The 237,075-nt window shown below is 51.1% G+C and overlaps 14 protein-coding genes across 16 annotated transcripts; 6 read left to right on the plus strand and 8 right to left on the minus strand.

Annotated features, from left to right (window-relative positions):
* The first annotated feature begins 8,968 nt into the window (after positions 1-8,968).
* Positions 8,969-12,744, plus strand: FICD (FIC domain protein adenylyltransferase). The gene is made up of 2 exons (XM_084297054.1): positions 8,969-9,200; positions 10,034-12,744. The coding sequence occupies exons 1-2, from the start codon at positions 9,011-9,013 to the stop codon at positions 11,107-11,109; spliced, it is 1,266 nt and encodes a 421-aa protein (XP_084153180.1). The 5' UTR covers positions 8,969-9,010; the 3' UTR covers positions 11,110-12,744.
* Positions 12,745-13,558: 814 nt separating this feature from the next.
* SART3 (spliceosome associated factor 3, U4/U6 recycling protein) lies at positions 13,559-27,030 on the minus strand (the record flags this gene model as incomplete). 2 transcript variants are annotated; one of them, XM_084297070.1, is made up of 19 exons in its annotated part: positions 13,559-14,599; positions 15,127-15,314; positions 15,902-16,054; positions 16,532-16,980; positions 17,686-17,854; positions 18,239-18,315; positions 18,721-18,833; positions 19,098-19,207; positions 20,077-20,135; positions 20,342-20,419; positions 20,817-20,924; positions 21,318-21,456; positions 21,740-21,895; positions 22,197-22,321; positions 23,064-23,169; positions 23,952-24,136; positions 25,115-25,219; positions 26,067-26,193; positions 26,839-27,030. In XM_084297070.1, the coding sequence occupies 19 exons, from the start codon at positions 27,028-27,030 to the stop codon at positions 14,419-14,421; spliced, it is 2,820 nt and encodes a 939-aa protein (XP_084153196.1). In that variant the 3' UTR covers positions 13,559-14,418. The 2 variants fall into 2 exon arrangements, with proteins under 2 accessions (XP_084153196.1, XP_084153195.1); XM_084297069.1 differs by having other exon boundaries at positions 16,532-16,983.
* Positions 27,031-27,292: 262 nt separating this feature from the next.
* ISCU (iron-sulfur cluster assembly enzyme) lies at positions 27,293-29,865 on the plus strand. Its single transcript, XM_084297499.1, has 5 exons — positions 27,293-27,410; positions 27,959-28,072; positions 28,289-28,399; positions 28,779-28,857; positions 29,228-29,865. Exons 1-5 carry the CDS (start codon positions 27,324-27,326, stop codon positions 29,317-29,319), a joined length of 483 nt encoding a protein of 160 aa, XP_084153625.1. The 5' UTR covers positions 27,293-27,323; the 3' UTR covers positions 29,320-29,865.
* Positions 29,866-30,352: 487 nt separating this feature from the next.
* On the minus strand, positions 30,353-33,042 carry TMEM119 (transmembrane protein 119). The gene is made up of 2 exons (XM_084297565.1): positions 32,949-33,042; positions 30,353-31,663 (listed from the first exon to the last, which is right to left on the minus strand). Exon 2 carries the CDS (start codon positions 31,645-31,647, stop codon positions 30,940-30,942), a length of 708 nt encoding a protein of 235 aa, XP_084153691.1. The 5' UTR covers positions 31,648-31,663; positions 32,949-33,042; the 3' UTR covers positions 30,353-30,939.
* A 3,289-nt stretch (positions 33,043-36,331) lies between these two features.
* On the minus strand, positions 36,332-38,330 carry SELPLG (selectin P ligand). The gene is made up of 2 exons (XM_084297062.1): positions 38,213-38,330; positions 36,332-37,649 (listed from the first exon to the last, which is right to left on the minus strand). The coding sequence occupies exon 2, from the start codon at positions 37,584-37,586 to the stop codon at positions 36,360-36,362; it is 1,227 nt and encodes a 408-aa protein (XP_084153188.1). The 5' UTR covers positions 37,587-37,649; positions 38,213-38,330; the 3' UTR covers positions 36,332-36,359.
* A 1,514-nt stretch (positions 38,331-39,844) lies between these two features.
* On the minus strand, positions 39,845-76,155 carry CORO1C (coronin 1C). 2 transcript variants are annotated; one of them, XM_084297031.1, is made up of 11 exons: positions 76,051-76,155; positions 62,165-62,364; positions 54,508-54,630; positions 49,129-49,258; positions 47,234-47,415; positions 46,573-46,692; positions 45,925-46,029; positions 44,509-44,654; positions 43,673-43,730; positions 43,339-43,584; positions 39,845-42,598 (listed from the first exon to the last, which is right to left on the minus strand). In XM_084297031.1, the coding sequence occupies exons 2-11, from the start codon at positions 62,357-62,359 to the stop codon at positions 42,479-42,481; spliced, it is 1,425 nt and encodes a 474-aa protein (XP_084153157.1). In that variant the 5' UTR covers positions 62,360-62,364; positions 76,051-76,155; the 3' UTR covers positions 39,845-42,478. The 2 variants fall into 2 exon arrangements, with proteins under 2 accessions (XP_084153157.1, XP_084153158.1); XM_084297032.1 differs by having other exon boundaries at positions 76,032-76,133.
* Positions 76,156-87,156: 11,001 nt separating this feature from the next.
* SSH1 (slingshot protein phosphatase 1) lies at positions 87,157-120,751 on the minus strand. Its single transcript, XM_084297239.1, has 15 exons — positions 120,584-120,751; positions 116,867-116,907; positions 105,276-105,379; positions 103,474-103,538; positions 103,075-103,196; positions 100,881-100,949; positions 100,383-100,448; positions 98,906-99,100; positions 98,580-98,673; positions 97,304-97,432; positions 96,081-96,127; positions 94,690-94,836; positions 93,805-94,005; positions 92,232-92,853; positions 87,157-91,770 (listed from the first exon to the last, which is right to left on the minus strand). The coding sequence occupies exons 1-15, from the start codon at positions 120,647-120,649 to the stop codon at positions 90,493-90,495; spliced, it is 3,246 nt and encodes a 1,081-aa protein (XP_084153365.1). The 5' UTR covers positions 120,650-120,751; the 3' UTR covers positions 87,157-90,492.
* Positions 120,752-123,539: 2,788 nt separating this feature from the next.
* DAO (D-amino acid oxidase) lies at positions 123,540-128,864 on the plus strand (the record flags this gene model as incomplete). The annotated part of the gene is made up of 10 exons (XM_084297181.1): positions 123,540-123,736; positions 123,866-123,980; positions 124,307-124,383; positions 124,712-124,777; positions 125,039-125,093; positions 125,469-125,573; positions 125,653-125,735; positions 126,920-127,037; positions 127,238-127,336; positions 128,733-128,864. Exons 1-10 carry the CDS (start codon positions 123,543-123,545, stop codon positions 128,862-128,864), a joined length of 1,044 nt encoding a protein of 347 aa, XP_084153307.1. The 5' UTR covers positions 123,540-123,542.
* A 7,004-nt stretch (positions 128,865-135,868) lies between these two features.
* Positions 135,869-155,433, minus strand: SVOP (SV2 related protein; the record flags this gene model as incomplete). The annotated part of the gene is made up of 16 exons (XM_084296970.1): positions 135,869-136,075; positions 136,530-136,619; positions 136,855-136,936; positions 137,785-137,896; positions 141,726-141,833; positions 142,136-142,212; positions 142,535-142,608; positions 143,994-144,122; positions 145,137-145,262; positions 146,704-146,767; positions 149,400-149,524; positions 150,072-150,143; positions 150,911-151,009; positions 151,797-151,882; positions 153,500-153,660; positions 155,399-155,433. The coding sequence occupies 16 exons, from the start codon at positions 155,431-155,433 to the stop codon at positions 135,869-135,871; spliced, it is 1,647 nt and encodes a 548-aa protein (XP_084153096.1).
* A 2,412-nt stretch (positions 155,434-157,845) lies between these two features.
* Positions 157,846-171,116, plus strand: USP30 (ubiquitin specific peptidase 30). Its single transcript, XM_084297513.1, has 13 exons — positions 157,846-157,945; positions 158,056-158,163; positions 158,964-159,146; positions 160,094-160,197; positions 161,054-161,152; positions 161,918-161,960; positions 162,205-162,299; positions 163,032-163,091; positions 164,212-164,298; positions 164,895-164,975; positions 166,033-166,252; positions 166,918-167,026; positions 168,108-171,116. The coding sequence occupies exons 2-13, from the start codon at positions 158,064-158,066 to the stop codon at positions 168,370-168,372; spliced, it is 1,446 nt and encodes a 481-aa protein (XP_084153639.1). The 5' UTR covers positions 157,846-157,945; positions 158,056-158,063; the 3' UTR covers positions 168,373-171,116.
* A 596-nt stretch (positions 171,117-171,712) lies between these two features.
* ALKBH2 (alkB homolog 2, alpha-ketoglutarate dependent dioxygenase) lies at positions 171,713-173,090 on the minus strand (the record flags this gene model as incomplete). Its single annotated transcript, XM_084297461.1, has 3 exons — positions 171,713-172,381; positions 172,484-172,682; positions 172,853-173,090. The coding sequence occupies 3 exons, from the start codon at positions 173,088-173,090 to the stop codon at positions 172,075-172,077; spliced, it is 744 nt and encodes a 247-aa protein (XP_084153587.1). The 3' UTR covers positions 171,713-172,074.
* A 573-nt stretch (positions 173,091-173,663) lies between these two features.
* Positions 173,664-177,807, plus strand: UNG (uracil DNA glycosylase). Its single transcript, XM_084297589.1, has 6 exons — positions 173,664-173,963; positions 174,041-174,136; positions 174,799-174,896; positions 175,556-175,644; positions 175,741-175,919; positions 176,449-177,807. The coding sequence occupies exons 1-6, from the start codon at positions 173,691-173,693 to the stop codon at positions 176,587-176,589; spliced, it is 876 nt and encodes a 291-aa protein (XP_084153715.1). The 5' UTR covers positions 173,664-173,690; the 3' UTR covers positions 176,590-177,807.
* A 341-nt stretch (positions 177,808-178,148) lies between these two features.
* ACACB (acetyl-CoA carboxylase beta) lies at positions 178,149-202,817 on the plus strand. Its single transcript, XM_084297099.1, is given in 54 exon segments — positions 178,149-178,327; positions 179,110-179,316; positions 179,318-179,553; positions 182,597-182,729; positions 183,175-183,313; positions 183,504-183,613; positions 183,902-183,983; positions 184,341-184,439; positions 184,761-184,870; positions 185,058-185,168; positions 185,357-185,566; positions 185,776-185,946; positions 186,251-186,412; positions 186,610-186,773; positions 187,525-187,675; positions 187,760-187,863; positions 188,491-188,572; positions 189,063-189,208; positions 189,278-189,428; positions 189,533-189,667; positions 190,100-190,246; positions 190,369-190,557; positions 190,803-190,903; positions 190,979-191,067; positions 191,143-191,267; positions 191,712-191,825; positions 191,904-192,017; positions 192,369-192,458; positions 192,577-192,695; positions 192,898-193,035; positions 193,117-193,216; positions 193,318-193,425; positions 193,533-193,589; positions 193,946-193,987; positions 194,068-194,283; positions 194,414-194,569; positions 195,173-195,376; positions 195,629-195,784; positions 196,169-196,291; positions 196,492-196,761; positions 197,076-197,173; positions 197,332-197,452; positions 197,630-197,740; positions 197,952-198,095; positions 198,179-198,299; positions 198,446-198,542; positions 198,728-198,824; positions 199,085-199,220; positions 199,555-199,732; positions 200,222-200,334; positions 200,956-201,110; positions 201,349-201,519; positions 202,152-202,288; positions 202,388-202,817. Coding segments are annotated over 53 exon segments (7,158 nt in total). The 5' UTR covers positions 178,149-178,327; positions 179,110-179,118; the 3' UTR covers positions 202,515-202,817.
* Positions 202,818-205,523: 2,706 nt separating this feature from the next.
* On the minus strand, positions 205,524-219,663 carry FOXN4 (forkhead box N4; the record flags this gene model as incomplete). The annotated part of the gene is made up of 9 exons (XM_084297020.1): positions 205,524-205,828; positions 206,322-206,705; positions 207,708-207,915; positions 208,001-208,097; positions 208,490-208,617; positions 208,765-208,878; positions 208,962-209,077; positions 209,950-210,113; positions 219,581-219,663. 9 exons carry the CDS (start codon positions 219,661-219,663, stop codon positions 205,575-205,577), a joined length of 1,548 nt encoding a protein of 515 aa, XP_084153146.1. The 3' UTR covers positions 205,524-205,574.
* Between the last annotated feature and the right edge of the window lie 17,412 nt (positions 219,664-237,075).

Consider the following 237,075-nt stretch of genomic DNA (forward strand, 5'->3'; position numbering starts at 1 on the left):
CTTGTGCCCACCCTGAGCCCCCACCCTGATCTGTCTCCCACCCTGAGCCCCCACCCTGTCCTCTCCCATCTGAGCTGCCGGTGCTGGTTCAATGCCCATTAACGACACCGGCGAGCGCCCTCCGGGCTCGGGGAGCTTGGCACCGCCGTGCCAGGAGGGACTGCAAATAAAGGAGGCTGCTGCTGCAGAGGGAATTCAGGGAGCAAAATCTAATTCCCCAGGCCCCGAGCCTGAGTCCCTGCCCAGCATTAGCAAGTTCCCTGGAACCGCTCAGCTTATCTCTAATTCTATAAGATGACTGCTGGGAGAGGCAGGGCGAGCAGCGTCTTCTTCCCCCCCAAAAGACCGGGATTTGAATTTCTGTGCCATGGGATTAGGGAAAAAATTAAAGCTATGCTTGACAGAAAGGAAGAACAATTGCCTTTTATTTATATTTAGCAGCGCTCCGTGTACAAAACCCCAGCCAAAATGCAATTTACAACGGCACAACGAATTTTACAGTACACAACACCGCGCGCCACGGCGGGTGGAAAGGCGACAAGGAACCGCCTGCTCCTTGCCTGCGCCTCTCCAAGCATCACAACTCAGGTCCCACGAGGGGTGCTGGGGCTCGGCAGGATGCATCCCTCCATCCACAGCGTGGGGAGGTCTCTCCCTCCCCGCCGGGCTGATTTATGGGGTGCGGGGTGGAGGGAGAGCTCCGTGCCAGCAGATCTCCGGCCCCGCCGTCACCCCGGTTATCCATCAGCCGGCAGCTCGCTGCTCCCCTGTCACTCCGGAGTTATAGAGCTCCCCGGCAAAATCGCGGGGAAGTAATTGTTTGTTTGCTGCTCGGCCCTCAGAAATCCAAGGAGAAAATGAGATTTTGCTTGCTTGCTTTAGATCACGGGGTTTTCCTTCCTTGCTGTGCCAGTTTCCACGTCCCCCTTTGCAGCGGGCAGCCCTCGGCCAGGGGCTCCGCACCGGGAGGGCTTTGATGAGCCCGAGGGGGAAATTTCAGCACCGCAGACCCAAAGCGAGCGATGCTGCAAACCTGGATTTAAATAGCGCCTGGACGCGAAGCACACTCCAGACGAAGGGAGATGTTCCGCTGGATCTGTTTAATCTCATTAAGCCAGGAGCTGTTTGTGTGCTGCCGTTCAATCATCGCAGAGCGGGGAACCCACACCCAGCAGCAGTCGGAGGCAGGAGCCAGCGGGGAAGCTGCGTTCAGGCGCAGCTGAGATCAACCTGTCTGCTTTTACCTCCCTCCGAGCAGCAGAAATGCTGCAAAATAAATTACCCCTAGCAAATTAATGCTGCTCTCAGGAGTGCCAGGTCCTGGGGCTGGTGATGCTCGGGGCTACGGCGGTGGCTCAGGGTTTGTGGGGCCGGGCTGGAGCTCGCGGTGGCCCCACACAGAGCAAAGCAAGATCCAAGGGGATGTCCTGCAGAAGACGGCTGCCCTGACATCCTCCTCTCCTCCTGGAGGAGACCAGGATCGAGGACATCAGTTAAGGAGCTGGGAAAGGGGGGTTGATTTTGGAGAAGGGGAAGGCAGCAAGCGCAGGGCTGGCTCCAAGAAAGCAGGATTTACAGCCCGCTGCCAAAGCCTTCCGCGCCCGGACTGCGTCTCCGCCCAAGCCCTTTTAATTGAATTGATTTCTTGGGACGAGCAGCTGCCCGAGCCAGGAGACGTATTTATGGTTGGTCTTGCAGGTGGCAGCTCTAATAAATGCCGGCGAGGAGGAGGAGGAGTGCGGGACCTCACCAGAGCCTTGCAGGGATGAAGGCACAGCCACTGCTGCTACAACTCGCTCTTCTTCCCCAGACACGACTTAGCACCCTCTGTGCCCCCCAGGCCCTTGCCAAGAGCACCTTGCAGCACCCCCAGGTCCAAGGATGAGCCTACCAAGCACTATGGGGCCTTCAGCTCCTCTCTCGGCCATGCTTGATGGCAGGAGAGCCTCTAGGAGCAGCAGCAGCACTGTGTGAGCTGCTGGCCTGCTGCTTTTCATGCCCCCGCCTGAGTCCTTATCCATTCTCTGCATGGTTTGCCACTTGAAAGAAAAAAAAAATTTAAAAAGCCAACCCCAATCTCTGTTCCAGATGGTTTGGAGGAAAACTCACATCAGTTGCCAGCAGCCAGAAAGCTAGGATTTTGCTTTCTCAGTCCTGAATTTCAAGCTCGGAAAGGTCAGACCTCCCATGGAGACAACTGCAGCTCGCTCTACACTTTTCTCATCGCCAGGCTCCCAAGGTTTGCAATTCCAGCACGAAGCTGAGGCTGCCATGCTTGGATCTACTCCTGGCTGCCGGCTCCTGATGCTGTCCAAGCAGAGCCCACACATGCAGGGGGACGGGGCCATGGCAGCTCTCTGCCCTGTCGGATGCTTTCTCACCACTTGTTTTTCGAGATGTGGAGCATTTCTCACGTCTCGCCCTGCTGCAGGCATCGGAGCACTTCCCTTCAGGTGCTGTGTCTGCATCGGGGATTATCCAAACCGCCCGGTCGTTCCCCTGCTGCCACCCGCTCTGGGCACGGGTGGCTTCCATCTCAATTCCTTGCACAGGAGGTAAAGAGAGGACTGAAAAAAAATGAATATGAACATTACAGCTCAGTTCTGGAGCCGGCTTTGTGGCATGAGAGCAGGCAGCTCGGCAGCAACCCACACCAGCGGTGCCACGGTGCTGCTCAGAGCCTGGCACCGTGGGGCACTGAGATCCCGGGCTCTGGTGTCAAAGAGCTTGCAAAAGCCTGCGAAGATCTGCTCTATTTGCTCACCCCGGTGAAATACGGGGAAAATAAACTTTTAGGAATCAAAGGCTAATGCACGGAGCAGATGTGCCAGCAACGAGAAGGCGAAGCGGTGCCTTTAGAAACCAAATCTGAGCTTTGCGCAGATTAGACATTAAAATGAACTCGCTTAATTTCATGCCATATGCAAATCTTTGCCAGCTGTCAGCTCTGTAATCACTGGAGACTAAATGTAATAACTAAACGGGAACAAAAACGCAAGGAGCGGGTCCTGCAGGAGCCCCTTTATTAGCAGCTCGTGCTCTGGGAAGCCAGGAGCTCGCCTGGCCCGCGGCTGGCGGTCACGTAGCCCAAATGTCAGCAGGAGCCTCAAGAAACGTCTGCGAGGAAAGTAACTGAAAAAGATGAGGCTACTACTTACTCCTGACATTCACGGGTTCCCAGACGAGCTACAATTACAGCTTTCTGCGTGATCTGACTCTTACTAATTCGGCTGCTGGGCTGGGCGAGTGACCCAGACCTCCGGAGGAGAAGCCAGGCTGCCAGCAGGCACCTCCCTGGCCCACAGCTGCCTCCAGCCTCCGTCGCTTGGACGTAGGACAGGGAGAACGAGGAGAAATGTTCCCGTTTCCCTCTGGATAGAAAATCTGGGAGCGCTGATCCCCACCCAAGCAGAGAGCATCGCCCTGCCTTCCCCCCAGCACTGAGTCACGGCCCAGCCCTGGACATTTACTGTGACACTCGGCCAGCATCAGCTCGACTGCAGCGCTCACAAAGAGCTCCCGGCTCTCCCCTGAAACCATTTTTTGGAGAAATGGCAAGCTGAGAAGTGCCTCCAGAGCGGGCAGACCTCTGAGCAAAGCTCCTCGCTGCAAGGGAGCTCGGCTGCGAGCTGTGGAGCCTGGAGGAGGCGAAAGATTTAACATCCCATCTCCCGAGTAATTACACCCAGCCGCAGAAAGCGAAATGTTTAACAACTCCCGGCTTTTGTAGAGTGCTGGAGGAACCTGATAAAGATGGAGTTACGCTGCTGGTAATAAACCAGGGCTGCTCGCTGCACCGTCACTGGCAGGGGGAGAGGAAAAGCCGGGTTGTAATTCGGATTAATTTCAGAGGACACATTTTACGAGAGCCCCCAGAGGCCGTGAACTGCACGTGCTCTGAGCTGTGCCCCACATGCTGGTGGCACAGGAGAGGCTCCAGCCCTTATCCAGCCTCCGCCAGGGGAGGCAGGAGCCTCCCTGAGCACACAGGAGGCCGTGTAATAGCCAGGGATCCCTCCCCGGCATCCCTGCACCCGCTGCAGTTGCCACGGAGACCGAGCATCATTTTTTTTTTAATTTATTTTGAAGTCAAGTCCAAGAGCCGGGAGGCATCCAAACCTAGAGGAGCTCCTAGAGGAGCTGCCTCCAGCTACGGCCGATGGCTGTCAGCACCTTCGCAGGGGGGCGAGCTGAGAGCCTGGCAGGGGAAAGCAGCTCCTTTTGTGATCCGCTCCCACGAAACACCCACCTCTTGCCTGTTTTAGCCTTTCTTGTCCCAGATTGCGAGCCTGGGAGGCAGCGAGCGTGCTGGAGCTGCTGCCTGAGGCATTGAGTCCCCCGGGAGCAGAGGGCTCCGTAGCACGGCTCTCCCCTCTGCTCCACCACGGCACCTGGAGAGGAGCAGGAGGCTGGTTTCACCCCGCCTGGATAAGCCACATATCGGTGTGCCACATCCTATGTGGGTTCCCTCGCCCCCTGGCACTTTGAGGCCAATGAAGGGAGTTGGAGCAAGGAGCCTGTGAGGGTTTTGAAGCTAAATCCCTCTCAAGAAGCATCGCCTCTGCCAGTTTTTAGCCAAACATCGCTCAGAGAAGTGGGGAAGTAAAAGCGAGATTAGCTGAGGTCTCACCCCAGAAGGCCTCCTTGTCCCAGGAGGGCTCATCCAGCTCCTGGGACAATTAAACTGACCGAGCTGGGGATACCTGGCGCTTGGCAGGATAAAAGCCCAGAGGGGAGGCTGTGGGAGGCAATTTCCCCTCTGTTATTGACATGCAAATCATCCCCGCAGCAGCTCCCGGGTTTAATATATTTCCAGATTGCCTGGCGTGGAGTCACATTAGTCAAGTCGATGTGGCAGCCCGTCCAAAATGGCTCTTATTATGGAGTCAGCACTTCCACATCAGCCTCAAGGACAGGCTGGAGACGAGCGTGCAGCCACTCGCCTGCCCCTCTGCTCAGCCCCCCCCCCCCCCCCCGGGGCAGGGAACCCACAGATTTTGGGGGCTGCAGGAGCCCCTGGTGAGGGGTGGTGGCAGAAACGGGCCGGGGGTCCCAAGGGACGTCCTCAGCCTTGGGAACACGTACGGCTGTGGCTTTCCACGCCCGCTGACTCCTGCAAACCTGATGTTTCTGACTCAAAGGCTCCCGCCATCAGGCACCGCCGTGAGAAACAGTGCTCTCGTCTCCCACAAAACGTGTAGGATTTTTTTCCAGGATTGCTCAGCTCTGCTCCCAGAGCTCCGTGGCTCCCAGGACCAGAAGTTCTCCATGGGTAGGACACTGAGGGAGGTGCGCCAGGCAGTGCTCAGCTGCTCGGAGAACTGTGCTGACCACAAGTGCAATAAACATAAAGCTCTTCCTCCACGCAGCTGGGACTCCTCATTCCCCTCCTCCCCCTAAATTTCGTTTCTCATTAGAACCAGACGTTCTGCGTGGGCTTGCTTGGGACCGGCCAGCGGAACCAAGCGCGTTGCTCTCAGGCTAAGGCAGCTCCACACGGCTCCGGCCTGGCCTAGCCGAAATAACCCAGCTCAGCTGCAGTCTTGCTTTGAAAGTTTCCCTTTTGTCCATTTATTCCCAGTGCTGCAAACCAATCTGTCTGAGAACCTCGTTCCTCATTATTCGTCAAGAGAGCCAACAAAGCCCTCTGTTTCTGCACCCTCTCGGAGCTTTGTTTTCGGCTGCCTATTCAGCGCCGTGTTTGTGCTCCCTCAGTGCCCGCGCTAAGAGCTTTAAATTGTTCCCTTAGCCTTGAACCCCCTCGCTCGGTGTCTTTAGTTGCAGCTAGAAGTAATCAGACAATGCAATCTTGCTCTTGCTTTTTGCTTCCCCTTCCTTCTTCTCTTTAATTAAAAATCCCTTTGGTCTTCGCACTGCTCGCTAGCACTTGGATCCGGGGTATGGTTTCCATTTGCCTTGCAAGCGCTGCAGCTGAGAATGTCAAAACCGTTTTTCACAACAACCTTGCTTTGACCCGGGTGACAGCTTTACCACCAGGCATTTGATCTCGTACTTGCCCATCTGTTCATTGATTAAAATCCCACACTCCGATGTGCAGCTCTGCCTCTGCAGCCAGCGGCTTCTCCCCACAGCGCAGCCCTCGAGCAGACAACACGCCTGTCCCGGGGATGCTCCCGGAGCAGATCGTGGCATCTTCAGGGCCTTGGTTTAACCCCACAGCTTGGGGGAACCAGCTGCTGGTCAGGCTCTGCCACACTGCCCAGGAGCAGGGGAACCAAGGAGGAGAAGGGCAGGCTGAGTGGGCACGAGACCCCGGCAGCTGCAGCCCATGGGCACGCCACAGCCACACACTCCCAGATGGAAAAGAACACCTCCATCCCGCAATTTTTCTCCTTTTAATGTGTTGCCCACACCAGTACTGCTGCCTGTCACCTGAAGGCACTGGGGAGGTGCAGGGATAGCAGGGATCAGTGGCATGGTCCCCGCAGACACAGCGCTGAGCGCTGAGGTCCATGCCTCCAGCAGCAGTGCCACCAGTCGCAGATCCCCCAAACCTCCCCAGAGCACAGCACAGCAATTTTACCCCGGGACAAGCAGTGCCAAAAGGAAGCTAGAGCCTTATTCAGCCTTAAAAATATGTTCTGCATGATCACTGCCTCTAAAAGCTGAAGGCATCGCGGTCCAGGAGAGAGGCTGCAACGCTGGGAGGCTTCTGCTGAGCAGCGAAATGAGTCGCTGCCACCTACCGGCTCCAGGGATCCCTCTGATTCCACGTTCACCCAATTCGGCCTCAAAGTTTTAGTAACAACCGGCTTTTATGTGGCTTCTCCTGTGCCACAAGGACATCCCAGCACCCCTCTGCAATGCACAACCCACGGCACCTTTGGAAGAAGCCCTGGGTGCCAGCCAAGCCCTCCTGGCTGTGGGCACGGCCATGCCCAGAGCTGCCAGCCTGCCCCATGGCCCCAGCTCCATCCTTTCAAAGCCCACACTCTTTCCTATGAGCTACTTCGGGATCTCCCTTTGCTCTCCCTGACAAAATCATAGATAATTGCAACAATGTGCTGGAAGGGCAACCCTCGAGCTTGCCCAGGCTAGTGCCGCGCAGACACGCAGCAGCCCCAGAGAAGGAGTGCTCCCAGCTGCCAAAACCTGGACGAGGTGCCAGGCATTTTTGTCTATCAGGGTCGTTCTCCCCCGATATATCAGGCTTAATTGTCAGATTCTGAACGGGCTTTGCGCCATTTTGAGAAGGAAAATACCTCATCACTCTGTAATTCTGACGTTAGGCTTCATTGGCGCTGAAGAAAACACACGCTTCTGTTGCAGGTTCCTCTCGGAGGGCAGGTGTATTTGCTCATCCTTCAAATGCTAATTATCCCCCCAAGTTATCCTTCAGCCTTAATGGGCTTTGTCAGGCTCCAAATGGCTGGAGGACACGGTAATTGTGCTGCAGGGATCGCCTTGGGCTCCATTTGCCGCTGAGTGGTCTCAGAGCCCAGGTGCTGTCAGTCTCTTTTTAGGGTTGCTGGCTGAACCAAGTTCATCAAGCTGCTTTTGTCAGTCCTGGTAACATCAATAAATGTCTCAAAGAGCTCTGGCAGTGGTTTCTACCTTCCCCACTGCTGAAAACAAGCAGGTAAAGGAAAACCGCCCAGCCACCTTGGTGTAACACAGCAGCAGCTCCTGTTCCGAGTTGTTTGCTCAGCACAGGATCAGCACGAAGCTAACCTGGACCAGGCTGCTGTGCCCTGTCCTGTGCTCTTACTTCAGTGCCAGCAGCATGTTCCCTGGCAGCTGGGAACAAAGGTGGCATGCCTTCACCCCTGGAAGTCACCGAGCAAACAGAAGCCACAGACAGAGGTGTTAGGGACAGCGTAGTTGTGCTGTCCCCAGTAGGGTTTGTTAATTAATATTGTGAAAAATGTCCAGTTTCTACTGTTCCAGTGTTTAATATCCCTCAGTAACTACTATAATTATTCTCATTTTGTACCTGCTACAGCCACCCCTGCTCCCCTCTCTTCTATAGAATAAACACAATTTGTCACCCTTCTACAATTCCTTTATATTTATTTTAGGCCCAATATCACCTTCTTCTGTGCACGCCACGCAGCGGAGCACCAAAACCTCCTGACTCCTGAAAGCCGCATTTACCCAAACCTCTTTTTTTTTTTTTTTGATAAAATCAACCACACAGAGAAAAACCAGCTTCAATTACCACGTTTTATTTATGATGACGTGTCGTGTGAGTATCTGGGGAAAAAAAAAAAAAAAAAAAAAAACCGTCCATCGTCCTGCTAGGGACTGAAATCAGGGTGAGGTCCCTGCAGCCCCTGGGGACGTTCCCTTTTCCTTCAGCTTTTGGCTGCTCGTGCCTGTTTGTGCACAGGAGCTGTGCAGCCCCGTGTTCCTTACAGGACCCCTCCAGGACCTCCCCAGGACCCCCCTGCACCTCCAGAACCCCCCAGGGCCCCCTTAGGGTCCCCCCAGGACCTCCAAGACCCTCCCAGGACCCCCAGAACCCCCCAGAATCTCCTCAGGACCCCCCCAAAAAAAAAACACAGGACCCCCCCCAGGACCAAAAGAACGCCCCAGGATCCCCCCAGGACCCCCCAGCACCCCCCAGGACCCCCCCCCAGGGCCCCAGGCGAGGCGCGGCCTCCACAGGCCCAGGCCTAGGCCCAGGCCGCAGCCGTCGCCTAGCAACAGCGAGCGGCCCCATCAGCCCCGCCCCATCCCAAACCTCCCTTCTCATTGGTTACTCCTCCCAAGACTGACATCCCCCCTGACCAATTCCCACCCTCCACGAGCCCCCTCCCGCGCCGGTGGGCGCGGCGCTACCCGGAACCCCCTCCCCTTGCAGGAAGCGGAGCGCGGCGAAGGGGCGGGACACACCTCCGCGAGCACCCAATAAGAAAGCCGAACCTCCGGCGCTCAACCAATGGCAGAGCCGGAACCGAGAGTGGGCGGGGCTCCGCAGGGGGACCGCCGCAGGGGCCGCGGGGACGCCGCAGGGTCCTAGCGCCCGCCCGCCCGCCTCCCTCCCGGGATGTGCCGGGCCGCGGCCCGGCGGCGGGCGGCCCCGTGGGGCCCGGCGGGGCGGGCGGCGCTGCTGGCGGCGCTGCTGGGCGGCCTGGCCGTGCTGGCGGCGCTGCCCTTCGTCAGGCGGGGCTGTGCCGGCCTCAGCGTGGCCCCCCGGGGGCTCCGGTTGCTGCCCCGCACGGCTGAGGCGGCCCCCGGTAAGGGAGGGGGAGGGGGGGAGGTACCGGGGCTGGCTGGTGCTGGGGGGGTGGGGGGGGTTGGGGGTTTTGGGGAAAATAGAGGGGTTATAGGGAGGTGGGGGTTTGGGGGAGAAGTTGGGGTTTTGGGTAAAATAGTGGGGGTATCGGTAGTTGGGGGTTTGGGGGAAAAAGTTGGGGTTTTGGGTAAAATAGGGGGATTATCGGTAGCTGGGGATTTGGGGGAAAAAGTTGGGGTTTGGGGGAAAATAGCGGTGCTGTCAGCAGCTGGGGGTTTGGGGGAAGAAGCTGGGTTTTTGGGTAAAATAGAGGGGGTATCAGCAGGTGGGGGTTTGGGGGAAGAAGTTGGGTTTTTGGTTAAAATAGCAGGGTTATCGGCAGCTCGGGGGTTTGGGGAAGAAGTTGGGTATTTCACCAAAACGCCTCTGCTGTCAGCAGCTGGGGGAGAGGTTGGGGTTCCCCTGAGACACCTGTGCTGTCGGTACCTTAGGATTTTGGGGGAAGATGTTGGGTCTTTCGTTAAAATGCCTCTGCTATCAGCAGCTGGGGATTTTGGGGAAGATACGGGGTATTTAACCAAAACATTTCTCATATTTGCGGCTTGGGATTTGGGGAAGAAGTTGGGTAAGTCGCAGCACACCGTGGTCACACTACAAACGGCTCCGCTGCCGTGCTCGGCCCCTAAACGTGGCCCTACAGCTCTCCTGCTGGTGGCTCCATCCCACGTTTTGTGGTTCTTTTGTTGAATTTCGGTATCAGCAAATGCTGATAGTCTCCAGGTTTCCCGCAGAACCCCCTGCCCTGTGATCTAACCGCTCCCCGTTGCGTTTCAGAAGTGAAATTCGAAGCCAAAGCGGCTTTGAAGCAAGCCCTGGAGATGAAGCGCCAAGGAAAGCGAGAAAAAGCTCACAAACTCTTTGTCTACGCCCTCAAAATGGACCCCGATTACGTGGACGCCCTGAACGAATTCGGGATCTTTTCGGAAGAGGAAAAGGACATCCTGCAGGCCGACTACCTGTACTCCAAAGCGCTCACCATTTCGCCCTGCAACGAGAAAGCCCTGATCAACAGGGACCGGACGCTGCCTTTAGTCGAAGAAATCGACCAGAGGTATTTCAGCATCATCGACAGCAAGGTGAAAAAGGTGATGGCCATCCCAAAAGGCAACTCGGCCCTGCGGCGGGTGATGGAGGAGTCCTACTACCACCACATCTACCACACGGTGGCCATCGAAGGGAACACACTGACGCTGTCGGAGATCCGGCACATCATCGAGACGCGGTACGCCGTCCCCGGGAAGAGCCTGGTGGAGCAGAACGAGGTGATCGGCATGCACGCGGCCCTCAAGTACGTCAACACCACGCTGGCCTCGCGGATCGGCTCCGTCACCATCGCTGACATCCTGGAGATCCACCGGCGGGTGCTGGGCTACGCCGACCCCGTGGAGGCGGGGAGGTTCAGGGCCACGCGGGTGTTCGTGGGGCACCACATCCCGCCTCACCCCCAGGACGTGGGGAAGCAGATGCAGGAGTTCGTGCAGTGGCTCAACTCGGAGGACGCCATGGGCCTGCACCCCGTGGAATTCGCCGCCTTGGCCCACTACAAGCTGGTTTACATCCACCCCTTCGTGGACGGCAACGGGAGGACCTCCCGGCTGCTGATGAACCTCATCCTGATGCAGGCGGGCTACCCGCCCATCACCATCCGCAAGGAGCAGCGGGCCGAGTACTACCACGTGCTGGAGGTGGCTAACGAGGGCGACGTCAGGCCTTTCATCCGCTTCATCGCTCAGTGCACCGAGACCACGCTGGACATGCTGCTCATCGCCACCACCGAGTACTCCGTGGGGCTGCCCGAAGCGGATGGCAGCACGGCGGGATGCAGACAAACCATCCCCGTCAAGACTTGAGGGCTGTGGGCGCGCAGGAACCAGGGAAAAGTGGGGGAGAACAGAAAGTTCCCTGTTCTCGCTGGGAAGGAACTTGACAGGAGGGTGTCGCTCTTTAGCATTTCATTTATTTAAAAGTCTCTTCTGTTTGATTAAATTAATATAATTTATTTATGTACCAGGATGCCAGGCTGAAATGTGAACTGTTGACGCTGACTGTAAGCTCTAACCTGTGTGTGCTGCAGGAAGGAGGTGGGAGAGGGATCGCGGGCTCGACGAACTGAAGTAGAAATAATTAATTTCTCCTTAAAATGAAGCTTGGAGGAGCTGCTTCCAGCGCAGCCCTTCACCTCGTCACTCAACAGCCTCATCTTACCTTGGCAAGGAGCTGCTAGGCCAGCCAAAGCCTTAACTGAGTTGCTGCTCTCACATTTCCCCCTCCCTGTTGTTCAAAAAACCACCACCAAACCCTTGCAGTAATAGCACACTCCCAGCTACGCCAATCAGATTTTCCTTTTCACTCCCACAGCAGTGTTCTCTTCTTGTTTCAGACAGAACAGATGAGGAAGGAGGCTCGCTGCAGCTCAGCGATGGCATTTCTGCCCTCCTCTTTCTGTTCTCAGCAGCACTTTGCATATTTATTTTCGGTTGCCTTTCCTAGGGCAAGTTGTGTGCAACAAGGGGCAAGTGATTTGTCTGTGATGCCAGAGCAGGCGACTGGAAAGAGACAAGAAACGCTGACTTCCTTCACTGAACTGCAGGCTGCTTTTGCTGTGATTTCAAGAGAAGTATTAGTTTGTGCCCGGAGGCCCTGCCTCGGATCTGTCATCAAGCTGGTTCCCTGGGAAATTGCAGCGGTCTCTGTGTGTTTCTGCTCAGGGTTTGGGAAGAGCTTGCTCCTGCAAGGCTGCGGGCAGAAAAGGTTGTTGTGCAGAACCCTAAGGCTGCCTTCATTAGTTGTGCCATTTTGGTAAGAATTCATTCAGCGAGAACTTGAGTTTCCTTAATCTACACCAAGAACTTTTCACTATAGCTTTATTAATTACCAGGTCGTGTTATTACCGTGGTAAATGTGTAAAGAATCACAAGGCCTCTCCATACTGCAGTGGCAGTGTGTTGTACCTGGAATTGCCATCCAATTCGAAGTGTACCTTATCTTCTGCAGCTTAACAGGCAGAGGAGTAGCTGCCTACACCACTGCTGGTTGCATAGCAGCCAAATTCCTTCAATCTTAGATCCCCAAACCTCCCAGTTCAGAAAACGTGGATCAGAAAATGTGGATGCAATCCCAATGAGTACTGTAAAGCTTAATCCCTTTGTAAAACAGCGTGGGTTGTTGTACTGTCCCAAGGCCCATTTAAGTTTCATCCCTCTCTCTCTTGCCTGCAATGTAGTTACGATGTTTTATACAAAAAACAGGCAACAGAACAAGTTTGGGAGTTACCCATGTACTCTAGCACCAACCCGTGCTTATGTACTGATTACTGCTGCCAGGAAAAGCAACCAATAAGGGAGGAAGGTTGTTCTGTTTTTACAAAACATGCTTATTTTTGTAGTGCGAGGTGAGTATAAAGATATTCTGCACTTTAGAGCTCTGGGAAAAAAAAAATGTTATTTTAGTAACAGATTAATAAAGTATTTTAATATTAAAGTCTGTTTGGACTAGGCTGTTGTCAGAACACTGCTGCTGGCAGCAAAATAAGCTGCAAGGTGCACGAGCTGTGAGGCAGTGCAGATCCTGGCTCCCTCAGCAGCATGCAGCTGCACTGGAGGGGAGCACCGGGGAGGACATTGAAGCAGCAAGTCCAGCCCTAGAAGTCAAAGGAAACCTAATTCATCAGTCCTATGTTGTGCCTGCCTGATGTCAGGGCGAGGTAACCATCCTTTCCTAACCCCTAATTAAAGCTTCACCTTAAAATGGCATTAGAGTGAGTAAGCAGATGGAGCTGCAGTGTTGTTGCATCATTACGGTGCTGAGCGGTTAGCCCACACTTGATGCACACAGCAGGTGGGCTCCACAAGAAGAATTTGGGCCCTATAGCATAGCAATACTACCCCCAAACCTGCTGATGCCACAGCTAGGAAGCAGACAAAGTAAAGCCAAGCCAAATGAGCACAGGATGTAAGCACTGAAAACAGTGTTTATTTGCAGCAGTGCGTGTGTTGTACAAGTGAACTCGGTCCTGCTGTGCCCCCTCCCCTCCAAACCCCAGCTGCTGACTGCGAGGTAGCAGCAGGTTCAGGCAAGCAGTGATATTTCTATCCACAATAACCAGATTATTCTCGAGTCTGAGGTGATTACTGAAGTGGTTCAAGATATTAATACTAAAGGGAGTGAAATACTTACAGGTACATGAGGACACGATCTCAGTGCACCCGAGAGGTGAGGTACATCAGTATTACCTAGCTGCCATAGGTTAAGTGCAATTCCAACACCCACATTTCAACAAAAGCAACAGTATTTATAGAAAACCTTTGAGAACTTGAGTTTAATAAACCAGGGAACGTCAGCTTGCACTTCACATTTGTACAAAACCATACAGAAACCACCTGCCAAAGACGTATGGGCTAGCTAGCAAAAAAAACAAACAAGAATGGTCCTCAGCAAGAGCATGTACAGCTTCCATGGGGAAAAAACAAACGGAGCTAATCTTATCCATGACACTTAAAAATAATTTCAATGTCTTTTACAAATACACAATATAAAAAACAGGTCAACTCGAACAGAACATCAACGGAATACATAGATATGTATATTTGTGTATATACATATACACACCGATGTATAGAAACTCTCCCAATACTAAAATAGGCCATTGTGGTGAAGTTACTAGCATTTGCCATTTAACTCTTAATGGAAGGAGATGGATGTCCGTGCGTGTGAGAGTGTTTTGGTGGAACGTGGGTGTGTTGTCAGAGAGAATGACTGCAATCACAATCTGAACTTCTGAGCGGTGGAGCTCGACCAGGTCAGCCCTAGGCTTTCACATCGCATCTCGTTCGTTAATGAAAGAGAAAGATTTGTAAAGTATTCAGAAAAAAAATGTTGTGGCATCCAACCTGTACAGGAAGTATTTCCCCCCTCGGTACCCTCAATATGAGGGATCACATAATGCCATTTTACCAGAACGTAGTATAACTCTTTGCTCTTAAAAACAGAGGAAAACGGATTTGTACCATCCTACACTGATCTTAATGAATGCAGCAGTCCTGAGCAGTATTTACACCTGATTGTGACTGGCGTTCTCTCCCTGCTAGCATAAGGACACAACATGGCTTCCATAAAGGCATTTCACATTTTACCAGACCAGCTGATCGCAGACTTCCTGCTCACTTGTTCAGTAGCATCTTGGCAAAATCAGCATTGGACATCTTTTTCGGCTCCTCAGCAGGTTCAGATGAAGTTGCTGGTGAATTCTGGACCATCCCGTTCTCAGCCTTAGCCACGGGATTACTCTGGCGCTGCAACGCACGAGGCATCATCGACAGCTGTGTCCTTCCCTTCCCTCGCCTGCAGAGGGAAAAGTGACATTTCAGAATACCCCAACGCTCTCTGAACACACTGTTCTAGCTTAGGAAGAGAAAAAGGGCTTTGTTCCCTAAAAGGAACACCCCTTTAAATATTATTCTTGTCATCCGTTTCAGTAGTAAGTAGTGCAAAGCTTTCAACAGACAACCTTTGAATCAGCACACCTAAATCCTGACAGAAAACAACCGCCCAACAGTCCCCAGGAATTGAAGCTCCGTGGTTTTATCCACAGAGCACCTACACTGCAACACCAACCGTAAGTAGCAGGAGCACTTGGAAGGAAAAAAGAACAGCTTCAGTCCAACGCTGCTGTACTCAGTCACTACCAACCTGTTCCTATCGGTAATGTACAGAGAAATCTGCTTTTCCTCAATCCATCAACTCCAATTCTTTGATTCAGTACCTTTCAGGTGTTCCCTCATCTTCTGGATGATGCTCCCTACATCGTAGCCTACAAACAACCCTGGTGTTTGCTTGTTAAGCACTGGGAAACCCTTGCTAATACTTACGCTCCATAAATCTGTCGTGGTACTGCAAATTGCGAGGCTCTGCCTGCCTCGGGCTTGTCCGGCAGCTTTCGGAGAGGCGGGTTACTGATCGCCACCTTGATGACGTGTTCCTTAATTGTCAGGCCGTCCATTTTCAGCACAGCCTGCGAGGCCTGAGCTTCGTTTTCATATTCCACATAGGCCAGGCCCTAAATAAGGGAAGAGGTAACCTAGTTTTAGTCATTCTTTCTCTGCGTGACAGTCTCTTATTTAACAAGCACCCATTTATTGGGAAATGGACGTAACAAACCCTGTCAAAGAGGTGTCTCATTTCTCACTGGCAAATCCAGTACTGCAGCAGGTGTTAGGCACAATAGCATGAAGGAACTGAAGATAAAGGAGGATGGGGATCAGTTATACCAGGTGAACCCCAGCCAGTTATTTTAGAAACAAACGTTCTTTGCAGACTTACTGATGCCTCTTTTTACTGTATTGAAAATGCTGCAGATCTCTTTCCCTCCATCCTTTTTATATCACACATTTTTCTCATGTAATTTAATTAGTATTTCAGCAAAAAAAAAATCTTCCCCCTCCTATTTTTTATTTGTTGGCACAAAGACACACCAGGTTACATAAATCCACGCATTTCTATGACTTTTAATGCAAAGCCCATTTGGCAACAATAATCAAGTCACTTACCTTAAGTTACAAAAATCTATGTTTTATATCCAAATCTCATGAAGAGTTCCCTTCTGAAGGATTTCATTGAAATTAACAGAGTATTAAGGACACCTACCTTGGGTTTTCCTGCTCGGTTGGTGACCAGCCTGATGTCCTTCACGTTCCCATGTGCTTTACACACATCTTCCAGCTCTTCCTTAGTGCAGGAAAACGGCAGGCCAGATATGAACAGTTTGTGTTTCTCCAGTGTGGTACTATACCTGAACACCTGAAGAAATAAGAAAGGCTGTTAGCTCTCAAGCCAGCCAGAAACAAAGTGAATTTTAACCTATTACAAAGCTCTCAACCTTTTGAGTGAAAAGGTGAGATTAACAGAAAACACCCACACCATAAAAAAGCCATTAGTAATATCTTGAGAGATATTTGCATATAAACAGTCATCCACCAAGGACGTGCGAGGAATTCTTAGAAGTTAAGTTTTTAAACATTATCTTTGTTTTACAAAAAAAAGAACCATTGATATGTCTGTCTTCTTGCTCAAGCGTCACTAATTGAATACTGAGTTTTTCTGCACATAACCCAGTGAAGTAGAAAAGCACAGATTGTGGAATTAATATCAGGTAACTATGCTAAACTAATAAGACAATAATTTGTTAGATGCAGGAACTCAGGAAGCAACACATCCTGCCAGCTTTCCAACGCAGTCCCACTGTTGAACCCACTTCTTGAGCAAATAAAAGTTTACCTTGAAGTCTGGGTTCTTGTTCTTGTCAACACAAGGAGAAACAAACATCGGTCTTCCCTCCACAACTTTACGATCCAACCCAAGAGCCTGGAGAGCAGATTTCTCATCCTTGAATTCTACGTAGCAGTAGCCCCGGAACGTCCCCTTGTTACTGAACACCGGGCGGATCTGCTCTACCTCCCCGCAGCTCTCAAAAAGCTCCTTCAGTTTCACTTCGGGTTCTGCCATGTTATAGGAAAGGTTGCTGACAAAGACGGTAACGTTATCTTTACTGCTGTCGTGCAGAACTTTGGGGATGTCTTTGCGACTGGTGGACGGCTTTTGCTTTTGGTTTGCCGGCCGGTCTGGTTTTTCAGCTCCACTTCTTCCAAACAGCCCCGTTTCTAACTCCATGTCTTCTTCAAGAAGTAAACCATCGCCGTCTCCCTTATGCCTCTTGCTGGGCTGCTCTGCTGAGTAATGAAATCGAGAGCCTTACTAGAAAAGTCACACCATTTCACTCAGCACTCAAATTAGACTGCCCTTCATTACCACCATGGAATCATGAAATAGCAAATATGAATGAGATGGAAAACACAATGACAGCTCAAAGGCAATAAAAACCTCCCTCAGGTTCTTAATAATGAGAAACAGATTACTTGACCAAGACAGTAAGGATTTAAATGGAAGCACTGACAATATTTGGTTTTGTCAGTTACAACTTCTGACTCATGCTCTCTGTCAAATAGGATCTTTATTAAAAAAGAAATAAAAGCTTCCCATACTCCCAGTGGCAACAATCTTAAGATCTTCTGGTACCACCCTCCAAGAGACTACTCTAATATCAAATAACCAAGTTTAGATTCCGCATGCTTCAGCATCATTTGATGACTCAGGAAAATTAAATTGAGAAGAAATCACAATATTTCTCTGAAATAAGAGAAATCTACAAAAAAAATAATCTCTAGAAGTTCTTTTAGGCATGTACTTCAGCTAGCCAAAAAACATTTCATCTTGCTTTCATTTTGCTAATACAAAGAAGGTCTCCTGGGAGAAAAAGGCCCTGAAAGAACTGCAGCTCTGAAGACAGTGAGAGCACTTCTTCATCTGCCTCTAACTGCAGGCAATCACCCAGTAACCCCAGTGACAGAGGACTGACACATTTGTTTTATTACCTTCTTCTTCTCGTCCCCATTCACTTTCATCATCATCATCAGCTCTGCGTTTGTCTCCAATTCTATTTTTTTTAGCCTTTTTGGAAGCTTTCTTTTCTGCCCGAGCCTGCTTTCGTTGCTCAGCTTTCTCCTCCTCCTGCTTTGCCAGAGCAGCTTCTTTCTCAGCAACCTAAGAAAGAGATTCTTATTTAACTGACTGCATGCTGTAGAGCATTCTCATGCACTGTTTTCTATAGTACTGAACCTGGAGGGTTTTCTCCTGAGCTATATAAACACAAAGCTAATGGAACCACCACTTAAAACACATGTCAATTATTTGCTCTGATAGTTTTTTCCCTAGAGCACTCCTGTTACTCTTATATTCATCCAAGTGTCAAAAGGTGAAACATAAAGAAGCACTAAAGAAGTTAAATTATAAACTAAAATCAATAGCTACGAAGCTTTAAGACAATTTAGGCTTATCTGTACAAACCAACATTAGAAATCTGACAGTAAAGGTTGATCTTAAAATAGATATTTCCTATAAACTGCTTATAGTTCACAAAGTTCTGACCTTTGCTCTTTGTTCGTTAACTCGTGCTAATCTGTTTTCTGTTTTTTGCACAGCTGCATCCCAGTCTTCTAACGTTCCTAGAGAATTAAGAAATAAAAGCTTTGTATTTAGCCTTCCCATAGCTTGGAAATACAATTCTAGGAAAAAAAGAATCAATGAAGTTATAGATCTTATTCTTAGTATTAGAGTTCATATACATGAACATTTAATATAAATTAAATGAATGGCCTTCAAAGAAAACAAAATCCAAGCAGAGCAAAAACCTCTTTTTAATCATACAATGCCCCCAAAAGGCATGGAAAAAACAAATCAATTTCAGCAGGCTCTAAACCAGGCCTGAAAAGGTGAAGAAAAGAAAATAAAGAATTGCTTGCGTATGCTTCGGTAGACAAAAGAAAGCGAGCCTTCACCAGATGACAAAATACCAGATCAAAGCTCACTCTATTATTGACAGTAAAATGAAACGTCTTGCAGTTTGCTACCTTCTATCCTCTCCAGCGTGAGCAGCACCTCGCAGACGTGCTCTGGATAGTCACTTGTGCACTGCACGGCTCGATGCAAGGCCTTCCTGCAGTGCTGAGTATCACCATGGGCTCTACAACAGGGAAAACACAGCAGTAAGGAGCCAATCCTCCACACCACAATCACAAAGCAGTACAGTTAACGATGTTCTGTGCAAACACTCTTCCTCTCTCCCTAGCTAGCTCCCACTAGGTTTTGTTGCTGTAGTATTTCTGAACTAAGAACCTCAAAAGCAGACTGTGAACTCCTAAGGAGCGTACCAACACTGAGCAGATCAGCCTTGTCTCACACAGATGAGGGCACTTAATTTAACTCTTTCGTCCAGCCAAGCTCTTACCTTTCCAGGTTGTAATACTCCAGCCACATGTTCGCATATTTGGCGTTCCCTTTAGTCATGATGTTGTCCCAGAGCTCTCTGGCCTTCTGCATGTTGTTACATAAGCGGGCCTGTAAAGCAGCACTCCGCACACTCAGTACAGGTCAGGATTCTTTGTTCCATCACCACAACCCCCCTGCCTCTTTCCCTCCCCCACAAAACACCAAAGCTTATGCATGCAAACTCAGAAGATAGCAGTGAACACCTAGTGTACTCCTACCACTGAGTGACACCTCCCATGCCCACCCCTTGCATCAGTCTTGGTTTCCAGCTCCCACAGACACTTCATTTTGGTCATTATAAGGCATTTGAGACAATTGCTTTTGAACTTTTCCTTCTGTCATTATTCGTTATTGTACCTAACGTGGCAGTTCAACACAGTTCTTAATCTAAAACAATTACTTCATTTCTGTTACTAACTGGGAGAGGGTGGAAAAGGGGGAGAAGTGGATTAAGAACCAGAGTGAAGTTCACCTGAACTCACTATAGAGGGGTCTGTGGGTACACGAGACAGCTGACTTAATAAACTGCTCTATAAGCTGAATCACACCTGAAGCTCCTGCTTCTCCCTCCAGGAGCACACAGAAAATGAAAAGGAATCAATTCAAATTCAGGGCCAACTTTGGGCAGGACAATTACAAGACTGGAGACTGGCAAGCCATCCCATGCATCATACAGAGAAATTATAGCACAAAAGTAATCTTATCCAGGTTCATAGGAGCCTGGGGCAAAGGAAGGATGAGAAAACGTCATGATGTCTCTCCTATGATGTCTTCCTTCAGTCCTAAAGCTACACTATGTGCTTGACCAGCCCTGACACAGAAACAGAAGAAAGATTTACTCCTTGAAGTTACAGACAAAATGCACACGAGAGGTTGGAATGTTTAAAGAAAGATTTCCTCTACTCTAGCAATTAAAATAGAGCAGACAGAAACATCACCTCGACTCTTGCCCAGTTCTGCATGATGGTGCAGGATGGATCTCCGCTTTCACTAAAGCCTGGGAATAAAAATAAGTACTATTTGTGAACGGCTCTTGGAAATAGAGTGTTTATTAAACAAGTTTTAGATCATAGGTGGAGTATTCATCTTTTTCTAAGATGTCTGAGACACTTGAAGACAAGTTAAACGTTATATGGAAAGCTACTCTTATGAAAAAACTGATTCTGCACAAGACAAAGCAATACACGGGATGATTTAACTTACGCTCTTCAACTTCTTGTTTCAAGTACTCCACAGCACGGGCAAATGCGGATCGCAGCTCTTCCAATTCTTTACTTGAGTCTTCAAAAAAAAGAGAAAGAACCACCTTAGAACAACAATTTTCATTTCCTATCCACTAAAATCTCTTCACTTACACCCCCAATGATTTTCTTTCAGCAGGAAATAAATAAAACTTGCTACTTCAGTAAAGCTCACTACTTGCATACCAGAACAAAACAAACACCAACCGCCACCAAGTACCTAACATATAAAACACAATTTTTGTGACAGCACAATCTATTTTTTCAGCAAGGAGCTACTCTAAAACAAGTACGTTCTTATATTTTATGCACACTGACAGGCAAGAAAGTACTGTTTGTGAAGAATATGAAACTAGTGTTGACTGTGTTTTATTTTTTAAAGTAACATCACTGTTTCAGATACATAAAACTCATTTATTCAAACATATCATACGTACCTTGTGTAAAATCCACTCTTCTTCTTAGGTAATCAAGATATGCCTGCCAGATTTCTACGTAGTCCGTTGCCTGAATAAAACCTGCATTCAGAGCCTTTTCAAATATTTCTGTAAGAAACAGGAGGGGGTAAAAAAAAAAAAAAAAACCACACATGTATTTACTTTTCAATTATTGATAAAGTTAACAAGCTGCAGCATACAGGACAACAAAAAACACAAGAAACCCTAAATATAGTAAATTGTTTAAGGAATTCAATGTAAAAGCCCATTAAATTCAGCAACATTGAAGTAAAGTTGAAATAAAGAGCTTGCTTAGAAGCAAAGCTGCTCAACTGTAACAGCTGTGCCCTGGAAGCACGCTACTGTAAATCTCATTGGCTTTAAGACTGCTGGAGAAGGGCTACACCAAATCCTGCAGGTCACCACTTGTCACACAGCATTCATAGCACAACAAGAAGTGGTTCTGTACTGTGAAGAAGGTTTGCTGAGATATTTCTTTACCAGAAATAATGCAGTGGTCAACTCCGTGCCTCTCCATCGCCAGAAGATAGCGAATCCAGAGCCCAACTGTCCAGGGACAGTTCCTAACAGCGCGATCGTGAGCAGACAAGACCAATTCTTTCACTCTCAGCTGCCGGTCCTGAAATAAGCACACCAAGTTTTAAGTACCTGTGAGCCAGAGAGCCCAAGACAAATTCTGCAGAGAAAATACAAAGCTGGGGGAAAAACTGAGCAAACGCTCGCTTGATCAATAAATACACCACTGAAAATAAAGTGAAGTAGAAATCAGCTTCTGGAGAATTTGAAGACAATGTGACAGGATTAGGAGAACACCTCCTGTTATTTATCAACCACTAAGATATTAAAACAAAAAGACAAATAAAAACGGAAGATAAAACCCCAAACATTTCTGTTTGCCTTACCAAATACTGGTTGTAGCGTGCCCAAAGATCTGGTACAAGGCAGTTCTCAGCCAAAGCCCTCTCGTAGATCAACTGAATGCGAGCTGGATCACCTGCTTTCATCTCAAAATCGATGTAAGCTTGGTACTCTGCTAGCTTTGGAGTCTCAGCACCCAGCTATAAAACACATAGGAAAGGGAAAAATAAAAACCTTCTCAACAAAGCGAGATTCAAACAGCACAACTGTCACACAGGGTAGGTCTCAGGCAAAATTTCAAACATGAACTTGGCCTCTAATTATCAGCAGCTTCAAAAGTTTCCAGCACATCTGATTATGAAGTGCCTTGCGTATTGCTCATAGCTGCCAGCCAGCTGACCATGCTCAAGGGAGCTCCCTTATCTGAGAGACTAGAGAAAAAAAATCACCACAAACCAATTAATTGTTATTTTTACAGCAACATGAAAGTAAAAGCATTACCAGTGCCTCTTCGTATGGTTTACACTTCTCCAGTTGCTGTAGAGCTTTTTTGTAGTTCTTTATTATTGTTTCTGGTATTGGCTCTTCTGACCATTCCTCGTACTCAGCATATGAGGCCTCCATATCTATGAAAAGAGACAGGAAACCACATCATTAATGCCCTCAATGGACTAAATAAGAATTCAATTCTTCATTTTAATAAGTGAGTATTTCTGTTTGTATATTAACTGCTACACTACTACACCTTTAAGGGGGTTGTACACTATCATATATAGAGTAATTTGAACACAAATTCAGGACAAGTTATTTTAAAGCTAATGGCTTTGCTTTACAAGAACAAAAGTCCCAAGATCTTCCCAAGTCTTCAAAGCAGAAGCCAGCCCAGATTCTTCCAATACGTAAATGAAGAAGTCAAAGATCTGTGCCTAGACTTCTCTTGGAAGGAGACAACGAACCAAAAAAAGGGACTCAAGGAGTTTAAAGTTAAATGAACCTGATACAGCAGACTAACAACCCAGCTGTCAGCACGTATTATTTTCCTACCAACCAAGCTTCTTGTACAGTGAGCTTCACAGCTGAATTCCTAGCTCCTGATGGTCGTGTTTCATGCTAATTACTTGTACTTGGCCTAAGTGATCTCAAATTATGCACTGAAGGAACAGACAAACCAAGTTTCAATTAATATTTCTGAATAAAAGGGAAACGCGCAGCATTCAAGGGACCCCAAAGACAGGCAAACGTAACCGAGTAAGGAATGTTCGGATATTACAGCTGCAATTTGTGTAGCTCTACCAGAGGAATAATCACAACTAAAGCCTCGCTGTAATGGTTTATTCACGCCATCCCCCCCAGTGCAAAGGCTCTCACCTAACAGCGGGATCCCCAGCTGGCGCCTGAACAGCGTGTGGATCCTCTCAAGCTGGCTGCAGAGCATCTGCTGCTGCTCGGGAGACGGAACGCTGCCAGGAGCTGGCTACAAACAAAAGGATTGAAATTTAATCAGCTCCCTCAAGCCTGAGCCGAGGAACACGAGGGGGTATTGTTTATGGGCTGGGGATCTGGGCTCCAAATGACTACACGAGCCCTGAAGCACAGACGTAGGCAACTTGCATCTCAGGTGGCTGCTGGGAAAGCTAAAACTTGGGAACTGCTGGGCTTTGAATTGGGTGAATGTAAAAAATGTTCCTCAGTGAAAGCCAAGGCACACATTGGGAAATGAAAACCTGGAGGTAAACAGCGTGTGATCGTGCCATTCCACAAGCCCACTGGGCTGCCAGAGAGGTTTTCAATAAATCCCTGCTGCTCACACGGATGATTTAAAGCTTCCAGATTCCTTTCTGTTTATCAGGGGAAAGGTGTTCGCCCATTACCCTTGTGTTAGGGCATTTCATTACTGATTAACTGCCAGATCTTACGTAGTAAGCTGAAAGGAAATGGAAATATTCTAATAATGAAGCTGCTTAATAGTAAAGCTAGTTGGTTTAACATTATTCTCATCAGCTCAAGCTAAAGCACAGAAATTTTGCTTCCAGATGTGAGATTTCATGATCTTATTTAAGCACAGACTCGTTATTACACCAACAAACGCAGAGAACGCCTTTCCCAGAGCACAGGACCAGTTCCTACAGCTGAGAAGTAACAGCTAAGCAACCCCACAGCCTCTTTGCTCAGTGTGTGACGAAGGAGCAGCACGAGATGACTTCAGAAGCGATACCAGAGGTTTTTACTTGCAGTAGCCCAGGAGATTGGCCTTACCTGTGCTGTTTCCAGGATGGCGTTCTCAAACTCGCGGTACGCTTCCCACAGAGCCGTTCCTTTTGTCACGTGCAGCCCGACGGCTGTTAAGGCTCTCTCAAATATGGAGCGAACCTTCTCGATTCCTCCCTCCTGCCCGATGCCACCGATCGAGTACTGGGCATACTCCAGCCAGATTTCAGGACCTGAACAAGGTTAGGAGAAAGAAACAGGTGAGCTAAGGACCTTGAAAACCAGAAAGGGGTCTCTGCTCCCCAAACACAAGTAGACCAAGACACAATTTTCTTTACCACTCAATAGAGTAAAGAAAAAATTGTTTTATTCTGTGCTCTTGGTTCGGTACCAGCAGCTACAGTTGGTCTTCTGGAGGAAGTCACCCTCGTGGTCCTTACTGGCAGCAGATCCAGAGGGCCCCTCTTCTCAGCTCTTCACCTTCCTGAACTCCCACCAACACCCGGCAGTGCCAGCCATGCTCGTGCTGGGACATTTTACATTAATTTTCTGGAAGAGATTCCCCTCTGATGATACCAGTCCTTCCCTGCTCCTAACATCACGTTTTCAGCACCTTGCCACAACACCCAAGCAGCACGCAGTGCTCTGAAGCAGCATATGGCTGCAGGCAGCTCCTGACAAACAGAGAGAAGCCACCACGTGCTGCCCTCGCTTTAACAAGGCCACACGGTGAGGTTCTTCCACGTCAAAGCATTTCAGGAATGCTACCTCCAGGACAGCAACCACAGGCTGTTTTAGGAGCTGTCACATAATGGAAACAACAGAGGCAGCGCTAACCAACACAGAAGGTGAGAGCAGGAGTGAACATCTCAACAGCACTCATTCTCCTCAAAAAAGAGCTCAAGAAGGTGCCGTGGGTAATGCAGAAAGCATTCCTTAACCAAGCACAATACTTGCTGCTTATGGACATTAGAAAAGTGCAAAAAATGCATTTAAAATATTTTTTAATGTTAGCTTAGACTATCTTAGACTGCAGTGGCACTTAAAGCATTGCCTTTAAGCGGCCTGTAACTCGAACACTTCAGAACAAAGCAAGGATCACTCCATGCTAATATTTTTGATGCAATTTCTGCATTAGAATGAAAAGATTTTCCTAGAAAAGTGTAATCTGAATGTAACAATACGTTTTATAGCAAATATTAAGAACTCACAGATGTAGTCTTTCACGGCTCTCTCAAATAGCTCGTAAACTTTCTCTCGCTCCGAGATCTCAGAAGCCATCTTTATCTCATCCTTCAGCCAGTCCAGCCAGATTTCTGAAACCAACAAGTTCGAACCCATCACAAAAAGCTCAGAAAAAAAAAAAAATAACTTCAATTGTTTGTTCAAGCGTTTGGAGTTTTTAAATAACAGACTTAAAAACACAGAGAGGGACAACGGGGGAAAAAAAGCAACTTTAGCCACAATTATAATTAATTTAAATGAAAAGTTTGGCACAGACCTCTCCAACCGGGTACAAAACAAGCACACATTTATTTAAAGAAAGCTGCAGCTGCAAGCAGCAAGTTATTGGTAGTTTGTGTAGAAGATCTGAGTGAACCAGCAACCCAAGAGCCGCCGAGTGGCACACCTTCTTCCCATTTTACAGGAAACAATAAACGGCTCCAGAGGCTGCAAGTTCCCACACGCATAAAAGGAAACTTTCCCTTGCCAAGGCTAAAAGTACACCGGCGGAACAGCCTCTGTGGTATTTACATTGCCTCTGGGTTTATTAGGAAGAAAAAGAACTCCACGCTTTAAGGGCTACCCACAGCTTCTGCCACCACGGTATTTTTTGCTGCTTGCCTGTAAAGTTTAATTTTTGGCAGCGTTTTGCCTGGGCTCTGAGTCACGCTCACTGACTAAACCATTTCTGTGCTGCCACCCCCAGCTGCACGTTACCAGCCCAGCACAGGTAAAGCTGTCTGCCCCGTAAAACATCCCCTCCTGCCAGCTCCACCCCACAGCAGAGGGCAGGGCAGGGCAGCTGCAAGCACCAAAATCTTGAGTTCCTGCAGGAAACCATGCACAAACACATTTCACTGCTGAAACAAGGGGATTTCACCCCAAAACGCCTTTGAATCGCTGACTGATCCCTGAGCAGCAGCAAGCTGAGCTCCGTACCTTCGGTAAGGGGAAAGAGCTCGCTCATCTTCTGGCGAGCTCTCCTCAGCTTCACCAGCTCTCCCTCCTGGCGGAGCAGCTTTATCAGGTCCAAGTGGCAGTTGTAGTCAAAGGCGTTGATGGAAAGCTTCAAGGAAAAAAATAAAAGTGGATTTTTAAGGCATCATAACGACATACAGAAGCGAGAGAACATTTAGCAGAACACCACATGCTCTCACAGCACGTGAATCTCCTCACAGGTTCATGCAACCAGCCCAGCATCTCCCTCCCTGCACACAGCCGGCTCCAGTGGTGCCCACAGGATACTTTCAGGCCACAGACGTTTATAAAAACACATTTCGAGTTTAACTGAGCTTTAAAACTCTACCAAAAAGCAAATTTTGAGCTCTAAAGCCTGCTCGGCAGCACAGGTGCCAAACCCTGGAGCACTGCAGAAAATTGTTCAGGCGTTGTGAGTAAGTAAGGACCAGCTCCAGCGATAAACCTGAGGCGTTCTGGGCGTCCCAAAACTTAACGGAAAACAACGGGACCGGCCCCAAAGCCCCTCAGCGCGTTTCGCCTGCCCGTTGGGGCTCTCTGAGGAGAAAAGGCCCCATAACCCCCCCCCTCCAGCCCCACACCACACCGGGGACCCCCCTAAAACCCTCGGGACCCACGGTGGACCCCAGAAAAACACGGCCAATGCCGGGAGCGACCTGAGGGAGCCCACAGCAACCGCGAAGGGGTCTCTGGGGTGTCTCTGGGGTCCCCCTCACCTCACCGCCCCCCTCACCTGCTCCTCCAGCCGCTGGATCTCGGCCTCGTTCTCCTTCTCCTCATCCTCGCCATCCCCTGACGAGTCCGAGTCGCCTTCGTCCTCCGAATCACCGCCCGATTCCGGGTCCGGCAGCGGCAGCCTCCGCTTCTCCCCCTCCGCCTCCTCCTCAGCCGCCGCCGCCGCCGCCTCAGCTCCCGCCGCCGCCATCTTATGCAGCTCCCCTCAGCGCCCGCCGCGCTCCGCCACCCGTTGGGGCTGCCCGCGCCGCGCCTGCCTCAAAGCAGCGCACACCCACCGCTCATCCGCCGTGAGGAGAAACCCTCGCAGCCTTCCGCACCGTTCCCGGTTTCTCACCGCTCCTCTGCCGCCGTGCGCTGAGCGGTACCCGGTTTTACCCCGCGGCGGTTCGACCGAAGAGCAGGCGGCGCCGCGGGCAGCTCGGGGCCTCGCCGACGAGGGGTCCTGAGGGGCGGGCAGGGCAGAGCGCAGCCAGACGCAAGATGGCGGCGCTGGGGAGGGCGGGGGCGGCGCTGCTGCTGCGGCCTGCGCGCGGGGCGGCGGGGCCGGCGCTGGGTTACCACAAAAAGGTGAGGGGCTGGGGGCCGGGGAGGGCACCGAGAAACCGGGAGGGGTTTTGGAGGGGCTGGGGGCAGCTCCGGAGCTCGGGCGCTGTGTGGGGTTGTGGCGTCGTTGCTACGAGAAGGACGTTGAGGGCCTGGAGTGGGTCCGGGGCAGGGCTGGTGAAGGGCGGGGGGCACAAATCCTGTGAGGGGAGACTGGGGCTGGGATAGAGGCTGTGGGGAGAGCTTATTGCGCTTTATAACTGTCTGATAAGAACAAGTGGGGAGCTGGGGTTGGTCTTTCCTCACTGGTAAGCAGCGATAGGAGCAGAGGGAACGGCCCCGAGTTGTTCAGGCTGGGATTTAGGAGAGATTTCTCCTCAGAAATAGCACCCAGGCGTTGGGACGGGCTGCCCAGGGAGAGGCGGTGGCGTCACCGTCCCTGGGGGTGCTCAAGGAGAGGTTGGACGTGGTGCTTGGGGACGCGGCTCGCTGGGTGACGTTGGTGGGAGGGGGTGATTTTGAGTGTTTTTTCCAACCTTTATGATTTTACGGCACTGTCGGTGCCCCGCCAGGTGGTGGATCACTACGAGAACCCGCGCAACGTCGGCTCCCTCGACCGCAACGCCAAGAACGTGGGCACCGGGCTGGTGGGCGCCCCAGCCTGTGGGGACGTCATGAAGCTGCAGGTGAGGAACCTCAGGGCTGACACAGGGAGAGCGTGGGGACACTGTGAGGCCCACGCCTGCTGCTGTCTCCCTCCCCTCAGCCAGGGCTTTGACACAGCTTGCCCTTGTCAGCATGTTTGGATGTAAAAATGTCCCCTGGAGCCTGGGCAGGGCTTGTCCCTACTGCTCTGGGCTGTGCCTCGTGGAGCTGAGGTGTTCTTCCCCGTGTTCTTCCAGGTCGAAGTGGATGAGAACGGCAGGATCGTCGAAGCTCGCTTCAAGACTTTCGGCTGTGGGTCAGCGATCGCTTCCAGCTCCCTGGCAACAGAGTGGGTTAAAGGGAAGACGGTAAGGGCCTCGGCCGGGGTTGGAAGTGGCACTGTGTGCTTAAATATTGAAGTATTTGAGCATTCAAACTGCCTGTTGGGATCGGGGAGGGGACAGTCCCTGCAGTGACACTGTCACAGTGTGGTTTGTTACCACCACTGCTCTGTCTGAGGCATTCCTTAAACTTGTTGTATGTCAGGTACAGAAGAAAACAGAGAATTTTGAGAGGTTTTGCACATATTAGCGTGCTCTCAGCATCTCTTGCTGCCCCCGGCAGTTTGAGATGTTTTTCTGTGTCGATTCAGTTGGCTCTGCAGCTTTAAAGCTCGCAGCGAGCGCCTCTGTGGTGTGTGTGTGTGTGCGTGAGGTGGCTGCTGACCACACGCTGACTGCATTTCAGGTTGACGAAGCGTTAAAGATCAAGAACACGGATATTGCGAAAGAGCTGTGCCTTCCTCCGGTCAAACTGCACTGCTCCAGTAAGTACGGGGCTGAGCTGGGAAAGTTACACAGCTGGACTGCAGGGCGAGCCTTCTGGGGGCACTGCAGAGGCTGCTTTATTTATTTCTAAATAAAGTTTCTGCACGTGGAGCAGCAAAGATTGGCCTGCAAGAGAACCTTGCTTACGTGCAGACCTTGGTTGTGAATTTTCACATCAATTCCATCTTTTGGTGTCTGTATAGATGAGAAAATGAGAAACAAAAAGTTCAAATCCTGATGTTGTGAGGCACCGTGCTCCCTGCTGCCTGCTCCTGCTCTTAATGTCACCTTTTGTTGTAAATAACCTGTTCTTCTTAAAGTATTTATTTAAAAAATAACTTAAAAATGTGTTTTTTTTTTTTTTCCTAGTGCTGGCTGAGGATGCAATCAAGGCCGCCCTGGCCGATTACAAGCTGAAGCAGCACCCAAAGAAAGAGGAGCCGGAGCAGAAAGCCAACTGATGGCTGCGGGGGCTGCCGGGGGGGCTTCTCCTCCTTCCTGCTGGATTTGCGGTGCAATCACTCGAGCTTTCGTGGAACCCCACACGCAGCCCGGCGCTGCTCCTGCAGCCGAACTGGTCTGAAACCCTCCGAGGGAAAGGACTGAGAGCCAGCCCTGCCGTTTAGGGCTGCATTTTGGGGGAGGATGGGGCGTTTTGCCTCAAGTTTTGCAGAGTTGAGTGGGAAGCGTTGCCTTGCTCTTCTTGTACCCGCGAGAGCCGCGGCTCGGGGTGCGTGTCGCTGCGGCGCGCGGCTCCTGGGGGGGTTTGGTTGCTGCCTGCAGCTCTCGGAGCTTCTTTTCACCATCTGGGACCCCCCCACACGCCGCCCCCTGTGCCCAGCTCCTCCCCGGGAGGCACCGAAACGCCTCGAGGGCGATAACTGCGTGGGGAGCGCGGCCCCGGGAAGCCCCAACCCGGCCCTCGGGGGGCTTCTTCCTTGCTCGTTCACCCCCGGGGAGGGGATTGGGGTTAATTGGGGAGCTGTAATTAAAGTGTTCAACCCTCAGCTCTGCGGAATGATCTGTGGAGAGGGACAAAACGCGCCCTGAGGGGCTGGCGGCTGCGTTCTTGGGACCAGGTCGAGGGAGGAAGGGGAGAGCCTTGGGGGGTGCTGCAAGGGATGGTTTGGGGGGGATTTTTTGGGAATTCCCGTGCTCCCCCCGTGCCTTGTGATCGCTGGTTTTCCACAGGAGCCTGGCTGGAGGTTTCCAGCACCGAAGGAAAACGTTTTGGGAAGCTTTGCCTGCTCTGGGAGATTTTTATCACCCTCCCTGTCCCCACCTTAACGAGGGCTGCGTCTGTTTTGGGGCAGAACGGGCTCAGTGTGCGTGCAGGAGCCCCTCTGGCAGCGTGGGGGGGGATAAAACCCTGCTGGCTGCAAAGGGTTTTGGGGATATGGGGACAGGGGGATAACGGGGACACGACTTTCACATCGGGAAGCCCCTCGCCCTCCCGTTTGCCCCCACTTTATGGGGTGCAACGAGGGCTGGGACAGGGTCCTGCTGCCCCTGCCTGTCCCCAAGCCCGAGCTGCGCCGGCCTCAGGAACACACGGGAGAGGCAACGCGCGTGGAAACGTCTTTATTCAGAGCCGAGGGGGGCAGAAAATAAGGCAAAACTCCAGCTCCGCTCCGAGCTCTCCCTCCCCCGTGCTTTGCCAGGGGCTGCGACATTCAGGGCACGACCGCAGGGACGGGGGCGCCGTCCCCAAATCCTCCTGCTGCTGCCCGGGTGCTGCTGGTTTAGTTTTTCCTCCTTTTTTTTTTTGGTGGGGACTTCACCAAAATACCTCCGGGGGGCACGGCACCGCTCCCCTCACCCCCAGGCACTGCAGGCGGAGGGCGAAGCCGGCTGGGAGCGGGGGTGGGACGGCCCCAAACCCTGCGGAACGGCCCCAAATCCCTGTGGAATGGCCCCAAACCCCTGCAGAACCACCCCAAACCCTACAGAAGGTCCCGGCCACCAGCAAAACCTTCACCAGGTGCTTGGGGCCGGGTGCTTGGGGCCGTGCTTCATCTTCAGGGGTTCGGGGAGAGGAGGGAGCGGGCACGAACCCGGCTCCGAGTCTGGCGGCGGCCCCGTTAGATACCAGGGGGGGCTTCTTGGGGCGCCCCGGGGACCTCCTCCGTGCCCCCTGCAGCTTGGTTTTGGGGAGGGGGCTGGCTTTCTTCCTCCTCCTTCCCTTTTTCCTCCTCCTCCTCCTCTTCCTCGTGCTCCCCCCGGGCGCTGGCCCCGTTGGCCAGCGGGGTTTTGTTGGGGGATTTGAGGCTCTGGGCGGCGGCGAGGATGTCAGCCTGCAGCTGCCGGCTGCAGTCCAGGGGTTCCTCGGCGCCGGGGTCCGGAGCTTTTTCGGGCACCTCGTTGAAAGCCCGGCCGCCCCCTGCCTTGTCCCGCTGATCCACGTACTTCTTTTTGGGGAAAGACGAGGGGTAATAGGCGGAGGCTTTGTGCTTCTGCCGCACGACGAGGGCGGCGCAGACGATGAAGAGCAGGACGAAGGCCAGCGAGCCCACCACCACCACCAGCAGCGTGTACTCCTTGAAGAAATCCACCAGCCCGTCCAGGACGTTGCCCGGCGCCGAGCTGTTGGTGACGGCCGTCCCCGTCGTGGCCCCGATCGTGGGACCTGGCCCCGCTGTCACCGGCCGGGCGGGCGGCGTGGCTGAGACCTCGTCGCCGTCCCCGCTGCCGCCGGCGTCGGGCAGCAGCGCGGCGTGCCGGGGCGCTGCGGCGTGCGCCGAGACCACCACCAGCAGCAGCAGCAGCAGCAGGAGTTGCCACCCTGCCATCGCCCCGGGATTCGTGCTGCGGAAAGCAGGGGGAAAACGGTGAAAAATGAGCAAAAAAAAAAATCCCAAATTCTGCCCCAAGCAACGGCCTCGATGCGCACGCCCCGAACCGGGCGCTTGGCTCAGTCTCCAGCGCAGAGGGCTGAGCGTGTGCCCGGCTGTTCCTACATGGGGGGCTTCACCCGGGTGAAAATTCTTTAAGAATTCTTTAAGAAAAGGAAAAAAGGAAAAAAAAAAAATCAGCTTTGGTTTCGTCGCCCCGCCGCCGGCGAGGCCGAGCAGGGCTTTGTGTTTGTTTTGCAACGCCGCGCTGTAAAAATAGCTGGAAACTGGCTGGGATTGCTCAAGGCCCCGGGACGCTGCGAGCGTGGCGAGGTGACCGGGGCAAGAGCCAAGAGCTGGCTTCCAGCAACGGCCGCTTGGCCGAGTCGAAAATTCCTGAAAATTGAGGTTTTTCCAGTGGAAACTCTGACACAGACGGAGCTGCCGAGGGGGCCGGCCCCCGGCGCGAGCGGCATTTCCCAACGCTCGCCCCGGCTGCAAACCGTCCCCAGCCGGAGCTGCCACGGGGCCACCACAAGGGCCGGGACACGAAGCATCCCCACGGGGATCCCTGGACCTGTTTCTCCCTCTCCTTCCACCCCCAAATCCCAATCCCGTCCCCGTTTTCTCCCCCCCGCAGCCAGCAGGACTTGGCTGGCGGCCGCGCTCCCGCTGCAGAAATCTGGTTTGCGTTAGGGCAGAGCGAGCACGGGGCGTGAGGCGGCCCCCCCGGCCCCAGTTCTGCAGCCTGGCCGCCCCCATTTCAGCCCCTAGTTGGGATTTAGGGGACAAGTTTTGGGGTCAGGGGCTTCTTTCTTCATCCCTCTGCCGCCTTCGCCCCGTGGAGGGGCCCCTGGGGGGAAGGCGGCGGCATTGAGGCACCGTTAGCGAGCGGAGACAACGCGTAGCCGCTGCCCCGGCCCTGGTGGCAAAAAGCGAAGCCCAAATGGGCACCGGGGCCACCCCCAGTCCCCCCTGTCCCCATCCCCGCCGTGCGGCCCCATTCCTGGCTCAGCCTGGCCACGCAAAGTTCCTCCATGCAGGAAATCCCAGCCTCGACGTGGTGCGGGCGCAGCATCCTCCCCGGCGCGCACGCGGGCGCGTGGCTGCGGCCCCGTCCCGCTGAGCCCTCAGCCACCCCAAAAAGTCAGGGCTTGAGCAGAAAAAAGGGGGAGAAAAAAAGAGCCACGGGGTGCAGGGGAAGTGGGAGTTTTGGGGAGAGCGGGCCCCACGCCACGAGTGGGGCTCGGGGAGCTCACCTGGCCGGGAGGGTGCCGGCAGGACGGGTCTGTCCCACGCACCTCGCCTCTCGCCCCTTTCTGCTGCCTGCCCGGATGGAGCCCTCGTCCCTCTCCCTCCTCCTCCTCCTCCTCCTCTTTCTCTCTCCTCCTCCTCCTCCTCCTCCTCCTCCTCCTCCTCCCGCGCCGCAGCCCGGAGCTCACTGGCTGCGAGCGCCGCGGACCAGCTTGTTCTCATTAGGGCCGCTTTGGGGAGGGAGCAGGGGAGGCCGGCGAGGGGCAGGCGGCCCCCAGACCCACCACGGCCCCCTCCAAGGGGGGACAGCCCACGGCTGGGGGCTTCTCGGCTTTATGGGGCGCCCCTCTGCATCCCCGCGTCCCCGCACTCCTTTTTGGGGTGCAGGAGCAGAAAGAGGGGGCAAGGGGAGGGCTTCGCTGCGAGGGCTGGAGGTAAAAGGGTGGCTCCTGCAGAGCCGTGGGTAGCCCCACAGACCCAGCTCTGCTCCTGTCGCTGCAAACCCAAACCCTGCTATAGGGCGGGCTGATGGGGCACAGCCACCCCGTCCTGCAAGCCATCTGCCCCGGGAGAAAAAGGGATCTGAAACCCATGGGGGAGCTCTGCCCATTTGCCTCGTCCATCCATCTATTGATCCATTGATCCATCGATTGATAGATCATCCATCCATCCATCCATCCATCCATCCATCCATCCTAGAAGGGGGGACAGGGACAAGGATGGGGACACGGATGGGGGCAGGGATGAGGACGGGGATGGGGAGGGTTTGGGGCTTGCTCCCCCATCACTTTTAAGGGCTCACGATGCAGCCTGGGGGCAAACAGGGCTTGGGACCAACCCCCTTGGTTTTCGGAGCCCGTTTCCTAAACCCCACCGCCCGGAAAAGCTCCCGAGCAGGGATCTCTGCCTTGGGGTGCGGGCAGACATAGGGAAAATCACCCCTGCGGGTCCCCATATAGGGGCACGGGCTCTGGGATGGGGGCATCCCCCTGTCCCCCTGCCCTGGCCATGCTCCCCCCCCGCCGCCCGCGCTGTCTGGGCTGAAATTGCTCAAGACGCTGGCGGCCGCAGTGAGCTCATCCCCTTGCTATTCGGCTCCGCGCCTCCCCGGGGACCCTGCCAGAATCCCCCTAAAAAGCCAAGGCTTGGGGATAGAGGGCTGGGGGGGGGGGGGGGGGGGGTGAGGGCAGGCGTCCCCATCCCCGTCCCCATCCCCGTCCCTATCCCTGTCCCCGTTTCGTGTTTCACCCGGCGTCACCCAGCGCAGCCGGACCCCTCGCTCCCAAAAATACCGCGTCAGTCCGTCTGTCTGCAGCCGGCCAGCTGCTCGCAGCTGCCGGGACGGCTTTCACCCGGCCTTAAATTATCCTAAAAAGCTTAAAGGGGAGAGGGGGGGACGGAGCCGGGGCCCCTCCGAGCAGCTTGGAGGAGCGCCAGCGGCATCCAGCCCGGCTTCATCACCACAACGGGGGGGACGACGACAATTTTTGGGGGGTGTAAGGGCACCCAGGGAACACCAAAACGCCTTCCCCAGCTGTGGGAGCCTCTTTGGGGTCGGGTGGCAGGGCCACTGCCCGTGGTGTGACACCTCGTGGCTTGGGGACATGTGGCCCTCATGGGCTGGGTCCCCTCAGCTCCTTGTCTGGGTCCAGGTCTGGGTTTGGGTTTGGGTCTGGGTTTGGGTCCTTGTCCCTGTCCCTGTCCCTGTCCCTGTCCCTGTCCCTGTCCCTGTCCCCGTCCCTGTCCCTGTCCCAGCCCAGCAGCGGGTGCCAGTGCCCACAGCCATCCCGGAGCCGTTTTGGCCGCCGGGGAGGGACGCCTCAGCCCCTCGGCGCTGGGCAGGGCCGCGCCGCCAGGCCCCGCTTTGTAATTTAGGGCAGATGAAAAGGGGAAAGGGGGGGGGGGGGGACACCCGCAGGGCTGGGCTCTGCGGGGCGGGTGGCACAGCCACCTCCAGCCCAACCCGGCAATTTGGGAAATTTCGGGCCTGGCTCTGCCTCTAATTTGCTTTGCTGGGGCAGCAAAACGCCGGGATTTGGGGGGGAGGAGGCCTTGTCCTGTAGGGCTGCTCCTCAGCACGTGCAGCCTCGTGTGTGGCACTGCACAGCCCTATACCCCACAAAGCGCCCCGTACCCCACACAGGGCCCTGTCCCCACACACGTCCCCATGTCCCACATGGCCCCCTTTCCCCTCATGCCGCCCCCCTGGGGCAGCGGGACCGCCCGTGCCGGCCTCCTGCAGATTCCTGGCCCGTGAGCTGGGCCGTGGCAGCCCGTCAGGACAAATAGGGCGATCCCTGGCGGCTGGTCCCGATCCCAATCCCAATATTTCCCCACAGAAAAAGGATCCTGGCCCAAAATGAGGCAACCAGAGGGGGCAGCACCCCCACACTGCCCCCTCCTCTGCTGGGAGAGGGCTGGGGTGACAGCCCCCACGGTCCCCACGTGTGTCCTTGCCGTCCCGGGGACACACAAACCCCCATAAAAGCAGGGACGTGGCCTCCTGTGAGGGGTTTTTACACGGGGATGTTGGCTCTGTGGAGGTGTGGGGGCGACGGGGGCGATGCCCACCCTGTGGCGCCTCCCTGCTGTAAGGGACCCCACGGGTGACTGTCCCTGGTCCCCTAGCATGGCTCAAAGCCCTACACCGAGTCCTGCGGGGTGTCACCAATATGGGACACGAGCAGTGTCCCCCCCCCAGCACGCCGGGGTCCCTCTGAGAAGCCGCACGGGCTCGCCATAAACATTTACATTCACCGGGGGCCCGGGCCCGGGTGGAAAATATTTGAAGCGGGGCGTGAATGTAAACACGGGGCCGGGGACGCGGCCAGGGCCGCTCTCGAGGCACAGGGGACGGCACCACGGGGCCACCAGCATGTGCCGAAACGCTTCGGTGCCCAAGCGTGGGCTGCGAACCACAAGGGCGGTGTGAGGAGGGCGGTGGGGATGTGGGGACACGGGGACGGGGTGGGGACACGGGGACAGCATGTGGGGACTGGGATGGGGATGTGGGGACACAGAGGTGGCAGGGAGAGCTCTGGGATGTTCCTTCTCCCCGGGGTGGGAACTGGTGGCGTCCCCTCGCCCCTCTGTGTGGGACACCACAAACGTGCCCACCCCGGCCCCAGCAGTGTTTCTGCCATGTCCCCCCACCCTTTCCACTCCTGCCATGAGGCCGGGGACCCAAAGCCGCCATCCCCAGCTGCTCAGCACCCAGGGAAGGGAGTGTGTGTGTGTGTGGGGGGGGGTTTCATTTCTGCTGCCGCCAGAAGAAGAGGATGGAGAACCGAAATTTCAGGAGGGGGATGTGGGCAGGAGCCAAGAGACCACCACGTCCGGGCAGGAGAGGCGCTTTAATGGGGTGACTGAGTCCGTTCCAGCTGCTTCTGCTTTGCGGGGGCCGCCAAGCCCCCGGTTTAGGAGTGCTCGGGGAGGAAGCTGCTGAGCGTCAGGTTGTCGCCGTCGGCTTCGGAGCTGCCGTCGGCCAGCAGCTTGCGGTGCCGGTGGGGGCCCAGCCGGGGGCCGTTGGTGGTAGTGGCCTCGCCGTCGGGCAGCAGGGAGGAGATGCAAACCATTTCGGTGGGGCTGAGCTGGTGGCGAGCCGTGCGGGCCCGGCGGCAGAGCAGGGCGGCCAGCACCCCCGTGCACACCATGAAGGCGGCGGCCACCAGCGCCAGCAGCAGGATGGCCAGCAGGCACTTGTTCATCAGCGCGTTGTCGTCCCAGGGGACGGCGGGGGGCTCCTCCACCGCCTTCCCCCCGGGTTTCGAGTCCGAGGGAGCCGCGGTGGCCTCCCCCGGGTGATACAGCACCGGGGGGTCCCTGGCTTTTTTGTGGATGATGCTGGTGGGGGGCAGAGCTGAGCGTGGCTCCGTGGAGGCGGCATCCGTGCCTCCAGCCACGCTCCCTGTGGAGATGTCATCCATGCTGCCGGCCACGGTCCCCGTGGAGGAGCTGGCATCCGTGCCACCAGCCACGGTCCCCTCGGTGCCAGGCCCTCCGGATGCCATGAGCCAGCCGGGGATGGCGGTGCCGTTACTTCGGGGTGCTGCCTCCGTGCTGGGCGCGGAGCTCGGCAGCAAGTCGGGGTCGGGGGAGTCGGTCTCATCCTGGGGCTCCGCGGTGCTCAGCACCAGCTCCCGGTGCAGGCTGGCGTTGGTGCCCGCTGCCAGCGGCGGCTCCGTGCCCAGCGAGTCGGGCTCGGGGGAATCGGTCTCATCCAGGTCCACGGGCAACGTGGTGACCTTCAAGGGCAGGCTGCTGTTGGTGCTGAGCCCTGGAGGCAGCGTGGAGCCCAGCAGCGAGTCGGGCTTGGGGGAATCGGTCTCATCCAGGTCCATGGGCAGCGTGGTGAGCTGCTGGGGCAGGCTGCTGTTGGTGCTGAGCCCCGGAGGCAGCGTGGAGCCCAGCAGCAAGTCGGGCGCGAGGGATTCGGTCTCGTTGCTCTCGGGCATCGCGGTGGTGCCGGGTTGGGGCTGCCCATAATCGGCTCTTCGCCTGCGGGAGGGCAGCAGGGGCTCGGCTGGCGCTGGTTCTGCTGCCCCCCAGACCCACTGCAGGCCCCTCTGCTCCGGGGGTCGGGCCCCGCACGCCCGCAGGGTGCTCAGCACCAGCACCACCAGCACGGCCCAGCACAGCGCCATGGCACCTGGGGAAGGGGTGTGGGGGGGGAAGGTGAAACGGGGCCCCTCCACCTGCGGGAGGCTCTGCAAAAAAATAAAAAAAAAAAGCAAAATTGCAAAAGGAAGTCAAGAGCCTGGAAATGGGAAACGAGCCGCGATGGAGGGGGCTGCTGCGAGACGGGTGGTTGCAGGCTGACGTCCCGCGTGGAAATGAAAGCGCGGGGACGTCGCACACGCTTCGGCTCGACCCCACCCCGGGCTGCCCGTCCTCCCCTCCGCGGGCGGCAGCGGGCCACCGTGCGGCCAGAGGGTGCCCCAAAAGCTGAGCCATTCGCTCGGAGTAGAGCTGAAGCCACCCCAAAGCTCCCCACGGGCTGCCCCTCGCTCGCACACAGCCCCAGCGGTTGGAGGACAGGGAGGGCCCCGCACCCAGCCCCAAACACCGACCGATGCCACCCGGAACGGGGGCTCCCACACCCACCATCCTACCCCCTCGGGGACCAGCACGGAGCAGAGAGAGGCACCCCTGGGGGCCCGTGCGCACCCAACGCACCCCTTAGCATCCCCTCGGCACCCTCTCCATCCTTGGGGCCAAGCCCTAGGGGTGCCGGGGCCCGGATCTGGAGCACCCCCTCGCCGGGGCTCACCTCTTCCAGGGGACGCTGTGGGACCCCGAGCTGCAGCACCGGTGGCCGTCACCGCCGAGGGCCCGGCAGCCCCGGTACCGGGTGTAGCGGAGGGGGCGTCGCGGGCTGCGCCCCGCCTGCACCTCCCCGCCGGGGCGGGCAGGAAACACAGCTGCGGTTTCGGAGAGCCCTGGGGGGGGGAAGGACGTCACGCTGCCAGCGGGGGCCGCTGAGGGCTGGGGGCTTCGTGCACCCGTTGGGGTGCACCCCTAAGTCCTGTCCCCGCTGGGGTGATAGCGGGGGGTCCCTTGGGTGCCCCCGTCCTGCTCCCCTGGGTCTGCGTGCTGGGGCTGGTGGCTGTCCCGAAAGCAGAAGTGGAGGCAAAGGCGGCCCCGGGGCCCTTGGCACAGTGTGGGCATGGCCAAATGGGGGCAAGACACGGCCCCCACAAAGAGGCGACCCCATAGGAGGACCCCGATGCGGGGAGCAGCCTTCCCATGTGGCGAGGAAGCAGAGGAGGGATGCAGGGGCTTGGCTCGAGGAATTTGCAGAGCCCTTATGCTTGGGCGCATCTCCTGGCCCCCACGGAGCGGCTGTGGGGCACTGTGGCATCTGGGGCATGGGGCCGCGGGCGTTCCCTGGGCACCCAGGGGTGCAGCAGCTCGGAAGGAACCCGCCCTGACCGCAGGCACCGGCACAGCAGCAGCAGGCAGGAGCCGCAGCCGCAGGAAGGGTGCTGCAAGATCACATCCGCAGCGAGCGCTCTGCGGCTGCCACCCAGGGCCGTAAACAACCCCACTGCATCCCTCTGCCCCCCGGCACAGCCCCACGGATTTTTGGCTGCGTTCAGCCCCCTGGAGCCTGGAGGATGCTCCTGGTCCCCTGCACATCACCCGGGGAAAAATCCCCTTGGGCTGCGGATGGGCCTCGCTGGGAGAGGTCCAAGTGGTGCACGGGCAGCGAGGGAGCAGCTCCTCAAGAGCATCCCTGTCCTGTCCCTATCTCGGCTTCCTCGGGGACCCCCAGCAGCATCCCACACCTGGAGAAACCCGGGGTTTGCTCACTGGGAAGCCTCCAACCTCCTGCTGGAGGAGGCACCGCAGGGACCGGGCTGCTCGGCCACAGTCTGACGCGCTCGGCTTCCCATCGCCGCACTGAGTGCTGTCAGTTACGACACCGCCAGGCCAGAAAACCTAAATTGTGGGCGCTACCGAGGCTCACCCACCCCACACAGAGCCCGGAGCAATGCCGGCTGTCCTGGGCGGCCGGGGCACAGCTTGTCCCTGTCCCCATCCCTGTCCCCGTGCCCTGCTGCAGGGTTTGCAGTATCGACCCCCGCAGCCCCTCCATCTGCCCGTGCCGGGCTCCAGGAGGGGACCTGGGCGCACGTTCAGGCCGTGACGTTGTCCCCACTCCTACGCCTTCCCGAGCAGCTGCTGCCGCAGCTCCCGGCCCCGAGAAAGGGGCGAGCAGCAGCCGTGCCCCCCCCCCAACCCCCCCTGCCAGCCACCCCGGGCAGCGCCGAGAGGAGCCAAAGAAGAAGCAAGCAGAGGAAGTTTGTAATCAATGAGCTTTTATCTCTTGAAAATGGAAGCAAATATTCGGACAGGTACTTAGGGCCGCTCTATAAGAGCGCATCTTTCAGGACGTCGCTGGTTCTCTTCTGGGATATCACGGCTACAAAAAGCTTCAGGCACTGACTCGGGCTGAGCCTGGCTAGGCGTCATCAGTTCGTTTAGATTAAATACAGGCTACAAGCTCCAAACCACGGCGGCGTTGCCTCCGCCCTCCTCAAACCGTCCACCGCGCCAATCTCAGCTGGGCATCTCGCTCCAGCAGTTCAGGAACTTTGTTCCCTCCGATTAGAAAAACTCAAAACAAAACAAAACAAACAAAAAAAAAACAACCCGCAAGGTCCCCAAGCACACAACCCCGACGTCACACGTACAAAAATCGACACAGAGAGAGCACCGTTTGGGGGGGGGAGAGCAGTATCGTTTGGTTTTGTTTTCCCAAAATGATAAAAATTAAAAGTAATACAGATCATCTCAGCCATTGACTGCAATACGAAACCAGCACCAAACACTCGAGCAGCCCACGGCTGGGCTGGGAACCCAGCACCAGGGCTCGTTCCCCCCCCTACACCAGCATCCAGGCAGGGAAAACGTGCCCCGTCTGCGATGCTAACCACTTAAAACGAAGAAAATCCACTTTTATTAAGCTTTCCTGCTAGGAACCGTAACACCTCCTCTGTCCTTCGCACCCCCTCCTCGTGCCTCTCCAGCTACTTCGCCCAGCAGCACCCACGGCCCTCCAGGGCAGAGGATCCTCGACCTGTAAGCTGTGAACATGCAAACGCTGAAGGAAAAAGGGGAAAAAAAGGGGAATTTGTGGACTTGTAGCCAGCCAGAGGGAGGAAGGATGGTTTTAGGTGGGACGAAGGGACGCACCCTGTTCTGTGTGGCGGCCCCAAGCACGCACAGCGTGGTGGCAGGGAGCTGGGCCGAGGGGCAGAGCCCAGGGATGGGTATTTGGGGCTCAGCAGCTGCCAGCTAACTCCTGGACATCGCTCGGACCCCCCGAGGGTTTTATCCAGGTCTGGATTTAACCAGGGGTGCACGCAGCAAAAGGGTGAAGCCCGAGCTTGCCTGAGCAGCCCAGGTCCCATCGCAGCGTAGGGCCAGCAGGGAACGCTCCTGCCCCCAGCCTCAGCACCCCCCCGCCTTTGGCAGCGCAGACCCCGCACGAGCAGAGGTGGAGAGGAAGAGATCCCAAGATGAGCTCTGCGAGTCCTGCGCACCCCCAGGGGCTTTGGGGTGAGGATCTGGAAGGATCAGGGGAGAGCAGCACCTCTCCGAGCTGGGGGCAGGACCTCCCCCAGCCCCTTCCCCTCCCCGGCTGGGACTGCAGGGGGTGAGGGTCACCGAGCTCAGCTGGGAACAAACCCTTTCCTGTGAAATTTTAAGGCAAGGAGGTTAAAATATATATATATATATAACCGGGGACAGTTTGTTTCTGGAGACCCCTGGTGCCAGTCCCCCAGCTACCCCTTAATGCTGCTCGGGAAGCAGAGCCAAGATTTCCACCATCAGTACTAAAGTTGAAGGCCAAAGAATTGCAAGCTCACAGGATTTTTAAATCTTTTTAAAGCTTCTGAAAGCAAAGAAGCCCCAGAGGCTGAGGGCAGCTGTGGAGGAGCCCCAAGCACTCCTAGTGCCATGCGTGGCCGTGCCGGAGACGAGGCGAGACGGGAGCAGCCCCCTGCTCGCAGCCTCGCGCCTCGTGCACACCTTGAACTCTGCACTCCAGGGCTAAACACAACGCAGCTCCTGCAGGGAACAGCTCCTGCCTTGACACCACAACCAGCAACTGCAACCTGCCCGCTTGGACAGGGCTGGAGAAACCCAAAAGGAGAGGTTATTTTACGAGGGGGCTGGAGAAACCCAAAAGGAGAGGTTATTTTACAAGGGGGAGGCGATGCTCAGGTCAAAGTTGTGCAGGGAGGAAGAAGGAGCAGAGGCAGTCTGTGGCATGAATCACTTCATTCAGCACTATATATATATATATATATATATTTTTTTTTTTAAAACCGTTAGACAGCGGCCATCAGAACACATCGGGAAGGCAGGAAGGTCAGCTCGCACGGAACCTCTGAGGGAGCTCAGCAGCAGCCTCGGCCACACTGCAGGGGGAACCGATCTGATTGTTCAAAATTGGAGATTTATACAAAATAGCTTCGGTTTTGATCTCTAAACAGTATAAACGCCCACCACACGCACGCACGCGCACACACACACAGTGCCGTCCCTTTAAATTCAAAACACAAATACTGCAAAGTGGCAAATAAGAAAAATAAAAAGCAACTTTTTTTTTTTTTTGTTTCGTTTTTTTGGCAACTTTAAAAAATGGTTAAGAACAATGTGGCATTGGTCCCTAAATCTAGAAAAAAAGGTATTTGGGCACAACATCGAAAGTCATAATGGGTTTGTTTTCAAGAATTCGTAACATCTGGAGGAAAAAAAAAAAAAAAAAAAAAAAAAAGACCGTCAAAGTAGCACTTATTCTTTTTGAATTGTTTGACACAGTCACATAAATTCATTAAAACATCAGGAAAAAAAAAAAAAATATTTCACTAAAAAGCTTGGCTTTTAATCATCGGCTCTCGTTGACGTGAATTTTGGGAGAAGAGGAAAGCTCGTACTGGAATGCTGCACGCTGCTGCTTGCCGAACCGGGGAACTGGAATGTGTCTGGGCTGGCAGCGCCCGCCAGCGCCCGCTCGCCCCGCTCAGTCTGCGATCTTCGCCATCTGCTGCTCCAGCTTGGAAATGCGCTCGTCCTGGTTGGTGATCGTGTCCTTTATGGATTTCAGCTCCCGCAGTATCTCGTCCAATTTGGCTTCGTTTTGCTGCAGCGGAAGAGAAGAGGCGTGGTGGTTACAGGAGCTGGCGGGATGGGGTCTGTACAAGGGAGTGTTCAGAGCGAGGCAGCTCGCCGGGGGGACACCCCAAAGCCTGGGGCACATGGGGCAGAAAGGGGAGCGTGCTGAGGGTGCCTGGCACACACACCGGGATGAATCCTGCTCTTTAGAAGCGTTTCATCACTCGCCCGAGCTGCCCTCTCCCTGCCTCCACACATCACCACGCCACCCCTCAGCTATCCCCCCCAGCCGGGCGATTCTCTTCAACCTCCTCCCAGACCCGTGTAGCCTGAGGTTGGTTTGTCCCACGGGGTTTTGCACACACACAAGAAGGTGCCCAATTCAGGATCTTACGTTTCTCTTCAACAAATGGCTTTTGCTAACTCCCTGCAGGACGTGGCACACACAGCCCGCGGAGATGAGCAGCGAGCTGGCTGTTTATAGGAGGTGTTTCTCACCCAAACGACCCAGCCTCGTGCAAACCCATGCTCACATGGAGCCTCAGGCTGAACAAACCCAAGCAGGCGTGTGGCCGGGCCGAGCTGCCAAGCTTTCCTTTGCACCACAGCTCTCGGCCACCCTCTGCAGGTAGAGAAACCTGCAGCTGGCCCCAGGGTGCTCAAATCGTGCACCCTTGGGCTTTGTTACAGCTGTGCCCGAAGACACAGCACCCTGGCAATCATCAAGGCTCAGGCCACCGTCCCCAAAACCCCACAGATTTTACTCACAGGGTCTGAGGCATCAGCTGCTTTCTTTGGAGCATTTATGAGATCACTTTTCTTGTTTGCGGCAGGCTTGTTGTCCAGTATATTCTTCTTGACCACCTTGAGATCCCTGTTCTTGCCAGGAATGTACCCATGCTTCAAGGAAATGAGCAGGGGATCGGCGTTCTTCCCCTCGAACCACTCCTCTGCCTCCAGAGCTGCCTCCGGGCCGGCTGTGTCAGGGTACAGGTCGTCCTGGAAGAGGTCCGACTGCAAGGAGAAACGAACTGGTGAGGCGCCGCGGGGCTGGAAGGCGCGAAGCTGGCTTCAAACCACGCAAGCAGGAGGCTGCGCTCACCTTTCGCGGGACCGTCATGATGATGGGCTCACATTTCCTCTCGTGAAGCTTGAAGAACCTTGCCAAAAAAAAGGAGGAAAAAAAGAGAAAAAGAAAAAAAGAAACGTGACTCGGGAGCCAGGACAGGCACCACGCCATGCAAAGGAAGCCTCGGTTCTGCTGCTCATGCACAGCAGCGTACTGCGAGACGGAGGCAGCGGACAGCGAGCAATCCTAAGGAGTCACAGCTGGGCTGCGCTAGGACTTGCAGAGCCCTGGTTAAGGGCTGGAGAAAACTACCTGGGTGCGTGCCGAGCTCCCTCTTAGGTACTGGGTGACTTCAGAGAGTCGCACTTTGGCCAGAAGGGGCTGTCAGAAAGGCACAGCCCGCTGCTCGGACTGTCGAGACAAGCAGCACACAAGTAACGTTCAGGTCACATCCTAGGCAGCCCGCTGCTCGCGACGCGCGGCGGCTCCACGCTCAGGTCACCCCTTTCCAGCCTTCACCTGAGCGGTGCTGGAAACTCCACAGCCCTCAGCTCTGCTGGCAAATTCTGCAGCCAGCCGTGAGCTCTAGGCCCTTCCAGGAGCTGCAGAGGGTTTATCCTGCTGGCTCTCACTGCCCTTTACAACAGGCTCGGCCCAAATCCCGTCACATTTTCAGGCTGCATCACCTCACGCCCAGCAGAAGCGTCCCCCAGCAAACACCACGCAGGTACTGGTGGAGCAGGGGCCTCTCGAGCAGCATCCCCATGCCCAGCAGCTGTGGGTTTGCCAGCAGGGAGCACACAGCAGTTTTGTGGAGGGCTCCCAGCCCCTTTGGCACGCGAGGTGCCGGCTGCGGCAGCAGGCCTTACCTGGCAATCTCACACTTGTTCACGTCAAGGCCCCTCTTTGGCATGAACCCCATCCCTCTCTGCGGCTCCTTGCTGCTGAAGGTGTTGAGGTAGTGAACGTAGGGGGACTCGTCCGTGATCTCGAAGTAGCGAATGCTGCTGTCGCCCTGCAGGACACCAACAAGGACCCCTCTGGAGGCTGTGGGGACAGCACCCCGCGGGCCCACGCACCCATCCCCTCCCGGGCTGGGCAGGTATCGCTCTCACCCGATTCCCTCTCCTCCCAGGGATGCCACCACAGAGCAGCACGGTTTATATACAGCTTTCTTGTTCCCTAAGCTAAAGCTCCTGCTGCTTTCCAGGCTAATGTCTCACCTGCGGCTGCTGGCAGCACGCTGCTGTCTGCTCAAATATCCATACACTTTTTCTCTTGTGAAAAAGCTAAGCTTGCTGCCTCGGTTTCCCTAAAGTAAGGAGAAGATTCCTGCTTTTCAGCAAAGTCACTAAAAGCTTTTTTCTTTTTTTCTTTTTTTAAGTAGTTTGTTTTAAAACGTTTCGAAAAGGAAAAATAAACGTATTGGTGCTCTGTGCAATTTAGCTACATGACAGGTGATCTTGCACACAAAATAATCTTAAAAACGAGGAAGTTATCTGCACACCCAGTTAGAACCAGAGTCGGGCACAAAGGCTGTAAAACCAAGTCCTCTGTTTGGCTCCAGAGGATCCTCCTACACCACCATCTCTGCGACAGCGGAGGAGGCAGCGGAGGTACAGAACGAGTATTTACAGAACGAGTAGTTCTCATTACAAAGGCAGGGTTGTTGAGTTTTCTTTTTATGGATCCTTTTTTTTTTTTTTTTAATTCCTTGTTCATCTTGTCTTGTCTTTAGCTCCTGGCTGTACCATGTCCAAAGCCGTGGCACTCAGAAGTGCTTCAGAGCACTTAATGCCTACAAATTGCTTTTACAAAGGAGCACGTGTGATTCCAGTTTTCTTTTACTTAACCCCACAAAATTCGAGTGAGTATTGCTACACACTCCATCATCATCAAGAGCAAGGATAGCATCATCCGAAATGCACCTTCCTCCCACATTAATGCACAACCTTTCAGGTCAACGACAACAAAAGATGTTTTAATGACAGTATGTGACTTGCTGCACTAAGAGCAGCTTTACCCGAGTAAATCCATCTCACAGAAACATCCCATTACATACCAGACCTTCAGAGTCTCTGCATAGTGCTGCAAAGTGAGGATCACACTGATTTCAGAGCAGCCTGGATTTTTTCAGATTTGTCCACAACCCCAGTCATCACCGCAGCACTAAATTTCTAGTCCTGCCCCTTTCAGTGAGACACTTGGTGGGCACTTCCTCAGCATTGTTCGTTCAATCAGATGCCATTTTAACAAGCCTAATCATCCTAAAAGGTCCCCCTTACCTTGCCACACAAGTAGATAATGTTGGTGTCCGGGTCGTAGAAGGGCAGCAGGACCCCGTTGCTGGTGTCCATCTCGTGGAGGGCTATTGGCTCCTCCATGTTTTTCTGGAAATTAAAAAAAAATAAATCCGTTGTTAATGAAGAACAGAACAACTCGTGTTAACACGAGATCTGTATTATTAACAGCTCTTTGGAGCTGGTGGGACACTCAGCAGTGGCTTCCCCACCCTGAGGGCTCTGTACGTTAGATTAACAAACGCTGCAGATGTTTCACCAGCTCATTCACTCCCCAAAGATGTTTTCATCGCGCATTAAAACCAGGATAATTCACAAAGCGAAGAGAAAAGCATGACACGGCCATGCTAGTGAGTGCCTTGTGCCAGTGTGATGAGCTTGCTGCTGTCTTGCTCCGTACGTAAAACATTCAGAGAGGAAGGAGCGCCCTTCACACAGAATTTCCTTTACCGAGTGAACACAAAACCCAAATAACAGCCAGATGTTCTGGCACAGGAAGGCTGAGTAGGCTCAGACGTAGCCAGAAGAGGGAATACCCTCAAGTTTACAAACCAGGAGTGCAGCAGGTGATGGCAGGCTGCTGGTTAGCAGCTCGTGGGGGCTACAACAGGTAGCAGCAGGGCAGGGACCTACCGGATTCCACAGGGCGAGCTGCCGTTCGCTCATGCGGCTGAAGCCGGTCGTGAAGATGTTTCCATCGGCGAGGAAGATGGCTCGCATGGGCCGGGCTCCCTCGTGGGTCTTCTCTTTCTCCTGAAATAGATTTAGAAATGAGCCTCTAGCAAGGCGCTGAAAGCCCAAGGGGTGCAGCTCTTCTGGCTGCACGGAGTCCCTGGCACACGTGGATCCTCCACGGAGGATGCCGGCTACACGGAGCAACGTCCAACTACCTTTGCCTGATGCTCGAGGGAAGAAACCAAATAATAAGCTACAAAAGTAGTCGCAGCTGTTTTGTTTCAGCTTTACCTGATTCTTACAAGGCTGAAGGAAGGCTCCTTTGCAAGCTACAACACATACGCGGGCTGCTAAATCTCCGCTTTGCATCCACAACTTTGAAAGCGTAATTATGCAGAAGGATTAGATGCGGAATTACACTCCGGCAGGTTTTAAAACCGAGCCCTAAAATCCTAGTTCAAACACTAATTCCAATAAACCCAGACAAATCCTTCAGCCGCCGCTACCCTTCTTGTAATTTCTTCCTCGCTTTGAACATGACTAAATGGAGCACGCACTGGGCTCAAAGGCTCGCTCTTCATTCACCCTCTGCTGTAGGGGAATTACTCTGCACACTTACGGCAACGATTTCTTGTTTCCTGGGGTCAATAATTCGCACTTTCTTGTCTTTGGAAGCTGTACAGATTAGGCTGCCGTTGCGATTCCAGCTGACGTTGTAAATCACATCCACGTGCATGTCGTCCAGGTTTATGAGGGCCTCGCCTGTCCCCACGTTCCAGATGATGATTGCGTTATCGCAACCTGGAAGAGAGAACAGCAGGTACAAATCACAACCGTGGTGGAAAGGGAAAAAAAGCCAGAGAACAAGGACTAAAACCTGCTGCAGCTCCAGTGCCTCAGGCACAGTCTCTTAAACACGGTTATGTACGCAGAGCCCCAGGCAGATGCAGGCTCAGAGTTGGGACAAAGCAGCCAAAGAGCCCCACACGCAGGGCTGGCAGTGCAGGGGAGGGCTGAAAATATCACAGCAGCAGCTCGAGAAGGCTCTGGGGCAGTGTGAGAGGTCCCCAGGGGAGAAGAAGCTGAAGGTAAGGCAGGAGGAGCAGCGATGCAGCTGAAGGAGGGCTGTGAAAGCGTGGCCAGGCCACTGCTGCTGCCGTCCTCCTGCGTTTGGTGCAGGAGCTCTCGGGTCTCAGCTCAGCTGCAGGACTGCAGAGTGGGAAAGCCGAGGGCGAAGAGGCAATGTTCTTCCAGCTCTGCACATCCAGGACGGGCTGGCAGTCACTGCCTTCTCGGGTTTTGAAGAGATTTGCAGCAGAAAGAGTAAGAGTGGCTTTCGTGGCAAATTAGGGAAGCGACAGCATCAGGAGGGGAAACGGCAGAAAAAAGGTATAAAAAGAATGGCAGACATCAAAAGCCGAGGTCAGCAGATTCACAAGGACTGCAGGCATTAGGCAGGTGGTTCTGCTCAAGGAGCAAACAGTGAGAAGACAAAGAACAAAGCCTCAAAGAGGACGACAGCAAAATAAGAGAGGACTGGAGCCGTCAGTCCGCCAGGTGAGGGAACAAAGCCCAGCGCTGAGTTATCCAGCTCCCCTAATGCTCAAGGAGGGGTGAAAACACGCTGAGGCTGAGATAATTAATGATCACTGTGCCCTCCCAAACAGCCCGAGACATCCAGCATCGGTTTGTCGCCACCAAGAGGAGCCCTGGGGACCTCTGCTTGTGAGTGCAGCACTCTGGAAAAGCTACCTAAGAAGAACAAGCCTCTCCTTCTGTGTATCCTCACACCGAGCTTCATTAATTTCAGTGCCACAGGGTCTGCAATCAAAGCGTTTTCGGGGAAACCAGATCAAAAGCCAGCCAGTTCCTCAGGGGGCGTTTACACCCCCCAAAACCCCACAGAGCTCAGCTGAGAGTGCAGCCAGAACGATTTGCTTCTTTTATTAGGCTCCAGCCTAAAGGTCATGCTATGAAAGCCTCCGAGTGAGCTAATGGATAATGACTTTTCCATTTTATTTCCATCATGATTTGACTGTTTTTCAGTGGTCAAAAGAATCTGACTGCACAGACCGGACCGGCCAAGGAGACAATTTGGGAAATGCTGAAAGCTTGGGGATGGACCAGCAGGACACCTTGCAGGGACCAGCCAAAAGGAGAAACACGTGGGCCTTTTATAAATGAAATAAAAACATGAAAACAGGAAGGAGGGGAGCGCGTATGTGAATAGTTATCAGCTGATGGAGCTTGGGATGAAAACTGGGGCAGTTTTCATACAGTAATTCATGCCTTCAGTTTCCTGGTTCTCGTCCCTGTAAAAGCAGGGATAAAAGGCCAGGACGTGGAGAGGGCTTTGAGCCACGTGTCCCAGCCTTCTGAGGAACTGTCACAGGTTTGTGATTCACTGGCCCCAAGCTGCTGGGAGAGGGAAAGGAGCAGCCAGGCTCCAAATCCCTGCTCCAGGACACGGCACCAGTGAAACGAGGTGGAAGGGGCCGGGAGCTGACCCCGTACCTGCGCTGAGCAGCACGTTGCGCGCGGTCGGGTGCCAAGCCACGATGCCCACTCGCTTCGAGTGGCCTTCTAGAACCACCACCGGCTCTGTCAAGGACAGGGTGAGTCCGTTCTCGGGGATCTGCCACACCTGGAAAGGGGGAAAAAGGAAAGAGGGTTAGCCAGAGGGCATCCATCCCCGCTGCAGAGCGCGCTACTCATTCACTTCACGCCTCCCGTGCCAAGGCAGAGCAGAAGGCCGGGCTGTCCCTCCTGATATAAACAGGAAAATGGGAGCAAATCCCAGGAGAGAGCCGTCAGGAAGAGGAACGACCCCGAGGACCTCCAGCCCGTGCCTTCGCCTTGTCAGCTGCAGAGCCTGGCATTTACCAGCCCCAGGGGGCAGCTTCTGCAACCAGCAGAGCCCAGGGATGGGAGGGAGGAAAAATCCCCATGCCCCAGGGCAGGAGCTGCCCTCCCAGAACTATTCCTGCAATTCAGCATCGGACGAGAGCCTTTGAACTGAGCCTGACCTGCACAAGAGCGCATTAAACCTGCAAGAAACCCATCGCCCAGCAGTGAGAGCTGCCCACGGGTAGGTGGCAGCATCAGAGCACGTTTCCCTCGCCTCCTATTGTTTGGTTTTTTGGTTTTTTTTTTTTGTTTTTTTCCTGGAGGAGCAGAGCAGGGACCCCCAGCCCTGCCCGCAGCACCCAGGCAAGGGGTCAGGGCAGGGGCTGCGACCCAGGCGGGTTTTGGGGTGAGGCAGACACAAATGCCTGGATTTTCGCTCTCGTCCCAGGTTCTCTCTTCTCCCAGGGACGGCTGCTGCTGCTCAGATGAAAACCTCTGAGATGTGAGCATCCCCTGCGTGTCCCAGCTCACCTCCAACCAGCCCTGATGGGATTCCAGGCCCTGGTGCCATCCTCTGGGCGCTGTCCCTCTCCGCATCCTCAGGCCCCCCGCGGAGGATTCCTGCTCTAGGATTTCAAATCCCTTCTCCTTCTCCTGGCTGATGGGACTGTACTGGTGATGGGATGACACATGCCGTGGCTTTTTCCAGTGGTCAGGGTTTTAAATTGGGCTACAAAGCAGAGCTGGGCACTCCGAAGGGCAGCACAGCGCCCCGCTCGCTCCGGCCACCTCCTGCCGTCGGAGGATTGTGTTCAAACCCCTCGCACATCGCAGCAAGGCACCTCACCTGCCTGCTGCAGGGTGAAACCGGGTTACAAAGCTGTCAGTTCGTACAGAGGCAGCTTTGTTCACGCCAGCCAGGGAATAAAAACCTGACAGCAGCAGCAGCAGCTCGGCGCACGGCTGCTGACGGGAGCGCAGAACGCGCAAAGCAGCCTGCTAAAAGCAGCACCCGCACTTGGTGTAATTATTGCACGCAGGTCTCACAGGAACCGCCTCCGAACCCTTCACAGCTCCGAGCACTAAGGCAATGCTGCAAAAAATAGGTATTACCTAAACCGGGGAGACGGCTGGCACGGGAGGGGGGCCGGGAGACGGAGCCGAAGGGACCCGCGGGGGTGACAGCCTGGGAAAGGGCGCTGGGCGCAGCTGAGAGACAAAAACCACCAAAACCAGAGACAAAACCCACCCAAACAGCTTCTCCTCTAGACATAAAGGCCCTGGCGGTTAGGGCTGGTGCAGGCAAGCTGATGTTACACCAAGGATTAAGCAAGGAGCCAGATATTTGCTTACCCCGGGGTCCCGAGGAGCCCTTACAAACAGCAAAGTGAGCTCAGCGTCTCTTCCCCCTCGGGGAAACCAAGCTTTTCTGCCAAGCGTCCTGCCCCGATTCACCCAGTCTCACCCCAAGGGCAAGGCTTTGTGGGAGCAGCTCTGAAAATTGGATTTATTCACGCAAAGCCAGGGGCAGCACCAGCTCCAACCCGAGCAGAAGCCAGCAGCCCGGGCGCAAAGGGGCAGCTTTTACACCCATGGCTCTCCGTGGCGAGGCAGCAGCACAGACTGTCAGAAGGGGCTGTGACCCCTCCCCAGACATCCCCCTTTTTTATTTTTTGGGGTCTGAGCTGGGGAGCAGGCTTTTGGGGTGAGAGCAGCCCCGTTGCCAAGCCCTCTGCGTGCTGGAGAGCTGCAGGACTGGGTTCAAACCTGAGCCAGCGAGCGCAGGGGGGAGGAATTACAGGCAGAATACCAATGGAAAGGAGTTTGGTTTTTTTTTAAAGAGCCTCTGGAGGACAGAGTTTGTTGTTTTTTTTTCTTCAAGGGAAAGAGGGAAAGCCCCTCTAGTTTACAGCAGCTGCAGAGCAGTGTAATCCTCTGCAGATTACAGAAACGATTGACCTAATCATCCTGCTTGGTATTGCAAAAAAAAACAACCACGAGGAGTGTAAAAGGTCAGGGGATGCTCCCAAGCGACCTGGCCCCCTCATTCCTGCCCGGGGTGGGGTGCCTCTGCTCAGGCACTTTGTGCATCCATCCTCAGCCCAGCCCGGTGCCCAAATTGTTCACCTCGTGGGGACAGAGCTTGGTGCCACATCACCACCAGCAGCACTGCTCCGGGACTGCCTGGTGCCAGGCTCCCGTCTCAGGTCGCTGCGAGGGCTCTGGTTTAACCTTAAAACAATTTGCTCCATCGACTGAACTCCTCTCCTGCCGTTACCAGCAAGCTCGTTAGCATTCAGCTGCTGATGAAGCACAACGAAGCACATCTTCCATACCTGGGAGAGGCCGGCTGCTGTCACCTGCACATCTTTACACAGTCATTTTCCAGCTGAATTAAAAAAAGCTGCAGCACGTTACAGTCATTCAGCAGAGCGCTGAGCACAAATATTTAAGTAACTCCTGATTTGTAGGCACAAGAGAATCCTTCCCCAAAGGGAAGACCAGAAGGAGGCCACAGGAGGTGTCTGCATGCCACAGTGCTCTCAAGAAACTCCTTCTGAGAGCAGGTTAGGGCAGAGGAGATGGGGACAGCCCATCCCATTCCTCTGCAGCACAGCAGTGAGGGGCCACGAGGCTGTTTTGGTGCCCTGAGTCTTGCCACCCATCGTCTTCTCTCCCTCCAGGTAATTCTGAATGCTCCAGGTGTGACAGAGCACCCACATCACCCCCAGCAAGCGCCTCTCATCTGAAAAATCCCAGTGCATCCACAAGTGGTCAAAGCTCTAAAGCTGCCCAAGCTACAAAGCCCAGCGGTAGCAGAAAAAGATGCCTGCTTTCCCCTATTTTGCCCCATTTCACTCCCTCGTCTAACCAACTCAATGCCATACCTGTCTGCATGCAGCTCACGGGGTTATTTCCACCTTCTACAGATCTGAGTTTTTATTTCTATAAAGATGCTTCTCGCTTTTGAGCGTGCCAAGTCAACCTTCTCTGAGCAACAAGAGCCCTGCAGACAGCTCAAAGGCACGGCTGCAGGGAAGGGGCTCACTTCAGCTCGGACACACAGCTGAAGCCCAGCAGCGCTGCATTTGGTGGGGTTTTATCCAAGGGAAAAGCCCACAAATTCAGGAACTGGTAGCACTGCGGGCAAGGAGATGCGGTCAGAAAACCAGGAGAGACAGGAGGGGGGGAAAAAACAGGCAGGCAGGCAGAAAAGATGGAAAACCTGGGCAGAAACAGCATCAATGAACTGATGGCCTTGGAAAATGTAAGTTACTTTTTGAAAGCAGCTGCCACTTCTGCAGAAAGCCACACAGTTTTCCTCCATCACATCACTACTTTTGCATTTCTCGTGGCTAACGAGGAGTTCAGAGCCGAAGACTACAGATCCTTTAAACAAAGTCAGGAGGGTTTACTCGGTGACAGGCTGTTCAGGAAGCAGGGCTCCAAAACCAGGATGCCAAATTACTTGTGCCGAGAGAGAGAAAAAGCAATTAAAGCTGGGAGGGCTCAGCAGCTCGTCCAGTTCCTCTCCCGGATGGCCCAGGCATGTTCTTTACACGCAGCCTCTGGCTCTGTCCAGCCCAGCTACCACGTGCCAAGTGCTTTGGGATGCAGCACTTCCCATCACAAACTGCGTGACACCCAACGAGAGGCTCCTCTTGGTCCTGTGCAGCAGCAGGCTCGGTTCCTGGGGACGCTTTGTGTCCGCATCAGGAGCCCTGGACAACTTGCACAACGTTGGTTTTCTGCATAACTCAATCCCTGCGGAGCCTCGCAACATACTTGGCATTGCACTTGGATTAGAGGCTGATTTTTGCCTCCAGAAAGGCAGCCGTGGACCTCGGCCTCATCATCTGCTGCTGCTGCTGCTCGAATTTCACTCCGACTCGCGGGCTTTCTGGGCTCTGCTTTCCAGAGCAGCATTAAGGCATCCTTCAAAGCTCAGCTCTAGCCCAGTAGTGACGGTTAGAAACACAGAAGCTTGTTGTTTTGTTTAATATTAAATATAGGACAATTTGTTAACATGCTTCAGCTTCCAAGACTGGGAGATCACAGGCAAGAGCTGTCCCAGGATAAGCCTCTTGGGATGAATCCCCTCCCAAACATCTTAACGATGAGCAGAAGCAAAGGAATTTATCTGCCGTGATCTATAATAAGATTTCAATATAACATTCAGCCTACAGCATTTCTAAATATGGCCAAAGATCACTCAAGTTAGTTGGCGTTATTTCATCTCACAAGGATTTTCTTTCACTTCTTCTGCTGCATTTGCATGCGCGGGATTCCACATCCCTCACCGGGCAAGGTCAACAATTGTTCCGTGCGCCCTGGACGAGGTGAACGAGGACTCAGCACCAAGGTTGGCAGGTGCAGGGTTTGGATCCCTGTTACTACATGTTTTAAACGTCTGGTATCTACTCACAATCTGTAGATGGAAGGAGAATGGAAGCAGCATCCTTGCATCGAGGGCTGAAGCAGTTCTGCAAGCAGATGCGCTCGTTCCCCTCTCACCCCCACCTCCTTCCAGCACACGCCACCAAATCTGCCAGGATATCTGAGGAACGGAGCCACCTCTGCCTTCCCCAGAGCACTGCAGATCGGAACAAGTCACCGCTGCCTGGCACAGCTCCTGCTCTTCTCGAGCAGCAGACGGATCCCCAGAGGAAGGCAAAATGGAAGAGCAACTCGAGATGAAACCAGAAAGCCGCCGGCCAAGCCAGCTCCACCAAGCGTGACCTTGGAGCTGGAGAGGTTCTCCCCTCCAGAAAAAGAACCAGTTGTGAGGGTGCAAATTCTGTTACACGGGTACCAGAGCTGGTTTTGCTCCAGTATCCAGCTGGCTCCTGCAGACAGGACACCGTAATTCCTTGAGCAGAGCCAAAATGTGATGGAGAGAACGCCCGGGACTTCTGACACCGGGAAGGATTTGTGCTCGGTGTCGGGGCAGCAGATCCCCGTCTGCCCTCCGAATCACAAACATTTGCAGCACCCCAATTTGGGCGAAGCAAGCCCTGCTCCCTGAGGGAACCCCGGGCCACTTACCATGACGGTGCAGTCCTCGGAGCCGCTGGCGATGACCTGGTCGTTGTGGGGACACCAGTCTATGTCCAGCACCGGGCCCGTGTGCCCGCACACTGTCGGATAGGACTTGTCAATCCGGCCCGTCTGGAGGGAAAAAAAGAAGGAAAAGAGCTGTAAAACCCCAAAGACCCAGAGCACAGTGAAGAATAAGACGCCTCCTAACGCTCCCAAGGCGTTTGGCATTCGTGGCACGAGCATCTTGAGCACCAGGAGAGGAAACGAACCTCTCCCCAGCACCAGCAGGGCCACGCTGGAGCCTTCCCCAGCACACGGGGGCTCCATCCTCTGCACGGATGTATCCTGAGCGTGTCCTGCTGGCAGAGGCAGGGCTGAGCTGCTGGCCACGTTTTGGGAGGAGGGCAGGCAGCCCCAACGCCGTGCCCGCACGAGGAAGCTCTGGTTTTCTCTGCGCTTTACGGCGGCGGCCAGCGACGGCTAAAGATAACCAAGCTGGCTCTCTAATTGAAGGGTGTTGCTGCTCGTGGAGTTTACCCAGTCTGCTCGCTTTCATCATGAAAGTATTTTGCTCGGGCGGAAGGCTTTTAAGCCCTGGTGATGCAGAGCAAATGCTATTTTCAGAGATAAATGCTGCCGACACGCGGACGGCGGCCGCAGCCCCCTCCCTGACCCCCACCTGCCTCTGGGGGGGCTTCCCAAGGGACTCAGGAGATTCAGGCTCAGATGTTCCCACCCGAAACGTCCTGGGGGGACCCTGAGATGCCAGCACAGCTCTTGCACCATCCCTGCTCTTAAATCTTGGTGATTACCTCTGGCTAATCACCATTCTCTCTCTTGGTCAAGTCGTGATGCACACCAGGGAAACGGTGTCTGAAGCAATGAAAAAATAAGGAAAACAAAACCAGAGTGAGCAGGAGAAGCCCACACCGCAGGGCCAGGGCCCGCTGGGACCCTGAAGGGTCTGGTGGCCTTTTTATGGGACCTGGTGATGGGAGGAGAGGCTGGGAGGGCACATTTTGGGACAGATGCTTCATCTCCTGTGTTTTTTAAAGACGCATTTCAGCTCTGCCATTTGGCGAGATGTTCCCCAACCATCCCGAGGTTGGGGAATATTTCTCTTAAAATATGTCTCCTAATCTACACCTCCTCCTGAGCACCACGCAGAGGGCTTTTCCTATTCCTTTTTCCTATTCCAAGCTGCCCTGGGTACAAAGGATCGGAGTAATGCTGGACGTGGGCTTTGGAGGGCTGCTGACCTCGAGACCTCCACTGCCAGGAACCAAGATACAGATCCACAGAGAGCCGGAGTTACGTTACGGAAACAACACAACAGCCATCTCCTAATGGGTCAAATTATGTCTAAAAAAAATCAACGCATCGTCTCGGTGACTCAAAGGGTTTGGAAATTATTAGAAGTGAAGACGTTGTAGGTGAAAAGAGACAAAGCACATTCAAAAAGCGAGGGCTGTGCGATTCCTCCTGCACGCCAGCACGTGCAGTTGGGTTTCACAAGGTAATACGCCTGATACTAGTGTAGCCCATCCAATTTAATTTGCCTAATTAAAGAAGAAACATGCAAAGCACATGAACAGATCATGAGGATATTTCAGGAGCCATGCCACAGGCCAAATATAAGTACAGGGCTCAGCCCAAAGGGAAAAAGAAGACCAAAGCTGCGACGTGCCGGTGAGTACCTGCCTCTGCGAGGAGCCCAGGGTGATTATTTGCAGGCTGCACGAGCTCCTGTCAGCTCAGCTTAGAGTTTTTACAGTAATTTATTACTGGAAGGAGGTGGGAAAAAAAAAAATAAATCAATTTGAAGGAATGAAACCACGAAGTTCACCTTTCGGTTTTGATCACGATGAACCCAGGCGGCGCGAGCGCAAGGAGCCAAGCGAGTGTGACAGCTGGCTGGCCACGGCGGGCTTCTGAGCACCTCACACGGAGCTCATTTTTGAAATTAGTTCTCTTTAATGTCTTTAAACTCGCCTCTTTGTGCTCCTTTCAGCTCCCCCAGCGGCGCTGCTCCGGGGGCAGCCGGGAGGAGGAGAGGCAGAGGCTCCATCACCAGCAGCGCCTGGAGGACCGGCCCCGGCAGCATCTCCCTCCTCGCTCCTGCAGCAAAAACCAGCCCAAAAACAGAGCAGGGGAGGCAGCCCGGTGCCTGCGGAGGAGCAGGAGGCTTCCCTTGGCCACCTGGGGAAGTGGGGCAGCGAGCGGGCACGGAGCTCAGCCCGGCCACCGAGCTGAGGAACTTGAGATCTGCCCAGCGCGGCTATTTTTGAGCAGAAGGGCAGGCGTCTCTCAGGCCCGCGGCATCTGGATTGTGAAAAAAAAAGAAGAGCAGATGCACAAAGGAGAAGTTCAACCGAGTGGAGCAGAAATAGCTTGGTGCCCCGCAGCAGGTGAGCAGCAGCTCGGACCTGATAACCTGCCGCTTGTAAGGTGCAACCCTGTGCGGGGAGTCACAGGGAAAAATCCTGAGCAAGGAAATAGAGTAAGGAAGGGGAGAAGGAGAGGTTCTTAGGATGCAGTGAGGGAGATGAGGCACGTTTATCCACAAAGCCCAAAGGACAGGCGATGTCCCACTGCTCTGGCAGAGCAGGATGCTGCCAGGGAGAGGCAGCGGGGTGCCAAGGGGGGTGTCAGGCAGGAGAAACCACAGCGCTGCCCTAAACGCCCCCAGCAGAAAGCAGGAGCTCCCCTCTGACGTTCTGAAGGCATTTCATCTTTTTTTTCTGCTTCTTTTTCCTCCTTAGAAAGCGTTCCCCTTCCCATGGGACCGGCGGGGCACCAGCCCCACAGAGGTTGTCTGGGGGGGCTCTGCCCAAAGGGACTTCTCGCACTAAAACACTGACTTAATCCTCCCAGGTTTCCTTGTATTTTTTTTCCCAGGTAATCTTTTAATTAGTTAAGGATTTAAAATAAATCTCAAGTGTTGATACACAGCTTAAAATTAACTCGGTGTGACTTCCAGAAATTAAATCCTTCTCATAATCCACGGCCGCTCCGGCTGAGCAACGTAGCGCAGCAGCAGCTTTTGATACTGCAAGAGCTGTGGGTGCGAAAAAAAAAAGTTATAAAAGCCAAAAAAGGTGAACTTGAGGATTAGGTTTAATATGCTGGGGGATGTTGACTGGAAGCTCGATGTTCAGGTCCTTCAGCAGGTGGGAGGCTGACCTCACCGCGGGAATTCATTTAGGAAAACCGACAGATGATGGAAAAAAAAAAGCTTCGTTTTCAACCCAGAAGGGTCAGATAAGCAGCACAGGAAAACCCTTCCTAAAAGCAGTATTTTTATGAATTAATATGATTGTCTTACAATCGCTCCTTGGCCAGAAAAGGGCAATTGGCTGCAGGAAACAGCTCCCGGCTTCTGGTAAAAATATCGCGGGGAACAGCTGCTTCCCCCGGCCCGCCGGGTGCGAGGGGGAAGTGGCATCGAATTGCACAAGCCCCGGCGATTTCACCACCCTGGCTTTGCAGAAGTTTGCAGCAGGAAATCGGGGCGCAACTGCTTTGGGGTGAAATCCAAGCCGACCGCTGCCTGTTCTCCTCGGAGGGGGCTCCTGCTCCCACTGCGCCTTTCGGAGACTCGGAGCTTGGCAGACTATCCGTAGCGAATTTGGGAGATTAGGAAGAGTGCTGCTCCCAAAAGGGCTTCTGGAGGGCTGTGCAAGGAGAGATTTGAGGCGTGCAAAGCCTCGTAGGTCTTCTCGCTACCAAGGTCTCTTGCAGCCCCCCCCCTGGGCACCGCGCTCACCCCGGCAGCTGCACGGCGCGAGCCGCAGCCGCCGCCTGCTGCAGGAGCCAGACGGCCGCCCTTGTTCGGGGGTGCCCAGACGTGAAGGGGACACAAAGAGGAGAGAGGAAGAAGGCAGTGACAGGCAGGAGCCTTTCACACAGCCAGCCCAGCCCGAGCAGTGCCGGGCTGTAAGGGATGTGGGGTTTGGGAAGGGCCCCGCAGGGCTGGCAGCGCTGCTCGGGGCGCACTGGGGGCTTCAGCATCGGTGCCGCACGCTTCCAGCAGACCAGAGCCAGCTGCAGGGGCTTCCAGGAGTGTTTTTGCAGGATCCTCTGCAAAATCAGTGGCCAAAATCAGCTCCCTGCGTGCTGGCTTTAAGGAAAAAAAATGAGCAGCGAAACCCAGAGCGCACAGACACAACCCCGAGCTGCTACGGCTCCTGCATTTCAGCAGAAAACTCGGAGCGAGCCTCAAAATTGAGCTTCCAGTCGTGGAAGCCCTTTGGGTAGGGATCCAAAACACGGGACCTGTTGCCCAGAAATTAGGTTGCAATTAAGGTACAGATCCACTCCTTCTGTCCCCTCGGTGTGATTCCACCAGCACTTAGCCCCCCTGCAGGGAATGAATCCCACCTGTCTGAAGGAGCTCACCGGGGCCGTAAATGTCTCAGCCCTTGGATGAGCTGTTTGGGGGAAGTTCCAACTATTTCTGTTAAAACCGATCTCTGTTTTTTTTCCATTTTTCCATTTTTCTGTTAAAACTGGAACCGGCTTTGGCAGGGGGGCTGGACCCCATGATCTTTCGAGGTCCCTTCCAACCCCTCCAATTCTGTGATTTTGTGATTTTGTCCCCGGACTCCAGATTTCAGCTTAGCTGTAAATTTTAAATGTTGATTTTAATTTTACCTTCCTTTCCTGGTCCCCCTGTAGCCCTGCTGTAAGTGTGCTTGCACCCTGCATAACCCAGGGACACGATGCCACGGGGACACCCCAAAGGGACGCTGCTAGGGGAAGGACCGCCAGCACCAGGGCTGCCAGGGGCAGCCTAAAAAATCAGGGAAAAAGCAGCTGGTGGCCGTTCACCCCCCTCCAGCCGAACGTGATGGAAATGCAGGCGGGGTGCAAGGAGGAGGGTGCAAAAAGGGTAAAAAACGAGCGGGGTGTGTGTGTGCCAAGGGGGCTGCGTGAGCTTACGGGGGCTTACGGAAGGGTGGGTGGCTGCGGGCTGTGAGCTTCCACCCCCCCCCAGCACAGAGCCAGGGCCACAACAAAAGGGCTCCTTTCCAGAGGATAAATTAAAAGAAAAAAAAATAAAATAAAATAATTAAAAAAAAAAAAAAAAAAACAACCAAAATCCCAATTTTTCAGCTCAAAAAAATAAAAAAAATAAAGAAAAAAAGCAAAACACCAAATTTTCAGCTCTGGCCAAAGAGGAGCTGGGTCAGAGCATCCCCTCGGACCTCCTCCTTCGGGTCCCCGACCCCCCCGAGCATCACCCAGCACCCCAGGGAGCCCCCAGCAGCACCCATTGGAGCCCCCAGCAGCACCCATGGGTGCCCCCCAGCAGCACCCATGGGTGCGGGTCACCCAAATACCCCATCCTGGGGCTCGTCCGGCTGGGGGCAGCTTTGGGACCAGCTCCCAAAGCCCCCCCCCCCAAGCTCCTGCCCAGCCCAGCCCTACCCGACCCCGGCCCCCCGCAGCCCCCCTTTTAGGGCGGTTTCCCGCCAGCAGCGGCTCGGCGCCGGCAGCGCAAGGGTTAACCGGCGCGCACTTGCCGCGCCGCGGCTCCGCCTCCGCCAATCAGCGCGGCGCCTGCCGGCGGCCCCGAGCGCTGCCGTGACCATATATGGTAAAAAAGCCGCGGCCGCCGCAGTGCCGCTGCGGCGGGCGCGGGAACGCGCGCGCGCGGCTCGGGGAGGGGCGGGGGGAGCGGGGAGGAGACGCGCGGGGGTGGACTCGGGGAGGGGGGGGGGGGCAGGGAGGGGGAAGGGGAGAAATGATAGAAAATGCCTAAAGGCACCCAAAATGAACAGAAGCATGCTGAGGATGCTCCCAGGCAGAGGGCATGGCTGGTTAATGGGATAAATGCCCAAAAAAACCCAAACCTACCCAAAATGAATAGAAGCACCCGGAGGATGCTCAAAGGGGCACAGCTGGGTTAATGGGATAAATGCCCAAAAAGCCCCAAACACACCCAAAATGACCAGAAGCACCCACAGGATGCTCTAAGGCAGAACACTGGGGGCACGGACAGATTAATGGGATGAATGCCCCAAAACCCTAAATCCACCCAAAATGACCAGAAGCACCCCAAAGATGCTCCAAGGCAGTGCTGAGGTCATGGCCAGGTTAATGGGATAAATACCCAAAAGCCCCAAACCTACCCAAAATGAACAGAAGCACCCAGAGGATGCTCCCAGGCAGAGTGCTGGGGCACGGCCGGGTTATAGGGATAAATACCCCAAAACCCCAAACCCAGCCACCATTTCTAGGGATGAACGGGGCACGGCTGCACGTGGAGCTGGGAAAAAGGACGGGGCCGGTCACGGGCCGAGGGATGCTGGAGGGTCACAGACACACGAAATGAAGGAGAAGGAGTATTCGGAGCAGGAGCATCAGCCTCTCCTTGCTCCGTACTCACAGAGAAGCAAAATTCTGGTTTCAGACAAAAAAAGGAAGGTTTTAAAGGAACGAGGAAACACCACGAGGCTCCTGCGCCACGCCGCAGACCTCGCTTCCTCATCTCGTGCTGCTCTGCTGGGAAGAACCATTTTGTTCGCAGCGCTGCGACTGGCGGCCCAGCCCCGCTGCTGACTGCTCCTGCGAGGAAATACCTTCCCCGGGCTCTAAATTTGGGTTAAAATCCGCTTGCATTGGCCTACCGACTTTATCCAAGTGGGAAGGGGCTGCAAGGAACGGCGGAGCAGCAGGGAGGGAGATGGGAGCGCTGCCCTTCAACAGAAGCAAAAAGGAAGATGCTCTGCGATTTTTCCGTGCAAGACCTGGGGGGCTGAAGGAATTCGGGCTGCTGCTGCTTGTCCCTGTGCTTCTGAACCACAGAACCCTACGAGAGCGCCAGGGAGGTTTCTGTGCCCGTCTCTGGCTGCATCAAGTGTCTGGGGGAGGCTGGGTTCTCCTAGCTGCCGGGCAGGGACCTCACCTTCCCGTGCGCCTTGCAGAGCGCATCCCTGGGGTTCTGCGCCGTTCGAAGCAGATGGGGAAGCCTTGGTGAGCATACGGCCCCGCTGCAAGATGATTTCTTGGAGATTTGGCAGCGTTTTGCACAGGATAGGACATAAGGGATGTTCCTTGCATGGGCTCACGGAGCACCGCTCCTCCCCGTTAGCCGAGTGCTAACGAGACCTGGCTGCGGGGGGATAAATCCCAGGCACGCGCCCCGGGAGAGCTGCGGAGGTGCTGGAGGAGCCCTTTTCCTACCGAGGCTGTTCTTGGTGCAAACCATATAATGAAAGGGTTACCGACAGGACGAGCAGCAGCCTAGATCAGCTCCGAGCCCGTGGCCACGAGGGCTGTGCCGCTGCACCTCCTGGAAGCAGCACCCAGGGGTGCCACCCGTCTGCAGGGCTCGTTCCTGAATGAAGTGATCCTCACCGAAACCAAGCCTCTGACGGCTTCAACGCCTGACTGCAGCTACTGCAGGAGGCTTCGTAGGGAGCGTTGAGCTCTGAGAAACTCCTGACACCAAGAATTGTTTTAGATTAGCCGAGCAAAACGCTTATTTCCCGTGCTCAGCGCGCAGGAGGCATCACTCCGAGGAGAGACATCGAACACGGCTCCTCACATGGCACCGCCGCGCTTGTCACAGCACGGCGGGGACTTCGCAGGCAGAAAATTCCCAAACGAGAGCTGCAGGGACAGCGCGGGGCCGAGCAGGGAGCAGCGAGGAACCCACCTTGTGCAGGGGCAGCACCAGGAACGCGCCGCCGCCGCTGGCGTCCACGATGATGGCGACGAACCTGGGGTTGACGGCACAGAAGGAGCTGTCCCAGGTGACGCGGGAGACACGGATGTCGTCGTAGCACTGGTCATTTTTCACCGCCTGGCCGAAGACGTGCCGAAACTTGCTCTGCCGTACCACTCGCCTCATCGTGTCTGCGGGGAGGAATTGCAAAGGGTGGCGGTCAGCGGCGCCCCGGCGCCCAGCTCCCACCGCCACCAAACCCACTCCTCACACCCCCAGGGAACTTCCTCCAGACCTGAAGTTCTCACTTTTACCTCTATTTTTTTAAAAAAAATCAAGTCTCAGAGCGTCTCGTACCAAACACGACCCAACTACGCTTCCTCCTGCAGAAGGAGGTCGCCGGCGAAGCGGCGGCGCTGCTGCTGTGGACGCGTTCCCTTTCTGCGGGGAAGGAAGCTCCTAAGCCTGAAAGCGGTTTTTAGGCAAGTCTCCGCATATTTTCAGGGATAAATCCGGGCTCGGATTGAACTTGTTTACTTTCAAGTCAGACCGGGGTCCCGAGGATGTAAATAAAAATGCAAGCTCTCAAAATCCGGTGTGCCTGTGAAGTGGTTCCACATGTCAGCTAGCTCCCACTGCTTTCTTCTGGCTCCAAAATCTCACGAAAAAAAAAAAAAAAAAAACAAAAAAAACAACAAAATGAGGCTCCTAGGCAGAAAGGAGTAATGGAAATAACCTAATGACTCAAATCAACTTAGTGTGTCCGCGGCACTTCTCTTGAGAAAAGGATTTTCAAGAAGGCTTCAGTTAAAATAGAGGGAAAGCGACCGGCGTGGAAAATTCCAGCGCTCGAGTCCTGGAAGATGATGGGCACGGGACCTCGTGCGGGTCCTGGCCCTGGGAGCGAGCAGGATTTGTGGTTTTATGCCCACAGTCTTGGTATTGGGGCCTGGGGCGGTGAGGTTTGCCTGTCCTACGAGGCTTTCTCCCTCCAGCTCTGCAGGAAAAGGAGGAGCCTCCAGTGAGCATCTCGCCCATACGTCTGAGAAAACGCTTCTGCCTCAGCCTCTAGGGAAAATAATAAAAAATAAAACAGAAAATGTCAGCGTCCACCTCCTGCCTGGCCTCCCAGAAGGTCCCCGAGCACGAGCAGAGGTTGGGAAGAGCCTGGCAGAGCTGCTCGTGGCAGACCCAGCGCTGGAGCACGAGGCTCTGAGCCTCGAGGGCATCTCCTGTCTGAGGGCAGGAGCGATAAAGGGGCCGCCTGAGCGAGCCCCCCCTGCTCCAGCACTGCTGAATGTGGTGCACGAGGTCCTGCTGAAGCATACACCACATGGCCAAGGACATTTTCTGATGGTGATTTAAGTCTCCTGAATGAATCCGCTCCCTTTGAAGCTGCAGAAGAGCTGCAAACGCCGTTTAGTTACAAACGTGTGCATTTTTAGCAAAAACAGTGCTGTTTCTAAATGCAAAATGCCATGAATGATCACGGTGTTCAAGACATCCAGAGGAAAAAAAAGCTACACACAACTTGTTGGTGATTGCTGTCGCATTACAGATGAGCTCAGGCTTCCCTGAACTCCCTGGAATTACATCATACGCGTTCTGCCAAACGTTTCTTACCCAAAAACACCAAAAACACCAAAAGATGGGGCCTGTCCCAGCTGGATGCACCCAGCGATCCCCCCGTGGCTCCTGGGTTTGCTGCCTCCAGGCCTGCCCTCGGCTCTCAGCACCCAGCCCAGGGCAGGGCTGACCCCATTCCCCAGTTCCTTTACTGGTCACACTGGTAAGGCTGGTGGCAGCGCTTTGGGGACACGTCCCCATCACCAGCAGTCCCCTCGGACGCTGCCTGGAGCTCTGGAAGCCTGCAGCCAGCTCAACCCTTTCCCAATCGAGCAGAAAAAACCCCACACAGCCAAATCCCACTCCCTCAGCCACCCCATAAGGGTGAGGTAACCCGCCTCGTACACCAGCAGCAGGATTTCCATCACCGTTCCCATCCCGCTGGGCACCAGGATGAAAATCTGGTGATTTAGGAGGTAAAACCAGGCTTCCCCCACCTCCCTGAGCCCAAATTGCCCAGCGCCAACATCTCACGTACACGGGGGCTTGGCCATTTGTCTGCTTTAATGCCAGGACATGGATACGGTGGGTAATAGGGAGGATTATCTGTGGAGCTTGGATAATTATATCTTCCCTGCAGCTCCCGTGGAAGGGCAACGTTTTTATCCAACGGTGATATTCCACCACCTGATTTCCCATTTGAGAGAAATGGCTTTTTTGTTGTTGTTGTTTTCTTTTCTACAAATCTCTCTTAAAAACGCAGAGAGTCAGGGTAACCCCAAACACCCCTCTTTTTCCAAGGGGGATTGTCCGGGCACCCCCTCGCTGCCCCTTCTCCCCCCAGCTCCAGCTCGTCCCCGTCCCCGTGAGCAGGAGCCCTCCTCCAACACATGGCGAGCAGCCTCCGCTCCTCATTTCCATAGCAAAGGGAGCGATTCTTGGCTTTGGATCACAGCCATTTTGATCTGGCTGCTCTCCAAAGAGAAAGAGGGGGGGGAAAAAAAAAAAAAAAAAGCCACGCGCAGGCTCCGGCGAGGAAGAGGAGCGAGCGGGGATCTTTCGGCACAGGAGCAGGTGGAAAACAAGGCAGGGCTGCTTTGATCCCGAGCACCCCCAGGAGTCATCCTGGAGGATCATCCTCTTGCTAGAAGCGTTTAGCATCCTGATTGGGATTCCTCAATTCCTCCAAATCCCCCTAGGATTTGGAGGAGCAGCAATGGCACCCACCACAATTTGCCATCCAGAATCGCGGTTCGGCCCCGGCACGGCAGCACGGGCTGGCGATGGGACACCACGACGAGGCTCAGCTCTGTGGGGCCACAAAGTGTACCCAGGCCGGGCTGTAGGGTGACATTTGGGAGCGTGAAGCTTTAAACCAGGCCGGCTAATTACGTAATTCCATCCCTGCGTCTGCTGCGACGTCTGAGGCGAGGAGCTGGAACGATCTTCGCACACTTGCTAGACAGGAAACGCTTTTTTTTTCTTTTATTATTATTATATTTTTTTTTAATTTAGGGGGGGTAAAGTCCAAGTCGGGAGGATTTAAAGCCTCGCTGCCGGGAGCTGAGAGGAGTTTAAATTTTGCCTCAGCACAATGAAACCAGAAGCTCCCTGCAAAAGGCGGCTACAAAAGAAGTGCTGACAGCTCCGCGCCGGCGCTGATCTCCTGCACCCGCTGCGTGGCACCAGCACCTTGCCCGTCCTGCACGGGGGCGCAGCAAAAAGCCTTCTGTTAATTTGCATTAATTATTTTCCCCCCCCCCCCCCTCAAATGTCAAGTGACTTCCAGCTGAGTTACACCTCCCTCTCCCTTCCGTCTCCCTGTGCCCGCCATCTGGCTCGGGCTCCGGCCTCTGTGTCAGCATTTAAAAGGCTCCGGGATGCCATCAAGCCCCGCTCGCACACTGAGACTTTTCATCCCGTCCCTTTCTGATCTCCCATCACGATGTGTCACGAGAGTTGCCACGAGTTTGCCCACTTTCCTGTTTATAAAGGATTTATCTGTCTGGAGAGGCCAACAGATGTATTTCTGCGGCTTCGGAGGGTTTTTCGGTCTGCTTATGCAAGAGGAAACGCATCCTGCTAGGGAACACTCACAGGAAAACCCCCCACTAATGGCAAAATCCTGCTCGGCCCATGTGACTGGGAGCCCTTCTGGAAAGGGAGACATTGAAATAAAAAGCGAGTTGAAGTCCCAGCCAGCCCGAGGCTACGGCTCGGGGGGCAGGGAGAGCCCGGCCACTAGACCAGGAGAACCGTGCTTCCCTCTGGTAGTTGGGGCTGGGAAGGAGTAGGGCTCCTCCTCAGCTGGAAAACCCAAAGAAAAGCAAGTTGCAATGCTTCTGGAAAGCCCCCAAACCCCATTCAGCATCGGCCTCGTTGAGGGAGCTCCATGAGCTCCAGTGGCAGCTCCGAAGGTCGTCCTAAAATCACCTGGGGTGAGGCTCCCGGGCCTAATCTGCAAAAGCGATGAGTGCTCAGAGCTGAAACCCTTTCAAAAATATATCAGAAAGGATGGTGTAGCCCTAAACACAAAACCAGGCCCCAGGGGTTGCAACCAGAGGTGCAAATCCTGTGCACGGGGCGGAGGAAGCGCCCTCGCCACGGTGCTCAGCCACGTGCACCAAGCTGCTGGCCACCACCACCAAGAAGCCCATGAGGAACCCAGCGAGTGGCTCTTCAGCTCCCTTTGGGCACCACACAGCAGATAAGGCCCGGAGCCATGCGTGGAAGCGAGGACGAGAGCACTGGGACGCCCCCAGGAGACCCCATCCCGCTGCTCCTGCTGTGCGCGCAGAGCCCGGTGCTGGCGGCACCGCCAGCAAGGGGCTGGGGGACGTGGGACTCCCAAAAAAGCCTCATCCCAACGCACGTGAGAAGGAGAAGAGCTGAGCACTGCCCAGGTTATTATTTCCTCATCTCTTCGTGCTTGTGTTTCTTAATCTCACAGCCTCGCTTGTGCAACCTCAGCACGTTCCCTGCAGCCCACGCGTGCGCATCGCACAGGGCTGCCTGCAGCCATGCCCTGCCTAATGCTCGGCTCAATCACACACACGTTCCTTAAAATGCTGAAATATTTCAAGGCCTTACCATATAAACATGGCAGCACCTCAGAAGAAGCGTTCATCTAGAAGAAGAGCTCACCAGATCGTTTTAAGGACAGCATTTGAGGACGCCTTTGTGCGAGCAAGGAAAATAAGCAGGCGAGCATTTGCTGGCACGCACCGTTGAGGCACACGGATAGCAAGGATGGGAAAGGCAATCTGCTCTGTGAAAGCAAATGGGCATGGGTCGAGAAGCCCCAAAGCAGCCCCAAAGCAGCCTGGAGGCGACTTTGGGGTGAGGACGTGTTCTGCAGGCGAGGCCAGGGCTGGGACCAGCCTCCACACGCAGCTTCACAGCGGCTCCCGGGGCGGAGAAGCAGCGCGGCACCAGCAGGGCTGCGGGAGGACTTCGTCTCCCTCTCCCTGCATCAAATCTTGGGATATTTGGGCAGGGAGGAAGCAAAAGGGGGGAAAAAATAAATCACACAGCCACAAAAATGCAGCTCACCCCAGCGCTTCGCATGAAACCTCTGACAGCAAAGGGAACCACCACGAATACCTGGACTCAGAGCTCTGCTCTTAGACATCGAGCTGCTCCCCCCACGGAGCACCACTTCAAATCAATCCACGTTGAGTCCACTGCTGACAGAACTTTTGTTTTCAGATGTTCGGAGTTATTTAAACCACGGGCGAGCACTACTACAGATGGTCACAATTCCAAAATACATCACATTTGTGCACAGATTATTTTCAGTCTTTGGTTACTTTAGCCTAGGTTGAGCAAGACCCTGCCATCTGATTTCACTTCATTTTAAAGACAAAAAGCTGGAATCTGAACTCAATACTGAAATTTCCAGCTGCTATACCACTGGCAAGATGCTATTTTGGGATGGGAACCTAAACCACAAACTACCAGGGAATTCGATTATATCTCAACTGGGGAGCACAGCACATTCAAAACCGTAACGCAACCCAAACTTACCATCAGCTGCAATAGCTGCTCGGGACGAAACGCAAGGTGCTGGGTCTAACTTGTGAAATACTCGATAGGACTGTTTTTCCAAGCTGCCCCCCAAAACAACCACGCTGTGAGTGGCAGTAACACCAAGAGCTCTGACTCAGAAGTGCCTGTAAGGCCCAGAGCTCCCAGGCATCAAGGAGCAGGGATTATTTCGGAAGAGGCTGCCCTGCTCGTGCTCCTCTCGCTGCATACCCCCTGTGTTGAGGTTCCTTGCAGGCACACGTTGGGATGCAGCAGATATCTTCACCTGAAGACCTCTGGGCATGCAACTCACCTCCTCGGGCGTGCAGCCTCATTGCTCACACCGTTTTGTAGCTTTTGCCTTCCTCAGCTGCCATTACATCCCTCACCGTAACTCACGGTGACACAAGGACAACCTGGTCGGATTTCAGCTTCTCCTTTTGCTGCCAGCAGACAGTAACTCAGCCCTGAGCACCACCCAGGCAAGGGGAACCCTGCCCCGGAGCTGACCACCTCTCACCTCCAGGCACTGCCATGCCAGCAGCTGGCCAGGGAAGGCCTCGCTCTGCCTTCCACCTGCTCCCTTGCAAGAGCTTTCCTTCTCCTCCACTTTCTCCGCCGGAATAAACACCCGAGGTGCCTCTTCACACGCTGCGTGCTCAGCTACTGCCAAGAGACAGAGTAATATACTTCCAGCGCTGAGCAACAGCCCTGGGAACGCCAGCCAGAGACATTACAGCACGATGGAGGATGCTACTTACAGCCCTACAAAGGGGAGAGCCACGGGGCTCCAGACCACACTCTGACCCCGAGGAAAACACGAGGCAGGGAGCACAACCCCTGGTGCTGAGCTGCACATCAGCAAGCCAAGCTCCGACGGCCAAGCTGAAGGATTCCTGTTAAGAGAAGTATGCAGATAAAACGCTGGCTCCATCCAGCTGACCTAGTTCTCTTATCAGCCTAGCCGAGCTAACGAGGAAGTATCAATCTGTTCGGAGCTGCTACCTCAATTCGTTGGATTCTGCTCTCCTGAAGGCTGCATGCAAGCTTCTTCCGAGATCATGTTCCTGAGTGACATGTTATAAGCTTTTTTTTTTTTTTCCCTTTCTCCTTTTAATCTGGGAAGTGAGCTTGGGGTGAAAGCCCGGTGGTTATGAATGCAGGAAGAGCTCCTCTCCACCAGAGCTTCATTAGGGTCTTCCCAATTCACCACCTCAAACCCAGCTGGAGGCCTCCCACTGTTCCCGAGCAATTAGCTGAGGCACAGGCACTTCTTTCCAACACGACCGAGTCCTAGCAGCAGGAAGGGACTGCATTTTCCCCCGCAACCTGAAGCAATCCAACACGCCCGAGTGAAATAACGCAGCCTGTGTGTGACAGAGGAGCCCAGCAGTAGCCACCAGCACCCATCAGCGATGAGCCCAAGCAGCCCCTGGGTGCTGGGAGCCCAACACAAAAGCACAAAGAGCACCACGTGCAGGATTTCCCCTCCTGCACCAGTCAAGAAGAGGCACAGACACGAAGATAATTCGGTTAACACAGTATTTTCTAAGGTAGGCACGCTTCCTGCTGCCTTAGCGGCTTTAAGATATTCCTGGAAACATCACGCTGCTTCTCCTTGCTGACAGTTAACAATCACGCCTCAAAAAAAACGGCAAGATTTATCAAAAGGAGAAACCTCCAAAGGCTTGGATAAACTGCTTTCTATTCCTCCCAAATTATAACACGCCGTGGCATCCACGGGAAGGAGCTGTGGATGCTGAGGATGTTTTGAGGAGGAGCTGTCTCAGCGCTGGGTCCCAGCCCCGTGGCACCGCGGCCTGAGCCCCCTCAGGAAATGCAGGCCTGCAGGGAGCTCACCACTCTCCATTCAGAGCCAGCAGGGCCGTGAATTCCTCCCAGCCTCGAAATAAAGCAGAAACAAGGGCTCAGCACAACCCAGGCTGGCCAGCAGGGCCGCCAAGAGTGACTCAGATTGCCCAGGCGGGGATGCCGAGCTCTCCAGATGGCCCTGCCTGACCGCGGGCCCTCTGCCGGGCGAGGCCAGGCCCCACAGCAGGACCTCTTGTGCTCATTTTGTGGTGTCCAGAGTTTGCTTCTGGCCCCATGACAGCAAATGTGATGACCCTGATGTGAGCAGTGTCACCTGCAGTCCTAAAAAAGACCGTCATGGTCGGCCCTCACACCACACTTCGGGATGGGGATGCTATCCCAAAAAGTAATAACAGACTCAGTCAGCACTCAAAACACCTCGACCCGCATCCTATGTACGCCGGAGCCCCATCTGGTGACTCCCACTGCTTGCTAGCACCCAGCCAACAGGCGAGGTGCTCACACATGAGCTGTTTTTGAGGTTCTCCACCCAAAAATGGTGACCGCTTGTCAAAGGCGAGGCAACGGCCTCGACAAAGGAGGTGCAGAAGGCTCAGGGCCAGACAGCGTGAAGACATTTCAGGTTTTAATGCTGTACAAATAGGCTGTGAAATGGATCTCAGCTCTCACCGTTGGACCTGGCACGTACTTCTCCCGATTTCCATTTGCTGTCCTGCCAGCTCTTCTGGCCGAGCAGCCTGTAATTCGGAGCACCATTGTCATCCCGTCCCATTTCCCTACCGTGCAATTTGAAATCGGGGGTGGGGGGGGAGGGTGGAGGCTAAAACTCAACCCCAGGTAGTTCCATCTGCTCACTCCCTATCTCGTGGTACCAGTTAGGGCCCCTCCAACATCCGCTTCAACAAAAGGGCTCCGAGTTCAATCCCATTTCCTCCGTCCTACAGCTGCCCTTCGGCACGGATCCATCCAGGACCAGAGCTGCCGCCCTGCCACAAGCCCCGGGCCATGATTTGGGGCAGAAACTGGCATCAGGAAGAGGGGATTGAGGGATCACAGCCTGCATCTGGTGACCTTTAAGCTTTATTCACCCGGTGCTGCACACACAGCCCCAACTTTCAGCCCTTTGACTGGGCTCTGGGGGCATTTACAGCACCGCTGGAGGAGAGCGGCCAAAACAGCAGGGGGTATTGCACCCAGATAAGCCCCAGCTGGTTTTTATGTGATCTTCCGTGGCCCTTCAGAACTCCCCTAGTAGAAAAGAAGATCAATGTAGCGCTCGCTACATAAAAAGACCAAAAAGATAACCTCTGCCCCCAGAGAAACGTCCGGGAGCAAAGCGAAGAGCGCAGAGATAACACACACGCATCCAAAGGAGGCCAAACCTGGGCAGCCTACCCCTCCAACCACGTCTTGAGAGGCCTCGCAGAACTAACAAATCGCTCCAAAAAGCAGCAGCGGCCAGGAAAAAGCTGCTGGGAAGCACGGCACCCGGCTAGGAGCGCTCTGTGCGAGGACAGCTCTGCCTACACGTCACGCGGTGCTGAAGCAGAAGCGCGTCTGGCAACTTGCGTTCGTCTGAGCTGGCTCTGAAGTTTTTTTTCCTGCCTTGCAAACCCATCTCAGCAGATCCAGAAATGAAAAAGAACCAGAAATAAAATCATCTCGTCCTCCTCCTGGTTGAGCAGGACAGCTTTGTGGCTGCTCATTCTCCAAGACACCGCGGTCCTTACGCCAGCAAGGAACCAGCAAACCCCAACACCTCGATGCTTGCTGGTGCCAACACGTGAGCCGCCTGTGTACCACACATGCTTACGATTCCCAGCAAGAAATATTCCTTATCTAGTACCTGAAGAGCTGAGCAAAACGCTTGACCTCACATTTTCTATTTGGAAAGAAGAATATCAACCTGCTGCACCCAGCTAACCGGGAGAGATGGCAGCAACGCTGCCTCGGGAGGATGAAAAACACCAACCCAACGCCACGCGTACACCCCAAGCCATGGCGTGTTTGGGATTCCAGAGCAAGATAACACACGGTGAAGTTTATGAGCATTCAAAACGAGGGGAAAAATTAAAAAAAAAAAGCAGCTTTGAGACCAAACGTGGCACTGTGGCCGCTGGCGGGGCTGCGCTGATGCCTATCTGCGTATCGAGTGATCATCTGCCCAGACCCGCCAGCCTGCCCGGCTCCCCGGGGACAGAGTGCTTACTACGGCTTGAATTTGTTATTGCCTGCTAATCCCTGGTGGTGCTAATTATCCCCATTATCAGTCTGTCTGATGGTGCCTGACCCACGTCCAATATCCGAATCCGCGGGACCGGAGGGTGGCGAGTCCCTGCCAGGTCTGCACGGAGCACAGCCCTCTCCGAGACGCGGTATCTCCAGCACTTTTATCCCTTTACGTGGGATAAACAATGGGTTTTCAAGGACCGAAGAACACAGTCACTATGGCAACTATATGCAGAACCAAGGGGGCGGAGGGGGAGGGAAGGAAGTTCCCACATTTCAGAGGGCTGGGACCAGGGGGAGCTGAAATGAGGTACCCGGGCTGCTGGCGCAGGGAGCTGCAGGTGAAACGCACTCCCCGGGTTCGTGGATGGATGCAAAGAGGGCTTATTTTGGGGGCAGAACAACCCCTCTGGTTTTATGACATCTGGAGCCGGCGTATTTGACAGCACTGCAGAAATGGTTGCCTTAATTTTCATCCACAGAGAGCTGTACGTTGGCTGAATGTACGCAGAGATGCTCTGGCCAGCCAAGCTTTGCCAAAAACTTGCACCTCCTCTGGAGGGCCACAAGAAGGCCAGGAAGCTTCCTAGACCAGAGCACGAATCCACAGGACTGCAGAGCAAGCTGCCAGCTCATCTCAGTGCGCCTGACCCCATCAGGCTGACCCTTAATCACTTTAAGTCGGATCCCACCACCACCCTAATTTTATTTCCCCTGCTTTTCCAAATTCAATTATTAAAAGGGAAAACAAGAAAAACCTAATTATGACGGGCTGAGAGGCCCAGCTCAGTGTCAAGCAGCATCACGATAACCGAGCCAGCCACATCCAGCTCCCCCCAGCGAGGGCTAGACCTCAGCAGAGACATCACACGCCGATAGCAGGAGGCGCGTGAGCTATCGCTTGTCATCATCAACAAAATTTGTGCAAGAGCCAGCAAACAGCACTCAACGAGCAAAATGATAACGTTGAGGAAAGGCACCTCCAAACCAAGGAGACTTCTCCTTTCGATGGGCACCAGCGGGCCTTGCCAGAGCTGGTGTTTTTTCCCCTCCAGGAGCCAATGCCATTTTCAATATTGCTGTCAAGCTCCTTGCTAGCTCCTGACCTGCAGAGCAGGATTGTAAAGCCTCTGTGGTTTGCCATCACAGAAGCCTCCTCCATTTCAGGAGCACGTTGTGACCTTCTACGAGGATGACCGCTGTTAAGAGTTCACATCTGTCTCGGTAGCATGAAGAATTTTATGGGAAAAGGGTAAAAAATAAATATCTATTTGAACAAGCGCGCCACAGTGCCTGAGCAGACACCTTCCATTTTATGCTAAATCATCGCCTCCTCTCACATCCTGCCATTAATTGTGACCATTTTTGCATTCACTCCACAAACCCACGAGGCACGTCGAATGCTAATTCACAGCGGAACCGAAGCACGGCTGCTGTCAACAGGAAGAATTTTACACCGCCCGTAATTGAGGAGCAGCCTTCGGTGCAGGGACCCGGGCTTCTTAAAGGATGGCACCTGCTGGTTTGCTCGCACCAGACGAGCCCCACGGGGTGCTGATACACGCCGTCGTGTACCTCTCTTGGTGGCTTTGCTCCTCCGAGGGGCACTGGTGCAGGACTCAGCACCCGTCCCCGCTGCTGCACCCCGAGGCTGGGCGCCTCCCGCGCCACCCAGCACGCTCCGTGCTGATGCTATCGGCTTCGAGCACGTGCAGAATCACCTAGCGAGCAATTATACCCTCAGCAAGAAGCTAATAATCCGTTTGAGCATAATCATTCACAAGGGAAAAACAGACCAGGACGATCCTACTCACAAACGCAGCTCCCAGTAACCGATTCCTACCCATACTGGGGGAGTTATTCCCACGCAGCTGGGACAAGCAGCTCCCAGCCCTAGCTTTCCTGAGTCACCCCAGCTAACCTAACCCTTTTCTGCCTGAGTTTTGACGTGGCATTCACCCCGGTCACGGCAGCATCACCTGCGTTTGTGCGTGTTGGGACAGAAAGCAACAGCTCACCCCCTATCAGCGTACAGCCACCACCGATCTGACGGTTCAGATACACACGACCGGCGTGGCTGTGAACCGAAGCCGTAAGCAGTTTTTAATCGGACTAATTTCAGAGTTAACAGCCAGAATTGAAGCACACCAACGGCATTAGGTGGGGGAGGCTAGAGGGAAAAGAGTAAAAGAGAACGCAGGCGTGCAGCTCTTGCTCATGTGCCCTGTAAATGCTGAAACTGGGGCACTCGAAATCCTCAGCGAGTTGCTGTTCCAAGGCATCCTCGTGGAAGGCCTGCGATTATCACGAGAGCCTGGGTGAAACACAACCAAAACAAACAGAGCCAGACTTTAAAAGTCAAGCGAAATGTGCCTGCGAGTTTGCATAAAAGGACATTCCTAGCCCTGGGAGTGGTGCAGCGATGACCTCACCGAGCCGAAAACTCAGGCCAGGAAGTGTTTTGCTCATGTCTTCAAAATAGGAAGTTGGCATCCGAGCGGAGTCTATGCCTCGGAATCAATAACCAAACGAAGAACAATGACATAAATCCTCCCCTAATCGAAATGCGACTTCGTGCTTTAATGAGCCATTTTATGAGACAGTCGTTAAAGCCTCCGATATTAAATTCGACATGATGCCTGTAACAGTTACCGAGAGCAGATCTCTCGTAGCCCTTCGCTGTATCAGTCAAGAAAGCTGATATTTTACCCTTCTGTGCATTCCAGCTCAGTGCCATTACACTGAATCCCTGCCTTTCGCTTGGAGTGCATCCCAGAAGTGACAGATGCAATAAGCATGAAGATTTAACTTGAAAAATCCAATGATGTTTGAAAAGGCGGCTCACTAGAAGATAGAGCAATGCCAGCAGCGAACATAAAGAGACACACAAACGCTGATTAAAGCAATCTGTAGGAAAGCCTACGAGTGACCATTGAAAAATTACAACCGCGAAGCGCTGCGTGAAAACAAACGCTCCCCGAAATGCACCTGAGCCTGTCAGCTTCTACCGTGCTCCGGAAATTAATTTAAAAAAAAAAAAAAAAAAAAAACAAACACAAACCAAACAGGCACTGACTTTTATCACGACAGTATCTGATCTCCTACCTTTGTGTACACAGCCTCTGGCAAACGTCAACGTTAGCGGGGACGTTTTATTGCCATCTGCCTTTCCCCGTGAGCAAGAGGGGGTGATTCAACGCCCGCTGCCCTGCCCCACGGGGGGAAAGAGCTGCCCCCTGCTCCGGTCGTGGTGTGCACGGGGCTGCTTCGCTTCCTTCTCCTGCAGCAGGCACAGGGCTGAGGGAGAGGCTGACGCCCAGCAGCGTGGCTGGAGCCTGGCCTAGGATTAAAACGGAGCCGGGAGCAGCGAACCCAACGCCAGGCAGGGCTGCGGGGGAAGCATCGCCCGTCCACGTCGCTGATATCTCCGGTCACCGACACCGCTGGAGGTGCCGGGAGCCCCACGGGCAGGCTGCACCCCCGAGGGGCTTCGCTCAGTGTCAGACCCACGTCCATCCCTCGCTGCTGTCCCCACGCAGCCCCCGGTCCCCTGCTGTGCCCCGGGGGGGGGATCACAGCCCACGGGGGCATATGGGGGTCGTGATAACGGAGCCCACCGGGTGCAGCCCGAGGGGGTACAGGGCCTGAGGCCACCCCACGGGGGCCAGCGAGGCAGGACCCGACCCCAGCAGCCCCAACAGCCCCCGGTAACCCCCAGTAACCCCCCGGTAGCCCCCGGTAGCCCCGGGCTCCTTTTGTCCCGGGGGCTCGGCGCTGCCAGCGAGCGGGGCCCGGCTGCGGGACAAAGGGCGGGCGGCACCGGGGGACACCGGAGGGCACCGGGAGGCACCGGGCAACCGGGTGGTGGCACCGGGGCGCTGCCGGCAGCCGAGCGGGGGGGAGCCGCGGCCCGGCCCCGCTCCGCCAGCGGCCGCCACCTCCGCCGGATGCCGGAACCCGCGGCGGGGCCGCGCCGCTCCGCTACCTAATAAGGAGCCGAGCTCCGCCGCCACCCGAGCTGCCCCCTCGGTACCCCCAAGCGCTGACAGCCGCTGCCCCGCCGCCGGCCGGGGGCTAACGGGCGGCCCCGCCCGGGTACCGGAGGCTGATGGGTTCGCTGCTCCCAACACCCGCTCTGCCCTCCCGCCCACGCCGTCCCACCGGGAGCCCGCCCTCCCTCTCACCCGCCGCGCCCCTACGGTACCCCCGCGGCCGCCTCGCACCGCGTTCCCGAGCTGCCGCCCCGCGTCCGCTCCTCAGCCCGGCGGAGCCCTCCCCCGCCGCTGCCGCCGCCGCCGCCGCCGCCGCCCGACTGACCGCGGCGCCCGGGGGCGGGACCCGCCCCCGCTTGGCTCCGCCCACCCGGCCGGCAAAGCCCCGCCCCGCCCCGCCGGTACGGGCCCCGCCTCGCTCGGCGGTCAGATGAGTGGCAAGGGAGTGGACCAATGGGAAGGCGGGGTTCGCCTCCACGCGCGGTCGCGCGCTCTGTTGGCCCCGCCCCTCCGGTGGGGGAGGCTATAAAAGCCGAGCCGTGAGGGAGGGGGCTGGAGGTTGTCCTGAGGGGATGCTGAGGGAGGGCATGGTCCCTTCATGGCCCTAGTGGGATGGGGGCACCAATGCTCCCTTCAGTCGCCTCACCCCAATACCTCCACCAGTGTTTAGCCCCTCATTTTAGCCCCATGCCCACAGTGGTCCCTGCAGCCCCTCAGAGCCTCTTCCCTCACAGGCACAGCCGTGCCCAGCAGCAGTTCCCTCACATTCAGCCCCTCACTGCGCTCACAGCCAGCCCCATGCTGTGCTTTTATCTACGGGGGGCACACAAATGGGGTCACAGAGGTGCTGAGCACACGGTGGGGTGGGCTGGGGGCACTCCGAGCACTGCCAGGGCTGCTGGCTCCTCATGAGCCCCCCCGACCAGTTTCTCAGCAAAAGCACCCAAAAAAACCCCACGGCAATTATGCAGTAAAAGCAAGCATTGCCTCCTCTGTCATGGTGGTTAGCAGCACGACCAACAAGACAGTGACAAAGCCTCTGCCCCAAACCACACTTTGGGGGGGAGCGCAGCAGCTGCCTTAAAAACACAAGGTTGCCCCAGAAGGAAAGCAAGTTTGGGGGAAATCAGCTCATATTTGCGAGGCGGGTTGTCTTCCTCACCCAGACAACTGGCAGAGGCCTCTTGTCCCTAACAGCGAGCGGCTGGGTTAGCGTAGGAAGCACCTCAAGGCGCCACGCTTCAGCTCCTCCAGGAGCGCGGCGGGGCCGGTGACACCAGGCCTGCGCCCGCGCTGCAAGATATTTACCATACATGGCCAAAACCCAAAGCTGGTTCAACTTCCTCACACGTTTTAGCCAATATTCTCAAGTGCATTTGCATGTGGTTAGGTGCTTAAGGGGCCCCGGCTCTTTTTTTTTTTTCTTTTTTTTTTTTTTTTTTCAGGGGTGAGGCACGCCCGTGACTTCCTTTGCAATAATGCAGGGTTTGGTGAAATTGCGGTGATGAACAAAGAGGCTCCTCTGCCCCCATCAAACTGCAGCAGGAGCGCAAACCACGCCGCGTTAGGTGGTGGCTGGGTGTAAAAGCCTGCACAAGGCCTCGGAGAGGTGCATTTGTCGTGGTTTTGCTGGTCCGACTGGCTGGCAGCTGATGGGAACACCTGATGCCATGGCAGCTACAAATTAAACAAGCAAATGCTATTTAACGTTGGCCGAACCTTCACATGAGTTTAACCACTGCTTCGAGAAGCAGGAAAGTCTCCCTTGTGTACCGAGCAACACCTTGATAAAAAAAAAATGATACACCCAAAGATTAGGGCGGCGAGGCTGCATCCCCGCCCTCGGCACCAATTAGCACGAGCTCTGTGTCTGCCTCCTGAAAGCCAGCCCAGCGCTCATGCTCTGCCCTCATCCCTCAGACAACCTCTCTGCAGCTCAAAAAGAAGGAAAAACAAAAAAAAGCACTTTGGCAGTCCTGGAGCAGACCTGTAGATAATCTGTAGTATAGTGGGTTTGGATCGTGATTCATATTTTCCGTGCAGGTACGTGACTTGCTGAAGGTCACATAATGAGTCAGTGACAGAGCTGATGTCTCGGCTGCCGGTCCCTCTGCTGTCAGTTTGATATGTTTTGAACCTGTGCATCTGGGTTAAAACGTTGTTGAAATTGTTCGTGCAAACATACAACGGCACTTGTAATGCTGTGGTACTGCATGTGTATAGCTTCTAGCTCAAAACAAGCTTGAAATGGTGTTGTAATCGCGTACCAGGAGATGCTTTCCTTGGGTCTGAAACACAACAGCAAAGGCAGAAGTACCCAGCACTACCCAGCAGCTTAGAAATAACAAGTGGGATTTTGGCATCCATTTAAAATGGGAGTGATTAAAAGGAGAGGAAATGATACCTGTTGAATTTTCACTAATGCTTCATCGAACGTTTGGGTGAAAATGTTCCAAACATCACTCAGCTCCCGACCTGGATCAACGAGCCGTGTAAATCCCAACAGATCACCATACAAGGCGATGAAGAAATGACAAATATTTCGGGCTGAAGTCTCAACAACAGAAATAATGGCTGGGGATTTACACATGCTCTGTGGTTCCTCTGTAAACAGTAATCTTCATCACTTCAGCTGAATGAAATAATTCTAACAAACAGTACTTAAATTATAGCCAGTGTGATGCAAGCCCAGCAGCTTGTCAAAATATGTCACAAATTCTAATTTTTGTAGAGGAAAATATCCTATTACCAAATTCTTGCAGCTACAAGGAATCCGACAACAAATTTTAGTCCTTCTATTTTATCGGCACGAGCACGCCTGATGATTAAATTTTGCAGAAAAGGCTGAGAATTTGTTCAAAAGTACATCTGACTGCTTAAAGCCATCGCGCACCTTACCCCGTGCTACACCGATGCATGATTGCTGCAAACAGCCCATCTCGCAGCCTTTATAGGGAAACAGCACCGTGTCTGCAGGCTCCACCTCTGAAACTTATGTCAGCAGCTAAAATTAGCTTGCTTGCAAATATGCATCTATTCCATCCATGCCATAAATTACTAAGACGATCTTGACGTGCCTTATAAGTCACGCATTCGGTATGCCCCCAGCCTTCTCTGCCAGCCCAGTCTCATCAGCTCTGGTTTAGAAAAGGTGAAGGAAGGAGGACCAGGAGGCACAAGGGCTATTTTCAAAGGTGTGGAGCACAGCTCCTCGTCACCTGCCCGAGATGTGACTCCAAGCAGAGCACAAATCCTTAGCAGAATTGAAACAAACCTCAAGAGTTTGCACCCGTGCAAGTCCCCTCCCCGATGCTGGGTGGGCACCGTGCTAACAGAAGCATTTTAGGACAATTAGATAAGATATTTGAGCAAACCCTTCATGGAAAGTGGTGACTGTCTGCTGGGATGGATCTCATTATGGCCTGAGCAGCTCCTCGGGGCAGGGCAGATGTCGGTGCTGAGTGCGGCACCTCTCCGAGGAGAAGATTTTGGGGCTTGGCTGGCGTTGAGCAACGTGGCCCAGCAAGCCCGGATGGACGGCGACCCAGGCAGCAGGCCCCAGGAAAGTCACTTGGGGGATGAATTTCTCTCAAACATTTCAATTTGCCTAAATCCTCGTGGCTAAAGATATTGTGAGTGGAGGAAAAACGGCTTGCCGAGGGTTTAGAGAGATCAGCAATTGAAAGTCCGGTTGTTTTGCAGCTTAACTGCTAAGTCATACAAACCATGCCAGACCCGGCAGTTCATCTTTCAGATTTCGGGACTGCGAGCATCCGAGTTATGCAACTTTTCCAGAACATTTGTGTCCGCTATCTTTCTATTCATTCCATGAAGCCTTTGGATTTATTACACTTAGAGAAAAAATCACAGGGAGCACCGGGCCGTCCTACCCAAAGGCTGTTTTTGTATTTCTTCCCCCTAGGCTCTCTTGGAGGAGTTGCACCAGATCCAGCAGTGCTGGGGGGAGCTGCTCCCTTTGGCGTGGTGCTGTTTCACTGAATGCTGCTGGCTGTGCTTATTTATTTATTTTTTTTATCATTTTAGTGTTACGTAGAGCAATCTGAGCCGATTGCAATGACAAATCCCAATGCTTTCTATCCAAAGCACGGCATCCGATCCGCTCTCTCCTGCCTTGCTTCCTCACCACCCATTAGGCTCACACCGAAAGGCGAGGGTGGCTTCACCACGCCGCTCACCAGCCTCATATTTCGGGGATTTTTGAATAATCCTCAAATCCTGAGAGCTGCCGAGGTCTGGTGGCTCTCGGAGGTGCCAGAGGCCAGCTCGCGGCGGTGGCCCTGTGGTGCTCAAGCTCCTGCACCCGGCTCAGCCCGCTCGGCTGGGCCTTATTCAGTCCTCGGCCAGAAAGGGGAGCTGTGGAATTAGGAAATGAAAATACCGAGAGCGAGGCGTTCAGCCGGGATTTTAAAACAGCAGCCGGGAAAGGCCAAGTGTGAGAGCGCCTCGGGGATGTGGACAGGGAGGGAAGATGAACGCGTGAATTAAGGCGGAGGATGAAGTGAATTAAGGGCAGATCTGCCCCTCCTCGTGCCCCAGCACCACAAAAGGGGGGCTCAGCTCCAGCCCCTTCCCCGCAGCCCAGCCGGGGACCCCCGGGGGCAGCAAGCAGCCAGGAGGCAGCATTAGGCCGGGGCGGTTATCAATCATTGATGCTGCTGTTGTAAATGATTTAATGCACGTTTCATAAAGCTCTCACTACGTACACACAGCCTGCTGCATGCCACGTCCACCCCAAAATGCTGGCAGGAAGGGCACAGAAATGCCCACTGGGGTTACACCGAAAGGAAACCTTGAAATCAAATCCCAGCTCGGCTTTTTCCTCTCCATCCCCCTGTATTTTTCTTCCCCATCATTGTCCAGGGTCATAAAATACATTTTTTTTTTTTTTTTTCCCATTTTTGCACTAAAGGGGAGGTGGACCCCAAACCTCATTAAGCCGTCGGGACACCAAATAAAAACGAAGCAATTAGTTAGTTGCAACAGATGGGGTTGCCTTTGTCGCTGTCTCCGCTACGCCACATGATTAACTAGGAGGAGAGAGACAAGAAAGCAGAACACACACACACAAAAAAAAAGGGAAAAAAAGGTGAAAAAAGCAAGCTGTATTTTATTTACAACGTGAATTTCCCGGGCTTGGCACTTCCTATCGTTCTGAGGAGCAGGACAAAAATCGGCCAGGCAGTGAGCAGGGGCTTTGAGCGTGGCCAAAGTGAGGTGAGGCCGGGCGCCGTGGTTCCTGCGGCTCTCCACGTTACACTTAGCACATATCCCAGTCCCGTCCTCATTAGTCAACCAGTCCCGAAGCCTTTTGCCAGCGTGCTCTGTTTCTCTCCCTGCTGTCTAGGACCGAGCTGGACCCAAGGCGCTGGAAAAATCAGAGGTATAAGAAAGGGATCACACAGAGGTCAAGACACGCAGGGTGTGCTCGTGCGGCCGGGCGGCTCGAGGCGTGGGGAGAAGCAGAAAGGTTGGAAGCAGACACAGCACAGCGACAGCAGAGTGAGAAGCCGGCCCTGCCGTCCCCTATCGCAGCACCTCCACGGCTCTCAGCTTGCCATCACTTCCCCGTCCTATTTCTTTACATCCTGAGAAGGATAACGTGTCTCCAGAGGTTCCCTAAGAGGCTAGGATCTGGTTTTTTTTCGTGGCCGTGGGCTGTTTGTTACCACGGACCCCGGCACAAATCCCACATCAGTGTTCGTGTTCTGGCTTGGTGCTGCGGCTGCTTTTCAACACGAGTCATTGACAACACGATGTACCCGGCCTGGCGGGCTGATCACACCTAGTCCTTAAGGAAATACCTTATTCAACCCCAAACCAGCACAGATTTCCTTGCCCCGGGCACCTGTATTTTCCCTTATAAGGCGCTCCACCACCGCAGGCTGTCAGTGAGCAGGGGGTGCGGGTTGAGCAGGGTCCGACCCCATCCCTGCGGGACCGAGCGTTGGGTTCTCGCCTCTCCCCATCCACCCCTGCCCAGCTTTCACCAGCACAACTCCCCCAAAATTCGGTTCTTGGCAGTGAAATGGCTTCCAAGTTGGTGCCATTCCCGGGACGCCTCGTCCAGCTAAATCACAGTGCGGGAGGGAAAGGACCCGAGGAAAATAACCCCCCGCTCACCCTGCTGTGATTACAGAGATCGATGACACCGGGTGGCCCAGCGGCCGGCTGGAGAGGGAGATGAGCACACGTGAAGGGGGAGCAGGTCCAGCAGAGGCACTTTGGCACTGGATCTGCTCATGGCAAGCAGCCCAGCTGGACGGGCACGGCACCACCTGCATCCAGGAGAGCCTTTGCGCAGCAAAGCCCCTTCCCGCGGAACAGAGTCGCTGCCAGAAGCGTTTCCTCGAGGCTGCCGGACCCAAACCGCCTCCTGCTTTTCCTCCCACCTCGCCAGGACCGCAGCTCGACCCAGCCGTGCCCCGTGTGGCTCCCAGCTGCTCTGTGCTCCTTCCAGCACCGGCTTTCTGCGAAGCTCTGCGCCCTCACCGCGCCCCCGCCGCGCCACCTCTGCCCCCCCGGCGCTGCTCCGAGCCCCCCTCCTTTTACCCTCACCTTTCCTGGCGCTGCTGGCCGCCGCCTTCCCCTCCGCTGCCTTTGCCTTTTCGAAGGTTTTCTTGGCGTCGGCGACCTTGAGCACTTTCTCATCCTCCTCCTGGCTCTTCCTCCCCTTCCGCTCCTGCTCCTCGGGGCCCCCTCCTCCCGGCGCCCTCCCTCCCGACGGCTGCTCCGCGCCGCGCTCGCCCGCGGCCGCCCTCTGCTCCTTGGCAGGCTTTGCCAGGGAGCTGCAGGGCTCCAGCAGCGCCTCGGTCAGCGCCACCGTCTTGCTCATGCTCAAAGCCAAGCTCTCTTTGCTGTGCGACCTGACCGGAGGGGCCGGAGGGGTTTTTCTCACGCTGTACGAATCCAACATCTCCAAATCCACTTCTTCCAGCCATTCCCTGCTCTCCAGGACCTGGCTGCTGTTCTGCCTTGAGAGCTTCCCGGCGTCTCTCGCCGCCGCGGCCGCCGTCACCATCCTCTCCAGGCTCTTCGCCGCCTGCCAGTCCACCTCGGGCTTCCTGACCGCGTCCTCCTCGCCGTTCTGGCAAGGGTCCGGGGTGGTGGTGCCGGGCGGCGGGGCGAAGCCCAGCGCCTGCCTGAAGCCTTCGGCCGCCTTGCTGCCGTCCCTGGGGAGGTGGGGAACGGCTGCCGCTGCCTCCTGCTTGCTCTGCAGGATGTAATCCATCAGCAAGGCGTTGCGCTCGAAGCTGTCGGACCTGATGGGGACGCTGGGTTTGATCCCCTCCGCGGGGCAGCTCGGCACGGCTTTATTCACCGGCCGGTTCTCCACGCTGCTCTCCGAGTCCGAGCGGCTCAGCTGCCCGCGCAGGGCTCCTTGCAAGGCGTTGATCCTCTTGAGGCTCGGACTCGCCACCTTCCCGTTCCCTGGGTAGCTCTCCTGGAGCACAGGTACCTCGTACTCCGCCTCCCATTCCTCCTCGGGCTCCGTTTCTGCCTCCCGCAGCAGCCGCCGGTACTCGCTCTCCTCCAGCCGATACACCACGGGCTTCACCGTCCGGCCGGAGCCCGGCCACCTGTGCCCCACCTGCATCTCGTACACCTTCGGAGGGGCTTCTCCTTCCTCCCCTCTCCCCCTCGCTGCCCGTGCGGCGCCTTCATCCGAGCTGCTGCCGCTCATCGGGGCCCCGGCAGGGACGTGCGCCTCGGCCGCGGGCTGGGGAAGGTGCCCCAGGCCCTCCTGGCCGCCCGGACTCTGCTGCAGCAGGGCGTAATCCTGGCATGCCACTGCGGAGGCTGCCCGGGACGTGGCGCAGTCTCTGCCTCGTGCCTGACTTGTGTCATCCCGTAAATATCCGCGGGACTGCCAGGTGGATGCTTCCATGGCTGCCAGCTCGCTCCCCGTGATCCCCCGGTCCACCCGCCCGGGCTCCCTTCCCACCTTGGGGCTCGGCAGAGCTCCGGCACCGCCTTTCTCCTTCCTCCAGGCGCCGGGGGAGAGACACGGGGGGCAGCTTGGAAACCTCCGAGCCCCGGGGGCATGTGAACCGGCAGCCTCGCAGCCTCCTCACGGCCAGCCGGGGTGGGAAATTCACGTTGGCACGGCCGAGCCCGCGGCCGGTAACGGGGCAGGGGGCTCCCTCCCGGCACAGAGCTGCTCCCTGCCCCGGCCGAGCCCACCCCAGCAGCCGCAGAAACTTCTCCTCGGCCGGCCCATGGCCCCTCACGGCCAAAATTTGCTGCTCGTCCCTCTCCGGGGCCTCTCCTCCTTTCCCCAGCCCGCTGCAGCGACGCACCCCCGGCTCCCCTCCGCTCTCGCTGCTCGCACTGCTGCGGTGCCAGGCCAAACGCTGCAGCAGGATCGCCCCCCTCGGCTCTGCCGTGGATTTTTGGGCAGCGCCTGGCACCCCCCTCAGTGCCCCCAAGCCCTCTCTCCTTGCTGGGAAGCGGCGCGGTGCTGGCACGGGGACCCCCGGGGCTGGAGACGCTCCGTGTAAAGCTCGCGGAGACACGGAGCGGCTGCACTTATCAGCAGGAACACGTTATATTGCTCGGGGAATTACTGGGGCAGGAGGAGTACACCCGAAATAAACAGCACAAAACAGCATCCTCGGAAATGAGCCCCCTTAGGAGCCTGCGAGCCGAAACTCCTCAAAAAATCCCCGCTAACGTGCTGGGGGGGGGTTCTCCAAATGAGCCTCCGAGCGGGACGGGACCTCCCTTCGGATGCTGCTGCTGCCAAGCAGGCTCCTGTAAATCCCCCGGCGGCTGTGGAAGGGGGGAGCAGGGGGGGGCTGCAAGGCTCGGGCCCCGGCCACGCAGCCCTGGATGCCTGGCACGGCAGCGGCTCCGCGGCGCTTTGCCTTTTATGGTCCAACGCTGCCGGCCGCCTGCCCGGCCCCGGGGAAGGATCCCGAGCTGGGATGTGAAAAAAAAAATAAAACACCTAAATTGTCCCAAAGGGCGCGCCGGCGGGTGCTGCTTCCCGCGTTACCCCCGGGTCAATGTGGGAGGATGCCAGGGACGGTTCCTGCCCCGCACCGATGGAGCTGCTCCACAGTGAGACCAAACAGCGCTTGTCGCCGCTGGAAGGGCTCAGTCCCTGCTGAGGGTGCCCAAAAAATCCCCTCCGTGGGCACCAGACACTTGGTCGATAACTCAGTTTTTTCTCTTTGAGGCACTGCCCTGCTTGCCCATAGCAAAACCGATTTGATTTTCTCTTCCTCCCAAACGATGAGCCAGTCTCTTGATTTTGGGGCTGCCAGGCGCACAGCAGGGTTGGTAAACCCCAATTTTGTCACCCCCAGCCTGCCAGGAGGGGCTCAGCGAAACCAAGCAGCACAGGGCACAGGGCTTCTCCCCAGCTCTGCGGGCAAAACACAGAGGGGAAAAAGCCCCGAGCCCGGGAGCAGCCTCCAGGGATTGGGGCCGCGCTGCTTTCCCCTGGGAGCTGCTCATGGGACTCCACGGAAAACCCAACGGGGGAGCAGCGCCGTGCCCGCTCCCGGGCTGTCTGCATAAAAGGAAATGGCAATCACGGCCACGCTGCTGCCACCCGGCCCTGGAGCCGGAGGGGAGGACGCTTTTAGGGCAGCGGCGGTGCCAGGACGGGGGCCGAGGTTGGCATGAACGGGGCGAGCCCGGCCACAGCTCCCCGAGCATCCTCGGTGCTGCCACCGGGACAAAAGGAGGCAGCAGCCGGGCGGTGCCACCTCCAAGGCTCTGCTCTGGGAATCATTTATTCCATTTATTCCCATCCCTGCAGTCCCCCAGCCCCAAATTGTGCAGCTGGGATGAGCCGGGGGGGAGCGGTCCCCTGGGAGCCCGGCACCCGGCTGCGCCCCAGCCACGAGCTGCCCACGGGGGCTATATAAATATATTTGTATAAATAACGCCCTGACGGCCCTCGGAGGGAACGCGGTGGCTCCAGATGTTGCCCAGGCTTTGCCATGGCAACATCACAACAGGATGCGACTTTGGGCCGCTGCTCCTCCAACACCAGAACAAAAAATAAAAAAAAAAATAAAACAGAGCCTGGTGTCCCCAGTGGGGTTTGATGTGGGGCCGGGGGGGCTCTCACAGCTCCCCCCCAAGGGCTCGGTGCCCACCGAGGTGCTCTCAGGGCTCAGCAGACCCCAAACTCCCCAAGCCCACCCCAAGGAGCCCAAGGCTCGCTCCTCGCAGCCGATCTGCCCTGCTGGGGCTACGGGGGGAGATAAATCATTTAATTCACCCCACCGCCCCCGGTGCCACTCGAGTGAGAAGGGCAGGCAGGACGTCAGGCTTGGCCGCCCTTGGCAGGTGGGTGATGGATGCTCTTTGCCCCAAAACAGCACCCAAAAACCTAAAAAGCAAACATTTTGGGTGGTTTGGGGGGGGGTTAACAACTCGTTGAGGCAATTAGCCAAGGGTGCCAAGAGCGGAGAGCATCCCCAGCCTGCGCCTTGCTCCCCTGCCAAGGTAAACACTGACTTGTTCCTCCCTGAAGCGGCTCCGAGAGCGAGAACAATCCCGGGCAGCAACGAGGCTCCTCGCAGGGCTGCGGGGCCGCCGCTCGCTGTTTGCCTTTAAAGGCAAAATTTGGTGGATGCCCAGGAAGGGCCGGGCCGGGCGGATCGGGGGGCGGCAGCAGGCTGGGCTCGGGGGCAGGAGATTCAGCTCCCCGGCTTCCAGGCTGGGTTTTTGCTTTTCGGAGGAGAGCATCGGGCGGGTCGGTGGGATCGCAGAGCTGCCGGAGCACCGAGACCCTCCCCGAATAAATCCTTTCCCTGCTCGGGGACGGCTCGGCACAGAGCAGGCGTCGCTGCGATGTGGCTGCCCTGCTGCCCGCGTTCGCTCCCCGTGGGTCCTCAGAGCCAGAAATGAGGCTGGACGGAGAAATACCGATTTCAGTTCTTTTTCTGCCTCCGGGATTTAAGCGTATTTGTGTTTTGTTCCCTTTTCCCCTTGAAAAAAACCTGCAGGTGAGCCCAAGCCGCAACCCGGGTGTGTTTCTGTGCTGCTCGCCGTCCCAGCAGGGCAGCTGAAACACATCCAGCACGGCAAGGATGCAACCAAGAGGGACAAAGGCAGCTCCCAGTCCAGCTTTTGGCATAGCAGAAGAGAGCCAGGACCCAAAGGAGGCAGAGAGCAGCCGGGAGCAGAGCTGGGAAGAGATTTCATGGGGCAAGGGAGATGGGAGCCAGGGGGCAGCCACTGCTCAGATATTTCGTGCTGGTCGCATCCTTCCCTTTCCACCCCATCGTTCCCCATGGCCAGGGTGATCCTCCCCCACCCCCCAAAACCACCGCAAACCACATTTGTAAAAGGAAAAACAAAACAAAAAAAAAAAAAGTTTATTTTTCTCACGAGAAGCACATAAAATATACAGTACGTTTTTTACAAACCAAGGTAAAAAAAAAAAAAAAAAAAGTGCATTACGCGTCCCCTACCGCGAACGTACAGTACAAAAAGATTCTGCGCATTTAAATATAAAACCAGAAGTAAGAAATACGATGGAATAAAAGGAACACTGTCAGCACAGAGTACAGCAATGCACGGGGACGGCTCCACGGGATTCACCCACCCCCCGGCCCCAGCCGGGACACCCCAGGGGCATCACACGGCCCGACAGCGCCCGGACTGGAAATAAGGTGCCAGTTTGGTGCATTTGGGGTTTTCTGGGATGGGGCCGGGTTGGGGCCGTGCCTGGGAATTGGCTGAGCACCCCCCAGAGCCTCCCCAATTAAACAATGCATAGATAAAACGGGGGCACCCTGCGCCGGGCCGAGGGGAAGCGCGGAGCAGCGCCGAGCCCTGCGGGCTGGGAGGTCGACGTGAGGAAGTGGTAACGGTCTGACTGCCACCGGATACACCAAAAGCACCAAAAAAAATAATAAAATACGAACAGCAAAACAGCGGAGTTTAACAGCTCAGCATAAATACACAGTATTTGTAAACTATTCTTAAGGCACTCCATTGGAAAAGAACAATTACGATACGTGGAAGAGGAAAAAAATAAAATAATAATAATAAAAAAAGACATCTACCTTCTCATGCAACAAATCTAACGAAGTCTGCAAGCGTCAGGTTTGGCTACAAACCCCCCCGAAATGGCACACGAGTGCTCCTAGCACACGTTGGCCGCGAGCACAGCTCCTGAACGAGGTCCCTGCCCGGTGGCATCGGTGGCACCGCCGGGCTCCAGCGCTGCGCCGGGCCCCGGTCCGTGCACAGCAGGGCTTGGCAGGCACTCAAGAAAACGGGAAGGAAACGAACGTGGGCGCTTGCATCAGCTCGGGGAGTCTTTCTGAGCTTCTTCCCTGGCTGGGCAGCGATGGGGAGTGCAGGGAGGTGTCCGCAGGGCTGGGAAATGTGAGCGGCCCCTGCAAGCCTCAGGGCTGCCGGGTGTGCGGGGGGAGCACGGCACCAAAACGGGCCCTGGGGGGGCTGCACGGAGCCTGCAGGCATCAGGCAGTGCCCCAGCCTCCCCGCTGCCCATCCCTCTGCCATCCACAGGCATCAGGACCTGCCACAGACACGGACAGCAACAGGGATACGACCGCGGGGACCGTGAACCCCTGGGGGCCAGGACACCTCGGGCAGACACGGAGCACTGGGGAAGGTTTGGGTCCAAAACGAGCCCCCGTTTCCCACCCTAAACAAGGCCAGGACTCGCATCTCCTCCGGGTTCCCTCGCGTCGAGCTTCCACTTCCAAGCACCTTTCATGGGACAGGAGGCAGCGTGCCTTCCAAAACGTCCATGAAATTTAAGAGTCCTTAAAGAGGGACGCTCATTTACTGATTCCCAGTCCCCGTAATTCCTCTCACTGTTAATATAAATGAGCGGGGTTTTACGCTTGAGGGAAAAAAAATAAGTTCTGGGTTTTAGGGCAGTAAAACACAGCTCCCTTTCTCAAGGCATCGTCTTTGATTAACGCAGACTCAGTGACTGCTCGCAGCCCTGCTTCCTCTCACCTCACCCAGGGGATTTTTAAGAGCTCGTACAGGTTTGGAGCCCACGCTCCCAGCCCGCACATCCACAAGCAGACACATCAGTTTGCCAGCCCCGACCTCCGAGGTCTGCTTTGCCCCCCAGGCCTGCTTCAAGCCACGGCCCTGAAGGAGTTGGGGCTGTCACGGGTCTGGGGGGGGACGTGGGGAGCCCTGGAGCTGGGAGCACGTCCCCTGCATGCTTCCCAAGCTCTTCCCTCATCCGTGCCTTCGCTGCTCCTCTCTCTCTGCAGTGAGCCCATTTTTCTGCTTGATGTTCAAGGCCTGAAGCCCGAGGCTCGTGCTCAGCTCTGCAGGGCCCTCAAGTCGGCCTCACAGGGGTCGGGGTGACGGCGGAGGCAGCACGGTCTCTGCACCAGGACTCGCGCTCCGGTGGCCAAATCCCACCTGAGCGAAGCCGTAATTTTGGCAGCCTCACGGGGAGGAACCCGGTGTTTGTCAGCCACCCTGCAGAGCTCTGGCTGCCCACAGCACCCTGCTGTACCACTGCCAGGCCCCCAAACCCTGCGTGCGCCCCCAGAGGAGAGCAGGATTTGCCCCCTGGCAGCCTTTCGGGAGTCTCCTCACTGCCACAGGCTGCAGGGAAAGTGAGGGCACAGGAACTGATCCTCAGCCCCTAAAGACAGCAGGAGATGCACGCCCACCTATTGCCTGCTGGGGTTTCAGGGCACCACGAGAGCCACCCCGTGCCACCGACAGCCTGGCCAAGGGTCCCCACCACCAACACAGCACCACAAGAAGCTTCACAAGGGTCTGCAGTCACTCGCTGGCCAGGCTCGTCCTTATCACCGGGACGTGAACAAACCACAAGGACAGCAAGAACACCCAAGGGACAAGACACCTCTCCACGGGAGCACCAGCCTCTGACAGCAACACGGCCCGGGTGCCGCTCCGTCACCGACATGAGACAACGACAATTCACCTGGTCACACAGCGGGGGACTAAGGCCAGCAGGTCACACCGTGGATACGAACACAGCTTCACACTCCTTCACGTGACGAGAGCACTCAGTGCAGTAAAGCCCGGCCAAACTCCTCCAGGACTTTACAGTTAACAGCAAGGGAACCCCTTCGGCCAACGGTAAGCACTGTGGGAAAAGCCTCTCACAGAAACGAAAAAACAAACCGAAGACTGAAAGTCAGCCAGAACAGAGGTAGTGTTCATGTCACCATTTTAAGGATTTTTTCCACAAGCGCTTGTTTTAGCTAGAGACTTGTGTTGGTTCTGTAAAAAAAAAAAAAAAACAAAACTCATGACTAATTATTTTTGTAGAGACTTTGAAACGGAGCATTTCAGCATTTTATGTATATAGATAGATGGCGAGATGCACGGATCTATCTATATATGGACACACACGACACCACATTATTATACTTGGCAAACAGTACTAGAGACAGCATCCTGCAGGACAACAGGCAATTCACACACAGTCCTCTTCTAAGCCATGCAACACGTTTTATTTTCCCTTGTGCCATTCATCATGAGCCATCACGTTTCTTTCTCTCCCCGCTGAGGAGAACACGGAGGGGAAGAAGAGGCGGCGTCAGATGAAGTACTGCAAGTCAGACGATGGGACTGCGTCGGTGCAATGAGTAAACACCTTAAAAAACAACAGAAACCAGAAATCCAGCCTCCCTCTTCCTCCCCCCACAGAAGGCATCAACTTTTGCCCATCCAAAGCGTGTTCTTCAAGTTGCCCACCGCTGGCTTCGCCGCCAGCTTGGAGCTGGCATCCACACCCCTGGCAGCGGGCTGCGGCTCACAGAGCACGGAAGACTCGCTGGAAACGGCCTCTTTCGAGTCCGTTATGGTCGACACGTCCATGTCGCTGGACAAGTCCTCGGAGGACAAGTTCAGACAGCCCAGCTTGGCGAGGGAATTGGACCTCTTCAGAGGGGACGACACAGTCAAACCCGCCAGCCGCAGCCGGGTCTCGATCTCCTGAGTTCGCTGCTTCACCAGGCCGGGCTTGCCCCGCACGCTGTGGATGCTGTCGCTGCTGGAGCTGCGCGTCAGGTTGGAGCTCCGGGAGGACGAGGGGGTGTAGCAGATGGTCTTCAGGAAGTCCTTGGTGAAGCTGCTCGTGTGCTCCAACCTGCACACGACCGGCATGGAGGTTTTTTGGGAGATCCCCTCCAGCAAGCGCTTGACCTCTAGCTTCGCCTCGCTTTCGGCATCCTCGGGTATCAGCGGCGCTGCTCTCAGAAGGGGTACGAGGCCGTGCTGTGAAATCAGGTCTTCGCTTTCCTCCACGATGCTGGGCTCGGCCCTGCTCAGGGAGCCCTCTCTGAGCAGGGAGGAGGCATCCGAGGGCAGGCTTTTCAACCGCTCCAGTTCTTTGGTGTGTTTTCTGACCAAGCCCGCTTTCTGCAGCTGAATGAGCGACTCCTGATGCTGCATTAAGTAGCTGTTCGCAGTCGGCTTTTCCAAGTCTTTACTGAACAGCAAGTACTTCAGATCCTTGGTGGGTTTGCTGTCTTTTCTGGCTAGGGACTCTTCTTTCACCACTTCTGCACTAAGGAGGCTCTTGTCACAGTGTGAGTTTCTCCTGGGCTGCAGGGTTTTGACCGGGGTTTTTGGCGCGTCTTTTCCTTTCTCTGAAAGGCTGCAGTGCTGATCAGCCACTGATTTACAAGCACCAGCTTCCAAAGTGCCAGTTCCCGCTGACAGAGGAAGCGGAGCCTCGTTATTTTTAGTTCTGATTCCCTCCTCCACACGCCCCTTGCTGGGCAGGTGGTCCGCCAAGCCGGAGGGGATGTGGGAGAGGAGGGCTGGCTGCGTGCAGATGGTGGAGCTGTGACGCGCGGAGCCGGGGTTCAGCTTCTCGCACTGCTCCCCGAAGGAGTCGGGAGACAAACTGGCCGAGGAGTACATGCAGTCAGCACACGACTGGTAGGGGGGTTTGACTTTACTGAGGATCCCAAACACGGCATCGTGCTGCAAGAGAGAAAACAGAAACAGGTAAACGTGCGCAGAAAGCAGGTCAGCAGAGCGAGAGGCACAAATTGTAACACAGATTTACAGCCAGGCAGCTTTGAAAGGAAACCCATTTCAGTGCTCTTCAGGCCCTGCAGCAGGAACAAAAGCCACGCACTTTCCCAGCAGACAGTATGTTCAGTGGAAGAATACCTACCGGTCTGAGCGATGGTCATGCAAGCAAGTTGCCCAAAGCAGTTTACAGTGCACTCACACCTGTGTGCTCACTCTCTCTGGCATCTAAATCCACAGCTTGGGCAAGCAAAGCCATGTTCAGAAGCACTTCGAAAAGGAAGCAGCTCATCATGGAATGAAAGGCTTTATCCAAGTCAAATGAAACCGTGCTATGAAGATGAGAAGAGCAATTTCACTTGCAGTAGAGTCAGCCATGCTAATCACCTAGGTTTCGACTCCATACGCACCTCAAAATCCTCTGGGCAACTCCTTTTGCTGTTGTTGTTATTCAAGTTCTCTCTATTAAGCCTGCTCTCCTCCTTGTGCATGGACAAACGGCGCTTCCACTTCTCCATCGGGTTTTCCTCCCTGATACCATCCTCCCCGGGCTCCCCGGGGCCCAGCACCAGCCTTGCCTTCCGGGGGCTGAAGTCCAGTTTCTTCTTCGCCTCCTGGAAGCCGCTCAGCTCCGACAGCGCCTCCGCTGCCTCCAGGCCCTTCGCCACCTCCGGCCTCCCCTCCGAAGGCACGGGCAGAGGCTGCCTCACCAGCGAGGTGGCACGCTCCGTGAGCGCGTCCCGCTCCAGCTCCTCCACGTGGAAGAAGCTCTCCCTGTCCCCGGGCACCTTGTTCTCCAGCAGCGTGTCCGAGAGGCGGCGGAAGCAGTAATTATACCCCACAGGCACTTCGGGGCCGGCTCGGTTGTCCAGGTACACCGACTGCGACGGGGTGTCCAGGTCAGCCAGGCGATTTTCCAGGTCGACGTCCAAGCTCTCGAGTAAGAAGTCGCCCGAGCCCGTGCTGCCGTCTGTGTTCTGAGGGAGGTTGCTCTCTGCCTGCTGCTTCCACAGCTTATTGTGGCGCTGCTTGCTGGGGGGAAGGACAGAGAGAGACGAGTGAGAACAGTTAAGCTGCTGCTGACAGCCACGGTGTAAGCTGAAGGCTGCTCGGCTGCAGGAGCAGCCCTCCCTCTCTTCACAAAGAGGAGATTCACCACCCCAAACAGCCAGGCTGGCGGGCGAATGCAGGCCTGCATTGCCACCTGGGCAAAGCCATCTCTAGCATCAGCCCTTTGCCCATCACGCCTGCCTCCTCCAGCATCCCTTTGGCCCAGGAGACCCCTGGCAGGGCCCTGCACCACACACACGATGGGAACAGAGACGTCTGCCAGTGTGAAACGCCCTGAACCAACACCTCTCCACATCTCAGGGCAGTTTCTGCTGAACCAGAGTGAAAATTTCCCCTCCTCTTTCCCCGCTAGAGCAGAGGCCAAGTCGAGCATGCAGAAACCCTCACTGGATACCACAGCACTCGCAGTGACAAAGCCTCATGATTGGCATGGTCACCCAGAACTGCGAGCGCTGTGCCTCCAACACTGCCCGAGCTCAGTTCTGCCTCATAAAACAAGAACAATGTTTTGCTGAGCAGTGTTGGCTGCTGAGAAATACAAAAACGCTTCCCAGGCACAGAGAAACCCTCAATGAATTAAACCAGAGCAGATCTCCCTCGAAGACAGCTAATTTCCATCCGCGGAGGCCTGGCAGAGAAAAGGTTTAGAAAAGCACAATCAGCCCAGGCTTCTGCATCTGTCCTTCAGAGGGGAACCCCTCTGCATGGTGGTCTGCCTTCAGAGTGCCCCACCATGCGTGCTCCGTCACCGTCTTTGTATTGCAGCACGTGTTGTGCTCAGTGGCAGAGGAACCTACTGCCTGAACAGAAATCCACAGAACCCCATCAATGTTCTGTGATATACTGAAACACCGGAGGTGTTGCCTACGACCAGGTCTTTTTATTTCCTTTCCCTTCATTCCGTCGCCTTACCTTGCATCTAAAATGCCTTCGTATTCCAAAAGCTGTCTCATGAAGCCCGCGTTTGGTCTTGCAATGCTGCGTTTCTGCTTCACGTAATTGTAAGCCTTTTCCAGTGACCAGCCAAACTCCTTCATTGCATAAGCTATGACAGTGGATGCCGACCGGCTCACACCCATTTTGCAGTGCACCAGGCACTTGGAGTGATTCTTCCTGCAGGACAAAAAGGACAATGTCTCATCTTTTTGCCTATTGTGTCTGTTGTCAGCATGTAAATGGTGGCGGGGCAGTGCTTTGTCCTCCTGACCACCCTAAGGCCATAGCTTAGTAGGTGAGAAATGTTTTGGACTAAGGTGGCCAGGAGAAGAACCTCTCTCCAGAAAAATAAAGAGGTAGAGAAGGGCAGCCTCAGTCATGCTGTTATTTCAGAGACCACCACAAAGCCTCCTGCCTGCCTGCCCAGGTCTTTGGACACAGCAATGAGCAGGAGCAACCCGAGTGTAAAGGCCCAGAAGCATTTCGTGGGCTCTGTCCCCATCTCTTGGGCTGTCCCAACATGGACACGTGTTGGAATATTTCCAGAACACCTCAAGCAGAGGAAACGTCCTCATTTCCTTTTGGAAGCAAGACAAAATAATAGTAATAAATAACAACCACAGGCTAGGAGCAGGTTAATGCCTGTGCCGGAAGAGACAAAGAACACGGAAGCTCCAGGGACACAGAAAGCCCCTGGGAAAAGATGTGACAAAAGCCCCGCTGCCACCTTCAGCTGTGGTGTGGCTCCAGGAGGGTCCAGCACGCAGGGCACGGTGTCACTCTCGTCACCCAGAGCTGAAGCAGTCTCTGCTGGGGCTCGGCTGTGCTCTCACACTGTGCCACGTCTCCCAGCCCACTTACTTGGCCTTGTTGATGAAGTGATACGCCTCGTTCCAGTGAGCCAGGAGGTCTGTGGTCTCCTCGTCGTACACCCGGATGTTGTGATAGGCGAACAAACCAGGAAAGAAGTTGTCTATTTCCCTGGTCACATTCAAAATGTAGTCAATGCTGTGGAGAAGGAAAATCAGAGATGAACCACCATGGGCACGAAAGGGGAACCACCACACATGAAGTCCATGAAGTCTGACAAAACGTGAGCTGTCTGATTTTTACCTACAGCCTTAATCCTGATCCCCTGGGACAGATTATGACAAATCACACACAAGACATGCAGGACCTGTCCAGTCACTCATCTCTCACTACCTGCACATCCCATGCAACGCAGTGAGACCATGGGCATGAGAGGGAGAAGTTTATTTCAGTCCATCTGCCAAGGCTCTGTAACCTACTCCAACTCCCCACTGCTTGCTGCACACTTTCTCTTTCAGCATCCCAGCTTTTTTGGGGCAAAAACTGGGAGCAGAACCCAGGAACCACAATTTTCAACTTTAGCTACAAAACCAACCTCTTCTCTTCTTTCTGACCAAAAATATGGAATAATAGCCACATGGTATCCCCTGATTCCTGACAAATATTACAGCAAGGTTTATGATGTACCCTGAGAGAACAAATGCCAAATGATTTATTACTTTACACCATTCAGACAAATCAAGGGCACGGGGTGTTTCTTTCAGAATTCATCCAGCTTTGACATTTGGACACTGCACGTCACGATACCCTCAGCACAGATCAGGAGTACTAACACGCCGGTCGATTTCCTTGCTTAAAGATGTTCAGGCATCTGTTCCCAAGGACTCCAAACTAAAACATTTTTAGTCATGCTGTTGAGCAATAATTTTCAGTTTCTCATGTCAGGGTTGGTGTATGCCTTGGGCAAGCAGCAGATATTTGTACGCTGCAGAACTCTCACTCGTCCAAAAAGCATGAGGGTAAATCACGCCAAGAAGCGGTGCGGTGATGAGAGCGTGGTGAAAGACAGCCCTGCAGCTGCCTGTCTGGGCAGGTGAGATGGAGCTTGCTCATCCCCAGGAAGTTCTGCTCCATTTCAATAGTTTTTCCTAAACGCAGCGCTGTAATTGCTCTTCCACAGCCTGCAGGAATTCCCACCTGACACAACACCACGCCTGCCCAGCGCAAACTTGGCTACTACACGCTGGGGAGCGTGTGTGTGTGTGTGCCAGAGACCCTGATGCACTTCAAAAAATGAAAAAATTTGTTATTTTCACTCCCCCTGTAATGGAAATGAGTTAGGAAAGACTTCCTAATCAAGGTCCCGAGGATAAGTTACCCACGTAGCTAGGAATAGACCCAAAGGACTGGAGGATTCAGAGCCCGAAAGGAGCGGTACTCACCCCGAGCCCTGCAGCTCCTCCAGGTTAGAGGCGTTCCACTCTGACCCCTGCAACAGCCATGGATAAGTCACATTTCAGTAAGTCACGTTTCAAAAGAGCCCGAGACCCTCCCCATTTTCTAAGATTCCGCAGTGCCCCAGGCTCAGCAATACTCCTCAGCTGTCAACTGAAATACTGCTAGTAGCTGCTGAAGGGCACAGTTAGCACACCGGTTTTGGGATGCTGTGGGGAGTGCAGGATGCTGCCTGGATTACTTTAGCAGCCCCACCAGGCTCATCCCCAAATGCAGTACGAGGACAGCTCCCAGTCCCTCTGAAATCAGAGGAATCAAGGACAACAAGGCACAGGGGCTGTGCAGGAAAAAAATCCTGTATGACACGAGAGTCAGAGACTGTTTATCCCATGTTGTCGTGGCCTGGACACTCTGGATTTTTAACCATGGAGACAAATAGTGCAGAGAAAGACAAGTAACAAGTAATTACACATGGCATGACTGTGATCACAGGTAGATGAGAAGCGAGGCAAATCTTGAAAGTTCTGGGAGCGGTTACCTTGGATCTCGCCATACCCACAAAATGGAAAGTTAAAAGGGTTTTTTAAAAAAAAAAAAAAAAAAAAAAGCAGGTTTTTGCCCCCAAACATCAACATTTCCTCTGACGCTCTCCAGGAAAACAAACTAGAAGTGACCCAAGCATAACGGGCACAAATGTGCTCATCTCAAGCAAGTCTTTGTTCCAGATGGCAGCGCCTGGTTTTGCTTGCAGTACCATCTAGTGGCAAAAGATCACACACAACGCACACCTTCTGCTTTGGCATAAAACTCGAAGAGCACATCACCCACATCACCTTCAGCCTTAGTCTTTATGTAGTTTTGGCCACGCATACACAACTTGATAGGCTCGGCTGAGAAAACCAACTTAGTGATCCCTCACCAGAGTCAAAAAGCAACCAATTGCCACACAGGGCAGCACCCGCAGCTAGATCCCTTTGTTCATATCAAAAAGAAGATCTCCATTGATAAAAATATAATATTATCATTGCTTTTACAAGCAACACGAGTCCTCGAATATTCCGCATGGAGGGCTGGATAGCGGGCTGTAATTTTTGCTCACACTGCACAATTCAGCCTTGACACCAAATCCAGATCCCCCTGACCCCCTGACTTGTCAGCTCCCTCCCACTGAGTCTCCAGCTCATCTGAAGCTCCCGTTACAGCAACTTACCAGATACAAATGATCAAAAATCAGAGACGGCTTGTCCATCTGACCCAGGATAAGCAGCATTTCATTGTCTATAAATTCCTTGAATTCTTTCAAGTTGCAATTCATGTGTTTCTCCAGCTCGTTTCGTATCTGCAGAGCAGAAAACAAAGGATGCCACCTAGAATCATGTCTGTTCAGTAGAAACATTTATTGGCACTCCTCTACAAAATACTTTTTCTATACTTCATTAAAGACAGCAGCAGGGATTTGACCCTCTGGAGACAAGGAATCCCACTGTGGCATCTCTCCAAGCATGTTACGCCCACAAATGTTAAGATTTGTGAAGAAAGCTCCAGATAACATCCAAGTACAAAACACAAATTTTAAGGTACGTGCTTCTTAAAAAAACCTTGAAATTAAAAAAAAAGACCCTGGAGAACAACTGAGAAACAAATATGAAAGCCATTAGGAGCAAGAAGTGAACAGTGGCAGTGCTGGTGTAGGGAAAGCTTTCTAATAGCCTCCCTTTTTCAAAACGTCCCGACACAGACGTACAGTCCTTTCACTGCACCTCAACTTCAAGAAGGCATAATGCAAAGCAACACAACTTTGCTGAACCCACCTTGGAAAATGGTGGAAAAAAAAAAAAATCACACCATCCTGACTGCACCAAGAGTTACGAATACATCAACAGACAGACGAGTTCTCAGCTTACGCCTACAACGTGTAATGCTGCTGTTACACAAGAGTGCATCCGAGCCCTTCAGTGCTAAGCTTTAGGAAGGAGAGCCCTGCATTTTAACAGCCTCCCTTGCAAAACAAACAAAAATTGAACCCAAGAAGAACGATTACCATTTACTTTGAGAATGCCTGCACTGCGGATGCAGGCATTTACATCACCCTGTGGGACAGATCCAAGCTAGTTTTAGCCTTGACTTATGATTCTTCATCCAGGGGCTCACCAGAAAAGTTTTGCTTGTACGCCTCTCTGACATTGTTCAGGAACAAAGAAAATAAAACCTTAAGATGATGCCAAAAAATATAAAGACGCTGTTTTTAGCACGCCACTTGCTCTGTGCTGTCCCTGAGCAAGTGAAGTCCAGGATACTCATGTAAAACAGCCGTGTATACTCGCAGTGGTGAGGGCTGAACCCACCAACTGCATCTTTTGAGAGTGCTACCTTGGCTTGTGTAATTCACAAGGATGCACTGAGGTGCCATCTGGTGTGTCTCTGTCAGTACAACACTTTGGGAAAGGAGCCTAGCAGGAAGAATCAGCAGGAATTTGTAGATTTACCTCCTTTGAAGTCACATTTTCCAGGTCTTTGCTCATCATGATGCTCCGGAGTTTGGCTTTAATGAGCCGTTCAGTTCGTTCCCTTTCAGTTGGCCTGGAAAGTAAGCAGAGAGGAGGTCTCCTTCCTGAGCTGTAAACCATGCAACTTGTACAGGACAGAGGGATGGTGGAAAGGACTTGCATTAAAAGCAACTTAACCACAATAATGGAAGAAAAACATCTGAAGATATTTATAAATTGAAAGGAGGAACAAAAGGGAGAAGGTGAGGTTTCTTTTGTGAGCCAAGCCAACTTTTTCTGATAGAATAATAAAATTGAGAACTGACTTGTCAACAAACAGAGCTGGGGAGTCGGGGCGGGTGGACTCCAGGTCCTGCATTGCATTCCACTCGTTGATGCAGCTCTGGTCGGAGCTGATGCAGCTTTCGTAGTACGTGGCCCAGACCAAGGCCATCCCACCTGGGAAGTAGTTGTACCTTCTTGCAACTTCGCAGGCTTTATGGAGGATCTGTAAAGCAGACCTGCAAGTTTGGAGAACAAATATGTGTTTGTTGCTCACGTCTGCACAAAGAGCAGGATCTCAAGTGGTTTTCACTGAGAGAAAAGATTTTCACCACTGCTTGTTGCAGTTTGCTTTCTGAGGGCAGCAGCTTTGTTGTATCAGAGTTCAGAGGAGGCACCTTGGAGGCCTTCTAAGAGCTGGGCTGAGGCAGAGGCTGACATTTTCTCCTGATTAACAGGCAAACACAAGGCACAAGCCACTCTGGGATCTAATCATGAGCTAACTTGTAAAGCCAGACCCAAGAAAAATAAAGAATACGGACAATTTTCAAACCACCTTCAGCAAGGAGTCAAATGTGTATTTACCAGCATTCTTGGCCCCTGACACGCTCCAGGGACAGGGCCAAATTGGGTCATTTGTTTTTGTAAATTCTACCATTACTTTTTCCTTCATTCCCTCCTCTTTTTTTTCATTTTTTTTAAGGTTCTGCTCTGAAGATGTCCTTGTAGTGAAGCTATTAACCACATCTAAGGTTGCTCTAAGGTTGCCAACAGGAGGGGCTGAGCTCAAAAGCGACAGGAACAAGAGTTTCATCTGTTTCTGTACCAAATCATCCCTAGCACGTCACCCTTCCCTACATCTGCATCTTTCTCCTATCAGATGCCCCAAGGAGCAGGATCTCACGAGGCTCTGACAGGAGCCAGCACATTGCCCAGGCCTTGTTCTGTTTGGGGCAGGGTAGCAGCCTCTTCATGAAGGCATTTGCTGGCACAGCCGCTGCTGATTCAGCCCTCTCTGCTTCAGTGTTTTGGAATCCCTGCACATGGGAGGGGTGACAGGAGCTGAAAGGTGAACACGATCGCAGGGTGGCACGGAAAGTTTCCAGGCGGCAGGAGCCCCAGCAACGAGGCAGAGAACTGGAAATGCCATCAGATTGGCAATGGGTCGTGAGACTCCTCCAGACAGAGACGTACGCACAGGGAGGAAAGACTGGGTTTGCAGCCCGATGAATTCGAGTCGGGCTTTCACGTTTCTACATTTCATTAGTGCCATTTCCCATCGCCCTTGTGTTAAAGAGCATGCAGCTGCTCCAAACAGAAGCAGAAGATGCTGTTTTCAGATCAGTACTCCCAGAGTCCCTTTATAGTATTGCTACCAGCTGACACAGGGAAGCAGCATCTCTGCTTCAGCTCACTAAACTCCAGTTATGGAGAGTGCTAAAATGCAGTTTGTTTATTTGTTTTTAATTTATTCACAGAAATGAGAGCCTCTTTTTCAATAAAGCTATTTAGCATCCATACCACATGGCTTGCACCGACACTGGCTTGAAGATGTGCATTCTCCCTGCAGTGCTCACGCTGAAGCCACTGAAAGAGAGGGAAAAAAAAAACAGTCACAAACTGCTCTTCTCTGCATCTCAAGCTGTGCTCTACAAACAGCTAACGCAAGACAGCTACAGGAGCACTCAAAAAAAAAAATAAAATCAAGGATGAGAATTTCTATCACTGATTTTCTAGCATCTTCCCCCCCCAAAAAATGGGGAGTGGACACCTTCCCCTGCTGTATGCTGCCAGGAATGGGAGCTCCACCCTTTGAGCAGGATTTCAGAAAACATTTTCTGGGTATTACAGGTTCCACCGAGCAGTCTGAGGGCAAAAAAGCCTCAGTGTCTGAATAAAAAACCTGCAGATGTGAATTCAGAATTGGAACTTCATTTGCACAGTGATAGAAAATCTCTCCTGAAGCAGCCCCCAGAAGGGAAAGACATTCACATCCATCCTTTTAATGCGGTTTCTTACCCATCACCATCAAGATGGATTTTAGTATCGCTCCACAGACGAAGAACCATTCCTATCGTGCAGCTTTTACTGGAAGAGAAATGTTAAGGATGTTAAATATAGGCCACAGTGCGGTCATGCCAATATCCTCAATTATTAATACTCGTTAATTTTTAAAATCCTCAAGCCTTGCTCTAGTAATTCCTCGTAATATCGCAGGCCATCAAATGCACAACACACACGGAGACCGGCAAGTGAAGTCTAAAGGTCTGCTCTGACATTAGCATGCTGATTGCTCCGCTGAGCTGGAGAGCCAGGAGTAAGAATCCCCAGCTCTCCTCTCCCCCCACACAGCCTGCCAGAAAGCACTGCAGCATTTCCCCATCACCTTTCCTGCTCGTAAGCTCATCACCCCCCTTAAGCTCAGTGCGAGGAAGCTCCCTAGCAGGATATAGAGGCAGATCCCAGCGATCTGGCTGCGGAGCTTCGGGTTGCAACGAGGCAGAAAGCGAGCCCTGGTAGGTGGCAGAGCAGCCGCCTGCCCTTTCCAAAGAGGACCCCAGGGGCCTTTCAAAGGATCGTGTGCTCAGTTTGCACTTCATCGCTTTGGCTGGTAGAAAAGACAGAAAGGATTTTATGAGTGTACCTAACCCAAAAGAACACTTTTATTTCAGAGATGCAATCTGGCAAGAAAGCTGTACGATAGTGAGGGGGAGGCAGTAACTTTCAGCTGCTAAATAATTAAGCTGCTGAGATATTAAAGTTTTAAAGCAAATCAAGATGCACACAACAGACAGCAAAGAGCACAGGTTTGTTTTATTCTTTCCTTTCTAAGCCTTCAGCCACTTTCTGCAGCAGATCAAAGGCTTTGACAGGCCAGTTTGAACACACATGTGGACAATGTGCACTCTCGAGCTCTGCGAGGAAAAATGTTTTCTATTAAACACATGTAAAAGGAATAAAACCCACAAAAGCGCCTGACTAGTCAAACTGTCAGCAGTCAGAACACTTACAGCTGAGCAGTGACATTTCATCCCCAACATGGAGCCACGGAGTCCCTCAATAAAAGTCGCTAACGCCAACAGACTTCTTTACGCATGGAACTTTTCCTTAATTCACAAAACCTCCAGCTTTCAGGGGAAACTAACCGAAAAAGCAGCTCACTTTGCACTTTGTCGTAATTTTTTCATCTTTCCTCTTGTCTCCCACCGGTCACCAGCAGGAGCAAACTACTGGCAGGTCAGCTCGGACTTGGAGAGGCCATGGCCAACACTCCCTGCTGGACAGGCTGAGTGTGCCACGAGGGAAGGCTACGTTAGCATTTGCTCCCTAACGCCAGCAGCAGTAATTAACAGCAGACACAGAAGCAGCATCAAAGCCAGTGACAATAATCGTCTTAGGAAGGCACTGCTAAGAGTTTAGCAGCAGGACTCAGTGCAGAAGCTCCCCCTTTCCACTTAAATCCTTTGAGGTTTCCCAGAAGGAAAACAAAAGTCCCACCTCAGCACACCGTGGCAGCGTGCTAAATCACTGGAGAACAGAAACAAGAGCCTGGAAGCTCTGACTTCTAACTCCAGCTCTGCCAAAGCAGCCCCACCTCTCCGAGCCAAGAACTTTTCTGCCTTGGTTTACTCACCTATAACTGGAACGATGCGAGAGGGTCTGCAGTAACAAAATATTTTATTTGCCTCTCAAAATATTCTGAGCTCTTATCAGTTAGACAAAGGGAACAGCTCATTACTGACACATTTGTTTGTTGTTTTTGGAGGCGCTTTTGCAGGATTGCTGTTGAGGCTCCTTGGCAGCTAACCTTCCCGAAACAGCTCCATTGCATCATGCCATCACCAGACGTGAAGTCCGATGGATCAAATAAGTTCCAGTTCTGCAAACGTGTCTGCAGAAGTGTTTTGTAGCGAGGAGACAGCAAACTACCACAGATGAGGTAAATACCACAGCCCTACAGATGGATTACACGTAAATGCTTTGCCCACAACTGCAGAGCAAGCCTGGAGGTTCTGAGGAGACCGAAAGCTTTCTGGAACAAAGAGTACCCTCTCACCCTCAGGATCGTCAGAAAAAATAACAATCGTCTCTCTTTTCTTGATAGAGTATGTAGATACTTGAAAATTAACTGCTCAGGACAGTTTGTTGTTGACAAGCTTTCCCTAGAACCCAGCCTGCCCGATTTCCAAGCCGAGCCTTGCCTTAGACATACCTCTCCTTGCTGGAGAAATCCACGCCCAGCAAAATGTTCTCTTCTGTGTCCTGCCGCCCGTTGCTGTACACAACCACCATGTACCGGACCCTGTCTGTCCACACACTTTCCAAACGGACAGCCTAGAAAAAAAAAAAAATCAAGCTCTGCAAAACAACTCTTGAATAATTATTACTTCCATTGCTGACCAATATTTTTTAGGTGTAATTGTGCCCAAAAGATGGTGAAGGTACTGAACGAGAAACAGAGACAAGCTCAGAGGTTTCCTGAAACATGTTAGATGTTAGCTGTGCTAGAGGGGATAATTAATATATGATTTGCCAATGCTTTTTGTGACCCCATAGAGGTCTGTTCCCAGTGCCTCCAATAGGAAGGGCAGAAAAATGCATCTGTTCTTACCAGTTTGATCCTATCCTCACAGCGAAGGAGGTTGATCATCACCTGGAGGTGCTGGGGCAAATCACCTGCAGAGAGAGCAGGGAAATCATCACGGGTCTCTGACCTGTTGTGCTAAGAATAGGCATAGTCTGGGCTTTTAATGAAATTGGACATTTGAGTGAAAACAAACAAACAGAAAACATTTAAGGCAGGCCAATTAACTTTGCTGTCTCAGAGAATTCTAACAGAAGTGAGCTGCTTGGAAGAGCGTTACCTGGCTGTGTGGTACCTGGGGGCTACAAAATACATTGGGACCACCTGCGAGGGGCATAAATGATGAAACTTCCCTTTACAGCATCATACAGAAGACAAAGTTACGTGCCCTGAGGACAGGAGAGCAAGAGGCAGGAGGAACAATTCTGATTAAAAAAGGAACAAAGGAGACAAGGCCTTATGGAGGGCATATCTGAACAGGGGAAACTTCTGGGGAAGGGCCGCAGGAGGGGCCCGATTGGGGCGATCCCTTCTGCCTCAAATAAAGGACTGTTCATGCCACAAGTCACTCAGGCTCTGAAGTGGTGGGTACATTTCTGTTTGGTGAAAGCAAGCAAAGGGAACAAAGGCTCTACAAGAAAACAAAACAAGTTCCCATCTAATAACTCGGTAAGGCACTCAGAACTTTCCATACAAGATAAAATGCCGTCCGTAGGATGTTTGCTGGCTATATGAAATTGCTGACAATCAAAGACACCCGAAGCCAAGCTTGGCATTCAAACAGCCTCTTTGTGCTTGGAGTGTTTACTAAGCAGCAGACACACAGTACCACACTGTGCCTTTCCCACATGCTCCTGCACTCAAAATGCCCCGATGATTTTATTTCTTCTTTCTGAGTAATCACTTATTCCAAACCCATCAACAGCAGGAGGCACAAAAATACAGGGCGAGCAGAATCCACCTTTCTCAGCCCCCTTATCTGCTTCCTGATCTTTATGGACGTTCACCATGCAACTTTCTTCCCACCTTTTTGGGACACTGGAGGGGGGTGTGAAGGAAGGACAGGCTGTTCTCAAGCCATGATAAATGCTTACAGGCCACATTGAGATCAGTTAACTGAAAGGGGGATTTTCTGGGACCAGAAAAGGGGACGTAAGGAGCTACGAAATGAGACTCTGGACAGACACCTAAAACCTACTTAAAATGTGCTTCACTTTAAAAAGCAGCATTGAACAAAGCCAGCAACAGGTAGTTTAATAAATATATAAATAAATAAATCCTGTAGTCTGTCATATGGAGTCCCAAGCTTTAGATTACTGGAGGCTGGGAGGGCACTCAGAAACATCACTGCCACGCTGAATCCAGCCCTCAGGAACCCCAGAAGAGGTGCTAGAGCCCCGTGACAGCCCCCTGCATTTGCCTCCCCACGGGCCAAAGGGGAAGGCAAGGATCAACCCACCCAAGCAGAAGCAAGTGACATTTCTTTGTCTGAGGCTGCAGAAGACAGGGAAACACACTCAGCACAGACCCTGGCTCAGAAGGCTTCCCTGGCTACAGAACGCCATCACGTCTGCAGAGAATACACTTCTACTCCAGTTACCCTTCCGAAACAGTGACAAAAGTTGAAACAAAGACAAGATAATGGTATGTTCCCATTCGAATCAAGTGGGCTGAAAACCCTGGTATTCCTCAGCAGGTTGTGCAGGGCCCCTGGTGACAGCCGGAGGAGTCATCCACCCTCCCACGCCTGCTATTAGGCTGTCAGCGTGGACGAGATGAGCAGGGGAGCGAGAGGGAGCAGAAATTCGGTCGGTGAGTTCATCCACTACCTGCATGCTTGTGAGGATGCTGGAGGCTTCGCTGGCCCTGGGAGCTGTTTCCTTGTTGCAAGAAAAGGGCCGCTCCTTTCACCATGAAAAAGCTCTCGCTCAGGCTGCAAAACAAACGACAGAGGAAGTCAAAGGAAAGGAAGGACCAGCAAAGTGTGGGCTCCAGGCTGTACGCCTGGGGAAGGAAGGGCTTCTCCTCGTTAAAACACTGTAGGATTTTGCCACGAGAAGCCGTTCCCAAAGGCTGAGCCTGCCACTTGCGAGGCATGGCTCCAGGATTATTCATGAAGCGTTGTGTCATTTTCCACCACCATTTTATTACTTGGCCATCGCAGGAGGTACTTGCCTGAGCTGTCAGGGACTGGAAATGACTTTTATCACTTGATAATCAAATTCTGCAACTTAAAAACAGGAGCGGGAAAGGCCTTTTACAGGCTTAGACCTGTGAAATGACTTCAGATCAGGTTCCGAGTCAACCAGTGCCTGCTAATTTCAGCTCTTTCAGATGAAACCTGTGCAGCTCAAGAGAAAGAACTGCACTGAAATTTCAGGAGGAAAAAGCAACCGACACAATAGCAAAGGCTTTGCTCTGGCTAGATACAACCAGCTAGAGAAATGCTGCTGATAAGAAGGGAGGTCACAACGCGTGCACATACAAACTGCATTTCCAGAGTCAACAGCAACGCAGGGAACACAGCTAACGAGAAGGCTGAACGAAACCAGCAGTTACAGTAAGACCCAGCACAAGCCTAATTACACGGTGCCGTAATGCCCTCCGAGCGTTTTAGAAACAGGCTTGGACATCAGTGGTAAAGTTAGCATTTCCCACAAGGCTGAAAATCAGCATCGACCAAGCTACCTTTTAGTTGCCACAGTAACTGCTTACCCGGCATTTCCTACCCCACTCAAAACATCAGGCAGCGACCAGCACAAGAGGCATTCCTGGTTACAAAGCCGAATTTTCTGCTGTCCTGCACTTCCAAACATAGATGGCCGTTAATTACTGCCTGCTATCAACTAAATATAAATGCCCCATGACGAGCCTGTGCTGCCCGGGGGGTTAGTTATGCTACAGAAAGTGATCCCCCAGGAGGTTCTGCTCCCAGCACTCGTCTGTTCTGTGATTATCTGGGGGCTTCGCCTCTAGAAGTGAGCACAAACGCTCCGATCTACTCCCGTGTTTTTGGGAGACAGACACCAATTTCATGCCTTTTCAGCTTCTGATTTTTCCACCGAATCTTCAAGCCGGATCAGGTTTAAATTTGAGATTTCCGTCCATCTTAAAAAGCAACCTAAAATTTTCGCCCAAGTTCCAGGCTCCCTAGGTCATATATCAGATCAGTAAAGTGCCAGCAGGACAATGGCACTAATTAAAGCCAGCTTTTCTTCATCTACACTCCCGCAGCATCCTGGCACTCACCAGCAAGCTGTGCCCCACCGCCAGCCCCGCAGCCTGCTCGCGATCCCAAACCCCGGCACGCAGCAACGGCAAGAGCTGCTGCAGGCAAGTATTGGTTTGCTCCACAAGTGAGCCAGGAAGAGTCTTGTTTCCTTCTGCCCTCAGATCTACCAGGAAAGCGTTAATAAGAGGCCGGGAGTTACATACCAGCAGTGACACCACCACAATGTATAGGATATTCAGCCAGATAGCAGCCTCACGCATACTCAGCTGGTTTTTCAGCAAGAGGAAAGGAGCGGTCAAGATAACGCACAAGGAAATCATTCACAGCATTTCTGTCTCGAGCATTTTAGGAAATACTTCGCTGGGAAAAATGGAAAAAAATATCCCCAAGGCTGTTCTTTGATCCCCGGGGAATACTGACGGAGACTGCTGCAGCAGGACGAAACGCGGACGAGACAGGGCTCCTTCCCCAAGGCAGCGGTAACGCCTGCTCCAGCAGTTCATCTGGCCTGACATTCGCCTTCATTGCAGGCAGGAAATCTTCTACAGCAAAGCAGATTATTCCCAGTTGCAGGCAAGTGAGAAAGCTGTGCTGCAGGAGCAGAAAAAGCAGGGAAAAGACAATCCACACGGCGATTCTTTTTGCCCCCATGTATGCATCTGCATGGAAAGGAACTGGAAAGCAAAGCTAAAGAAACAACTGAGAACAAGATTTCTCTTCTAATTTAAATGTTGTCTCCTAAAACACATGCAAACCTTAAAAAAATGCAGCTTTCCTTAGGTCAGACTGCTCGGACTTCCCCAGCCCCACCTGCGCTCCCTGATTTTCCCTGATTTGCTCCGTTTTGGAGGGGACCAGCATGGGGCTGTGGGGAGAGGCAGCACACCCCAGTGCCTCGCTGCCAAGGCTGGGGTTTTGTTACCCAACACTGTCCCTTATCTCCGCTCCAGGAACACTTTACCACCCTCAGTCGCTTCATACAACTGCTTTAAAAGACAGCTAGCACAATAAAAGTGAGAAAAAGGCAAGACACGATACTCCAACCCAGTTTAAAAACAAAAACACTTTTAAATCCTGCCGTCCCAGTAAACATCTAAACTCCATATATATTTTTTTTTAAATCTCCCAAAGAATAGAAAAAATACTACCATTAGAGAACACCCCCCGCATTTGACCCCCAGCAGCAGTGATAAATGCCCAAGCAAGCAGCGTTTGTTAGCAGTATAAAAAGGAGTGGTTTATACATACTAATTTGGACTGGTTTTCTTTGAACAGCAGAAGCATTGTGCCGGCCCAAGAGTCAGACAGAAGTCAGTAAATTCGAAAAGATTCATAACTAGCCGTAAAGCTCACATCCTTTCGCTTCTAAGCCCATAAAAATCAGAAAAAGGAAAGAAAAGGTTGGTCGTGCATTCTGTGCGGAGCAGAGAAATCGCCTCTGTGGATGCTACCCAGGAACTGGATGACTTTTACGGAACACTGTGTCTTCCACTGATATCCTGGCTTGAAAAAGCACTTGTCCTAACATATCCTGATGAAAGAAGGCCATTCAGGAGGGGGAAAAAAACAGCTGAAGCTCGTCTAATCACTTCCCTCCTCCAGCCTGGTGTTGTTTGTTTGTTTCCTCCCGCACGCTCTGAGCGCGACGCAGTGCGCAGCAAAGGCGCAGCGCAACAGCCGGGCACTCTGGAAGGTCCATGTTCACTTGGACGGGATGAAAAGCATCGTATTGACTGCTGCCTGATTGTGGTTTACAATTAAAACCCAGCGTGGCAGCGCCGTAATGTATATGTGACAAAGGAATTAGCTGCCAAGTTAAAATACTTCTTCACTTAGGGTGCGTCTCGGTGCGCCGCGTCGCGGTGACTCGCACGGTACCGAGCTCCCACCCAACAAGAAACCCTTTCAGGTGGCTCAGTATTTATCTGTTGGTGGCTGGCTATCACTGAATTCACTGAAGACTTGTTTCTTACAGACCCCTGACTAGTTCCTTCTGCTGGCTCAAACCACGATGACACGCTGGCGCTCCCCAAGCACCACCAGCCCTGTGGGAGGAAGAAGCAGCTCTCTGTTCCACCTTTACCCTGTCCCACTGGCATGCACGACAAAAACCACCAATTCCCTGGATGCCCTTCCAGGAATCCCAAGCAGTGCAGCAGCCCAGGAGCCCCTCTCAGCTCTTAAATAAATACCAAGCCCAGGGGTTTCGTCGTGGCCTGGGACGCGGTCCTATCTCAGCGGGACCACACCAGCCCCTAAGGGGGGTAAAATCTTACTCTTACAGGCACCTGGGAGAGCCCTGTGTGAGCAGGAGGGTACTGACAGCTACATTTCTTTGCTGTCCATGAAGCAGAAGCCCTTCTGCACCTGGAGCTGGGCAAGGAGAGGCCACAGCACTGCCAAGACACGGTCCAGCACCTCCTGACTTCACTGTCCCTCGCCCCATCCGCTGGCTCTGCGCTGCTCGGCTCTGAAAGGAAATATTTCTTCCCCTTTGGGAAAACTCCAGAAGAACGTGGCTGCAACACACATCAGTCACATTTCAAGTTGCTTAAGAACACAATAGGCAGTGCCTTTTAATCGTTTCAAAATGCCGCTCCCTGGGCCTGCAAAAGCAAACAAGCAGTCTGGTAAAAAAACTCTGGGATTCGGAACAAGAGGCAGAGCTGCTCGAGTTACCGGACGGACAGACCGAGCTGGAAGCCAGTTGCCAGTTACAGAACGATTTTCCCTAAGCAGCTTGCTTTGCTGTTGTGGCTTAAGGCTGTGGTATGTCCCAGGAATAAAACTTGTATGCCTCGGGTATTCGAGTTCCCTGCTTCAGTGGGGAATCTCACATAATACGTAACCATCATCAGGCATTGCAGGATACGAGAAAGCACTCTGCTGGTGTATCTTATAGCTACTTAACTCATTTCATCCCAAAATAAACATCCGTACACTGATGTTAGTACAGAGAACACCGCTTTCAGCGGGAAGACTCGGCCAAGCCTAGGGCTGATTCAGCAGCCTCTTACTACTCTGAGAATTAAAATATTTAACTCAGAAAGGCAGAACACAGGAACGGCGTGCTGCCCAGGCACCCTGCTGCTCCCCAAACTGCTCTGTGTGCGTGAAGCCTGAGCAGCCCATCCCATCCCCACACCTGCAATGACCCTTCCTATTCCTGGAGCTGTAATGAACTCGTTACCTTCGTGTTTGCTGCTGATCACAGCCACTGCTGGGATCTACCTTGGGCTTGCTTCAGCTCCTCTAGCTGGATGCTACCTGTAAGCTCAGTCACCCCCTCTGACACTACTCCAGATGCCCTTTCACAGGACCTGCTCACACGGGAAGCTCTCTCTGCTTCTGTTTAACCTTCCATCTCCAGCAGTCCCTCTCCGTTGACCTGTGCTGTGCCTGCACAGTTTGGGTGCCGTGCTCTGTTGCAGCCAAGCTCAGTAACAGAGCCTTGCCTGTGCACAGGGCCACGCCACGCTCTCCTGCCACTAAATCTTTGTCAAATTAAGCTCCTTAATTTCCCCCTCATTAATGGAACAAAAGGTGCATGCGGTGTGGGGGCAGAGGAGGTCATCCATCAGGGCTGAGCGGGAGCTCTCTGGGGACAGAGATTGCCTCTGGGCTCCTCTAACAGCAGGCTCAGAGCAGCAGCGTTAGGGCAGGAACACAGTCCTGCCCCAGCACAATTACTTTGGGCATCCATCAATGCACCCATCAGCACAACGGGTAGTAGCAGTCGTGCTCCTCACGTGGCTCCTACATGTTACACACACGGCAGGTCTCCCAAACGCCGCCAAATCAAGAACGCTTCCCTTTGCCACAGCTTTTTGGGTAAGGGGGAGGAGAACTAATTCCCCTCACTGACATTTTCTGCTCAATTTGGAGAAAGCCCAGCGGCTCCAAGCAGTCGTGCAGGGACACGAAGCAGCCCCGAAGGCCCTGAGCACAGAATTGGGCCCGGCCCCAGGCTGCTCTCAAAGCACAGGCGTTAGGACAGGCCACAAACACTGAGGGCAACACGGAGCCATCCCAAAACAGCGAGATGAACTGAACTGAGACCCACACATCAGAGGGAAGGGAAGATTTGGGGTGACACAGAGCAGGAAGACGAAGCGGCGGCCACACGCCCCTGCTTCCCAAGGCAGGACGACACCCGGAGCATGCTGGCTGCTGGCTTTGGCGTGACGGATAGCAGCCAGATAGCGCTTCCTGACCGAAAGGGGCCTTCGGAAGGGGTCTGAGCGACACCAAACAGCGCTGGGGAAAAATTCACTTCAAAAGCTGCTTGCTGAGGCGCTACTGTAAAACCTGAGAAACAGAACGGGAGCCTTCTGAGGCAGCAGCAGGTCCTTTCTCACGCTTTTAATAAAAGTACTTCGTGTCTTTCCAAATGGCCTTTGCTCTGTGTCACACGGCAGTCACAGAGAGCCCAGGGCCACCATGAGATGAGACAAAACACCACAGAGTCACCGTGACCAGCACAGCCGATGGCACCGCCATGCTTGCTGGACGTGGCCCAGGCCGAGCAGAGCGCTCCCCGTACAGCAGGGCAGGGAAAGACCCAGCCTGAGCACACTAAACACAGAATTAAAACAAGGAACTACTGTAGATGCGAGGAGGTTTTGTGATGTGTTCACAAACAGCCCTGTGGTGTGAGCTGGAGGTGCCCAGCACACCTCCGGACACCGGGGAGCGCTGCCAGCATCGTCACCTTGTGGTGCTCAACCTCTGCCGAGATCTCCCCAAAACACCTCGAGTTGAGGCAGCTGCCTTCAAGGGAACTTTTGGAAATGTTTGCCTTCTGAAATACTATTTTACTACAAAAAAATGTGGGGCAAGAAAGCTCCTTCCACACTTGTGGCTGCGTCAGGGTGCGGCTCTGATGGGTCATGGAGTCCCTGCTCTCGGCCTTCCCGAGCTGAAGACAAGTCACTCTGAGAAGAAACCCAAACCATAAACTGTGAACCATGGCAAGGTCCAAAGCTCCTTCAGACACACGGGGAACATCTCTCTGTCACTGACAGCAGCTGGGGCACCAACGGGTCACCAGGGGGACCAGGGCAGCAGCCCCCATAGCTGGGGCAAGCATCTCCCCATCCATCTCGGGGACAGTGGTGCTGGCAGGAAGACCCAGCGGGTTCCCCCTCATGTTTCTAGTGCTGCAGCAACAAAAAGGAGAGTCTGAGCATGTATTGTTTGGCTGCAAGGCGTGGGCCACATTCACAGCGCAAGAATGCTGAGAAGGGTTTGAGACACTGCAGGCCATTCACAGCGCCAGATACAAACTCTCCTCCGGCACAAAGAGGAAAAAGAAAAAATGAAATCAATCATGAAGCCCACAAAAGCTAATTTCCTAGCATAAATAGACTGCTAATGATGTGCCTCCAGCCGCTGCTGCCCACCCTGTGCACGCAGGGCACTTCAGCTGACTTCACCCCGGCCCCATGCAGATGCAAGGGGGACAGATGGTGGCCGTGGCACTCTGTAGGGTGCAGAAAGGGCCACAGACACCCCGGCTTCGTCCCCACCCTGGCTCCATCCCGGCACATCAAGTGGCTGCGGTGCAGAGCGTGACCCGGATAAATTGGTGGAGCCCTGTCCAAGAGAAAGGGCAGGAAGAGGGAAGCAAACAAACTAGCAGGCTCGCTCCCCGTTCCAGCAGAGACTTGCGCAAAATGAGCAGAACAACTCCCAAACGGCCAGGAAAGAGAAAATTCTAGGAATCCCTAGTACTTGATGGTGAAAGGCCAAATAAAATAAGAGATTGTTTCACAAGGAAACAAAATAAACCCTTTTTGCTCATCCCATTAATCGCAGAGTTCAAAAAGGCACGAGGCTGATCACAGCATCATGCAGCTATGCGATGGACTTGGAGCTAACGCTTCAGATTGCAGCGAGCATTTCTGAGATTCCCACTGAAACATGATGTCATTTCTGCGACAGCCACGGCCAGATCCTCTACGAACCTCAGCCTGCCTGGCCAGCAGCAATAAAGAAACCTTTCTTTCACTCCTGGGAAAAGGCTTTTTGCTGGGACCCACGGGTGGCTGTGATTGCCCCCATGTGATGCCAGGGGAGACAGCAAATGGTGCAGGGAGGTGCAAGAGGAGCACCCAAATATCCCAGCTGCTGTGGCTGGTGCATCCGAGGCAGAGCCTCCAGCTCCTCGGGGAGGAGCCGATCCTGCCCCCATCCGTCCTCACCCCCAGCCGAGCTGTCGGCACATCCACCGATCCTCCTGCATTCCTCCTGTCAGCTCATTGTTTTAATCCTTTAAACTATTTTATTAAGTCACCCTACTTCACCCACTCAGCAGCGTCGCCCGGAGACGGGCGAGAGAAACAAGTGGAAGCTCTCCAACGGCACCGCTGGAAAAGAAAAGGAAGGTGAATAACAGATTCGGGGATGAAGAACGCAGCTTCCAAACGCAGCGAGCAGAGGTCAGCCAGGACACAGGCAACAGGATGGGAAGCAGGGCTGAAAACTCTACAGACAACAGCGGCGCAGCAACCCAAAAAAATAGCTTAGCCGCCGGGTTTCAGAATGACTCCAAAAAAGGCAGCGGAGACCAGGGAGTACTTGACACATTGGTAATGCGTAAAAATAAAATAAAATAAATCTCAGCGGATCACACGGGGTAAAAGCAGGTCAAGAAGTGCTAGCTCGATCCAGACACCCCCTCTAGTGTTTAGCTAGAGGCAGCCAGCCTCCCCAGCTCCCCCGAGTGTGTGCAACCAGTATCCCACGAGGAGGAGCACCCCTGGAGGACAAGGAGCACCCCAAAAAGCAAGGAGGTTGATGGCCAGGGAGTTAGCTAGCTGCAGAAGGAAAAGGCCTGGTAAAACCTTAGGAGCATTTGTTTTTTATCCCTCTCCTCCAAACCTGGTCACCTTTTAAAATCGTTGCACGGAGAAGCAGCCAGCCACAGCCCCAAAAGCTCTGCAGATGCCCACACGCAGGCACTGCGAGCAGCCCCCAGGCAGCGGGCTGCGTGGGGATGGGAGTGCTGGAAGTGATGGCAGACAGGCAAACAAGCAACCTGGCAGCTTTACAGAAAACCTGAAGGGAGATTTTGTGCCGTTCCCTGCTTTTCTGGATGCCTTGGCCACCCGATGCTGAGCTCCAGAGGTTTTCAGCCCGGCTGCCAGCAGCACATCACCGTGCATCCCCCTGCAGCCTTCATTTCTGATTCTTGCAGCGTGGATTTCCTCGAGAAACACAGGTGAGCTGGTGTGGTTTTGGCAGGTTTGTAACTCAGGGACTGGCAGTTTCTGCCAAACAAACAAAAAAGGTGCACGGGAAGCTCAGCTGTGCCACCTGGAGCCCCCCAAACCTTCTGTCTGCCCTCTTAATGTGTCAGGGGGAAGCTTGCAAGGTTTATACGCTCACGTACCGGTGGCTGGGACAGGCTGGTGCCCTGTGCACTTCACATCCTCCAAAAAAAACATCTTAGGAGCACTTGTCAGGCTGGCCACAGCTCGGATTTGCATGAGAAATCCTTGACTCACAGATCTTGGCAACCCATTATCAAAGATGAAGGTATTTAAAAATCAAGAGGCATTTGGAACCAAAATATTTTTCTGACCCGGCTCTTTAACGCCTAAATAAACAGCAACCACGCTGGCCTTTTCCAGGAAAAAAAATTAATAAAATCATTCAGCACAAAGCCAGTACCTTTGATAACAGGGCCAGGGGTATTTTTTCGCCTCAAACTGCCGAGGCTTTAGGAAAAAAAAAATAAAAAAAAAAGGAAAAAGCTTTATGTACAATTCCTAAAGGGTCTGATCACCACATCTGCAAGCTGGCAGGCCGGCTGCTGTTACCCCACCTCCAGCCAAGTCAGCTCATCGCGTTGCTCAACTTCAAGTCAGCAAGAGTTTCCTGGAAAGGCCAGGCCTTCACTAAGTGTCAAATCAGTGCACGCTTCCTCAGCTCCCCGCTCTTTGAACGGCCCCGCACAACCCAACGCGCGATGCGAAGGCTTAATTATATCTCCAGCGGCTTCCACGGCCGCACCGACCGGCCAGCAAACAGCCGAGGGTCACCGGGCTGTGATTTTGCCTCCCCATTGTGTGGAGCACGCTAAGGCAGGATGCTGCAGCCTCGCCAGGATGTGATTCAGCGTCCTGTTTTGAAGGCTCCATCAAGTCAGCAGCTTCTGCCATCTCCCACCACGGAGCGGTGAGGCAAGAGACACAGCAGGGAGCGGGACCCGTCGAGGCCAAAACAAATTCTCCCCACAAATAAAGCCTGAAGAAGGCTGCCCCAGCCCCAAGGACCTCCCCAGTACCAAAACACGGCCACCGGCCGTTTGCTCAGTGCTGCCACCAGCGAAACACAAACAGAAATCCCTAAAAAAATGTTAAAGGCCGAGGTAGGAGGAAGTATTTTTGTGCAGTTTTGTGCAGGACCTTGGTGCAGTGCAGGCAGTCACACAGCACCACTTTTCCACCTGCTGAGCCAGGTGGGAAGCAGGGGGACGCAGGGCCACCCACCCTTCCATCCCATTTTGAAAGCAGCAGCTGAAAACCCTTGACTCTTACCACCAAAAAGTTTTAACACTGAAAAAAAACTACACAGATCCAACACTGACTCTGAGCATTTCAGAGCAGGAGGAAATAATGTCAGCTGTAGGCAGCAGATGGGAACTGGAGCAGAAAGGGGCTCGGGGACACAAAGTGACTTGGCGAGACGCAGAGGATGGCACTGGAAAGGAGGGGGAGACCCTGGTCTGTCCTGCACCCCCCGGCAGCACACCGGTGCTCCAGGCAGCTCCCTCCACGTGGAAACCACGAAAATTTGGCATTTTAGCATGACAGAAACCATAAGGAAACAGACCAAAGAGGAGTAAAATGTGCAGCCAGTTCTAAAACTTGGAAGAAGTGGTTTGTGTCCCACTGCTTCAGAGAGAAAAAAAAAATCAATAGCTCACGTAACCAGATCCAACTCTGCAGTCCAGAATGAAAATCCTGGAATTTTTTGGAGTGAATGAAAATAATCCGTTCAGCAAGCGGATGGAGGAGCTATGCCATAAGTGTGTAGTAGCACATTCAGCCCGTACCAACGACGTGCAGTTTGAGCTGGCAGCAAGCTGGGCTCTGGTTTCCAACACCCCTTCCTTTCTCTATAACCATCGGGACACCTCTGAGGCTACAAAGCCGGGCCCTGGACCGCAGACCCCCGCACCCAGGGCACGTGTGACAAAGCACAGATGTCACCTAAGGCACCAACAAGCCTAGCCCAGGGGCTAAAAATTCACAAACAACATCTCAGCCTGCTCCTGGGTTTATTTCGGAGGAGACAACCTGAACCCTGAGCTGCTGCAGGAGCAGCAGGGTGAAGTTGAGCAATCCTGCCACCCCATGGGCACCGGGTAAAGTCTCCGGGATCCAGCCCGGAGCTGCTCAGCACGGAGGGGAGGTGGGATCCATCCAGCCCCTACGCTGAGGAGCTACATTTACCATTTAAGCTGGGTCTGCATCCATGCCACAGGTTTTCTGCAGTCCTCAGCAGCGTTTTCCCCCCCTGAGGACAGCAAAGGGTCAGCACAGAAGCCACCCTATTCCCTAGGCGTATCCAGCAATTAATTACCAGATTCTTATCCGGAAAATCGTGCATGGAAAGGAATCCTCGAGGGGCTACCAGGACCTCAGTACCTTACATCCATGTAGCAGCACTTCTCAGTGGCCAGGAGAAAAGTGTCAGATTTTAAGCCCAGCCTCATTGTGTCCACGCCCCGTGACCACCCCAGTCAGCACCCCAAAAACACCCGACATCCATCCCGTGCAGCAGCAGTAGTGGCTTCGCTCTTATCTGGAGCAGGAAAATTGGAGTAGGAAGTAGCTACGAGAAGGGAACAAGCCTGCTGAAGCTCTGCTGTGTTATTTATTTATTTTTTTTTTAATGCTTTATCTCCCAAATTGTGGTTCACAGGTTAGAGGGTGAGCACCGTCCGCAGCAGCTGGATTTGGAGTGGCCAACCCACATGGCTACTCGGCCCCATTAGGTTTTTATGCCTTAAACCCCGGTCCCAAACTTCAACTGGTAAGGGCAGGGCCGTCCCCAGAGCTCAGCTCCTGCAGGGCCGGCCCCGCAATCCCCCCAGGCAGGCGTGCGTGGGCTCGGGGCTGAGATGTGAGACAATTAACAGCAGTGGAAACATGCTTAGAGCCAACGAGCTCTGCTTACCTCACGTTTAATTTACGCTCCTCATCGCTGCCAGCCTCCAGCTGCGGGGAGAAAAGAAGGACACAGAGCAAGTTACACGCTGGTAGTTGCCACGGGATGAGTTAAAAAAAAAAGAAAACCAAACCAAGGTGTGCTTTTTAAACCCACCACAGCAGGGACGGGCTCGGGGTGGCCGTCCCCGGGCCATCCGTGCGGGCAGCACCCGCTGCCGGGTGACAGAGGGGCTCACGGGGCTTGTAAGGCTCTTAGGGCCTAATCCTGCAGCTGGTCCCGGCGTGCAGATCGCTTTGAAGATCGACCTGGACGTCACCAGGAGCACACACACGTGCGAGCAGCGCCTGGCCCGAGCTGCTGGCACTTCAGAACTGCTTTGGGGTGTGTGGGGACAGCTCAAATGCCCTCCAGATGCAGCCACGAGGGCCCAGCGGGGACCCTCACGGGCACCGGTTGATCTGGGGCAGGCCCTTCAAATTTTTGCGTTTTCCTTAAAAGAGCCGAGCTTGATTTCCAAGAGAAGCACTTCCACGTAACCTCGCTTCCCAGCCACCTCCTTCAGCTTCCCCGCTAGCTTTTGGGGTAAATTCCTTAACAAAGAAAACCCAGAATTGTGGCTAATTGCATCCAGAGCTCAAAGGCAGCTCTCCTCTTTTGTCCCTGAGTAACCAGAGAGAGGAGGAAGGGCCACGAGCATCCCTCAGAGGTTGCCAGGTTGACACTGGGGACACCCAGGACCTCAAGGATTGCTCTGAAAAGGGGAAAAACCTTCAGGGAAACTTGCAGCTCGCTGGACACCAGAGCCTCGTTAGCACGGAGACACAGACTGGGGGAGAGCGTGCTCCGTTAGCACCCGGAGAACATTTTGTTATTTACTGCAGCGTTGCTGAAAGCCCACATCAAACAGGGCCGCACGAAGGGTTACTTGTTTCCAGGTGGTTCTTGCAGGACTCAAAAATAAGCAAACAGCCTCACGCAAAACACTGAAGTTTTAAAGTTTTGAGTCAGTGTGCGTGTGCAGGGGCTGGGTTGTTCCTCAGCCCCTTGAAATTAAAATTTGGGAGGTCGCAGCTCGCAGGAGCGGCCCCGTTTGCGACCTGCCAGAACCAGCGGTGCCCAGCCGAAAAAAAAAAAACCCAAAAGGCAACCACACGGCCTGGATGTCAGACACCCAGCCACCCGGGGGAAGAGAGAGAGAGACACACAAATCCCATCTAAAACCACGGCAGCTGACGGAGATCTGGAGGGACACATACCATCATACCGGCCCTATTTTTAGGTTGTTTACACCGCGCGGCCGCAGCCCGGGCAGCACCCGCGGCACCCCAAACCCCCAGCCCGCGGTCCCCCACAACCCGGGGCAGGTCCCCGGCCTGTTTGTTTGGGTCCAGTCACACAGCAACGGGCCGGAGAGCCAAGGTTTTATTTTTTTTATTTTTTTTTTTTAAACAAACGCCGCCGTGAAATCACAACCATGGCCAGCTGAGATTCCGCAGCTGGGCCGGCCCCGACGCCGCCTCGGGTTCATCGTCCCGACTCTCCTCGCTGCTGAAAGGCCCAGAGGGATGAGCTCGGCACCACAGGCAGCACCGAGCACTCCCCTTGGGGTTGAGCATCCCTCCCTGCCACCAGGTTTCCCCTCCCAGTTTGGGCAGCCCGGCCGGCAGCACCCCTCGGGGCTCACCGACCTGAATTATCCACGCTCCCCCCGCAGATAAAACACCCCTAAGAATTTATGGCCTGCCACAATAACACGGCAGCAAGCCCCTCGCAGGCAGCAGCATCCATTTTATAAATTCCTTCAGCCTGTGAGAGAGGAGAGGCTGCAGCAGCTCGCTCACAGTCAGCGGGAACATTTGGTCACCGCTTTCCAATAAAAAAATTGTAATCCTGGTAATTATTCACGTAGGCTAACGACCCCGGAGAGCCTGTACCCCAATCCTTGTATGATCAGAGACAGCTGGCACTTTTTGGTGGCACTTTGCTGTGAAATCAGCTAGATACCAAACCACGCTGGATTTTGAGGAGGGTGGCTGAAAGCTGGATGGGTTTTTCTGCCAGGAGGGAGCACTCGCACAGGACAGGGGCCGACGGCTCCTGGAGAAAGCCACCGAAGGACACGGGAGACACAGAGGCCCACGGGCAGCAGCGTCCCACCACGTCTGGGGCGATGCCACCCCGTGGTCACCCTTCCAAAAACTGCTCCAGCAGCCCCCACACCCCACACAACACCTCCTGTGGGTACGGGACAGCTCGGGCTCCTGCCCCACCTGCACCAGTTAAACCCAGTCTCACGGCACTGGCTGCAACTGGGTCGCAGCCCGCTGGTGTCTGCAGCTGCGGGAAGGGCTGAGGATGAGAGTGGGGATGAAGGGATGGGGATGAGGATGGGGAGGAAGGGCTGAGGATGAGGATGGGGAGGAAGGGCTGAGGATGAGGATGGGGAGGAAGGGCTGAGGATGAGGCACTGCCTGGCAGCACAGCGCCGAGCAGCCCGCAGGCTCTCAGCCCTCAACCCCACGGCTTACCGGGGGTCATGGCGACCTGGCGGGGCACAAATAGGATCGTTTACCTGGCGGGGCACCGAGGAAATAGCAGGGAGAGGATCCGGAGAGAAACACCAGGCCTGTCTTTGGGGGTCACCCAAGAGTCGGGTTAGGAAGGCGAGGAGGAAGCGTGGGGAGGGTGAAAACACAGCGGGTGTGTTCAGGAGGCACGTGGGGGCTGCGGGGAGCGATGGTGGCTACGAGGGATGGGGCAGGGAGAGGGGTGAGTGGGGCTGCAGGGGGGCTGTGGGGGTAGCAGGGTGATGGGGGAGCGCAGCAGAGCTGGGATGGATGGATGGGGAGCTGCAGGGTGCGGGCACGACAAGGCCTGTGGTGAAAATGGGGTGTGGGGATGGGGTGCAGTGGGATGGGAGCTGCTATAGGGTGAAGCATGGATAGGGCACAGCGGGGATGGGAGCTGCTATAGGGTGCAGCAGGGATGGGGCATAGCGGGGATGGGAGCTGCCATGGGGCAGAGTAAGGATGGGGCACAGTGGGGATGGGAGCTGCTATGGGGTGCAGCAGGGACAAGGCACGGCAGGAATGGGAGCTGCTATGGGGCAGAGCAGTGATGGGGCACAGCAGGGATGGGAGCTGCTATGGGGTGAAACAGGGATGGGAGCTGCTATGGGGTGAAGCAGGGATGGGAGCTGCTATGGGGTGAAGCAGGGATGAGACACAGCAGGGGTGGAAGCTGCTATGGGGCAGAGCAGGGATGGGGCACAGCAGGGATGGGAGCTGCTATGGGGTGCAGTGGGGATGGGGCACAGCGGATATAGGAGCTGCTATGGGGCAGAGCAGGGACGGGGCACAGTGGGGATGGGAGCTGCTATAGGGCAGAGTAAGAATGGGGTGCAGCAGGGACGGGAGCTGCTATGGGGTGCAGCAGGGATAGGGAACAGTGGGAACGGGAGCTGCTATGGGGCAGAGCAGGGATAGGAGCTGCTATGGGGTTAAGAGCTGCTATGGGGTGCAGCGGGGATAGGGCACAGCAGATTTAGGAGCTGCTATGGGGCAGAGCAGGGCTGGGAGCTGCTATGGGGTGCAGCAGGGCTGGGACACAGGCGCCCCCTCCACACCCCCAGCCCCACACCGGGGGGGCTCCCAGCCCCCGGGCCGCTCCCTCCCGGTTCCCGGAGCCCCTTCCCGGCCCCATCCCGGCCCCATCCCGGCTCACCTCGCTGGTGCTGGCCGAGGAAGCGGCGCTGGGGGTGGGGGAGCGCTGCAGGGTGACCAGCGCCATGGCGAAGGAGGAGGAGGAGGAGGAGGAGGAGGAGGAGGCGGCGGGGCCCGGGTCCTGCCAGGCCCCAGCGGCTGCGCAGCCACGGCCACGGCTCCGGGCCCGGCCCCGGCGGCCGCTGCGAGGCGGGGAGGAGCCGGGAGGGGAGGGGAGGGGATGGGGAAGGAGGGAGGGGAAGGGGAGGGGATGGGGATGGGGATGGGTGATGGTAAATGGAGGCCGGTGGGGGGTGCTGTGGGTGGAGGAGGGGGGAAGGGGTAGTGGGGGGGGGGGGTCTGCGGTACTCGGGGATGGGGAAGGAGAAAGGGATGGGGAAGGGAAGGGAAGGGAAGAAATAAGGAAGGGAAGGGGAAGGGATGGGAAAAGGGAGGGGAAGGGAAGGGGAAGGGGAAAGGATGGGGAGGGGAAGGGGAAGGGGAAGAGATGGGGATGGAGAAGGGAAGGGATGGGGAAGGAAAGGGGGAGAGAAAGGGAAGGGAAGGGGGAGAGATGGGGAAGGGAAGAGGACGAGATGGGGGAGGGAAGGGGAAGAGATGGGGAGGGGAAGGGGAAGAGATGGCGAGGGGAAGGGGAAAGGATGGAGAAAGGAAGGGGAAGAGATGGGGAGGGGAAGGGGGAGAGATGGGGAAGGGCAGGGGAAGGGATGAGGAAGGGAAGAGGAAAGGATGGGGAAGGAAAGGGGGAGGGAAGGGGAAGGGAAAGAATAGGGAAGGGAAAGGAAGGGGAAAGGATGGGGAAGGGAAGCGGAAGAAATGGGGAGGGGAAGGGGAAGAGGTGGGGAAGGAGAAGAGGAATGCAAAGAGAAGGCCTGGGGGGCTCCTCGTTATGGGGTGTAGCAGTAGGCAAGGCAGAAAGGCTTTAAACTAAAAGAGGGAAGGCTTAGGTCAGACATAAGGGGGAAATTCATCCCTCAGGGAGCGGTGAGGCCATGGTGTGGGCTGCCCGGAGGAGCTGGGGGTGCCCTGGCCAGGCTGGATGGGGCTGGGGGCTGTAAGCGGTCCGTAAGGTCCCCGCCAGCCCATCCCACTCTGTGTGGCTGGTCCTGCTGGTGGCTGTTTGGGGTTGGGGTCCCCCCAGCACTCACACAATCACAGGACATCCTCCGGTGGTCCCGGCCACCCCAAGGAGGTGCCATAGGGATGGGACGACGCTGGTGAAGGCACCAGCAGGGCCCCAGCCATAAGGGACAGCCGAAAGGAGCCCTTCGGTAACCGGGCTGAAGAAAGTGTGAGGGGTCAGTGGAGCCAAAAGCAAGAGGCCGACAAGTAATAGGGTAATTAGTGTAAGAGGCTTTGCTGGTTGTATGGAAAGCCCTTAATAATTTAGGCCTTCCAATGGCTGCCTTTTCCCCTCTGCGACGCTGCAGAGAAAAGCAGGGAGGGGTGAGGGTGGCCTGGAGCTCGAGGCGGACATCTTGATGAGGATCCAGCTCTTTCCTCAGCCCCCTTCATGGGGACGCTTTGGGGAGGAGGTGACGATGGGGCAGAGCCGGCAGCACCCGAGCTTCTCCCATCCGAGCGGGACCCTTGGGTGCTGCCTGCACCCACGGCGACCCTTGGGAGCCGTTCATGCGGCAGGGACGGAGGCCCCACACCGCTCACCCCATGGCAGGAGGGAGGGTGGCAGCCCCCAAAACGCTGCTCAGGGGCAGAGACGTGTGCGAGCGCCGCTCTGCTAACAAAAGCATTAAAGGTGCCAGGTGCTTAAGCCGCGTGAGCCTGGGGACTTACAGCTCCTCGCCATCCCCCTGACCCCATCCTTCTGCTCAGCCCAGCTCCTGTCTGCCCGTGGCTCTCCCCTGCTGTTTGTGGGACCGAATTCCCTCTGTTTGGGCCAGGCCATGCTGCACGGCCAAAATCCTGGGCCCTGTGCAGATCTGTTCCCGTCTCTTGTATCCTCACCACCTCCTTTGTAAAACCTTCAGGCAGCTCTGCCCGAGCACCGCCTGCGCTCCCAGGGCTGCCTCTGCTGCTGCTCATTGTATCTGCACGGAAAAAAAGCCTTTTTCAGCCCAGAAAACGAGCGGTGAAGCCCTCTGCCTTGGGCAGCACAGCCCCTGGGGTCTGTCTGGAGAGAGGCAACGCTATTTTCTCTCTTACGACACAAAAATCGAGGCTGAAGCATCCCCTTCTCACAGATCCCGTGGCTGGGGCGTCCCGTCCCCCGTGTCCCCATGCGCCAGGCTCCCATTTTTTCCCATCCAAGCCGGCAATCACCATGGTGACACGTGGCAATGACGGCACTTTGCCACGGACCACGGTGACCCCAGAGGAGGGGCTGCGGGGCTGGCCTCCAGGGGCACGGGGGCCTCCACCTCCCGGGGTCCCCACTGAAGACTTTGGCCCCATTTTGCCTGGTGCAGGGGGGGTGGCTGCGAGCCCTTGGCACTTGGACCTTGGACTGGCTGGGCTGTAAACAAGCCTTTCTGCTGAAAGCCTTTGAAAACTGCAGGGGCTGCCCCGGGGGTGCTCGGCAGGTAAGTCGGTGAAAAATGGGGTGTTTCTGGTTTTTATTCACCAGCCGGAGAGTCTTGGCTCGTGCTGCGGGGCCAGGGTTAGCAGAGGCAGCCCCGATTCCTGCTGCCCGCGCTGCTCCCCGTCCTCAGGACTCGTCCCAGCCCAGGCACAGTGCACCACAGAGGTGCTTCCAGAAATAAAACCGTGCTCCAGAATTTATTAATCCTGCCCCAAAGCCCCCCACTTCCTCCTGGCACCAGTCCTTGGCCGTTTTCTGTGTCCGTGGGGCTCTGTCCGTGCTGCAGGGCAGGGCAGCTCCTGTGAGGAGCTGTGAGGGCACCGAGGCAGAATCACATCGTGTCCTCCAGCACCGGCCCCGGCCCCAACACCACCTTTCGGGGCTTTTTCCACCCCCATTTCACCACGCAGGGGCCTCAGCCATGCGTGTGGCCATCATCGGGGCCGGGGTGATCGGCCTGTCCACCGCCTTGTGCATCCACGAGCGCTTCCAGCCCCTGGTGCCCTGCCTGCAGCTGGAGGTCTACGCCGACCGCTTCACGCCACACACCACCAGCGACGGGGCGGCGGGGCTGTGGCAGCCCTACCTGAGCGACCACGGCGAGCTGCAGGAGACGTGAGTCAGCTCGCACGGCCCTCATCGTCCCCTCTGCTCCTCCGGGGCCGTCCCCACCTCGTTGTTTCTCCCCTTTGTGGCTCGGTGGCGGCCACAGGTGGAGCCGGTGCCGCCGTGTTTTCCCCGCAGGCTGTGGAACAAGGAGACCTTCGACCACCTGCTGGGGTACCTCGGCTCGCCGGAGGCGAAGGAGATGGGGCTTTTCCTCATTTCGGGCTACAACCTGTTTACACGGCCCGTCCCGGTAAGGAGCAGGGCACGGGCACCGGGCAGGTTTGTGTTTCTTCCCCAACAACGCTCTGACCGCTTCCAAATGGCTCCAGCGCTCTGCCTTGTGACACTTTCGCCTGGAGCTCGGTGTTTTCTGGCTCCCTCAATGCGATATTTGTCCCAAGGACGGGCTGAGGGTGGAAGCTGGCAGAGCCTCGCTGCCCACAGCAGCGCTCGGGATGCCCTAGGACGGGGCTGGGCAGTGGGGGCATCCCCCCAGCCACTTTTTTCCCCTGTCGTGGTGGCACTGCCCGCTGGTTGAGGTTCCCTAATGACACGGGGCCTTCTCCCCTTCCGCAGGACCCATCCTGGAAGAACATTGTCCTGGGGTTCAGGAACTTGACACCAAAGGAGCTCGAACTCTTCCCTGGTTATAGGTATTTTCTGTCCCTTTTTTCGGAGGGTCACCGATGGGTTTTCCTCTGCCGGCCCATAGGGGAAATGAGCTGGGCTTCGTTGCAGCTGCTTTCCTTAAAATAAGTGGGATTCTCTGCAAAGAAAACAGCAGGGATGCATGGAAACCATGCCAGATGGTGTTGAGCTGGGGGGAAAAAAAATCAGCAGGAGGTGCTAACGCTGTAAACTGGGGAAAAAATAGCACAAGTTTGTGTCCTGGGGATTCGAGTCCTGAGCACGGGGCAGGGGGTGGCCGCCCTGGGGAAGCTGCTGCGGGCTTTTATCTCTTTCTGTCCTTGTTGCTTGCAGCTACGGCTGGTTCAACACAGCGCTGATGCTGGAGTGCAGGAGCTACCTGCCCTGGCTCACCAACAGGTGAGTATGGAGGCGATGCTGCCCTGGTGCTCTGCAGTGTGCTGGAGGGCGCAGCAGGGCTGGCCGAGCCAGCGGGTGCTCCAGGCCGGCAGGGAAACGAGCTAATGATAATTGGAGACCATCTAGGAAGCACTGAGGAGACCACGGATGCTTATTAGAAGGAGCAACAAGCCGTCCCTACTCTGGGCATCAATTACGGGCGCTAATTTGGAGGGTACGTTTGCTTTTATTTGCTGGCAACAGATGAACTTGCTCTTCCAGGCTGGCGCAGAGAGGAGTGAAGTTTTTCCACAAGAAGGTCGGCTCCTTCCAGGAGGTGAGCTGGGCATGGGGGCCGTGGCAGAGGAGGGGGGAGCACGGGGTGTGATGCTGGGAGGTATGGGGCAGGGATTTCTGCCCTGACCCGGCCCTGCAGCATAGCAAGCATCTGGCTGGGGTACAGCGAGGAGCCATCAGGCAGGGGCAGGACTTCTTCGCCTTAAATGCAAGCGTTTTCCTTGCCTGTACCTGTGGGATCTCAGCAGGATCTGTGCCAGGGAAGCTGTGCCCTGGATCTGCCCCTCGTGTTGGATCCTGCAGCGACCGCTCAGCGTGGCCGCGGTGCAGGAACCTGGAGCCCCCCCTGGGGCAGTGCCCTCTGAAAGCATCGCTGCCTCGTGCTGCTCACTGCGCCGTGTCTGTCTTTTGGCAGATGTTTGCCCAGGGCGTGGATGTGGTCATCAACTGCACTGGGGTTCGTGCCGGGGAGCTGCAGCCAGACCCGGCCTTGCAGCCCGCCCGCGGGCAGGTCCTAAAGGTGAGGCTGTGCCTGCACCACATCCATCCCCCTGGCCGGGACCCCGCTTCCCCCCTCACCTCCTTCCTTCCTCCCCCAGGTGCAGGCCCCGTGGGTGAAGCACTTCGTCATCACTCACGACATGGACTCGGGGATCTACAACTCGCCGTACGTCATCCCGGGGTAGGTGGCAGCGGCACGGTGTGGGCGGCGATGCTCGGTCCTCGCAGAGCACCCGCACCAGCACGGTTCCCTGCTGGCATCTGCCCCGCAGAGCCCTCATTACAGCAGCCCTACAAGATGATTTGAGCCCTATAAACCCGGCCTGGGTTCGTACCTGGCCTGCTGCTGCTTTTATTTGCTGCGTGGGAGGAGAGCAGCAGGATGAGGGCACTCAAACAAGGCTCAGGTTGCCCGCAGGGAAACTGCTCCAGCCCGGGGCGTGAGGGAGCCTGGCTGCTCGGAGCAGGCAGCTCCCCAGAGCCCTGCTTTGCCCATCCTCTGTCCCCTGCCAAGGACCAAACCCATCCCAAAACTCCGTGAGTGGCAGTGCCCAGGCAGAGCCCAGCTCCCAGCGCTTACCTTGCGCTGCCTGCCTGCCTCCCACCGGGGGCTTTCTTAGGGGAGCAGGGATCTCTGTGCGATGGCATCATACGCTCAGAGAGCTGAACTGCAGGCCGAATAAATACGTGTCTGCTGCCCATCCTGCCTGCTGCCCCCTGAGAGCGGCTTTGGCAGCAGAGAAGGGTTTTGAAGCTGTAACTCGAGTGCTGCGTTTCTGGTACCTCCTCTATGTCAGGGTTAGGCAGCGAGCCATTAGGTAAATAGGGACTTTGAATGCTCGCAGCTCCCAAGCGAAGTATTCCAAGCTGATTGCTTATCACAGCCCCAGCTGCACGGCGATTCCTCTCCCTGGGTGCATTTTGCTGGTGCTGGCACGGCCGGGCACCGGGCTGGCTCCCAAAGGAAGCCGCCAGCTCCTGCACGCAGGCACAGGGATAGCGACAGGGCAAGGGGGAGAGGTTATAAAGTAAAAGCGGGGAGATTTAGAGTAGATTTAAGGAAGAAATTCCTCCCTCAGGGGGTGGCGGGGCCCTGGTGCAGGCTGCCACTTGTTCTGCCCAGGCATGGGCCCGTTGGGTGCTGATAGTGCTTAATGAACGACTCGGGCTAATTACCTGTGGCAAGGGAGCAGACACGCAGGCACCGCTCTCTCGCCTGCTTGGCACCAGGGTCTCTCAGGCAGGAGCACGCTGCAGGCTCGAGGCATGGCAGGACCCAAAAATCACACCCACACCGAGTCCCTGCCTGCTGACCCCACCAGGAACCCCTGGGGACCTGTTCATTGCTTTGTGCTCTTGGTGCAGGAGTGAGTTCACGGTCTTGGGTGGGATATTCCAGCAAGGCAACTGGAACGAAGAGAACAGCGCCCAGGACCACAAAACCATCTGGGAGAGGTGCTGCAAGCTGCTGCCTTCGCTCCAGGTGGGTGCCCCCAACCCAGCGCCGTGGCACCGGGCACGGGCGTTGAGGACAAGCCCCCAAAATCTGGATCTTCCCATCAGCAGTGCCCGCCTGCCTTCAGCAAGCCAGGAGAGCTGGCGGGGTTTCTGTAACCCCGTTGTGCTTCCAGCTGCCTAACGAGGAGGATTGCCGGGCAGGGGCTGACGGGCTTTTGGTTTCAGAAAGCAAAGATCGTGGAGGAGTGGAGCGGCTTGAGACCGGCGCGCCCCAGGGTCCGCCTGGAGAGGGAGACCCTCCGCCACGGGCACTCGCAGGCAGAGGTACCATGTACAGCCCCCCCAGTGCTGAACATCGTTAACCACGGTGCTAATTATGTGCTGATCACAGCACGACGTCAGCACCTGCTCAGCCGCGCTGCCCTGCCGTCGGTGGTCCTCGTGACACCTCCCCCTTGTAACAGGGAAATCCTTGGGCCCTTTTTATCTATTTATTTATTTTTTGAAGGATTTTATGGGGAGAGTGGGCAGGGAGTGCTCCTGCCAAAGAAAAAGCTGCAGCTGGAGCTTAGTCCTTCACAAACACAGACGCTAAAAAAGAGATGGGAGAAAAACGTGGAGGTGCCAAGCCCCCCGGCCCTGCTGCTCCCAGAACCACGAGGCACACGGGAGCCGTGCAGTGCTGGCGGTGTTTGTAGTGGTGAGATTTCCTGCTGGGAGCCTCTGCATGCAGCACTTGTGCCTGGGAACACCACGTCTCCTTTTAAAAAAGGGCAGCACAAAAGAGATCGTGGTGAAGGCAGAGACACCCATGGGGCTGTGGCTGCTGGGGGGCTGATAAATTCATCTCAGCACAGGGAAGGCTGGGTGTCTGCTTCAGGCATGAAGGCGATGTGCTGCTCATGTCATTTTTAAGAGGAAGGAGACTGGGAATGGCAGGAGTTCAGTGTGCTGCCTGCCCCTGCACCCTCAGCTCAGCGCCTGCTGGTGCAGGACCGCATCGCTCCTTGGCGCTTCTGTCTGAGAGCCCAGCAGCAGAGCTGCAGAGGGAATCCCTGGTTTGACTGCCTGCATATGTAGCTCTCTATAGCTTTGAAGAAGAGATTAAAGCTCCAAAGGGGATGGTGACTGCAAAATGTAATTAAATGTAGTGAAAATATATTCAATTTTTAGCTGGAGAGGCTTGGGAAGAACTCGGTGTATTTAGGCAAAGCCCAGAGCATGGTTCAAAGCAGCGCCGTGTGTGAATTAATTTACAGATCGCTCCGTTCCTGTATCAGCACATCATATCTCTGCTGCCTTGGTGCAGGAGAGGTGTAGCTATCGATCCCAGCAGCGAGACGGGCTCCAGCTGAAGCAAAGTCATTTCCCTTGGCAGGAGCAGGCGCTGCGCAGGCACCAGCACCTCGTGCTCCGAGCACCACGGTGTTCGGGGGGCCGGAGTTGCAGGGGCAGTGGCTTCAGAAGGGAACAAGCAGAGGGTGGTGGAGCCGTGCTGGGGGCTCTGCAAGGCTGAGGCAGCCCTGGGGGAGGTGTGGGCATCTGTGCTCTGGGGGCAGGCAGTGGGGCAGCGAGGAGGTTGAGGTTTGGGGGGACACACAGCAGGAGAGCTTCCCTTGGCGCCCCCCAGGACTCAACCTAAAGCCAGGAGGGATATTCCTGGGCATCACAGCGGCTCCAGGGGCTCCAGCACAGCCCTGATGCTTTCTCCTCTCCCCAGGTGATACACAACTACGGGCACGGCGGCTTCGGGATCACCATCCACTGGGGCTGTGCCATGGCAGCGGCCAGGCTGCTGGGGAGCATCCTGCAGGAGAAGCGGCTGGCCGGGCCGCCCCAGTCCCACCTGTGAGTTGCTGCCTGCTCAGCCGGGATTAGTGCGACAGCAGTAGCTTAGAAATCACAGCAGAAAGATGCAAATAAGGTGGTGATGCACATGTGGGCTGCTCGACCCTCCTGCCAGCTTCGGCGCCGCTTCCCGGTGTCTCGTTTTCGGGCCGCTGCCAGTTCTGTCGCTGCCATTAGCCAGATGGCTGAATTTCCTCCGCCGTGGCCTCGCACGCCCTACCTAAAGGAAGTGCTTTAAAATACGGACTCATTATCTGTGGCAAAGTGCACTTCTGTCCCGGGGATCAGTCTGCAAAGGGTTCGGCTGCAATCCCGGCAGTCCTCCTGTCCAGGATGGGATCTGAAACCAAGCCGGTGCCACCCGAGGTCTTCACCGACTGCCCAGACACCCAGAGCCTAATTAGATTTGCAGGCTCCCCCCGGGAGGCAAAAGCTCCTTAGTAGGAAGAAGCTGTGGAGCTCCCAGGGAAGTGACCACCGCTCTGAGGGCACGTGCTCCGGCTCCGCCAGCTTTCCGTAATGCCAGGACCGAGCACGGGTCCTGCGGCACCTGGTTAGTGTAGCTGGCAACAGGCAGCAGCAGTTACCTAAAATGGGCTTTCCAGATGATGTTTTTAGTAACAAAAGCAACATGTTCCAGCCCCGCGTACTTGCCAGGTTCTATATATAGCAGAGAGCAGACGCCAAATAGCCGCTCTTGGCCCTAAAACTCCCACGGGCGCTTCGGTTCCACGTCTCCTTCATGAGAGGGGCCCGGAGCAGCAGCGCTGCAGCCGGGGGGGAGCTGGCATTGGGGACACCTCTCCGAAGGGTCAGCCCTGCCAGTTTTCCCGTGCCGGGTGCCTTTCTTGCTCTGCAGACTTCACAAAGAGAAAGGGTCGAGCAGCGTTAGCCTCAAACCCAAAGGCAGGCGGTGGTCCTAAGCCCAGTGCCTGCCTTGGGATCCTCTACAGCCCAGCCGGCTCCCTGCTCCTTTCTGCTGCAGCTCCTCTCCCCCTGGATGCCAGAAATAGCCTGGCTGGGGATGTACCAGGCAGTGAATGAGAGCGGCTGCCCTGCAGCCGGGCTCACTTCGCCTCCTGGGGCCCTGGATTTGAAGCAGCCCGTGGGAAGGGCTCGTTTTGTGGCCGCAGCCCGGGCACTGCTGTGCTCTGCTGAAGGACCCAACTCCCGATGAGTTGCTTCAGGTTCCCCAAGGAGAAGAGCGGTGATGAGCACTCCGTGCTGCTGGGGTGGGTTGCACACAAGAGATTTGTGCCTTGTGGGCACAATCGGGACTCATCTCAGCACCACGGAGGTTGCTGTGCCCTGGGAGACCTTCCCGTGGCACAATTTTCCACTGAGCACCGTGCGACTGCCCGTGCTGTGCACTTTGCAAGTCAGAACGCCCTGAAAAGCTCTGCTGAGGGCAGCACCTAACTGCTTGTCCTCTTACCGACGCCGGTAGCTGATGCACCTCTGCAGCCTGTTAAAAAAAACACAGAGACACAGGAGAAATAGGAGCCCCTGTGGTGTCCGGCCTCTCTGCCAGGAGGGTTTCCTGCTTCACCCAGCAGCTCACCTGATCGATTGCAGCCACGTTCGGAGGGTGACAGTCCAGAAAAGGACAGTGAAAAGACGACAATAGATGGAGAAAATTTACCATTGATTAGCGTGAAACTTAACGGGCTGCGGTGCCTCTGCAGTAAAAGCCTTTCAGTGCCATAGCATCCGCTCCATTTCATTCATTCCGAATTCGGGAGTTACATTCGGGAGGCAGGGGGGTAGCAGCAAGCCATAAGCGAGCTTGCAATAAGCTTTTGATTCCTCTGATCTTCGAGCCGTTAGGAGCAGCTGTCCTGCGTGGGCCAGGAGACAAACCCGATCTTACACAGCCTCTCGGAAAACAAGCAGGAATGATTAGGTGTTTAATTTTATTTGCAGCCTAATTGTGCTTAGTTGCTAAAAGGTCACAATTTAATGTGTGTGCACAATAAAGGTCATACTCAAACACCTCCTGTGTGATGCTTTCTCTTATTAATGACAGCGCGGGTAGGGCCTCAAATGCTAATTTCATAGAAACGCTTCAGCAGATCATCATTCCCTCTCCCTGGTGTTTAACTGCATGTTTCTCCTGAACATTTCATCCCGTAGAAGGAAAAGCCATCATTTCACTTTCTGAGTGGACATTTGAACCCGAAATACCCCGGTATGAAGTGATGTGGTTGCCTGCACATTGCTGCTCATAGCCCCCGGCCCGCTACGAACTCCCAGACCAGGACAGAAATGTTTGGGACGCTCTCACTCAGCTCAGCTGATCACTGTGTTTGGAGACCAGAGCCACAGGACGGGTATTTTACGCTGCTGGAAGCCACAAATGAGACACGGCGGGGTAGAAGTCATGGAGATTTATGTCCATTTTTGCAGCCACGGTAAGGTAGGAGAGAAGCAGTGGGAAGCCTGGACAGCTACTGCAAAAACTTCCTTGATAAGCAAAAAAATGCCATCTCCAGAGGCCAGCATCAGCACATTTTACAAACTCACAGTTCCCAACAACGATTGCCTGTGACACAAAACAAAGCTGGAAATACATCAAGTATCAGTAAAGTTATCCTCTGTAAGCAAACAGCAGCTCTGGCATTTTGGAAAGCAGAAGGAGCTTCAGAAATGGCTGAGGGTGCCAAAAAAATCAGAGCAAACACAGAAGAATGAATATTCTCCCCAAGCATCGCTTCTACAACGCGATCGCTCCCGCAGTTACCGGCTGTTTTCGTTCCCAGAAATGAGACTTTTCATCCCAAAGGACTGTCGGCGGCTGTGTGAGCTGTGAGAGGGGAGATTGCTGCACGCCGGGACGGGAGCACGCCGAATTAGCATCCAAAGTACGTGCAGATCGTCGTTTTGACTCAGAGGTGAGCAACCTCCTGTTTGTAAGTTGCCGGACTTCAAAACAAGAACATCACTTAAAGGGCAGGGGAACACGGGGCTGTGTGCTTAATTAGATTTTATAACAACGAGATAGGTAAAATAAAAGCTTACATTAAAAAGTTAATAAGCAGAAAGGACCCTCCCTGCCCCAAAGTCCAGACACGCGCAGCCACCTCCCTGCGTGCCCAACAGTGCCAGAACAGCCCCCAGGCAAGGAGCAAAGCTGCCGGGCTTTTATTGCCCAAATTAAATGAAATCCAAGAGGTAACTGAAGATTGTCAGATAATTTTTCAATTATTTAGCTGTAGTAATCTGTGAGGTTACGTACAAGGCAGACAGGACTCCTGTGGTTTTCCTCCAGGTCCAAAGGCACAAAACACGCAGACGTAGCCAGGTCTGCAGAGCTCTGAGCCCTTGGGCATCCGGCTGAGTCCCCAGAGCTCAAAGAGCTGAACTCCAAGACCAAACAGCCCAGCGGAGCTACTTACCCTCTGTAAAAGTCCCATGGAAGAGCCAGCAGCAATTTTACTGAAAAAACTATTTATTTGTTTAACATAAAATATCGAGTGTGGAATTAAACTATCCAATGTCGCATCGGGAACATAGGAACAAAAGGAGTATTTTACAACAAGCCTGATATACACAAAGTTTTTAAACATTAAAATGTATCCAGCTTAGAAACTGTACATTCAAACACAAGAAAACATTCAATGTTCTTTCGGCAAGCATTTAGGAATACTGAATCATTCCATCAAAGCACACTTGGAGAAGTATTTTCCCACAACAGCTTTGCACATGAAGATATTGGACAGTTAGCAAAACTCCGAATCCCACAATTCTGTTTGCTCTCAATTTTAATCCAAAATTATCTCACTTTATCTTTTTTTTTTTTAAATGAACTAGCTCTATTAATTCCTCCATCAGTGAAAAATACTCAACGGTGTGTAAAACAATCTTTGGAAGCTTATTATATACATCAATGGTGTTGCCATATTAACAAAATATGACTTGTGATCGTTTATAGGCTATTGTGTATCAAGCCAAATGGTTTTCCATTTTTCGGTGAACTATCTAAAGTGTCCTCCCATTATTAATATTCAAGCACCTGCAGAACCTGAACCTCGGTTTCCTACGTGTGCAATAGGCTCCTACTGATGTCAGCTGTGGTGGGCTCCTGCCTGTGCTCTCTGCTCAGCTCGCCCAAAGCCCGTGAATGTCCGTGGAGGCTCTCACAGACCTCACTGAGCTTTGGAGCATGCTGGAGGCATCTCTGTCTTTAAATCAAAGACCCAGAACGTGAAGCTGTCCCAGCAGGACCAGTCTTGGCACTCGTACCATTATATACATTCTCAATGCAGAATTTGTTAAAAGTGAAAAGCAAAAATGCCTTCAATATATATATATTTTAATACTGTAAATGTCACAGGTTAAAAGTGAGCTACTCAACAGCATCAAAAGGCTTTGCATTACCAGTAAATCGGTACCTGGGAAAAATGTTATTTGAAGTATGCACGTGTGCGAGTTTATTAGATAGTTATTCTTCCCTAAAACTCTCCAACTGCACGTTTTGAAGGCCATGGCAATGCAGTCTTTTAAAGCTGTTGAATATTGACCGAGAAAAAATGAAGTGCTGTGTGAACATTAACACTGGAAAAGCAGAATCTGAACCCCAAGGCCTCCAGTAACAGACAGACAGACACAGCAGCTGGGCTGTAAGGCGCCGTTCCTCCAGGCCACGGATTGCACTTTGTATCCACCCTGACCTCTGACGGGGGCTCGCACCCAGCTGAATTCCCCCTGAGGCCCTCCAGTTTTTGGGGTACACCATGCTGTAAACATAACTAACTGCACAAATGCGTGGTGAGAAGAGACCCAAGCCTCTGGGTGTGCCTGAGTGGGCAACCAGTCGGGGTGTCTCTGCTCGGAGGCAGTGCTGAGCTGCCCCAGTTTCACATTGGGAAAATTCCCAACCACTGCCTGACAAAAGGAGGTGAAAACAAATTCCTCACGCTGGTTGTCAGCTCCGTGAGAGCCCCGTCTGTTTGCTGAGGACTGACTGGAACGTGAGGTTGCTGGAGGCTGAGAACAGGGGACGCAGACACAGCAGAGACAAAGAGAACTGAACCGACACAGAGCAACGGGGGACGGACAGGGTGGTTCTACGTCCTCAGCCACAGCCACAGCGGGACCCCCAAAAGCCAAGCTGCATTTTCACAGCTGTGAGAAGGAAAGTTTGCCCGCTCACACCAACTGTTTCTGGAGTCTCTCACTGCAGTCACCATCATCCAGTGGTAAACGAGTGGACAGATGCTCTGGTGCCTTGTCAAACTTTAACCTTTCTCAGCAGAAGATACGCAAACACAGAATATCCACAATCTCTTTGGCCTTATTTTTTATTAGTCTGAGTTTTCTCCGCTTCTTTAAGGAATTATCCACTTCTGATTTTCCTTCAGTGCTGCAAACAGACAGCCTAACATGTCTTAGAGCATTATACCACACTACAGTGCTGCAAATCCCTAAGTGAAAGGTGAACCCCAACTGTGTTCATTTGTATTGCACCCAAACACGGACTCAGTGACCTGTTGTTGCCCCAGAGAAAAGGGGCCTGGTTCCCAGAATATTTAAAATAGCCTATTGTGCAAAATTTGTTGCACACTTACCTATGCTTATGTGAGACAACTGACCACACGTATTACAAAAATGTATTGCTTTCCCACAGCCTAGTGATCAGCATCTAGTCCATCTCACATTTGGTTGTGTGTTCCACAGTCTGGAATCCGTAAAATAAACTGAGACGTGGCTAGGGCAGGTCTCAGTTTCCTTACGTATTTCCTCGCTGCATGTCCACAGACTCTGAAACCTAACTCCCTGCATAGTGACAGATTTCAGACAAAGAAGACAAACGTATCCCCACCTGAACTTTTACATTCTCCAGGGTCACCGACCTCCGCAGGCTAGCTACGTCTGAAGGAGTGCAGCTCCTCTTCCAAGGAAGATCGCGGTTTGGCTCTTCCCAGGATTTTTGTATGTTTATGACATGATGCCAGATACATTCCTTTGTCACCAGCTTGACGTTGCAGTCGGTGTACAATCTGCAGCTCTCGAGAAGTTCAGTCCAGCTGTCAGGAGACCAGCTTTTGTTGGGAACCACTTGAAAGTGGCTCCGTCCAAACCGCTACACGCAGCTGTTCCGACGGAGGCATCTTGATCGAAGGGCCTGGCTACACCACTGCGGGAACATACTTAGGCAAATTGAGCAGAAACAGACCTGGACCCATGCAGAAAAACACAGCGTGCATCTCCACACACACAGAGACACCAGTACAGCCGAAGCAGTCTTCACCAGGCAACAAACAGAGTGCTCAGTGTTTCTGGCAACGTTAGAAAAGTCAATTTCTGCTCCAAACCATCAAGATTTACATTTTTCATAAGAGGTTCCATCTCTGCAACAATTACCACTCCTCAGCAACCGAAACTACCTGCCTCGGGAGGCAGAAACATTCAGGAAATAGATTCCAAGCAGTCTCACAGTGCCTGTTAATTCTCAAGGAGCAGAACCCGTAAGCAAGGGAACTAGAAAGCATTGGTTGGTTTGCTGTTACCTCATTTTGTTGTTGTCGATGGCTAAAAAGTGCAAGGCAGGCATCTAATTCATAAAACCTATCCTGTAGTGTATGGAATCCACCGTGTGCTATGCCAGGTACACAATAAATATAAATCTTTTGATTTTAGGCATCGAGAGTACATTATTTTAATTACAGCTTATACTGAGTGGCATTCAGTTAGCTATTTGCTTGACACGGGACATTTTAAGCTGAGTAGCTGACCATGCAAGCACAAGAAACTTAAGAAAAACCCTTCCTGCTAAATTTCAAATGGTATCAGGATCAAATGCCTCTCAATACGGAAGCAAAGTTTTCATGAGTGTGAGCAAGGAGCAGTAGAGATGCAATGTGCTTGGGCTCAACCCAAAAGTTCCTGCAGTTTGACACATGACATTGGCAGTGACAGTATGGTCTGCTTTCTACGCTTCAGGCTTGGACTTTTGTGAAACATATCTTGATCAGATCATCCATTCTTCCCTCAGGATTTCGTGTCCCATCATTCCTGTGATCCAGAGTTTGACCTGGTGACTCCCGGGGAATGAGATCCTCTCCCAACCATCTCCTGTCCCCATTCTCTGTGGCTGGACTCCTGCAGTCCACGGCCTTTTGTTTCAATGGGCAAGAAGCAGGAAGCCACAGCGGCCAGCAGGCAACATCCACTGTAAACCACCAGTGTTAAATAGACTGAAGATTCCAACATCACCTGCAAAAAAAGGCAGAAAGTACAAAATAGTACTTACTGAGCCTTATCACAGAAAGAAGTGCAAATCCTAATGTAGTAGGACGAATTTTAGTGCCGTGGCAATTTAACCCATTATAGTGCTCTCCAGCACAGGGAATATGGTAGGAAGGGCAGCAAGAGCTCTCTTGATCTGGTTTGTGCTCTTCCCCCTATTTAAGACCTATCTTTTGCAATGTTTTTCACAAACCACCCTTAAATCCATGCAGCAGCCTGCTCCTTGGTTATTTATTCCCCATCATATGACCTCTGGAGTAAGAGAGAAACTCAGAGGTGAGCCTGAACTCTCCTCAGGAAATGAGCAACAACTCTCCTTCAATCCATCATGCACAGACTGCCCTTGGTACAGCCCTTGCAGCAGAGAGGCAGCTTCTCCATCACCTTCCTCTGCTATCAGCCTCGGGAGGAGGGAATTTACCTGTGCAATGAACGGGGTTATGAGGGCTCCCACTCTGGCCATTCCGCTGCACGTTCCCAGCCCCAAAGCACGCGTGGCTGTTGGATAAACCTGTGAACAAAGCATTAAGCTGTTAACCCAAGTGGGCAGCTCTCTGCTCTTCCTTCTGTCTCCTTAATCAACGGAAATTAATAAGTGGCACTAGAGCACGTTCTGTTAGACAACGACAACAAGATCGTGAACTCATATCTGGGGTTAGGTCCGTTGTGAAGAGGTCATAAAAATGACTTTCCCACCATGTTCTCACTCCCCTTAAATATTCTCATTACAAAATCAACCTCCTTACCTCAGGAGTGTAAACATAAGCAGCCTGAAATCCTCCTGAAATAAAAGCTCTTGCAATGAAGAGCAGCACAGTAAGAACATTTCTGCGAGAATAAAAAGGAGAGCAGTGTTTGGGATTGTTCTGTACAATCTGTTTGTTTAACTTGGAGGCAAGTGCAATAAAAAAATGCTAAATTTGTTAGAGCAATTCCTTTTGTTTTTTAATGAACCCTTTTTATTTTTTCTGGACCTTTAATATAATAATGATGCCAAACAATGTGCATTCCCACAATCACATCAGTTTTCTAAGTGTATTCATTCTAAATGACAGCTGCAGACTATTGAAATAAACAGCCAATGCCTAAGCTTATCTAAATAAGAAAAATATATCCCATGTTATGAATGGTGCTAAGGAAAAAAGGCACAGACGAGAAGGAAATCAGACTGCAGCTTTCCTTTTCCATACCAACTGAATATTTGCAGCTTTGTAAGGTTTCTCATTACACATTTTCTGTACTGTAATGTTTCTTACAGTGCCTGAAAAGGTTTAAATTCAGACAGCTCTCCTCCAGCTACATTTTTGTTTCCTTATTCTTCAGCCCCAAGAAACAGACGTTGTTGCATGCATGTGGCACTGAGGCTTGATGCAGTCAGAGGCAGACTCTCAGTGACATCAGATCTGATTTTAAAACTGTCCAATGGCTACCTCCTACTCAGACATGATGTCTTAATTTCCCCTTTGGATTGTTCTGTCTGTAAAATCACAGTGAAGTATTTCTCATCTCCCACTTCTTTTAATTTTCTATCAAACCCTTGTGAGAAAACCTGAGATCATCCTTAATTTTTTCCAGTTGAGCACGACCAACTCACAGATTTTCAAACCTCCACTTCTGCTACAATCAAGAGAGAATGTGGATGAATGAGTACCACTTTTTCATTGTGTTTTACTTACCTTCCAACACAGAGGAACAGCAAAAGACTGCAAAACGAGAAGACAAAAAAGGACAGGGCCATGGTTTTCTTGCGGCCTATCCGATCAATAATCCACAGTGTTACTAACACACCTGTAGAAGGAGACAAGTTGACTGTTGGGAACAGAGCTCAGGTGGAGGTTGCATCAGCTAGCTTTTAACATAGGCTGTTACTGAGATTTGAAAAATTGTTCTCTTTTTATAATACTTTGCTGGCAGAGGCATCAGGCAGGGGAGTGGAGCAGACTGTCCCAGTCACTGGTACTACATGCAGAGCAGAAGCTCCATGTCTCAGATGATTTTGTGTCGTGTTCACAGCCCCAGAGGTCCAAGCACCCACGTGCCTGCACATTCAGGGGACACAACCTGATGTAGGAGCAAGCAATCAACTCTGACATCTGCTAAACACTGGTTATTGCAGTGGTTACCAACCTGAGCACTGAAAATGCCTGACTCATGTCTAACTGGAATATATTTCATTCAACTTCCAACTGCTGTCCCCTACTAATCTTTCTCCTGCTAGATTTAAGGCTCTTTAGAACCTAATATTTTCTTCCCATTAAGTTATTTACATGCTGCCATCAAATTACTTCTCACCTGCTCTTTAATAAAAGAAATGGATCAAGCTCTGTAAGTCTCCCAATCTCAAATACTCTCTTCTGCAACTTTTCCAGATCTTTTTCAAAGCAGAGGTACAGCAAGTGTGAGGATTATGCAAGCATCAGTGTTGCCTGTGTCATTCAGAGATACCCCCTTATTATTTCGTACTCCTACTTGATTACATCTCAAGATCAAATCAGTCTGGTCAGCTACAGCATGAGTCCAAGAGTACATACTGTATTCTCTCCGCTGTACACTTATATCCTTCTCAGAATGACTGTTATACAGGACAGCCTTCTGTAGTGGGTTTACGTGGCAAGGTTTTGGTAGCAGGGAGCCATAGGGGTGGTTTCTGTGAGAAAGATCTAGAAGCTGCCCCATGTTTGGGAAGGGCCCCATTGTTTTCCAGATCCGAGCCAATAAGCGATGTTGTTTTGCGCCTCTGTGAGAGCATATTTAAGACAGGGAAAAAACGCTGCGCCACACAGCAGCCGGGAGAGTCAGTGGAGCGAGAGAACAGCCTTGCACCAAGGTCAGTGTAGAGGGAGGGGGAGAGGTGCTCCAGGCGCCGGAGCAGAAGTCCCCTGCGGCCTGTGGTGAGGACCATGGTGAAGCAGGATGTCCCCCTGCAGCCCATGGAGTACCACGGTGGAGCAGGGTTCCACGCTGCAGCCCGTGGAGGAGACCACGGTGGAGCAGGTGGCCCTGCACCGATGGAGGCTGCCGCCTGTGGAAGACCCCTGCCGGAGCAGATTCTGGGCCGGACCTGTAGCCCGTGGAGAGGAGCCCACGCAGGAGCAGGTGATCTGGCAGGAGCTGCTGCCCGTAGGGGAGCCAGGTTGGAGCAGTTTTCTCCTGAGGGATGGACCCCGTGGTACGGACCCATATCTGGAGCAGTTCTGGAAGAGCTGCTGCCTGTGGGAAGCCCACGCCGGACCAGTTCATCAAGGACTGCATCCCGTGGGTGGGACCCCACAGCACAGGGGACGAGAGTGACCGAGAAGGAGCGGCAGAGAAGAAGTGCTGTAGACTGACCATAACCCCCATTCCCCGTTCCCCTGCGCCGCTCGGGGGGAGGAGGTGGAAGAGGGTGGATGGGGGGAAGGTGCTTTTGTTTTTTTTTTTCCTTTGTTTTCTCACTTCTCTCGCTTGTTAGTTGTAGGCAATAAATCTTACTATCTCCTTATGCCGAGTCTGTTTTGCCCGTTACAATAATTATTGCGTGATTTTCTCGTCCTTATCTCAATCCTTGAGCCCTTTTCACATATTTTCTCCCCATTCCTCTTTGAGGAGGGGGAGTGAGAGAGCGGCTGTGGTGGAGCTCGGCTGCCCACTCGAGCGGAACCATGACAGTCCTTTTTGGCGCCCAACGTGGGGCTCAAGGAATTTGAGATAAGGATGATAGTTAGTAGAAGTAACGGGCAAAAATATGTGCAGGATGATTGTTAGGAATGTACAAGTTGTGAAGAATTTAAGAAAGCAGTAACTGTGATATGTTAGTGTGGTGAAGGGACGAGGGGTGGTGTGTGTGTAAAATGTCCACCTTGTCGGTGCTGTGATGATGTTATGTTTATTTTGGTGTGGTGAATTCTTTTTCTTTTTGATGTAAGTGAAGTTTGTGAAGGTTGTTGTGATAATTGTAAAGTAAGAGTATGTTGTGAGTAGTCTTAAATATGCTTTTAACAGAGGCGAGGGGTGGAATGTAGTGGGTTTACGTGGCAAGGTTTTGGTAGCAGGGAGCCATAGGGGTGGTTTCTGTGAGAAAGATCTAGAAGCTGCCCCATGTTTGGGAAGGGCCCCATTGTTTTCCAGATCCGAGCCAATAAGCGATGTTGTTTTGCGCCTCTGTGAGAGCATATTTAAGACAGGGAAAAAACGCTGCGCCACACAGCAGCCGGGAGAGTCAGTGGAGCGAGAGAACAGCCTTGCACCAAGGTCAGTGTAGAGGGAGGGGGAGAGGTGCTCCAGGCGCCGGAGCAGAAGTCCCCTGCGGCCTGTGGTGAGGACCATGGTGAAGCAGGATGTCCCCCTGCAGCCCATGGAGTACCACGGTGGAGCAGGGTTCCACGCTGCAGCCCGTGGAGGAGACCACGGTGGAGCAGGTGGCCCTGCACCGATGGAGGCTGCCGCCTGTGGAAGACCCCTGCCGGAGCAGATTCTGGGCCGGACCTGTAGCCCGTGGAGAGGAGCCCACGCAGGAGCAGGTGATCTGGCAGGAGCTGCTGCCCGTAGGGGAGCCAGGTTGGAGCAGTTTTCTCCTGAGGGATGGACCCCGTGGTACGGACCCATATCTGGAGCAGTTCTGGAAGAGCTGCTGCCTGTGGGAAGCCCACGCCGGACCAGTTCATCAAGGACTGCATCCCGTGGGTGGGACCCCACAGCACAGGGGACGAGAGTGACCGAGAAGGAGCGGCAGAGAAGAAGTGCTGTAGACTGACCATAACCCCCATTCCCCGTTCCCCTGCGCCGCTCGGGGGGAGGAGGTGGAAGAGGGTGGATGGGGGGAAGGTGCTTTTGTTTTTTTTTTTCCTTTGTTTTCTCACTTCTCTCGCTTGTTAGTTGTAGGCAATAAATCTTACTATCTCCTTATGCCGAGTCTGTTTTGCCCGTTACAATAATTATTGCGTGATTTTCTCGTCCTTATCTCAATCCTTGAGCCCTTTTCACATATTTTCTCCCCATTCCTCTTTGAGGAGGGGGAGTGAGAGAGCGGCTGTGGTGGAGCTCGGCTGCCCACTCGAGCGGAACCATGACACCTTCCCATTAGGTAGGTAGGGACTATGTGTATTTGCCAGTCACAGAATTGAGAGATTATCTTCTACATGTGAAGAAACAGTGGCTCTCATATACTATCTTCGTTGTCCTGTGTCAAGCTGTTCATTGAAATTCATCAGAAACTGACTAAAAATCATGACTAATGCTGGACACAGAGCTTTAGGAAGCAAGTCCGCCCTTGATTGACTATACCCACGATCCCTTTAAAATAGTTCTTGATAGTCATTTATGGATAAAAGTTCAAGCAATCCTGCCCCTTTGATTTAATTGTTACTCTTCCTCTGAATGCATAATGTGTTGCTTGGATAGAATCCACAATGAGACAGGCCACTATAGCTTCACAAAGCAATTACTAGTGATTTTATCTGCAGAGATCACATGGACAGTGAAGGGAGCTACAGCTACTGTGTGTAATGCATATATTAAACTGTCCAAGCTGAAAATACACTGATATTAGGCCAGACAGAAGAGCCCATTGCATTGCTGTACCTGAGTCCATTCCACTCATGTTGGCAGTGAAGAACTGATGCTTCTTATCGCCACTTACCAGGGAATTCTGACAGAGTTGTCCAGAGCAGATCAGTGTAGTCTTCCTCTGTCAGATACTCACAGCTCAGGCTGCACTTTGCTTTAACTTCTTTCCTTCTACTGGAAACTGTGGGAGAAAAAAAAAAAAAAGAACATAATTTAAGTAATCTCTTCTCTGCTCATCTTCCTTTACTCCTGCTATGTCCTAACAATTCTTACTGCTGAAACTGATAGAAGTATGGAAGAAACCCTGCTGAACAGCAGGTATATTCTGCCCAGAAGATACAGCTGGAACTGAAGTTTTGATGCCTTAAAATTCAGACTGGCATCCACAGTCCTTTTCAAACTAACAGCAGAAAGTGAGCCAATAAAAGACATTCCATTGCTTTTCAGGGCATATTTAAAAAGAAGAGATGGACAAGTACTCACTGCTGCAGACGTCTCCTGCTTGGAAGAACTCTGTAGTTAATAAAACTAACCCATAATATGAAAAAGCATTGGAAAACCTGCAAGGAAGAAAATAAGAGAGGAAGTCTCAGCTGACCAAACCTATAGCAAACAACACAAATCAAAACTGAACTCACTGTGTGAGGACGTCTGCTAAGTACTACCTCAAAGCTATTTCCTATCAGCATTTAGAAAATGAAAGGGCAATTAGATCTAGAATGCTAGTGACTGGGTGGTTTAATAAATTACAAATCAATACATTTATTTATTTATTTATTTTGAGGAGGAGGAAGCTGTTGTATTTTAGTGATACTATAAAATACCTCCATCAGAAGCCATTTAGAATTGTGCTGGCACTGAGCCATTTATATTTTCTCTTACCATATAAACCAGAGTAACAACGTGGTCCATCTAAAATGTGGTGTAAAAAGGTCCCTCATTTTTCCTCGGTCTTCCTGTTGAAAATAAATGGAAGTCAGACAATCGTGGTACTCACTGGTCCTGGACTGGAGGACGTATGGTAGCAAGGGATAACATAACACAAAGTATGATGTACTACAGCTCAGGAAAAGTGTTCAATTTCAGCTTGGGGTTTTTCAGGTTGGAGGAGCCACACTGAAGCTGGAATCCTCTGCTAAGTGGAATTCTTTGGGAACACAACATTATCAAAACAGTTCATGCACAGGGCATGCTACTGCTTCACAAGGAAGGTGAGAATCTATCTGAACAAGGAGAGGCTGGAAAGAGGCAGAGCAGAACTTTGCCAATCCTCAGCTGACACATGATTCATGTGGCCCACAGTCAGCTCTGGTAAATTAGCACAGCCCATCAGGGCTTCTGATCTAGGGTGAGGTCCCACGGAACTATAAGCAGCCCTCCGGCAAGCAGACCCCTTTTAAACTGAGTGTTTCTTAGACAGACAGACAGGCAGGCTCAGCACATAAACTTGTGGTTAAGGAAAAGTGCTTTCCCACCCCACCCTGAAAACAGAATCTTCCAAAACTTGCAGACCATCAAAAACTCGCACAGCCCATCAAAATTACCCTAACTGAACCAAGCATTTGTGAAAGGCACAGGATCTCCAGTCGTCACTGATGCAGACCACAGAAAATCAAACCTGTATTTCCAATTAGCAAGATCATTACCAACAGGCTCCTGCCTAGTTCTACAATTTTGCTGTTGTTCAAACCTATGGGTCTCCCTCTGCTGTCCCTGATTGCTGGCTAACTTTCTTTTCTTGTAACTTTCTTTTCCTATAAAAGCCTGCTCTTTGTTCTGTAAATGCAGAGCCACTTTGTATGTTGACAGGAGTGCTGAAAAGTTGGCCATATAAAACTAAAGAGAAAAGAAATCCAGTGCAATTCACACAGAAATATAATACAGTTCAGAAGTAACAACTTGAATTATTCCATGTGTTAGGACTGAATAGGAGCTTGTAGCTTTCCAACTCCACAAAACCAGGATTAGATTCAAAATGAGCTACAGCTAAAGGGTCCAATTCCACCTTGCCTCATGAGTTTAGGTCTGGGAATTTTGATCTGAGCTCTCCTACAGTCATGAGATCTGATCTTCTTTAACAGAAGGGTCTTAAAGAGAGACGAAATAACATTTTGAAGGTCCTTTTGACTTTGGGGATTTTCATGTAAATAAAAATGTAGTTAGTACAGGCTAAGTCTTCCTCACTGTGGAATAGACATACGTGATCATCTCTCATTCTTAATTAGTGGTTGAGACATCAAAATTAAATTTAGCATTGATTATTTGCTTATAAAAATACACATGACTGTAGTACAGTTTCACTACATCCCACATTATTAAGGTGTCTGTTACCTGTACCTACCTGTCTGGAAATAATTAATTTTCCCAAGGGCATCGGAGCTCCATTTTCTGTTGCTATCCGCTTTAAAGTGGCAATTGCTTTTTCTTGATTTCCAGATAATACATCATACCTGGCACTTTCTGGCAGCCACTAGCAGAGCAAAGCACATCACATGCACAAAGATGTCAAAAACACAGCAGTACACAAACTGGGGACTTTCTCTGTGGGTTTACAGTGGGAAATCTCCGTGACTCCAGCAGACTACTAACATAAGAAGGGATCACAGAACCAATCTTTAACAAATCAGAAAAACATCTTTCTGTCAAAGGTCAAGTTCCTTATTAGGCTTTAAGAAACTGCAAAACAGCACTTTCACCATAAAGTCAGAACTCCAGCCTAAATCTTTCCCTTCTGTTGCCTCATTTTCATTCTTGAGAAATATTAGACATTTTTGCAGGATCTTGGCATTATATTTTCTCAGTGGGAAAGGCAAAGCATCCTGGGCAGATAACAAGATGCTCTAGGCATTACAAAATTTGCATTTTTAAGCTCCTTTTAAAAACAGTGCATGTTAGCACTTGTATAACTGTTTGGAGGTATTCCTGAAAAACAATGACAGCGACTAAGGAATAATAAGAGCTGCTGAACAACCTGACAAGGATATACATGTTTGAGAAGACTGAATGAATGGCAGACATATTACCTAATAGCACACTGAAGCTCAGGTTTAACTTAAATACACCCTTATTTAAGAACCTGCACTATGCAGATTTTACCCCTGGCTTGGGTCAGTTTTTTGGATGGACATTAATTACAGAAGTTATGAGTTTTGGTAAAATAATTTAAGAATCTAAAGGGCAGTCAGGGAAACAGCAACAGATTTTAATAAAATGTTGATTCCATTGAAATGACTTGAAACAAAGTCATTAAATTGGAAAGAGATTGCCAGGCCTGATTTGGCTTCATAAATTCCAGCCCACCATTGTCCTCTAGCAATTACAGTCACATAAACACAGTTCTCACTGCACTGTTGTTACTAGTACTCTGCTGAAACAATGGAATTTTTGTCATTATTTCAGATGTTTCACAAATACATCAACTCAAAGCCCAAAAGCTGTCACAATACCCTTCAATCAGGGTACACATCTTTAGAAAAATACCTACAAAACATAGGACAGCAAAGAGCAAAAGTGGAAGGGCAGAAAGAATGAGAAGCCACCGCCATCCAAGAGTGGGCATCACCAACACTGCCAGGAGGACTTCAAACACGGTCCCAATAGCCCAAAAGACCTGCCAAAGGGAAAAGAAATGGTCAGAAATGAGAATGAGAATGTTATTAAGGCATTCTTTGTAGCATTCTAAAATGTGCTCTCATGGGACAGCTGGAGAGAGAAATGCCAGAGACATTTCAAATATGCACCACTGTATTCAACAGAAACCCAGACATTTAAGGGGATTTGTTTACATGTTGCAGAAGATCAGTTCTGAAAATCTAGCATCGACTTTCTTTAAACACTCATGATTAACTGTAGGTAGCTTCTCATCATGAAAGGACTCATCACATTGTGCTTCTATTAATAACTACTAACATCTGTCTCTGGGTATTATTCCCTCCTATCACTATGAGATTTATGGTATTTGTTTTCCTTTACAAAACCAAGCTACCAAAGCCACAGAGTTTGTCCTGCAAATGAAAGAAGGAATTGATAGCTTCCTGGCAAGTAATGGAGCTGGCATCCTCTTGCATATCTTAGCCATGCACGGTTATTCTCCTTTGGATTATGAATCGGCACAAGGACTAGTTTCCTTTTCCTGTTAGCTCACTATTTAATGCTCAGAATGTATTTCTAACCCAGGGTTGCTCTGAGGTAGCCAAACTGTGGCAGAACAAAAGTGACACAGAAAGGCGTCATTTACCTACCGAACTCTGTTTCCAGAAGATTAATCAACTGAAAGTAGGATTAGCCAGCAGTTACCTTAGAAAACTGATTTTGTATTTGAGAAGCTGTTTGGATTTCGTATTTTTCATGAGGATACTGCTTCCGAATGGACTGATGCAGACAAGTAACAGTACTGTTCTCTGCTCAGCACTGGCACCCTTCAACCATCCGTTCAAGGGCTGCATATGTTGCCTTAAAGTATTTATAAGGCAAAATTCTGCGCTCTGTGACTTTGATATATTTGGAGTGAGTCTGGAGAGCTGAATTTAGCTCTCAATTTACTGAACAGTCAGTTCTCTGTTATCCAGTAGTGAGCTGTAGATTAATTTCACCATGGCATTAGGTCATACCCAAAGGGCTTCTTTCATGATACCCTTAGAAGTGCTGGGTGCTTGGCACTGGTTCTGGGACCACTAGCCTTAAGTGCTGGAGAACAGGATGCAGGCTTGTCTTAGCTCACTCCATGTGAGTATTCACCTCAGAAATATGGGAAAAGGAGATTTCAGGCACATATCGTCATGGTATTGAGGAATACAAATGCAAACCCTCCTAATCTGGATCTTCACGAGCCAATTCACAACAATAATTTATGCAGCACTAGATGCATGTTCGTTTGCAAAAAGGCAGACCAGCAACAAGTACAAACCTTTACAAAAATGTAGAATGCTGCTTTCAGACCTGAACTAGATCTAGTGTATGAGGTTAACCTCAGTTCCACGCTAACTGAATGGATGTAAGCAACAGCAGAATATGTCCCCCTACAGACCAGTACATATAGCTACACTGCTCACCTCTATTAATAAAATGCATTTTGCTCTGGCTTTCATTGGAAGGAATTCAGCATATAAGGTTACCCTGTAAAGAGTGAACATTGAGAAAAATGTTACGTTAGCACTTTGAGAGATGTTCAGATGACACACTTGTATTTTATTAAAATCACCAAACCCACAATGGTAACAGAAACCCCTTCCTGGTCTTCAGAGCCACCAAGACTGTGGACAGTGTTCAGGCTCCACTTGCTGAAACAAAACAATCTTTTTTAGTTTATCATTGCAAGAGAGGACAAAATTTGCTCTGTTCATGTGACTTTGTGATGCTATAGTTGTTGGCTAAATGTAGCGGTTCTTGGAGCATGTTTTCCTACCATTGCTTTGGGCTGGGACAGGCATGATGCCTGTATTTTCAATGTGCTCCATCAGCAGTCAACACAGATGCCTGCTAGGTAAAGTATTTCTTCAGGGCTTTACAACTGGCTCAGTGAATTTCACATTGGCCTACTCTGCCAGGTTTCAATTCTCTAAGAGGTAAATACTTTCTAGATCTGATTGTGTTACTGGTATACAATAATAACAATACTTAACATATAACACTGGTAAATAATTTGCATTCTTTTATCATGGGAATTCAAAAAGAAATCGTCTAACTTTGCAGAGTTGTTTCATAACTGTGCCAAGAAGTAATGGTACAGCTTCTGTATGAGTATTTGCTGAGGATGGAACCCCAGGGCCAGCAGCCAGCTGAGGCTCTCTTGTCCCCTTCAGTCTGGAAAGACTTGTAGTACTTTGCTCCTACTCTATTTGCATTCCACTGACTCATCCTGTTCCTGCCTGTAAACTCCTTAGGCTTTCTTTAATGCTTGTGGCAAAATTCCTTCTCACTTGAGAAATGGTGGATTGATCTCTAACTTCCCAGAATTTGGTTCATCAAAGTATGCTATTAAATCAGTAATTAAGAGGAAAAGGAACAAGAATCATGTCATGAAATGTAGAGCAGTTCCCTATATATCACAGCAGGAATCAGAGAAAAAATAATGCTATAAAGAACCATTCTCTTTAGAGAATACAACACATCTTTGCAAGACTACAAGCTGGAAAAGTGAATGATCATACTCAGGGTTACATAATATCTCACAGAAGATTCCAAGAGGAGGTAATTTATTACTGCTGGATGCATTCTTTTTAATAGCACCTTTCACAAAAATTCTCTCTCATATCCATTGTAGAATACAACAATACAATGATAAGGATGCCTACGTCATTCCACTGAAATTCAGCTACTCACTTCCAAAGTTATACAGCCTACTTAATATTAGATAGGAGTTATTTCTCCTGTTACTTATATATTTATTCTTTTTGTCAAAGGTATCACTATTATAGTAAGAGCAAGAAAAAGGCTCGGCAGCAATGGAATCCACTCTGAGTTCTGTAACCATCTCTTCTTTGTCTCTCATTAAGTCATGTTGCCTTTGTGTTTTATCCACCCCCCTGTAAAATGTCATTAGCTGAGCTGCAGCCATTCCACTGAGGCTCTGTGGAACAACACTAATACGTGTTTGCAGTACAAGGCATTATTAACTCTGACACTTTGTCTTTGTTGTTCTCCTGCTTCATTCCAGTTGTGCTCAGTTGGAACTGCATGGCAGAAACTGCCTCACTGCTGGTTGATACACGGCAGGCTAAGAACTTTCCTTTTTTACACACCCATTATGCTTTTGTGCAGCTTCTAAAAGAGGTCATGTGAGCAGAAAAAGAAAATTAATAATACTATGATGCTCCATCTCAGCTCTGAATCTTTTATCTGGGAATAGCAGTAGAAAAGACAGGATATTGACCTGCTTTGTGAAGAAGTCTATGAGCCATCAATCAAACTTAGGCTCTGACTACTCCGAAATAGCACCTCCATGGGGCAAAATATCAATTATTAATAAGGATAAAAGACTACACGGAGAGGGAATGGATATACTCATCCCTTTCCATTTATAATTAAAAGCCAAGAGCAGGTTTATTTATTTAAAGTGGAAAATTTAGAAATCCTCCTCTTAAGTGAACGGAAAGAAGTAATAGAGAAATATCCTGATGCTACTTTTGTGTTAGAAATGTGTCTGAGCCATTAAAATACCTCAACTGCTCCAGGTTTGGATGATGTGAGTTTCGAATTCCAGTTCAGGTTCAGAACCAAAAGATCAGGCTATGATTGAACGATAATCTGGAGTTCTTTTAAAAAAACAACGGTAGTCAGGGCTTTGTTCTACCCCTTCATTCTAACTCCTAGTGTATTGCAACAAGTCCACATCATCCCTTACTGACTTCCCCAATACAATCTGGCAATGCAGTGTTTGGGCACAGCTACCAAACACTGTCTGTTGTGTTTTAACCACTTCTAGGAGGGCTACCTGGGTCTCTCATTTTCACCACAGTTTACCTGAGGGAATGAGAGAAGCTTAACAGGTCTCAGGGCACACAACATATTGCTTTTAAGTACCCAGCTCATTCACGTGGAAGTCTTTGTAAATCTGATTCGCTTCAGTGATGTGTTAGATATCTTCAAAGCCTTCTCAGGGTTAAATATATTAGTTGCAAATACTAAAAGAAAAATGAGCTTGGGACAGTGAAACTGAGGAATGTCTTCGATTTGATACAAGCATTTTTAAAAACATAAACCAAAGAAGATAGAAAAGAGAAATTTGGACTTGTGAATATTTACTTACGACTGAGGCACTCCTCCAATGCCAAACCCCACCAGGCCCCTCAGCACCAAGATCCAGCTGTACACCGGGGCAAAACCACTGAGGATCCCATAATAGAGTGTCCATAACACGCTGATCTTTAGCCCCTGTATTTAACAAACAAGCAAAAGGAAAAGTCTCTGCTGTTACACAGATTAACAAAATGCAAACTAGAGCTTCAAACCCAGAAAGTGCCAATGCTATTTCTGTAAGCCCAATAGCTAAAGGTTTCCTAACGACTGGAGAAAGGTGGCACAGGTGGTACCACAACAAGTTACCTGATGTAGGTGATGCATATATGTGCCCATTCGCAAACAGAGCACAAAGTTCCTCTATTTGTACAAAGAATCCATTTAAGTGATTTGCTGTATGGCACACAAAATTTCACAGAGGCTTTCACAACAACAAAAAAGAACATACTTCAGTTTGTAACACAGTCTGGCTGTTACATCAGCGTTTATTTTTCTCACTTCTCATTTTCTGCTTTCCTCTCCAAACTTCTGTCCTTTTATTTCATGGGAGGTCACTTCTGGCTCTGCTTAATTGTGCTTAATTCTTCGTACATGTGGGCTATGACATTTGTGAACATCATGCACTAGAACACTCACACTGCAGCAATACTTGAATATATTTCAGTAAGAGCTGAAGACTTACTGTTTTCCTCCCATACTGATCTGAAATGTTTCCCCAGAGGGTGGAACTGGACATCATTCCCACAAAAACCACCTATGAAAAAAAAATAGAAAAAAAATCTTCCCCTTAACAACAAGACAAGTGAAAATTTCTGTATGACAGCAAAGAAAACACAGCTTCACAATTAAAGGCCCCCCAGGATTTTAACTTATTTAAATTTACTGAATATTTTGACCAATTTACACAAAACCACAAATGGTATCAAATCTACAGGAAAAAGAAATGTTGCAGGAGTTAAAGTACACGCAACACAACAGAGGCATATGCTGAGGGAAGGTTCCCCAAACCAGTTTTCTTATCTCCAAAGGCATTACATGTTTCCAACATCATAGCCCCATTCTTGGAGGTGGTATTATAAGAGCTTTGCTTGCAAAGATCACTGGATGACCCACCTTGAAAAGTGACTGCTTGCTCTTTCCCTGATGGCTCCCAGTCTGGCCATGTACAAGGGAAACGACATACAGTGAAAAGAATTTTCAGGAAAGATGGCCAAAATTTATCTTTTTTTTTTTTTTTTTTTTTTTTTTATTAGTTAAATGGTTTGAATTTTAGGATGAATCTGAGTCACTTCATAAATTTTCCTAGAGATCACATGAAACTTTGAAACTTGCAAATTTTCCTCAGTTCCCCCTAAGTTTCTTCTTCAAGCTCTGGTTTTAATAAAGAATCCTATTTCTTTTAATCCAAACACAACTTCCAAAGGTGATGAGCAGAGTCAACTTTGGGATCTAAAGAATAATATCTGAACAATGAGTGTAAAAACCTTACAGAATACAGGAGCTGTCAGTTATTTTTCCTACCGATGTGAGCAATGCAACCTGCCAGCTTGGTAATCGCCACTCACAATGAAGCTGAGGAGCTAGGATACTTAAAATCATCATTTCCATAGCATCTGCCATCTAGAAAGGTAAAAAAGAAATAAAAACAAATAACTGACTGAAAATTCGATTGACATAGCAGTTCATAATCCATCATCTTGAAATTAACTTTGGTTCTGCTCATGCGATTTCCACTCTGCAGGTGAAATAAAACAGTTATGTTTGCAAGGTTCAGTGGATGTACAAATTCCACTACTGACTTAGGATCTGAACCACGGCAGGCTGCAATCTTACATGTAGACGATAGCTAGTAAATACAGACTTGTGGTATTATTACCCCAAATATACCACAGTAAACGTAACAAATACCACTTCAGAAATAGCAGACAAGTGAAAACAAAGCCTGTCTTCCTGTTCTTGATACCAAAGTTAAAACTACGAGTACTGGCTCGCTGTTCACCTGAAACAGAGATTACAAGAATAATAATGTTGACTAATATAGGAAGCAGAGAATGTAGCTAATGGGATGAAATGTGGTAAAATCACTGACTGAAGACTGAGATCTGTCTCTGTAGGAATAGCCTAGCACACTTTTCATTTGAAACAAGTATTTGAAGTAGAGAACCAAAATGATTTTTCAAACCCTGACTTATAACAACTTCAGCAACAGCGAGACCAACCAGCCACTCATTACCTCTATATAACAAGTTTGAGTCCAGCTGTGATTTTAGAATTTTAGGTAACACTCTTCATTGCACAACTATCTGTTTAGAGATTTCTTCGTCTACAGAGAATGGCTACAGAATTTGAAATCACTTAGATACTCTAACTAGTGATCATGCAATTGACCTTCATAAAAATTACTTGCCCATGCCAATCCAGTAATGATAGAGAGCTTCCACTGGAACTTTCCAAATCCAATGGCTTCCACCGCATCTTCCACCATGAAAGTATCTAGAAGGAAAACAATTCTAGTGCAGAAGTGTATTCCTTTCCTAGTAAGACACATCCCTTGAGACAGCATTTTCTGTCAATGCAATTACTTATTAATTGGGTAATCTGCTTAGGTTTAAAATAAATAGCAGAGCTACCTAGCTTTTATACAAATCTTACCCAGGAAAATCTCTATGGTTTTCAGGAATTGTGCTAAAGCCAAGACAATCTTAAATATTCATAAAATATTTTATTCACGTAGAAGTAAATCAGTGTAGCACCAATGACTTCGGTATATTTTCAGCTTACTACTACCAAGAGTGACTCCACCAGCCACTCACTTGCAACTTTCTCTGCTCAGAAGTATATATAATACTATAAAAGAGATATATATATAAGTATATATAATATATATACGATATATATATAAGTATATATAATACTATACAAGAGATGGAAAGTGCAGAAGAATATTTTGTTGAATTGAGAGTCAAACTGTAATTATTTGAATGAAGAATTTTCCCAAGACATCTAAATCTTAAAACAGTTTTGTTACAAATGCTGATGGTTGTTTCCCACATTGCCATGACCTCATTATTTTGTGCTATCTGAAGAGGCTAAGATATATCAAATTCCTTTGCTCAAATGCAAAATGAAAAATGCAACCAAATTTTGATCTTCAGGTTGTTTTAATCAGTTTAAGTTTCAAGGATTTAACACTTCCAGCAGCTCATAAAGTACATTTGCCACACGAAAGCTTTGTCTAGCTAAGAGTTGGACATCCTCACTAAACAAAAGACCAAACACAAACCAAAAGGAAATCAAACAAAACCCAACTGATAAAGCAGAGATGTCACAGGACCTGAGTCTGTGACTGCAACCCAGGCATTTGATGTGTTGGCACTGAAGTTCACTGTACTGGCAGGCTGTATCGTTTGCACTTTTTTGGGTAGTGTGCCAACTGAAATATGCTACATATATCTGCAGACTTGCATTGATGCACTGAGTCTTTCAAAAAATTCATCCAACTCACTCCATGCTATTCTGGCTTCCTATTGCACCAATATGTTAATAAATAAGACTCTGGGAAAATAGCCATCCTAGAAAATTTGAGTATGTCCTGTGCTAAGACTAAACCAGCACTTCTCATGCCTTCTAAAGTGGTGTTACCTTCAGGGCAGTCAGCACTTTTTTCCTAGGCAGAAAGCAGAGGCTGGGATGGAAATTTATTCTGTCCCTCTTGTCCTCTAGGCAAGTGGCAGACAGGGACACCACAGAGGTTTCCCGCTCAGTTGAGCCACGTGTAACTGTTCCAGTAAACTTGGAGACGATTTCGGAGTACCAATCAATTTTAAAGGAAACTTTAGCAAGCTGCCTATCTGAAATCAGTCATGACAACTGGATATACAGCTCCTTAAAAGGGTCTAGTACTGGTAATATAGAATCAAACACATAAAGAAACCCTCAGAGGACAATGTTTCTAAATCATCATTTTCAGGCACAACCTAATTTACCCGTTATTGTTTCCTTTTATGATCGGAGGATCCTTAGCTTCTCTAAACCCAGTGTATTCATCCTGGCTGATGTGAGGAGGCCACACTTTTTTTTTCCGTGAAGGAAAACAAGAAACGTGCTCACCATCAGTTGGGTTGGCAAATTCTTTTGGCACTGCAGCTCCATCCTCTAGCTCGACAGCCTCTAGCTCTGTCCGAACACCCTCAATCTGAATTTCATGTTCTCCTGAAATGGCATCCTCTTCTGACCTTGCACTTTCCCCAGTGCGGCGAAACTTGACCACCCTGAGAATACAGAAATGAGGATTAAAACTTCGCTGGGTCTTTTCCAGGTTGAAGCTGTGTTTGGTTAGTCTTGAAGGACTATTTGGTCAAATAGCTGGCAGCTTTCCCACCACCCTCCTGTCTCCATTTCAGTCACAGAGAATGCTGCGACTTTTATTTGTATCTGCTCTAAGTTAGTTTATTTATTTACTATAATTTTGGTTGTCCCAAAGCCTGATGCAAAGCCCATTGAAGCATATGGACGCATTTTCTCCAGATTTCAGGAGGTCTGAAGTGCCATTACTCCAGGGATTATGACTGAATCTCATTCATACCATCAATACTGGCAACTATTCAGTGCTCTAGCAAGCCACAAGCAAAACTTTTTACACTAATAAAAGCCTTTCTGACCATAAAGTACCCAATCACAAAACCACAAAATCCCTGTGTTATTGTTTCATACTGTGTAATATTTGTTCAAGTAGACTTTCAGAACTGGCCATTTCGGAGACGATGGTTCCAGATGCTGTACAAAGGTACGGTGACTGATCTAAAAATCGTAAATACTTCAGTGGCAATCTGAGTAGAGAGCTCCCTGGCCACCTTCCTCATCACAGCAAATAAAAGAAAATGGTTTTCACTTAAGAACCTATGAAGCAAACTGACACAAACGAAGAAAAACACACAGAGACATTCACTGTTCCGTACTTCCTAATTTTTTCACAGCTGAGACATCTCAGTGAGAGGCATTTGTTTGCAGGATCTTACAGTATGGAATAAATCTAATTATACCTACATTGAAAAGTACTTTAGAACATTTTTCTGAGCTTTGTTTAAAAAGAAAAAAAAATGGGAAAAATGGCCTAATGAAATCATGTCTCATTCTTTTTACTTACAAGCTGAATGCAACTGAACTCGGTATTTGAAAATACCAGGAGTTCAAGTCCATTTTCCCAACTTATTAGAAATGTTATGGGACAGTTTGTTCTGTCATTGACACGAGCTCATTAATATTTAAAATCAACTTTAAACATACATTCCCTGCGGTGCAGACTCAATGGTTTACAAACAGGAATGTGTTTCAAACCACACGATAATGGAGCATTAGGAGAAATGCACTTATTTTGAAAGAAAGCATTTTGAACTCATGAAAAGGAAAGGAAATCCTGCTGTTAAAAGGCAGCAGCGCTTTTATCACCTTCTTGCACAGATCTAACAACCACATCCCAACAGCAAGGAGTTTGTCATAAACAACAGCATTTTCCCTGTGCAGCAGCGTTTGCTTCCCTGAAACACACAGTTAGCAAGTATTAATGATACTCACTGCACACACAGCTTTGCAAAAAAAAGGTTGCAATCTGCAATCAGTTCACTGCACGAAGCAGGAAGCCGAGGAAGATGCCTTCCCTAGCACAACGTTATTTACAGATGCAATCCACCTTGCAAATGCAATAGCAATGTTTCCTCTCAGAAAATCTTCTGGCACTTGCAGGGTTTTATTCCACCCCTCCTTATTTCTACCAGCCATCAAGTTCGTGCAAGGATTAAAATGGAGTGAATTTATATAACAAACCAACCCCTGCCTGCGTGCCCCAGGATGCTGAACCCAGGCAGCTACACAAGGAAAATGGCCTGCTTCCCGGGGCCTAAGACACTTCCCCGAAATAATTCCCTGCAAAATCCCCAGGATGCACACCATCCCCGCAGCCCGTTGAGCAGAAACCCCGCGCATCCCCGCTCCCCTACCGGTGCTACTTACGGCAGCTGTCTCAGCTGGAATAAATCATCCTCCATTGCCAGGCTGCGTCTGGAGGAGCTGCTCTCATCGCTCTCGCATGGCGGGGATGGCTGGAGCTGCGGGCAGGCAGGCGCGGGCGGCTGGACAGCTCCGGCAGCCCGCACCGAGCGGCTGGCCACGGCACGGCACGGTTGTGAATAGCACGGCGTGGCACGGCGTGGCACGGCTCAGAACAGCACAGCACGGCGTGGCACGGCTTGGAACGGCACGGCACGGTGGGTAGAGGCAGCAGGCAGCAGCGACTCCCTCCCCGTGCCGTGCCGTGCTGCTGCGGGCAATGCTTGCCCCTGAAAATGAGGTGGGCACCGTGGAGGTGGCTTCCCCGTGGGCTGCTGCTCCCGGAGGGCTGCGGAGGGTCTTCCCCGAGCTCCTGGCACAGGCAGGTGGGCTGCACAACTGTCCTGTTGATGAGGGGCTCGGCAGAGAAGCCCCCACATGGTCATTGAGCTGCTGAAGATGCTCGGGGACGGTCCTGTAATGGGGGTTCCCAGTGTGTGCCCCTCAGGCTCAGAATGTGATCACTATGTAAAAAATCACACATATCTACCTGGAATATTCATCCCTGTAGACCTTTTCCTTCAATCGGAAGAGAAAATTGACCTGTGCTTAGGCCTGCACTTACAGAAGAATCCTTCCTACGGAAAGGCCTGCAGGAAAAAAATCAAGAGGAAAGATATGCCAGGAAAAGGACTGAAAGGCTTCTGGCATGGTTAAAATGTAAAATTCACTTGGCAAATTAGAGAAATGGCCTGAAGTCAACACAGTAAAGTCAAATGAAGACAGGTGAAAAGCACTATAGTGAGAAAGAAGGTGCAAAAATTCCAGACAAGGAACACCTGATGAAGCCAGAAGCTTGGCCTGGCTATGGCAAACCAAGCACGCCTCAGTTTGTGAATGAGAGCTGCTCAACTGTCACACAGATTTAGCTTGTGACACTAAATACTGAAAATGTTAGCAGCGTGTAGCATTTACAGGAAAAGACTCACAATTGATCTAGCTAGAGTTTCAGCTTCCTTAAAAATACCTAGAGAGTTGTTTAACAACATATTTGTGCCTAGCCCTGGAGTCCTGGTTCCTACACAAGGGTCTCGGTTCCACTGCAGGTAACTGCACATATCCTGTGGCCTCCTGTGTGAATTCTGCCTAGATCTGGATTCTCCAATCTCTGTCACCTCCCTTGCCATTTTCTGCTTGTCCTTCCCAGACACAAATTTGCACAAATGACATGAGTCTTCAGTTTTGCACCTTTTCACTTGTCTTTGATTTGGGTGGTGATGTGACTGGGGTGAGGAACAGCATAACTCCAGCCGTTTGTTAACAGAGGCACTCAGCAGTTTATTTGGAATGAAAGGCAACCAGGCCCATAACAATTAAAAAATGAAAGGCTTTGGTAGATAAAACTGGTCTACCAACACATTCCTGATTTTCAAGATGTGTGTTTCCTCTTCAGAAAATACGTATTAAAAGAACCATAGTTCTGTGCTTTATATGATCTAAGAAGCCTGTTCTGTTTCACTGGATAAAATACCACAGATTAGGTCTACAATGGGAGGGGTTCCTGGACTGAAGCTTCCAGAGGGAAGCACTCATCACAAGCCTTGTTCAGAACAGCCTCAGCACAGCTGCCTGTGCCAGGCCAGGATTTATCCACAAAGCTGCCCGTGAATGTGTGTTCACTGAAACTTTTGGTAGCTTCTCCCAGAAGCTTGGTAGAAAACAGCATTTTTTAATAGAGAGAAATGTATTGGATAGAAGCACTAACTTTGTTTTCAGAATACAGCAACTATATTATATATATATATACTTATTATTATTATTATTACTAAATAAGGTCCAATTTCCCAGTAAGTTAAGGGTGTGAGATTTGGTCCTCTCAATTTGATTTGTCCTTCTGTCTATTTATTTATTTATTTGTCCTTCTGTCAATTTATTTATTTGCCCTTCTGTCAATTTATTTATTTGTCCTTGACAATTTTATTTGTCCTTCTGTCACAGCACAGGTCACACGTGGAGCACCGCCGGGCACCCGAGGAACACCGGGAGCAGGCCCTTGGCTACCCTTGGCCGGCCGGATTCCTTTGCAGGGCGAGCAGCAGCAGCAGCCCCACAGCCGTGCTCAGCAGCTGCCACCTCGAGGTGAGATCCCTCAAGGGCCATCTGCGGCTGCCAGCGCTGCTCGGACGCCAGCACACCCCTTGCTAACAGACCCCCGAATCCCAACAGCTGCTGACACAAGGCGGCAGCGCTGCGGGCCGAGCTGCGGAGCCCAACTCCGACTGCGGGCCAAGCCCGGACCGAACCGGGCCGGACTAGGCCTCGCAGGCCCTCCCGCGGCCTTAGCAACCGTTGCTAGGGGCGGTCCGGACGCTAAACGGGCCCCCCACAGCACTTCCGGCGCACCCCTCCCGCCGTCCGCCTCCCCCACAGCCCACGGGGACGGGTTCCGCCGTGGCGGCGGCGGGGGGGATGCGCTGAGGGGGAGCCGCGGGCCGGGGGCGGCTCCGCCAGGTCAGGACCGAGCCCGGCGCCGCCACCGGCACCGGGAGGGAGCCGAGGCCTCCTCGTTAGGCCCGGCTCGCCCCGCGGGGCCGCTCCCTGACGCTGTGGTTCCGCTGCAGGTGCGGCGATGAGGAGCTGGGGCGTGCTCGGGGGGCTGGCGGCCGCGCTGGCCGCCGGTGTGTACGTGCTGTGGGGGCCCATCGCCCAGAGGAAGAGGCGCCGGAGAGGTGGGAGCGCGCTGGGTTCGGTTTATCGGCTTCCACATTCCTTGCTGCTGCTGAGGAGACGTTTTTGGCCCTTTTCCTTGTGTTTGGAAACGTAACGCCTTAAGAAATGGGTGTAGAAAAAAGGAATTCTGTTGCTCTAGTAAAATGTTCGCTGTTTAAATTGTTTTTTTTTTTTTAAATTATGACTTACTAGGAGTATGTTTGTATCGCTTCTGTGGTAAGCTCGTTGCCGAACTGCTCCAGGTAATGGGTTTGATTTTATTTTGTGCTTTTGGATGCAAAATACCTTCTTGTTGCCATCAGTGCAAGGTGAGTGGAAGCCTCTGGCTAAGCGGGGTTGTACAGAAGTGCCCTGAGCCAGCCCCTGGCGAGGTTTTGGCTCAATGTGGTGATCCTGGCCTCCCCACACCCCACCGAGGCACAGCGGTGACCCTGAGGCTCCCAGCCCTCTATCTGTTGAGATCAAACGTTTACAGCTTTAAATTCCCACTTGTACAGTAATCTGTAGATAATCCTGAAGCTTAGTGTTGTTGATATAAATCTATCCCTATCAGGAAAGTGAATATTTTTCAAACGAAAATTTAGAAAGGCTTTTGGAGTGGTGAAACTCTTGGAGACCACCATGGATATAGCTATAGTTTGCTGTCATGTGTATGGGAGTTTTCAGTAGGTGCAGGCACTAAATAAATTGAAATAATGTAATTTTAATGTGATTTCAATACCTAATGGAACACTTGCCAGTAAAAATAGTAAAGTTTGCCTAGGCTTCATGGTGTAAACTCTTACGTATGTATTTGTAGGGCTCGTACCTGGCCTCCTGAACTTAGGGAACACCTGTTTTATGAACTCTTTGCTGCAAGGCTTATCTTCATGTCCGTCTTTCATCAAGTGGCTGGAGGAATTTACAGCACAATACAAGACAGAGCAGAACCAATCCGCCGAGCATCAATACTTGTCACTCACTTTGCTGCATCTCCTCAGAGGTACTTCAATTTTTTCACGTTGTGATAAACTAAGAAAATACTTAGCATAAATTCTTTAGGAAATAAGATTCACAAAGAGTAAGTAAGGTCTGGTGGTCTCTCATTCCTCTCTTTTTAAAATTTCTCCCTATTAATTTTGAACTCATTGACTAAATTCAACTGAATTTTGACATACAGGTAGAGACCTAAGAGGTATTTTTGTTCCAAGCCCGAGTAATTTAAGGCCCAACTGCATGTGTCCCTGAAGCTGTTTGTTTCCATAGCCAACAGCTGAAAGTTTCAGGTCTTGCTCGACTCGCCTGGCAATCAAGAAGCAGTGGCTAGTCAAGCATCCTGCACCCTGTTTGGAAGAAGCCATTTGCCAGCAGGTTGAACAAACTGAGGTAGAGGGCAGCAGGGGTGCTGAAAATGTGGTTATGGAACCCATTGTACAGGCCTTAATGCATTTGTTGTTCACAGAATATTAATGGTGAAAATGGTCTAAAAATGGTTTCAGTATAAGTAGGAAAATGCTATAACAATTAGATGGGCACTCAGAAATCTATATACAAGAAAATTAATGCTTTATAATACAGTTTAAGCATTTTTTCTAAACCTACTATTTTGTCAAAAATACAGACTATTAAGTGAAATACATTTTATGTTGGATAAAACGAATCTTTTCAGACAGTGTTAATATTATTTATTCTCTCCATATCAGTTAGTTGAGGAAACCTTTCATTTTGCATATGTATTAGATGAGGAAAATGTATTCAGTCTGTGACACTGTCAAGTGAGAATGCTAATTAATACATTCTAGTTTGATTGTCATCATCTATCTGTCTTAATCAAGAATAACTTTGTGGTAATCAGTTACGCCTAAGTACCATAAATCCTAAAATGAACAGATCTGTGTTCTAACCATTCTTTGTGGCACCTTCTAACATTTTAAAATGCAATGTCTTTAGCTTTATCCTGTCAAGAGGTACCGGAAGATGATGTCCTGGATGCCAGCTGCTTATTAGAAGTTCTAAGAATTTACAGGTGGCAGATCTCATCATTTGAAGAGCAGGTGATTACAGAATTCAAGCTAGACTGCCTGGTACCCAGCTCAGATAAGGAATAAAAGAAAACTGAAGCTATAGTACTAATAACACTGGGTGTCAAATCTTTGCTGTAGCAAAAAGTTTGCTTTAAATAATGAAGGAAAACAACCCTGTAATTAATGAATGGTGCTTTCAGTTTGCATATATATTTGTTATGGAAACCATGTCTGCTTCAAAACTCATACTTAATTACGGCAGATTTGGTAAAATGGAGCCAGTAATATTAAAACAGAAGGCACACAGCCCTAACTTCTCTATACTGTAAGGGTCTATGCTAAAGTCCCACCCTGCTTGCAGGGATGAGCTCCACTTCACTAACGTTTCCAAATTCAGTCGCATGTAACATACAAGATTTCTAAGCTTTGTTTTCAGTATTTTCAGCCACTAAGTGAATCAAGCTGGCCAGCAAACCGAATCAATTATCTCATTCACAAAATGCGGTTGTATCCTTCTTTATGTTTCAGAGCCAAAACACATAGCACAGATTTCAATGATGCTTTTATTGAAGCCCGAGGAAGCTGGCATTTGTGCATCCATTTTTTTTTCCTCCAAGGATTTTAGTACCTTTTGAATTTATCCAAGGCAGAACATTATTAATAATGTGTGATGTTATGAAGTTCAGCTTCATATAAAACAATTTTTGCCAAAATTGCAGTGGATGTACAAATGACTGCTATTAAGGTGTAATATGGGCTCTAAGCAGTATTTTTTCCTTTAATTGCTTAGTGCAGTGATGTAGTCATGTGAGCATTAGTACTCTTGGTGTGTGTGTGGATTTCTTCTGGTTTTGCTTTTTCTAAATCTTATACCTCTACTTAATAGGATGCTCATGAACTATTTCATGTACTTACCTCCTCGTTGGAAGATGAACGGGATCGTCAGCCACGTGTCACACATTTGTTTGATGTGCATTCACTGGAGGTGACTCCTTTACTGACGTTACTTCATTAACAGCAGAAGTTCCTAAATCTCCTTGGTAGTCTGCCTAGATTCCTGGTTATGTCAAGTATAAAGTGTCTGATTAGAAACTGAAGTTGTTTTAATTTCATTTACAAAGCTCTTTACTGCTCTGATAGAAACGAATTAATAGGTCAGGCAAAAAAAAAAAAAAAAAGTTTGAAAGCAAATGTATTTGAGTTTATACTGATCCCACTTTCATGTGGCCTTTTGCATCCCTAAATCCATTGAATGTAGGGATTGAAGTACTAGCGTGCAACAGCAATCCACCTAACCAATTTGTCTTATCTGTAAGACCTGACAGATGAAAGAGGTTTCAGAACTGCAGAATGGATGCTTGTGGAATAATCTATTTGGAGATGAAGTTGTAGCTTATCTGGCAATATTAGTGGTCAGCTTTATGCTGACAGAAGATATTTATCTATTTGTCTAAAATATATTAAAAAAAAAAAAGTCTGTCAAATCTGTTAAGCTTTTATTTCAGTACTCTCAGGCAGAGAATTCCATAGGTTAGTTGTTCCTTTTATTAGAAGTGTTCTTTTTTGCAATTTAGAAGTTTATTGTGCGCCAGTTTTTTTTTTTTTGTATTTTTTTTTTCAAATATGGCGACACTTAAATTCATACAATTGTTCTAACAGAAGAAAGGTATATCAGGCATGAAATAAGAACGTATTTAATACTTAAGGTTTCCTGAGGTGGAGTTAATGTATCTTTTATCTTTCCCTGTAGCAGCCAGAAATAATCCAAAAGCAAATAACCTGCAGAACAAGAGGTATGTGTTTGTTTTTTTTTTGTCATTCTGAAATACAAATATTCAGTCATAGCGTATTCACTCTGTCTGTGTTGGACTGAATTGCATTTCCTCTTCAGCTGTAAAATACCACTAATTATTTGTCAGTGGGACAGAATATGTTTTAGAGCAGTTACTTTTGTTGCTGTGAGTCAAGAAGGGAGGATTACAGTGATAAACATGGATGTTTTGAAAATAAAAGGGCAATTTCAATTTTGTGTTTCAGGGTCTCTTCCTCCTGTGTCAAGTCGCTGGAAGTCTCAGCATCCTTTTCATGGAAGGCTGACTAGCAACATGGTTTGCAAACACTGTGAACACCAGGTATAACAAAGTGTGTCTGGTAATATCTATACGTGAAAAAGGATGCCTGAGATTCAGAGTGCATTCTGAAGTGAAATCATCATCCCTTGTTTCCAACATAGATGGTTTAAGCTCAGAGGTTTGTGGGACTGACAGCTTTTACTTTTCCAAGTACTTACGGCATTGGTGATGAACAAGAACATATCGCTAGACATACTGAAGAAAATGAAGTGTGATTCACTTTCTGGGGATAACAGCCAATAAATGTCTTACTACATTTATTATCCGGTATCACAATATCATACCTGAAAATCCACTCACGTGGATTAGGACTAGCTGTTTGTTCAGTATGCAGGATTGAGATTGGAAAACTAGACTGCAATTTAATTTGTGCAGAGTAAGGAGATGAAGAAAATCTAGATTTAAAAAAATACAGAAATTAAATCTCATTCATAGGTCAAACTATAAGAGTACATTTAGTACTTCTATGTTTCAAAAACTTGCAAATAAATTTAAGTGAGCAGGGGCAGCTTCAGTAGAAACAGGCAGAGCAGCACCTTGTGCACTGCACCGGGTATTTCCTAGCACTGCAGTGGGGAACGTGGGTGTTCTTGACCCTATTCCACCAGATACACATGGACAGCAGAAGGTATACATTTGTCTTGTGTGACAGTGTTGTGTGGTTGGTTGGTTTTGTGTTTTTATGGTCTGTTGTAGCCTTTTGCTCACGGGATGGGAAATATTCTCTTGCAGAGTCCTGTGAGGTATGATACCTTTGACAGTCTCTCACTGAGTATCCCAGCAGCTGTGTGGGTACGTATCTGTGACTGATGCACGATCCAGCTGGTCTGTGTACTGCTGTGGCATCATAGCTTTGTCTTCACTAGTGTCTTTTTAAGGTGCTGCAGCCTGTGTAAATGAGCAGCTAGAGTTTATTTTATTGTCTTTATAAATGATCCTGTTGGGCTAACACAGTACCTTACCAGGAATGTGTTATGGCAAATTACCAGTTAGTACAACAAGTGTGACTTTGACACCAGTAGTTTTCTCCTGGTGAAGTGTTTGGTCCTTTCGTCGTAATTTGAACAGACCAGATCGTATCCTAAGGGCCGTGTGTTTTTGGCAGCCTCAGAAGGTGACCTTCAAGTGCTCTGTCTCTGCAGCAATAGCACGCTATTACCCAATACAGTCTTTTAGATCAAGTGATTTCAACCAGAAATTGTTTTGGTTTCCCTTGGGCTTTGTGAAGAAACTTTAAATGACAAAACACTGTAGATTTCTGGGGCAAAATGTGCAGGACCTTTGTTCTGTAACAGTTTGTTACCTAATGTCTGCTAGAGATTCATCTTTACAGACAAGAAACAACTACTTTCGCTCATGGAAACTGACTTTTATCTCCAGAATATGCTCCTGGATAGCTAGAGGATTTGGATTCTGACACATCTTCTGCTATTTGTGTTTTATTTTATACTACCATTGAAGATAATGCCATTCACACTGGCTGCATGTAGTACATCCTACAAGGAAGCATAGGAAGGAGTGCCTAAACTCACTGAAATGCTGTATTTCTCCTGTGTAGAGAGACAAAGAGCAAAAAGTGACCCAAGAGGTGCTGGAACTTTGGAGGAAAAATAGCAACAGGCCCAGGAATTTGTGATTTAAAATGCCACAAAAGGAAGCATGCAGGGAGTTAGAGCTGCTGCTTATACCTAGAGGCTGCAATGTTTTCCTTGTGGAATCCAGCTTCAGGAAGAATCCCCACAGTTAGCTGTATTATATGCTTTCTATACTCAGCCAGTTAGTCAGTTTTCTCCAGAAGCAAATCTGCAGTTTTATGGTTCTTATGGCAGAGATTATGAAATACTGTCACAGAATTAAATGGCACGCACCCTAAGACTGCTGCAAATAATTTTGGTGTTGGTGTTGTTCTAAGGGTCGTCCACTGACGCTGGATCACTGCCTCCATCATTTCATCTCCTCTGAATCTGTGAAGGATGTTGTGTGTGACAACTGCACAAAAGTATGTAGTTTTAAGTTATGTAACATTCTAGCTCAATTTCAAGCCTTCTGACTGAGAATTATGGCTTTGGTTTTCTACTCCTTGTTTCATGACTTCAGGAAAGCCTGCAGCCTGCCTGGGATTTCTTATGATTAAAAGGGAGTTACTACCTCACTTTTTTTTTTTTTTAAGCTTTATTTATTAATAATATGACAATTTACAAACACTTTATTTGGATGTAGATAATACTTGAGATATTTTTTTTTGTTCTGGTATTTTTAAACAGTACTTTACAGGTGACTGCAGTTTGATAATAGAGATCCAAAACGGTTTGTTTGAAAACTAACAGAAGAGGCAGAGAACTACACATAAACCTGGAGACTGGGTTTGTTTTCTATATGTTCATTTCTGCTTAATTTTGTGTTAGAACTGTGATCCATTAGGATAGACCAACAACTCTTGACAACAGTCGTGGAAAATTGTATATGCAATTAATGAACTAAGCATAGCTCTCGACAGAAGTTACTTTTGTCTGCAGTATGCAAAACTGCAGTATTACTATGTGTAACTGGATAGAACAAGTAATCAAATGACTATTTTTTTCCCTTTGATTGCAGATTCAGGCAGAAGGGACTCTGAATGGACAGAGCATAGAAAACCAGAGAACAACATTTGTTAAGCAATTAAAGTTAGGGAAGGTGAGGCAAGCTAACCCTCCAAGTCTGTTTTTTGTTCCTATTAAACAGTATTTTCTTTCTTTGATTTGTTTGCTTCATGTCTGCTTGGTATTTCACTTTAATGTTTAACTTTAAAAAAAAAAAAAAAAGTACACCTGTCAAATATTTGTAGTCATTGAGGCCTTGCTTCAGCAAAGCATCGACTCTGTAGGTTAAAGAATGTGAATATTCTTCTTTTATTCAGCAAAGTGTTTAAACGTGAGTTTGGCTTAATTGTAGTTCATGTGTCTTGCATTAATTCTTGATTTCCTTGGTAAGTAAAGTGATTCATATATAAAATTTATTTGCGTGATATTTTGCAAATGAACATTTCAAAAAATTCAAAATGTTCTAAATACAGATGGTTTAAACAATAGAATACGGTGCTAAAGAGCAGGTACAATTTACATTAGAAGTTCTTGTTTCTTCTTGCTTTGTGATCATATAATGCAGAGGACAACAGGGCACTGGCCTAATTAATAGAGCCTTAGGTGTCGTTAATAATAATATGTACTTATTGACAGAGGTTAGTCCTGGCATGACATCGAGTGTCAGATATTTATAACTTCTTGACTTTTTTCTGCCATGTACTCTTACTGTGCAAAGCTATTACTTACTGTGTGTTAGCAAATGTCTCACTGCAACAAATTGCAGTCCTCATTTCTACCTCACAGATCAACAAGCTAAATGATATGCACTTTTTAGGAACAAGAACATATTTTTATTGATTTTTTTTTTTCTTCTGCCATTTGGAGAAAATGATTAATCTGAGCTGTCTTACTGCCTAGTGAACAGTAATGGCATCATTAGAAATCTCAAAATTTGTGAGTTTTTATTGTGACTCACAGATACTACTGCAATAAGTTTAATGCAGACGGAGTAGATGAGTGCATAGACAACAGTTCATTGATTTTTATTTTTTTTTTTTTCCTTATCCATTAGACTTACCCATTCCATTAGTGTGCTTTTAACTTTAACAGCTGTTTCTCTTAATTTAAAATGTATTTCGGCTTTCCTTTTGTATGGAACTTGGCTGAAGCTCCCTCAGTGTTTATGTATCCATCTGCAAAGACTGAGCTGGTCAAACCAAGGCACACCCCTGAAACGTCATGAACATGTTCAGTTCAATGAGTTTCTGATCATGGACATCTACAAATATCACGTTCCTGTTCATAAACCAAGCCAGAACGATCTGAATCAGAAAAACTCTGAAGAGACAAAGCCTGGAACAAAGGATGGGATAGCAGTAAAACCTTCAGGTATTTATTTTGAAAGTAAAATAAGTCAGGTCTTTCTCCATTTCAGTGATAAAACATCTGATCTGCAGAATGTCATTCTAAGAGCAGAATCTTTACTTAAACTGTGCAAAGAGGATGGGTAAAAATCTGTTTCCCAGCAAGTAATAAGATAGCTTGTTCCAGGCTTAAAGTTCAGTTTAAATTATTTAATTTGATTCTACTGGATATTAAAAAACATAGAAACAAATAAAAGCCATATAGTGAAGAACTTATATGTTTTAGATCCAAAGGACTGATTAACGTTGCCCTCAGGAAGTCCTAGCGATGAGCTTGTTAGTGATCTCTTCTGAGGCTTCAGAAATGGCACAGAAGGAATGCTTGGAATTGCGGCTTCTTAGAAAACAACTGGAAAATCTAGCTGTAGTAAATCTACAACTTAGGCAACTTGAGTTTTTTTTTACTTATTTGGGATTTTGTACACATGGCCATTTTCACATGTGTCATATCCAAGGGCAGTGGCAATTATTTTTATATTATACTCCTCTCATTGCTAAAGGATTGTGCTAATGTAGCGAATCAAGCAAAATACTTTCACAGTACTTCACAATACTTTTTAGATACAGTAGAAACAGAAGCAGTTATTAGCAATCTTAATTTAAATTACTGGATGTCTACTTTTTTTGCAGATGCAGAACAGACACATGGTACTAAATCGCTCATTATGAATGGTGCCTGCTCCACTTCGTTTTTAATGTCCTCGGGAACTTTTCCACTCGCTGCATTCCCTGAATGCAGGTAAGTGAGAAATGTGTACCCTGTTTGTATTTCTATCTGTGCAAATTATATTTTCTTCCATCTTTAGCAGAAAGCTCTGAAGTCATGGAATTTAACATCTATTCTAGCTCCTGTGCAGAATTTTTTTGCTCTGCTCTTGGCTGATTTTTAGTGGTTGCCTTTGGCTTCATTTCTCTGCTACTATAAAAGAGAGTATAGCATATTACAAGCAAAATTCAATCTCCTTTCTATGATTGATGATGCAGCAGTCATTTTTTTGAATACTCATATTCTTATTCTTACTGTTTTTCTACTACCCCTTCCTTTTACTTTTTTTTATAATTATTGTAAGAAAATCTTAGAACTCTTACAGATTTTTCTTTACAATTATATTGTAAAGTTCAATTTAAGTTGCATCTGCAATGATTCTACTTTGTAAATCCAGTCTTGATGCTTCTGCTGATAATGTGTTTTCTTGGCCTTTGAGAAGGTTCACTTGTTTTCTTGTCTGCGACCAATGATAATTCTATAATATTTCTTCTGTCTCTCATTGCTTGTTATTCCCATGGGGAGCACAATTCCTGCAATCTCTGTAGGAACAGTAGCCTGGAAGCATTTTGTGCCAAACATCTGTTCTGAAGACAGTTGTACATGTAGAGCAAGTCCTTGAAAGTACACCCATTGTCATCTGTGGATTACCTGACACAATTTTACTTCTTTTCAGTTTAAAACAACATCTTTCTAGAATAACTTTTCTGTTCAGTCAGTGCTGTAAGAACTAAACGCTGGCATGCTGGTACGTCTGATGGAAAACATTGCTGAAAAATTACATCAGTTACACTGTGCAAAACGTAGTTGCCCTCTGGTGCATTAAACATTTAAAACAAGTGGTTTGGTTCTCTCAGCAGAATAAGGCAACACTGCAGAGAAGATTTAGTATACTGAAAAGTAATTGCGAAGCAGCGCATCTCTTACAGAGATATTTATTTGCTCCAAAAAGAAATTGCAACTGAAGAGAAAAGAAGAGAGAGCTTCGTTAGGTACATGTGTGATCCACAAGGTCTGGTGACCCTTTTTTTCCTTTTTCTCATTTTCCCTCCAGTTCCCCTGTATACCTTTACCGTCTGATGGCAGTCGTAGTTCACCACGGAGACATGCATTCTGGACACTTTGTGACTTACCGCCGCTCTCCGCCTTCTTCAAAGAGCCCGCTGTCTGTCAGCAATCAGTGGTTATGGATTTCAGATGACACAGTTCGCAAAGCCAGTTTGCAGGAGGTCCTTTCTTCCAGTGCTTACTTGCTTTTTTACGAGCGTGTGCACTCGAAGGTGCAGCACCAACGTTTGGAGCTGAGGGCTGAAGAATGATTGAGAACTGAAGGAGGACAAAAACTGCCAAAATTCCTCTGAGATCCTCGTTGCACCTCCTGTCTGTTATGCAAATAATCCACCACAGGCCCTTTAACTTTCCCCTCCCTCTATGGCAACGGCTGGCTTCTGTGGGAGTTGTTTTGTACCAAAATGATGCTACCCAAAGTTGGTCTGCTAACGTTGTGCAGTCCAAAACGTATTTGTATTACAGAAGCATTTATTCTGTTAGGTAGTAATTTTGTCAACATCACAGCTCTAAAGCAGACATTTCAAGCAGACTTCCCAGGGCCATATTCCCTATCCTGACATGTAGATTTTCAAAGGGAGATGCTTTTAATCCGATACATTTCACTGCAGACATTTCTGAACAAGGGAGCCCCAGAAGCAGCTGATGGGAAGCTACTGTTATCAAAGGCAATGACTTGAGAAACAAAGTGCCTTGAGCTCATTTGAACAGTTAGGTTACCATTGTCTGAGTCCACTGCTTGTCAGTTGTGTTCTGATAAATGTCTCAAGATGATGGGATGAATTATGAACAAACAAGATTTCTTTTGATATCACAGCTAATGAATAAAACAAGGCATCTCTACGTAATGTGCACAATCCAAAAACCTATTTCCCTCTTCGCTGTTTTCCTAAGATTTCAGTTCTTTATACATCACAGAAATACTTTTACTGATTCAAACTGCAGTTTCCTTTTTCCAGGAGAAAAGATCGATTTCTTTTATCAATGAAGAGCTGACGCCCTGATTTGTTGCCCTGTATCTTTGCTCTATAGGTGAAATTAAGAGACGGAAGCTTTTGTTAGCAATCAGTATTGTAATTTCCTTGGTCATTATGAAACTGTGAATACTGTTGCTTGTAGTATGGACTACAACTTTTAATGCCGTTACTTTGAGGCTACTGTAATTGGTGTTCTAGATGCGCCCTTCCTATTTTAATATTGCAAACCATCATTTCCCATCAACCATTCAGATATACGTAGTCAGGCTTGCAGCTGAGCATTAGGGCTTATGCTGGTTGTGACTGTGAGCCAAGATATATAGCAGCCCAAGCATCCTCGTTAGAGTGTCTGCAAATGAATCAGGACTGGTGGGAGCTTGTCTGGTAAAGTAGTCTGGAAAGGCTGTCACTGCGTTAGACGTGCAGGTCTCCATACATGGAGAGACCTGCAAAGTACATGGAAGTTGTACTTTGCTGCTCTAGATTGATGTGTTTAAAAAAAAAGAATCCCAAACAAAGCAGGAAAGGAGAAGCAAAAGCTACTTTTGACTTTTTAAATTATTGGGAATGAAGTAAGTAGGCTGTTTTTAGCTCTTTTCTATCCTTGTAGCTTGGAGGAAAAAGACTTAATTTCTCAGACTAGGTTTTTCAGTATATAGCAGCAACTAAGTTTTCAACTAGTAACAACTGTCTTAGTAGTTTAAGACAACTTTCTACTTCCTATATTGGTATCACTACATGAAACTCACAGGCATTCAAGTTCCTTAATGGGAGGCTCAAAACCAGCTAAAATAGGAGTGGTAATAGATGTAAGTGAACAAATATTTACTACAGTCATATCGTTGCAGTGTGGATCACAACTCCTCCTCCAGGTAATGTTCATAGTATGTAAAATGCTCTAAGTCTACAAACTAATTAGAAGGAGCCTCCCTTTTTAGGCTAGGGCATCAACAGTAGCACGGTTTTAACTTCTCTTTTTTAAGTTAAGGAAAAAAATAATACTAAAAAAAGGATGCAAAATGCCAAAAATGTCGTGAACTAAGATCTAACAGACTTGGGGAAGCGAAGAGGGGAGAGACCTCTCCGTTCTGAGCAGCACAGGTGTGTGGTAGGAATTCTGCAAAGCAGAGCTGGGGGTCACCGAAGGGAAAACATCCTGCAAAGCTCCAGCAGGTCTTCAATTTGTACCTCAACCATTTCCACTGCCAATAGCATATATTCTGCATTATCTGTTCCTAGTAGGGTCTGTTTAAGGGTTTTAAACTCTGAATTTTATGTTCATTTGAACAGGTCATTTGGTTAGAAAGCAGCAATGCTGGAGGTGAGTCAGAAGATACGCACAACAGATGAACAGTCTTAAACTCATCAGCGTGGCATAAAAAAACAGCAACATAAAGCCATGCAGTGCTGCAAACTTGCACCTTTAATGTCTTTTTTTTTGCAAAAAGCTGCTTTCAGGGACTAGTTTGAGTATGGGAGCATAGTTGCTGTGTGACATTAATAAACTGCTTGCTTTCACTCAGCTGCAGACCTACTCTGAAAGCTTCCTCGAGGGCTTTAGAGATGAGTCAGCAATTTGTTCTGAATAGTTTGCATTTGTTCTGGTTTTCACTGTTGGGGAGCAGGAGGCAGTCTTGGCGGAGCATTCTGAGGAGGGTGGCAACTGTCAGTGCCTCAATCCTGGTCCTGTGCTGGATACTCTCAGCCTACTGGGAGCATCGAAGGCCTCTGCTGAAGTTTCCCACCCAGCCTTCACCTTTCAAAGTCAGTGGGCTCTGTGCAGGCACATGAGGATCATCCAATATTATTCTTATTTGTTGCTCACAAGTTTTCATGGTGGAAAAGGTGTGAAGGAAATGTAGGTTACAAAACATCAGATAAGGCCCTCCAGGTGACATCTTTGTGTTTGGATTCTTCTTGTTTTATTTTGTGTTATTATTTAAAAATGTATGATATTAGAGTCAAACCACTGCACTGCTGTTTGAAGTTGCGTTTTCACTTCAGGGTATTTTTGTAACTGTACAGTAGCAATAAATGAACAAACTTAATAGAAAAAGCAGCTGTCTGCAGGTGGTAATTTCTTGAAACAGCCCAAGCTCTACGCCAGACCACATACAGTGTATCTGACAGAAGCAGCACTTCACATTCTCTGGGTAAGATGCATTCCCACATCTTTCCACGCTAAATATCCCCCTTCCTGGTAGTGGGGATTATCCATTTCAAACTGTCTAATCCGTGTTAATTCCATAGCCCTGCCAGACCTACTGCTGAAGGCTGCAGCCCAGTGCAATTCACGTGTTTACAGCCTGGTTACACAGGGACCAGTTCCCTTTCTGGCTCAGGACCTCGTGCATCCTCCAGTCCTCTCCCACCACACTGCTGCCCAAAAGAACTCAGTCTTCCATCCAAGCAGATGAGGTAAAGCAACAGAGGAATCGATGCAGACAGGTCACGGTGACTGTAAAACATATTGCACTCACTTTATTCATATCTTAGCAATCCTCCTTTCACGCTGGTCCCATTTGTATTTTATTTTTAAAAAACAAACTGTAGCTCACTGACAGAATATAAAGTGTCAGGCAATGAATCCTATCAACTTACAGGCTCACTCCGAATGATTACACCTTGCACTTTATAGAACTTACAAACTTTCACCCCTATCTCAACGATACAGCATATTTCAATCTTTCTGAGCAAGGGCATAGATTAAGATCAGATGAGAACAAACTTCCTCAAGGGTATTACTCATTAAAGGTACGTGTCAGCAGGACTACAGCAACAGTGTACTGACAAAGTATTCTTGGTCCTGCAGATTAATAGTTGCAGTATTTATTAGTAAATTACCAGGAATACTACCTACTCTTCTGGTTTAATGCTTTGGATTGTCAAAGACTGAGGCAGAAACTGGCAGCCATACCGGGGCAGAAAACCTTCATTTTCAGAGTCTAAAGACCGGGTGCTTGATCACTGAATATCTCACTTGTCTATAGCCATCACTTTCCGAAACGTCAGGTTGATTCTGGGGCTAAGCACCCTCTTTCGGACGGGCAGGCTGTGGTACCAGTACACGTTGGTGGGGTACTTCATCATCAGCAGGCTGCCGTGGGCTAGCTGCAGCGTGACGGGCTCGATGCGGCGCTTGGCCTTTTTCCCTCGGGACTCACAGTGCCTGAAAACGAAATCCCTGCAGGCTCCGAAGGACACAGACGCGATGGGGCTGCGTGGAACCAGCTCCTTCTCGTCATCTCGGTGTTCACCTATGTGGTCCAGACCGTCTTTGTATCTGTAAGTGCAATAATTAGTTCTCCCAGTTCCATAAAACGAACGCCAAGCAATTTTTCAGTGAACTATTGGGACGGTTGATGCAGCTGGACATCCGACATACCTGTTAATGAGCACAAAATTAAAGTTGTGCCCCGTCACCGAGGCAACGCGCTCCCTGATGTGGTCCAGAACTGGGATCCAGGGCTCGGGAGAAAAGGTGACCCCTGAGTACGTGTACCTCAGCTCGGGGTCTCCGTACACCGCCTGCCTCCTGGGAATGCTGTGCCACTTGCCGAAGACGTGCAGCTTTGTCCGCTCGTCTGCTCAAACAAGAGGCAAAGGGGTCGGGGCGAGCTCTGCACCCCTCTCCCGGCGGCTGCCACCACCCTGGGGTGCCACCACCCTGAGTTTCCGGGTCCTGCATGCAGCAGCTGCCAGCCGCCCCCCTGTCTTTCCTCTCCCCGCTCGGGGAAGGCTCCGGGGCTCTCACCGGGCAGGTACCGCACGTCCCTCTCCAGCCTCCGCAGGACGCCGTCTGCCTCGGCGGGGCCGAACAGCAGCCGGTACTCGCAGCTCAGGCCCTGCCCGCGGATCTGGCGGCAGGGGGGCGGCGGCAACACGGGCACGACCCCCCCGTCCCTGTCCCTGTCCCCATCCCCATCCCCGTCCCCGTCCCCCTCCGCCTCTTTCTCCTCCAGCCTCGCCCTCTTCCCGCACGCCCCCGCCATCGCTGCCCCGCGCTGCGGATGCGCGCGCGCGCGCTCGGGGCCCCGCCCCCCTCGTCTCGCCCCGCCCCCTGCCCCGCCCCCGCGTCCGGTTTTGGCGCCAAATCGCCAAATTCCCCAGCCCGCGCGGGTCCTGCTGCTGCTGCTGCTGCCGCTCGCTGCTCGGGGGGCTCCGCCGCAGCCATGATCGGGCAGCGCACGCTGCTCTCCTTCTTCGGCACCGCGCCCGCCAGGAAGCGCAGCCGCTCCCCGGAGCCGGGCGGGGATGAGGAGGTGATGGGGAGAGGGATGCGGGGAGCTGGGGGGGGCGTGGGCACCGCTGTCCCGGAGTTTTGTGGGGCTCCGGGGCTCCGGTCCCGTCCCCACACCGCGCTACTGCCCCGTGGGCTTCGCGGGCATCCTCGCGGCGCGGTTGCTAGGTAGATTTGCCCCGCGCCGCTGCTTCTGGCCAATAGGAAGGAGCGGACAGTGCCCGCGGCCAATAGGAAAATTAGAGCGCGCGGGGGGGCGGGGCGAGGCGCTGTTTTGCCGCGAAAAAGCCGCGTGGGGCGCGGGGCCGCCCTAAGCGGGGCGGAGCGGGGCGCGGAACGGCTCGGGCTCGGGATGGCGCCCGGGCTGCTCGGGCCGAGGCTGGGCCCGCTCTGCAGCCGCCTCTTGGCTCGTTATTTCCAGGCCGGTGCCGCCGCCAAGAAGGCGAAGGCCGAAGGGAGCGAGGCGGGCGCGGCCTCGCCGCTGAGCCCCGAGCAGCTGGAGCGGATCCGCAGGAACAAGGAGGCGGCGCTGCAGCGGCTGGCAGACCGCAACGTGCCGCCGGGCTTCGGGGAGAGCTGGCGGAGGCAGCTGGCCAAGGAGTTTTCCAAACCCTACTTCATGGAGGTGAGCATCGGGCTGGTCCCGGTTCCTGTCCCGGTTCCCTGTCCCGGTCCCTGCTGATCTGCCTGCTCTGCCCGCAGCTGATGGCCTTCGTGGCGGAGGAGAGGAAGCGGCACACCGTGTACCCGCCCCCGGAGCAGGTCTTCACCTGGACGCAGATGTGCGACATCAGGGATGTGAGTGGGGCTGCGGGGGTGCCAGTCTCTAGGGGGGGTACAGACACGGCTGTGGGGTCCTGGGGGCTGCCCCGGTGTGGGTGCTGCTGGCTCTTAGCACCCATGGGTCCCGCTCTGTTGGTCTCCTCCCACACCCAAGTTTGTTTCTGGTGTTTTATTACTGGCTGTGGACTTTCCCTTAGAATTGCAGTGGGACTTTTGACCTTATTTTTAGTGTTACCAGCATAATGAGGTGCCTGTTCTCACATCTTGTACCTCTTGCTTTTTCCTGCTGTCTTAATGAACTGTAATTAAAAAATATGTGTAGCTGTCTTAGGTAATCCCCTTGGCAATGTGCTGTGTTTGTAATAGTGGATATCACTGTGAATGTGTTGTAAAATTCAAATCTAAGGAAACTTCCTTGGAAAATACCTTCATAGCGTTGTGGAATTTTGAAAGCTTTGGTCCTTTGTACTCAAAGTATTTCCATAATCTTGACAGAAAAACTGCAGTGAGGTTAGACTTAGGTAGGGGCTGTGTTCCTTAACTTGTGTGTAGTGAGGTGTGTCAGTTCTTTGGGTTTTTGTCTGCCTGTTTTAGGATAGAGCTTGCTTGTAAGCTTTTCTGTCTCTTTTGGCAATCATGCTGATTGCAAATCAGTTATAATGAAGTTCTGCTTTCAGGTGAAGGTTGTGATCTTGGGACAAGATCCGTATCATGGACCTAATCAAGCTCATGGGCTCTGTTTCAGTGTCCAGAAACCTGTTCCACCTCCGCCCAGGTATGGCAGTACTCAATTTGCAGGAGTACTTTTATTTACAAATTATTTCATTCTGTTACTCATGGCTGCGAGTCAGATCATTGATGGGGATCTGTCACAGCTGCCGAAACTTGAGTTGTACATTGCCTAGAAGAAAGATCATTTTGAAAATGTGCATAATTCTCTGGAGATGGTATTCTGAAGTACATGCTTAGACCTAAATTTACATGTGTGGTGGTGAGGCCTTCTCCTAAAGCATCTAGCCAGGCACACAAAGAGGCCTTGTTGCCCAGCTGCTACAAAGGCTGCGTTATCTTAAACAATTAAATTAAGATCAATAATCTCATTGTTCAGTGTAAGAACAGTAAGTGGTGCTGTCTGCTCTTATCTTTAAAGGTGCCCTTCCAGGAGCACGGGTGTGTCTTAGATGTTGGCTGTGAATTTATGACACTTGCATGCTGCTGGAAGCGCTTGCAAGGTTGGGGCTTGCTTGATAACTGGTAGGAAAGGCAAAGATCTGATTTTCCCATGAGGAGTAATAGTAACTTAGGTAGAAATTGAATAAAGATTCTAAGGTATCTTATCTTACAAGTTTTGCTGAATATCTAAATACCAGATCATTAGTTTGCCTCAGAAGCATGATTTAAAATCTCATTTTTTTCTTCCCTTCCTGCCCCCAGTTTAGAAAATATTTACAAGGAGCTGTCTAATGATATTGAAGACTTCACTCACCCCGGTCATGGAGATCTAACAGGGTGGGCCAAGCAAGGTAAATTAACTGAGATCGTAGGAACAGCTCCAGTTATTCCCCATTTCTCAGGGGAAGCAGGAACCAGCAGTTAACGTGGCTTTGTTTGTGTGCTAGGCGTGCTCCTGCTCAATGCTGTCCTCACGGTGCGAGCTCACCAGGCCACCTCCCACAAGGAGAAGGGCTGGGAGCAGTTCACAGATGTGGTGGTGTCCTGGCTGAACAAGAACCTGGATGGCGTTGTCTTCATGCTCTGGGGAGCCTACGCGCAGAAGAAAGGCAGCTCTATCGACAGGGTACAGATTATTCCTGTTTCTCTTCACTTTATTTTTTTTTTTGTCAGTTGAGTGGTGGACACTAGAGGGCAGTTTCCTTACAGAGTTGAGTTTTTCTCCCTGCTTGAACTCTGCTGTCAAGCTTAATTGCATTTTTTTTCTAGCTTGGTCTTTGCCAGAGTTAAGCAACAAAAGTGGAGCAAGTGTAACCTCTTGTTGTGAGAAGAGCTTCCAGTTGATGACCCAGACAGGGTATTTCTAGGAAGGGGCTTGTGAATAAGTGTAAAATTTGTTAGGATTACAGCAACTGAAAAATGGGCTGGGTGTTATTGTTTCTGCTCACAGCCACTCCTCCTGCCTCTGCTCAGTGGGATAAAAGTTTCTGCCTTCATGGCAGGGATTTTGGGCCTTCCTTCCTCGGTCTGATGACCGAGGAAATGTGCAGAGGAAATTACATCTGCTTGCTAGGAAGTGGAGCAGCCAGCCTCATCCCGGGAGCTAAAACTGTGCACATCTAATGATTTATTTTTTTTCCTTTTACCTTTCACAGAAGCGCCACCACGTCCTGCAGACAGTTCATCCTTCGCCTCTCTCTGTGAACAGGGGCTTCTTTGGCTGTCGGCATTTCTCTAAGACAAACGAATTGCTGAAGAAATCCGGCAAGAAGCCCATTGACTGGAGAGCGCTCTGAGCTGCGAGCATGAGCTGTGGGGTCTGGTGGTCAGAAACAGCCCCTGTTCCAAGGGTTGTCTCGTTTCTGTAGAACTTCTGCTGACCTGAGATTATTCTCCTGATGTTGTTCAAGGAACAGAAGACCTGACTCTCAGATCTTCTGTTTTAAGAGCAAATTTGAATGTTATGTGGAATGTTTGACTACTTTTTGAACAGATTTCAGCCTGGTTTGAAACAAAAACAGTTTCATGTTAAGTTGTGTTTGTTATGATGGGAAAATGTTTGCTTGTGAAGGGATGTAAATTGTTACAGCTTAAGCTGTTCAGCTTTTGTAAATAATGCCTTGCCTTACCTCCTCCTCCTTAGCATTTTGCTGTGCAAATCTGGATTTCTTTTTTTAGAGCCACTCTGATTCCCCTTGTGGGAGAGGACTTTTTTTTTCCCCTTTTTTGCTACAGATGCAAGATTTATTAGAAACACAAGTTCTTGGGACTGTTAATACACTGTCAGAGGCTTCACTCACTGTGTCTGTCCTCAAGGTTTCAGGGCTAACCTGCCCAGCAGCCAAGGGCAGCCTGTGACCAACACTCCAGTCATGTTCTGAGCTTTTTGTTCCCAAAGGAAACATGCCCTTTGAAGGGGGAACTAAGGGTTTTTTTTAGACTCTGTTCTGTGTTAATCACTTGGATGACAGGTAAGCTGTGAGGACGATGAACCCTGGGGTGATCCTGTACGGAGTATACCACTGGAGCTGGATCACTGGATATCCTGTAAAATCAGAACACAAGATATGAAAGTGGTCTCAAAAAAAAATCTCCTGTACTCCCTCCTGAGTGGGGGTTTTCCTGCAGATCTTCCTGTTGGATGACTGCTGACTTCAAGTCTTGTCCATCAAGATTTGCCAGTTGATGGGCTGAAGGTTTCAGATCTTTTAAGATCTTAATACAGAGATAGTTTTGTGCTTTGCCTTCACAGAAGTAAAACAAGGTTTTTAGCCACTGTAGAAAATAACTCATCGTCACTCCAGGCAGAAGATGAGGACTTGTTGCTTCTGGGTTTCCAGTTTATCTTTGACTTCATACTTTCTTGTAATGGAAGTGCCTTGTTCTGTACTCATGTTTTTATAAAATGCCCTTGTAAACCTTTTGTATTTACTCTGGAAGGTAACACTAGTCAAGTTTTCAAGTGTGTTGAGGTTTGTTTGTTTTCCAGACTGTTTTTTAAATAAAAACCTCTTGGTTTACGTTGTCCTGTGGTCTGGTATGGTCAGAAAGAAGCAGAGAAGGGAGTGGGGAGCCTGGGGGAGATGTGACTGAGGGCTGCTGGCCGGGAGCTTCTCCTCGTCACCCTCTGTGGGCCTGGCACCTTTGTCCCACAAGGATCGGGTGTCCCCGCCTCTGCTTTCCACTCTCTCCTCCAGCAGAAGTTTTCCAGGCGTGCTAACAGGGAAATATTTCAGCTTGACGTTAACGTCACGTGCGAGCCAGGCAAACCTAACGCAGGCTGTGGGGGCCTGAAACGTGAAACCCCGCGGGCGGTCAGGCGATGTCCCCGGCCTGCAGGCCCTGGGGGGGGGTCGGGACACGCGCTGCCCCCAGCACACGGCGGTCACCCGGTCTGGCGAGGGGACCGAGTGCCACCAGCCCCGATCAACACGGCCGGGGTGGCGTGGAGGGGCTCGGCCCAGAGCTGTGGCCCCTCAGGTGGCCGAGCCTGGGTTTGGGCTCGTCCTGGGACACCGGGGGCTCGGAACGATGGTGAGTGGCCCCCGTTGGGTTTTGTGGTGGTTTTGTGGTGTTGGGGGGTTAAATATAGCTGCTGCTGTTTTGTTTTTGTTTTTTTTTTTTGGGGGGGGGGATTGGGGACCCCATGCATGGATATGCACTGAGCTGTGAAGTGGGGGGGGGTGTATAAGGGGTGCATGGGGGAGCCCTGCAGCCCCCAGGAGGGGCTCTTTCTTAAAAATAAACCAACCAAAGTGTTAATGCTGAGTGTATTTGTTGAGATAGAGGAGGGGAGGTCACCCCTTTGAGACGGGGGGCACGGCAGTTCCCCTCTGTGCACCCCCCCCCCCTTCGTTAACGGTTCACAGAACTGAATTTTCGGTTTAACGGCCACCCTGCCCCAGGGACCCAGCTGGGGCTGGGGTCACCCCTGTCACCTCAGGGCTGCCGCCACCCTTGGGTGCCAGCGGCTGGGGGGGGGGGGGGCACGGGGCCACCCCCTCGCTGCAGGGCGCCCATTTTAGCCCCCAGCCACGGGGTGGCTTTTCCCATCCCGACAGAGGAGCAGCGTGGCCGCTGCCAAGATGCTGGTTTGGGAAGTGAAAAAACAGCTCCGGGAGCTGGCGGCTGAGGTGGGGAGGGGTGGGCTGGGTGCTATGGGGGGTCTGGGGGGGCTCCCGTCCCCTGGCTGCGATGGCTGGCGGTGTCGGAGCTGCCGCTGGCTCCGCTGAGCGGAAAGGATCCCCTGATGGTGGAGCTCAGCCCGTGATGCAGCAAAACTGCTCAGGGAGCATCTCCGGCATTCTCCTCCCCAGGGCAACTGAATGGTGCTGGTGGCCGTGCTCCTGCTGATCCTCGCGCTGCTGATGTGCCTCAAGATGTCCAGCTCTAGCCCCAAGAAGGAGGAGATGCCCGAGCAGAGCCCGGCCCCGCTGCCCCCCTCAGGGCTGGCAGCCCCCCCCAGCACAGCCGAGCCCCCCGGCACAACCAAGCCCCCCGGCCCCAAGCCTCCCTCTGCAGCTCGGCAGGGCGGCCGTGGGGGAGCAGGAGCAGATCGCGGTGTACAACCCCGCCGCTCTCCGCCGGCCGACCTTGGCCAAATTTGTGCTGGGCTCCTTTGATGAAAACTCCTCCGACGATGAGGTGGTGGCTGCAGCCTTCAGGGTGGGCAGCCGGCGCAGCAGCCTGGCCGGCGCAGGGGGATCCAGTGCTGAGGCCCCCGCCACAAACGCCTTGTTGGAGTCCCATGTTGGCATAAGGTATGATGTGAGGGGTGGGGAGCAAAAAGGAGCGGTTTCAGGCCAGGCAGATGTTTTTTAGGTGGTGTATTTCTCCAACCTCAGGGCCCTTGTTGCTAAAAACCACCTGCAGGTGCTTAGCAGATCACCACAGTGATGTCTCAGTCCTGCCCCCTGTGCTCTTGGTGCTAAAAACCCTGATAATGAGGCTAACAGCAGCACCCTGGAGAGAGGAGTGGATGTGTCTGAGTGGCCCTCTGTGACAGCTCCTGGTTCTTCAGCAAGGATGGCTGGAATGGGGTTGCATTTTATATTGATTTTGGATGTCAAAGAATGGGTTGGAAACCGCTTTTTGTGTGTGTGATGTTCCTTTAAGTGCAAACCCCAGCACTGAAGCCAACTTACCAAATTTCTGCTGTTTCTCTCTTCCTCTTTTGTTTTCCTGTTTTTCTCTCTGGCCCTGCACCACCTCCCCGTGCATTGGCCACAGCTGTGCTTGGTGCAGGACTGGGGGGCATTGGGACATGGGGTGGGGTTCTTGCTCAACGAGACAAAATTGGTGTTGGTCTTGGTGCTGAGCAGCAGTGGGTGCTGCTGGCATTTGCCCTGCAGCCTGAGTGCCTGTTTTGTGCACGAGCATCACCAGCTGCATTTGGGGTTGGAGAGGTAGAGCTGCAAATTAAGCTGAGTCCTGTAACAGGGTGCTTGCGTGTGCACTTACCCATGAACTTGCACGTGTATTTGTACACACACGTGTTGTCCTGTGCCCCTGGGGCTAGGTCCTACGGGGGTCCAGTCCTGCTGCCAGCCCAGCTGCTGCAGGCACTTTCCTAACAGGGGGGCACACTGATGTGACCCTAGGACTTTGTGGGGTGCTGCTGTGCCCCCACGCAGCCTGGCAGGCTTGCTGTGGATGTCCCCAGGGCTGCCCCAGAGCAGCTGGAGGTGCGGGCCACTTGCTGATGGTTTTGCTGTGGTGTTTAGGAAAGCAGCGAAGCCCTCCTGCCCATCCTCTGCCCTTGCAGCCATTCCAGATGAATTCTGAAAGGAAAAAAAATTAGCACTTTGGTGGTTTTGCTCTGTGATGAGTTGATGAAAAGCAGGTGAGCCTTATTCTATGGGTAGTGCCCCACTTATTCTGGCTGAGTTACAAAACCAAACTTTTTTTTTAATTTTAATTTTTTTATTTTTTTAAGGGAAGATGCAGGAATGAGGAAGCTTTTTTTTTCTCTTGTCAATGCTGAGTTTTCCAAAACATCTCTTGGCTTCTCAAACCTCAGTTTGAGTAAGAGCCTAGACTGATGCGAGCCTGCAGGAGCAATGCCCCGTGCCATTTGTGCGAGGGGACAGGAGCCGCTGCCTGCTGGCAGCACACAACAGCTTCCCGGTGCAAACCCAGCTGACGACAATTATAAATAACTGGAAACAAAGCATTGCTGCCCGGCTCCTCCGCTCCCACCACAGTTAAAAATAAAAGACCTTTGCGGGAACACGTTATGAAAACCGACGGCCCGGCTGCCCGGCTCAGCCAAACGGTGTCTCCTCGTTGAGCTGGGTGTTTGGAAGGTGTCAGGCACCGCCTTGCTTGTGGGCCCCGCTGGTTTTCGTCTGTGCTTTATCATGGGAGGAATTTTCTTCCGTCAGCACCTGAGGCTCGCCGGGGAGGCGGCTGCTGAGGTTTGCAGGATGGCACGGGTGCGTTGGCGCTGGTTTGCAGGGGGCTCGGGAGGGAAGCCGAGCTGCTGAGCGTTGGGGGGATGCACTGGGAAGTGGTAAATCCATCACCTTGTAAAATCGTGGCTATTCGTAAAATATCCTGAGTGTACGGAGGGAATGGGGCATTTCCTGAGCTCCCAGGGGGTGTCGGCATATTTCTCCTTAAAATAAATGTGCCGCTGGTGTGAAATCTGGTCGTTTGGGGGTGCTTGTCCTTCTCCCTTCACTTATTTGTAGCTCACCCGTGGAATCATAATCAAAGGTCCAATGTCATTAGGCCTGGCTGGGTGATGAGGGGAGAATGTGGATCTGGTAATTAGAAGAGAAAGTTGCTTAAAACTTTCTGGATGGCAGCAGGGAAGTGTATGGCAGGAACTGCTCCGGTGCTTGTGGAGATGCCTTCAGTGGAAAACTGTGCTAGGGGTGAGTCCGGCTGGTGGTGTGGTGCCCCCAGGGAGTTATTTCGGGGATTTCAGGGCCGTGGAGTGGGCAGGATGGGGTCTGACCCAGTACTAACCCGAGGGAGCTGTCGTTGCAGGCTGTGCAAGAGCAAATCCCCAAAAGAGCTTTTGGGGAAGGAACACCACGCTCCTTCCAAGCCTTGCTCGCAGAGCGCTGCCTGCTCTTCGCCCTCCCTCAGTAACCCCAGGGCAAGGTCAGGGTGGGCTCAGGGCACCCCCAGCTTTGTCCCTGCTTCTCACAGCAGGGCTGCTCGCCTCCAGCTCGCACACATGGCCAAGTTTCATCTCCACGGGTGTCTCAGTTCCCCAGCCACAGGGCAGCGTGGTGTGAAATCCCACCACGGCCAGAAATCCTCAGCAGCTCCCTGCTCCCCTGCTTCAAACCCTCAGGGTTTTGTCCTCCGTGCCAGGGCCTCAGCCAGCCCCCGGGGCTGCCAAACACGGTGCATAAACGCAGACCTGCGGCCGCTCGGCGTCCTTGGAGATCACCTGCGCCTTTCCCAGGGGCGGGGAGCTGAAATCACAAAATTCTCTGCTCATCCCGAGCTGCTCGTCCTCTTTAGCTCAGCTGGAAGCAGTTTTCCCTGCAGTTTGGCAGCAGGTGCCAAACATCCCCGGAGAGAGCCCACGGGGTGGCGGGGAGCTGGTAGCACAGAGTGCCTTCTTTGTGTTCCCTGCGGGGTCAGCAGCTGAGGGTTGGCTTTTTGCTTTCAGCAGAGGAAACCGCGGAGGAGGCAAAGTCTTATCTGGGTCTTTGCTGGCTCGTGCTAAGCCTCCGGCTGCCCACAGGACTGACTCCTCCCAGGCAGCCGGGGCGGGCAGGAGCCTTTCCAGCACTCCTGTCTGGCTCGTAACCCTTCGCTGATGTCTCTCCCGTCCCGTTGCAGGCCTAGCATGTCCGGGCTGCACCTGGCGAAACGCGGCCGTGAGCACAGGAAGATGGATCTGCAGCGGGACTTCACCGTTGCCTCGCCCGCCGAATTCGTCACCCGCTTCGGGGGGAACCGTGTCATCGAGAAGGTGGCTTCCCACTCAGCCCTGCCTCTGCCTGGCGGCGGGGTGCTCGCTTTTCGCCGTGTATCCTTGTGCTCCCCGTGCTGCCCACATCCCTCCGTGCCACCCGCGGCATATGGAGCCCTTGTCCCGTCGGCTTCATCCCCTCTTGGAGAGCAGAGCCCTCTGAATGCTGCCGTGCACTCCTGCACTGCATGAGTGACACAAATTAAGGCCAAAGTCCTGTTCTTCGTTAGCTCCAGGCTGTTAATGAGCCTCACCATCCTGTCCACCTGTCTGTGGCTTGGCTTTGCTCCCCACCTTGCTCCCAAACAGGGCTGCCCGATGTCTTGCCCCAAATCCTGCCCCTGTTCTGCCGTTCCTGGGGCTGCCTGCCCCCACAGCCAGGAGGGGTTCAGCCCCCACATCCCCCCACTTTCTCCTCTCACACCCCCGTCTCCGTCCCTTGCAGGTTCTCATCGCCAACAACGGCATCGCCGCCGTCAAGTGCATGCGCTCCATCCGCCGGTGGGCCTACGAGATGTTCCGAAACGAGCGTGCCATTCGCTTTGTGGTCATGGTCACCCCCGAAGATCTCAAGGCTAATGCAGGTAATTTCAAAAACCGCTCCAGGACAGCCCCCCCTGCTCCTTGCCACATTACTGCCTGGGACGTGGGATGCTCTGCACAGCCTGGGGTCACCCACTGCCATTCCGTGCAACCAGATCTGGGAATAAATAACTTTTTCCCCATCCCAGATGCGGGAGGATGCTCCCACTGCCACCACGTGCTGTCTTTCAGAGTACATCAAAATGGCTGATCACTACGTGCCCGTCCCCGGGGGGGCCAACAACAACAATTATGCCAACGTGGAGCTGATCGTGGACATTTCCAAACGGATCCCAGTCCAGGTAACAGCTGCTCGCTGGGCTCCCCCTTCTTTTCTGGGCCTCCCCAATGACTTAGGGGACCATTTAGGTGTGATTTACTGACACTGGTGCCAGAACGCCCAGCTCCTGTGCCAGCAAGGGCTGGGATTAATTGTTGGAAGCCCCCAAGGGAAACACAGAGAGCAGAAGGGGTGCTCTGAGTGGGGGTGATGTCCCCCCCCAAGCAGAGGAGTCAGGCATGATGCCATGGCCAAAGGGAGGTGCTGGTGCAGAATATAACGACTTGTGTTGCTCCATCTCTTCTTCCAGGCTGTATGGGCTGGCTGGGGACATGCCTCAGAAAACCCCAAGCTGCCAGAGCTGCTGCAGAAAAATGGGATAGCTTTCCTAGGTAAGGGCTTACTGCTTTCTGTTTGCTGGAGGGAGCACTGGGCACTGGGAGGGGGGTGCATGCATGCTTGGTCCTCAGTGACACCAGTTTCATGCATCTGTGCATGCAGCTGCCTGGTTTGTGTGTCGTGGATGGGAGCAGACCTCACGGGCTGCCCCTTGGAGAGGGGCTGAGCTCCATCCTACATGGACAGCGGGTCTGGGGGGGTATTTCCTGCACCCCTGTCTTCGCAGAAGGGCCATCCCCATGGCTGATGGTGGCAGCTCAGTGGGGAGCAGCTTTTTGCAGTGTCCATCACCTCTGGGCAGTGGGGATGGGCCGGCTGGCCCAGCTCATCCCTTCCCTCCTTGTCCTAAGGTCCCCCCAGCGATGCCATGTGGGCCCTGGGGGACAAAGTCGCCTCCACCATTGTGGCTCAGACAGTCCAGATCCCCACGCTGCCGTGGAGCGGGAGCGGTAAGTGCCTCCGTGCGACCCTACACACCCTCCCCATGCCCGTTTCTCTGCTCTCTGCCTCTCCTTCTCTCCCAAAGCAAGCTCCAGGGATGGGGGTCCCTTGCCTGGCTGGCCATAGGGTGGCTGTGGACACTGGGGACCCCACAGCAGCTGAGCGGCTGCTGATTTGGGTGAAGGGTTTTTGGGGACAGGGTGCATGGACCCCAGGGAAATGGCATGTGTCCCCGTGGGATCCCCAGCTACCCTGGGAGTACCCAGCAGGCAGTCCCCGTGGTGGCCCTGCCACCCCTGTGGTGACCGTGTCCCTGGGTGTGCTCACAGGTCTGGTGGCCCAGTGGTCTGAGGAGGACCAGAAGGGTCAGCAGATGATCAGCATCCCCCTCGAGACGTACGCGCAGGGCTGCGTGAAGGACGTGGAGGAAGGCCTGGAGGTAAAGCTGAGCCCACGGGCAGCCACTTGTCCCCTGTGCACCATCATTTCTCTTTGGAGCCTGCAGGCTTCAGCCCTTCTGGGCTCCCAGCCACACACCAGCAATGCGAGGACACTTTGACAGCAGCTCAGGATGACCAAACTGGGGTCCAGAGCTGTTTGGCCTCCCCAGTCCTTGTTCCCCTCAGGTGGCCAAGAGGATCGGCTACCCACTGATGGTCAAGGCAGCAGAAGGTGGTGGGGGCAAAGGCATCCGAAAAGTGGAGGCAGCAGAGGAACTTGGTGCCTGCTTCCGACAGGTGAGAGGCACCTGGAGCCCTTGTCTTGTCCCTCCCTGTCCCCTCGGCCAGGCTGGGGCACGCACCAGGGTCCTGCTCCCACCCCAAAGCACCCAGTGGCACCTCCCGGGCTTGCTGCAGGACCTGGGCTTAATTTCGGAGGTTAATTTAAATCTGGATGCTGAAGTGTGACCCTCTCCCTGCCACAGGTGCAGGCGGAGGCACCCGGCTCCCCCATCTTCCTGGTGCAGCTGGCTCAGCACGCGCGGCACCTGGAGGTACAGGTGCTGGCCGACGAGTACGGCAACGCCATCTCCCTCTTCGGCCGCGACTGCTCCATTCAGCGCCGGCACCAGAAGATCATCGAGGAGGCACCCACCACCATCGCAGCTCCTGCTGTCATCGAGGTGATGGAGAAGGTGGGTGGCCTTCTCCCAGCCTGCAGGTGACAAAGAGAAGTTGGCCTGTTCCTTGCTGGGTTTGCCCCGGTTTTGAGCACCAGGGGCTCTCTAGAAATGCCTGTTGGCCTTGCTTGTGTCCTTTTATGTGGGCAGGGACACTGCTGAGGCAGCCCTGGTGGTGAATCGAGGGGCATTTCTCAGCACTATGGTTTCATGCTCTCCTGCAGTGTGCAGTCCGCCTGGCGCAGATGGTGGGCTACGTGAGCACGGGCACCGTCGAGTACCTCTACAGCGAGGACGGGAGCTTCCACTTCCTCGAGCTGAACCCGCGCCTGCAGGTCGAGCACCCCTGCACGGAAATGATTGCGGATGTGAACCTCCCCGCTGCCCAGCTCCAGGTACCTGAATGCACGCGGGTGGCTTTGCAAGCTGTACAAAATGAAGAAATTTTGCAATTTAGGGAAAAGCACTAGGCTGGAGGCTTGCAGAGGGAAGCTGCCCCATGTACCAGTGTGTAGGGTGCAGGCAGAATCACTGCAGTGTCCCTCCTTCTCCTCTTGCTCCTTGCCTGGAGGAGCTGTCTGCAGCATGGCTCCTCTTCCCATTGCTCTTCCCTCAGACCATCTGGTGGTGTCGCTGAGCTGAGGTTTTGATGCCAAAGCCTCACTCCAGCAGCTGAAGCCCTCTTTCTTGCTCGTGCAGATTGCCATGGGCATCCCCTTGCACAGGATAAAAGACATCCGCGTGCTGTATGGGGAGAGCCCGTGGGGCGATTCCCCCATCTGCTTCAACAGCCCCACCAACGCCCCCGTGCCCAGGGGCCACGTCATCGCCGCGCGCATCACCAGCGAGAACCCCGAGGAGGTGAGCCCTGGGGACACGAGGACCCTGCTGCTGGGGGGGTGAACGGGGCACGGTCCTCCCCAACAGGACAGAGTCGGAGGGAATTCAACCCCTGGGGTGAATTAAATCTTCATAAAAGGCAGAGGGGTTCCCCCTTCCCTATTTATTCCATGTGGGTTCCAGGCCTGCTTTCTCAATGCCTTCTGCTCTTTGTTCAGGGTTTCAAGCCCAGCTCAGGGACAGTGCAGGAGCTGAACTTCCGCAGCAGCAAGAACGTCTGGGGGTACTTCAGCGTGGCAGCTGCCGGGGGTCTGCACGAATTTGCCGATTCCCAGTTTGGGCACTGCTTCTCGTGGGGAGAGAACCGGGAGGAGGCCATTTCGTGAGTGTGGCACTCGGGGCTGAGAGAGTGTCCTCAGAAAAGACTCCCAATAGGTGCCCGAGCCAGGAAAGCTGGCTCTTATCTCAGCTGCAGTGCTGAGTGGCTTATTTGTGTTGCAGAGACCATCTGCTCGTAGCCAAAGTTTTCAAACTGCAGTGGTGTTATGGCCCCAGTTAATCAACGTGGCTCTTTGAGACAGTCACGTTCTCAGTGCCAGTGAGCAGCAGTGTTCATTCAGTAATTAAGCAACACGTAACAGGGCTGTCCTGGGTATTTAAGTGTTTGAAGTCAAAGCTTTATTGTACATTGAGCAGTAAATTTCTCAACAAACTGGAACAAATCCTAAAGAGCAAAGAGCCGGAGAGCTAGGCTCACGGTGCACTATGTCATCCCCTTCCTGCCCTGTGGGAATGTTTTATCCAGGCACAAGGGCATCTAGGGCCGGGCATTCATTGTTCCAGCCTCTGTGCTTTTTTCCTGCAGCCTTTGGCTGCTGCATAACAACCCCTTCATCCCCTTGGTACATTGATGGGCTAATGGTGACTGAGCCCCTGCAATGTGCTGCATGGGGAGCTGGTGAGCACCTGCCCCGAGCAGGGGGTGGAAAACAGGGGCAGCTCCTGGTGTCTGAAGTGCCTGGGGACAGCTTAGAAGGCAGGGGAAGTGTGTTTGGATGCAGCAGAGCCCCGCTTTGTCATTAAGAAAATGTGTTGTTGTTTTTATTTATTTATTTTTTTTTTCTCCCTGAAAGGAATATGGTGGTGGCCCTGAAAGAGCTCTCCATCCGCGGGGATTTCCGGACCACAGTGGAGTATCTGGTTAAACTTCTGGAGACAGAGAGCTTCCAGAACAACGAGATCGACACTGGCTGGCTGGACCATCTGATCGCCGAGAAAGTGCAGGTGGAGGAGACTGGCCCCTGCAGCCCCTGTGGTCACCTCTCCCTTCCGTGAGGAGACCCCAACCCCGTTATTTGTAACCCCTAGGCAGAGAAGCCGGACACGATGCTGGGTGTCGTCTGTGGTGCCCTGAACGTCGCAGACGCTGCCTTCAGGACGTGCATGACTGACTTTCTGCACTCGCTGGAGAGGTGCAGGGGGGAGCTGCCCGTGCTGGGGCTGTGGGACCCGATGGCCATGGGCACAGGGGACACGGGGAGTGCATCCCTAAAGGGCTGCTCCTGAAATCTGCGTGGCTCCTGCAAGCATGGGGACCAGGGTTTTGTTCTCCCTTGGCTGTCTTCTTTCTTATTTTTGCTTTGCAATTTTGAAGGCAGTGCCATGGGGCAATGTCAGAATGTGCTGTGGCTCACAGGGCTCTGGATAAAGCAATATTGAGAAGCCAGGGAGAGGAACAACGTTCCGCATGGCTGTGAAAACAGCCTTCAAGGGAAAGCAGCTCAGCTGCATGCAGCTTGTTTTTGTTTTCGTGCTCAAGCACCAAGGTTATTCCTCTGGCCTTGGAGGACGCGCGGAGCTCTCCTCCGTGCCTTTATCTGAGCGTGTTTGCCAGCGTCTGGGCTGCCTCTGGATGTGTTTGTAAGAGGCCCTCACGTGGGTTGTGTATAAATTCCTGTCCCCTCTGGTCACCTTAGCGCCCTCCCCACGCGGCCCGGTGCCAGCAGCACCGCTGACATCTCACACACTTGGCTCCCTGACGGGTTGCACAGGCGAGGAATGAAAGGCTTGTGGTGCCTGACCCTGCCGTTGTGTTTCAGGGGCCAAGTGCTGCCCGCAGCCTCCTTGCTGAACATCGTTGACGTGGAGCTCATCTATGAGGGTGTGAAGTACGTTCTGCAGGTAAGGGCTGTGCTGTGCTCCTCCGGGGCTGGCTGCAGCAGTCGCTGGCACCACGGGCTTCTCCCCAGGACAAGGAGATGTGTTCCTGTCCCGCTGAGAGGAGAGAGATGCAATAAATATGAGGCTGTCCTTTAAAAATGTGCAACGTAAAAATGAGTTTGATAACCTCAGTTAAACAAGACAGACATAGTCATACATCCCATGGCCCAGATCTTAACAAAGAGCCTCCTTTTCTTGCTTTTAAAGTTGAACTTCATGAAAAATTCTCTCAAAAAAAGCAGAGGATGAGCCATGGTGGTGAGTTAACCCAGCTCTTGGTTGGGTGTTGAACCAGCTGTTCAAACAAAGCCTCCAGCATCCCATCCCATGGCAGTTTTTTCTCCCAAGCACTGGGAGATGCTCACACACACACACCACACACACACCTCGAAAGCCTGTGGCACACATTTTGGAGGTCTCACTGAAGTCTGTCTCTGGCTGCTGCCTGCAGGTTGCCCGCCAGTCCTTGACCACGTACGTCATCATCATGAACCGCACTCACATCGAGATAGACGTGCACCGCCTCAACGACGGGGGGCTGCTCCTCTCCTACAACGGCAACAGCTACACCACCTACATGAAGGAGGAGATCGACAGGTACCTCCTCGCTGCGCCCTTCTCCTCAGCAGCCACGGGGCCACGCTGCGACGTTTCCCTCTCCCTAAGGTACCGGATCACCATCGGCAATAAAACGTGTGACTTCGAGAAGGAGAAGGACCCGACGGTGCTGCGCTCACCCTCTGCGGGGAAGCTGCTGCAGTACACGGTGGAGGACGGCGGGCACCTTGCCGAAGGGAGTGTGTATGCAGAGATCGAGGTGAGCACGTTCTCAGAGCTCTGGTGCATGGCTCAGGATCAAACCCTTTAGCAGCAGCAGGGTGGTGGTGGGTGAAATTTGCATTTTACCCCTTCTTTGCACAGGTGATGAAGATCATCATGACGCTGACGGTGGAGGAGGCAGGTCGGGTGCACTACGTCAAGCGGCCGGGCGCGCTGCTGGAGGCAGGCTGCGTCATTGCCCGCCTCGAGCTGGACGACCCCACCAAAGTGAAGCCGGTGAGTCCAAGGGGTGTCAGGGATGCCTGCTGGGGGACAGAGCTGAGAAGCAGCCCGGGGCTGGGGTGTGGGTGGGGATGTGTCCTTGTCCCGGCACAGGGTGGCACTGCACGCCCATGCTATGTCCTCAGCTGGCTGCGATGGGGCTGGCATGGTGCTGGGTAAGCATCCTGTGCGTGCTTGCTCTGGTACAGAAGTTAACGTGCACGGTTTAGTGTATCTGTAATGCTCTGTCTACATCTGTAGTTTTTCTGCATCTTTTTCATGCCGTGGTACTGGCAGAAACATGAAGCTGACCGTTAGGTGCTTCTTCCAACCAAAAACAGATGCTGGAAGGGTCAGGCTGGTTTCTGCTGGGGCAGCTGCAGCTTTTGGGTGCTCAGCCCTGTATTGGCAAGGACTCAGGCCAGCCTGCCTCTTCATTTTCTCCAGGCGCAGCCATTCACAGGGGGGCTCCCAGCCCAGCAGACCCTCCCCATCACCGGCGAGAAGCAGCACCAGGTTCTCCGCAACGTGCTGGAAAACCTCACCAACGTGATGAACGGCTACTGCCTGCCCGAGCCCTACTTCAGTGCCAAGGTGGGTGCTGGGGCAAAGAGCATCCTCGGCTCCTGGCAGCCCCGGTGCCCTGCACGATGTGCAGCACTGGGGGTGTGCGCAGTGCTGGGGTGCAGGCAGCAGCAGCCCCTTGCTCCCTGCAGGTGAAGGAGTGGGTGGCACAGCTGATGAAAACCCTGCGGGACCCCTCCTTGCCCCTCCTGGAGCTGCAGGAAATCATGACCAGCATTTCAGGAAGAATCCCTCTCTCTGTGGAGAAGTCGATCCGGAAGGTGATGGCACAGTATGCCAGCAACATCACCTCCGTGCTCTGCCGCTTTCCCAGCCAGCAGGTGAGAAACTTGGCTTTGGCTTCCCTTTTCAGGAACTTCTGCCTGAATTTGTCCTGCTAAGACCTGATTTAAAAAAAAAAAAAAAAGATGGGAAAAGTTTATATTTTTATGTTTATATTTATTTGTCACTGTGTTTTTTTTCATTTGGGGGTGGGGGGAATGACCCTGAAAGTCCCTGCGCGTGGCAGTGCTGCCCCCAGCAGAGCAGGCAGCCCTGAGCGGTGCCGAACCCCGTGCCCCTGCAGATCGCCACAGTGCTGGACACCCACGCAGCCACGCTGCAGAGGAAGGCCGAGCGGGAGGTCTTCTTCATGAACACGCAGAGCGTGGTGCAGCTGGTGCAGAGGTGAGCCCGGTGCTCCCTGTGTCCCCCTGTGTCCCCCCTACCCCCTCCCAGCACGCCGGGCTCTTTGCTCCCCAGGTACCGCAGTGGCATCCGCGGCTACATGAAGGCAGTGGTGCTGGACCTGCTGCGGCGCTACCTGCAAGTGGAGATGCAGTTCCAGCACGGTGAGGGTTTGGGGGGCTCCGGGGACTGGGGGGCTCTCGGGGGGGCTGCAGGGCTCACGGTGCTCTGCCCCACAGCTCACTACGACAAGTGCGTCATCAGCCTGCGGGAACAGTACAAACCTGACATGACTCCGGTGCTCGAGAGCATCTTCTCCCATGCCCAGGTGGCGAAGAAGAACCTGCTGGTGACCATGTTAATTGTGAGTGTGGCCCGTGCAGTGGCAAAAGCTTGTGGTAGGAAAAACCCTGTAAGGCGAGCTCCATATCGCTGTGGGATGGGAAAAGGCTGCCCCAGTACTCAGCTGTCTGTGGCCATCACAGCTTTGTTCTTTCCCCTTGAAAGTGGACAGGCACTTGATAAATGTTTTCTCTCCTCTGTTCAATGTATCCCCAGGGTCTGGGTTTGCATTCAAGCATCCCTTTCTCTTTCACCACATGGCTGCTGTGTTAAGGGGGTCTTCGTGTCCCCTCCTTAGCATTACGCTGCTGCACTTCTTTCAAAGAGCAGAATTTTGCCTGTTGTTATCCCTGTTCCCTGCGCGGGGTCTTGTCCCTGTTGTCCCCACAGGGCTGGGGACGTGTGGTGATGCTTCCCGCAGCAAGGAGCCAGCTCCAACCTTGACATCACGGTGTGTGCATTGTAGGACCAGCTGTGTGGCCGTGACCCCACGCTGACAGACGAGCTGACGGCCATCCTAAACGAGCTGACACAGCTCAGCAAGACTGAACACTCCAAAGTGGCCCTGAGAGCCCGGCAGGTCAGTGAGCACCGCGCTGGGCTGTCCCCGTCCCTGTCCCCGTCCCTGTCCCCATCCCAGTCACCTCTCCTCTTGCAGGTGCTCATCGCCTCTCACCTGCCCTCCTACGAGCTGCGGCACAACCAGGTGGAGTCCATATTCCTCTCTGCCATCGACATGTATGGACACGAATTCTGCCCTGAGAACCTGAAGGTTGGGAACCTCGTGTTTCTCCACAAAAGAAATTTTACTTTGGGGTGTCTCCATTGAGGAGATCTGCTCCATAAGTGGCTTAGGCTTAAAAACAGCCCAAAAAGCTTGCTTCAGTGTCAGTGCCTGTCCCGTCTCCTTTTCCCTGCCCTGTTTGGGGGGGGATTGATGTGTGGATCCATGCCTGGGACCATCAATGTCCCCATAGTGGGTTGGGTGTCCCACCACACTTGGGGGCTGCTCCTGTGCAGCCCACACTGGGGGACCCCACTGAGATGTGCCTCCCAGTATCCTGTAATGGGCCAAGGGGGGTCCCACTCCATCCTTACCCTAAACTTTGCTTTCTCCCTCCAGAAACTGATCCTCTCGGAAACCACCATTTTCGATGTGCTGCCCATCTTCTTCTACCACACCAACCAGGTTGTGCGCATGGCAGCGCTGGAGGTGAGGGCCGTGGGGACACGGGAGGGTGTCTGCACCCTCCCTGGGGTGTGCAGACGTTCAAAATGGGAGCAGGGATGCAGCAGCACACATCAGTAACCCCCCAGTGTCCCCCCCCCAGGTGTACGTGCGGCGCGGGTACATCGCCTACGAGCTGAACAGCCTGCAGCACCGGCAGCTCTCGGACGGCACCTGCCTGGTGGAGTTCCAGTTCATGCTGCCCTTCTCCCATCCCAACAGGTACCCTCGCCCCTCAGGCATCCTCCAGATGAGGTCCTTTTTGCAAAGCTGTTGGATTAATTTCTCCAAAGTGTGGGGACCCTGCCAGGGAGCAGGATGAGTGCTCTCGGGGTCAGGGTCTTGCGTGGGACCTGCGTGGTCCTTGCTGGGCCCAAGGAGTGGTGCTGCCCATGGCTGACAGCCACCTTGCTGCCCCGTGCAGGATGTCTGTCCCCATCAGCATCTCCAACCCCGACCTGGCCCGGCACAGCACCGAGCTCTTCATGGACAGTGGCTTTTCTCCCCTGAGCCAACGCATGGGAGCCATGGTGGCCTTCGACAAATTCGAGGACTTCACGAGGTGAGAGGGCTGTGGTGCTGTCCTGTTGGGCTGGGGAGGGCAAAATGTTGGCTTCTCACCCCATCCCTGCTGTCTGGGCAGGAATTTCGATGAAGTGATCTCATGCTTTGCCAACCCACCTTTGGAGACCTCACTCTTCAGCGAGGCACGAGCCACCGTTTACGAGGAGGAGGATGGCAAGGTGGGCACGGCACCGTTCCTGTCCCCCCCCTGGGTGGTGCGGGGCTGGTGGCAGCGCTGCTGGGCTGAAGCAGCAGGGCTGAGCGGGGCTCTCATTGCCAGAACATCCGCGAGGAGCCAATCCACATCCTCAACATCGCGCTGCGCTGCGCAGACCACGTGGAGGACGAGAAGCTGGTGCCAATCTTCAGAGCCTTCGCCCAGTCCAAGGTGCACCAAATGGGCTGGACCCTCCCAGCTGGGACCCCAGACCCCAGTGGCTGCCCCTTCCACCGGCTGGCCCCTGTGCTCTGACTCTCCCTTCTATTTTCCTGCAGAAAACCATCCTTGTTGACTGTGGTCTCCGGAGAATCACGTTTCTCATTGCCCAGCAGGTCAGTGCAGGCTGAATGCTGAGTGGCTTTGGACACGTTGTGCTTCTGCCACTCGAGCATTCAGAGATGACATACCACGTGTTGGGAGGGAGAGCTGGGAATCAACCAACCAGGGATTCAGTGATTTATCTCCTGCATTATCCTCATGCTGCTAATGTGTCCTGCAACGTGTGGTTCCTGTGTGGTCCCTCCATACCTTTCAGTTCCCTTTAAAAGTCAGTGATTAGGCACAGCTCTTTTCTCTTTTGGCGCGGAGGACACCTAGTGGTTTTTATTTTTAGTGAATTCTCTGCAAATCAGAAAAACCCTCTTTGTGCCAGGTTTATCGATGTTTTGTCTTCCTCCTTTTTTTCTAGAGAGAATTCCCAAAGTTTTTCACGTTCAGAGCCAGGGACGAGGTAGGAGCTGTCCCCCCTGCTGAGATGGAGCGGGGTCTGCTCACACGGGCTGGCCCCTGACTCTCTGTCCCCGTGCCCAGTTCGCAGAGGACCGCATCTACCGGCACCTGGAGCCGGCGCTGGCCTTCCAGCTGGAGCTGAGCCGCATGCGCAACTTCGACCTGACAGCCATCCCCTGTGCCAACCACAAGATGCACCTCTACCTGGGCGCCGCCAAGGTGCAGGCGGGCACCGAGGCCACCGACTACCGCTTCTTCATCCGCGCCATCGTGCGGCACTCGGACCTCATCACCAAGGCAAGGTGGCCCCGGCCCGTGGGAGATGGGGGCCGGCTGCTGCGGGCGAGCCCTGGTCCTTGGTGGAGGCTGTGGCAGCTCGGGCACGGGGGTTTTTCTGGCCTCCTGAGAGCTGCCTCACGTGCTGCAGGAGGCCTCCTTCGAGTACCTGCAGAACGAGGGCGAGCGGCTGCTCCTGGAGGCGATGGATGAGCTGGAGGTGGCCTTCAACAACACCAGCGTCCGCACCGACTGCAACCACATCTTCCTCAACTTTGTCCCAACTGTCGTCATGGACCCCTCCAAGGTGCGTTTCTGGGGGTCCTGCTTCCTGGTGCTGAGCTGGGGACAGAGATTGCCTTGTCCCTGGGCTTGGGTCTGCTTCATGGTTGGGCTGCCACCCTACAGGCTGGCTGCTGGACCCAGTGCACACCCAGCCTTGGATAGGGGATTGATTTGGCAGCCCCAGAGGTTCCTGTAGCTTAATTCTGCGTCTGTTCCTGTAGCTTAATTCTGCGTCTGAGGGCTTGTTGTCTGTCAGATTTTTACTGGAGAGATGCTGACATTTCACACCTCTCAGTGAGCATGGGCTTGGACAAGCTGTGATTTGCTGGAGGGTACAAGGACAAGTGGAGGGCTCTGCCCCCAGGCAGCACGTGGCAGGAAAGCAGAGGCTATCTGTTTTAATGGGAATGCAAGGCACCATCTTTCCCTCTTCCCAGTGGAGAGACCGGATGGCAGCACTGTCCCCTGTCAGGGAGGAAGGGAGGAAAGGGGCTTGCCCAGAGCAAACCTGAAATGTCTGTTGAGGTGGAGACACAGTGGGGCTCCTCCAAGCTCAGCATCACACACTTGAGGACAGCGATGTCCCCGGGGCTGCAGAAGCACCCACGAGCTGTCCCGTACCCAGATCGAGGAGTCGGTACGGTCCATGGTGATGCGCTACGGCAGCCGCCTCTGGAAGCTGCGGGTCCTGCAGGCCGAGGTGAAGATCAACATCCGCCTGACGCCCACCACCACGGCCATCCCCATCCGCCTCTTCCTGACCAACGAGTCCGGCTACTACCTGGACATCAGCCTCTACAAGGAAGTGAGGGACTCCAGCACCGGCAACGTGAGTTCCCACAGGAGGTGGCAGCAAACAGAGCCCCACCACGACCACCCCAAACCACCCCCGAGTCCCCCCCCCAGGGTCCTGTGCTCAAGAACGAGCAGCTGCCAGCTGTGGCAAAGCTGCGGGGCTGTTCCTGCAGGAGCCCTGGTGTACCTGCAGTGTTGGTTTGTCCCAGAGCCCCCAGCACTGTGCAGAGACCTTCTCTGTGTCCCTCTCCTCTGCGCTGCCCCAACGCTCTGCCCTTCTCTCCAGATCATGTTCCAGTCGTACGGGGACAAGCAAGGGCCGCAGCACGGGATGCTCATCAACACCCCCTACGTCACCAAGGACCTGCTCCAGGCCAAGCGCTTCCAGGCACAGTCCTTGGGCACCACCTACGTGTACGACTTCCCAGAGATGATCAGGCAGGTGGGTCTGGTGAAGCAGAGAGGCTCCAAATGATTGAATTTCCTTTTCTTTCCCTCCCTTCCCACGTTTTCCCATCTTGAGTGGAATTCCTTTACCCTGAGCTGGCAAAGGCAAAACAGAAAGAGCCCAAACCCTGAAGTTTTTGGTTATATGAAGGATTTCAAAACTCATTCCTAGTTCTTGCCAGTTGCCATAGCTGTATTCACAACGAATGTGAACCAGAAAGCCCTGGGGCAAGGAGAATGGCAGCAGGACTCTAACACAAAATTTCTGCTCACACAAAGTCCCAGCTTGCTGCAGAAGTGCACGTCGGCACTCGGTGACGGCCTTGGAGCAGCCGTGGCCACGTGTTTTCAGCCTGCTCCATGCTCCGTGTCTCTGCAGGCTCTCTTCAAGCTGTGGGGCTCCTCAGACCTGTACCCCAAGGATGTCCTGACGTACACCGAGCTGGTTCTGGACTCACAGGGACACCTGGTGCAGATGAACAGGCTCCCTGGAGGCAATGAGGTAGCGGGGAGCGATTTGGGAGCAGGGGGGTGGGAAGCTGAGCTGCCACCGGTGGGAACTGCTGGTGGCTTCCCTGTCCCCGCTGTGCACAAAGCCCGGGGGATGCTCCCCAAACAGGAGCTCTGTCTGTCTGCAGTCTCATCTCCAACCTCCTTGCTCCGGAGGAGCCAGCCCTGTGACACTCTGCCATTTTGGGGCAGGTGGGGATGGTTGCCTTCAAAATGAAGCTGAAGACCCCCGAGTACCCGAAGGGCCGGGACATCGTGCTCATCTGCAACGACATCACGCACAAGATCGGCTCCTTCGGGCCGGAGGAGGACCTGGTCTTCCTGAGGGCCTCAGAGCTGGCCCGGGCCGAGGGCATCCCCCGCGTCTACATCGCCGCCAACAGCGGCGCCCGCATCGGCTTCGCCGAGGAGATAAAACACATGTTCCAAGTGGCCTGGGTGGACCCCGAGGATCCCTACAAGGTGTGTGGGCACCTCACCTCTGGCTGTCAGAGAGAGGATCAGAGGACTTCTCTGGGGAAGGACCAGAGATGAACTGGGAGACAAAATGGCGGGATGTGAGCCCCCGTGTGTACGCAGTGCCATGGGGATGGTTCCCTCCACCTTGCCTGGTGGGGTGGAGATGAAGGTGCCTGTGTTGGTGCCGCTGCTCTGTCCAGCCCTGGTCCTGACCCTGCTGTGAGGACAGCTCTGGGATGGGTTTGGAGTGCTCTGTGTCCCCTTTGAGTGTGCACAAAGTGGACGCTGCAGCTCGTTCTCCTCCTCTCTGTTTTCAGGGGTTCAAGTACCTGTACCTGACTCCCCAGGACTACACGAGGATCAGTGCCATGAACTCGGTGCACTGCGAGCATGTGGAGGAAGGGGGCGAGTCCAGGTGAGCCCTGCTGTCCTGTGGGGGCAACCCCAAGCCCTGCCCCACATCTCTGCCAATGCAGGTCCTGCATCCTGGCCTGGCTTCCTGCTGGTCCCACCACACAAAGGAACGCTTCGCCCTGTCCTCCCCATGCCATCCCAGCTCTGCCTCTCCCCCAGGTACGTCCTCCTGGACATCATTGGGAAGGACAACGGATTTGGGGTGGAAAACCTGCGAGCCGCTGGCACCATCGCTGGGGAGTCCTCTCGTGCCTACGATGAAATCGTGACCATCAGCATGGTACAGCCTCAGGCCTTCCCCTGCTCCACTCCTCCCCAGTTCTCCTTGGTTTAAACATTTCCTGGAGGGGATAACAGGGTGTAACAAATGACCTGATGCAGAGCCCTGCAGAGCTGACAGCAGCATTGCTGCAGCCTGATCTCCCCCATAACTGTGTGTCCTCGTGTCTGTGCCCAGGTGACGTGTCGTGCCATCGGGATCGGCGCGTACCTGGTGAGGCTGGGCCAGCGCGTCATCCAGGTGGAGAACTCCCACATCATCCTCACCGGTGTCACAGCTCTCAACAAGGTACCGTGCTCCAGCACCGTCCCCTTCTCGTGGGAAGAGGGGGCAGTTCCCTGGCAGTTTGCTTTAACATCATCCTTCGTAGGCAAAGGTGGAAATTCAAATCCCTCAAACCAGAGAAAATGAACCTAGGCAAAGGTTTAACTTAGCAAACAGAGTAGGGAGATGCAGCTGCTGCTCTAGCATCTGTGTTTCTGTTGGTAATTCCACCTAGGTGTTGGGGCGTGAAGTTTACACATCCAACAACCAGCTGGGGGGTGTGCAGATCATGCACAACAACGGCGTTTCCCATGTCACTGTCCCAGATGACTTTGAAGGCGTCTACACCATCCTGCAGTGGCTCTCCTACATGCCCAAGGTAGGAAGGTGCTGCAGGGTGGCAGCGTGGGCTGTTAGGGGGGTTCCTGGCTGGTGACCTGCCCTCGGGGCTCTCCCTTACAGGATAACCGGAGCCCAGTGCCCGTCACTGCCATAAGCGACCCCATTGAAAGAGAAATCGATTTTGTCCCCTCCAAAGTCCCCTATGACCCCAGGTGGATGCTGGCAGGGAGGCCTCACCCAAGTAAGTGAGAACAGCCTGAGACCTCTGCCCAAATGCATCCCGTGGCTGCAAACTCTCCTGTCCTGGTGCAGAAGGTGCTTTTTGCTGCACAGAAAACTCTTCAGCACTCACAGTAGTGTCTCTCCTCTTTCCCCTTTGCTCTGCAGCTCTCAAGGGGACGTGGCAGAGCGGCTTCTTTGACCAGGGAAGCTTCCAGGAGATCATGAGGCCGTGGGCTCAGACAGTTGTGGTTGGCAGAGCGAGGTACTGCTGGGTGCAAGGGGGGGCTTCCCTGTCCCCACCCAGCCCTGGGGTGGGGAGGCTGCAAACACAGCTACGTGCAAGTGCTCTGTGCCCATGGGGCTGGTTATGGGAAGGACATTTCTGGTGGAGGGGGCTGCAGCATGCAGGGGAACTGGCCCCTGCTGAGGCACCCTGCCTTGCCGCAGGCTGGGAGGGCTCCCCGTGGGTGTCATCGCTGTGGAGACCCGCTCTGTGGAGGTGACCATACCTGCAGACCCTGCCAACCCCGACTCGGAGGCAAAGGTGTGTGGGGAGACCTTGGGGCCATAGAGTGGCAGGGAAGAGTGTGCAGCAGGGGGGCTGGAGGGGAAAGCAGGGATAAAAAGCTTAGCGTAACCTTTTGGCATGTCCTGATTCTCCTTAAATCCTGGTGAAATTGAGCTTGTGCACCCTCAGTTTGTCTCCTTCCAGCCCTCACACACTGTGTGCTGCTGCCTTGCCGGCACAGTGTGTCTGGAAGCGCTGACACTGGTCTCAGCGATGCTGTTTGCTGTCCCTTCCAGATAATCCAGCAGGCGGGGCAGGTCTGGTTCCCAGACTCTGCCTTTAAAACAGCCCAGGCTATTCGGGACTTCAACCGGGAGCACCTCCCGCTGATGATCTTTGCCAACTGGAGGGGCTTCTCCAGCGGCATGAAAGGTACCAGCGCTCGGGGGGCCTGGATCCCTGCACTGTGCTGTGCCACCAGCCCCTCTGCCACCTGTTGGGGTCCTGGGGTGACCCAGCATGGCAGGGTCCTGCCCAGCAGCTCTAGGACACGGGGTTGGGATGGAGAGGTGATGGGATGCTGACAGGACCCAGGTTCCAGGGCTTGGTGGCTTCCCACTGGGCTGCGTTGAGGGGTTTGTTTAGGCTCTGCTGGAGAAAAAAGGCTTTGGGCAGCTAGACTGGAAAAGGCTGAGAGGAGGTAAAGGGCAGCAGCCCACCCTGCGGCACTCGGGGTGCCCAGCCACTGAGTCCCTTTGGCTTTCAGACATGTACGACCAAATGCTGAAGTTCGGCGCCTTCATCGTCGACAGCCTGCGGGATTTCAAGCAGCCCATCCTGGTGTACATCCCGCCGCACGCGGAGCTGCGGGGCGGCTCCTGGGTGGTCATCGACTCCACCATCAACCCCCTGTACGTGGAGCTCTACGCGGACAAGGAGAGCAGGTCAGCCTCAGTGCTCCATCCAGACCGTGGGCATCCCGCACAGCCTGACACACGGGGTCTGCAGAGTCAGGGTCCTACTCACGGAGACCACCGATCACCAGAGACTTCTATTTCTTGCTCTTGAGTTTTTGCTCAATCAGCTAAAAGTCCCTGGGCTCTTACAAAGCAGTGTGGGAGCAGTGTGGCAAGGATCTCCTTGGAGAGATCCTCCGGTGTCCAGCAAAAGCTGCAGGGAGTGAAAGCTTTGCTTTGGGGAGCTGGAGGGTTTCTCTAGCCTGAATTAATGTGCATTGGAGCAAGCTGTAAGGAGAGGGAGAATAGCCAAGGATCCCAGATTGGAAACAACATTATTTTAGGTTATCTCTGTCCCTAATTCTTAGAAGAGGGAGTTGCCTGAACTGCCACACTTTGCCACCAGCAGCAATGCCTTGTCCCAGAGCTTATTGTCCCCTGCTGACCTGCCCCTGCTTTACCAAACTTTCCTTCCAGGGGCGGCATTTTGGAGCCTGGGGGAACAGTGGAGATCAAGTTCAGGAAGAAAGATTTGGTGAAGACCATGAGAAGGATCGATACGGTTTATGCCAGGCTTGTTGAGCAGCTGGGTAAGGGAAGGGCATTTCAGCCTCTGGGCCTTGGTAGTGGTGAGTTAAAACACTTGCCTCAGACACCGTGGTGGCAAGCACCAGGAAACCATTTTGTGTTCATCAATTTGGGAAAATTCCTAATGGTTTGTCTGATAATGGGGCCTGCCGAGGGGCTGTGGTGGTATCTTCAAATCCCCATATCCCGTGGGGCTCTGTGGAGGTGCTGGACTTTGCTACAGCAACTGCTCCTGTGCTTTGAGATGAAGTATGGCAATAGCCACGCTGCATCAGTGCCGAAATTAGATGAAATAATCATTACAGAGCTGCACAGAAGCTTCCTTTAATGAACCAGGTCTCCTTTTGCCCTGCGATTTGCTCCTGCCTGCAGCAGGCAGTGGGGCTGTGCTGGGAGGGTCTTGTCCCCCACCTTGCTTAAACACAGTCCCACAAAGTGTCTGTCTGGTGGCAGGCACTGAGCACAGCACGGCCCCTTCACAGACATGGGGTTCTGCGGCTGGGCTCTGGGCAGGGCTGTAGATGTGCCAAAACAGAGGGATATCACATTGGGATGGCTGAAATAGGAACAGCGAGCAGATCCCAGGCCCCTTGCTGGGCAATGACAGCCGTCTGCCCCTCCAGGGACACCTGAGCTGTCCGAGGCTCAGCGCAAGGAGCTGGAGAAGCAGCTCAAGGCCCGGGAGGAGCTCCTGCTGCCCATCTACTACCAGGTGGCCGTGCGCTTCGCCGACCTGCACGACACCCCCGGCCGCATGCAGGAGAAAGGCGTCATCACGGTGAGCAAGGGCAGCGGCGGGGCTGGGGAGGGGGCTTGGCGTGGCTTTGGGGTTGCAGCAGCAGCATGAAGGTGGGAGCCAAAATTCCCCGCAGGGTCCTGGGCTGCTGCTCTGTGCATTTTCCTGCCCCTGGTGTTGCTCTCTGCTCCAGCCCAGCAGATCTGCCTGCAGGCCTGCCAGCACGAGCTGTGAGCAGGCAGTTGCTGCGCGTCAGCTCCTCTCCCTGGGCTTTCTGCAGGACATCCTGGAGTGGAAGAACGCCCGCTCCTTCCTCTACTGGCGGCTGCGACGGCTGCTGCTGGAGGAAGTGGTGAGGATGGAGATCCTAAACGCCAACAGCGAGCTGAGCCATATCCACATCCAGTCCATGCTGCGGCGCTGGTTCATGGAGACAGAGGGAGCCGAAAAGGTACACAGAGCCCGGGGGTCCCATCCTTTGAAGGCTGTCACCTCACTCTCCTGCCACTTGGCTCTTTTATCAGTGCCTCCCTGAGCTGGAACCAGCAATGGGAATTGCTGCTCTGCTGCCAGTGCCGGGGTGGACAAGCCCTGAGAGTGGGGCTGTCCCTTCAGGGTGGGTGATCTCGGTTGGGTGCTGGTGCTCAGCTGTAGCAAGGTGGCCCCCCAAAAAATACTACAGGCCTGTTCATTTCCACCATCCACCAGGGCTTCCCAGGGCAGAAGTGAGACCTGGGGTCTTGGTGTTTGAGCTGCATGCAGTGACTGCCGTGACGCACCTCACCAGCTCGGTCCTGCGCTTGCTGAGCTGGGGATTGAAGGCGTGCAAAGGAAACGTGTTCTGCCTTAACATTTTGCCTTTTCAGTAGTCCGTGAAGCTTTCCTGAGTTTTGATTTCCATACTGACCCCTGTCCCCATGGCTGTTACGTGGGCTGGGGTGCATGCCATGCCATATGTGCAGGACTGAGAAGACGAATCCCATTGTCTGGTTGTGCCACGGGAGGAAAAAGCCCAGGGCTGTAGCAGAAGAGGGGCTCAGTCTGTGGGCACTGGGCCCCCCAACACGGTGCTGCTCTCCCCAGGGCTACCTCTGGGACAACAACCAGGTGGTGGTGGAATGGCTGGAGAAGCACATGCAGGAGGACGACGGCACCAAGTCAGCCATCCGGGAGAACATCAAGTACCTGAAGCGGGACTACATGCTCAAGCACATCCGGAGGTGAGTGGCCACAAAGCCGAGCGTGGAGGCCAAAACCATGGCTTGGGCTGGGGCCTACGGGCGGTAGAGACGAGGCAGCTCTTGCTTCGTGCCTTGCAGCCTGGTCCAAGCCAATCCCGAGGTGGCCATGGACTGCATAATCCAGATGACACAGCACATCACCCGCACACAGAAGGCTCAGGTCGCCCGTCTCCTCTCCACGGTGGACAACAACAGCCCACCCTGAGCCGGCGGCAGGAGGGGCACCGGGACATGCTGCTGCTCAGAGGCCAGGCCTCACCTCCCCGCCCAGTCCCTCAGCCCTCGAACTGGAGCCTTGGACTCTTACCTTGTGCCTAAATAAACACCACTGTTTGTATGTTAAGCTATGAAGATGTTCTCTCCGCCTGCGTGGAGGGCCCTCTGGCGCTGGGGGCGTTCGTCAGAGGGGCAGCTTGGCAGAAGATAACTTGGCCCGAGCCAAGGCTGGAGCCTGGACCTGGTGCAAACACTGATTTTTTTTAAAAGAATTAAAAATCTTTTACCATGTTTTAGTCGCAAGCTTTGGCCTTAACCTTTAAAACAAGCACCAGTGTCAGGTAAATCTCCCAAGACTGGATGGAGCTGGAAGTACAAACCGAACGGCTGAGGCACCAAGAGGACAAAGGAGGAGGTCTCCGTCCAGCTCTGAGGCTGACCATGCACTGGCACGAGGAAATGTAAATCCTGCCGAAGAAGCAGTCTCAAACAGAAGCTTTAAAATAAACTCAGGAACTGTGAGGAGCAGTTTGTCTCATCCTCCCCTGTGCTGCGGAGCAGTCAGTAGGCAGGACTACGAATAGCTGTTGGCCCAGAGGACACATAACGAGCCGTGCTGGGCTTGGTTGCTGCAGATTTATCAGCGGAGCTGCCACGGTTTGACCAGGGCGACCACCCCATCTGCTCCTTTCTCCCGTCCTGCCCTTTCTGGCTCGTGCTGCAGCTCCCACGGAGGCTGGAGAGGAGGGAGGACAACTCCGGGTGCCCCTGCCCTGGCCTCAGCGACCTGGCTCCTCTGCTGAAGGACAGGAGCCAGGCTCAGGTCTCTGCTTGCACCCCTGCCTTGGTTCCCAGGTGGCCTCTAATCAGATTGAGCCACCTGGGGGAGAAGTTGACCACATGCTTTGCAGCACCTCTGGCTGCGGGACCTCGGGGGCAGTGCAGCGGTGTTGGACACCCCCTTGGCCATGCTGGGGGCTGCGGGGGGAGATTTCCTTGTCATTGGGTCGGGGTGGAAAGGATGCGAGATGTCTTCTGGTGTGAAAGTGTCACTGTGCTTTGTCAGGGGGAGATGGGGGGTGATGTTCGCCGCGTGGGAGGCGGGCAGAAACACGCAGCCAAACCAGTGGCAATAAAACGAGCACTGCCCTCAAGGAGGCTTTCCTGAGCTCTTTCCTTTTGCCATTGTATGAACAAGGAGGGTCTGAGGAGGGGATGGCAGCTGCTGCTGTATGGTAGCAAACATTTCTGATCTGTAAGCTGGGTGTAACTATTTCCTGGCCGGGTTGGTTTTCTGGTAGCAGCTGCCTGGGTTCAGTGGTCGGTGCTGAGCTGCAGCGTGCCACCTGCTTGGCACCGGAGTAATTGAGATGCAGCACACCTAGAATGACCTGGGCTTAATGCTAAGAAAAAATATTTATTTTTAAAAAAATGAAGACAGTGTAGATGAAACCAGTCACAGCAAATGATCGTTAATCACATTTGTTCTTGAACAATAAATTACGATTTGGACCATCGTGCCCTTTTGGGAGGGGCTGCCGTGGCTGTGTGCACTTGGAAGACATGGTCACGCAACGCTTCCTGGCCCCTGACCCTCACCACTGCAATTTTCAGCACAAGGAACCCGCTCTGGGGCTGCTGTGAAGAAGTTTGGGTCTGTGGTGGGTGTTTAGTACCTGGACATTGGCTGGAGAGGCTTTCTGCCTCGGGCCAGCCACGTGCACGACACCTGGAAGCTCCATTAACAAACAGGAACAGACAAAAACACGAGATATAAATATTATTCATGGTCACAGAGGTATAAGTAGACTAAATGCTACATTTCAACTTACAGTTCTCTCTCTTTTTTTTTTTTTTTTTTTTAACTGTTTCATGAATTATTATTTTTTTTGCAGTGTGTGTTACCAAGTATCCAGCAGGGCTTGTAAATCTAAAAATCTAAATTAGAATCAATTTTACTTGGATTCATCAGAACAGGAAGACAATTCTGAATTGGTATGGAACAGTTACAATATTTGGTCTCTGATTTTTTTTAAAAAAATGTGAGTTTCACAGTATCAAAAGTGCTTATTTAAAAGAAATGTAGTGTAACAAACAGCGATTAAAATTTATGCATTTCTGAATATGAATAATTTAGTTGATGTAAAACAGGTTACTGCAGCATTTTAAAAAATTGAACAGTGCTCAGTTTACATAATTTCTTTTCATAACAATAAATATAAATAAATTTACAAATAGTAATACTGCCTAGCACGAGAATAGACGGAAACACAACACACAGTACTACAAAGAAATCTAGTTTTTTTAAAAAATCCTAAAAATAGGCATAATTCCTAAAAACTTCAAAGTCCAAAACTTCAGTGATCAGTTTCATAATTCAGTAGTACCAATTCCTTCATGGGTAAGGACTTTGTTTTTAACCCTAGATATAACAGTTGTCTGCTATAGATTTGCTTTTTCTTTTTTTTTTTTTTTTTGCTCCTTTTTGCTATCTCATAACAATAAATTAGCAATAGTCATGTCAAAATAGTGTTAGAGGTGCAAGTGTCTCCAGAGACTGTATGTGAGCTTTGTTCGATGGCAACAGTCTTTTGGCAATTGAAGAAAAAAGATGAACGTGGTATGAGATCAACTCTTCTGGACTTCACCGTGGTGCTGAGCAGCCCGTTGGCTTGCGCTGGCTGCTGTGTGTGTGACAACATCAACGTCCAGGTCACCGTGCCAGGTAAATGCATTTTCCTTCACTGGGCTCGTCTTTAGCTCAGCTGCATTCTAGTAAAAGTTCCTCCTGATTGATGTTTTCCAAGTCCTTAAGAGCTCTCCAGTCCTGCAGCACGACCGTCCATGCCCCTTCCTTGCTCCTGGCATGGGTGAAAGAAGCTCCACAACCACCAGCTCGAGTTATTTTGGCATCACACGCTGCGTCCCAGTAAATAGCCAACACCTTCCACGTGTCTGTAGGAGGAGCTGTTTTATTGCTTTCGGGTCGGGTTTTAAGGGGTGGGAGAAACTGGCCCCCGAGTTAGAGGTCCGTGGAATGGTGCAAAACTTAGAGCAGAGCGATGGGCTTGTTGCCTTGGGGGTTCATGTACTGAGCTGCCGCCGCCACGTTGTCCAGGGCCGTGTAGGTGGTGTAAAGGCCCGTGACCTGCAAGTCTGAGAAGGAGTGGTCGCTGCCGCTGGACGCAGGGGTGAGGCCGGGAGTGCCTAGGTCACAGTCTGAGAGGTGCAGCGGGGAGTTGCTGAAGGCACCCAGGGTGTCAAGGCTGAAGCTGTCGTCTTTCATTTCCTCCCATATGTTACCTGTAAGAGATTAAATTCCAGTCACAGCAACACACCCACCCTGCCCAGGAACTGAGGAGGGGGCCAGTCTTTAACTAAAGAGTTTTATGTGCTGCTTAGAAACAGCACAGCTTGCAGACGGTGCCAGCTGTAGTGCAAAGGCACTGAGAGGCTCTTCCAGCAGCAGGCTGGACCTTTCTGGGCAGCATTTATCTACCACGTGCTAACCAGAAACTTAGGGACTGTGCTAAGCATCTCTATAAACCAAAGTTGTTCTCCTTTTACAAATGGACAAAACCACAGCACAGGTAAAGCTGTGATTTCCCAGGGGCAGAGAGATGGGGTGTCCCAGGTCGTTAGCCTGGCACGCCTGCTTACATCTACCGCAGTGCACAAGTTTTTATCTCAGTTAATCCCACCCCAGTGCAGCTGGCTGAAGCCCCGCTTCTGTATTTAGCAACTCCATAACTGTACAAATCCTGCCCTCTGCTCCCCCACATTCCCTCTCCTGTACCTTGTAAAGCAAAATCCATAATGCTTGGGTCCAGGGCGTCCACCTCCGTGTTCATGTCCGCGCTCACGGTCAGGAAGTCGGGAGGTGGGCGGCCCAGGGGGTGGTGGGGAAGGGGGCTGGGGCTCATGTCAGGCAGAGCGTGGAGAGGAGGCGTTTGGGCAGGTGCCGGCGAGTCCGGGGCGATGCGAGCCTGGGTCTGGATCTGGTGATGCAGGGGGATGGACTGCAGCGAGAGCGTCATGATGGGCTGGGGCTGCAGCTGGGAGATGGAGATCCGGCCCTGGGCTGCTGCCAGGTGGGTCAGGGTGGAGACCTCGGCCTCTGCCTGTTTGCCGGGCCGCCTGCAGTTCTCCGGTCTGTCAGTGATCAGCTTGTCCAGCTCCTCTGCGCGTGCAGTACCCGTTCCCAAGGAAGAAAAGAGTGAGTTTAACCCCGTTGTTCAAGCAGGGCCCTGTCAAAGCATTTCGCTTGTGAGCACAGCCACAGACTTTTGCCATGAAGCTGAGAAGGCAAACAGTGTAATTGTGTGAGAAGCAGCACAGAAGGCAATCTTTGTGCAAAGGGTAAAGAAATGCCATCTACTTCCCTACCCTTAACCCTTACCCTAGTCGAATTCCATGGTAACCCCTAACAGAGCTGAAGAAATGATCACATGAGACTTACACAGAGCAACCAAGCTGCTGCTGATGGCAGCTGACCTGCAGCTGCAGAACTCAGCATCCTCAGGAGGTCTCCTGCTTCCAGGGACACTGAACTCTTTGGTTTTAGGTAAGATTCATCTGACAGCCTCCTGACTGTTTCAGTGGCACTTTTGTTTTTAAGCAAAGGAGAATGCTACTCATCATTGATTGCATATTACAGAGTTTACAGCAGAAACCTCCAGTTGATTTTGCCAGTATTGAGCTCCTGAAAGCTTCAAAAACTTGTCTTTATAAGTAAGAACGAGAAGGTTTTACTAAAGAGTTTTGCAGAGTAACACTTAAAACCTGCCACTATAAATACTGACGCTGGAGGCAGCATAACTCCTTAGAAGGTCTTGGATGTGCTGGATAGGTTAGCACGGGGGGGAAAAGATAACCTCAGACCTGGGGACTGATTTATGCTGAGTACCTCCAGCCATGACCGTCAGTTTGGTCGCCTCCAGCTGCAGCAGCGCTGTCCTGCCACGCAGCCTCGGGCCAGCAGCAGTGACTTGACTCAGTGCAGAGCACAGGGGGGGCCTCAGCTGTGCAGGTTTGAGGAGGAGGCTGTTGCAAGGCTGGAGTTCTGTGCCAGCCAGCTCTGTGCCACAGAACTAATTCCTTAAGACGCACGTATTCCTGGACAAACAGACATTTTTAACCCTCGCCTCTCATATAAGTAATTGAAGTGTACTATAATCGCTACCTGGGTTAGCCATGCTCCTGTGAATGGCAGCTAAGTCCTTCCGCTTCCACTTCTGCATCTCCTCTTCCATCTTGTCAATCTTGGCAGGGTTGAGAGCCCACAGGCACCCTTTGCGAGAGGTGCCGCTCATCTTGTTCTCCACCTTCTCAAAGCACTTATTGAGGGACAGGTTGTGGCGCACAGAATTCTTCCAGCCATCAGGGGCTGTCTGAAAGATGCAGGAAGGTGTTAGAGAACTAAGTTGTGAACAATATTTGTGATGTTCTACCCCCACCTTGCAGGTGTACGCATACCTTGAAGTAGGGGAAGTGCTCCTTCATGAAGCTGTAGATCTCGCTGACGGGGAGACTGCCTGTTTTGCTGTTCTTCAGCGCCATTGCAATCAAGCAACTGGAGGAGAGAGAAACACTTAACAGCAGGCTGCATACACGTAGCCATCCCATCACACCTGCTCCTGGTCTAGCAACCTCAGACACCTGGCTGGTCATGGGATTCCCGTGGTGCTCTGCTTCCCCAGCACCTATAGCCAGGGAGTTTTCAGAAGTCACCCTGTGATCCTGCAGATTTTACTCCTCTGTGCTATTTTTCTACCCTTATGCTGATTGTCCAGCTGCTCATTTGTTCCTGCCACCCGCCAGGGGCAGTTTCCACAGAACTCGAGTGGATGATGGGAATTTTGTTCCCTTCAAAAGGAATCAAATATTTTCATGCTGTCGTGCTTACAGTATTTAAAAACACCTCAATGAACACTGTGAGCAACGTGTTGTGCTGTTACCACTCACCTATATGAATAGATGGGCTTGGGGTAATGTTTCGGATGCAGTTCCTGGGCAGAGTGAGGAGCCAGGCGTGGCTGAGAATAATGTGTCTGGGTCCCATAGGGCGGGTTGTAGATTGCTGCTGGGTTGCACTACATGCAGAAGGAAAAGAAGGAAAATGTCAGGTGCAGAATGTCCATGGGTATGTAGGCTTAGGGATTTTCTTTCTCTTTTGATAGAGTTCTAGAGATGATCTTGGAAGGTACTTTGAGACACAGATCACAAGGAAATAACAGTACCTGTGGTGTGTTCTGGGCCATAGCAAACACTTGCTGTGAATGAGGAGGAGGGAAGAGTTGTTGCTGTGTCTGTAAACCAGGAGATGGCTGCCCACCTACAGGGTACTGGCTCATCTGCTGAGATGAAGACAACAGACATGTCAGTCTTGAAATTACCAACATCTTTTCCTAAGAAGTGTTGCAAGGGTTGCTCTTACATTTGCTCCATGTGTTGAAATAGAATTCAAACCCAGGATTCCCTGTGGCAGGCTGGCCTGGACATGAATCATTGCTCCAGGTGCTCCTGAGGAGTGCATATTGCTTGCCACAGGACCTATTTTGGAGAAAGCAAACGCAATAACTGTTCACATGAAAGTACACGTCAGAAAAGAGAGCTGACATTTATTTTTAATAGATGCAGTTATCACAGCTAAGCTCTGGAGTGGATAATCACACCTCCCTATAGCTTTCCATCCCCAAAGAACCCTGAACATTTCACAAATTGCAAAGATGACTTCAGCTGCTTCTAAAACTTGTTATGCAGGGAATGAAAGATGACAGCTGTTTAACAGTCCACAGCGGTGCTACAGACACAGTATCTTACTAAAGAAAAAAAAAAGAAAAAAACACAAATTCAGCACTATTTGTACTTCAGATATATTTCTGCTCTAAAGGAAGCAGGATGATACACTGAGCTCTCTCAGCAGAATGCCTCAGGGAGCAAGTGTGTTTACCTACAGAAAGTTCACACCGAAAAGAAAGGCGTTCAGTGAACATATGCTGTAAGTCTGTATGAAGCAAACAGGTATGGGGTAAATAAGATGCTCTTAATTTTATCAATGTTGAAACAAACAAGAAAGATTAATTACCTAATTTCACAGCTGTTGAAAACCTCTGAAATGCAAGTCTTAAATACCTTGGCCTGAGTTCACACAAGGCAACAGCAGCTACACTGAGCAGAACAGTCAATCGGACCCTGAGATCGCTGTTGTGACTGCTAGGACTCTGCCTCTTCAAATGAAAGAAATATATCAACGGTATCCTCATTATCAGAAGACAACAGCCTCCAGTCTTCTGGCAGGAAGTGAAACGTAATGTACCTAAAACAAATCTACTCATAGGAGAGTTGGCGTGTGTGGAGGAAAGCAAGAGGGGCAGGAGGCCGTGACATTTCAAGAGCGGTTGTTTAACCTCCTGACAGTTTACCTGTCTGTTGTAGCAATGCATTCTGAGCGCCAAGGCTAAAATCCATTCTTCCACTGGCCATCTGTTGTAAACGAGGAACATCAACAGATGTCAGCCACGACAAGGACTGCAAGTCACTGGGGAGGTCATCTTCGCTCAGCTGGGAGGGGTCAGAAGCTAAGAGCCTGTAAAACAGCGTGAAAGGTTAGAACAGAGCAGAGATGCTGCTAGTCTGTCCCTGGTAAGACAGGAGATGTCTGGGATGCCTGAGCTCATGAAGGTCAGCAGGGAAATCACATCAGGCTGGGATTCTGCTTGCAGAGTTCAGATGCGACCTTTTGTTTCACAGCTAGCTGGTCACCAATGTCCTTAGCCCATAATCATGTGTTGCTTTGTACAACATGAAATGTTTTAGTTAAGAAACCTTCTCTTGCAGTATTTGGAGGGGAAGGAAGCATGAGAACCTGGAAGAGAAACTGCCTGGAAACAAAACCAAAGCTGATTCATTGTTTTCACATTTGTCAGAAGTTTGCACTTGTGTGGCCTTGATGGAGAAGAAACCTGTCAGGATTTTTAACCTGGCAAATTCACATGAGCCTTGAAATCCAGTGAGCAGCCAATCTTGGAAGAAGTTTCTGTGCTGAGATCTTCCAGAACCTGCTGCTGGCTTTAATACCTGGAGAGAGCTTTTCCCAGCCTCTGTACTCATTGGCGGGGACAGATAGGAAGAGATCTGCTGCATAAACAAAATTACAGAATGAGCTGTTGATCTCTTCCATTTGGGCATGTGAAGTTATTGATACATTACAAGGAACCATGAGGCATGTGAACCAATTCTTTTAGGCAGTTTTTACATACTAAATGATCTGAATGAAGAGCTACAGAGTGAATAAACAAGACCATCCAGTCTGTCTTTAGCTGACAAAACTGAGGCAGAGCTGTGACAGACTGCTTTTGGTTTAAAGCTCTGCTCTGACACATTCTGCGTGCTCCTTAACACCTGCCTTCGTTTTGCTTCTGATGGCATGTGTTGTACAAAACTGAAATAATGGGAGACATTCATAGCACTCACAAGCTTCTGTGTGGTCAAAACTCCAATTAAAGTCAACAAAAAGTATCACGAATGAAAGGATAAATTGTTTTACTTCTGTTAAACTTTGTCTCAGCAGTCACGGCAATCTTGAGGAGTGCAGCAGCACTTAGGACATATCATTAGAGACCCAGGGCAAACCCAGCAGGATTCCTGTCCAAGAAGACACCTTTCTCATCCAGAAGAACAGTTTGGTCGGATGTAGTTGGTTTTGCTTTTGAAACAAAGCCTTTAAAGAGCTCTCTCGTAGAAGTGTTAAAGCCAGCTGCATGGCACTAACGCGTGTTCGCTGCCAAATACTGATGCAGAAGCCTTAAATAAATCTGGTCTCTTGCTGGAGCATCTCTTAGGTTTTACATGGTTCCAAAGCAGCTTAACAGAGGGAGCCAGAGCCGTAGTGCCTGGCTGCCCAGGAGCTTTCAGCTCCTCTATTCAGGATTTCCAGAAACACGCATCAAACTTCCCCAAACTATTATCTAGTAGATCTTTGAAGCAGAATTTAATGTATTTGTTTGTAAAAAGACTGTGAAAAGAAAAAGCAAAAGAAAAGACACTCATGAGCAGGAGCCAAAAGCCCAAATCCTGGCCAAAACATCTCCGAACCTCTCTCCCAGCCTACCCTGGCTTCTTTCTCTTACTGTAGTTATAGTGCAATAATTAGCATTGCCATGGTTACCCCTGTTCAGTTATTTTGTGAGGCCTGGGACTTAAATACATAAAAAGAATGTCAGGTGACCGCTCTGCTGGCCCAGACATTGGCTGGATCGGAAGAAAACAAGGGCATTAAATGATTTGAAAACTGGGCAGGCTCATGTCGTTTGCAACAGTTGGCCCCCTTCATTGTAAGCCGATAACCCATTGTGGAGCAACGACTGTTGCCCAGTGGCACGTGGCCTCGATTGTTTTTTTGGGATTCTTGCTTAATTGTTTTTTCCCCCCACCCCCTTCCCTCCTCCCTTTTACCAACCCCACATTAATCTGGCCGGATGACAGCCGCCACGCAGCGCGCACACACCGCCATCTGGCACCCTGCTCCCCGCAGCCCGGGCAGCGAGCGCCGGGGTCAGCTGGGCGGCGCGGGTCAGCACCCACCGCACACGCCGCCTGTCAGCCCGGGGATCAGCCCTGCACGGGCTCCGCAGCAGCAGCAGCCGTCGTCTCTTCGGGGAGAAGAGGTGTCCCCACCTTGTTCTCGCAGGTCTTGCAGCGGGGGCTCCGCACGCAGCTCCTGCGGGGCACTGGGCGCCGTCCCACTTCGGGCAGCATCGCTCCCTTGGCCATGCTGTGTCCCATCCCATCCCTGCTCTGCCATGACCAGTGCGGACCAGGTGATAACAAGGACAGTAGCTGAATTTTTAGGTCTATATCAGTCACCAAACTCCTTTTTAAGCACATACCAAGATGCAATAGCATCCAGTAATAAGGCAAAGTGCACAAGCCAGCTCTTTTTCCAAAACAACGATATTTTCTTCCCTTCCCCACACTAGTGCAGCACAGCTCTTTGAAATCACTCTTACAGTCCTTTTACAGTCACCCCTGCTGCTCACGCACACAGAATAACTGCCAGAACAACTGTCTTCATTGATCATGGGACTAAAAGTAAATTTAATCAGACTAAAATAAATATTTCACATTTAAGGACTATTCTTCTGGTTGTCCTCACAATGAATGCTGAAATTTCATACACCTTAACGAAGGTGAGGCTGCTTACAGCACACCCACTGCTGCCCAGCAGAGGTGTTTAAATGCCCAGCTAAAAGCAGCTTATCTCAGTATGCAAGCTCAGTGTGTGTCCAGCTTTCAGGGAGAAACACTGAGCTAACTGTCTCTGGAAGGAGAGTTGTGCACAGTAATACCTAACATTTTAATCTCTTGGGGTTCAAACTGTCCGACCTGCAAAATGGGCTGTGCCAGGCCAGCTACAGATGGATAAATGCGGGCTGTGATTTCCTGTACCCTGATTCTGTTCCCCTCTGCCACCCCTTTCATCTCGCATTTGAGGGTAAACTTCAGGAGTCAGAGATCGTGTCTTTAGATGGGTGTTCACAGCCCTGGCACAATGGGGCACTGTAGTAAAAGCAGCCATTTCCTTTCAAGGCATGTAAATGAGATAAATAGTGATACGCTGTAATTAATGCACACTGCCCAGAGTGTCCCCAGCTGCACATTCCCCAGGGCTGCCTGCTACACACGCCGAGCTGTGCAGAAAGGCTCCCTCCATGCCAAACATGTTGCAAACCCAGTGTTAGTTTTTAAAGGTGTGGTGAAATTAGCAACTCCTTTTTTACCCCTCTCCTTGCAAATCTCTGCAGGAAAACCCTCCAGTTTCATTGTGTTTCTATTCTAGAAAGGCCACCACATCCGTAAGACTCCACACGATGGTGAGGAGTCATGCTGCAGTACGTGATGCTGCAGTGCTCAGTGCTAACATTTGTCTTTGCTGTCTGCTCTACCACACGTTGCCCCAAATATTTACCTGCTCAGGAAAATAGCCTTTGGCCAGCAGCCAGCCCACAGAAAGTTTACTTGAAACAGGAAAAGTGGCCGTTAAAATGAGTCCCCTTTCCAGACCTCCTTATGCTGAGCTCCAGAGTTTCCTGCCAGGAATCACTGAGGAATTGGAGTCCTGCACTGGATGCACACCTGACCAAGCTCACAAGAGGCTGTCAGCAGTGCAAAACCACTTGTTACACGTACCTAAGCTCAATTTCTTCCCCTCACATACACGTGTGCTGCTGGCACATCTGCTGTTTTGAATGGTTAACGTGGCACCGGCAGGAGACACCAACAGAGCACCTAGCTACAGGGAAAGATTCATTCCTGGCACCACCTTGCAGAAGCCTGCAGCATGAGAAAAGAATTTGGCTGTGTATTTGTACACCTGACCTTAGCATCTTTCCTCGTGTTGAGCTGTTCTAACGCAGCTGGACCTAATGAGCTGGATGTAACGTGGTGGTCACTGCAGCCTGCTGTCAGCATGAGCTCCCTGCTTCCACGCTCACAGGCTCTGTTGTGCAAGGAACTCGGCGCTGGAGAGCACAGGAACCTTCAGCACTATTACAGAAAGTCTGCCAAACATCTGCTGAGACTAAAGAAAAGCTTGGCAGTGACCAGCACACCCTAAAATATTTCGTCTCCAGGTGGTTCAGCCACTAACGGGGCATTCCAGCTTGTGAAGCTACACGCTGCTGTGTGCCCTCAACCTCCCACACTTCAGGGGGCTCTGCCTGCTTGGAGCACGCCCCTAAAAGATGCCAAGCACTCAAACTGGTTGATGTTGTAGGGTGAATCTAGTGCTACGGGCTCTCTCAAAAGGATTAGAGCATGGTGGCAACTCATCATTGCCTCTGTTCTAAACAAACTGAGACCAAACATCATGGTTGCACTTGGCATGTTCAGCTTCAAGCACAGTTTCAGGACACCTCTCACTCAATAGACAATTTTTGTTACCATTGCTAGCACTTCTGAGCTTTTTGCTTATCAAAGCAATCAGGGTGATAGGTCCTTAATTAGCTGTTTGCAACAGTTCACCCAGTGAGCGACAACTGAGCTGGAGAAGTCCTCAGAAAACCCATTCTGGAAGCAGTTATGAGAAACTGTTTGCTTTTGTCTGGGGTTACGCAAGGTCCTTAGAACAAGCACAATTTCCCTTATGTAAAACAACACAAGGAAAATATTTATGTTTGTGACTCCTCAGCTGTCTCCATGGTGAGAAATACTCTCTTTTATTAAAGGAGTCAACTTCCCTGTCTCCTTCTGCTCCTCATCCCATCTGTCCTGCTCTTTCCCTCCACACACTCCTCCTCGCACTCTCCCCCTCTGCAGGTGTTTCCCTGCAAGAGGTTCTGTTTTCCAGGCTCCACAACCATCTGCCTCCTTCCTCCCCGTTCCTGCACCAGCTCCTCACCTGCTATCTAGCCTGCCTTTCTCCTCCCTGCCTTCAAGTTCTTCTAGCAATTTCTGGATTTGCTGGAAACAAGAACAGAAATTAGGCAGCTTTCAGGGGACAGCCAGAACATCCCTCCTCAGCTACAACTCAGGAAACTTTGGATTAGATGAACCAAAGCTAGCAAGGAAAAAGCAAATAACACAATTACCCCGTCAGGTGTTGCTGTTCTCCTTGCCTTACACCATGGTGCAGAAGAGAAGACGATTCTCCAAAAACCTCCCACAAAGACACTTATGCTCTAACAGATCCAGCTATACATGCTCTTGGAGACTTTTATACATCTCAGCTTGGGGTTTCCCAACACCCCGTTACATCATTTCGGTCTGGGATGAAGGGAAACTGAATTACGAGTGACCTGCACGATTTGCTTAAGCCTAAGAGGAAGTTAGCAGCAATGTCAGCACCGAACTCCCAGGCGCTCACTCCTTGCTCTGCTTTGCCCACACAATCATCCCTTCTTCCCATAGAGTGAGATTTGCCAAATGCTGCCTGTATCTTCATCTACAATCTGTTTTGTTTAAATAAAATTAAATAAAAAGTCACCCAGCAACTCTGCTTTCTGTGCAGGGGAGGTTTTTGTCAATGGGTAAAATAAGAGCGATGTGCCCTGAGCACGGGAGCTTCCTCAGAGGAATGCTGAAAAGATACAGATTCCTTTTCTGCTTCCTTGTCTTGAGCTGGAGGTCAAGCACCTTTTGTGAGGTAACGCAGGAGCTTGGTTCTGGTTTCACTGGAAACAGAAGCCACAGAAGCCCACGGGATAGTGCCTGGATACAAACCAGTCCCTCCTACCTCTGGCAGTAACTACAAGACAATCTGAGGAGCAAGGGCCACTATTTTTTATTAATACTGATTAGCACATTTCAGGAACTGCATAGGAAACAGTTGAGCTAATCCACTTAAATCAATCCACAGCGGCCCGAGTTTGACTGATTCCTAGGAGGTTTCTCACATTTTTTTTTTTAAAGAATGAAGCAACTCCTGTGATGAAATTCCTCCGACACATCGAGTCATTATCTCACTCCCTGTCAGACACACATGGTGTCAAGGGAATGGACACTGACATTTTCTTCAGGAACAATTATGGTGTCGTTAGTTATGCATTTGTAACCTTTTGTCTGCAGAAATTTACTTCTTGCAAACTCCCAGCCTCCATCTACCCACAGGATTGACTGGCAGACATCCCAAACTGTAGCTCTCTCTCCCTAGTTCAAACCCAGATATGAGACTACCACTTAGGAGAGCTGAAAGGTACCTGGCATCACATAAAAACTGTCCCCCTTTTCCACCCCTGCATGCAGTCACATCTGGAACATACGAAACACAAAGGTTATGTGTATAGAATTAATTTATACACATGATAATTCAGGGTTTATGGGATTTGCTGCCAGTCTTAAGTAATTGCTGGATCAATAGCAGGAGAAAGTGACACCGTGACTGTTTGGGACAAGAACTGAAGAGCAGCTTAACCAAGAAAACACTTTACCTTTTAAACATGACTTGATGATAAACTGTTGTAGTATAAAGTGATTATTACAGCAAAAAATAATCATCAGAGTGCCTAATCAGCTAAATATAGAGCAATTTATTTAAGAACCAAAGGGATGATTAAAGTGGGATGAAGGGAGATACAGTCCACTAACACGCTAAGTGCTTTATGGTAGAGTAACTGCTGATGACCAACCAAAAGGATTGCTACTCAGAACTTGATTCCAGTTTAACGTGAATAGAAAATGCATTACAAGGCCTTCAAGATACTACATAAGGCTTCTGTCAGTTGGAAGTATATCATAATACACAGCTAAGATACAATGAAAGAATAAAACCACTGTCCTTACGCAAAATGCTGAGCTGCTGGAGTTCAAGTCCACTTTAGCCAAGCCAAAAGTAAACTGTTGTAAATCTGTTACTCTAACCTCATCTGCCTCACTGGGGCTTCTCATGCTAAAGACCTTCATAGTAAATCTGATTCTGCACTTGCATTCATTGCCATAGATCTTCTACTTCTCTTGCACCAATTAAACTAGACTGCATGAAGACAAACTGCAAATTTCAGGGAAAAAAAAAAATACTGCAAGAAGACCACAACACTCATGAACTGAATCTCAAGGACCAGCTCCAAACCCACTGAAGACCATGGGAGCTCTCCACTGCTTTGGTAGCTTTGAGTTGGCTCCTGTAACACACACAGCTTTGTGCTGAGATAACCACAAGTGCACTATTGCACTTGCACCCTGCTTATTGCTTTGATGTTGATATCAAAATATTTACACTAAAACATAATATTAGTTTTTTAATTGTAATTAACAAAGTGTTAGTAAAGTGTTTAAAAACTCCAAGTGTTATTATTCTCTGCCTTTATTCCCTGAAAAGTAACATGAAATCATTAGAAACCTTTGTCACCACTACAATTATGAAAACAGTGACAGAAGCAGTATTTTCTTTGGGAAAATCTGCTAGTATCAAGTTTTGCTTTGCACTGATAGCCAGGCAGTGAAAGCTCCATAACAACATAGGACCTGGAGAAGCTATGATGGCCCTTAATCATTCCTATAGAGTGTGATGTTTTATATCCCACAGCTGACTCTGCAGAACAGATATTTGTCTAAAATCGTTTTATTATGGTGCAAATAGTGCTTGGACTTTGCATAGAGCAGTCCTGAGGATTAGGCTGCTATCTGCTACCTCAAATTTACTGTAAATGCTTTAGGTCCAGAGAATTCTAATGTCTGCTAAAATCATTTTTTTCCTACTTTTTTTAAAACAAGCAAACCCATAGTTTCAGGCTCTATGCATAAATACAAGAAAACGTGTTGGCATTTACTGATTTGATCCCCTGCCCACATGCACACGCGCTCTCTCCCTTTTCAGTGTTTCTTCCTGCAGCCTCCCAGGAAAGCCTGGTCTCCTCTGAGTCCAACTGCCCAATTGAAAGATTCCAAGTGAGACAGAAGAGTATTCTCAGCACAGCCCCAGCCTCCCACTCACTAATTGGAGGCCATTCCCATTTTGCGGAGCCTTGATGCTCCCCCATGGAGCACTCAGGACTGTGGGTTCCAGTCTTGGACTGTGGTGACAGCAGGAGAGTAAACAGAGCTGATAGAATTTGACAGGTCTATTCTTTTCTTAAAATCATTCAGTCTAAAAGATTTTCTTTTACATAATCCAAAGTGTTTTCTCATGAAGTAGGACAAATACTGCTCTGCATTTATGGTGCAGTTCAGATTTTATGCATTTTTATCAGAATTTGCCACTATTAAACGAGGTCAAATAATTCATTTTAGAACTGCAGTAAAGAAATCACAAATGGGTGGAAAACGTTAGAGAACTCTGATCGCTGAGTTCAAAATGCTTAACAGAGAATTAACAGTAGTTTTAAAAAGCAGCTGACCCCGATAAAAGGAGAAACTCTTACAGTTCCTTTGCTGGCAGTAAAATAAATTCAACCTTTCTCAGTAAAAAAAAGTGTTTTTGTTTTTCTGCAGCTATGAGTTAAAGAATAGCTCTCTCCATACTCAGGGTCTTTGTTAAGGTGGTGAGTTCTTCAGGGCACCAGTACAGACTTACACGTAAGTACCCAGAAGCCTCTCTCATACACACCCGTCATTAAATACAGAATAATTTCTTTACAAATATTTACATAGCCAGCAAAATGCCTATAGCAAACAGCGTTTTCATAAACAGCAAAACAGAGTTCCACAAACCTTTTTTTTCCACAGTGGCGTCAGAGAGAATTACAAGTCACTTGTTGAGCTGCAAGAGGCTGCAGAGCAGTGTTTGCATTTTGAATAGAAAGAGGCTGTTAGAAGAATACCTGCGGCTGACCCCTCTAACACACAGAAATGTGTGACAACACCCTCAGGCTGGGAGGAAGGGGATAGTCCGTCACTCCTTATTTTAAAACAATAAAAAGGGTTTTGTTTTGTTTTTAACTGTGAGAACCAGATCACGTTCTGCTGTTACGTATTTCTTGGAACTCGGCATCATGTGACAAGATGTAACCTAACTTAACCCAGCACGCTGTAATTCGTGCAGAACTGTCCTGTGACTTCTAACAACAGTTTTACATGATAAATGTATCAGTATTGGCATAGGCAAATTATCAGAGGCTGCTGACAAAACCAGATTTGTTCCCACTGATAGTAGCTGAACTCTGGCATAAGTCAGCTCTTTGAAGTACTACATAAGTACTTGTTTTAATGAAAAACTCCTCCATGTGATGTAGTCATTCAATGACTACTTCATAATAATGCAAAATGCAATCTGAAAGGGAACTTTTACATAATTAAAGAAGAATATCCTTGTCTGGCAAAGCCCTTAGAGTAGAGAGAGCTTACTAGAAGGTCAGCCCGAGGCTCTGAAGGTGTATTTATCAAAAATGGCTTAGCACCAAAACACTTTAAACAGGAATACTTGCAATAAGTAACGCGTTATAAGCGGTCACCACCTTAGAAAGCCAATTTGGCGCAGAGAAGTAACACAGCTAGCTTTTTTTGGACAGCAGGATTTCTAGATATTACATTTTGGTACGGAAATCATGAAAACTGTTAAAGAACCCTCAGCCAGCAGGCTCTGGCAGTGCAGTGCGTGCCGCCGGGTGGGTGAGACCTCACCTGTACTCCTGCGAAGGGTGGAGGCTCTGCCCTGCGTTCCTAACGCCTCCTGACATGATGCACGGGAGATCGCTCTCTATCATCTCCTTCGCAAAAGACAAGAAGAAAACAGAAGGGGAAGGAAGCATTCACACGGTGGGGTAGCTATCCAGCACTTCAGCACCGGAGTTTGGGGGGGTAAATCAACAAAATCCCCACTCAGGCACCTGGGCTGGAGGGGAACGGAGTCTAAGGAGCCCCCCCACCGTCACCCACCGGTCGTTATTTGGGGCTTTGAGGGGCTTTGAGGGAGGGGGGGACCCCCCTCAGCCCCTGTGGGGCTTTCGGTGCCGCTTCAGCTCCGGGACCAGCCAAAAAGGTGCCCTTTTTTGGGGAGGTTTCGAGCCTTTCACGGCGCTGCCTCAGCCCCCCGGGGTGTGTGTGTGGGGGGGGCACACACCGACAGGCCCCGCAGAGCTCGGCCGCCCCCCACCGCCCCCACAAACCTGGCGGCCCTCGGCGGGGTGTCCCTCTGGCGACCCTCGAGGAGGAGGAGGAGGAAGAGGAGGAGGAAGAAGAAGAAGGATGGGGGGGCTCGGAATCCGCTGATTGCCCTCAGCGGGGGCTCAGCCCGGCGCTTCGGGGCCCTCCGTGAGGGGAGGGGAGAGGTTGGAGGTGCAGCCCTCAGTGAGGCGAAGCCCCCCCACCCCCGGAGGAGGAGGAGGAGGAGGAGGAGGAAGGCTCAGGGGCTGGGGCTGCGGGGAGCGAGGAAGGCGGCGGGCGGCGGGGCCGGGGCTGGCTCCAGCCCGTTTTTAAATTTCCCTCTCAGGAGCTGTCCAGCCTGGAGCATGCGCGGCCGGGGCCGCCCGCAGGGTCAGGGCCGGGGCAGGGCAGGCGGAGCGCGGCGTATAATTAACCCCCCCCCCCCCCCTCTCCTCCCTTCTCTTTTTCTCCACAGACCTGGCTGTGATTAACGCTAAACGAGCCGAGTTACGTAAATAAAGTAATTAATTAAAAAGAAAAAAACGACTTCTCGCAACTTTCTGGGGGCGTTTAGTAGTGTGGGGGGGACACACACCCACCGAGCCACCTCAGCGCCTTCAAAGAGGCGGGTGTGGGGGTGAGACCCCCTGAGGGGGAGCTGCTGGGGACCCCCCCCAGCCTCCTCCGGTCCCGTTTCGGTGAGGAGGCAGCGCCCTGGGCTCTCCTCTCCTTCTCCTCCTCCTCTCCTCCTCTATTCTCCCCGCTCTGCCCGCCGCCGGGCCCGCCGCTCCTCAGCCCGGCCTCCACCCCCCGGCCGGCCGCGGGAAGGTGCCCGCGAGCGGCGGCCCCGAGCCCTCCGTCAGGCGGGCCCGGCGGCGGGCACACCGCGGGGAGGCGCCGGGGCTCTGAGGAGAAAGGCCCGGAGGGGTGAAGGGTGGCCGGGGTCGGGCACAAAGCAGGGCGAGGGGGCTCCGGAGGGGCGCCTAAAGAAGCGAAACCTTAAAAAAGTAAAACGAAATGGGTGAGGGGAACACCCCCCCTTCGCCTTGCCTCTGAAGGGGGCTGAGGGGAAGCTGCTCTCCCTGCTGGGGGTGCCTGTGGAGTTTAAGCTAACTCACACTTGTACCTCTTTCTTCAATGTTTTTAAGCATGCTACACCTACCCAAAAGTGAACTGTAAAGGTGCAGGGTTAGGCCAGCATTACCTCCAAATAGCATTACCTCCACATAACAGAGATGGGAGCAAAACGCCTTAACCACAGGCAAAAAAAGTGCCAGTGGAGGGGCAAACCCAGAAAATATTGGCCTGGGCTTGTCGGGTCTTGATTTGCTTTACCAGATTATTCTTCCCGTAAATCCCCCATCGAAACAGGTCTCTACCTTACTTGTCATGAAAGGTGGCCTCTGCGTAGAAGCGGTTTGAAATCAGTGATGAAACCGTGTTGTTCAGGCTTTGCATAAAGTGTAAGTGTGGAAACACTTTACATGTGTGGAATGAAAATGCAGATCTCATGAGAAATCTGTTTGCTTATGCCTGACAGTTTGCCATGTGGTACAGAGGGAATGGAATGTGAAGGCAGGGGAGATCTTTTCTTCTGCTCTTAATGAGAATCTGTTCACTTTGATGAGCATCAAAACTCCCTCTGTTAATTACTGTCAATAGAAATGGAGAGTAATCAATACTTCTTAGCAGCAGGGCCTATCCCAGGCACATCTGGAGAGCCAAAAAGGAGCATTAAAAAAAGTAACAGTACTGCTGGAGCCTAAGGCATGGATTTCGCACAGTTGCAAGTGTTTCCTAAATTGCAGTGATATGTTGTGTTTTTTTTGTTTGTTTGTTTTTTTGTTTTTTAAAAAACTTAAGGTCTACTTACAGTCTTTATAATCTTACCTTGCAACTTAAAAACATTTTATTTTATTTTATTTATTTATTATTTTTTTTTGTTCCTGTAGCTAAAATATTTGTAGGAGAGGTATAAAGATAAAACCTGATATTTCTTTTAGAATTCCTGAGAATTCACTTTGGCCATTGTGTTGAACTTTCTGCTCGGCTGGTTTCCTTGTAGTAATGCATATAATGTACAGATTTGTTTCTCTCATTCAGGTGATTTGCATACCTCCTGCTTGGAAGGGCCGGATTATAACAGGTATGAAGTAGACGGGTAGGTAGTTTGTACCTGTCTTGCTCACTAGGGGAGCTTAAACTGAAATGTAAAGGGATAAAGAGCTTAGTTCACCAAACACAGAGAAGAGTACTTAGCAAGTTGCAACAAGGAAAGTTCTGGTTAAACATTATGAAGAAGTTTTCACAAGGGCACAGAAGGATGGTGAATCTCAGCCCTTGGAGATACTTTTAAAATTTGGCTGGACAGAGCTCTGATCAAATCAGTCTGCTTTGGCCCTACTTTGAGCAGAGATTTTGTGCAGAGACCTTTGGAGATCCCTTCCAACCTAAATTACTCTTTGACTCCATGAAAGTAACACGTAGTATTCCTTGCCAAACACAAACATAAATACTTGCAGGCTGGTGTTTTCACTACTGTTAAGCAGAGCAGGTGGTAGAGTTTGCCATTTACCAGCTGAAACATTGTTAAACCTATGAAACAGTTTTAAAACACAAAGTTTCCTCAATAAACAACTGGCCTTAGAAGTTACTATGTTTTGTTGTTGTTGTTTGTTTTGTTTTGTTTTGTTTCATTTTCTGTTATCTCCTTATGTTTTTCTTCAGAAATTCTTTGATTCTTTTGTATTAAGAGATGGCATCTTGAAGTTTGAATGCAGGTAAACTGCAAGTTGATGATTGGATTCCGAGACTGACTGTAGTCATTTTTCCCATGTTTTAAGTGTTTTCTCACACAGTTAATGTTACACTGAAGGTATTGTGCAGTCTGAGAATAGCATGACAATAGCAAGAAAAGGGATATTGTTGTGTATGGTTTTCTTACACACATTAGCTGGGTTCCTTTTACACATTTTAAAATGAGAGAATACAAGATGTGGACAATTACTGTTTTTGTTTATAGTCTTGTCTAAGTTAAAGAATGGGTCAAGTTCACCTGACACAATTGAAGCTATTTGTGTAGTGAATATTAGCAAATAATGTCTTAGGTACTTCTGTTCTGCCAGATTCTATCTAATTTATTTTGGGGCATGGAAAACCACATGTAGCCTTTAAAATACCATAATGCTCAGCAACTAAATTCTTCCCTTCTTTGGAGTAACTAAAATTTTATTTTCCTCACTCTCAAGTATATTTTAGGAGGTAAGTCAGAAAAAGCAAGGGAGAGTTGAGGAACCCTCAAAAGTTATCTGTGATAACTCAGTGAAGGTTTTGATGACCTCTGTGTTCCATCTAGTCAGGCTATAAAATCAAAATATTTCCCCTTCCTCAAACCAATTTGGACTGGTTATCACAGTTGAATGCAGAAAGGCTGAAAAGCTGCTTCATGTTTTTACATCATCTTTTTTGTAAAAGGACTTTAACGTGTCCAGACCCTCAGTCTTTTAGTCCTGGCTTGGCATGTTCTCTGGTTGTAGTTTTCATCCTTCTTGGCTGGGTATCTAAAATGTGTGGAGAAAAAAAAAATGGTAAAAACTGAGATCAGTGTCCTCTCCTTAGTGAAATGGGGTGCTTCTAAAAGCAGTTTGTGCTTCTTAAAAAAGGAATAATTTCCTTCCACACTTCAAGCCAGCTTTGTTTTATGTGAAAGTGGATTCTTTACCTCCACCCAGTGCCTTTACAATTCATCCCTTCATTCCCCTTAGTACAAAACTGAAATATTCTCTTTACGTTATAAACTACAGCTTAATGATGCAAAGTCCCAGACCCAGAACAACACCAGAAATAATTTTCACTTTATCCCCTTCTCAGTGCACAGATCATGAATTTGCTTTTGCATTTTTTTCCCTCAGAAATAAAAAGCAACTGTTTCAATTACCAAAAGGAACTTTTCCTTAGACATTTTCATGTCTAAATGAAACTAAAGTGAAAGTGGGTTTCGTACAACCCATTTAAATATAGGAAACTTACAAGCTTCCTCCTTTTATTAAAATGCAAAAGCACCGACTTTTTTTTTAGAATACTGTATCGTAACAAATTATTCTTAAAAATCATTTAGTGTGAAATTGCAGATTAATCCCATAGGGATGGGGTTTTAGTTCTCGTCTAGCCACTTGGGAGCGTACAGATGGTGAATCTGAGTTTTACAATGGGCACAATCACTGATTACATGCATGGATGTAACGGACAAAAAGGCCTTCCTCACGGCTAAGGTAAGGAAAATACACTGGAGGTCCTAGTGCCTGACTTGGTCAGAAAAAGCTCCATTTTAAAATGCCTTTACAGTTTAAAAGTTCTATAACTCATATCCCAAACACAGAGAAACCTGCTTTGTACACCTGTTAAGATGCCTTTTTTGATTTCTAAGGAGATTATGTCTTTTCTTATTTCCTCTTTGTTTTGTGTTGTGTCTTTAGGCAACAAAGAAACAGTGATTCCTGTGGTAGGAGTTTGGCAGCTTCTAACCATCACTGCCCTTCTTACTAAAACTTGTTCCTGGTGTTCTTTATTCAGTTGTCGTGCTCTCTGTGAAGAGTTGGTAGTCTGGCCTGTAAGAAATTAATCTTTATCCTCATGAAGGTGATATCATTGCCCTGTGTAGCCTACTCACTGATCTGAATGTGAAATTCTTAATACTTAGGAACAAAACCCATCATACTGAATCCGGGTGAGCTAGGGTAAGGTGTGTCATCAGAAAGGGAAACTGCTTTGCTGTTGTATTTTTATGGATTAAGATGTTGTTTTTAGAATAGCATGTTACTGAAGAATGCTAAAGTTTAGAAAAAAAATAGAGATAGCTGATCTGTTTACCACAACCTCAACCTTTCTTATTGTACTTACATGTGTCTTAGAGTTATACTAAAGTGCTAAATGAAGCCATGCATTTGACAGGTGATTTCTTCGGAGGCTGAAATGATCTCACTGCTGTATTTTTACAGAGTGCCTGAAAGAATGGGCCTGGGGCTTCTAAATGCCACAGTAACGCAGATAATACAGAGCCATTATTATATGCACTTTAAGAGCTGGCAAAACCACAAAAACGGGCCCACTAGGAAACCCAAACCCTGCCAATCTGTTCATAATTTACCCACTTAAGCCTAAACATTGCACAATTATATCTGTGTGAGTGGACTACGGGAGTATTTTGCCTTGATACATATCTATTTGGGGGCAAAACATAGTTTATAGATAGTGTAATTGTGCAGCACAATGGTTGTTATATACAATATTATGAAGCAAGTGTTGTGACAAGAGATTTCTGGTTGGCTGGCACATGTTCCACCACTTCAAATGTCCAACATTATTGCCTTTATCGCTGTCTGTTAGCAAATTTTAACCCTCAAAATTTCATTAACAAGAAAGCGATCTCTGAGAAATGTAGTTTCAGTGCGTATCTGAATAGCCTCAAGCAAAATAGTTACTTTCAGATATACAGCATCTAATACAAGCATAGAGAAATGAGAAAAATCAGGATGGAGGCTAAAACGGCCTCCTCGCACCATTCTGTTGTCTGCAGATATGGCGGTGTGGATAACAATTAGTACAGCGTGTGTGGAAGGTGGCATTGTCTGTACTTAGATACATGATGAAAATCTGTTGGTGTAAACAGTTGGGATTAAAACATATTGTTACCCTGATTTCTGAACGTTATTTTATTTCAAATAAAAAATAACACCCATAGGATGTCAGGGTAGTACCGTCAGTGTGTAAAGCTCAAATACAGCGTGGTAAAGGACTGAACATTTGATATCCATTTTCTTCGTAGCTTCTGCAGATCTTAAGTGAATATATAAACTTTTTTTTTTTTTTTTTTTTTTTTTTTTTTTTCCTGTGTTGTACCTCATGAAGCAAACCTACTTTCCTTCCAGTCACTGAAGAGCACTGGCTGTTTTCTGGAATTTCTCATTCTGACTATGTGAGTGTTTGCATAACTCTGACTTTACAGGTGGAAGTATTCTGCAAAAACCAACAGTGTGATAATTCCTGTAACGTCAGTGAGACAATCCATAGGAGCAAAGATAAGCACATACATATTTTTCTAAGGATCTAAGACTGAAAAGGTATGGTCCCTTCCCTTAATAAGGCCATCACCAAATTACCATAATCAAGAAGTGGTCAGTTCTATTATAAATAGCTTCTCTGGCAGGTGTCTTGCTACCTCAGCATCTCTGTTCTAAACAATATCACAGTGACACAGAAATCTAATTAAACCATTTCTGCACCTTCCCTGACCAAAATTCAAAATTTCAGTAATTAGAAGTGCCCACAGTACAGACACGCTGTTTCATCAGATTTTAGGCTACGAGACTTAAAACTAACATTTTCAAAAGCATTTCATGGTTTGAAAGAATGGTCAATTAACCTTCAGTTTCCTGTGGGGAACCCTGCAAAGAACTGTCAACAGTTCAGTTTAGAGAGATTTGTCCAGTGACCTACAAGGCCACTAAGTTCACGAATGCATGTAACAGTGTCATCATAGATTTGTTTCCTGGGTTACTATCACAAGAGAATAAACTGATTGTTTGGCAGTTTCTGCTACAGTACGGAGGTGACCAAGTGAATGGTGGGAGGTGCCCCGGTGCTATGATGCACTCCAGCATAGCCTGTTCAAAACTAGAACCACTCAACAGGAAAAAAGAAAACCTCCGGTATCTTCAAGATGAATTGTGTGTCTCTTTCTCTTTCCTCTGTAATGTTTTCTTTCTTTTTTTTTTTTTTTTCTTTCTTTCTTTTTTTTTTTTTTTAGGATGGGGCCAGGGGGAATTCATCGACTGCCTGCTGAGTTTCTTTGTATTTTGAAACGTCTTCAAATGCCAGTGTAAGATAAACGTTTGATTATTCTGGTGGTGACAGTCTTCAGATTTAAGCGATAGCAACATCTCACTTTTTATTCCAAATTAAGGGCATTCTGTGGAGCAGCAGAAATCGATTCTGAAGATGCACCTGCTGAAGAAAGTCAGGCATATGCACTCTGAGCCCCTTAAGAAAGATTATACCGTCAAGCTACAGTGAGCTGATTTTATTGTGAAATTGAAAAGAAACCAAGGGTCCAGGCTGACCACTGAAGTCAGAAGAAACTCTGGTTTCATGAGGGAGGTGGAATTAACCATAAATAACACTATCTTTTAGATGGGATACACATACATTTGATACACATACATTGAAATCTGTCAGATGGCATTTGGCTTTGCTTTTACTTCAGCGCTCTATAAATATGTAGCACCATTTTGCAAGCCAAAAAGAGAAGTGATATTTTTATTTTATTTTATTTTATTTTTTATTTTTTTTTGCTTTTACTTAGCATTAGAATATTAATGCCCGGCCAACTCGGCAAGTGGAAGTTTGGTGTATTCATTCTCATCCCTAAGAACTAAGAATTTTCACAAAGTTTACAGACTGTCTTTTAGTGCTTCATATTTGGGTTTCATTGTCTTCATTTCAGGTGAAGATTTAAAAAAAAAAAAAAAGAAATCTAATCCAAATGCCTTTACTCCTCACCTTTTTCATTTTCTTGTTGTTTCCCATGCATATTGAGTACAGGTGCACTGAGGGAATCGGATGGTTCGTTCTTTCTCATTGGTTTTATGTTCTGCATGGAAAAAGCAATCTTAGAGAATTTAGGCTGTGGTCGTTTTGAGGTCTCCAGCATGCAGCAGCTCAGAGGAGCAGGCTCTCGGCCTGTTTGTGCTGCAGGCTCTGATCCCGCAACATCCCCTGTTGCTTGTTCCAGGCTACTGCAGTACCCACATCCCCTGGGATGCCTCTGCTGCTTGTCCTACTGCAAGGGTAACTCAGGAGAGTTGGGGGGAAGCTGGGAAAGAAAGTGAGCTCCTGAATTAAGAGCAACTGGAGGAAAGACAAGTCTGGAAACTAGTTTATTATTATTATTAATATTATATTTTTTATTTAAATGATTGCAAGTAACATAGCAGAAATACAGCTCTCTTCCTAGTGCTGTCATAGACCATACATATAGCCTTGCATAGTCACAGATTTTCACATTTTCTGAAGTATTCACTAATACTGTATGTCTTTGCTAATTAAGTTAGTAACTCATTATCAGCACGTGTCAAAAACTGCGGAATACCAGGCTTTGAATTGAACTAGACAACCAAGTTAGGAACAACAAAACTAGAAACAGATTTGCTGCATGGTGTTGAAAACATGAACTTCAATTCCTGAAAAAATGCGTTATTTGGAATTACTCACTGAAATAACTGGTTAGATGAGTTCTGCAATATAAAAATAGAGAGTAGCATAACGTGGTGATCTGTGGCTTGGCTAATTATTTTGTAAAGCAGATAATGCCTGTTATTTCTGTGCTAGGACTTCATTAGTTTTTTATAAAATGTTCAGATACTTTGATAGAAGAGGCTGTAGAAATGCAAATGTATCAAAAATTTGCTATTGCAATGAAGGAAAAAATAAATAAATTTCCTTACAGCAAAAAATGATGAATTCAACTTGGCTTGCTTCAACAAATCCTAATGGTAACACTTAAGAAAACTAGGCTTTGACTTTGCAATGTTGCAGAAACTGAACTGTAAGAAACCTCTTCCAGATCAACTGCTTGGGAAATACAGCATCTTTTTGTTATGAGTGCCTTGAACTCCCTTCAAAGTTGGGAATTAAATTCAACTACATATTAAATCTTCATACTTCAATATGCTAACCCACTTTAAATATCTGACGTGATGAAGTGAATTTAATTGTTACAGTTTTTCATGATGCTTAAATTTGTCTTTCAAAGGTGTTATATACCTGTGAGACTCGCAGGATGAGAACAAGGCAGAGGAATATGAAAATTAACCAAAGTCATAAGACTCAACTGAGAATGAAGCTAGCAAAACATCTGATTCTTCCAGCTGAAGGGTGCAACAATGAATGTAGGTAATAATGCTTTCTGGGGATTAAAAATGTGCATGGAAGAAGGAAAAAAAAAGTGGTCCTTTGTATTGCCAGTAGCTCTACACCGTGTTTTAGCAGCGTGTTTGTGGTGGTCTAATGTGGCCGTAGAGGGTCTCTTCTCAGTGTTCTTAGTGTACAAGAAGGGAAGCATGAAGGAAAATAATAGATCAAATTATAAATTTGTGCATTCTTTCAGCACAAAGAGTAAGGCTCATTGTGGAGAAGCTCAAATGCTCAACTATTCTTTCTTCAGAAGTCACAGAGAACAGATTTAAAATGCAAAGCATGACTTTGCAGGCCTGTACATGTAAGGGGGGAGGGGACCAGAGGATAAAATGCCATTGGCAGCATGTTGCACGAGCATCGTTAGACATTGAGAAAGATATCATTAGATTAAAAAAGTGTCTTCACAGAGAAACAAAAGGCGAGCCAAGGCACAGCACGTCAGGATTGCCCAACACGAACTTCAGAGTCATTGCTGCTGACAATAGATGCACAGGCAAGCTTTGCCTCGGAGAGGTTATGAATTCCAGGCAGGGTAAAAGTGGTTCTAACAGATGCTGACTGTCATTGTAGCCGAATAAACAGTCAACAGTGCTCTGCATCTCCCTCTCAGTTCAAGATTAATTACTCATCTAAAATGACAGCTACTGTCTAGTGCCTAAAAGTTGTCAGGGGCTGTATCATCCATTCATGTTTCTTCAGGGACAAATGGCTTCTTTGCTCTCAGGCACATTTTTGAATTTGCCTGACTGTTCAATGACATCTTTGGAAGTGCTTAGCAACAGCTGAGATATTTTTCCTATGTTTATTGCCTAGGCTGAAGAGGAAGTACTCTGTTTGTCATAAGTAACATCTACCAAGACAGCCAGGTTTCTTAGTATATCCAAATTATCTTTCCTAGTTTTGTTTTTTGTAATGCATAAAATAAAAGCCCAACCATTTTATTAAAATCTTTGGTACATCACATAAAAATATCAGTCCTTCTACACTGTTGAAAGCTGGTACTGGAATCTGAAGTTAGGCATTTATTTTTCCAGTTTTATCTTATCAAAGAGGTTTAACTTTTCTGCGATATATATTTTGTTCGGGTAAAGCGGGCACTTTAATGATTAGATGAATTGAAATATATGTGTATGTAACAGAAAAAGAGAATCTGTTGGGGTTATTCATGTGCTTTTGGATTTGATTTACTTCCTACTTCCTTATTTAATAACTGGGTTCCTTAAGACTCCTTAAGCTTGAGTGACCCATGTTTTGTTGCCAGGTCTATTCCAATGACCCCTGCCAAGACCCCTGCCCCAGTTCGTCTATCAGACAAAAATGAATCTATTCCAGGAACTATCAGTTCCCATTATCTCTAATTGAGCCTGACAGTTGGAGACAGGCCTCATTATTTTTAATTGGGCCCTATAGTTCTAGAGTTAAATTAAACACAATTTAATGCAGATAGCTCATATGCATTGGTATGGTAGAGTCAAATTGTATTTTAAGTTTAATGAAACAACAGTTTTTGTTTCCAGGCTTCACTTTTACATAGTTTTATTGCTTTGAGCTCTACATTATTTAAAACTTGCATATTGCATGATGATATGTAGGTTAATTAGTATCTGAGCTGATCAAGCACCTGTTGTACCTTATCACTACATATACTTTTATAGGGAAATGGAAAATGTAGGCATGAGGGGGTGATGAACAACTCTTTATTCTCTTATAAACTTAGCCCTTTTGGTGATAGCTTCATATAGAATGGTTAACATAGTTTTAAACAGATTTTCAGTCACTGATCATGCAAATATAAGAAAATACTGAAAGTTTCCCCAAAACTCCTAAGTGGAAGTTTTATTTAGAACTTTAAAATTAACATATCTGTTTATACCTCAACAAAGGCATTTTTACCACCTCATAACAGAGAACCTATTCTGTTTCTGTCATTAAGCCAATATTTTTGTAATTATCAAGTAGCGTTTTTCTGTAAGGACACCCCTGACTAAAGACAGAATTAAATCATCCTGTTACACAGATGTGTGATACTCTAGATATTATAAATGATTACGTACTGAATTTTGGCTAGGAAGAAACATACCATTCCACACTGAAGAACGGGTCAGTCTCACAAGCCTTACTCTAGTAGTCTTAAGTCATACAAGAGTTTGTAAAGTCCTTCTCTGTGCTCTTTCTTAGCAGCATATAGTGAGTCAACAGTGGAATGCAAGACGTCAATTTTTACTGAATCTTTAGCTTTGCCAGAATACATCATTCAAGCAAGTAATCCACCAGTGATACTCCTCTTTGGATTGAAGACTTTGGAACGAAGTTTCCTAGTTACAGAAGGCTTTGATTAAATATTGGATTTTCCTTTAAAAAGGTGAGGTTAACAGGTACTTCTTTCTAAGTACATTTGCAGTAATATATTTGCATTTGCTTTAGCTTCCTCTTCAGGTTTGCTTGAAGGAAAAATACATAAACTACAAAACTTTCCTAATGGGACATGCCAAACATAAACAAAATCAAACTGGACTTTTCTTTCACAAAATGTGTAAGTTTAGGAATCCAAGACAAATATCCATCTGTTTGGAACAGCAGTGACTAGACTTCTTAAGACCTCAATCATCTTGCACTTAATATTTATATATTGTGTGTTTAATTAACAAATAGTTAGTCATGGAAATTATGTCATCAAGCCTATAGGCTGAGTTTGTCCTAGAGAAAAAGAACAAGGATTACCCAATGTTTATACAGTCACTGTAACCAGCATTCTAACTGCTTTTCTTGGCTTGAGTATAGGCATCCACTCCAGAACAAATGTCAGTTATGCCATCTCTTAACTGTCTCTAAAATTTCTTCTGAAACATGTTACACTTCGAGCATAAACTAACATTTAAATAATACTTTTTTTGTTTGTTTGTTTATTATCCTAGACAGAACCTCCAGCTCTTTTTCCCTGCTCTGCTTTTTTCAAGCAATGGTGCCATCACACATGAAAAGTCTACCCTACCGTCATTCCTCCTATGAAATGCATCTCCTTTCTGCTGTTAGATGCCATTAGAGTTTTTAATGTTCATTTCAATTTATTTCATTTGCAGAGATGCATGTTATATTTTAGAGCAACAGTAGGGAATATTTTCCGTGCTGAAAGTCTGATAGGAATCTCAGGTAACATTGGTGGGGGGATACTAATCTTAGCCTCATATGGCTTCATGCTGCCACATCTCCCTACCCCATACACCCCAAGACTCTGTGCCATGGTGCTCCTTGTGGCTGCACAGACAAATCCATGTTATCTGGCCTTTTTGTGCACTGTAGCACCCTTGCAAATCCAGCAGCTGCCGCAGCACAGCATTTCCAGCATGTTCAGTTCCTCCTCTCCCAGGACAGGACAAGGCTTCTGTAACTCCACTTCGCAGCACGTCCTTCTCCTGAGGTGTAGCCACACTGCATAGAGCTCCTCAAACCACCTCGTCTTCTTCCCCTCTGAATTAATTGGGCTGAATTGGTGGGAAATTGGCTTAGATGGGTGAAAAAATGTGGTACACGTGAGAGGGATGGAGATTATCAGCAGGGAGAGAAACCGGTGCTAGAGAGAGGAAGGGCAGAGCAGAAGCCTGCCAGACATAAGGCACTGACAGTGTTTAGGTGACAGGGCAGAAGTTCCCTTCCCCCTGTTATAAGGAGAAAATGGAGTTGGTGATTGTGTATAATTTCTCCATAAAAATATCTTTAATTGAAGTAAAAAGCATTACAGAAAATAGTATTTTTTTTTTAGTACAAACAGTCATCTGAAAGCATATCCAATAGGATCCCTGGAATTAATTTTTCATGCCCACATTCAGTATGCACAAGCTACTTTAGACATAGCTAAATGCATGAGCTTCTCAGCTCCTCTACTCATTAGGTATTTTTGTTAGCTTTAGCTTGGCCAGCAAAAAAACTCTCTTTTCCTAGCACTGCAGGAGGTCCCTGCTGTGACAGGCTAAAATACCAAAAGATACAAGGGGTCTGTCATATGCTGTTGTCCTTTTGATTGAACTTGGACAGAAAAGGCTTTTGTATAGCTAGTGGCCAGTTAGCCAGCACACTCCTAATATTATAGGCACAGATTTAGTGACCTGCGTGAGAAGTGAGTTTGGAACAGATTTATTACAACTTTATGTGCCCCTAGAAACCTTATATCTATCTTTGGCATTTTTAATGGCTTCCTTATACATTACCATTTGGGCACCGAGCAACAATTCACATTTGAATATTCACTGCAACCATGCAAGGACGAAGAATGTGTTTTACAGATGTGGAAGTGAAGCTTTCAGGGTGTGTTTGTGGGATATAGCACAATGTTATGGACAGACCAAGATGAGGTAGACCCAAGTGGCTCAGATCCTGAAAAGCAGACCAGTTTCTGTGTTGTTTTGTTTTGTTTTTAATTTTATTTTATATATCTATGCTTGCTTTGTACTGCATTGCTGTCATACGTGCAGTAGGCATAATGACCCCGTTCAGCTACAGAGCTAAAATACTTCACGTGTCACCCCCTCTGTTACTAGCAGAAGAACAAAGCTAAAAAAATTGCTTCCACATTTGTCAGGCTAATTACCTTGTGTATGTTTCAGCACTACAGTCAAGCCACGGCATTGCTTATTTGCTATATTTCTGTCTGAATGCTTTCCAATTTAGTGTGAAACTTTGAATCCTTGATCTAAGAAATTTGCTCTAATTTCAAGTTTAAGCAAAAGGATATGTTTATTTCAAAAGACGTGGGAAGGGGGGATAGATAGCACTTTGTCAGCCTTGATTTTATCTGATTTTCTAGATTGCCAAATCCATGAAAAGACTCTGAGACCCAGACCACGAGATGGTAGGTCGTCCTGGATTTTAAAGCTTCCAAATACCATTCTGAGCAATGGCAGTAAGAATTCAAATGTAAACCAAGTCCCATTTAACAGGTAGAAGAACTGAGGCATTCAGTGAAGTGTTCAGTAGGATGTGTCATATTTGTATGGATTTCTCAATTGCTTTGTTAAGATGAAGTTTTTAATGGGATATGTTCACAATTCCATTGCTTGCACAAAACTACCCAGTGGCTACATAAACTTCATCGATTGTCATGGCCACACCAGACTGATACTAAAGAATTGCAAGAAAACAAAAAGAAAAAAAAGAAAAAGGCTTCTGTTTGTAACATTCTCTTTTCAGCAGGGCTTTAAAGGTTAAGGCCTTCTGACTGTCTGAGTGACTGCAGAGGCTCTGTCAAGTAGCGCTGTGTACAGACAGCACATCTTCAGCTCAGCATTGCTGGGGTTGCTGGCTGCACCTTGGGTGCAATGTGAAAATAGTGTGTGTTGATCTTACAGGGATGGACGAGCCTTGCACCATGAAATATTTGATGTTGTGTGGCTGTAATATTAACATCAAAATGAAGCACATTTAAAGCACAGAATAGGTGTGAGATCTCACAGAGAAAGCAGGCTTCAGTTTTGCTATGTGTTACTGGGATCAGATTATCTCCTGTTTGTTTCCTCTCAACTGGCTTGAGAAGAATGTGGGTTATAAACAAAACATGTTGAGGATTTAATTTAGCTAATCAAAAATACTCTTTTCAAACCTTAAAACTGACGCAGAAAGAGAGGTCTGAGCTGCTGTTTTGAAAGGACTGGACTTTTTTTCTCAGTGCTGTTCAGCCATCAATGGCCCAACAATGATGGGAGAGACTCAGCCCGATGGATCTGCCCATGCTACCTTCTAATATCACAGGACTTTTGTACCTTGTCTGCTGGCCTGCTCTCTGCTTTAAATAATACATACAGGAAAGAGCCATATAATTCACTCAATAGTTTACTGTTACATAGAGAACAGATTAAAAGGGAAAATGAAAATTTGGGGATTTTTAACAGAGCGGTAGAGCAGTCCTATTTATACTTGTGATGTTTGGAGTTAATGAGCTCAGGGTGAATAATTGATAACGATTTTAAAACAAGCAGGAATTCAATTAAATATGAACAAGAGGAGGCTGAGCATGTGGTAAAGAATTTCTCTTTCCCTTTTGACTGCAAACAATCCTTTTAGATCTGGTCACTAAACACAACTGTCAATGAAATGGGTGTGTGAAAGAGGAGGAAACCAGATATTATGTTACTTAAAAGTCATTCATCATGTCACAGGAAGGCAGCAATCTGAACTCCTGAAATAAATAATCGCTGAAGGTGATCTCTCTACACAAAGGTACTGTAGCATGAAGCCACTTCCAACTGCTAAAATATTCCTTCTGTAATGAGGCCGGTTACCCAAGTGCACTATGTCCAGGGAAAACAGAACATATTAAAATGATTTCCTGTGTGAGGTATCTCCATGAGCTATTTGTAGGCATGGACTTACTGTTCTATTGTGCAAGTGGGAATGCAGTGCAATATTCACATCTCTGTTTTTACCAATGTGAACGCTGAAGGAATCCAAGATTCTGTGTTAAATTCTTAAGACTAAGTTGTAAAAACTGTTTTCTTCCTATTAAAGAGCCCCATTCTTATCTGCCTATCAGCACATTGATTCCAGGTAAAATTAATTGTCATTTTGCATTTGTCAGCAGAGAGTAGTATTTCCTTCTGTCCTATAATTCCATGTCTGCTTTATCCTACTTTGTGTGAAACAATTCTTCAGCGTTCCTTACCAAAAACGGATGGCTCAAAAACATCTATTTGGTATTATAGCTGGTAGCAACGTTGAAGTTGTAACTGTCTGAAAGAGTAACAGTGCTTTTGTTGGTGGTCAAGGTAACAGCATGAGTGCACATTAAAATAAACACTCGGTACGATTCTTCTGAAAATGTACTGCCTTGTCTTTGTGAAGACAGTGACTTTGGAATGAGGATGGGCACAAAAGCTTTTGTCAGCAAAATAAGTGATTGCAAGGGATCAGTAGTTGTAAGCACTTGCTTCCAAGAGTTCAGAAGCATGAGCATTCTTTGTTTTTCCATCTCTTACAACATTCGGTGATACACTCAAGTTCAGTCTGATGTCTAGCCCAGCATAAACTGAGGAATTTTCCTAAGTGGTTTCTGCACTGAAGTCAATAATGCAAGTTCATATGTTTTTCATCTATGTATTATACTGTGATACTATATTACTTTTTTATTTCTCTTTTCTGGAATGTGCTGAAGATCTAAATCAAGTGGCTTTGCAGTATTTATCAGTATTTATCAGTATTTCCTGTGATGCAAATGTACACAGAAGATACAGAAGTTAGTCAGGACTGTTAGCATTACCTTTGCTGCTGCTTAGTTTTCTGACGTTAGTACTCATCATTCATTGTTCTACATAGCTATGCACATTGCTGCTTTATTGGGGGAGCATGGACACCACATTAATATGCGCATGCACTTTAGATGCTCTTTGTGATGTATAAAGGGGAACGGGCTAGATAAACCTGAAAAACTAATAATTGTTCTCTCTGTCTTTTTATTTATGCTGTAGAAATTGTTTGAAGCTCGAGGTCTGATTTTTCATCAGCTCATATATGTGGGACTGAGTATGAGGACAGTGCTACGAGGATGCCAGCAGAGGTAGGACTGCCTGTCACTAGATCTGGTTGCAACACATCAGGATCCTGCAGAAGAAAAAGAGAGAATACAATATGTGAATGTGAGTGTCAAGTACTCATTCATTATAATGTTGTTTTGATTCTGTTCTATTAGGGTAAGTCTGTATCCACACCTGTGCCCTGCACATTATACAGCAGGGTTACAAGATCATAGAGGTTGCAGTAATGCAGGAAAGTTAGTAAAATCGACTTTCTGAGTTGGAATCACATTAAAGTTTAATGTGTAGTCTTAGCATCTGTTCCTCCTTTGTAGGATATCTGCACTTTTAATTTTTAAGCATGTCTTAGCCTCAACCTGGGAAGAGAGATACTATAACAAGGGGATATGCATTATTAACCTTAAAGCTTCCAGCTTCAGTCAGCTCCTACAGACTCTGATGTTCAGGGTTCTGGACAAGCAGATGAGCACCCACCAGCCAGTCTGCAACACTGGCATGGTCCTGGGTTGGGCTGACCCCAGGGACAGTTTTAATAGAGCA

This window comes from Netta rufina (assembly GCF_964035555.1).
Source record: "Netta rufina genome assembly, chromosome: 17".
Taxonomy (NCBI): domain Eukaryota; kingdom Metazoa; phylum Chordata; class Aves; order Anseriformes; family Anatidae; genus Netta; species Netta rufina.

Excerpts from the sequence above, each read along its gene's own strand:
- USP30 (XM_084297513.1), top strand. The coding sequence starts at position 158,064 with ATGAGGAGCTGGGGCGTGCTCGGGGGGCTGGCGGCCGCGCTGGCCGCC. Across the intron at positions 158,164-158,963 it reads GAGGAAGAGGCGCCGGAGAG|GGCTCGTACCTGGCCTCCTG; the intron begins GTGGGAGCGCGC and ends ATGTATTTGTAG. Across the intron at positions 161,961-162,204 it reads AATAACCTGCAGAACAAGAG|GGTCTCTTCCTCCTGTGTCA; the intron begins GTATGTGTTTGT and ends TTTGTGTTTCAG.
- ISCU (XM_084297499.1), top strand. The coding sequence starts at position 27,324 with ATGGCGGCGCTGGGGAGGGCGGGGGCGGCGCTGCTGCTGCGGCCTGCG. Across the intron at positions 27,411-27,958 it reads CGCTGGGTTACCACAAAAAG|GTGGTGGATCACTACGAGAA; the intron begins GTGAGGGGCTGG and ends GTGCCCCGCCAG. Across the intron at positions 28,400-28,778 it reads AGTGGGTTAAAGGGAAGACG|GTTGACGAAGCGTTAAAGAT; the intron begins GTAAGGGCCTCG and ends ACTGCATTTCAG.
- SSH1 (XM_084297239.1), bottom strand. The coding sequence starts at position 120,649 with ATGGCGCTGGTCACCCTGCAGCGCTCCCCCACCCCCAGCGCCGCTTCC. Across the intron at positions 99,101-100,382 it reads GTGTCGGTGCAAGCCATGTG|GTCTGCTTTACAGATCCTCC; the intron begins GTATGGATGCTA and ends CCAAACTTGCAG. Across the intron at positions 96,128-97,303 it reads TTTTTGATCATTTGTATCTG|GGGTCAGAGTGGAACGCCTC; the intron begins GTAAGTTGCTGT and ends TGGCTGTTGCAG.
- CORO1C (XM_084297031.1), bottom strand. The coding sequence starts at position 62,359 with ATGAGGCGAGTGGTACGGCAGAGCAAGTTTCGGCACGTCTTCGGCCAG. Across the intron at positions 54,631-62,164 it reads TGGTGCTGCCCCTGCACAAG|ACGGGCCGGATTGACAAGTC; the intron begins GTGGGTTCCTCG and ends TTTTCCCTCCAG. Across the intron at positions 43,585-43,672 it reads TCATGACGGTCCCGCGAAAG|TCGGACCTCTTCCAGGACGA; the intron begins GTGAGCGCAGCC and ends TTCTCCTTGCAG.
- FICD (XM_084297054.1), top strand. The coding sequence starts at position 9,011 with ATGTGCCGGGCCGCGGCCCGGCGGCGGGCGGCCCCGTGGGGCCCGGCG. Across the intron at positions 9,201-10,033 it reads CACGGCTGAGGCGGCCCCCG|AAGTGAAATTCGAAGCCAAA; the intron begins GTAAGGGAGGGG and ends GTTGCGTTTCAG.
- UNG (XM_084297589.1), top strand. The coding sequence starts at position 173,691 with ATGGCGCCCGGGCTGCTCGGGCCGAGGCTGGGCCCGCTCTGCAGCCGC. Across the intron at positions 174,897-175,555 it reads CCTGTTCCACCTCCGCCCAG|TTTAGAAAATATTTACAAGG; the intron begins GTATGGCAGTAC and ends TCCTGCCCCCAG. Across the intron at positions 175,645-175,740 it reads AACAGGGTGGGCCAAGCAAG|GCGTGCTCCTGCTCAATGCT; the intron begins GTAAATTAACTG and ends TTTGTGTGCTAG.
- SELPLG (XM_084297062.1), bottom strand. The coding sequence starts at position 37,586 with ATGGCGCTGTGCTGGGCCGTGCTGGTGGTGCTGGTGCTGAGCACCCTG.
- TMEM119 (XM_084297565.1), bottom strand. The coding sequence starts at position 31,647 with ATGGCAGGGTGGCAACTCCTGCTGCTGCTGCTGCTGCTGGTGGTGGTC.